Here is a 234,553-nt window from a genome sequence, read left to right as displayed (position 1 = left end):
TCACACTATTTTACACAACTTCACACTACTTTTGTTGCAAAGTAAATAAACCCATTAAAATAAGTTAAATCACAATTAAAACAAAACTTATTTTGGTAAGTAGAAGAGTAACTTATCTTATAAAATAAGTTAATACATTTAAAAAAATAAACAAATTATCCTAATAGGTAACTTTTCTTGTTTTTGGTAACATTTATTGTTGTATATTTTTTTTCATTCTTTTTTTTATTGTTTTGTTGCCCAAATAGTTTTAATAAAATTTGTATTCCCATATTATGAATATACTTATTTTTGATATACGACCATAATTCATATTGAATACACTAATTTTCCAAGAATTTATTTATTTTTTATCTTTCAATAATTCTGTAATATATCTCATGTAGCAGTGTGTATTAATATCAGTTACATTAAATCAAATCTTCTTTTATAGAAAAGACCTTTTTACCGATGAGAAAAAATAAACTTTTCCCAATTTGCAAGTTAAATTTTAACATATAAGCTTCTGTAGTGAAAATGGTTGAGATACACTTGTGGTGTTATCCCTAGGATGAGGTGCTTCAGATTGATCTGAGTCGTATAGACGGGGGTTGATGTACTAGAAACTGGTAGCTAGACTTCAGTGGATACTGGAACTGGTAGTCGGACATCAATTAGCAATGGAACTAGTAGCCGGACGTCAGTGGGCACTGGAAACTGGTAGCTGGACATTAATGGAAATGAAAGCTAGATATCAAGGACCCAGGAAAATTATGGCTGGAAGCACTGGAGCTGCAAGCGTGAGCTGGAAGTCCTGGAAGTGAGCTAGAGTCGAAGTGTGTTCAGAAACTGGAGTGGCAGGCTCTGAGGGGGAGTTCCAGGAGGCAGGTAACAGTAGAGAGTGAAATGTTTATTGCGCATAAGTAGTTTTTGACTCACATTAATAGTGTATTGAGTAGCCCTGAAAAAGACTGTTTTGGAACTGCTGTTGCTGTCTCTGCTTCCTAATGGCAACTAAGTTGGGGTGGAAGTGCTCCTAACTCCTGGGCCCAGAATGAAAGAAATGAAAATTTGCTGAGAAGTCTTTTGCTTCATGGGAAGCAGTTGCGGTTACATGTGATGGTGCTAAAAAACAAACAAATGGCTGTATTTAATTTTAGACTGAATTTCTTACAGGTAAAAATGTCTGTGGCATTTATTGCCCATATATATTTTATTTTTCAGCCAAAATTAAAGTCTGTTATCTTTGTTTAGTTATGGAAAAATGAGTTTTTGCGTTTTTCTTTTGTTGTTGAAGAGAAGTTGTTGCTATTTTTTTAGCTCCCATAGTCATGATGCGTTTTAGAAGAGTATTAGGTTTGTGACGACGGCATGTTTGTTTACAAAAACAAAGGAGTGGTGATATGAGATTGTGACACGTGCATGTATGTTAAACATACAGTTAACAAGTGCTAATTAAAACAAACGGAATTTTGTAAATGAAAATTGAGAAAAACGAAATTTTATAACAAAAAATTTTTATATTACAATTTTATAAGAATAAAAAGCATTTTCAATTAGTAAATGTTCAGTGTGCAAACACGTGTTTGGTGAAGAAAGTTGAGTTAAGAGTTGCAAGTCAAAATATTCATAGTGTGAATACTATGCATATGTAAGTAACATACGTATGTGAGTATTTGGCAGCATGGTATTGATCATGTGCTCAGTTCAAATTCAAAGCAAAAAAGAATTTTATTCACAGTTTGTAAAAAAAGCAAAAATTGGGACAACAGCTTTTGAAGAAAAAACAACAACTATATATCATTTGAATTTTACTTCTGCAAATAGTAAAAAGTGAAGGTGAAGAAAAGTGGTTTGTGAACTCATGTTTTCTCGGACTTGTAGAGGAGAAGACAATATCAAATAAAACAATGACAAAATCTATCCATACAAAATTTATTAATATTATTTGACAACTTGTTAATATTATTTGACACATTGTTAATTAATATTACGATTTCGTATTTCACAACTTGTTAAGATAATAAAAATGAAAAGTTCATAAAAATTGAAAGTTCAAAGAGTCCAAGAAATATTCCTGGAAACAGAATTGTTTATTTTATAAGAAGAAATTAAGTATACCTGCTCATTTCAGCTGTTGCCGTGTGTGTTTTTATGTGTGCAAACGCAATAGCTATGCAGAGTATATATGTGTGGTAGTGTGCCTATTTTTCCAGCAAGAGAGTTTATGCATGTTCATTATGTCTGGTGCTATGTGTCTTTACATGTTTGTAAATTGGCATACAGAATTCCAAACAAAACCCTTTATTTAATTCACAAAGGTAGCATGCTTTTGTTCCATCAATTATGGCTGAGTAGAAGTCTTAAGTAATTTGCAATTGTATGTTGAGTGTTGCCTGCACTGAGAACTGAACTTCCAACTTCCAAAAGTGTAAATTTTACAACTGAATTTTACCAAGTACTCTATCCACTATGCCACATATCCTTGCAGAAAGTAATAGTCCAAAGAATCCAAATATGTACAGAAGTTTGTTGAGACTCTTTGCATCTCACTAGGCAGGATTATGCCACATTTGTGGTTTCCAAGAGAAAAGAAGAAAAACGAGAAAGAAAGCTGTGTGTTGGGGTCTTATAGTATGTGCTGGAATTTGAAGTAAATATCATCTCTATTTTGATTGGTTGAAAAAAAAAACTGCTAATTGGACATTTTGTCCAATCAAGTGTTGATATGTTAAAGCAAGATTCATAACCATACATGGAAGACTAACTGAGAGGATGTATTTACAAAACAAATATATCAGAATGGATGAGCAAGGTAAGAATTACATTAGATAGACGTCAAAAAAGGGAACGACTTGAAGCAATTACAGACCAATCGACTGTTTACCGACCATGTGGAAAATTCTGATGGCACATCTGAGAGAACAGATCTACCACTGCCTTAATCATGAACAAAATCGATGCTGGAAAGGAAAAGAAACACAGGACCTGTTATACATAGATCAAAAGATCCTAGGTAAGTGGAAAGCAGAAAAAAAGAACATAGCCATGGCATGGATTAACTACAAGAAATCTTACGACAGAATCCCTCAACATGGATAATTGAATGCTTAAAAAAAATATAAGATATCCAACAATATTATTAATATTAAGAAAACAATAGGAACATAAAGACAAGAGATGATAGTTGTAGAACAACACTTGATTGGGATGAGAATAGAGAGAGGTATCTTCCGAGAAGGCTTTCCTTCACTTTTTTTACTTTCAACTACATACTCAAAAAGTGTGGGCCCTGTCGGTGGGGCATTAGAATACACCGACTGCCCCCCCCCCCTGCAGAGGGTAAAAGTCCCTCAATGGGGGTCCTGGATATGACCTTAAACTATATCCAGTGGTGAGGCCCCAGCTTGTGGGCTTTGGGGAGTGTGGAGCCACCCTTTAATTACCATTGCTCCCAGGTCCACTCTGACCCGGAGTGGTAGTACCTTTTAGGGTCCCAACTATGGGTTGAATAGAAACCGACGTGAAAACAATAAATATACTCTATTAAAAAGATTTTTCTTCAAAATCTTTGGATTCGGCATTAAATAACCCGAAAAGGGTTGATCTGCCGTAAAACAAAAACAACCAACCAACCAATCAAAAAGTGTGATGCCGAATACAAGTTTGCAGTCACAGAACAATGAATAAACCACTTCATGTCTATGAACAACCTGAAGCTATTTGTAAAAAAACAAAAAGGAACTGGAAAAACTGATAAACACTACCAGAATCTTCATTCAAGATGTTCAAGTGGAATTCAAAATGGAAAAGTATGTACTGCTAGAGATAAGAAGGAGAAAATTAGAGACAGCGGAGGACATGAAATTACCCAACCAAAGGAACTGCTAAGTATAGAACACTGCGTGGATGACACAACGAAAGAACTGCAAAAAAAAAATGCATAACTGAGAATAAAGAAAAGCTAATCACAGCAGCAAGAGACACTATTAAAATGAAGAATGCAGAAAACAGAGAAACAAGAGATAAGATGATAAAAGAAATGTGGGAAGAGAAACAGCTACATGGACGCTTCATAATAATGATAAGAGAAGAGACTCACAAAAACATCGCTATGAAGTTTTTTTTTGTTTTTCACTAAAAATATTTGTAAAAAATAAACAATTTTTTTCAGACTTGAGGAATATAAAAAAATATGAGTCAAATATAAAAAGACGATTTATAAAACTGATCAAAGAATTAGCACACAGAAACGCATGAACAAGGAAAAGACACTTGAACCGAGTATTAGAATCGACAGCTGAACATAACCCCAGCAACTAGGATAAACTACATAAAAGCCAAAATAGATAAAACCCAGGAAAAGAGCAAATGTTGAATCTGTGGACAAAGAGACGAAAGAATAAATCACATAATATGTGAATACAGTCTACTACAAACTATGCAAACGTTTGCACTGTCAGTATACAGAAAAATGATATAGACATAAAACGAAACCAGTAGCGAAAGATCTAAATAACCATAAGATCCTATGGGTCATGAAAATACAAACAGACAAACTTATCGAAGCAAAGCAATTGGATATGATAATAATCAATAAGCAAGAAAATATGCCAAATTGAAGATTTCGCAGTCCCAGTAAATAAACGGGTGAAAATGAAGGAATCAGAAATAAAAATAAACTAAGCATATTCATGGAACTTTCTTTGAGATGAACGGAATATGCAACAGGACAAAAATTACTGTAAAAATTGTAAAAAAAAAAAAAAAAAAAAAAAAACTTGAATAAAAAATTAAGAGAAAATAGAATGTAGGGGAGGAATAATGATGATGATAATGATGATGATTAACTCTCACCACTAACCCTAAGTTATTGCCTCTCTCCCACCACACATGCACACTGATTATTATTATTTAAAAAAAAATTGTTTACTTTCGTTAAATAAAGTCTAATTAAACTATGCAAAATATTTTTTTATTTCATAAACTTTTGTATGATGGTCATTTTGGGTTCTTTAATAGTAGTAGTAGTAGTAGTAGTAGTAGTAGTAGTAGTAGTAGTAGTAGTAGTAAAATGATGAAGAAACTCAGTTAAGCTTGGATGACAACGATCACAACGGCGATGGTGGTGAAGAAGAAGAAGAAGAAGAAGAAGAAGAAGAAGAAGAAGAAGAAGAAGAAGAAGAAGAAGAAGAAGAAGAAGAAGAAGATCGTGACATACTTTATGGAACAGTTAATTAATCAAATTACTAACCTCGACTTTTGAGATCCAAATGGAGCTCCTTTGAACTTTTTTCTGGTCATTGCTGTTTATTTATATATATTTTATATATTTATATATATTTATTTCACTATTTATTTATATTTTCCCTTTTTCGTTTCTTTCTTTCTGAAAAAAAAATGTCTCAGAAAAACTTTGGTCTGAAATTCTGAAAATCTCAAACATTAATTTCATGCGATTGTTACTATTTTACGTAGGTATTATACAACAATAGCAAACAATTACACGAGAATCATTTTACTTAGTTTTGTGCCTACATGGCAACGAATAATTGTGTACTGCGTTCAGCAACAGTGAAATGTATATAATGGGGAATCAATAAATAAAATCTGAACTCATAAAACAAAAAGAGAGGGGGAGAGAGAGGTTTCTTGTTTTTAATGTTGGAGCTGTTTGCCTTGTAAGTGGCCGGTTGCCTGGCAACATAACAACAAACTTCTCAGTGCTTACCCTACGTTCAAATTTATTTAGATTAACTTTATTTCAATCTTTTATTTATATTTAAACGTGTCGCTTTTTAGAATAGTAAATAATTGTTAAAAGATTAAGAAAAAAAATATGTAATAGTAAACAGTGCAGTCCGTGCAGCCCGCAGCCGTAGCACGGGCGTAGCAGTGTCAGAAATTTCGTGAAAATAGTGAATAATTCCACCCCATCTTTCCAAGCTTATAACTCCTCGAAAAATGTAATTCAAGCCCTAATTTTTTTTTCAATTAAAGGAGCAAGGACCAAGGTTTTATTAAAAAAAAAAAAAAAAAAAAAAAAAAACGTGTTTTTTTTAAAAAAAAAAGGTTTTAAACTTCGGACTTTACAGGTAAATTTCTAAAAAAGCGATTTTTTTTTTGTTTTAAATTTGAATATATTATTTATTGACCTTTTCTCTTCAATTTGTGATATATAAAACTCCCCGACATAAATTAATTATTAACTTTTTAATAGACATTTCAAAATGAGAGGCGTGAATTATTCGACCCCCTGTCTTTCCAAGCTTATAACTTCTCGAAAAATGTAATTCAAGCCCTAATTTTTTTTTCAATTAAAGGAGCAAGGACCAAGGTTTCATTAAAAAAAAAAGACAAAAAAAAACAATGTGTTCTTATAAAATAAGGTTTTAAACTTCGGACTTTACAGGTAAATTTCTAAAAAAAGCGATTTTTTTTTTTGTTTTAAATTTGAATATATTATTTATTGACCTTTTCTCTTCAATTTGTGATATATAAAACTCCCCGACATAAATTAATTATTAACTTTTTAATAGACATTTCAAAATGAGAGGCGTGAATTATTCGACCCCCTGTCTTTCCAAGCTTATAACTCCTCGAAAAATGTAATTCAAGCCCTAATTTTTTTTTCAATTAAAGGAGCAAGGACCAAGGTTTCATTAAAAAAAAAAGACAAAAAAAAACAATGTGTTCTTATAAAATAAGGTTTTAAACTTCGGACTTTACAGGTAAATTTCTAAAAAAAGCGATTTTTTTTTTTTGTTTTAAATTTGAATATATTATTTATTGACCTTTTCTCTTCAATTTGTGATATATAAAACTCCCCGACATAAATTAATTATTTACTGGTGACACTTGGGGGGGGGGGCGTGAATTTAAAAAAAACGTTTGTCTAAAATATTATATTCAGTTTATTGGAAAGAACATAAAATTTCACATTGACCCTGAAAATATCGTAAAAATAGAATCAATAGAAAAATTTTGATAGATTTTTAAAGTTTAAAAATTGAAAAATATTGAGTTCGGAAAATTCATTACTGTTTAAAAAAAAAAAATATTTCTATTACTTTTAAAACAACTGTAATAGTTTATTTTGGAAGTATAATACATAAAGAAAATAAATAACCCACTTTTAACGGAGAAATTACGAGATTTTTATATTGTATTCGCAGTTTCGTGTTAGGGGTGTCAAAAATTCCTACAAAAATTCTGATACTGCAGCCCCTTTCAAAATAATCATTGTAAAACTATTTAAAAAATTTTTTTTTTTTTTTTTTTTTTTTGTTAATCATCAATAAACAGATAATTATCCAATTCAATTTTGGTAAATGTTCCTATAAGTCAGCGGTTCTCAAACGGGGGCGAATCGCCCCCTAGTGGGCGAAAATCAAATTTTGGGGGGCGATTTTCAATCAATTTTATCTGTGAAAAATTTTGACAGTTTTGCGAGTAAATTTTTTAAATTTTTGAAATTATAAACGCGTAGCTAAACTATTAGTGCGAAACTTTGGTCACGTGACCTATGAATTGCTCTCTTATAAATGAATTGTCAGTTTTGAATATTCAATTTATTTCAGTAAATCCGATTCTCCAGTGACATTGTCTTACAAGTGTTTACAATTTTCATTCGCTCTGTTATATTACAGATTCGTTCATATTTACATAAACAAACACTAACTCAATATCCGGAAGTAATGCCGGACGGCGACACACTGATTTGTAAACTTATTTAATGCAATAGTTGTATTCCTACAAACAGAAGGACAGTCAGACTTAGCTATCGAAATTCAAGCTCAAAAGAAAAATATACACTATCTTAGTTGGATCTTCCGTAAGTTAAATGAAGTCTCTCTTCTGCTGCAAGGAAAAATGATAATCCTGATAGACTGTAAACAGGTGATGAGAGCTTTTGTTGACAAACTTAATATGTTTCAAATTAATTTAAAACGAAGGCAATTTGATAATATACCCGAACTAGCGGAAATCGACTTATGTGAAAATGACATTGTTATTTATTGTAACCATCTGTCAGCCATGAAAAATGATCTAGAAATCAGATTTTCCGATTTATTTGACTTCACTATTGAGCCATGGATGATTGACCCATTCGATTGTGATCCTCTCAGTGCACACGAAAATATCCAGGAGGAAATCATCGAGATAAAATGCAATGATGAATTGCAAATCAAGTTCAAAAGAGAAACTGTGTGCATTTTGGCAATCAAACACTGTAAAATCACTGTATTCAAATTTGTGGTCACAAATGTCGAAAATCCTTTTGTGTTTCCCAACATCATATCTTGTCGAAACTGGATTCAGCGCTGTGAATCACATTTTACAGAAGGAACGAAACAGATTTGACATTATTTCTCGTGGAGATATTCGTGTCTGCTTGAGTAATATTAAACCTGACATTGAATTTTTAGCGAAACATCACCAATCTCAGGGCTCACACTAGTTAGACTCTCTACATTTCTTGTAAATTTGCAATAAAATTATTTTTAATTAATTTGTTTTCCATTTGCATGTACAAAATGTTTCTAGTGTTGGTTAGTCATAATTACAATATTTGTTATTATTTATTCTTGGAGGCGATTATGAATTAACTTAAGTCAAAAATAGCTTTTGGGGGCGATAGCCGGGAAAAGGTTGAGATGTATGTACATTCACCTAACAATTTAATGGAACAAAACATACCGTAAAAATTGAGTATAACTTAGAAATCATATCTATAAATAGCACGGCCCGTATCCTGCATAAGTACCAAAACCACACACACATACACACACACACACATTCATTCCATTACGTGAATTTACAAAAACAAAAACACAAAAAACAGTTAGCGTTAATCAAGTGTTCATTATTATAATTGTTGTAAAATACTTTATTTGCATTAAATTAGTTTTCATTTAAAAATAAAGTTTAATTATATAATATTTATTTGTTTATTAAAAGCTCCAAAAATTATATTGAGAAATAGAATATTGTTTTATGACCAAAAATTATAAGGGGGTCCACCAAGAAAAAAAAGAAGTGAAAAGGGGTCCATGGGTCAAAAAATGTTGAGAACCGTTATTTTAAAAAGAAATGCAGTTGGGGAATCAACTCCAAACAATTTATTTGGTGACCTATTTGTGTTAAAAATATTCTTAATATAAGTTATAAGCCGTTAAAGTTACTGTAAATATTGCTTCTGAGCAAAGTGACCATCTTTAATCACAAAGAGTAATATTTATAACGTAAACAATTGGTTAAACAAAACGGCTATTTTGCTTAGAATCGATATTTATGATAACTTTAAAGGTTTTTAATTTATATTAAATAAATATTTACAAAAAAAAATGCAAATACATCATAAATGGTCCGTCAACCAAAATAATTTATTTTTTTATTAATTTTCTAACTGCATAGTAACGTTTGCATTAATTTTAATGAAATAGTATTAATCTATATACTTATAAAGTTGACTTTTAATCTCTTTCTGACATGGATATTAAAAGCTTACATTTTCTACTTATTTTTTTATTTATTAAAAATGTTTTCCAATTTAATTACAAAATTCTTTTCTCCAAACGTGTATACAAAAAAAATTGGAAAAATTTTGATGTGGTGTAGCATCCACTACATATGGCCGGAACAAATCTTTGGCAGAGGCATTTCCATAGCAATCACCGTTTCAACAACCACAGATATCAAAATGTGCAAAGACACAATATCGTAATTTGCCCATCCGCACACATGCAATAAAGAAACTATGCTGCATTTCATATGCAGTGATACAACAGACAGACGGAAATGTTCTAGAACTCGCCTATATAAGATTTTGCCCATGAAAATCAAATCAGTCCAAGATGCAGTTTTACGAGTAAATATCACGACTGCCCATCCTTAGCAAATACGCTGGATTCTGTTCTTATGGGACGTTTAATCACCTAACATGACTCCATGCGGATTATGCACCTTAAATTCTCACCCTGGAAAGTTACCATATCGAACAAGAATTATTTCTTTTTTTCAACAAACTACTGCTTTCTTAACACACACACACATGCACGCATTACGCTTACATACCTTATGGCTTTCTTTTCCCTCCAGAAATAATCATGTGTGTCCCTTTGTTCATGAAAATTAGTAATTATAAACTTTATGCCTTTTCAACAAGACTGTCTAATGAACACTCGTTGAAGAACCTTAACATTGGAATGATTTGAATTACAGTTATTCACATCTTTTTATTTTATCTGAGTGTGGGTGTGATTCGGTAGAAGCCTTCCATAAAGTAAAGATTTTGTTAAATTTACCTTTAACGGTCCCAATGATATTCTACTACTCAGATCAAATTTATCTAATGACCACATGAATTGTGATGAAGCATGGGGGGGGGTCTTTGATGAAAGAAACAGTTGTCATATCTTCCAACATTTCCATGTGAATTGTTCTCGAACAGAAGTATGTAAAGAACAGACACGTTGTCATAATATTGACTTATTACCCTACTCCCACCAATAACTAAGTAATTATTGGTCCTCACTTCATTCAACTATCTTAATGTTACGTCTATTTGTAGTACTGAGCAATGATGAGACGTATGACTACTCCATCTTATGGAAGGATTATTGAGTGCTTTAGATCCAGAGGAACCAACATTCTTCTCAACCTCCCTAAAACTCTTATTATGCCTTGTACAAATGGATCGAATTGGTACAACTGGTAACTGCGAGGTAGTTTTCCAAACCTTTGACTAAGCAAGTTTATTTCTTCCCCAACACATCTTGCTATGCATGATTGATGAGTGTGAACTTAGCCTTTCATTTTATTGCATGACTTAAGGTCTGTGTACACAGTACTCTTAGCCAGATGCTGAATTCAAGCAATGGCATTCACTGATGTGGTCTATTTTGAGAATCGTGATACTAACACTTGAAGATTAGTTTGTTTTTCAGCTTCAGTTTGAAGCACTTGTATAACTTTCACATCACATGTAATTCCTTATTCTATTTCTTTGTCCAAGAGGAAGTTTAAATCTGTAAATCAATTAGAGTTGATCAGCTCTGCCACCATCATGCCACCAGAAGCACAGTCAGTGACATTTTCTGCTGTGTACATATAATACCATTTCCTTATGTTTGTAGATTCTCAGTTTCTTTGTATTTTATTCGCTACAAAGACATGAAACATTCGAGCTTCATTATTAATATAACCGAGGACAACTCGAGAATCTACCCAAAAATATTTCCTGTTACTTCTGAGCTTTCAGAATGCTACTCACAGCTGCAGTCAGCTTTGACCTTGAGATCATGACAACTCTTGTTTGTGCAACTTTAGCTTTACCTATAACCAAGCCACAACATAACTTGATATATGAACATTGCCCATAACCTTGACTACTAGCATTTGAGAAATGCAGTTTGACACTCAGAATCTTGTCAAAGTTTTCTAGTTTAAAACATTTGAGTATCCGAATCTTTTTCAAATTTTTAAGTCTTTCACCCAACTCCCCCACCTTGGTTTAAATTCATTGACTTCATCAGCATTCATACTCCTTTGACATATTTCCTGCAAAACACTTTTACCACATAGAATGAATGGAGTCAAGAATCGAAATGGATTATATATGGTGGCAACCATTGAAAGAATTCCATGTTGTGTGATTGTTTTTTTTTTTTCTGTGCGTAAAATTTGGAATAAGAATGTATTTTTTGTCAGAAATCTCAGGCACACACCTTAGTTAGCAAATGTGTGGCTGCTCTGTATGTCCAACAAGGCATATGCCAGAGTTTTCGAAGTGGATGTGCTAGGTGATGAAATCCATACTGAGATAATCATGGAAATACTCTTGTCCTCAACACTATCATTCATGGAGCATGACAATGATGAAGTGTGTGAGCCGCCCCATACAGAAGAAGCAGTTGCGAAAGGACGATTTTCATAAGGAGAAGTTGGATGTCTTCCTTGCACAAGCTGCATGTGGCCTTTTTCATACAGTGTTTTGAGCTATGTCTCTAAGACAAGCAAAACACAATTTGTTGTCAAACACAAACTAAATTCTCCCTTCCCTTCTGCAAACTTCTCTACTAGCTTTTGACATTTATGTAAAAAAATGGTTTTTCTCCCCAAATATATGCATTACAAATTCGGGTTAGATATTTCATAACTCTCTAAATTGTCTCTAATGGCTGTTCTAATTATGCTGGTAACACGGGTGTCTGCTTTTAAGTCTTTTGTTTTTCTGAATAGATTTCTCTCCACAAGGACCGATGGTATTAGATTATACACTATTATGCTTCCTTACATATAAAGTCAGTGAATTTATTGAAGGAAGATAATTTTCATTTTGGTTCAACTCTTCTCTTGCAAGGCGATTCCATTGAAATATCAACCAATCAAGTAGTGTACACAGCAGTTTTTGGTTTTCTCAGAGTCATTCAGTATTTCCAAGTCTCTCTTCTTACTAACTTAAGAAGTCACCAAAATTCCTAAATTTAGTTCTTTTGTATCAATTCTCGGCCATATGCAGTTTTTTATGAAGGTTTCTTGCCATATGAAATGATGCTGATATCTCAAATTAAGTTTGTCCCAAACTTCATTATATGCATCTTCATCCTTCCTATAAAAGCTGCCCTCTGACCGACTTTGTTACTCCATCGATATATTTTTGCAAATAGTAAAGTTTATATGTGAGATTCTGGCATCTGCATTAAATTAGGGCTCAGAAACTGCTTCTCCGCTCAATAAATTCCAATGAGTCACCATGAAACACGCCAGGTTCTTAAAGTTGATAGTTGCAAAAGTGATACAGAACTCTGTAGAATTTGGATAAAAAAAAACTCCCAATTTTGTAGATGATCCTTCCGTATCGTTTATCTCTGCTAAAGGAAGATCTTTTGCTTTGTAATTTTAAGGATCGCAATTCTTATCTCTGGTGAGGTTTCTGTTGAATAGGTACTTACTTTAGTCTCAATTACATACATGTCCCTTCTGCTCTCCAAGTCTATGAGCTGCTGAGGTTGAGTAGCAATAGCAAGTTGCACCTTCATCTTTGTTCTCTTTGCAGATAACTCGGCAACTGTCTCTGCTCTTTTTATTGAGATACTCAGTGTTTCAGTAGGATGATTAGACTTTTGGTTGCATAAACTGATTCTTGGGACTGTTGATCCATATATGGATCTTGCATAGTCACAGTGAAGCAGCACGTTCAGACTATATTTCTCTGCTACCACATCAAACACTTCTGCATCTTCTGTGAGTTGTTATTCCATTAGTTTCAGCAAGTCTACAGACACAGCCATGCATGCATTCATTCTTCAGCGAGTTTTATGCCATGGTGTCACCTTTGTTCACAATTGAAGATATAAATCCTCTACCACTAACTCCAGTTTACCAATACTGTCCATAATATTACATAGATCGTCTTCAGGGCATTCAGATTTTTATTTTGTGTGAACCTCCTTGATTCAGGTTTTTCATTTTTCATATTCATCTGTAAACTTCTTTGCTGTTTCCATACTGCCTCATGCTCCATCAATTTCATCATTTTTCAATGTTGAACACTTTTTCCGACAGGATTTTCTGGTTATAAACCTTGAAACAGTTGCAATACATGCTGCATTATCTTTCTGTATGTTGAACTTTAAAAATATGCCTGTTCAAGCACTCTCCCACTTTGTGATGAAATTCCATTCTGCACTGACATTTTTCTTTGTCATAAAACAAGATATCCAACAATGTTGGATATCTTGTTTTATGACATATCATATCATGTTCAAGATATCCAACAATGTTGGAAATCTTGAACATGATATGATAGAACAAATAAAATTAAAGAAAATCTTTTTTTTTCTTTTGCCTTTCTTTTTAACAAATGAAGACAATAATAAACCAGGGTCTATATATATATATATATATATATATATATATATATATATATATATATATATATATATATATATATATTTGTTAATTTATCTATTTTTTTTATTAGCGATTCTGTAGTATTTTTTCTTTTCACTCTTTGGGCGATTTTTAAGAGAGAAGTTATCTGCCTTTTGTTTACATTCTAGTTGCTCCCCTCCATTTGGGATGTATTATTTGCAATTATTAATATATTATTTTTAAATATTTAAATATTTTTACATGCATAAAAGTAATAACAGCTTTTTAATTTGTTTTATTGATTTTGTCTACTTTTGTTTTATTTATTTATTGCTGTTTTTACGGTATAATTTTCAGATTTCCTTATAAACAAATCTTACTCATTTAAAGCAAGGAGCAAGTCTTCATTGTTTGTCTTAAGTGACTAAAATTTGTTTCTGCTGATTTGAATAAATGTAAGCATAGTTTGCCTTTACAGAATAAAATAGAGCTCGTTTTTACTGTAATTAGTTATTTATTTGTTTCCCCACGAAAGCAAAATGTGATACAAGGTCGTTTTTCAAAAGGGGGGCACTCTGGCAGAGTGCAAAAATAAAATTATCTCTGTAGAGAAAGGTTTCCCCGTCCATTGAGTAAGAACAATTAAACTTGGGTGCAGCGTCCGAGCACTAACCAGGCCTGTTCTGTCAGTCGTTTTCAACTGCCTTGTTTTCACTAATTATCTGTCAGATTCAAAAGAAAAAGAACCCAACACTTCATACTGATGTTATCTATTTTATCTAATAATCACTGTGAAAAACACAAAGAAAGAATAAGATAACATTTAAAAAAGAGGCATGAGAATACATTTCTCACTAGAAAAGTAGACACAGTGAGGAAATAAACAAATTTAGAAAATGAGTGCATAACTGTGCCTCTTTTTCTAGCAATAATGTGTATGAGAATGGGGGGGGGGGCTATTTCTTTTCCAAGGACAGCACAAACTGATAGAAAAGGGTTATTTATCAAGTTATTGAAATTATCCCACTAACTAGCTATTATCGTTGTATGTAATAATAATAACAATATATAATCCATTGAAAAGTCCATTTAGTGACCGCGACAAGTAGGTCAACTTTTATTTCGCCTGAATTTAAAATAGTTCAAATTAGGAACATTTACCACAAGGGATGGTAAAAAAAATTTCAGGAAACATTAACTCAATGGCCAAAGAATGCTGTATTTACGTGTATCTATGTTGTTTTATTTATTTATTCATTTAGCTTATAAAAACCGTGACCTCTGGCCACAATGCTTATTGTGTTTGTTTTAATTTTCAAATGTCTAACAATTGTGCCAATTTTAATTTTTTTTTTTTTTTTTACATGGGGGTCACTACTTTTTTCTTTTTTTTTTACATGGGGGTTCACCACTTATCAAGGCCCGAAGGCCACTCAGGGATAAGGGTTATTGCGTGTACAGTAATCAATGAGATAGTATTGTAGTAATCATTAGTATTGGGGGTTTTGATAGAGTGTCTTACTTAAGGAGGTGGTTTGTCAGGAGTTTGTTTATGTTGGACTTAAAGACGTCCAAGTTGTAGTCAGGTGGGAAACAGGCAAGCAGCAGAGAGTTCCACTTGCGTGCAGTTCTAAGAAAGAAGCTTTGCTCATGGAATCTACGTTTTGATTTAGGCACAGATAAAGAGTGGGGAAAATTATTGACAGTAGTTTCAGCCAGACGGGTGTTTCTCGTGAAAGATTGGCGAGCACCTGCCATGGAAATAATGATAAAACAAAGACAGGCTCGCAATGTCTATTCTGTGGGAGAGAGGTTGCAGAGAAGAGAAAAAGGCATCCCCCACTAAACCACGAAGTCTATTTTGTACTCTGTCAAGGCAGGATAGGCTGTTTTTAGCAGCTCCTGCCCAGATGTGGCAGCAGTACTCCATCCTTGGACGTACTTGGCTTTTATACAGATAGAGAATTGCATTAGTAGTGAGATATCTTCTGGAGCGATAGAAGGATCCCACCATTTTCCCAGTGTCCCTGGCAACAGATTTGATGTATGTGTTCCATTTCAGATCAGGAGTAAAGGTCAACCCCAGAAGCTTGTCAAAACATGGAGCCTCCCCAAGATGAGAGCCATCCATTTCAATTGATGCCAGATGGGGATCAGAACATTGATGATGTAAAGATAGAAGCTTGGTTTTGGATGCATTAAAAGTGACCAGCCACCTCTTCTCCCATTGTACCATGTGCTCAAGATCAGAGGAGAAAGAATTAGAGAGAACTTTGTCATTTACGGCCTTTGATGTGTTGCCATAGATGGTCGTGTCATCAGCATAGATGTCAACGAATTATTTAAGTATGTGTTTTGGGAGATCATTGATGTAGATCAGGAAGAGAGTTGGGCCCAGAATGGACCCCTGAGGAACTCCAGCATTAATACTGTGGGCCTCTGATTTCTGCCCATCAACCACTACTCTTATGAACCTATCAGAGAGAAATGATTTAATGATTGAGAAAACATTTCCAGTAATACCATAGCTGGAAATCTTGTGAAGTAGGCCCTTATGCCATACCTTATCGAAGGCCTTTGATATGTCAAGAGCAATTGCCCTGGAAAGGAAACCTTTGTCAAGAGATTCACTAATCCTATGGTATATAACCGTTAGCACATCTGCTGTAGATCTTGCAGAACGGAAACCATATTGTGTGTCACTAAGAAGGTTGTTTCTGTTGAGGTGGTTGACTACTTCTTTATTTAATATGGATTCCAACAACCTACTCATGACACACAGGAGACTTATTGGTCTGTACTGAGAGGGAGATGACTTTTCACCTGAATTCTTAAATACAAGGCATACTGATGAGGTTTTCCAGGGTGTTGGAAAGCACTTCTCCTTAAGGCAACGCTTAAACAGTTTTGTAAGTAATGGAGCAGGTTCTGATTGGAGCTTTTTCAGCACTATAATTGGAATGCCATCAGGGCCAGTTGCTTTACTGAAATCAAATTCTTGATTAGCTCGGCGACCTCACGCACAGATATTTATATGTCGCATAGCGTGTTCTGTGTTATAGGAGGAAATACGAACAGTGTTTGTAACAAACAATGTTGACATTAGTGTCATTGGTACAGATTGTAGGCGACCGTAGCACAGATATTTTCTCAAGTGTGAAAACACACTTGTGGGAGGATAGTCTATAGATACTGGTTTTACTGGTAGTTTAAAAATCAATAAATTTTTTTTTATTTTATCATTACTACCAGCATTATTACATATTACATATGGAATATTTTGCTTTAAACAAAATCAAATAAAAAAAAGAACAATCAAAAGAATCGGTTTTGGCATTGGAAAATAGAAAACAATTTTCCCAATTCCAATACTCCCAAAAGTTATGATTGTCCAATTCCCGATTGCAATTAATCGTCTCAACACGAGTTACAATATGAAAGGTTGTTACTCAAGTTGAAGTAAAAAACAATAAATGTTTATTGCATTAGTGAGACATTACTAATCTTAGAAGCAAAATAGCAATGAATGCAGAGTTCACTATATATACTTCTCTGTATTAGTAAATGCATATAGAAAAGAGACAGCATAGGATATTCTCTTACAAATGTCAATTAAATATACAAATTTTGGAAATTGTTTCATAATTTCAAATTTTGATTCATAACAAACAAGATAAAACAAACAGAATTTTGTTTGCTTAACACAATAGAAATCTATAATTATTGCTTAGTTATTTACCGATTCCTTGTCTCTTCAAAATGCATTGTTTCACAAGATCATAATATTTTGCAATTAATTCCTTTCGAGACTCATTAGAAATGGATAATTTACTTGTTGTCTTTTACACTTTTTCTGCCACTTTTAGGACATGTTCCTTTGAAATGAGGACGCAATGGAAAAGCAACTCTATCAAATCTAAAAAATGTTTTTGTTATTTGAATCACCAATGCATTGTGAAGCACCCTCGGAGGCAAGGCAATTTCTCAGAAGAATATCACATTCAATCCACAAACTCCAACTCATCCAACAAATTTTCATCAAACTCCAATTATAAAAATAAATGTTATGCACATTAATGGCCTTAAAATGTTTTAGAATAAATTCAAAGTTCAGTTAGACTGTCCCTCTAAATTGTTCTTCTGCCAACAATTACATTTCTCTGGCAACTCTACGTTTTTGATTCCCAACAACTCTCTCTCTCTTGTTAACGTCATTTTTCCAAGAGGTCAGACATTTAATATTTCACAAGCTCACTCTCCAATCTTCATGATACAGTAGGCCAATTATCTCTGAACTTCATTCTGTATAGTCTTGTTCAATCACTTGCTTCCAAGTTTAAGTTTGTTGGGCCGGTCAACCTTTTCAAAATCTTTTTTGTTTAGTGATATTCACCCCAAACAAAGCATATTGTCACTTGGACATAAGGGTAACTATTATTTGGGAACATGAGTAGATAAGATGAGCAAGATGCCAGTTTACATTATAACTCCTGCAAGTTACTACAGTCAGGAAAGTAGGTAACAGAAATGAAATTTCAAAGTCTAGCAGTGCAAAAGCAGGTAGAAGGCTTTCTGGCATCTAGGGACTTTTACAGTGAAGCAGTGGAATTTTGTTGCTAAACAGGTTTGTCGGGGGTATATACGTTGAGAGGGTACAAGTGTGATGAGTTCATCAGAGCACATTTCACTTGTAAAACAGGCAGAGGGATGTAACACTGTGGTGATGGGATAGAGGTTTGAGCTTGACAATCACTTATTAGCTTGGATATTCTTTTTTGGATTTTGTCTAAGAGTGAGAGACTAGTGGTAGATGCTGCAGTCTAGACGTAGCAACAGTACTCCATGCATGATTGAATGGTGGTTTTGTAAAGGTACAAGATACTCTCAGATGTGAGCAGTTGTGGTCCCAATACTACTGCATGCCAGACATGTCTACTATGGGTGGCCTTGCCAGGAACCAGTTCCAAACGACATAGCTCAAAGACTACCATGTTGACACACTTTCTATTATGCTGAGGGAGGGTTGAACTTTAGGGGTGAAAGTAGAGTGGAAATCCAAAGATTATTAAAAGAGTGGAAGAGAAGACTGAAGTGTTTAATGTTGATAATTTAGATCTCTGCTACAAACTTGGGAGAAAAATAGCGACATTTAGTTTGTATGTGTTGTGCACACAAAACTAAAAAATTGAAGAAATCAACATTTTTAATCATGTTCATCTTATATTGCATGCATGCCTTATATATAGAAAAGCAGAATCATTTGCTTCTGAGTACTGCAATGATGTACAGAATTCTAATATAAATCCATCCAATAAATATCATAGTGATATTTATTGAGTGGATTTCTATCAGTATTTGGTTTTACTTTCGAGTTTTGAGCAATTATCGAGACTCTAAAGATGACAGCCTTACGTCTGTCACCTTGTTGTGGATTTAACTTGCGTTTCAAACTTAAACGCTTTAAAAAAACATTAAAACACCTAAAAACTTATCCAGGTAGGTAGAAGAATAACTTATCTTGCCTTTGGTAACATTTATTTGTTGTGTATTTGTTTCTTGACTATTTTTTGGTTTGTTGTCGGTAAAAAATGCCCGACATTTGTCATTTTTTTCTTTTGTCTCCCCTTCATAGTAGAGAATAATTTTTACCTCAGATTAAAATTTAAAAACTAAAGTCAAGTATTAAGGTTTGTCTTTGTTTTCCTAAAACAAAGAAAAATAAAACTTTTCTCATGGGCCACTGTGATAAAAAAAAGAAAGAAAAGCGAAATTTAAATTGAAATCGTGGGAGTGTTACCATCACCTTCCCCTTCTCACAACTAAATTAGACATCACGTTAGTTTGTGATGGATTCAGCTCCCACAAATGAATGCAAAATTTGCCATAATCAGACTCATCAGTATTCTCGGTTGAGGGAGCTCAGACAACCGGTGATACCTTCTCCAGGAGGTAATATTTGGGAGGATATACTAAACAGAATTATAATAATTTAGGTTTTTAAATGATAAATATTCCACATTTTTTTTTAAATATAATATTACTATCCCGTGTGTGTTTTACTTACGCAACACATCAGTTAAAAAAAAAAACAAAATAGAAGGTAATTATGCAAAATACTGTAGCGACCGCTACATATGGCTAGAACAAATCCCCAGCAGGAACATTTCATAGTGATCACTGTTTACATGCCCACGCATATGAAGAATGAGCAAATACACAAGATTGTGATGCGGCCACCACACACATTTCCTTGCGTAGAGATACAACAAATTAGCTGGAACATTCGCGAACATCTCTATATAAAGATTTGTCATGAAAAATCACATCAGTTTTTCTCTTGTTTTCCCAGAACTGGATGTTCAGATTAACTCTGTCACAAGGGAGACGTTAAAATCCCCCGTCCTGAATTCACACACTAAGTACATGAACCTTAATTCTCATGAGTTTTATCTGTATTTCAGAGAAGGTATATTCTGTTTTGCAAGAAACAAATCATAAAATCGAACAGTGTTTATAATAAGAATTAAATTGAAATATATTACAAATTAAGCATTACAATAATGGCATGCCCAAATACTCAATATTGCTGAATAAATTCTTTGCAAATATCAAAAAAATTAATATTGATAGATTTTAGAACAATCTAAACGGGGGTTGAGGAGGATAGGTAAAAATAGCATAAGTGTATAAACAGGAAAAATAGCACATGAAAATCTTTGAGAATATATTTAAAGGGAAAATATTAAGAAGTTTGTCAATTTAAAAAATAAAGTATATTTAAAAGTAGGTGAAGACCTTTAGCTATTCCCCTCCAAAAAATAAGATTCTGCCTTTTTTTGGCAATTATGCATGAATATAACACAAAAATAGTTTAGAATTTAAAGTGGTAGATCATTTTTTCATATAAATTGTTATCAAAATCATCCCTCATTTCCAGGACATTCTTACTGTTAGGGACAGATAACTAATCTTTAATAGCTATCTAACCCTAAGTGTGACTCACAATGTTATAAAACCAAACAAAATCACCTTAAAAAGTAAAACATGCAATATTTATCTCCCTTAGCAAAACAAAATGCTTAACAGTAGGTATGTGCAATTTAATAGCAGAAACTGATAGGAAGACATGGTTTTTGAAAGCTGGCTTATCATAATATTTTGTAGACTTCCAATTACTTTTTGATTGTATTTGAAAGATTAAAGCCTAAAGTTAATTTCTCAAAGGAAGAAATATTTTTACATGTGAAAAAAAGTTATAATAAAAAATGTTTTCACAGCGACATCGGAAAATGGCAAGTTCAGCTAAATTTTGAAGTTAAAGAAATTCATTGTAAAAAATCGATCAATCACAGCAAACCTATTTATTTATATGTCAACCTATGTCACGGTAACATATATGGAGCGAATTTCTAACAGTATTTTGTCTAGTTTATTATTTATAACATTTTTTCCCAAACTTACCTTGTTAAAGAGAGAGTCGGGCGCCATTTTGAATTTTCCAATACATCGGTAAACACTGTATGCTTTTCGAGCTGAATAAACATGTTACATTGAATAAAAACACAAAAAATGTATCCAGTTCGGTAGAAAAGTAACTTATCTTGCCTTTGATAACATTTATTTGTTATATATTTGTTTTTTTACAACTTTATCGAATCTATGTGTACAGTAATACAAACCCAAATTTTTTTTCGGAGATCTTCAGTACAAAACAGATACATATAATATAACCTTTTTTCGATATTTTCATTTTTTAATGTCTTGACTAAACTATACAAGTACCTTCTAGGTCAACTAGCCACTATTTGTGTTTTAAGCTTACAAAAAAAAAAAAAGAAAAAAAAACGATTTAAAACAGTAAAAACAATAAAGCTTTTTTCGTTTTGGAAGGGGGGTTTCAGGCGGCGCCGCTATTATCCAAAAGAACCAGCTATGTAAACACTGCAATATTTTTCAACAATTATTTAAAAAAAAAATATTTTTTACAATCAATTTTTATTTAAAATTAAGAAATTATTTTCTAAAATATTTTGTTTATATATGATTAGTGTTTGTTTTTAAGTACAATTAAATTAATTGTAAAAATATTGTTTATATCCATCTTTATTCAAAAGGGTTATTTTTCGGTAGTTTCACCGGTTGTTAACCTGAATTTTCTGAATGTCGGAACGAGGCTCGTCTGCTGTGCCTACTTATCTCAGCTTCACCGGTAATTTTCCGTTAAGATTTAAATAAGATGGCGGCAATTTTTACCTGCTACCATGATTAAAGTTTTTTTTTTAATAATTCAGTAATATTCAGGCAATTCTGACCGCACAATTTGGAAGATACCATTGTAACTTATTAGAATTGACAAAAAAAAAAAAAAAAACAGTTAAAACCATTGTTTTTTTTTATCTGAAAACTATTTGTTGACTACAAAATCTTGTCTCAATAGTGTAGAAGCGTCAAAAAGTTTTCTTTCTTAATCATGTTAATAATTATAAAACAGTAAGGATTGCGCGAGCCTTTTCTAGTCTCACACAAAAACACGCGTTCACATTTCAAGCAAAATTACTTGTCATATACATACGCGCCCACATCCACACACGTACATATATTCACATTCGCATACACACACGCGCACACATACACGCACGCATGGACAACGTCACTTCCACTTCCAAAGGAAATCCACACACGCGCAAAAGACCACCGGAAACACCTATAAAAGAAAGAGCAATAAGCGGCTTCTTCCTTTTAGGACCAGCTTTCGAGCTGTACGGTCTACGGACCGACAGCGTGCCTTTTCGGCATGCGTGCGCACGCGTGTGCCTCACACCACTTGCTACTATGTGGGACAAAAAGCTAACAGACCGTACGTGTACTTTATATGCTTTCTATCTCCATAACCTGGATTGACTTTCTCACTTTATCTCTCCTTCGTTTTGGCCCATCAACACAGACATGTGCGCGACTCTCTACTACAGGCCGGCTTGCCACTTCGCGTTTCTCTATTGCATTCCCCTTTCCTTCCACGCGCGTAGTCGTCAACGGCCGAATGAAAACGTGTACACCCAAGACTTTCATTTCTCAACAGAAAATAAACATGTTTATTTTATTCCAGCATTTGAGTTCTTTGTTTCCTTCATTCAATTCGTTTCATTATTTTTTCTTGTAGCGAATTAGGGTATTTATATCCTAGTCTTCTACAGGATATAGGGTATTTATATCCTAGTCTTCTACAGGATATTAGGTTAGAAAGAAAACGAATAAAATGTTTAAAAACTGCAAATAAGGAAATGATAAAAAAAACAACAACAACAACAAAAAAGCAAACAGGATAAATACAAACGAAATTGAATTTTTGTCTTAAACGTAACAATGATAAAAACAAAAAACAAAACCAAATAAATTGAAATTCTTTTTTAAAACAAAAGGAAAAAATGAATTGAATTATTTTTAATACCTAAATGATAAAACTTAAAAATTATTCAAAAAAGATTTTGTATGTGCTTAAAAAACAAATACAAGTTCGATATCAATTTAAATTTTAACCACACGTTGATATATAAAAGAAAATGAAACTAGACTGTGTCAATAACATTTTGCCTTTTGGGCGTGCAAAGGTTAGAGGCTATTTTGCAACCTAAAACACATCTACTCAAGCAAGGTAGGAACAACAATACTCATTCGTCAAAGTGCAGAAATTGTAAACAGTAACAAAAAAAAAAATCAACAAATACCTGATACTAAACGAAGTAAAATTCAAGCATCTTTTATACTGTTCTTTTTATTTGATTTCTTTTACAACAAATAACTGGTTGCTTGTCGCTTAACCGTTGGGGAACTTCATTCTCGAAAAATTGTTTAAAAAAAAGATTACCACTAACTTATAAACTTGGGAGTGCAAAACTCGGACTTAGGATTCTTCATTTCTTTACAACTTTTCAGGAATTAAATCTTCCTACCCGTTAAACGATAAGCAGCGATTTGTTTTTATCCATTGTGTAAAAACCACTTTGTATATTAGGAAATTAGAAAGAGAAAAAAAAAACTTAGTTTTAGCACATTAAAAGTATACTGGTCGATAGATAATAAAATTCTACTGGGTTTTTTAGAAGTTGTTTTTTTTTGGGGGGGGGGGGGCTTTACAATTTTCGACTGTTAACTTTTGTACATTTCTATCAAGATGAATAAATACTTTTAATTTAATTTAGATCGTATTTTAAACTATAGAGGCTGGAACGCTCCCCAACACACACACACAAATAAAATGTACTTGGAAAAAGTAATTTTAAAGCGAGTTTTAAGAATGGGTAACTGAAAAAAAAAATGGTGAATAAAGTATTTTCAAGCGCTTTTTATTTATTTATATATTTTTTTTAAATCTAAAATTGCGTGTGTGTGAGTGTCAAATATCTCCAGATTTCCTAGAAAAAAAAACGCTAGCCGCCAGATCAAAATTTTATCCGATAGATTGCAAACGAAATCTCCAGATCTAGTGGAAAAAAACCCGCTAAATTGCCAACACTGCTGCTCGGTTTCGTAAAAGAGAATCTCCTCCCCTACATGCATCAAATATGGACTCATTCTATTCAAAGAAAGCGGAGAGATTAGAAATTACAGGTTTTGATTGGTCAACGAAGTGGGCGTGCAAAAACTTTGATTTTATCAAATTGCAATGTTGTTTTCCTTCTCACAAGTGGTCGGGTCTGCGTGGTCGCTAGTAGTATCTAATACTCCTTGCCCACTCTTGTCTTATTTATTTTTCTGTTCATTGGCGGGAAAAAAAAGGAAAATTCTAAGATGTCAACGATTAACGTAATTAAGGATCCTCCTGATATTGAGGTAAAATAAAGTTCTTTATTTAACTTTTAAAAAACAAAATAACGGGGTATTTTACTTTAAGGGCCGTCGTCTCACGTCCGTATAGAACATTTTTTTTTTTTCCGTAGATTTCGGTGTGATAAAAAACTAATCTGAAACCGTTTCCATCGCAAAAAATAGCTTTCATGATATGAAGAAATTTTTTGCAAAGTGGGTGATCACTTTTCCATGTAAATTTAACTTAAAATGAGCACCCACTTGCTGATCACCTGAGATGGGCGGTGAGTTGGCACAAAATAGTGCGAGGGTTCAGGGGTTAATACCATGCAAACGGTAAATTTGCGACGGGTTTGAATATCAGATTCGTTGTCAGCGACCTCGATTACCCTTAAAAAAAATTTAGATTGGTCGGTATTCTGTTGTAGCGTATTTGAATATTTACAAAAAAGGCTGTTAAATGTGTACTCGCGTACCAAACTGCCTTGTCAGTGTAGTATTGGCGAACGAGCGTAGGCCATGTGCGCGCGCTTGTACGTACAAAATAATCATCCGTGATAACATAGAATTACATGGTTTGTAAAACTACTTGTTTTTCGTCTAGTTTTAATTTTTCGCCAACACTACACTGTGACCAGGCAGTTTGGTACGCGAGTGCACATTTAACAGCCTCCGTTTATGCTCGCGCGTAGCGTAAACGAAGGACAGACTGTGAAATGGAAAATAGTTCCAGAGTTCAGGGGGGGGGGTAATACAAAAATAAATGCTCCCCATCAGGGGGTTGAATCCAATTTAAGCGTTACAAATTCCAGAGAATTTTTTGAGGATCACTATTGCTAAACGAATTATTTTGCGCTAATTAGTTGGGTTTTTTTTTTTTTTTTTGTTTTTTTTTTTTTTTTTTAAATAACCATAGTAAGCATAGAACAAAATATCGAAGCCGGTGATTTTGTTTACTTTATCGCCATCTAAATTGAAAATAAAAATGTCCGCTTCTTGTAGTCATAAAATCATCTTTTAATCTGATTGGTCAATTTTTTTTTCTTCGAGAGTGACCTGCCCTTTCTTAGGGTAGGGGTTGTCACTTAAAAGAAAAAATTATTCGACAAGATTTGTTTTTTTTGTTTGTTTTTTTTTCCTTCAATTGGGGGTGATTGTGAAATTTTCGGTACTGGTCGCGGTAAGAGTTCCCTGCCGAACACCCTCAAAAAACAATGACTTCTCCCCACGCAGGCGCAAAGGACATGTTTTAGTTGCCATAGTAGCAAAACGATCCTTAATTTTTATCGACATTGTTTTACTGTTTATGAATATTGAAATAAGTTACTTTTCTACCAAACTGGATATATTTTTCGTGTTTTTATTCAATGTAACATGTTTATTCAGCTCGAAAAGCATACAGTGTTTACCGATGTATTGGAACATTCAAGATGGCGTCTTATTCTCTCTTTAACACGGTAAGTGTGGGAAAAGATGTTATAAATAAAAAACGGATAAAATACTGTTAAAAACTCGTTCAATATGTTACCCGCCGTGACATAGGTTGACATATATTCGGCGGGTTTTTAATAGTATTTTGTATAGTTTTTTTATTTATAACACATTTTTCCATACTTACGGTGTTAAAGAGGGTGTGAGACGCCATCTTGAATTTTCGAATACATCGGTAAACACTGTACATTTTTCGAGCTGAATAAATGTTACATTGAATAAAAACACGAAAAATATATCCAGTTTGGTAGAAAAGTAACTTATCTTGCCTTTGATAACATTTATTTGTTATATATTTGTTTTTTGACAACTTTTTCGAATCTATGTGTACAGTAATACAAACCCATTTTCTCGTTTTACTTTATTTTAAATAAAGTGAAAATCCCCCTCCCCTTTTTAAGGGGGGGGGACAGGTCACTCTCGAAGAAAAAAATTGACCCATCAGATTAAAAGATGATTTTATGAAGACAAGGAGCGGACATTTTTATTTTCAATTTAGATGATGGCGATAAAGTAAACAAAATCACCGGCTTCGATATTTTGTTCTCTGCTTACAATGGTTATTTTTTAAACAAAAAAATCCTATTTAGCGCAAAATAATTCATTTAGCAATAATGCCGATTCTCTGGAATTTGTAACGCTAAAATTGGATTCAACTCAGCGCAGTACCAAAAATACACCAATCCTATAAATGCCATGGTAACATTTATGTGGTGGGACCCACTGGTGGGTTCTAACAGTATTTAGTTTAGTTCTGAATTCGCGGCCACTTTTTACACTAAAATCTTTAGATACAAGATTTATGTAGTTAGCTTGGAGGCGGTCAACTTACTTGAAAAAACACGATTTCACCCATTCTACGATTTCGCGCCGTGGGTGGGGATCTATTTCCGGTCATTTTAGTTTTTAAACCAACGTTGTGAAAATGGACTCTAGCTAGTCATGCAATCATGCATGTACAAATATTATGACGCAGCAAAAAAAAAGGTGATACAGACAGAATCATGAATTTTTGAGAGGACAAGTATCATGTCCTAAGTGTAATAGACCGGGTTCACTTGGAAGCATTTACGCCACAGTGCTCTTGCTCTGGTGTCCGCAAGCATTTTTTCGCGGATACCAGTGAGGGGAGGGAATTTGGGAAAACTCGTCTCCGGAAAACTTGTCCTCTTTCGCTAGGTAGGAAAACTGGTCCCTTATTGAATAAATGTCGATTGAAAACACATTTTATGATCGTTCTTGAAAGAGATATTGTTTTTTAAAATAGACTATAACCTCCATAATATTTTTAAAAAAATATTTTTACTTGTTTAATGATTTTTAAATAAAATCGATTTTCTAAGTGTCCGTTTTCTAATTTTTTGGTTTTGTTTTTAATTATTGTTTTTATGACTCCAAAAAACATCGTTAAAATAAGAACAAAAAAAATTGTAATTAACTTTGTATGAACATAATAAACGCTTTAATATAAGTGAAACCACTAAGAACTTAGCCAGTTAGGTAGAAAACGGACACTTAGAAAATCGATTTTATTTTTAAAAAAAAACAAAAAAAACATTAAACAAGTAAAAATATTTTTTAAAAATATTAGGGGGGGGCTATAGTCTATTTTAAAAAAATAATATCTCCTTCAAGAATGATCATAAAATGTGTTTTCAATCGATATTTATTCAATAAGGGACCAGTTTTCCTACCTAGCGAAAGGGGACGAGTTTTCCCGGGCACCGTCTGTAGGGACTATTTCCGGCCATTTTAGTTTCTAAACCAACTTTGTGAACATGGAATCTTGCCAGTCATGCACGTTCACTTATGATGCAATAGCCAAATTTCATTAAAGTGACACGGAAGCTCAAGAATTTGAAAACCTCGTATCTTACCCCGACAAGTATCATGTCCAAAGTGTATTGCACAGGCACCGTGGTTTTTCCAAAAAAGAAAAAAAGGCATTGTGGCTTCACAATGAGAAAAGGTACATTTTTGAAGACGCGCGTTCCTGTGTGGAAACTGATTTTATTCGCTAATAATTTCTTAAGCTATTCATGGGGCCATAAGACAGTCACACATAATTTGGACATATCTATGACAACATCAGTAGATTGGAGATCCTTCTGTTCTGAAATCACCGAGTAGATAAAAACAAAAAACCAATAGTAGGTGTCGGTGTACAAGTCGAAATAAACGAGACCCTCCTCGTTTGTCGAAAGTACAACAGAGGACGCATTCTCAAGCAGATTTGGTTGTTTGGCTGAATTGAACGCGTTTCTAAACGTAGTTTTATCGTCTCACTCTAAACCAGAAGATAGAAGGAACGAGGAAACCCTAATTCCGTTAATAAAAAAATATATTCTGCCTGGTTCTATCATATACGGTGCCCGGAAAACTCGTCCCGGGAAAACTCGCCTCCGGGAAAACTCGTCTCCGGGAAAACTCGTCTCCGGAAAACTCGTCCCCTTTCGCTAGGTAGGAAAACTGGTCCCTTATTGAATAAATATCGATTGAAAACACATTTCATGATCATTCTTGAAGGAGATATTATTTTTTAAAATAGACTATAGCCCCCCCCCCAATATTTTTTAAAAATATTTTTACTTGTTTAATGTTTTTTTTTGTTTTTTTTTTTTAAATAAAATCGATTTTCTAAGTGTCCGTTTTCTACCTAACTGGCTAACGTTTCACTTATATTAAAGCGTTTATTATGTTCATACAAAGTTAATTACAAATTTTTTTTTGTTCTTATTTTAACGATGTTTTTTGGAGTCATAAAAACAATAATTAAAAACAAAAACAAAAAATTAAAAACATGGAGCGATTCGATTTTTCGTTACTTTTTTGTTTTGTTTTTTAATTATGATAGTTTTTTTGTTGTTATGTTTTTGTTTTCTCTCATACCAAATGCACTCATGCGTTATTTAAAATGATAATTTTATCAATTATCAACATTTATTGTCGTCCTGTCAAATTTTGCAAAAATTAACTAATAAATTAAAAACGAAATATTTTTTTGGCGCGATGTGCTAACAATCTCTCGTTAACTAATTTTTAATTTTTTAAAATTTTTACTTCAAAATTCTAAAATCAATCATTAAGAGAAAAAGTAATCACTAAATAAATTTATCAATCAATTTTCTTGAAAACCCCGCTATCGTTTAGCAAGAATCTTTTTAATTTCATTTTTTGTTGGTTGTTTTTCGGAGTGAGATATAGTTTTTACCCCCCCCCCCCCAAAAAAAAAACTCTCTCTCTCTCTCTCTCTCTCTCTCTCTCTCTCTCTCTCTCTCTCTCTCTCTCTAAATTATATTTTAAAAAATATTAAAATTTATTATTTTCTTTTTAAAACCAAATCTTCCTCAGTAATTTCTTTAATTTTCTATTTTTAGCGATTATCAAGACCCCTAAGATGTGATACCGGACATTATTTCCCGTTCGGGTTTGTATAACTGTACACATAGATTCGAAAAAGTTGTCGAAAAACAAATATATAGCAAATAAATGTTATCAAAGGCAAGATAAATTACTTTTCTACCAAACTGGATATAATTTTCGTGTTTTTATTCAATTTAACATGTTTATTCAGCTCGAAAAGCATACAGTGTTAACCGATTGGAAAATTTAAAATGGCGGCCGACTCTCTCTTTAACACGGTAAGTTCGGGAAAAGGTGTTATAAATAATAAACTAGACAAAATACTATTAAAAAAAACACCGAATATTATGTCAAGTTATGTCACGGTAACATATATTGAGCAAATTTCTAACGGTATTTTGTCTAGTTTATTATTTATTACATCTTTTTACGAACTTACCGTGTTAAAGAGAGAGTCGGCCGCCATTTTAAATTTTCCAATACATCGGTAAACACTGTATGCTTTTCGAGCTGAATAAACATGTTACATTGAATAAAAACACGAAAATTATATCCAGTTTGGTAGAAAAGTAATTTATCTTGCCTTTGATAACTTTTATTTGTTATATATTTGTTTTTTGACAACTTTTTCGAATCTGTGTACAGTAATACAAACCCCCACTAAGAACTTAACCAGTTAGGTAGAAAACGGACACTTAGAAAATCGATTTTATTTAAAAAAAACAAACATTAAACAAGTAAAAATATTTTTTTTTTTTTTTAAATATTATGGGGGTTATAGTCTATTTTAAAAACAATATCTCCTTCAAGAACGATCATAAAATGTGTTTTCAATCGACATTTATTCGATAAGGGACCAGTTTTCCTACCTAGCGAAAGGGGACGAGTTTTCCCGAGACGAGTTTTCCTACCGGTGCCGGGAAAACTCGTCCCGGGAAAACTCGTCTCGGGAAAACTCGTCCCCTTTCGCTAGGTAGGAAAACTGGTCCCTTATTGAATAAATATCGACTGAAAACACATTTTATGATCGTTCTTGAAGGAGATATTGTTTTTTTTTTTTGCTTAATGTTTAAACCGCATTTAAAAATTATATGAAAGAAATTTTGAAAATAAAATAACATTTAGAGTGAGGGGGGTCACTTTCCTTTATAAATTTAGGTACTCTTGCATAATTTGACCCGAATTCTCATGAATTCCCGTCAAGCATGGATCGGGCGAGACCGGCAATCATCGGTGTCAGTCGAGCACTCGAGCGTCGTAACAGACGCAGACTAATGGAAAAAAAAACCCGAAAAAAATGCAAATAATCAAAAATAACAAATCTACCTTGAAAAATGAAAATGTGGGTTTGTATTACTGTATACATAGATTCGAAAAAGTTGTCAAAACAAATATATAACAAATAAATGTTATCAAAGGCAAGATAAATTACTTTTCTACCAAACTGGATATATTTTTCGTGTTTTTATTTAATGTAACATGTTTATTCAGCTCGAAAAACAGTGTTTACCGATGTATTGGAAAATTCAAGATGGCGGACGTTGGGACCATCTCCGTAAAGGTTATCCAAAAAACGGTTAAACTGCAGAAGCACATGTTAATGGAATTACCCCCCTCCCCAAAGAACGAAAAACATGTGTTTGGTGCTTATGTTTTTGTAAACCGCTCGTGAAATTTTTTTTTTTTTTTATCAATTAAAAAAAAAAAGCAAAACTATGTAAATAAATAAACCAGTTTTTTCTTTTTAACTTTATTTGGAACTAGCGGGGGTACCCGGCGTTGCCAGAGTGTTTGGAGGTGTGTGTGTGCTGTTAAATAAAAAAAGAAACCGGGCGGGGAGGGGGGTAAAGATCGAACCCGAAGCCCTGAGGCGAAGTTTGAAAATAAAATCGGCCAGCCAGAATGAGTTACTGAAAGATGTTTGAATTTATTTAAGTAACAACCAAATTGACAGGTGCACGCACGAAATTGGTCGAGCGTTACGACGACGATGGAAGCTATTCAGCAAATGAGGTCAATGACCAGGTTTGTTTGTTATAAGCAAAGTAAAAAAAGAAAACATAAAAACGAACGTTAAAACTTAAGCGGGGGGGTAATAAAAAAAACACAAAAAGAACTAACTCAAAACAGAAAAACGAACACGTGAAAAATGGCTTAAATAAGCCTGTTTCGATATTAAAATTTAAAAAATTGGTGGGTACTTGGGTGTTTTTGGGTGTGTGGTCGGGGGTGGATAAGTGAAGTAAAAACTGGTTCAATATTTAAATTAAAAAAAAAAAAAAAGACATCTCACACCACGATTCGAACCCAAAACGTTTAGATAATGAACCAACGCGCTAACCAACTGACCTAACGCGACATACATGAAATTTAGTCAGTTTTTCAACTATTTAAAGTAAATCAGGTCATGGCGTCATCTGACACATGCGTAGAACCGGTCGTCGTCACGAGAGGACCGTTTTTGTTGACCCCCCCCCTGTCGAAAATTGTCGATCTTGGGGTGAAAAAATGAACGTTTTTGGCCAATTTTTCGATATTTTTCGAGCAAAGGATGGAGCTTCAATATGATACAGAGTTTGTGAATTTTTGTTGTCTGTCGAAAGTTTTTAGCAGACACACAAACATACACACATACATACATACATTTTCGCTTTTATATATATAGATAACCGCATTCCAAGATTCCTATGCCCGTTCGCACGCGAACGTATCATGTAAGAAAAACATTACCGAAGGCGGTGAAACGGCACAAAATAGTCCCAAGGTCTTTTGCGGCGGGTTTGAGTATCAGATTCGTTGTCAGCGACCTCAAATACCTCTAAAAAAAAAAAAAACAAAGACAAATTAGAGTGATCAGTGTGTTCTGTTGTAGCGTAAGTTAACATTTTACCTTTTTTTTTTTTTTTTTTTTTTTGTACTCATGCGTTGAGTGATCCGGACGTAACTCGACGCACGCCCGACTTTCCCAGGAACATTGCATCAATGACAATGTAGCGCAACGGTTTTCAACGCGACGCGCGTTTGTGTGAGTTGAAAATTCAAAGCAGCAGACGACAATCATGAAGAGGAAGAAAAGAAACAAAGTTAGTTAAAAAAAAAAAAAAAAAAAAAAAGCACACCATTTGCGTACTTTCACGTAAGGAAAAAAAACAGGAATTTTACAGTCTTAAGTGAGCAGTTGAAAACACCAGCGGGAGTCCTGGAATTTTGTCAGAATAGGAAATTATTAGCACGGACGAAAACTTATATATCTCTTGTGGACATGCACTCTTATTGTAAGAAGTAAAGTAAGCGATGGCTATACCTGGAGGTGTCAGGCTAGCAAATGCCGAACGTTTACCTCGATCCGGACTGGAACTTTTTTTGCCAAGTCTATGCTGGCAATTGCCATAATACTAAAACTAATCTACTTGTGGGCATTCGAACGCAAAAAGACCTCCGGCGCAAATGTTAAATTCGCTCGACGCACACCATCCATCGCCGATTGGAAGAATTTCTTAAGAGATATTTGCGAGGAATATTTTCTAAGGAATCACTGGCAGATAGGAGGCCCAGGCCATACCCTCCAACGGTCTGAGGAAAAAAAAAAACATCTGTTTTAAAATGAAATACATAGGGTGGCAGAAAAGTCCCAGGACCCTGGCCGAAAAGTCTCAGTCGAAACATATTTCTGGGCTGTGTTTTATTAAAAATATCCCACAGTTTTCTTTTTTTCTAGTTTCCAGGTTTTTCCTTAAAAAATAAAAATGAAAAAAAAAGCAAAAACACATTTTGTTTCAACTTTTCGGTACTAGTGCACTTACTGATCCATGCTGAAATAATGTTATTTTAAAAGCCATTCTTAACATGGGGAGGGTGTTTTGTACCTATTCTGTACTTTAACCTTACAATTGAATAAAAAAATATATAAATAAATACAACTTCAAACTTGGAAATCCGATTAAAAAAATAGCGCGGATCAATAAGTGCATTAGCACTTTTTGTTTTTGTTTTTTTTCAAGAAAAGGTTACCGGGTAAGTCAAATACTTTCAAGGAATATATTTGGGGGTGGGGGGCCTGACAAAATAGAAAAGTTGGTGCTAATGCAGAGTGATCCACGCTATTTTTAAAATCGTATTTCCACGTTTAATTAAAGTTTTAAGATGTTTTTTTTGTTTGTTTTTTTTGTTTTTTTTTTCAATTGTAAGGTTAAATTACAGAATAGGTACAAAACACCCTCCCCATGTTAAGAATGGCTTTTTAAATAATATTATTTCAGCACGGATCACTCTCTGCATGAGTACCTTTTTTTATACTAGTGCAGAGTGATCTGGACGTAACTCAGCCACTCAACTGGGCTATCACCGGAACACTGCGTCGCCGTAACATAAAGCTGAGCCACTGAAAATGAGGTACAATGTTTTTCAACGCAAATGAACGGTGCGACTACGTTGGTTGATGTAAAATCTGTCTTCTTGCAACTCTGCATCACCAAGAAACTCTGAAAGTACAAGTTAGTCAGATATAAAGGCAGAAACTATTGAGGGTAGGGTTTTGTGTGAACTCGGCACCGAAAATCATGTCGACTATTCTGAGGAAGGTTCTGGAGAGAATGGGGAAAGGAGATGGCGCCGTTAGCTCATACATCGATGACATTCTAGTAAATGAAACTCTAGTGACTCAAAGGAAGTGGTGGGTCACTTGAAGTTCGGGCTGGTTGCCAAGGCACCCAAAGAATTGGACGAGGAGCGGCCTTGGGGCTAAAGCTGAAATGAAGTATGTCAGGTGGCCTGGAATTTTGAAGGAGAATGAGATCCCGCAAATAAAAAAGCACTCAACAAGTAGGAGCTTTTTCGCATATACGGCAGGCTGATCGGGCATTACCCCGTTGCCGGCTGACTTAGACAAGTATGCAGCTATATCAAGAGGCATGCAGAAAGAAAGTGGGAGGAAGAATGGCCACCTTCATCGAAGAGGTTCTGAAAGAAGTGGAAAGGCAAGATCCAGTTCGGGGAATATGGAACGTGCCACGAATACTGGATGGAGTTGTGTGGTGTGATGCAAGCAGTATTGCAACAGGTGTTGTCTTGGAAGTGGGTGGAGTGTTTGCGGAGGACGTGGTTTGGCTGATGAAGGATGATACTAGCCACATCAATGTAGCAGAATTGGATGCAGTTACCAAAGGAGTGAACCTGGCCTTAAAATGGGGACTACGCAATGTCTGTGTGAAAACACTCTGCCACTGTGTTTGCCAGGTTAAAATCAATGATTTCAGATGAGAAAAGGGTAAAGACGAAAGGGGCAGCAGAGATGCTGGTGAAGCACAAGTTTGGGATACTGGCTGAGCTGATGCAGGAGTTTTCTCTGAAGCTGCGCATTATCAAGGTGGCCACTGAGAAGAACAGTGAATGTTCTCACAAGTGTGAGAAAGAGCTGGCTTGTGCCCAAAAATAAGGATGTTGCTGCAGTGTCTGATCTGGATTATTCTGGGATGTGAGAGTTGCACGATCTGCACCATATGGGGGTAGAAAGGACACACCTGGTGAGAAAAGTCTACCGGAGTGTCACCAAGGAACAAGTAAAGCAAGTGGTCAGGACTTGTGACAGCTATCAGTCAATTGAACCAGCTCCAAGCACACACGAAGCTAGAGAACTAAGTGACTTGGATCTGTGAAAGACTGGCAGTTGATGTAACCTATCACAGGGGTGGGTGTTACATAACAATGATTGACTGTGGCCCTGAGCGCTTTGGTCTATGAAGAAGGCTGCGAGGTGAAACGGCCAGTGAAATAGCAGCAACCCTGAACATGGTGTTTCTAGAGTGAAATCCAGTGGAAGAACTGCTAACCGACAATGGTACCACATTTAGATCAGTAGCAGTGGTGGATGTACTGGAGAGATGGAATATCCGTCAATTCTTTAGAGCTGCCTATAGACCCAGTGGCAACGGGATTGTGGAAAGAAACCACCGGACAATAAAGGCAGTGGCAGAGAGAAGGAGCACCTTGCTCAAGCAAGCTGTCTACTGGTACAATGTGTCGCCTAGATCGGGATAAGTACAAGAGACAGTTCCACAGCTGTCAATATTTATGTACTCCTGGAGGCATCCCAGGATTCTTCCAGCAAGCAGGGAGACAGAGCAGGACCATCAAACTCAGGGATGAAGTATGGGTGAAGCTGGATATCGCATGTTGTCTTAAGTTAAGGAAATGGAAGTGAAGCAGTGGAAAGTGATGAAGGTGGGGAGACACCTCAGAGGCCGAGTAAGGAAAGATGACCGCCACAGTCGATGAGGGAGTACGAAATATGATCTAAAGATCGGGGGGGGGCATGTTGTCTTAAGTTAAGGAAACAGAAGTCTTACCACATGTGTGTCAGGCGAGGTCAGGCAATAAAGATAGAGATTAAAGATGGCGCCTGTGGTTTTATAAGCTGTGGTCTCACAAAATCTCACCATACACATGCAAATGAGGAAGATAGGGTGTATAAAAGCAGCCTGATTTGAGAAGTAGGATTGTGACCTTTTGACAATTGTTGGATTTCTAGCCACGTGTTTGAAGGACCGCTGTTATGACTTCTCACGAGTTAATCAACCAAAGAAGATAACCAATACTTCCTAAGGATAGCATCTATGCTGGGTAAATGTAGTGTTTTCAGTAAATCGTCCCAATAAATAAATGCGTTATGTTTGGTCCAACTTCATATTGTAGATTTGTCTAATCATGGATATGTAATTGTGCTGCAGTTGGGTGAGAGATGACTGGGTGAGGGCCTCGCGCTTGCTGTGATATAACATGGCACTTCTGATGCAGCGGCTGTACAACTTATTGTGAATGTAGACGGGGGACAACTTGTGATGTTATCAGAAGCATCGGTTTTCAAAATTTTACCCATGCCTTTGTGTTTGTATTGAGTTCACAGCCAGTAATTCAATTAAAATGAAAGGTTTTAACATTTTCAACTAGAGGGATTAATATTTCACTAGGAACCCCCCAAAACAAATGCAAATTTTATTGGCAGCTGTTTCATGTTTTATGAGAAGCAAAAAATATATGACCTCCCCATCCCCTACACAATAAGTTTTTTGCATAGACTAAAACAGGTTTTCAGTATTTGTGAGTTCTTGAGAGCTATTTTATCACCCATCGACTTCATATATGCATATAGTGTTTTATAATCAAATATTTGTTTCTAGGTATGTTAAACAAATCGATTTTATTATATTGATAACAAAATCTATATATCTAGTAGTTATCAAAGTTTGATGTCGGTTCTCAGTTAGCCAGAGATAATGGTGCTTGGAATCAGTTTTATCTTTGCTCATCAGGTGTCCAATGGTTAAGGACAATTTTCAATTCACTCTTGCAATGTGTAATAATTATGCAAAACAAATGAGATTTTTTTTGTCTTGTAGAATATTTTGCATTTGAATCCTGTTGTGAAACCATTTGCTAATGTAAAAGCAACAACTGAAACCAAAACAGAGAAACAACGTTGGAAGAGAACCGCAGGCAAAAATTGTTCAGTGAGTATTTTGCTTTATTTCTGTTTTCTTATTTACTAGGGGAGGGGGGGGCCGGCGTTGCCTGGGTGTTTGGAGGTGTGTGTGTATGGGGGTGGGTAAGTAATAACCCTGAAACTGTTAAAACATCGAACCCCCCCCCCAAAAAAAAACAGCAAAAAAAAAAAAAAAAAAAATGGCATAAATAACCCTGTCGGATCGAACCTGCAATCTTAGAATAACAACGCTGTGTGTAGGGGGGGGGTTAAACTAAAGAATAAGCGAAGTAAACAAAAAACGTTACCCGGGTGTTTAAAGATGTAAAAGAAAAAAAATAGTTTGGGTCGGGAGGCGGGATTGAACCCGGAAGCCTTGACGCAGAGGTGAAACAAAAGCCAACCACTTAACTGTCTAGGTGAGGAGTAAGAGGAATTGATTAGTGTTAAGTTAAGGTTTATAAAGCCGCTAAATGAGGTCATCGTGGGAGCGTTACGAGATGACATAGCAGTATTTTATTTAATGCGGGACAGTTTTTTGGGGTTTGTTTATTTTGTTTCAATGCGGGGCAGTTTTCGCTTCCCCATCCCCAAGATGGTGGGGGAAACCGGCTCCCCATTTAAAGGGTATTGTCCAGATTGAATTACAATTGTCTGATATAAGGAATTGATCAAAGCTGATTGCTTGTGGACGTTCCCGGCACGATGCCGAGAACAGTGTAAGCTTTTGAATTAGTTTCTCTTTTTATACGAAAAAGCCGAATCAACATGTGAGAACCCAAAATAGCCATAATAATTTTGTAAAAGTCGCTCTAAGTAAATCTAGATATTATTATCTATTGGGTATATAAACAGTTCTAAGTATTTTACGTGTAAAAAATGGTAAATAGAGAGACTTAGCAGATGCATATCTATTTGGTTGATTTCCGTTTAGTAAGACTGACAGTGCCCCCCCCTTTTTTTTTTTTTTTTTTTTAAGAGCTGAATTTCCCAGTATTAAAAAACCGACCTTGCGTCTAACTTTGCCCTCGTGGGGAGGCAAGTAAACAGGGAGAATGACATAACCGGTTACACAGATAATCTTTTTTATTCAGTAGAACCCCGGGATACGGTGGCCCTAGGATACGCTTTTTTTTTTTTTTTTCTCTCCACCTTATGGTGTTATTTATGTTATTTGATTATATACATGTGTATTATATACTGTACTGTATTTTGTTAGTAATTTTTAATGTTGTATCCCACTACTGTATTTAAAAAAAAAAAAAAAAAAGCTGCCAAGTTGTACAGTAATATTATTTTTAAGTCCTTTTCATTATTATTCTTAAACTGTGACTTATTCACACCTGCTCTTCATGCATAAGATGGCTATGGATCACATAACTCCAGAAAAATGAAAATCTCACATCATTTTCTTGACCCTTTAATATCAGTGCTGTTGCTTTTAACAGAACAATTTCTTTTTTTTTCTAGATACTTATAGTAAACAGTTGTACCTACGCAATGTAGTTGACGATATATTTGTCATTTAAGTTTAAATTTTTAAAAATATAAAAAAAGCAGCATGCCTACCGCAGATTTAACCGACATAAGTCCAGTTCAACAGACTGAAGTATATAGAAGCTAGAAATAATGTTAAGAAAGAAATAGCGACAGCTAAGAGAGAATTTACGGAAACCACTAAAAAAACGCATCGAAGCACAAAAACTAGGAACTCGAGACTTCTGGAAAATCTACAACAGTGTAGTAAATAATGGGCAATCAACAATTCCCCCACTAACCAACAATCACGAGGTTCTTTGCTCAGCAACTGAGAAGGCTAACATGCTTGCCAGTCGGTTTGCCTCAAACTCCACACTGGACCCTTCCAACCACCCCCTACCTGACTTTCCTATGCGGACAGACGCCTCGCTAGACGATCTGAAAATCACCCCTGCTCAGGTGCATGCCATCATAAAAAACATTGACACTTCAAAAGCATGTGGACCCGATCTCCTCCAGCTGTGCTACTAAAGAAAGTGCTCAGCTGAAGTAGCTCCAGTTCTCTCCAAACTCTACAACAAATGCCTTAATGAATCTTGCTTTCCGGGCTGTTGGAAAACTGCTTCTGTGGTACCAGTATTCAAGAATTCTGGTGAAAGGACTGGCCCATCAAATTATCGCCCCATTAGCCTCCCACTTTTTGCCAAAATATTTGAGACCTTAATTAACCATGCTCTAGTCCATCAGATGCTAAACTTCTGACTGACAAACAATATGGATTTAGACAAGCCCGTTCCACAGCAGACATCCCAACTGTAATCTCAGAACGTATATACCATTCACTGGACAAAGCGGGGGAGGGTAGAGCGGTAGCTCTAGAGATATCTAAGGCTTTTGAAAGGGTATGGCATGAGGGTCTCCTCAGGAAAATTAGATCATACGGTATCACTGGTAGAATACTTAACATAATTAAATCCTTCTTGGATAAGAGAAAAATCCAGGTTGTCCTCGACGGTCGTACATCTAAACAATGATATAAATGCGGGAGTGCCCCAGGGGTCTATCCTTGGACCTCTATTGTCCCTGATATTTATTAATGACCTCCCCGACAAAATTGCCTCTGAGATGAGTATATATGCTGATGACCCTACACTCTATGGCAGGCACGACAGGAAGACGAATGAAAACATTTCTAAAGAAATGGCAGAAACACTAGAGGAAGACCTCCAATCAGTAGTGGAATGAGGACAAAAATGGTTGGTCACGTTCAATGCCACCAAGACTAAACTAGTTTCATTCAATAATTACAAGAAACCCTCTCTACCACCTATAGCAATAGCCAACGATTCTTTATCCGAGAGTACATCTTTCAAACTCCTTGGCCTAATGTTCACAGGAAACATGAGTTGGAACAATTACATTGAAGGCATTGCCAGGGCCGCTGCAAGAAAGGTGGGCTCTCTCTACCGTGCTAGACAACTACTAACACCCGAAAGTATCCTGTACTTCTATAAGACCACCATTCGCCCATGTATGGAGTATTGCTGTCACATTTGGGCTGGTGCATCTACTACTAGTCTCTCGCTCCTTGACAAGGTTCAAAAGAGTTGCAAACCTGAAGCCTCTGTCCCATCGACGAAATGTTGCATCCCTCTGCCTGTTCTACAAGTATTTTAGTGGTGAATGCTCTGACGAACTGCAATCACTTGTGCCCTCACGACGTGAGCACCCTCAGCAAACCCGACAGGCTGCTAAATCCCACCCCCACACTGTAAAGATCCCTAGATGTAAAAGATCTTTCTACTCCAATAGTTTCTTCCCCAGAACCGCTAGACTTTGGAATTCCATTCCAGGTCCCTGCTTCCCCAACAGTACTGACGTGCAGAAGTTCAAGTGTAATGTGAACCGACATCTTGCTGCCCAAATCCCTACATAGTACCCCAGTAGTTGTTGCCTCTAATAGTAGCCCCCTACACCAAAGTGGCAATGTGCCTTGTTTGGGGTGAAAATGTAATAAAAAAAAATAAATAAATAAATAAAAAGTCAAGAGATGGACAAAAGTTCAAAGTGTAAGGGACATAATTCATATTCTTACCGTAAGTAAAAAAAAAAAAAAAAAAAAAATAGGAATTGTCTTCCTTACATTTTGATCTTTTTAAGTCATTTAAAATTCTCTCTATAATAAACTTTGGAATAATTATTTTTGGAAAGAAACTAAAGAGAATTACTCTTAGTCTAAAGCACATGCAGCAACCTAAAAATGAATTTGCTAGTCAGAATCAAATATCATTTTTTTAGATTTACTGCTATGTAGGTTTAATATGTAAAATCTGACAACATAACATATTTGATTTAAAGGAAAAGCAGTACAAGTTTATTAGAACATGAAATTTTATAACTAATCTTAAAATACTTTAACTTATGAATCGAGTCTCCTTAACTATGAAATAATTCTGGCTATTGTCAGGAGAAACCATGTCTAAACATCTATCTTAGTAGTTTCTCGCATTACATTGTGTTCTCATTAAAACTCTGATAACTGATTATGATTTCAAATTCTTTTGACATAGTTACAAATTTGACATCGACCTTCGTATATGGGAGCATAACAGATCCTGAGATCAAACTCTGTCAATTGCTATCTACACTTAATTCCAAAAGCATAATATCCAAAGTAATTTGTATAGAGTACATTCTTTCTTAATTCCATCAGATTTTATTAAAAAATCGTTTTTATTGGAGTTAATCAAAATTAATATTGTAATAACTATAGCTGCTAGTAGTAGTGCTGCTACGACTGCTTCAGTTCAAAGCTTAATTTCCCTAGTGGCGTGCTATGGAGTTGTAGTCAGTTAAAGAAAGTGGGAGGTTTGGGTAAGACATGAGAATGCTAAGAATCGGTTCAATTTTTTTTTATCTCTATAGAATCAACAACAGTCTTAATATTGGAAGATTTTGAAATAAGAAGTTTGTCTGATATGTTTGAGTTATCGCAAAAGGGCGGAAAATGTAGATTTGGTTTGCAGACACTTTGGAGAATGGCTATGAGTTAACAACAGTAGGAACAGTTTATGGACAAGTCATAACTTTGACACAGTTGAAGGCTTAGACCAGATCAAGAGACCTTGGACAGATGAGCCTATGGCAATTGACAGACATGACCTTGACAAACCATTAATTAGTTCCTCATTTAGAGGGTTGGAAATGTCACACATACACTCAATGTAGATAAAGCTTCGATCTGTGTCTTCCTTTGGAGTTTTATTTTATTTCTACACTTGTAAACCCATGCACACCTCATAGACGGCTGCATATGTATAAAAGATGACAGAAATATATGAAAGAAAAATTATTACCGTTAGAGCGATTTTTTTTTTTTATTTTTTTTTCACTTAATATGGAAAAATTGGAAGAAATCGTCAATTATTTTGTGTAGAAATGTCATTTTGTTAGAAGGGGATTTCAGATAAAAACCTTGCTTTTGATACTGTTTGCAAACCGTGCATGCGCGAGCCATCATTTCGTTTCGTTCTTTCATTTTACAAAGCTAAATTTGCAACGTGATAACATGTCTTCATGGTCCCATTGATAATGCGTTCGCTTAATATCTTGAGTTATACAAGTTTGCACGCAGCATTTTTTCTTTTTTTCTTTACAAAATTTTGTTTTTGGTTTCACTTGTGGCTGATGGCACCCAAGTTCTTTCTGTGTTGTCGCAATTTTTTTTTTTTTTTTTAATTAAAATTCATATTTAAATAGTTTTTATGAATGGGCAATGCCGGCCTATCACTTCCCCCCCCCCCTGCTTATCTTATATAAAGTAAATTCAAAATGTTTCCTATTTCTTTCAATGGAATAGTTGTGTAAAAAAAAAAAAAAAATGCTACATATAGATTCATGCTTCATATGTGTCACTTAATTGTATTGCCTTCCAGAAAAAAATATTTTACTTTTGTTAGCATTCAATGATTTTTATTTTATCAGCTTCAGAGTAGGAGTGACCAACCTCCTCACAATAAGTCCTCATCCCTCAATTCAGAATGCATAAAACAAATACATTCTTAGTTATAACATTATACAAACAAAATAAATATGAATAATCTTATCTCAAAAATTCAGAACTATATCAAATTGGTACAGACCTAAACTAATACAAAATTCTAGGTATGTGAAAATGCCAAGGCTTTTTGCGAGGGTTAAGTGGCACTGGTAACTTGAGTAAGTCGTAATTCTGTGCACTGGGGTATGTGTCATAGATTTGCGCTTAGCATCTGTATCCGGGCGGTTAACTACACAGCACAGATACTGATGACGTAGCACACGTGTTTCGCTACATGCTGGTATTTGAATTATTTTCATACGTTCAGTAGAAGTGAAAAAAACTTTTGAAGTGAAGTTTTGTGTCATTTAAGTCATCATTATTTGACCTGAAGGTAAGTTGTAATAGTTTTGAAACTATATATATTCGTTAATATAGATATTAAACCTTATTTGTGCGAAATATGAAGCCTATATGACTTTACCTTCATTGGTTTTGAGTTTACCTAAAATGTGAAGCCATTACGAAAATTTTCAAAATTTCACTAACGCCATTTTTAACCTATGCACTTTTTTTTTTTTACATAGGCGTGACCACTTATCAAGGCCGATAGGCCACTCAAGGATAAGGGTTAAAGAGTTTACAAATATTTTCCGACGGCAATGATGCCAGACTACGACTGGCTAAAAGTATCAAATTTCTTTAATTAAAATTTATTTCAGCATAATGAACTTTTAGGATGTAAATTATTTTAATTTCTTTAAACCAAAACATTTCTCCACGGCAAAATCAAACGTCAATGTATTTTTCTCTATTTTATCATTTCAAGCTTTTTTTTCTTCCATTTGTTACTTTGCTTTTTTTATTTCCATTTGTTACTTTGCTTTTTTTTCTATAATAAACTAATAAACTAATTTACAATTAAAAAAAAAAATACAAGAGTTATTTTTAAAATTAAAAATAAAACTTTCATAAATATATTTTTATTATGCACATTTTGCAAACTTTAAATTCTAAAAGTTTTAATAATTTAAAAGAAATTTTAATTTATATGCTAAAAGAAATTTTAATAATTTATATGCTAAAAGTTCAAATGTAAAAAAAAATTATATTTATTGCTGTTTGTATGAGAAATAAAAAAAAAAAAAAAAACGGTGCTTCTGCAGTTTATTCATGACATTAAAAAAATGGAAATATTAAAAAAATATACATTGTACGTACTCGTCATGGGATAAAGTATTCATACAGAAAAAATCATTTAATTTGATCAGGTAGGTTTTTTTTTTTACAAGCGAAAACAAAATTTAAAGACAAACAAACGGAATTGTTGTTTTTACGAACGTGAGGAGTTGCATTTAAATAAAAAAATTGATTTAGAACGGACAAAGCAATAAAAATATGTAATGACATAGAATATCTGTAAAATAAGTGGGAAAGGACTGAAATATTTATCTAGGTATTTTTTTTTTTTTTTTTCACATTTAAAAAAAAAATATGAAGGCTAGCCCAGTGGAAGAGGTCACGTGACCACATTCCAGTGTTATTGGCTGCAACTGATGTTTACAAACACAAGTAGCCATTCTTTATTAACATTTGAAATAAGTCTATAAAATGGATTATTTTTGGTTTAATGATTAATATTTTGTTGGTTTTGTATTCAAAGTTGCATTGTTGCTGAATGAAAGATGCCACCAAAGAAGCAGCAACAGGCTTCGCAAGAGAAAGTGGGCCAGATGCGGCAGTATCTAGCTGATAATTTTGCTGCTTTGCCCGACGACGTGGGCAACTTAAAGAATGGACACCTGCTCTTCATTCACGCCGTCAACGGTAGATCCATCGGGAGACTATTGACACTGTCATCGAAAAGTTTCCTTGCTCGATTACATACGCTCAAGTCCAGTCCCTATTGAATAGAGCCAAGAAAATAAAAGATGTCAGTTCCGATAAAGGCATGAACAAGTATTCAAACCTGTGCAGTGAAGCCCCAGCCCATGGAGGCAGTGTCATCCATACCTGTTTCATCAAGCAGTATCTGTAAGTAGTGTTTTTAAAAGTCTCTTGATTTATTAACTTTCTAAATGAAATATGTCAAGGTCCAATCAAAGTCATTGAAGATTTCTATTTCAGGTCAAGAGCACCTCCATCTCCACAATGAAGTTTCAACTGAAGAGCCAGTCAGTAGTCCTTTAGACGTTTCACTGAAGAGCCAGCACCTGCTACCCCTGACAAAACTCCTACGGTCCGCTCATTTCTTCGGATAAAACACAACCTCACCCCACATCGCCTGAAGAAGAGGCTGGATTATCTTTCGTTATCGCACTCCGCTATGAAAGAAACTCAGCGAAAGAAACTCAGTGAAATGAATCCAAAATTGACTTTCCGCGGATCAACAAAGTAAAGTACCTCAATTAGGATGTCAATCGCCTCAAACTGAAGCTTACCGTGAAAGACAATAAGATTCGCGATATCAAAGCAAAATTCAAACAGGATTCTTTGGTACAAGAATTGGAAAAACAAAGAAGTTAAATAAAATGCAGCGCAATGTACAACATCTTAAGGCATCTTCCTGCAGTGGATGTGTGTCGAGTGCAAAGGAAATAGAAATACTGAGGGATGAACTCACTGAATAAAATGAAACTATCCAGAGTATCGAGAACGAAAAATTTATCCTTGAGGAAGTGGTAGACACGTTGAAAGAAGGGCGATCATACTCCATAGACATGAGGATGTTTGTATATGACTCTATAGTGAATCATGTCCCTATGAATAACATCCCCATTCTCATTAAGCAATATGCAAAGAGATCTGGAGTTTTTGTAGAAAGGATTCCACGCAGGAACACAGTTGAGATGATGGCCAGAGAACTCGGCATTGTTTCAGACTTTCAGGCTGCTGAAATGGTCCTGGAAGGGAAGCACTTGACAATTGGTTTTGACGCTACGACACGAGGGCATACACGTGAACAGTGTGCATGTGACCAACAAAGAGGCAAGTCGTGTTCTGGCCCTAGACCAGTTGGCGGGAGGAACTGCTGAAGATTATGAGCTGTACATTATAGAGACATTCAACAACATCAGTGATGTCTACTGCAGGTTTTATGGCATGGACTTCAGTGAAACGCGTGAAGAAATTATCAAGCGCATAACCAACACCATGACAGACCGTGCTGCTGTGAACCATGCGACCATTCAGCGACGGGAGAATGCCTTGGGGACAAAACTCAACGAGCTGAACTGTCATCTACATCCTCTGGATACAATAGCAAGTTCAATGAGATCAAGCCTCAAGGCAGTTGAACCTAAGGACTTGAGTAAGCAGCTGTTCGGAACTGATTGCATAGCCAGTCAGCTTATGTTAACAATCAATAAATTCCATTATAAGGATAGCCGGGGAGACCCCAAAGGGTTCACTGCAGCACTTAGGGATGCTGGTCTCCCTAAGGGATTGATTCCACGATATCGCGGTAACAGCCTGCATATCATGTTCTTGATATGTGGCAGGCTTGTGGAACATACTAAGTTCTTCATAAAATTCTTTGAAGAAGGTTTGGTTTCTTGTGGCGGCCTCCAGACTGCCATCGCACATGATTTTAAAGAACCAGTCACCAAAGTTGAACTCCAGGTCCTCGGCCTGCTTGGAATACCCCTCTCAGGACCATGGATGAGCCGCTTCTACACTGCCGCCGCGTCTGATATCAGCCATTTAGATGCCATTGGAGAGGTCAGGAATGTCTTGGCCGAAGTGAAAGCTCTAGTTCTGAAGCCTGAAGAAACTCTGACTGCGACAAAGGACTTGTTTGGCAGGGATCTGAAGTTGGACTATATACTTTACAAACTTCAGCAAACGCCTGTAGATCTTTCAATCTTCAAGAAGATGATGACAGTTTGTCTCACTGCGGCTGTGACGGTGCTGGAGAAGCAGTACAGCAGGTATTTCAGTCTGGACATAACCGAAACCCTGATGAGAGACAGAATCAGCCAGGCTAAACAATATTGATGCAGAACAGGTGATGGGAATGTTCAGTGCTTTGAAAGATCACGCCCCCAATGCAACACTCTGTTACATCTCCTGTAGAATCCGAGCACAGAAAAACGGTGTTGTGGACTACCTTGACAGTCTTCCACTAGAAAAGAGGGACAGGCTGATTTCTCTTGCTATATCAATGGGTCGGAAAACCTGCCTGGCAAAAAGAAAGAAGTCTGAGGAGACGAAGAGAGAAATATGTAAACGGTTGGTCACAAAGCGGCAGAAGAAAGTGACATTTCAAAGAAGCAAAATCGAGACAAAACTAAGGAAACCAGTCCTAGATCTAAGCACTGAATTTCTTGAGATGGACGAGGAAGCTAGGGAGAGGACAAGGACATCCTAAGTGGGAGAATTGTTGGACTCAAAATATGTCATATCTGGTTTGATGCGGAAACTTTGGAGAAGACCGTCTATAACGGGAAAGTGGAGAAATTCATAAAGAGGAGTGGGGGAGTTTATGTAATTGGATACTGGGGTGAGGGAGAAAGCTATGAGGAAGATGCTGAGGATTTTGACATAAAAAAATCAGCATTAGCAGCAGACTTCATATGCGGGGATGTAATATTGTCTTAGAAATTGACTGTATCTTCCGCCCCAGCATCCCTCTTCACCTCTTAATCTTGTAAATAATTGATTAATAAACTTTCAAAATATATCTTTCTTGTTCTCCATTCAATAAGCTCTCCAGTGATATTTGATTTTTTGAAATCGGACAAGAAATAAGAAAGTTATGACAAAATAACTGGGAAAAATCTTGATATCGGTCACAACTTTAAGGAAATCCATTTATTCTATTGTCCAAAATTAGCCTCAAATTTCAGCTTTAGAATTGTTGTAACTTTCTTATTATTTGTCCTACAGAGATGGTTCAAGTATCATTAGAATGGTCTCTGCATACTCTTTCTGCTGAGCTGTTCCATTTTGAAATATGTTAACTTTGAATTTTTCTTTCACGTACCAAAAAAATTGCAAAAATCTTGAAAAACTCTACCAAAATCACCTGACTAACCACCTCACATTCCTTTGCCGATGCAGTGATCTTAAGCTAGTACCACCAGGCTTAACATTAAAACTACCAGTCTGTTCCAGGAGAACACAAAAGATCACAAGAATAGTAGGGTATGAGCTTGTCCAAAATGGAATCCACAAGTCAGAATAAACATCAATTACAGTTGTCCACTATTCACCAGTAAGAGCCATTGTCAACAAAAGTAAACATCAGCTAACTCCCTCTGAGGAATTGGTGCTCAATAAAGATCTCAATTTCACAACCATCAAGCAGATTCCATACTTAGATATGATAGCGCTAATACAGGAGGTAGGCTTGAATAAACCCAAAACACAAGGAGATGAGCTAAGGTGGAAAGTGAAACAAGCACTTAAGAATTCAAAACCTAAGCCTAATCTCTCAAGGGAAAAAGTGTTGACTATCTAGTCACTACGCACTGGTGCTGATTATAATTGCCAGGACCGCTGCGAAGAAGGTGGGTTCTCTCTACCGTGCTAGAAAGCTATTAACGCTTGAAAGTATCCTATACCTCTATAATGCCACCATTCGCCCATGTATGGAGTATTGTTGTCATATTTAGGCTGGTGCATCTGCCATTAGTCTCTTGCTCCTAGACAAGGTTCAAAAGAGTCGCCAATCTGATAGATCCTGAACTGTCAGCTGAACTTCAGCCTCTGTCCCATCGACGAAATGTTGCATCCCTCTGCCTGTTCTACAAGTACTTTAACGGTGAATGCTCTGACGAACTGCGAACACTTGTGCCCCCTCGACGTAAATACCCCTGACAAACCCGACAAGCAGCTAAATCCCACTCCTTCACAGTAGAGATAGATCCCTAGATTCAAGAGACCCTCTACTCCAGTACTTCTTCCCCAGAACAGCTAGACTTGGGAATTCCCTTCTGGGTCCCTGCTTCCCCAACTGTACTGACATGCAGAAGTTCAAGTGCAATGTGAACCGACATCTTGCTGCCCAACTCCTTACACAGTACCCCTGATGCTTATGTCCCTGATAGTAGCCCCCTACAACAAAGTGACAATGTGCCTTGTTTGGGGTGAAAATGTAATTAAAAAAAAAAAAATATTATAAGCTAACAAAGACAACACTAGTGTTGAGGGATAGAATGGAATATTTCAAGCAATTAACAGATCTAATAGAATCTGGTGGCTGCTGTGAAGTAAAAAAAGAATCAAACTTTGAAAGCATTACAGCAAACTGTGATATAACCATATGTTCCCCATTCAACATTGCTGCTAACCTAAATATTATGTGTCATGGATTTTTCTTTTTAAGTTCTGGCAGTGTCGTCATATTTTGTGCATTGTCCAGAGGTGCACGTGGATTCACAGGCATAAAATTTAGATTAATAAAAAAACAGACTGACATTCTGTAAATATTTGTTGTATTGGGTTCATGTGACATCATCGTGGGAAATTATCCTCTAAGTGCTAAGGTTCGCATGTATGTCATCAGCTCATCTTGATCTGTTCAAGCTCTCTGAATCTGTTTCCAGCTACAATCTGCATGCAACTGCACTGTAATTAACTGAAAACTCTCTTGCCAATTCTAAATATATCTATTGTTTAGTCCATTGTCATTTTAATAACTACCACACTTTGTTTAACAATCTTTTGTCAACCTCGATTAACCTATTTTCTCTTTGTTGTATTTCTTTTTCTCCCCCCCCACTTCCCAACACTTAGAAAAGGTGCTTGTAGTATCACACCTGTACGACCTTCCTAATCCTCATAAAGACAGTATTCTATTAAGCCCCATTGTCAGCACTCGAGGTCCAGCATGCTATCCATTGAGTTGATTCCTGGTAAATATAATCACCCCAATCATGGGCAAATTCCATCGTACGTCAAGAATTTGGCTTGCTTCGTCAAAATAATCAACAATATTCTTATTCATTCCAACCAGATGAGTCTAGATGTAGTGAGTTTGTTCACAAAAGTACCCACTGACAAGACTTCAGATATTTCACTGAAGGAACACATTTACATCCCAATTGACAATATAATGGAGATGTTGACCTATGTAGAAACTACACTACATATTTCATGACGAGATTTGATATATATCAACAGAAATGGCAATGGGATCACAATTGTTCCAGGTATTGGCCAACGTATACATGGAATACTTTAAGAAAATGGTGTTAAGATTAACCCCACTATAGGCAGCAATGTGGCTGCAATATGTGGATGACACATTCATACTCTCGTTTCATCAGAAAGATGTTCAAACATTACTTGACCACTTTATCCATCCATGTATACAGTTCACCATAGAAAAGAAACTTAACAAATTATCATTTCTAGATGTGCTGATAATTCACATAGTTATCTATATACCAAAAGTCCATTTTCACTAGACAGTATCTAAACTTCAACTTTCACCATCCATATAATGTAAAGGAAAGAATGGTCTGTTGCTTACAACAATAGAAATATGTAATGGCAAGGTGAACAGTGTGAAAGAAATCCTCTACTGAAACAAGTGTCCAGACAGAGGGTATGTCAGTTCCCAGAAATTTGGACCAAACACCAAATGGATGCCACCCAAAAACTCACCAGTTTTTCTAGCATACATAAAGGGCCTGTCTGAAAAAATTAAAAGAATATGTAATCCATATGACATCAGGACAGTATTCAGAAGTGATTTAACTCTCCAGAAACATCTTGTGAGAGTTAAACTCTCAATGGAAAGAGTTGTGACTAAGAACTGTACGAGACTCCATGTATATGTGGAAAATAAAGGCGAGACATGTCTTCCATAAAAAGTAAAGTTAGAAGAACACTGAAAAGCCATAATTCATGGAGAGATTGAAAAGTCTGGTATGGCTGATCACATATAGAAGGACAAGGGATCCCATCTACCCTTATGGGATGAAGTAAAAATTATAGAAGAATAGTGGAGAGTAAGATGATTTAAAGAAACAGCACATACTACTAAGCAGACCTAGTATAGAATTTAACATCATTTGGGAACCATTAATTAAAAGTAATAACATGTATAGTGATAAAGTAGATAGTAATAGTGATTATTTACATCTAGAAACAAAATAAGTTTAAGGCTCCTAAAATTCATACTAAAGTTGCCCACAAGTACCTGTGGTACAGTAGAAATTCAATTGTAGCAGTTACACAATGGTGGTTGAAGGTTCAATTCTCTGTGCTAGTGATCCAAAAATACAATTGTGAATTAATTAAAACTTCTACCCAATCGTGGTTGATAGAATGAGGATATGCTACCCCATGGATTAAATGGTTCCATTTGAAATTCTGTATAGATTTCTGAGTTTGACAAGATACACCTGAAGGTTGAAGGTTACATCAACCAAAACTTTGTGCAAATAACACTCAAGATGAGAATGATTGTCCAAAGAAATCGAATAATATGAATAATCAATCCTCATCTTAAAAATTTTAGAACCATTATATAACCATTTCAATGTTTGTTTTTGTACATTTTTATTTAGATTTCATTATAATTTACATTTTTTATTTATATTTTAATCATTCTAATCTAGATTTTGCACAAAATATTTTCTTGCTTTTCTGGCTGATCTTCTTGCCAGTAATATCTATAGTAATAACTAAGGCTGTGACAATATTCTCTTTCAAATATGCTCTATATTCTTTTTATATGCCGGGAATATTCTTTAAGAATATGCTCGAGAATATGCTTTTTTACACGGGAATATTCTTTTTTAAAAAGAATATGCTTTTTTTGCATAGGAATATTCTTTTTAAAAGGAATATGCAGCTTTGAGACGGAATATTCTCTTTGGCTACCGTATATTTATTTTTATAAATCGCATATTTTCACTGTACTTCAAGCGAATATATTTATGCTAGGTACCTTAGATTTACGTTTGCAACAATATTAACCCTTTCGATTCCAATGGGCCGATATATCGGCCATGGGGATGTAAGGTAAAAGAAGACCTACAGATATTTCGGCCTTACTATAGTATTTTAATAGAACGGGTATAGTTGAGCAGTTGGTAATTTTGCAATGTTAGGGTCGAAAGGGTTAATTATTTGTTTTTTTTATAAATTCTATTGATTTTGTAAAAGCTTCAGTTAATGCCGAAAACGCAAGAAAATATATAGAAAAAACGTTTATTTTTATGCTATAAATACTTCTAACAATTAAACACTATCAAGCTTAAACAAATATTTTATTTATTGCATTTTACAATTTATTGCGTTTTTAAGTTCTCAAAATTGAAACTTCTGCGGTTGTCTGCTAAAACGGTCTTATACTGGAAAAAAACTCGTTCCACGTCGCATGAGACTACTGGGCATATTTCAAGCTGGCCATTTCTTCGGCACTTAAAACTTTTAAATGATCTATGTCATCCAAATTTCCTTCATTTTCAAAAGCTTTCCCACTAATAAGTGCATCGAGACATTTTAAAGTAGCAAAACCTTTGTTCTATGAAATGACATTCTTCAGCTTTTTACGAAATTGGGAGTCATCCATCTCCTCAAGTGTCATTTCGACCTCTCTAATTAATTCAATAGATTTTGAAAGACTCAGCCCTTTAGTCTCCAACTTTGCAATATTTTTTGTTAAAATGGAAAAACTGTTGGCGATAAAGCCGAGATCAAATGGCAGTGATTCCTCATCCAACAGTTTTTTGGGCTCCAATATACTTTGGGCCTCTGTTGAATCTAGAGACATTATGACAGGAGTAATTTCGGGCAAATGTTTGGCGTAATAATGCGCTGCATCTAACCACGTACCGCATCTTGTTACAATGGGACTCGGTGGAAGGGGCACTCCTGGGGCTAGTTCCCTGAACTTTTCGATCCGATGGGGTGCTTTTAAAAATATACTTTTTACAGTTGAAATCAGTTTATTTACTTTTGGGTGCGCCTGCCTGACTAATTCCGCAACCCTGTGCAAGTCATAGGCCAAACAAGTAACGTGCATCATTTTCGGGTATAACGCCTGAAGAGCATTCATAGCTTTGGACATATATGCAGCTGCATCAGTGGTTACAAGGAGCACATTATCATAAAGGACTTGCTGCGGCCACAAAAACTGCAACGAATCGTTAAAAAAAGCAGCAATTGTAAAATGATTAACTTTTGGCAGACATGCAATATTTTCCAAATAGCACTTGCTGTGTTCCTCTTCTACCCCAAGAATTCCAAACACAAAGCAAGCAATAAAACGCTGCTCTACATCAGTGGTTTCATCAATCGAGACCCACAGTTTCATTCCAGCAGCTTTTTCTCTGAGTGACTTCACTTTTGCTTCGTACACTTCACTAACGCAATATTTTCTTAGTGTAGTCTGATTTGGAATATTTCTATGTGTATACCTATGAAGAAAGTCTTTGAACACATTATTGCTCAGTTTATGAAACGGAATATCCGCTGCAATCAACGCTTTGCATAAGTCAGCGTTGAACAAATTATTCGTACTGGCTCCTAAATCAGTTGCTGCAGTAGGAACTTCGCCTAACGTTGCCGTGTAGGTCTTTTTTGCCAGATGTGCGTTGGTTTTTAAATGCTGCTTTAGAGATTTTTACAATTTTTGATCTGTAAAAATAAAAATAAATTTAATGGTAATATATACATTTAAAGGAAGGGTGGAAAAAGTTATTTGAAGCCGATTAACATGTATTAATTAACGTAAAAAGTAGATAAAATAAATTGTAAATTTCAACGCTCAATCAAAGTTTAATACAGTTAGATTTACCGTTATAGAATTTCAAAAACAAGACTACTATAACAACGCCAATCTATTAGGCAACTATATTGCAAATTTTATGTATTACTACCTGGATATTGAAGTATTTGCAGGTTAAGCAATTGCCAGTTAACTGGTAATCTTCAAATTCATCGGCATATCTTGCCATCCGTTCAGCAGGAGTGCTAATTATTTTCGGCATTTTTTGTTTAGTTTTTTTAGATCTTGTAAATTCGTCCTGGGTACTAACACGCTTTGAGTATCTACAAGGACGAGATGTCTGTACATATTTATATATATGCCTATAATATCACTCTTTTTCAACAGACCAAATTTTAGACCCTTTTTTATTTAAATTCACATCTGTTAGGGTTATGCCACGTTTAATTCATCTAAAAAAATGAATAAATTAAAAACTCTTATCCAAATATTTTCTTTCGGCATATTTTTTGGCAAAGCAAAACTTATTCCATAAATATTTTGCATATTCTTTTTTAAAAAGCATATTCTTTTTTTTTTAAGGAATATGCTTTTTATCAAAAGAATATTCTCTAACCCAATATATGTAAAGAATTGTTTTTTATTAAAGAATATTCTTGACATTGCCCTACTCATTAATGTATATACTGTTTATATACTGTGAACAATTGAACACTCTATGGAACTTAAATATTTTATTTATTGCATTTTATAATTAAATTAGTCTTTAAATTATCAAAATTAAAGCTTCTTTGCTTGTCCGCTAAAATAGCCTTATAATGAAAAAAAAAAACTCGTTCCAATCGTAGCAGATTACTGGACCATATTTAAACCTGGCTATTTTTTCGATACAAATTGTAGTTACAATCCTTTGGACACTACAGGGCCGATATATCGGCCCTGGAGACCTAGGGCAAAAAGGATACGCGGATATTTCGTCCCTAATATAATCCTCTAATAGAATGGCTCTCATTAGGAACCAAAGATTATTGTAAATTCACAACTACGAAGGTTTTACCATGTTTAATTTAATTTATATAAAAAAGAAAACTTCGTAAAATTAAGACTCGTATGCAAATATTTATTTCAACATATTTTCGGCACAACTTATTCCATAAATATTTTGCATATTCTTTTCTTTAAGAGAATAGGCTTTTTGTTAAAGGAATATTCTTTAAAAAAAAGAATATGCTTTTTGTTAAAAGAATATTCTCTAACGAAATATATGCAAAGAATATTCTTTTGTAAAAGAATATGCTTGTCACAGCCCTAGTAATAACTTAATTATAAGTACTTTTATCCCTATAAAATAGTATCTTCCTGCTAGTGTTCGTGTGTAGACAATATTTTTTTTTTTTTTTTATTACATTTTCACCCCAAACAAGGCACATTGCCACTTTGGTGTAGGGGGCTACTATCAGGGGAAACATCTACTGGGGTACTATGTAGGGATTAGGGCAGCGAGATGTTGGTCACGTTGCACTTGAACTTATGCATGTCAGTACAGTTGGGGAAGCAGTGACCTGGAATGGAATTCCAGAGTCTAGCGGTTCTGGGGAAGAAACTACTGGAGTAGAAAGATCTTTTACATCTAGGGATCTCTACTGTGTGGGGGTGGGATTTAGCTGCCTGTCGGGTTTGTCGAAGGTGTCTGCGTCGTGGGGGCACAAGTGTCTGCAGTTCGTCAGAGCATTCACCATTAAAATACTTGTAGAACAAGCAGAGGGATGCAACGTTTCGTCGATGGGACAGAGGCTGAAGCTTAGATGCCAGTTCAGGGCCTATCAGATTTGCGACTCTTTTTTTAACCTTGTCGAGGAGCGAGAGACGAGTAGTAGACGCACCAGCCCAGATGTGACAACAATACTCCATACATGGGCGAATGGTGGCCTTATAGAGATACAGGATACTTTCAGGTGTCAGTAGTTTTCTAGCACGGTAGAGAGAGCCTACCTTTTTTGCAGCGGCCCTGGCAATATTTTCAATATAATTGTTCCAGCTCATGTTTCCTGTGAACGTTAGGCCAAGGAGTTTGAAAGATGTACTCTCAGACAGGGAGTCACTGGCCATTGCTATTGGTGGCAGAGAAGGTTTCTTGTAGTTATTGAAGGAAACCAGTTTAGTCTTGGCAGCATTGAATGTGACCATCCATTTATGTCCCCATTCCACTACAGATTGGAGGTCATCCTCTAGTGTTTTTGCCATTTCTTTAGATATGTATTCATTTGTTTTCCTGTCATGCCTGTTATAGAGTGTAGTGTCATCAGCATATATACCCATCTCAGAGGCAGTTTTGTCGGGGAGTTCATTAATAAATATCAGGAACATTAGAGGTCCAAGAATAGACCCCTGAGGCACTCCCGCATTTATATCACACTGTTTAGATGTTCGACTGTCGAGGACAACCTGGATTTTTCTCTTATCTAAGAAGGATTTAATTATGCTAAGTATTCTACCAGTGATACCGTATGATTTAATTTTCCTGAGGAGACCCTTGTGCCATACCCTGTCAAAAGCCTTAGATATATCTAGAGCTACCGCTCTACCCTCCCCCGCTTTGTCCAGTGAATGGTATATACATTCCGAGATTACAGCATTTGCATGGTGGCCGGAGAGAGCCAAACAGCTCGAAGATGTAATCTTAGCTAAGTACATTTTTTTTTTTCTTTGCACACTTTATTTTATTTTATTTCATATTTTATTTTATTCTATTTTACTTATTTATTTTATTTTATTATTTTTTAAAACCAAACAAATCTAACCCTCTTTCGTTTGTGCTCTTATCATTCTATGTAATTTTATCTTATTTCTCGCACATCTTGACCATTCTTGATTCACTTATTTTAAAACAATTTCCTGACAAATTTTTCTTTTTACCATGTCACATCGACGTAGTGATGGGGAGGGGGAATCCCTATTTAGCTTATTTAGATGACAGAAGAACTTTATTAAGTACGATACTTAATATTAACAGCCATGGTAAGGTGAAAAAAAAAAAAAGTGCCGCCCAATTTAACTTCCACTATTCGTAACCCAAATATGCAGTATCTTAGTTGTGATACTAGAGCTATTTCTTCCTGAGTGGATGCTATTCTCTGTGCGTGACTTTAATGCCTGCCTATAAATACAAAATACGAATTTCCGATCCGCCATGAACTAGGTCTTGTAACTGGAACAAACACCTAACTGCTAGCTACGAAATCCCAATATACATTTTACCTCCAAGACGATTACCCCTGCCTAACCTGCATGCGCAAAAAAAAAAAAAAAAAAAACACCTTACCTGCCACTCTAAATCCTAATGTAGATCTGTTTCTTGTAAATTAATAACCACTGCCCCTTGAAGGCTAACAATCTGCTCCTTCCCACCAAACCGCCACTTAACTCCTATATTTCACACCGCTTTGTACTGGAATCTTTAACTTCCAGCCCCTAACCCTTACATGCTAACTGCTTAATCATCACTAAACATCTATACAATTCTACCCTTTAGACATGCATTGGAGTTCATTCCTATCCCAGTTGGTATTTAACAGCCAAAGTATATACTCGGAAGCAAAGCACACCGCACTGCATTACACAGCTATGTCTCCTCTTGATAGCTTTGCAACGCTAATACGAAACTGAACCAATGCTCCTTGCTATGCTAAATGTCCATAACTCTTACTTGAAAGCTGAAAACATCTCTCAATAATAGAAACTCACTTTGTACCTTCAACTTTATTCGCACCTACTAAAACCAGCCCATATATCTATTTACCAAATTACACATGACTCAAAACTTACTGTTTTATCCATACTATATTGCACTCGCATCTCATGCCCTGCTGTCATCTAAAATATAGTTTGGGCACAACTCGTAGTTCAATTCTTAACACCTACTCACACTTTAATGTTATACTAGACCCAAGCTCACATGAATAAAAAAAAAAAATAATAAAAAATGTATATATATAAAAGAGAAAGCCTCACATCACATTATCTCCTAACAAGCCTCCTTACAAGCATAGTTGCTTACACTGCATGAGCTCTACTCAACCCCTTTATCCAGTAACAATGAAATAACAATGTCCCTAATTCACTTTGAGGAGTGTAACTACTTAGCAGATATATAACCTCTACAAACTAACCCAATAACATTAACTAACCACGCGGGGTTGCAGAAATACCTGGATTAGAACCCAGGCGCGGAGCAAACCCTCTCAGTGGTGACGGACCCAGTAGATCTTTCCAGATCATCCGTCTAGGAGAAGGAAAACTCTGAAACTAAACCAAAGAGGAGGGAGACCTCTTCAGTCTTGGATGACAACCTTCCTAGAGCTCATGACTCAAACAAATTACCGGTTTGCAAGCCTAAATTGCTTAAGGAGTAGATAGGTCCTGCCTATCGCCCGGCTTCCATACTCCTTCTTTGCCTATTAGTCAGGCGCAGAGATACTATCACAGTGATTCGACAGAAACACCCATTGGTAGATCTTGTTTCTTGTCTAGGGCAATGAACGCTGTTTCTCCACTCCCGACACACTCCACCCCTAAAGCTGGGCACTTGAGAATGCTTGAGTACCATACATGCTTGAGCAATTAGATTGGGTTGACCTTCCTCTGATGGGTTGAGGGTACCGGATTGACAGTTACTGGCTGCTGTTTCCGACTGGTAGTACAGGAGCCCTAACTCTTTGGTACCGCTTAGTTGTATAATATCGGGATATTTGCAGTGCCATGGCGCGCATGGAAAGGGACCCTGCACTCATCCCCAGTGGGCTTTCCTGAGGCCACAGTCCTAGTTGATGGAGGGTCAGCTGATGGTCTACTTGTGATGCATGTGTGATATTCTGCATAACCTCCTGTTCGGCTTCCCCTAACCTAACTGAAACTCGTTAAAAAATATGATGACAGTACAATCTAAAAATAAGCTTAAACCAGGCTTAGGGTCAAACAAATCCAACTTGCCTCCTCCCTTGAGGCTTGCATTCACAAATATCCGTGGGCTTAGAACTAATTTAGCTGATGTTGAAGCATTTCTCCTAACAAATACCCCGGATATCTTAGCATAAAGTGAGACTAACGTACACTCCTCCATCCCCTCTAACTACTTTAACATGCCTGGATATCTCCCACTCTGCTGTAAGGACTCTGACAGACATATGCACGGACTTGGAGTTTACATTCGTAATACCCTTCCCTTGACTAGAGAAACAAGCCTAGAAACGGATGATCAAGCCTTTATGTGCTTTAGACTAATCATGCAACACAACATTAGCTACTTTTACTTTCTCTACCGCTCTCCCTCGACCCAAGACTGCACCATAATAAACAAAGTATCTGACAGCATAGACACAGCACTCTCCTTCGACACTAGCGCCCAAGTACATGTATTTGGTGACTTTAATGTCCATCACAAAAACTGGCTTGGATTCTCTACTTACACAGATGCAGCAGGCAGCGCAACTCATAGCTTCTCTGTATCTCACTCCCTATCGCAAATTGTTACTTTTCCAACCCGTTTCCCTGATCAGGAAGAACAACATGCATCACTATTAGATCTGTTTTTGACCACAGTTCCTGATGATTGTGTAACGAAAGCCGACAGCCCACTTGGGAATGCTGATCATGCGGTGATAATGGTTGAAATCGCCCTAAACTCTAGAGCCAAAACTGAAGAGCCAGTACTCAAAACAACGAGATATTATAAAAAGGCTGACTGGGAAGCCATCAGAGATCTTATCAGAGACGCCCCATGGGGAAATATTTTTTCTCTTCCTGCTGAACAGTGTGCAACCGAGACCACTGAATGGTTTCAAACTGCAATCGAAGCGCATGTTCCCATGCGGAAATTCTATAGCAAGCCCCACTCTCCCCAATGGTTTACTTCGACTTGCGCAACTGCCATTGCCCAAAGGCAGCATACATTCCGCAGGTTTAACCGACATAAGTCCAGTTCAAACAGACAGAAGTACATAGAAGCTAGAAGTAACGTTAAGAAAGAAATAGCGACAGCTAAGAGGGAATTTACGGAAACCACTAAAAAACGCATCGAAGCACAAAAACTAGGAACTCGTGACTTCTGGAAAATCTACAACAGTGTAGTAAATAATGGGCAATCAACAATTCCCCTACTAACCAACAATCATGAGGTTCTTTGCTCAGCAACCGAGAAGGCTAACATGCTTGCCAGTCGGTTTGCCTCAAACTCCACACTGGACCCTCTAAACCACCCCCTACCTCAATTTCCTATGTGGACAGACGCCACGCTAGACGATCTAATAATCACCCCTGCTCAGGTGCATGCTATCATAAAAAACCTTGACACTTCAAAAGCATGTGGACCCGACCTCATCCCAGCTGTGCTATTAAAAAGTGCTTAGTCGAAGTAGCTCCAGTTCTCTCCAAACTCTACAACAAATGAATCTTGCTTTCCGGGCTGTTGGAAAACTGCTTCTGTGGTACGAGTATTCAAGAATTCTGGCGAAAGAATTGACCCATTAAATTATCGCCCTATTAGCCTCCTCCCACTTTTTGCCAAAAGTTTTGAGACCTTAATTAACCATGCTCTAGTTCAGCACCTTACAGATGCTAAACTTCTGACCGACCAACAATATGGATTTAGACAAGCCCGTTCCACGGCAGACATCCTCACTGTAATCTCTGAACGCATATACCATTCACTGGACAAAGCAAGAGAGGACAGAGCGGTTGTTCTAGATATATCTAAGGCTTTTGACAGGGTATGGCATGAGGGTCTCCTCAGGAAGATTAGATCATACGGTATCACTGGTAGAATACTTAACATAATTAAATCCTTCTTAGATAAGAGAAAAATCCAGGTTGTCCTCGACGGTCGTACATCTAAACAATGATATAAATGCGGGAGTGCCCCAGAGATCTATCCTTGGACCTCTGCTGTTCCTGATATTCATAAATGACCTCCCCGACAAAATTGCCTCTGAGATGGGTATATATGCTGATGACACCACACTTTATAGCAGGCACGACAGGAAGACGAATGAACATATATCTAAAGTAATGGCAGAAGCACTAGAGGATGACCTCCAATCAGTAGTGGAATGAGGACAAAAATGGTTGGTCACGTTCAATGCTGCCAAGACTAAACTAGTTTCATTCAATAATTACAAGAAACCTTCTCTACCACCTAGCAATGGCCAACGACTCTTTATCTGAGTGTACGTCTCTCAAGCTCCTTGGCCTAACGTTCACAGGAAACATGAGTTGGAACACTTACATCGAGAGCATTGCCAGGGCCGCTGCGAGGAAGGTAGGCTCTCTCTACCGTGCTAGAAAACTTCTAACACCCGAAAGTATCCTGTACCTCTATAAGGCCACTATTCGCCCATGTATGGAGTATTGCTGTCATATTTGGGCTGGTGCATCGGTTACTAGTCTCTCGCTCCTTGACAGGGTTCAAAAGAGTCGCAAATCTGATAGGCCCTGAACTGGCATCTAAGCTTCAGCCTCTGTCCCATCGTCGAAACATTGCATCCCTCTGCCTGTTTTACAAGTAATATAATGGTGAATGCTCTGATGAACTGCAAGCACTTGTGCCCCCACGACGTGAACACCCTCGACAGACCCGACAAGCTGCAAAATCCCACCCCCACACTGTAGAGATCCCTAAATGTAAAAGATCTTTCTACTCCAGTAGTTTCTTCCCCAGAACTGCTAGATTTTGGAATTCCATTCCAGGTCACTGCTTCCCCAACTGTACTGACATGCATAAGTTCAAGTGCAACGTGAACCAACATCTCGCTGCCCTAATCCCTACATAGTACCCCAGTAGATGTTTCCCCTGATAGTAGCCCCCTACACCAAAGTGGCAATGTGCCTTGTTTGGGGTGAAAATGTAATAAAAAAAATAAAAAAATAAAAAAAAAAAACAGTGAGGATGTTAGCTGTGGAACGGGCTTGTCTAAATCCATATTGTTTGTCAGTCAGACGTTTAGCATCTGTAAGATGCCGGACTAGAGCATGGTTAATTATGGGAGGAGGCTAATGGGGCGATAATTTGATGGGTCAGTTCTTTCGCCAAATTCTTGAATATTGGTACCACAGAAGCGGTTTTCCAACAGCCCAGAAAGCAGGATTCATTATTTACAACTACCCTTTCACCAAAATATTTGACAAATACAAAGATCCTCACCTTTTACATAAGTGCATTGTTGCAAGAATGCTCTTTCTTGGTTATGTAATGATACAAATGTTTAAATATTCATTATATATAAATTTAATAATTAAAGAACACTATAATATTTATAGATACTGAAAAAAAATTGAGAAAAAATATAAGTTCAGATGTAGAATATATTATTGAAATGTATATGAACACTTTTTCTTTTTTTGTAATCTGGTGGTCTAAATTACTTGAAGGGTAAGTGTTAGTTACACCTATCAATAAAATAAACTATATACATTTGAATCTTATTTATTTTAGTGAAGTTATGTTGAATCTAATTACTTTTATTCACATGTGACTAACAAAGGAACGGTGTATTTTATTTTTCAGACTTGTGTATCATACATCAATAACTTTGATGACATAAAACCAACAACCCTAAGTGAAAGAGGAGCATTGAAAGAAGCTACAAGGTAGGTAACCTCTTCACCTCACTTTTTTTTTTTTTCCATATAGAAAATTCTAGGCAACCTGGATTATGGAGAAAGTGACAAGGGGACATCGTTTTACATCAAGTCCCAAAATAAACATTTCATTTTTTTCTCATTTTACTTATTTCTAATATTTATAATTTTTTTTTATTTTTAACTTGAAGTTGATTTTTGAGATTTCTTGAAAAAAAAATTTTATATTAAAAAATATATTTTTCATCAAATTATATTAAGTTTGGCTTCTGTATAACATTAAACTATATTTGAGACCTCAATTTAAAAACTTTGGAGAGTGTGGATTTGGCTCTTAGTTGCCAATATTCCTCGGTCTGCTCGGAATCAAAGTAGAACTTATGGGTTGAATAAAGTTACTGTTATTCAAATTATGAATATTTGAAGAAAAAAAAATTTTTTTTTTTTCCTACAAAATTTTCAATTCATTTTTTTTTTTTTTTTTCTCAATATTCCTTTCTGTCTTTGTTAAATGGAGCATCCTACTGGATGTCAGTCATTCATCCACTATTTTAGACTTAACTTTTAGGATTTTAACCATCCTTTGAAGTAGAATTGTTTAGATCTATTATACTTGGTTCCCCAGGTAGTTTTTCAACTTGGTTCTGATGTGGCCAGTGGTTTCTATTATTGAAATGATTGAAATCTTCCTACAGTTCTAGTTTTTCATGTCATACTTACCTAACACAGCTTGAGTTGGTGTATTCTTACAAGTCAGGCATGTCCTTGACAATCAGTTCAACATTTAATTTTGTTGATCTAAGACTATATCTGTCTAGCTTCCCAGGCTTTACCTTCCCTCAAAGAAGGGATTAGTTTATTGCTAATTGCCTGAGGTGATTCTATTAGAATGTTGACGAGAATGTTGCCTTTTTTTGTAGATCTATGCACTAATCTTAATGTGCTAGCTTTTCAAAATAACACCTGATCTTTTCTCTCCTGAAGGAGAGGTAAATAAATACACAATATTTTGGTATTTAGTTGTAGTTCTCATCTTGCTCTAAGCTGTCAGACCAATTTGATCTGATATGAAAGAAGTTCAATTCTTGGTCAGCACATCCTTCCACAATTTTGACACTTATGCTCATACGTGTTAGCTGCATGTTTTTGCTTATTTAAAATAGTGCCTATTAGTTTTTTTTTTTTGTTTTTTTTTTTTTAATAGAGTAGTAAGGTATACAATCTTGTAAACTGTTTCTATGTTATTATATTCCTTTAAGTTGACAAAACTTGGAATTCATTTCAGGGTTTATATACCTGAATAGATCTATTCATATAGAAACAATTTACAAGATCATAGTGAATATGCATTATTTTTATATATACTACATAGTGGAACAATAAATTTATTGCCTAAAGAAAACAACACTACAGCTTTGTTTTAAAACTTTTATTGAAAACATCAATTCAGGTACCTTAATTATGTAGTAGAGCTGACATATGTTCAATGTAGCAGCCTTCAGCCTCAATCACTCACTCAATACAGGTCCGGAACTGAGAGTATGCAATTTCCACAAGTGCTGGTGGGAGCTCGGCAGATGGCTGTGATCAGGCTGGCTTTGGTGTTGTGGGAGGTCATGTTGGTGATGTTCTCGACATATGACCAAATGAAGTAGTCCAGCAGGTTCATGTCAGGAGAAGGGAGGGGGGGTCAGTGGAAGAAGGGTATAGTCATAGCATCCATTCTGAAGCCAAGCCTGGGTCTCCTTGAACTTGTGGGCTGGTGCCGAGTTCTGATGCCACATTCAGGGTCTGCCAGTGGTCACCTGATTGCACTAAGGGATCACCACACTCTTCAACACATCCAGGTACACTTTGGTGCAGGTACACTTTGGTGTTGACTTTCAAGCTGACTTCGAAGATGTGAGGTGGCATCATGTGGCCCTCACTTAAAATCACACCAAAGACATAACTGTGGCCAGAAACTTTGCTGAGCTGTACCCTCAAGTGTTGAACCATCCAGATTTGCATTTTGATGGTGCTGGCAATGGTCATGTTGTCATAACTTAGATCGGTAGAAAGCATGAGTTCTACAGCGGTGTATTTCCAATCTCGCTCGTTGACTCTTGTGTCACTTTCAGACATGATAGAAGGCGCCCATTGTTCTTGGGATTAGTGCACATCTGATTAACTAGTAGATGGTCTGCAACAAAAAAAGAAAACCAGTTTTCATCAAATGAAAATGGCATATCTTTTCTATGGCGACAATTTTATCATTCCACCCTGTAGTAAAAATGCATATTCTCACAAACGTTAATATCACTTAAAGGAATATACTATTGATTCAACAGACGTACAAAATCAAACATGTACTACCAGATCATCTAGCTTGGAGATACTAGCTTCTGACCTAAAATGTACCAAACATTTGTTTTCCTTTCCCATTGCAAAACTCAATCATGCTCTACAAAGCCAAGAATAAAACAATTTTCCTATACAAAAAAGCAAACCAAACAATGAATGAATATTTCAGGATACAAAGAACTTAAAGCATAAAACCTTTTTTTTTTTTTTTATTATTACATTTTCACCCCAAACAAGGCACATAGTCACTTTGTTATAGGGGGCTACTATCGGGGACATAAGCATCAGGGATACTTTGTAGGAAGTTGGGCAGCAAGATGTCGGTTCACGTTGCACTTGAACTTCTGCATGTCAGTGCAGTCGGGGAAGCAGGGACCCGGAAGGGAATTCCCAAGTCTAGCTGTTTTGAGGAAGAAACTACTCGAGTAGAAGGCTGTTTTGCATCTAGGGATCTATCTCTACTGTGAAGGAGTGGGATTTAGCTGTTTGTCAGGGGTATTTACGTCGTGGGGGCACAAATGCTTGCAGTTTGTCAGAGCATTCTCTGTTAAGTACTTGTAGAACAGGCAGAGGGATGCAACATTTTGTCGATGTGACAGAGGCTGAAGTTTAGCTGACAGTTCAGGATCTATCAGATTGGCGACTCTTTTGAACCTTGTCTAGGAGTGAGAGACTAGTGGCAGATGCACCAGCCCAAATATGACAATAATACTCCATACATGGGCGAATGGTGGCCTTATAGAGGTATAGGATACTTTCAAGCGTTAGTAGCTTTCTAGCATGGTAGAGAGAACCCACCTTCTTCTCAGCGGCCCTGGCAATGTTCTCAATGTAATTGTTCCAACTCATGTTTTCTGTGAACGTTAGGCCAAGGAGTTTAAAAGATGTACTTTCAGATAGTCATTGGCCATTGCTATTGGCGGTAGGGAAGGGTTCTTGTAATTATTGAAGGTGACCATCCATTTTTGTCCCCCATTCCACTACGGATCGGAGGTCATCCTCTAGTGTTTCGGCCATTTCCTTAGATATGTGTTCATTTGTTTTCCTGTCGTGTCTGTTATAGAGCGTGGTGTCATCAGCATACATACCCATCTCACAGACAATTTTGTTAGAGAGGTCATTTATGAATATTAATAGCAGAGGTCCAAGGATAGACCCCTGAGGCCCTCCCGCATTTATATCATATTGTTTAGATGTACGACCGTCAAGGACTACCTGGATTTTTCTCTTATCCAAGAAGGATCTAATTGTTATGTATTCTTCCAGTGATACCATATGATCTAATTTTCATGAAGACCCTCATGCCATACCCTGTCAAAAGCCTTGGATATATCTAGAGCTACCGCTCTACCCTCTCCTGCTATGTCCAGTGACTGGTATATACGTTCTGAGATTAGTTAGAATGTCTGCTGTGGAACGGGCTTGCCTAAATCCATAGTGTTGGTCAGTCAGAAGTTTAGCATCTGTAAGGTGATGGACTAGAGCTTGGTTAATTATGGTCTCAAATATTTTGGCGAAAAGTGGGAGGAGACTAATGGGGCAATAATTTACTGGGTCAGTTCTTTTGCCAAAAGTCTTGAAAACTGGCATTACAGAAGCAGTTTTCCAGCAGGCAGGAAAGCAAGATTCATTAAGGCATTTGTTGTAAAGTTTGGAGAGAACTGGAGCTACTTCGGCGGCGTATTTTTTTAATAGCACAGCCGGGATGAGATCAGGTCCACATGCTATTACAGTGTCAAGCTTTCTTATGATAGCATGCACCTGAGCAGGGGTGATTTTCAGATCATCTAGTGTGACGTCTGTCTGCAAAGGAAAGTCAAGGAGGGAGTTGTTAGCAAAGTCCAGTGTGGAGTTTGAGGCGAACCGTCTGGCAAGCAACTTAGCCTTCTCAGTTGCTGAACAAACAACCTCATGATCATTGGATAGTGGGGGAATTGTTGATTGCCCATTATTTACTACACTGTTGTAGATTTTCCAGAAGTCTCGTGTTCCTAATTTCTGTACTTCGATTCATTTTTGGGTGGTTTCAGTAAATTCCCTCTTAGCTGTCGCTATTTCTTTCTTACAGTTATTCTATGTACGTATGTCTGTTTGAACTGGACTTATGTCGGTTAAATCTGTGGTATGCATGCTGCCTTTGTGCTATGGCAGCTGCACAAGTTGAAGTGAACCATTGGGGGAAAGTGGGGTTTGCTATAGATTTGTGTGTGGGAACATGTGCTTCAATTGCTGATTTGAACCATTCAGTGGTCTCATTTGTGCAATGTTCAGCAGGAAGTGAAAAGATATTTTGCCATGGAGCGTCCCTGATGAGGTCCCTGATGGCTTCCCAGTCAGCGTTTTTAAAATATCTCGTTGTTTTGAGCAATGGCTCTTCAGTTTTGGCTTTAGAGTTTAGGGCGATTTTAACCATTACCACTGCATGATTGGCGTTCCCAAGAGGGCTGTGGGCATTCGTTAGTCATCGGGAACTGTGGTCAGAATCAGCTCTAGAAGTGATGCATGTTTTTGCTGGTCTGGAAAACTGGTTGGAAACATAACCATCTGTGATAAGGAATGAGATTTAGAGAAGTTACGTGTTGTAGTACCAGCTGCGTCTGTGTAAGTAGAAAATCCAAGCCAGTTGCTGTGGTGGACATTGAAGTCACCAAATACATGAACTTGTGCGCTAGTGTCGAGGGAAAGTGCTGTATCTATGCTGTCAGAGACTTTATTAGGGCACAGTCCTGGGTTGAGGGAGAGCGGTAGAGAAAATAAAAGTAGCTAATGTTGTGTTGCATGTTAAGTCTAAAGCACATAAAGGCTTGATCGTCCGATTCTAGTTTAGTTTCTCTAGTCAAGGGGAGGGTGTTTTGAATGTAGACTCCAAGCCCATGCATATATCTGTCAGAATCTTTACGGCAGAGTGGGAGGTATCCAAGCATAGTTAGAGGGGATGGAGGAGTGTAGGTTAGTCTCACTTAGTACTAAGATATCCAGGGTGTTTGTAAGGAGAAATGCTTCCACATCATTTAAATTAGTTCTAAGCCCACGGATGTTCATAAATGCGAGCCTCAAGGGAGACGGCAGGTTGTTTTTGTTTGAGTTTTGGCCTGGTTTTAGCATAATTTTTTAATGTACTGTCATTTTTATTTTTAAGAGTTTCAGTTTAGGTAAGGGATGCTGAGCAAGTGGTTATGCAGAATAAAAGACATGCAACACAGGCAGATCATCAGCTGTCCCTCCATCTTTTTCCTGAATTATCAATTTTGGCGTTAAATAACCTGAAAAGGGTTGATATGCTGTAAAACAGAACAATGTCATATGCATAAAGCTGCACTTTCTGTTAGAATACAGTCTTTAAGAGAAGAGTCCAATTTTTAAGGAGCTCAAGTTACCACAATCAAGACCAAAATCTGGTCTATGATAAGTTAGTGAGATGGATGGATTATTGGTTTAATGGTGGAATATATTGTAAGAGAATTAAAAATGAATTAAATGGATCAAATGTGAATGCGTATGGGGACAACTTATTACAAATATTTGGACGGCAATGTTGTAATCTTCAAAGTAGCAGTCTCATGGTGATGTGTTCCACAGATAGGAAAGTTTATGGAAATTGATGTTAGGCAAAAAAGAATATTCATTGCAATTGTGAACAAATTGTTGAACCTAGAATAGAGCCCTGAGGAACACCAGCATTGATAGGAAAAAAAAATAGATTCACCATCCAGAGTTACTCGCAAGCTCTGATCAGAAAGAAAAGTCATAATGTCAAACTTTATCACCAATACTATAACCTCAGTTTGTTGCAGATCAGAATGCCACAATTGGAAATGTTAAGTGTGATGACCATACCTTCAGACAGATCTGTTCAATTACAAGTTAATAGAGCAACTGAATGAAAACCCAGAAAGCCAAACAGAACATCACTAAAGATGCCAAAACTTTCTAGAAAATGAAAAGCTTTCTGTTGACCAACCTCCTCCAAACTTTAATAACAGATGACTAACAAGATATTTAGTTGGGTCAGACTTATCACTAGCATTTTTAAAGATAGGAATAGCTGAGGACTCCTTCCAACAAGGGGAACAGGACTGAGATAAACAGATTGAAGGAGATAAATGAAAGTTCAGGAGCACAACATTTAAGAACAGAAATCGAAACTGAACCAGAAGCCTTAGATTGGTCAAGAATAGCAAGAATTCTAACAACTATTTTGGTGGTAATGATTACTGATAAAGAGACTGGTCGGTTTTCAAAGGAAAATCCAGAAGAAAATCCTCAGAATCATGAAAAGAATTGTAAGCAAAAAAGATGAACAAAGAGATCATCCTTATACTTAAAAGATGAAATGACCTAGAGGCTATTAAAGAGGGTGAATAGTAGACTTGCTACTATCAATAACACTATAGATTCTCCAAAATAACAAGAGCCAACCTTTTGAGATGAGATAGATTACTACCGGAAGTCATTCAGGCTGTTTGTAGAATTACGTTCATCGTAACTTTCAAATTTAAATTTTGTCCTGCGTCCTTTACTACATAATGTGCATGCTTGTCTTATTAGAACATGCGCCTTTGTGCTAATTTCACAAGTCATGATTGTCTACTTATTGTTTTGAATTCTTAGAAACCAAATTGGTAGGATATTTGATTATTGGTTAAAAAAGATGGTTTCATGCTTACATGGTGCAATTTAAAATTGATGGCCAGTTCTGTAGCATGTATGTAGTATACTATTTGAGTTGTATGCATTAAAATATATTTCTGAAACATGATAAATCTTTCATAAATTACCTGAGAATGTATGCTCATCTATCTGTAGGTATAACTTGTACTTTTTTTAAAACCCGATGCTGTATACAACTGACAGTTGCAGTTAGGTATTTTAATGACAAGAACAAAGTGAGCATATTGTTTAGCATGTCAGATGGCTATTAAACATGGTGAAAAAGTGTATGTTCAAATTCATGGGGTTTGTAAGTGTTGGTGATTTGTCTAGAAACATCAGTTTTGAAAGATATGACAATCGTTAGGATCTAGGAAAAGCATGGTGGACATGAGCAGAAGAGATTCTTGTAGTGTAAAGAGCTTCTTTTTTTTTCTGTGTTAATATGGTTATCGTGTTGTCTGAACAAGTCTTCCCAAATTTTGGACTGTTGTGGAGATTATCACAATTTATTTTTTGCTACAGGTAGTGACATTTTATCTTTAACTTGCTTTCCAAAGTATGCAGATTTCTGATCTTTAAACCATGAAATGTTTAAAAGATAACCAGAGAGAAAAAGGGATGGAGTAAAACGATAAAAGAGTTGTTTTTCTTTATTCTACATATAGAAATAATTGACGTAGTTGTAATAAAATCTACTACACCAGCTTTTTCCTACATGAACTTTATGGTTTACACAGTGAGTTTTAGCCATTACTAATAATCACCGTCCAACTCACAACCTCATTAATCCTTATTTTTGAGACTCCTTAGTACACGAAAAATAACATCTTACTGATGTCATTCTTTCCACTTGGTTGCAACTATTGTATACCTTTTATTAAGGATACAGCACAAACACTAATAATTTACTTCTGATAATTTTTAAATGGCGGCTGTAATTTTGTAATGCTCAACTTGAGTTTAAACAGCTGAGTCAATTTTAAAGCAGTAAAAACTCTTCTGTCACTTAATGTGATTAGTTTGATTGATTTTTTTTTTTAATTTTTAATTTTCATACACTGCATGTGTTAGAATTATTATATTTTTTAATTTTTTTATTACATTTTCACCCCAAACAAGGCAAATTGCCACTTTGGTGTAGGGGGCTACTATCAGGGGCAACATTACTGGGGTACTATGTAGGGATTTGGGCAGCAAGGTGTCGGTTCACGTTACACTTGAACTTCTGCACGTCAGTACTGTTGGGGAAGCAGGGACCTGGAATGGAATTCCAGAGTCTAGCGGTTCTGGGGAAGAAACTATTGGAGTAAAAAGATCTTTTACATCTAGGGATCTCTACAGTGTGGGGGTGGGATTTAGCAGCCTGTCGGGTTTGTCGAGGGTGCTCACGTCGTGGGGGCACAAGTGATTGCAGTTCGTCAGAGCATTCACCACTAAAATACTTGTAGAAAAGGCAGAGGGATGCAACATTTCGTCGATGGGACAGAGGCTGAAGCTTAGATGCCAGTTCAGGGCCTATCAGGTTTGCGACTCTCTTTTGAACCTTGTCAAGGAGCGAGAGACTAGTAGCAGATGCACCAGCCCAGATGTGGCAGCAATACTCCATACATGGGCGAATAGTGGCCTTATAGAGGTACAGGATACTTTCGGGTGTTAGTAGTTTTCTAGCACGGTAGAGAGAGCCCACCTTTCTTGCAGCGGCCCTGGCAATGCCTTCAATGTAATTGTTCCAACTCATGTTTCCTGTGAACGTTAGGCCAAGGAGTTTGAAAGATGGACTCTCAGATAAAGAGTCGTTGGCCATTGCTATGGGTGGTAGAAATTATTGTCACATTTAGTGACAGCTTTAATGTTAATATAGGAGTACATGGGGGATCTGTACTGAGGCCAGTAATAATTTAGTATATATGTCTGTGAAACTATGGAAGGCCTATTTGTCAAGTTAAAGACTTGGAGGCATACCATGGAAAGTAAAGGTCTGAGAGTGAATGTTAGCAATAATGATCAGAGGTTGTAGAGTTAGAAAACTTTCTTACACAAGTGGAAAATCCCCTTCTCAATTTGTCAAATGGAAGTAGTGTAATTCAGTATTTTGATGCTTGTAAGAATTGGATACACAAGAAACGCAATGGAATCACTTGTAGGTTTGGAGACGATAACCTATTTGTGTGCAAGACAATAGAAGTGGGTGAGAAGTTTTGTTACCTTGATGATACCATCGGAACAGAGTGATGCTATTGTAATTGCAAGAGTTAGGAGTGAATGGCGTAAATTCAGGAAACTTCTCCCTTTACCAACAGATCACTTTCACTGTTGGCTAAGGGAAGAATCTATCAAGCATGTGTACATAGTATGACGTTTGGAAGTGAAACGTGGCCATTGAGGGTTGAGGACATGCGTTGCATGGAGAGAAATGATATAATGATAGTTGTGTAATGTGAGTCTTAAAGGAAAGCTTAGTACTAATGACCTCAGAAGATTGACTTTGAACTGTATATGGAGATGTGTACAGAAGAGTAGACTATGATGGTATGGTCACATTGATTAGCTGAGTTTTTAAATGAAATGTACAAGAGTTGAGTAATGGGTTCATTTCACACATTTAGGTAAAGGAAAACATGAGTGAAATAAGAATTTGAGATGAATAAATAAAGATCTAGTCAGATTTAAAGTTTTTAAGTCATCTAATGCATATCTGCATGTAAAACGGATTAAACTGGATATGATGGGAGAAGAGGATGAGGATGGTTAAAGGAATTGATAACAAAAAGTGAGAAATGCTGACAGAGAGTAGCAGTAGTTGTAGTTCCCGTCAGAGTTGCATAATCTAAATTAAACTTGAAAAAATGTTAGGAATCTGTCATATTTTTAATCTCTGAACAATCAACAGGCAGTTTGAATATTGAAAGACATTAAAATAAGGAGTTGAAGTCGGAATCCTGGAAATCAATCACACTTCTGCCTCTGCAACTCTTTCTGTCTATTGTTTGTTTAAAAATTGTCGGGTTTGGAGATAGACCGACTGATAACCAGATATTTCCTGAAATACATTATTCAGGATTTTCATTTGCGTTGGACAACTTTATTATATTCAGAACTTGAAACTGAAGATAGAACCTAATAAATCTTCCACAAAATGCTTGGATAAGCATATTTTGTTTGGATCGAAGAGCATACGTTATTGTGAACTTGTCCTTTACATTCATAAAAATGAAGTGAGTTAATTTTATTTATACTTGAAAATTACAGAAATGAAACAGTAATAGAAATTTAAGTGTTCAGAGCTTCAAGCATGAATGCAAGGTCTTTGTATTGCATGCTGTTCCTAAGAAATGCTGAAAGTGTTATCAGGGAGGTAAATATTATAAATCTATAAAAAAATTATTTTAGTTGATGCCACTTTTTGACCCTGACCCATGCAATTAATGCTGGGTAATCTTCAGATGCCACTGTACTAGTTGCATATAATCTAAAATAAAAACAAAAAAAAAACTACTTTTTTTAAAAAGTAGTTAAATATGTACACCATGTACTAATTCGCCCCCACCCCCAATTAGATTTTACTTTTTAGGCAATTACATGTTCTGAAAAACTTTGCAGTTAAAATAAAATTTAAAAAGTGAGGGATCAGTTTCACATTAATTTAAAATAAAATGATCATTGATTTCTGAGTCAGCAGTTGCTAACTGGATAACATTTAAAAGACATACAGCTTTCTAAGAAATTCCACCAGGTCAATTCTAAGAAATGGCGGATTGAGAACTTGCATGCAATCTCTTATTCATATAATAGGTGATTAAATGTAAACAACTTTAAAATTAACATCATTAACCTAAATTAAGGGCAGTAAAAACAAATTTTAACCTTTTGCCCTAAATTGGGTGGCAATAGACAAACATAAAAGCTTTCCAACATGCACCATTTAATAGCCAATATTTAAAATTAAAAATTGGTTGGATGTTTTTAAACACTCTGGTGGAAAAGTGGGTGATCATTTTAAGGTAAATTTATATACTAAACTGATTGTGCATTGAACTTGAAAATTTATGCTTATTTTTAACATCCAGTTTTCAGGCTGTTGACATAATTACTAAGAATGTCAGGTAATCTTCACTATATAAATGTGTAGTACAGCATAATAAAAAAAATAAAAACAAACGATGCAAACATCATGTTGATATTTTTTATTAAGATTTTGGTAATTTTCTTCTGTGTAATTCCCGAAAGGATTGTACATTTCCAGGATAATTTGCATTGTTTCTCTTTTGTAGATGTTTAAAGTGTGCAGATGCTCCGTGCCAGAAGAGTTGTCCAACCCAATTGGAAATAAAAAGATTTATCACAAGTATTTCTAACAAGGTGAGTTATAGGAATATTGAAACATAAGAATATAGATATAAAAATGAGGGTTTTGTATAGATGCTGACTAAAAATGTTACCTTCAAAATCTATCTTTTATCTCTTCACTTCAAACATGACAATGATTTAACATTTTATGATCCATTAAGTTCTGGAAAATGTAACTTTTCTCTTTATGTATAAAGATTTAAGAGGATTCCTAATAGAAATAAATACATTTTGTATTCAAATAAGAATAAATAAAAAACAAAGTGTAAACTATTATATATTTTTCATATAAATTTATCTATGCTAAACTTTTAGCCCATTAAAAGCAGACAAAATTGTTGACTTGGAATGAATACGTTGTCAAATTCATTGTTGAATATGCTTAAATTTGTGTTCATCTTTGTATTATAAATTTATCTTATTAATCTCTGTTCATCGAATGGATACCATAATCCTTAATTCACTGCACTTTATCATAGCAAAGAGCCATACAACATTTCAGCCAGATTGGCCCAGTTTCCAAGAAAACTTATGGTGAATAATCCCTATTGATCTATCAAACAGATACCATATTACTTGGACCATTGCACCTTATAACAAAGGTCCATACAAAATTCAATCTCAGTCAGACCAGCCTAATAGTTTCCCAAAAAAAGTCAAACAAATGGACAGAAATATAACAAAGATATGTTCATGTCTATCTCCTGCATATATTATATATGAGGTGCTAAATGTCATAACACTGTAAGCACCACAAACTAAAAAAACTGAGAAAAATGCAGTTAAAGTTTGGTTTAGTGGGTATACTGAGCCTTAGTTGGTTTCTACCCATATTCCGGTCTGAATTCGACCATAATTACTCTTGTATGGGTTAGAGGAGGCTATGGGGAATAAAACGATATACTAACTTGATATTTTGGCGTGATGGTGTTTACAGAGTTATGACATTCAGCGTCCCATATATAATCTGCATGTATCATGGACTAATGCAGATATCAAAAAGAGGCTTAACATTAATAGATCCATCAACAAGGTTGTTAAAGAAAAAAGATGATGCTTTTAATGTTTCCCCACCTACCAGACTCCAGCTGTGTAAAGAAATTGTGTAAAATGTATTTCATTAGAGAACGATCACGACAACAACCAAAGATTTAAAATAATGAACTTATTCTGCTCTAACATATTTATCTATGAAAAGATATAGCTGTTAACAAATCCATACTGACAACATTGCACAGTGTGTATTCTTTATAAATTTTATTTAAAAGTAGAACTATTTTTTTTTACTCGAGTGTTTGAAATGATGAATTTATTTATGTGTTCTTGCTTTAAAATATTTATCAAGGAAAGGAAATGGTTGCATTTTTTTTTTTTTCAGTTTGGAGATTTAAAATCTTAGAAATTCTAATGAAGGGTCTATACAGCAGTATGGGTACTAGTCCATAAATAAGCCTTGCACCAATATGAATAAATGCTCCAAAACATTTAAAGAATTTTGTATGTATTTTTCTTTCTGAAACTTGATTTAAATGTTTTAAATTAATATATATACATGCTGTATCTCATGTGTTGTCTGTAAGTCTTTGTAGTTTTACTTTCCTTCTGTATTTTTTTTTTCTTAAACTGTTTTGTTTGTTTTTTAAAGTACTAATTTCGTCCTATTTTTAAATAAGATTTTTAACGAAATATTTATCAAACTATAATTTTATTTTGGTAATGTTTTGATCTCTATAAAATTATTGACTTACTGGATATAAATAGCTTCCAAAATTTTCGATCTTAAATCAATAAGAATTTTAAATGCTTTCAAGGTAAGCTACCCTTGGGAGGGATTTTTTTTTTTTTTTTACCTCCGTTGCATTATAATAAAGAATGAAATCTAATTGTATGAATTAAGTTACATAAAATAAACCAAGATAAAAATTTCTAATGGTGAACAATTGGAAGGTGGTCATTATGGTTTCATGAATGAAAAATTTTGGGTGTAAATTAGAAATGTATATAGTAAACTATGAAATTGTGTAGTAAAAGCTTTAAAGAATATTAAAGAATTTTTTTTTTTTTTTAAGTCAAAGAAAATAACTTGTATGATTAGCTACCTTTTTTAATATTTAAGGATAATTGTTGACTAAGGAAAAGTATCCATTCTAAAAGCTTTTTAGCTATAATTATTTTTAGAAACTGACATGACATAATGTTTGTGTTATTAGCATAGTGGAATAAAGAAACAAAAATAGGCTAGTTCGAATCAAGTATCACTATCAGATTGGGTTTGACTTTGAGCATTCTACAAAATAATTTGATATGTTAGATTTAACATACATACGATAAATGTTTAACATAAACGTTTACTTTCAAACCTTCTATATAGAACTATTATGGAGCTGCAAAGATAATTCTGTCAGATAATCCCATGGGGCTAACTTGTGGTATGGTTTGCCCTACTAGTGATCTTTGTGTGGGTAGCTGTAACCTTTCTGCTTCGGAGGAAGGTCCAATCAACATTGGGGGTCTGCAACAATTTGCAGTGGAGGTAAGAATTTCATAATTTTTCTTTTTAATAAGAAAAAACTATCCTTAATTAGTTAATGCCTGCATCATTGTTATGCAGACTAGCTTACCTGTAGAAATCCTATGGCGTTAATAGGTAATATAGATAGATTAGTAGTGGCCTACGTAAAACATTTCTTTGCCATGGTGATGTGATTATAAAAAATACAGACCTAATTATTTGGAAGTGCTTTTGATAATATTTAATCAATGTTCAATTAATTAGTACTATTGTATGAAATGAAATATTTTCAGGAATTTATATTTTTAAATTTTATGTTGAACATTCTACAATTTTTGTACTCGGCTGCACACGGCAACTTTAATTATTTCGGTTTGTGATTAAATATTGCAACTCACTATATTTGATTTTAGTTTATTTGGTAATGATGGCACCAACTGGAAATTCTTTCGACACTAGAGTACCCATGCATTATTATTTTGTTTATTTTTGTAAACAAATCCAACATTGAAAAATTATGCAACATTTAAAAAAAAAAAATTTTTTAGATTACAATAAAATTTATTAACATAAAATTATTTACATCAGCTAATATTTTTTAAGTGAATATTTTTGTGATTAAAGATAAAATGAAAATTCACTTCAATTTACAGGGATTGAACTTGTAGCCTTAAGATTGAGACTTATGTTTATATCCTCCTCTTCCTTGTTCTGCTCCTCTGTATCCCTTCACTTGGCATCATCATGTATGCATGTATATCTTAGTGATTCTTATGCATCCTATGATTTTTGTGCTGGAGCAATCAATAAGACAAGGAATGTAGTTGGAGAAATTTGATACTTATATAGGCAAACATATGAATAAAAACTATTAATTCAGTTGCCTAGATAGGTGTAAGCCAATTTTAACCATTTACTGCCAAATTGTACTTTCAAGTTGCCTTTCAAAAAAGCAATCTTCCTAAATCTTATAGCTTGTCACCTCAACTGGTCCTCAAAGTACAAGTTTATGCATGGTTCAACAAGTGAATGAAGGGCTTTGTTTATGTTCGTGCATCAGTTGCATGCTAACTTTCGTCACAAGTGGGTTTCATGATTAAAAGATTTATTTATTGCATAAAAAAGAATCTGGTGATAAAGGGTTAATACAGAAACTTAAGGAAACGATGTCAAAAAGTGCTCAACTACCTACTACAGTGGACGCTATATGTTAAAGATAAGTTAGGAATGTAATTTTAAAAAGCCTATTTTTTCCTATTTTGAATATGGTCAAGTAGACATTTTTAGCCTGTTAAAAAACTGGCAAAAATTATAGCCCATCGATCAGTGCTTTATACGAAATTGATGGTTGAATATGGTTAAATTTGTGTTCATTTTTGCTTTAAATACTAATCCATATATATCCCCAACTGTGCATCAAACGAATACTGTTGTATTGTGGACCAACAGTGAAAATAAGAACAATCAAGTCGAGGTTCAATTAAGGAACAAGTGTATTAACAATAATGTACAAAGATAGGAAAGCATGTATATCTGCTGGGCACTCGGCTAGCAGTTGAAGTGCAGTAGCATCTCTCTCACCCGTGTTGGAATTACTAGAGCTATTTATAGTGCTAATCGGTGTAAATTCCTCTGTTCAAGGGAGCCCAGTATAACAAATACCTTAATACTTAATTCACTGCACCTTATAACAAAAGTCCATACAAAAGTTTTAGCCAGATTATCTCGGTAGTTTCAGAAAAAGTGAACAAAGAAATATAGATTATTTAATATACTTATCTTGATGCCAAGGAAAATTAAAGCAATTATATATAAATAACTATTTTAACAATAGATTGAAGTCGGTTGATGCTAGAGATGTTTGTTTTAACTAGCCTTCATACATGCTTATCCATTATTCCATATATTAACTATGCTATATGTGTTTTATTTAGATTCTTCAGACTACTGTTCTCATCTTGAGTGTCATTTTTACATTTCACACTGAAGATGAGAACAGTAGTTGGAAGAATCCAAACAATCTGAATAACCAATCTTAATCTCCAAAATTCAGAAATGTTATGCCACAACATGTGTGAATGTTTTTTTTTTTTTAATAAAATTTGTATTATCAATTGATCAATACAAAATTTTTTTTTGATTATTTAGATTTTTAAGGAGATGCGAATTCCACAAATTCGAGACCCCAGTCTACCACCTTTGGAAGAATTACCAGACAGTTATCGATCAAAGATTGCTCTTGTTGGTTGTGGACCTGCTAATATCAGTTGTGCCACATTCCTTGCTCGCCTTGGATATTCAGATGTTACCATCTTTGAACGAGACAATTATGTGGGAGGTATCAGGTGAGAGTACTTTGTATTTATAATTCACTTTATTTTTTTCTTTTTAAGACCAGATTTCACTCAAGATCAAATAAAACTGTTTCCATATTTCCTAATAAATGAGCTATGGTAATGTTTTAAAAGGTATTGTTGTTTTAAATGCATATTTGACATTACTTTTTCACCTGGCAACAGGTGTTTTGTGTTGCTTTTTTTTTCAACACTAGTTTAGCATAATTTTGAAGTGATATTTGTGAAGCACATCAGGTAAGAATATCTATATGTCATGGAAGCCAGGAGGGAATTCATCTTGGATACAATTTTATCAGGAAGATCACTTATGAATATAAGGAATAATAAAGGTTCCAGGATTGACCCTTGTGCACACCCACATTTGTACTGTTTTGATGTACGACCATCAAGAATAATCTGGATTTTTTCATTGTCTAAGGATTTGATTATTAGTATTTGTCCAGTAATACCATACAATTTGATTTTCATGAAGACCTTCATGCCAGATCCTGTCAGAGCATTTAGATATATCTAGGGCTACTGCCCTAGCCTCCTCTGCCTTATCCAGTGTGTGGCATATATGTTTAGAGATTAGGATATTTGCAATAGAACGAACTTGCCTAAATTAATATTATCAATTGGAAAGGAGTTCAGAAATCTGAGGTGGTGGACTAGTGTTTAATTGATTAAGGTTCTCAAAGATTTTGATGAAGAGAGGAAGGAGCCTAATGGGGTGATAATTGAGTGGGTCAGTTCTTTCATCAGAATTCTTGAAAACTAGTACCACAGAAGCAATTTTCCGTCAGTCAAGAAAGATTCATTCAGTAAGGCATTTGTTAAAAAGTTTGGAAAGAACTGAGGTTTCACGCTAACTTCTGTCATGTGTGAGTTTCATGATTAAAAAATTTATTTATTGCATAAAACCTGGCAGTAAGGGGTTAATACAGAAACTTAAAGCAAAAAAAAAAAAAAGTCAAAAAGTGCTCAAATACCTATGTCAGTGGACACCATATGTTCAAGATAAGTTCGGAATGTAATTTAAAAAACTGGGATAACCTCAGCAGAGCATTTTTTTTATATAGTATAGCAGGAATATAAAACTGGGAGAAACTTAAGGAAGCAAAAAAAAAAAGTCAAAAAGTGCTCAAATACCTACGTCAGTGAATGCCATATGTTCAGGATAAGTTCGGAATGTAATTTAAAAAAAATGGAGAACCTCAGCAGAGCATTTTTTTTTTTTTTATAGTATAGCAGAAATCAATCAGGCCCACATGCCTTCGAGGTGTCTAGCTTTTTTATGATATAACAAAAAGGGATAATTTTCAAATCATTGAGTGGTTTCTGTCTACAAAAGGAAATTTGGAAAAGAGTTGTTTGTTGAGTCAAAAGTGGAGTTGGAAGCTAACTACCAGGCAAGCAGGTTAGTCTTCTGAGTTGCTGTGCAAACAACCTTGTGATTATTGGATAAAAGGGAAATTGTTTGATCACTATTTACAATCACTAGTTATAAATTTTCCAGAAGTCATGAGTTAGTAATTTCTGCGGCTCTATTTGTTTTCTAGTGATTTCAGTATGCTTCCTCTTGGCTATTTGACTCTTAAAATTATTTCTAGCTTCTATATACTTTTGTCTATTTCTACTGGACTGGTCAGTGGAATGCATGCTGCCTTTGAGCAATGGCAGCTGCACGAGCAGGAGAGTAAGGTTTGCTATAAAACTTCAATCGCTGCTTTGAACCTTTCAGTTGCCTCACTTTCTGAGAAAAATACTGTTCTATGGGGCATCTTTGTGATAACTAATGGCTCTTTAAGTGTCCTCACTCTTAATCATAATCATTTGATTATAATTGCATTTAACAGTCATACCTAAGTGCAAGATGATGTATAAATAGTCTTAATGAATTATTTAAAAGTGATTCATATTTTTTCTGTTATGCTCACAACTTATTTTAAAAGATAACTATTTTCAATATTTGTATTTGGAAGATTGGATTCATACAACCTTATGTTCATGTGTGTTTTTACATTATTTATAATCAGATTGATTCTCTCTTGCAATCAATAACATTCAGCCACTCAACCCTTGACATTTTTTCAGATGTCTACTGTAAGTTTAAACTGGACACTTTATTTAAAATAGATCCTCAATCTTCACAGTGAATTTCATTCCTGGTTTGATTATTTCAAACTGGACAAAACATCTTGGCATGGAACAATAAAATTTACAGATTGAATATATTGTTTGAAATTCCAAGAATGTTACAGAGTAGAACAAATCTAAGCTGATTAGCACAGGTTGAAACATGACTACAACAGCTAAAATAAGGATAAGTCTGAACATAACTAATGCAAGTTATAATTGATCTCTTAAAAAATCTGAAATCAAATAATCTGTACATTTGTTTGTGAATTAAGTTTATTAAATATAAAATATTTTATTTTATAAATTTTCAGCTCTTCTGAAATTCCCCAATTCCGTCTTCCTTATGGTGTAATTGATTTTGAAATCCAATTAATGAAAGATTTGGGAGTGAAGGTGAGAACAAGAAACATTTTCCAATTATTTTTTTTTATTATTATTATTTTTTTTTTTTTAATTTTCTAAATAAATTTCTCCAATGTCAGTAAATATCTCTTAATCATTAATTTGAATTTGTGTTATCCTTGAAATGGAACATTTCTACTGTTAGTAAAGAGTAAAGAGAAGCTGTGAAATGCTAAGATGTGATTGGTCGAATAGATCGAGAGATAAATTAGAGAAAATCGATTTAGAAATGGTGACAAGATACAAAGCTACATAACAATTGTGGAAATGTGAGTTTATTTTCCACAGCTACATTAAAAAGGAATGAACAGTGAAATTTTATAAAATATGTGTAGCACCTATCGAGCCGGTGTTGAAATTAATGTACACCCTCTGTCAAAAATGATGATAAAAATTATGCATCATCAGTGTTTGCAACAGTGATATGTCCTAAGGTGGCCTATTATTTGGACATATCAAAGATAATTTATTCCGTGAAAGGAATAAATAAATGTACACTGTGGTTTGAATACTGAAAGAGATGTTTATTTACATAGACAAATACAGCGTGTTAACGTTCAGGGAGGAAGTCTGTTTCTTACAAAGGGTCCGGTGAAAACAGGTGACTCGGTTCCTTATGTAGAATGTTCTGGGTTGGTTACCTATCTCCACATCATAACACCCCCCCCCAAGCCAATTTCTCCTTGGAGAATTTTGCTTAATACCGTTTGTTTTTAGGTCTGGGGCTCAATCCGTTAACTTTTCTTTTCACCCTTGTACTTTTTCTCAACACCGTTTGAAGGGGTGGAGCTGGTGGTGAAACTGGTACTCTCTGCCCTGGAGTAGAAGATACTACTCTTGGAGTAGGTTGTGCTATGGGTAGAAGAATATTAAGTCATACAATACCTATAAGAGCAGTTCATTATCTTTTGCCTGTTCGTAGTCATCAGTTTGTCGAGGTCTTAGCTGATTCATATGCTTGCGACAGTCAAATTTACTACTTCTTACCGAATATAGCATGTGCCCAATTCTTTTCATAATCATCTCCTCCTCCCAAAAGCTTTTCCCAGTCCTATAGTTCAAGAAGAATATTTTGTCACCAGGTTTCTATTGTCTTGGTTGCATTTGGTTAAATCATGTCAAATACGGATCTGATTTTCCGTACGAACATTAGTTCAGCTGGTGACAAACCGGCGTTTGTGCTTGGGTTAGGAGTGATCCTGTATACAGACAAAAAATTTTCAAGATTCATCTCATGAGTGTCCATGCCTTGGTGTTTTCTTAAAGCTCTTTTGAATGTGTCAACAAATCTCTCTGCGAGGCCATTTGACCTTGGATGGTATATTGCAGTTGTTCAATGGATAGAGCTGCAGAATTCAAACTCTTTGCTGGTAAATTGGATGCCATTGTCACTGAAAATAGTTTTAGGTACTCCAAAATAACTGAAGAGATGTCTTAATGTTAGTACTAGTCGATGTTGGATGTTTACTCTTAAGCACTTCCGGCCATTTTGTAAAGCTGTCGATAACCACTAAGAAGTAATGTCCATTCAACAGATCTGCATAGTCAATGTGTAACCGTATCCATGGTGCATCCGTCTTCGGCCATGGTTGTATTTGTACAGGTGGTGCTTTTGCTGCTAGCTGACACCTGCGATACTCTCTTACCATTTGTTTAATGTCCCAGTCCATATTAGGCCAATGTTTATATCCGTGCATCAAGGCCTTCATTCTGGACATGTCTGGATGACCGCTATGGAATACATTTAGCATAATGTAATTAAATCCTTCTTGAGTAATAGAAAAATTAAAGTTGTCCTCGACGGTCGTACATCCAAACAATATGACATAAATGCGGGAGTACCTCGGGGGTCTATCCTTGGACCTCTATTATTCCTGATATTCATAAATGACCTTCCTGATAAAATTGTTTCGGAGATGGGTATATTTGCCGATGACACCACTCTCTATAACAGATATGAGGGGAAAACAAATGATTACATATCCAAGGAAATGGCAGAAACACTAGAGGATGACCTCCAATCCGTAGTGGAATGGGGACAAAAATGGATGGTCACATTCAATGCTGCTAAGACTAAGCTTGTTTCCTTCAATAACTACAATAACTACCTTCTCTCCCACCAATAGCAATGGCCAAGAACACATTGCCTGAAAGTACTTCTTTTAAACTCCTTGGCCTAACGTTTACAGGGAATATGAACTGGAATAGATACATTGAGAGCATTGCCAAGGCTACTGCAAGGAAGGTTGGCTCCCTCTACCGTGCTAGAAAACTACTTACGCCTGACAGTATCCTATACCTCTATAAGGCAACCATTCGCCCATGTATGGAGTACTGTTGTCACATCTGGGCTGGTGCATCTGCTTCTTGTCTCTCGCTCCTGGACAGGGTTCAAAAGAGAGTCGCCAACCTGATAGGTCCTGAACTGTCATCTAGGCTTCAGCCTCTGTCCCATCGACGAGATGTTGCATCCCTCTGCCTGTTCTACAAATACTTTAATGGTGAATGCTCTGACGAACTGCAAACACTTGTACCTCCCCGACGTAACTACCCCCGACAAACCCGACAAGCTACTAAGTCTCATCCCTTTACAGTAGAGATGCCTAGGTGCAAGAAAGCCTTTTACTCCAATAGTTTCTTCCCCAGAACTGCGGGTCTTTGGAACTCCCTTCCGGGATTCTGCTTTCCCAACTGCAATGATATGGAGAAGTTCAAGTGTAATGCTAGCAAACATCTTTCTACTCATCTCCCTTCATAATTACTCCGCTAATTAAGTCCCTAATAGTAGCCCCCTGCTTCAAAGTGGCACTGTGCCTTGTTTGGGGTGAAAATTGAATTAAAAAAAAAAAAATTTTTTTAATTCTATTTTGCAGTGTGGTCGGTATGACGACTTTGCCTGCTTACAATAAAGTCTGTGAGCAAATCGAAAATGGCGAAATTTTTTAGTCTTTCTTTGACTTGTCATTTAGCTGCACCTGGTTTTTCATTCTTAAAATGAATTTATCTGTTTCTGCTGCCTTATTGATGTCGTCCAGAGTCACTGGTAGCTCTCGAATCATGTTGCACAGCAGTTTGGAGAGTTCTTTTTCCTCTCTTAATGCAACTATCACTGTGTCCTCTAAAGGTTCTGCACACTTTTGAATCAATCTAGATAGTCCATCTGCATGTCCGATATTTTTGGATGAAATGTACTCCATTTTAAAATTATAATTCAACAGAATTATGCTCTATCGTTGAAGTCTGCAGTGTGAGTGGTTATGCCTTTTTTTAGATACAAAAATAGTCAACAAGGGCTTGTGGTCAGTCTGTAACATGAAAATCCTGCCATGAATAAATCTATGGAATTTTCTAATTACATAAATTATTGCTAAACTTTTTTTTTCAATTCGAGAATAGTTTCTCTCTGCAGGCAAAAGTGATCTGGAAGCATGAATCATTGGCTTCATAGATCTGTCTCCCAGTCTATGGAGAAGTACTGCTCCTATACCATAATTACTTGCATCTGACGCCACAATCAATTCCTTCTGTGGATCGAAGTGTGCCAGTGCTAAATCAAATAGCAGGCATTTCTTAATCTCTTCAAATATGCTTTGGCACTCCTTTGACTAAACCCACTTTCGTCCTTTTTTAATAATTTGTTCAATGGTGCTCTCAACTTATGCATTTTTGGGATATAGCTAGCATAATATTGTGCTAAACCCAAAAAAGATTGTAACTGGACAACATTGCTAGATGCTGACATTTTTTTTTTTTTTTTTTTTTTTTTTTACAAAGGCATCACCACATTATCAAGGCCCAGAGGCCACTCAAGGATAAGGGTTAAAGAGTGTACAGTAGAAATTGGTCAATATAGTAATCATTAGTAATGAAAATTTGGTAAATTTAATAACTTATATGGAACGGCTCATCAAGAACTTATTTACTTTAGATTTGAACACAACCATATTGTAGTCAGCCGGAAAGCAGGAAAACGGAAGACAATTCCACAGGCGTGCAGTTCTAAGAAAGAAGCTTTGTTCATGGAATCTACGTTTAGGTTTAGGCACAGATAAAGAGTGGGGGAAATTATTGATAGTGTTTACAGCTAGACGAGTGTTTCTTGTGAAAGTTTGGCGAGGGGGGACCATAGATTGAAGCTCATTTGAACACTTTCCATGAAAATAACGATACATCAGAGACAAACTCGCAACATCTCTTCTGTGAGATAGAGGTTGCAAGGAGGAGAAAAGGACATCTCCTACGAGGCTACGAAGTCTATTTTGAACTCTATCAAGGCAGGACAAGTCCTTTCTAGCAGCTCCTGCCCAGATGTGGCAACAGTATTCCATCCTTGGACGTACCTGGCTCTTATATAGGTAGAGAATAGCATCAGCAGTGAGATATCTACTGGATCGATAGAAAGATCCCACCATTTTTCCAGCGGCCTTGGCAACAGATTTGATATACGTGTTCCATTTAAGATCAGGAGTAATGGTCAAGCCCAGAAGCTTGTCAAAACTTGAGGCCTCCTGAAGATGAGAGCCATTCATTTCAATTGATGACAAATGTGAATTAGAATGTTGATGATGTAAAGAGAGAAGCTTGGTTTTAGATGCATTAAAAGTAACCAGCCACTCCTTTCCCCATTGTACTACGTGCTCAAGATCAGAGGAGAGATAATTGGAGAGAACTTGGTCGTTTACTGTCTTAGATGTGCTACCATAGATGGTAGTGTCGTCAGCATAAATGTCTACAAATGATGTAAGGATATGATTTGGAAGATCATTAATGTAGATCAGGAAAAGAGTTGGGCCCAGGATGGATCCCTGAGGGACACCGGCATTAATACTGTGAGCTTCTGATTTTTGCCCCTCAACTACTACTCTTATGAACCTATCAGAAAGAAATGATTTAATAATTGAGAAGACTTTTCCAGCTATACCATAGCTAGCGATCTTATGAAGTAAACCTTTATGCCATACCCTATCAAAGGCTTTAGATATGTCAAGAGCAATTGCCCTAGAAAGATTGCCACCGTCGAGAGATTTGCTAATCCTATGCGATATAACTGTAAGGACATCTGCTGTAGATCTAGCAGAACGGAAACCATATTGAGTGTCACTAAGAAGGTTATTTTTGTTGAGATGTTTGATTACTTCTGTATTTAACACAGATTCTAGCAACTTACTCATGACGCACAGGAGACTTATTGGCCTGTACTGAGAGGGGGATGAGCGATCACCTGAATTCTTAAATACAGGGCATACTGATGAAATTTTCCAGGGAGATGGGAAACTATTCTCCTTAAGACAACGTTTAAACAGTTTTGTAAGTATGGGCGCTAATTCAGGTTGAAGTTTTTTGAGTACTATAATTGGAATACCATCAGGGCCAGTTGCTTTACTCGAATCAAGGTTTTTGATTAGCTTCGCAACATCACGTACAGATATACGTATATCACATAGCGTGTTTTCTGATACAGGAGGAAATATTGGGGGTTGGCGGTCTTGGTCGCAAAGGGTAGAATTAGCTGCAAAGTTCTTGACAAAGAGTTTGGCTTTGTCTGATGCTGACGAGATTACCTCAGGTCCATTGATAATAGTTGGGATGGAGCACACGCTTCTGTTCAGGATTCTGTTTGCTATTTGCCAAAACTGGTGGGAACCAAGCCGCTGCTCAGCTACTTTGGACTTAACAGATTGAGCATACAACTCTCTTGCGTTCCTTATTACTTTCTTACAATGGTTGCTGGCAGTCCTGAAAACGGCTTTAGTTTCCATACATCTATTACGTTTGAAGCAGTGGAAAAAGTTATTTCTGTGCGCAATGGCAGCAGCACATTCTGGAGAGAACCATGGCTGGCTGTTAGGTTTTTGCTGAAACTTTTTAGAGGGTATGAAATGGTCAATACCTACAATTAACCATTCAGTTAGGTCTAATACTATAGAGGACACATCCTTTTTAAACATGGAATGCAGAGGTAGATCAGATATAAATGTACGGAAGCTATCCCAGTCAGCCTTAGTGTATCGATATACTGTACGATGAAGAGGTACGTCTGGGGACTTATTACATTTCATTTTTATCTTAATTGATACAACAGAGTGATCGGAAGATCCAAGAGGCGACAGAACAGAAACTGAACATAGTTCAGGGAAAGTTGTGAGAAAAAGGTCTAGTAGGCTCGCATACTGGCCATCATTATTGGGCACACGGGTAGGTTCCTGAACAATCTGAGTGAGGTCATAGGCAATGGAGAAATCATGACAGAACCTCCCCTCATCATCGGTCTTGTTTGAGTGGATCAACCATTCGACGTTGTGAACATTATCCGGTCCTCTGCCTTGGCCGTCAATGATTTGACCCAGATATTTTATCTGTTATAAAAAAAATTCACATTTTTCAGCACTCAATTTGAAACCAAATTCCTCAATTCTTTGGAAAACTGTTCTGATATGCTCCTTATGTTCCTTCACATTTCTACTCTTTACAAGAATGTTATCCAAATATTCGATTGTAAAATCTAAATCGGCAAACATTGTGTCCATTATTTGCTGAAATAACGCTGGAGCTACTTTCAAACCAAAAGGGATACTTTTACCTACAAGTAAACCCTGATAAAATATTCAAAATAACATTGTATTTGAAGCACTAATAAAATTGCCTTGATATGGCTCCACTACACATTGGCTTATACAAAGATTGGTGCACCGTCTCTAAATGATATTGCCTATAGTAACACTAGTTGGATACTCCACCAGACTAGATGAATTCTTGTCCTGGAATCTAGACAAGAGACCGGAAGTAATATACACTTATAACAGTTAAGTGGTAAATAAGTTGAAGGAAAATTAATATTCCCAACTTAATTTAAAAGGATAGTTAGAATCTTAAAAATATCTGTTGGTTGAAACGTCTGAAATAGCAGATGAATATCTGGCATCTGGTAAGATGCCCCATCTGCAGCTAAAACAAAATTGAAGAAAAAAGAAAATAGCTTTATTGATCAAGGCTAATGATTAACATTTGTGTCTGGTCTGCTTAAGAACATAATTTGTTGACGGGACTGCAATCATCTGCATGCTCATGAACAGTTATTAAATGAAGCAATGGCACTCATCTGACAAGACATTTCAGTCATCATATGTAGACAAGCTATTTTGATGAAGTTTATTGATCAAATATATTGATTTGTGAAGAATAGTACATATAAAGTAGTAACTTTTAATATATATATATATATATATATATATATATATATATATATATATTAAAAGTTTGACTCGTGTCTACATCTAAAATTTCAAGTGTTTAGACCCAAAATCAGCACAGGAGTTTGGTAGAGTCTGCAATGGTCAACTCTTTCAACTTTAACCTCTTGGCAACTAAATTTTCGCCCAAAACTGATTAAAAAGCTTGCTACATGTCTGAATACCCTTTATGTAAAATTTTAAATGTTTTGATCCAAAATTGACTGAATAGTTTACTAAAGACCGCACAGGTCAAATCTTTTGAACTTTGACCCCTTGGCAGCCACATTTTCGGCCACAAACCCGATTAAAAAACTTGCCCTATGTCTGAATACACTTTATGTAAAATTTCAAATGTTTATACCAAAAATTAGCTGAATAAATTGGTAGAAATTGCAGAGGACAAATGTTTTGAATTTTGATCCCTTAACATTTATTGTTTTGGGCTCAAATCAAATTAAAAAATTTGATCCATGTCCAAGTTACCTACATATAGTTTCAAGTGTTTAGACCCAAAATTGGCAGAGGAGTTTGGTAGTGTTTTCAAATGTCAAATCGTTGAACTTTGACCCCTTGACAGCCAAATTTTTGGCAGAAAAGATTTTCCCAAATCTCGAGTCTGAAGACTGAAAATTGACAGTTTGGTTAGGAAATGTACACATACACAGACAATTTCACTTTTATGGATATATAGATTATGCTAATTATTTTGAATTTTCCAACACTAACAAACCAAAATCATATTTTGGCAAACAAAATCAATTTAAAATGGAGATCTCCAAAGAGGTTTTAAATGAAAAATCCTATGATATATGGTGATTACTGCACTCTGTCAGATGATAGCGATACTAAAATTCACAAATTCTTCTTCTTCCTTGTCCTTCTTTATCCATGTCATATTGAGTATCATTTCAGATGTTTTGAAAGGTTTTTAGCAGGGGTGGCACATCAGCATTTACATTTCATAGATTTACCTGATCTTTTAGTAGAATTGATTTTAATGATTTGGGAAAATATTTTCTGCCAAAAATTTGGCTGTCACAGTTCAACGATTTGACATTTGAAAACACTACCAAAAATGCCGGAAATTATTCTCTATTAGAGTAGATAAACTTAGGACTTTATTAAGTAGTATACTTAATATATACTATTACTGCAAGCTTGCCTGTATTGAAAATGCTTGCTTCCTTGCTGGCCAATCAAACCATCTAATATAGTTAGCCTTATGTTCAAGTACATTCGAAATATAATACAGTGCAAAGAAACAGTTAATCATGAAAACGAACCTCCTAAAGTAAAACCTTGAATAATTATCTAAACTCGAATGTAAAGTAATATTAAGCAGGCTTTACAAATTGATAATAGTTAATTATTGGATTTTAATTAATTATAAGGTGAAACTCTAATGATTCAAACTCGATAGATAACGACAAACTTCCACCCATTAATATGGGAGGGGAGATTATCAAAAGTGTCCTGAATTGTTAACTTAGCACTGGACTTACTACTTAGATATAAATAAGTCACTTGTACCCATCCACCCCCCCTTCTTTTTTTTTTTTCTTTTTTTTTTAATGGAGAGTAGATAATACAGTGGATGTGTTATCTGCAGCTCCAGTAACTCTCGCTTCTCCTATTTTGTCATTCAGTCCTCATTCAATGAGTGATTTTTCTGACAAAGGGTGAAGAAAAAGCTGCTTAAAGGTCGGTAGTACTTGGTGACCAGTAGTCTGAGATGTCGGAAATTTTTTTGTCTCTGTCTGTCCTTGTGGCCATGTCACTAGTAAGGGTGCTGGAGGTAAACGTTTTGTCTGGGCTGACATTATCCGCTTGATAGTCAGGGACCCGAACCTTGGATTAACCACTAAGGAGGCTGTCCTATCAGCAGGCGCAAAGTACTGGGACTGCTATATTGCCATTTGGTGAGTGGATCTGGACCATGCAGTATTCTCTGGTGGGGCCTCTCGATGCCATACTAGTGGGTAATTGTTACGGCTTTACCTTTTCGTGTGCTACAAAAAAAAAAAAAAATTTTCCTGTCTTTTTCTCTCTTACTTTCCCTCTCTGTACTGCTCTAACCAAGTATGCCGACCTATTCCACAATTCCCAAAACCTCAACATAAAATATCTCCAGAATAAAAACTCGATTAAACCTAGAACCCCCATCTTCCAACGTAGACCCCTACTACCAGGTCTCCTTCTCCAACATCAGGGGTTTCCAGAGGTTGAAACCCAATTACAGGAGATGAAACCGGACATATTATTTCAAAGTGAAACTGGAATAGGGCCGACCACTTCCCTAGATGAGTTCATAATTAACGGATACTCTAATTTAACAGTTAAATCTGACACCCAAGATCGCCATGGGCATGGAATATGTGCCTACATTAAGGATGGCTTCCCGTGTGGCAGGGATATCTCTAGAGAAGATCCTAATTTACCCTATATGTGCTTCAGGGTTGCACTTGCTAACACCACTGCATTTATATTGCCCTCTATAGGCCCCACAACAGCGGAGTTACTATCTTTAAGAGCATATCTGAGAAAATAGACCACATACTGTCTTCACATCCCTCAGCTAACATCCACATCTGTGGTGACTTCAATGTCCATAACGTGGAATGGCTGACCCATTCAAATAAGACAGATGATGAGGGGAGGTTTTGTCATGATTTTGCCACTGCCTATGACCTCACTCAGATTGTTCGTGAACTCACCCGTGTGCCCGATACACCCGGTCAATATGCAAGCCTCCTAGACCTTTTTCTCTCAACTTCCCCTGAGCTATGTTCATGTTCCGTTCATTCTCCTCTAGGATCCTCCGACTACTCCGTCGTATCAGTTAAGATAAAAACGAAATGTAAGAAGCCCCCAGACGTACCCCTCCACCATACTGTATACCGATACTCTATGGCTGACTGGGCTAGCTTCCGTACATTCATATCTGATTTACCTCTGCACTCCATGTTTAAAAAAGAAGTGTCCTCTATAGTATCAGATCTGACCGAATGGTTAATTGTAGGCATAGACCAATTCATACCATCTAAAAAATTCCAACAAAAACCTAACAGCCAGCCATGGTTCTCCCCAGAATGTGCTGCTGCTATCGCGCACAGAAATCACTTTTTCCATAGCTACCAACGTAATAGATGCACTGAGACTAAATCTGCTTTCAGGACTGCCAGCAACCACTGTAAAAGAGTAATAAAAAATGCTAGAGAGCTATATGCCCAGTCTGTTAAATCCAACGTAGCTGATCAGCGGCTTGGTTCCCACCAGTTTTGGCAAATAACAAATAGGATCCTGAACAGAAGTGTGCGTTCTATCCCAACCATTATCAATGGACCAGAGGTCATCTCGTCAGCGTCAGACAAGGCCAAACTATTTGCAAAGAACTTTGCAGCTAATTCTACCCTATGCGACGAAGGCCATCAACTCCCCATATTTCCTCCTATAACACAGAACAAGCTAGGTAACATACAAATATCCGTGCATGAGGTCGCCAAGCTAATCAAGAACCTAGATTCCAGTAAAGCAACTGGCCCTGATGGCATCCCAATTATAGTGTTAAAAAAGCTTTAACCAGAACTTGCTCCCATTCTTACGAAACTATTTAAGTGCTGCCTTAAGGAGAAGTGCTTTCTGACTCCCTGGAAGACCTCATCAGTTTGCCCTGTATTTAAGAATTCAGGTGATAAGTCATCTCCCTCTCAATACAGACCTATAAGTCTCCTGTGTGTTATGAGTAAGTTGCTGAAATCCATATTAAATAGAGAAATAGTCAACCACCTCAGCAGGAATAACCTTCTTAGTGACACACAATATGGTTTCCGCTCTGCAAGATCTACCGCAGATGTGCTGACGGTTATATCCCACAGGATTAGTGAATCTCTTGACAAAGGCTTCCTTTCTAGGGCAATTGCTCTTGACATATCAAAGGCCTTCGACAAGGTATGGCAGAAGGGTCTACTTCACAAGATTTCCAGCTACGGTATAACTGGAAATGTTTTCTCAGTCATTAAATCATTTCTCTCCGATAGGCTCATAAGAGTAGTGGTAGATGGACAAAAATCGGAGGCCTGCAATATAAATGGTGGAGTCCCTCAGGGGTCAATCCTAGGCCCAACTCTCTTCCTGATCTACATCAATGACCTCCCTAAACACATACTTAAATCATTCGTTGAGATCTATACTGATGACACGACCATCTACAGCAACACATCAAAGGCTGTAAATGACAAAGTTCTCTCTGATTCTCTCTCCTCTGATCTCGAGCGCGTGGTTCAGTGGGGGAAGATGTGGCTGGTTACCTTTAATGCATCCAAAACCAAACTCCTATACTTACATCATCAACGCTTTGATCCCCATCTGGCATCAATTGTGATGGATGGCTCTCGTCTGGGTGAGGCCCCGTGTTTTGACAAGCTTCTGGGCTTGACCTTTACTCCTGATCTGAAATGGAACACGTACATCAAGTCTGTTGCCAAGGTCGCTGGAAAGATGGTGGGATCCTTCTACTGCTCCAGAAGATATCTCACTACTGATGCAATTCTCTATCTATATAAAAGCCAAGTACGTCCAAGGATGGAATACTGTTGCCATATCTGGGCAGGAGCTGCAAAAATAGAGCCTATCCTGCCTTGACAGAGTACAAAATAGACTTCGTGGCTTAGTGGGGGATGCCCTTTTCTCTACCCTGCAACCTCTCCCACAGAAGAGACATTGCGAGCCTATCCTTGTTTTATCGTTATTTCCATGGCAGGTGCTCGTCTGAACTCCAATCTCTGGTCCCCCCTCGCCAATCTTTCACGAAAAACACCCATCTAGCCGAATCCACTGTGAAAAATTTCCCCCACTCTTTATCTGTGCCTAAATCAAAACGTGGATTCCATGAACAAAGCTTCTTTCTTAGAACTGCACACCTGTGGAACTCTGTTCCGTCTGCCTGCTTCCCACTGGACTACAACTTGGATGTGTTCAAGTCCAATGTTAACAAATTCCTAATGAACCGCCCCCTTAAGTAAACACTTCATCAAATCTCCACACTAACGTAATGTATTTGCAATAACCCTTATCCCTGAGTGGCTTCCGGGCCTTGATAAGTGGTGATCACTGTGTAAAAAAAAAAAAAAAAAAATTTAATGATTGATTGATAAACATATTTAACAAGTTTTTTTATCTTTTATTTTTCTTCAGATTGAACTTGGTCGTTCTTTGTCTACTTCTGATTTAACAATTTCCCAAATGAAGAAAACCTATAAAGCCATTTTCATTGGAATTGGTGAGATTGAACTTTTCTTTTGTTTTATTACTATAATTTGACCACAAAATATAATTTAATTACTTAGTATGTTTAGTGTTAAAGTATTGATTGTATTGTTTGTTGAAAAGTTGGTTTATGGAGGCAGATTAATCCTCACAAAATACTTTACCTCTTTATTTAGAAAATCAATTTTATTGATCTCGTCTTTCTGAACCTTTGCCTTCCACTATTAAATTCTATTTGAAATTAACATTTAAAATTTTTTAACTTTCTTTACATGAATACATGCTCCAGAGAACTTCACCAAATACTTGAAAGTGTTATTAGTCCTGACAATCTGGTTGAAAAGGTTTCTTGTATATTTAAAGGAAAGTATCATGTTACCATCCATTTACGAACTCATTTTTCTACAGATTGAAGGTCCTTTTCTAAGGTTTTCATGATTGCCTTGAAGATCTGTACAGTATTTTCTCACTGTTTGTAGGGGTTACGTTTTTACCCTTCCTCTCTACGTATAGCAAAAAAAAACACAAATATTAGATGCAGTTTTAAAACGACTGTATGAGATTATATACAGTACTAAATGCTTCCCAAAACACTAATACTCATGAATACAATAATAATGTAGTAATATTGCCCGCAGTAATGTATTTCGCTAATGTAGTAATAATAATGTAAACACATTTTAATTTTGTACTGCAAAAATATTCTTTTCAAAAAGAAATGCAAGTACAGGAGGATAGTAACACCATATAGCATAGTTATCTATACTGTATTACTGTACATTATTGAAGTCATTTTTTATGTATAAAGCATATGTATTAGAATTGACAATTAGAAAGTGGAACAAATTTAAAGGCAGATAAATACAGTACAGTACAATTCAGTAGTAGTATGCAATTATAAACATCAATACACATTTACAAAAATATGCAGTGTACGTAGTGTATACATTTATAAAAAATATTTACTGTATTGCAATAATTGAAAAAAATTGTTTGCGCACTCACCAATAATGAATGATAATGATGCTAGCCTGGGGATATGATGCGATAGTCTAACCTATAAATGGGGAACTGCAAACAGGGGACAGTATACTGTACATCGGTTTTTCCTTCATGTCTATTATAGAGCATGATGTCATCAGCAAATATATCCATCTCTGACATAATTTTATCAGTAAGGTTGTTTATGAATATCCGGAATGAGAAAGATCCAAGGATTGACCCATTAAGCACACCAGCATTAATATCAATTTTTCCCTTGTCTATGAAGGATCTGATTCTGTTAAGTATTTGTTCAGAAAAGCTGTATGATTTAATTTTCATTAGAAGCCCTTTATACCAGTAAATATTAAAATGTTAAAACCTAAAAGAAATCGAAAAAAAAACTAACGTAAGGCAAACGAACGATGTTAAATGTAAAAATTGAAAAAAAAAAAAAAAAGAAAATGTGATGGAAAAAGAAAACAAAAACGAACGTTAAAACTTAAAAATCTGAACAATACCCCCCGTCCCCCCCCCCAAAAAAAACATGTGAAAAATGGCTTGGGAGGTACCCGGCGTTGCCCAGGTTTTTTGGGGTGTGTGGTCGGATGGTTTGGGGGTTGTTAATGAAAACCTAAGAATAAGCGAAGTAAAAAAAAAAAATGACGTAAGGCAAACGCGAAACAGAAAAACGTGAAAAATGGCTTAAATAACCTTGCTTCAATATTATATTTTAAAAAATCAAAAAAAAAAGACATCTCGCACCACGATTCAAACCCAGAATGTTTAGATAATGACCCAACGCTCTAACCAACTGAGCTAACACGACATACATGAAATTTAGTCCGTTCAACTATTTAAACTAAATTCGGTCATGACGTCATCTGACGCATGCATAGAACCGATCTCGTCATGAGAGGACGGTTTTTGTTGAGCCCCCCCCCCCTCCCTGTAGAAAATTGTTGATTTCAGGGTGAAAAAAATGAATGTTTTTGGCCAATTTTTCAGGCGAAGGATGGAGCTTCAATATGATACTAAGTTTGTCAATGTTTGTTCTGTCTGTCGAAAGTTTTTAACGGACACAAACACATACATTTCCGCTTTTATATATATAGATTCAAATAAAAACACAAAGAAAATGGTTTTTAAATTGTCAAACTCCAAATAAACAATTTTTAGTTTAATATATATGAAACACAATGTTTACTTTAATGCAGAAACATTTTGATTTAATTTTTTTAATTAATCTATACACCTATAGTTTTGTTTTTTTATCATACTGACATTGATATTAAAAACCTACTTTTCCTATTAAAAATTATTAAAATGAGATTTTTAATATACTGTCATGGATATGCAAGCGACTGAAGATTAACTAATTTGCATATTTCTTTGAAAAGTGAATGTTCATTAATTATTTTATGGTTTCTTATTGGATGATTGGTTTCATGTAACTATTTTGACCTATTTATGCATATTTTCTACATTGTGTCCAATTGCATAGCATTTGCAATAAAAGTTTTAGCACATGCAAGTGTGTGTGTAATACTTATATATATATATATATATATATATATATATATGACATTGCCTGTGTGTGCACAGCACAGTCTCTACTAAACTCCTGAATTTTTTGCAGATTTGAAACTTGATATATAAGGGATTTGGACCAATGGAACAATTTTAATTTGGTTTTTAGTTTGTAAAAATAGCTGTTGAGGGGTCAAAATTGAAACAAGTTTAACCTAGTAAGAGTAAGACTAAAACCATTACTTCTGTGCATGCATAAATATACATTAATACCTTGAAGTCACCTTTTTTTTTTTTTAACCTTTCTTTTGATAGGTCAAACGGTAACAAATGTTTTGGTTTTGATTCAATTGATATCAAAGTCATATTTTTTCATATTTTGAAATCATTACTGTATATTAGGTACAATATAATAATCACTATAATAATAAATACCAAATCTGCATGAATTAAAATAAAATTTAATCATTTTATGACCGGGCACTGTGAGTTGGCCTGTTAGTATTGAATAAAGTTTAGTTTCAGTATAAATTGTGTTCCTTATTTTTCTTTTTTAATACATTGTTTTATATCTTTTTAAAAAAAGCTCTCCTTCATTATCAACAGTCTAACAGATCTTGCTTGTACCATGTGCATGCCGTCACTTTTTCAGTGAACACGCTTTTAAAAAAGTCATGATTGACTGCCATAGAGGCTACAAAAAGCTTTAATAGATGCTTTAATAAACATATTGTGTTGTAAACTCAAGTGTATTTAAGTTTCTATGTTGCATATTATATTATATATTTCTTTCATGTTAGATTCATTGTGTTGAAATTTTGTTTTAAAGTTTGGTCAAATCTTTGAAAACTTTATTTCTGCAAGGTTAATTTGAAAATATTAGAAAAAATGTTATAAAATATTTTATTAAAGGATTATATTTTTCTCTTTTCTCAATTTTTCTGGTATTAACCTAGAGGAGTCTGCCTCTCATGCAGAGAGAAATGTCTGGTGCTATAGATGATCGTTGTCAGTCTGGAGCGATGGTGTGTGGCTGGCACAAATTTTAAACAGTTTTGTCGCATTTTTGAAAACATTTCACAAGCTCAATTTGAAAATATTAAAATAAATGTTATGAAATATTTTATTAAAGGATTAATTTTTTTTTTTTTTTTTTTTTTTTTTTTTTTACTGAGATATTTTTTGCATAGACAGCTTTTTCACAGAAGTTTTTAAAATATTTTTTGAGTGTTTGTTTTCTCTTCATTTTTATGCTGGTATTAATCAATAATTAAAATTATTAAGTATTAATCAATAATATAAATTTCTTAGTTATGATGAACACTGTATGCGTGTTGATATTTGATGCCTTGATTAACAGGAGAGAATGTACTTTATTAATTAGCTAGTGACCATCCGTCAAGAAACTTGTGTGCGTGCAGTTGTGCACTTAAAGTTTGCTCCTGCTTGTGGTTGCTTATTATAAAAATTTCACTTCAACTGCCTCGGCTGCTTATTGCAAAAGAATTAGCAATGAAAAATGGACATACTTTTTATGAGTATAGTTTAATTTTTATTATCGACATTTCAGTTAATCTGAACTCTTTAAGGATAGAATGTAGAAATATACTAATCACAAGACATTAAGTAAAATAAAATACTTTCCTTTGAAGTTATGTGCATGATTGACATTTGGTTTTAAAAAAATTGTCTGTATTTGTGCACATATAAAATTTGCACATTGATGGGTGTGTACAGATTCGATTTGATTTTTGATAAAAACATTGTTTTCAAGTTTTATTCTAATTCATCCAGTATCAATTTTAATTTTCTTGCAGATTGAAAAAAGATGAAAATTATTAACTCAACTTGAAACAAGATTTCATTGTATCTAAATTGAAACTGTCAGTTATTCAAACTGTTAATGGGATGTAGAAAATATTTTCAATCTTTGGTTTTCATTTTTCAAGAGTTTGACTGAGAACAAGTGAATACTACTAAATTTTTTCTAGAAACAGGTGTATTCCTTTGTAAATCAAACTACATTGTTTTAGTTTATTTCAAAATTTTAATTCATTATTAAAACTTTTAAATAAAAACAAGGTATTTATTAAAATATCTAATTCAACAAATGTTCTTGTAATAAGTCTCCTGTGCGTCATGAGTAAGTTGCTGGAATCTGTGTTAAATAAAAAAGTAATCAACTATCTCAACAAAAATAACCTTAGTGACAATATGGTTTCTGATCTGCTAGATCTACAGCAGATGTGCTTACAGTTATATCCCATAGGATTAGCAAATATCTGGACGGCGGCAACCTTTCTAGGGTAATTGCTCTTGACATATCTAAGGCCTTTGATAGAGTATGGCATAAAGGTTTACTTCACAAGATCTCCAGCTATGGTATAGCTGGAAATATCTTCTCAATTATTAAATCATTTCTTTCTGAGAGGTTCATAAGAGTAGTTGATGGGCAAAAATCAGAAGCTCACAGTATTAATGCTGGAGCCCCTGAGAGGTCCATCCTGGGTCCAACTCTTTTCCTAATCTACATTAATGATCTTCCAAATCACATCCTTACATCATTTGCACACATTTTTGCTGACGACACTACCATCTATGGTAGCACATCTAAGACAGTAAACGACCAAGTTCTCTCCAATTCTCTCTCCTCTGATCTTGATCACGTTGTACAATGGGGAAAGGAGTGGCTGGTTACTTTTAATGCATCTGAAACCAAGCTTCTATCTTTATATCATCAACATTCTGATCCCCATCTGGCATCAATTAAAATGAATGGCTCTTGTCTTGGGAGGACTCAAGGACTGGGCTTGACCTTTACTCCTGATCTTAAATAGAACACGTACATCAAATCTGTTGCCAAGGCCACTGAGAAAATGGTGGGATCTTTCTATCGATTCAGTAGATATCTCACTGCTGATGCAATTCTCTATCTATATAAGAGCCAGGTACGTCCAAGGATGGAGTACTGTTGCCACATCTGGGCAGGAGCTGCTAGAAAGGACTTGTCCTGCCTTGATAGAGTTCAAAATAGACTTCGTAGCCTCATAGGAGATGTCCTTTTCTCTTCCTTACAACCTCTATCTCACAGAAGAGATGTTGCAAGTTTGTCTCTGATGTATCGTTATTTTCATGGAAAGTGTTCAACTGAGCTTAAGTCTATGGTCCCCCCCTCGCCACTCTTTCACAAGAAACACTCGTCTAGCTGAAAACACTATCAATAATTCCCCCCACTCTTTATCTGTGCCTAAACCTAAACGTAGATTCCATTAACAAAGCTTCTTTCTTAGAACTACACGCCTGTGGAATTGTCTTCCGTTTTCCGGCTGACTACAATATGGTTGTCTTCAAGTCTAACATAAATAAGTTCTTGATGAGCCGTTCCATATAAGTTAACAAATAAACATTACTAATGATTACTATATTGTCCAATTTCTACTGTACACTCTTTAACTCTTATCCTTGAGTGGCCTCTTGGCCTTGCTAATGTGGTGATGCCTGTGTAAAAAAAAAAAAAATATTTTAATGTATTTGTTTTGATTTTTCTGAAAGCTTCCACAAAATTTCTCTTAATTTCCTTGTCTCCACTCGTCCCCAGTAAAATTCTCCCAAAAATGAAACCGAAGAAAGCTAAAATGAAGAAGTGCCCATCATGTAAATTCAGAAGTTTTTTGTTTTTTTGTTCGTTTTATCATTTTTTTTTTTACATTTTCAGTTCTAATAAGCTTTGTTGATCAGTCACATGTTCTATGTGACATTTCTGCAGATGACATAAAAAAACGCCTCTTTATTCTATTGATTTAGATAAGTAGTTCATGTAAATTAGTTTCTCTGCTGCTTGTACAAATGTCCATTTGACTGCTTAACCAATCTGTCATTTTTTCTCTGTGGTCGATACAAAAATTATACTGAGTAGTTGAATCTATTGAACTGGGAATCACTGAGTACATTTCAGATTTGGTAAAAACTATGCATTTTGATGAATGTTGAACAGGATAAGTAGCTCATCTTCATTTTAGATATATCAAACATCAATGAGGCTCTTGATTGGTCTGTCATACTAAAGTTTAAGATAGCATTTTCTTTGATCTAAAATACTTGGATTTGAAATGGCATTTTCATTGGTCTGTCACACTTAGGTTTGAAACAGTGCTTTCAATACTAAAAGCACAAATCAAATGAATGCATCTTTTATTTTATTTTTTTTCATGTCTACCCAGGTCTTCCTGATCCAAGGAAAATGCCAATCTTTGCAAACATGACACAAGAAAAGGGATTTTATACATCAAAAGATTTCCTTCCAAAAGTGTCTCTTGCATCCAAAGCGGGTCAGTTTTTTTTATTAAGTCGTTAACTATTTAATTAAAAAAAAAATTTTCCTGTTTTAATAATTTTTCCCCTGTTTACCAACTTTTCTACAATTTTTATAATTAAATTCATCTAAAAAAAAAATAATTATCAGCTAAAGCTAATACTTAAGTTAGCTACTGCTGATGTTTAGTATTATGTCACTTCATGAATAGTCTCATAAACTATATATATATATATATATATATATATATATATATATATATATATATATATATAATTGATTGCAGAAATTCCCCTGTGGACCAAGTTATGGTAGGTTTGCAATAACAGATGCCACATACAAATTATGTTTAAACTTTTACTCACCATCTATGTAACTCAAACGCCGTTACTAACACATTTATTCATTATAATAAAATCCTATCGTACTTCCTTCGAGCGACATCATCACAATCGCCAAGGTCTATAAACTAAGTAGTTCGTATTTTCCCCTCTACCTGATAAATCTTCCCACTCTCTGAGTAAAGACCAGGTACATACATAACCATTCTAACTATATTGACTTGACACCCTTATTAATTGGATTAAACATGCATACACATACAACTACCATTACACTTTACTATTCAAAAATGATTTCTTCCCAATAACATTCTGCCTATTTACATTGGCTGCAACCATGAAATTCTATTCTGGATTATACACAAACATACAAAACGTACACAGCAGCCCTTAATTAATATGACGGCTCAATCTCCATGCATTGTTTAAAATCATTTATACTTTCCTATCGTTGCTTCTCCTCTTCTTTACAGACTAATGTTTACAAAAATTAACCATTACATTTAGTTTACAGTTACACATGCCATTGCACACTATTTAGGTTAACAACAGGAAGTGGCGGCACCTTCTCCTTTGATTTAGCAGTAAGTGATATGGTACAGTTTTTGGAAACAATGAACCAACAATATTTCCAGTCACACAAAAATATTTACAAAATAAGCTGCGGTAACTATTTCTTTTTTTGTTTTTCTTTTGAGCAGTACATGTTATGGTAATGTTTGTAGAACATTTGTTTTCTACATTAAAAAAAAAAAAAAATCATCCCAGCTTTCTTCCTTTTAATGATTTAATTAAAAATATTGTTTGATCGAGTATCAAAACTTATGAGATGCATATATGAACAAATCTCTGGCGGACGTTTAGGAAATTGACCCCCCCCCCCGTTTTAAATTTCACAATTTACACTTTACTCATGTTCATCTCATCTATTACAAAATTACTTCTCATATTAAAATATTTTCTATGACCTTTCTCATCAGGGCTAAGTTTTCAATTATAACGTTCTTCTAAATTGAACACATACTTTGTGACCATCATCGAGAAAAATATTGTGAAAATATTTTTCTCGGTGATGGTCACAAAGTATGTGTTCACTTTTGTAGAACTGAATTGAAAACTGAACCTGACGATAAGTCTTCAACAAAAGTTTTTTTTTTTGTCAATTTTAATTTTTAGTTGCGTGCAACCGACTCTGTAAGTCACTCCATCTGTCAGTTTGTCCGTAACACTTTTATGCTTGGCCTTTTTGGTTAAGATCAAAGGTCTGTTGTTAATACATACTGTTTTTAGCTTTTCAAGCTTTTCTTTTCTTTTTTTTTCTCCCCCTCCCCTCCCCGACCTCGACACAAGTGCATTATTGTACTATTTTATTATCTTTTTTGTTTTTACATGTCAATAAAAAATGTTTTAAAAATTGGGAGTTAAGTAGGACGTCCCCCAATATGAAATGGTGAATGCGGTATTATGGTGAAAGAAGATACTAGCTGGGAGAAACTTTTGATTTTGCTTAGTTCTGGAATGACAAGGATGACCGACGACCCCCACAATCCTCCCTTTTAAGTTGGCCATGTGCCTAAGTTTTTTGTTCATTGTTGATTTTCAATGTATTTTTAACATGAATAAAGGATTTAATATCTCAAAGTGTAGTATTTGTTCGAACTACATGCTGTACTTATTGTGATATAAAGTGGGGGATCACTTTTCTGTATTAATTTAATGTAAAATGATCACCCACTTTACAACCAGTCAGTCTCAAAGCCATTCAAGTCATTCTCCAGATTCTTCAAATTGTTTTTGAAAGAATTCCAGTTATTTTTAAGAATTCATCCTTAAGTTCATTAAAGTCATTGTAAGTCATTTACTTTTTATTTATTTAAGTCATTTCGGCCCATTTTTCGGTCATTTTAGTTTATCTTTAAGAATTTCATGTCAATCCTTCATTCACACATTCATTCATTACACGAGAGCACGCGATTAATGGCTATCGGCCTTGTTTTTATCTGAAAGTTCACTTTGCATCGATGAGATTAATGTGAAAAAAGAAAAAAAAATGTAAATTCTGTAACTTATGGGGGGCTTTCAGAAATGTCTACTGAATCTCTTCATAAAAGAGTTGTAGTAGCCCCCTACATCAAAGTGTTTTTCACACTGCTCAGACATTAACCTTTTTTTTTTTTTTTTTTTTACCTTAGTACCAACTACACTATTTCCCTATTTCCTTTAAACTGACAACTTCTACAGATTTTAGACTATGCTGAATAAGACGATCTATTTTAACTTTGGCAGAAAAAATAGTTTTTGAGATATGACATCCATTATGCACTGTCATTCACTGTTCTACGTACACGCAATAAAAAAGTGTACTTCTCTCAGCACGACACTGCCACCCACCCCCAATTTTTTTTGGAGGTGGGTATATTCTTTGTGGATTGGTATGCTGACAACATATATCAAGATTGAACTTGGCAAATACTTGGACAGCCCCCACCCCCACCCCACCTCATAAAATAGTGTCTATTCCGAAAGCCGTTCTTACCATGGCAAAGTTGGTCATTATTATATTCATTTTGTGTGTGAAGTCTAAAAATGTTTTTATTCAAATAACATCTTCAATGATCTCCATCAATACAAATATTACATCTTCAATGATCTCCATCAATACAAATATTGATGTGTTTTAACAAAACTTCCATGAACTTCATGCAATAAATTCACATTGCCTACAGTTTTAGCATATTTGTTCCTTATTTATCAAGTAAAGTCGACTGGAGCTGTCATTTGTTTTTGTTTATTAATGAAAGCAATAAAGATTAGATTGAGCTAGCCTAAATACTGGAATAATTCCCATTAATCCTTCTCATCAAAGAAAAAAGTGCAAAATTCACATGAAGGACAATTTTAGCTATTCATAAGTTTCATTTCAACAGCTAAAACATTAATTTTCTTAATGATTCATAGCACATCAGAAATCAAACTAAATATTTATTTTAATAGTAAATCAATAAAAAGTTCTGATTTTTATCACAATTCGATTTTTTTTAAAGACAATTTAAAATTATATTTTACTAGCAAAGATACCCGTACATTATACAGGACTTTGCTATATGCTCAGGTACCCACTTTGCGGGTACCCTTGCAGTAAATAGATGTTGTAAGAATCGCACTAAATATAATTTAACCTTTGACCTTGAAAAAGTGTGCGCTATCCCTAGGTTTGGTCATGATCAGTCCAGTGGTGTGTGCCATGCTGTACAAGTGTGTGTGAGTATCTCTCTCTATCTATCTATATGTGTGTGTATATATATATATATATATATATATATATATATATATATATATATATATATAGTTTTTGTTTTTTATTTATTAAGCGATATCAAGGTTAACGTCTCTACCTTGGAGATCCGATGTTTTTTTGTTTTTTTTTTAGAAAGTCGCCTATTTTTTATTTATTTTTTAAAAACTAATCTAGGTACAGGTGTGTTTTGGGGTCCTACCCCTCTTCAGCTTAGCATGACTGTTGTTAGGATTCGAACCCTGGACCTTATGTATTTCAGTCCAGCGTCTTAGTCCATTATGCTATGGTGCCATAGACAATTTACTGTTTAGTTTTTATCGTTTATGTATTTACATAGTTTTTGTTGTTTTTTTTTTTAAACAATGTTAAAGTTAACGTCTTCACCTTGGAGATCCGTTTTTTTTTTTTTTTTGTTTTTTATTTTTTTTTTATTTGGACTTTTTCTTGGAAAATGGTGTAATACATCCCTAGGTGAGGACTATCATCATGTCAGGTTTAATTATGATCGATCCAGTGGTTTACTCCGTGAGGCTATAAATGAATGCCTTACACGTTCGACATGGACAGACTTTGAAAAGGGTATTTTAACCTCAAAATATTAGAAACACTTGGACACTATTAAAAGTTTTTTTGTTTTGGTTTTTTTTTTTTCTATTTTTTTTTTTACATTTATATAGTTTAAATTTTATTAAAATTGGAGATAAAAAAAGTATCAATTTTTATTTTAGGTATGTGTGCTTGCCGTGCAGAACTCCCAAAGTTGTATGGAAAGGTGATTGTGCTCGGGTGTGGAGATGCAGCCATGGACTGTGCCACATCTGCCCTAAGGTGTGGAGCCAGACGTGTTTTCATTATATTCCGAAGAGGATTTAATAACTTCAAAGCTGTACCAGAAGAGGTACGTGCACTTTTTTATTTCCTCTTTATTTCTACTTCCATCCACTCTTCTAACTTGTTTCTATTCTTACTACCAACATTATCCTGGAACAATTTCAATTTGAAAGATTGGATCAATTTTTTTTTCTCAAGACATTATAGACTTATTATTTTTAGTTTTCCAATGAACCAGAAGAATACCCGTTCCAGAATTTAGCAAAATTTTACCAAAACAGAACAGTTTTGCAATACTTTTATCTTCCATTACAAAGGTCAAAATCCAAATAAAATGTGAATAAAATTTATTTTTAGAATCCCTGCTTTAATTTTAATCAAAATCTATCATTTTCACTTTAGAAAATGTCTAAAATTTCAAAACTTATAATTAAGCGGTCTTAAGAATAAATTTAAATTCAAGGACTCTTGCTTAATGAATATGGATCAAATTCAATTAAAATCTGAAATATCTGAATTTTCAAATGGGAGATTGTGTCCTATTCTACCAACTAAATATCCTTTAAAATTCTACCAACTAATTAAGGAAGTAATACTGTACTTATTGTTAAAATTTAACAGAAATTTGAGTTATCTGAATTATCATTAAGTGTTTCAAACACATGTATCACTTTTGCATAAACCTTAGCAAAATATAACCCAGATAAATTGTTCTTGTACTCAGCAGCTGTGTTCCAAAATTCATAAAAATTAGTTAATTAGTTTAGGAGTAAATCCCATACATAGAAATATCAAGGTGACAAAGTCCTTGTGGTTTTAACTTTTAAATTCAGATGAATATAACTTAGCTCAAAAAATAATTTATTGATCAAAATAAGCACCATCAGAATCAACAAACTTTTACCAACGCAAAACAAGTGTATTTATGCCAGTAATGTAAGAATCTTGTCTTCTGGTGATGAAGTCGATTAAAGCATTTTTGATATCGCTTACGTTTTTGAAGCATTTCTCATACAGTAAGTTGTCGAGATGCTTGAAAGTAGTAGTCGATAGGTGAGAGGTCTGGAGAGTATGGCGGATTAGGCAGTTTCATAGCCCAATTCATTCAACTTTTGCAGGATCGGTTTTGTAATGTGCAGTCGGGGATTGTCGTTGAGGAGAATTGGGCGTTTTCTGTTGACTAATGCTGGTTGTTGTCAGTTTCTAATGCATTTCATCTCTTTGTTGACAGTACTTCTCTGGTTTTGCCTGCATTCAAAACACTTAGAGATAAGACTGGTTGCAAAACACCAAACAGTCAGCATGACCTTCTTTTGGTGCAATTCTGGCTTCAGGAACTGTTGTGGAGTTTCATTGGTGTCTAACCACTAAACGGAGCATCACCGGTTGTTGTAAAGAACCCACTTTTCATCGCACCCAGTCGAGAAGAGTTTTTGTTGCATAAAGGAAGGGAAGATGACACTTAATAACAGTTTTTTTGTTTTTTTTTTGTGTCGTTCAATTTGTGAGGCACCTATTTATCAAGTTTGTCTTAACAATCTCTCAAGTGGTTGGAAATCATTGTATATGTTATGTCTAATTCAGAAGCAAGTTCTCTAATGGTTGTACATGGATTGGCTTCAACTAAGGCTCCTAATTGATAGTTGTTAACATCCAATGGCCGACCACTATGCTCATCTTCAAGACTCACCACAAAATTTCTTAAACCACCATTGTGCAGTGCGTTCAGTAGTGGTTCCTGGGCCAAACTTTGGGGAGGGGGGGGTGAAAAGGATTTATGCGTGTGTTATAACATGCTTTTAATTTCTATTGAAGATAAACACTTGAGTTGATTTAGATCTAGGAAACTCTGTCCTGCTCTAAGCAAGTCTGACGACCTAGTCCACAAACTCCAAAATTCCATCATGACAAGTTTCAATAAAAAATATGGGATTAAACCCGGATCTGGAACTTCCAACGTAGACCCCCACTACCATGTCTCCTTCTCCAACATCAGGGGTCTACGTTCTAACCTTCCAGAGGTTGAAGCCCAATTACAGGAGACTAAACCAGACCTTTTATTTTTAAGCAAAACCGGAATTGGACAGACTATTTCCCTAAATGAGTTCGTAATTAAAGGATACTCTAACTTAACTTCCAAATCTGACCCCCAAGATCGCCATGGGCATGGAATATGTGCCTATATTAAAGATGACTTTCCATGTGGTAGGGACATCTCTAGAGAAGATCCTAACTTACCCTATATGTGCTTCCGGGTTGCACTAGCTCACACTACCGCATTTATATTTACTCTCTATCGCCCTCATAACAGCGGAGTTACTATCTTTAAAAGCATATCTGAGAAAATTTACCAAGTTCTATCAGCATATCCTTCAGCTAACATTCACGTATGTGGAGACTTCAATGTTCATAATGTGGAATGGTTGACCCACTCAAACAAGACCGATGATGAGGGGAGGTTCTGTCATGATTTCTCCATTGCTTGTGACCTCACTCAGATTGTTCATGAACCCATCTGTGTGCCCGACAATGACGGCCAGTATGCGAGTCTCCTAGACCTTTTTCCCACAACTTGCCCTGAACTATGTTCAGTTTTCATTCTGTCTCCACTTGGATCTTCCGACCACTCAGTAGTATCAATTAAGATAAAAATAAAATGTAATAAGTCTTCCGACGTACCTCTCCATCATACAGTATATCGATACACTATGGCTGACTGGGATAGTTTCTATACATTTCTATCGGATCTTCCTCTGCATTTCATGTTTAAAAAGGATGTGTCGTCTATAGTATCAGACCTGACGGAAGGGTTAATTGTAGGTAAAGAACATTTCATACCCTCGAAAAAGTTCCAGCAAAAACCTAACAGCCAGCCATGGTTTTCTCCAGAATGAGCTGCGGCTATTGCGCACAGAAATCACTTTTTCCACTGTTTCCAACGTAATAGATGTATGAAAACTAAAGCCACTTTCAGGACTGCCAGCAACCATTGTAAGAAAGTAATAAAGAATGCAAGAGAGTTATATGCTCAATCCATCAAGTCCAAAGTAGCTGAGCAGCGGCTTGGTTCCCACCAGTTTTGGCAAATAGCAAACAGAATCCTGAACAGAAGTGTGTGCTCTATCCCAACTATTATCAATGGACCTGAGATAATCTCGTCAGCATCAGACAAAGCCAAACTCTTTGCCAAGAACTTTGCAGCTAATTCTACCCTTTGCAACAAAGGCCGCCAACGCCCAATATTTCCTCCTATATCAGAAAACATGCTATGTGATATACAAATATCTGTACGTGATGTTGCCAAGCTAATCAAAAACCTTGATTCCAGTAAAGACCAATATGATTTCCATTCTGCTAGATCTACAGCAGATGTGCTTACAGTTATATCTCATAGGATTAGCAAATCTCTCGACAGAGGCAATCTTTCTAGGGCAATTGCTCTTGACATATCTAAGGCCTTTGATAGGGTATGGCATAAAGGTTTACTTCACAAGATCTCCAGCTATGGTATAGCTGGAAATGTCTTCTCAATTATTAAATCATTTCTCTCTGATAGGTTCATAAAAGTAGTAGTTGATGGGCAAAAATCAGAAAGTCACAGTATTAATGCTGGAGTCCCTCAGGGATCCATCCTGGGTCCAACTCTTTTCCTAATCTACATTAATGATCTTCCAAATCACATCCTTACATCATTTGCACACATTTTTGCTGACGACACTACCATCTATGGTAGCACATCTAAGGCAGTAAACAACCAAGTTCTCTCCAATTATGTCTCCTCTGATCTTGATCATGTTGTACAATGGGGAAAGGAGTGGCTGGTTACTTTTAATGCATCTAAAACCAAGCTTCTATCTTTATATCATCAACGTTCTGATCCCCATCTGGCATCAGTTAAAATGAATGGCTCTTGTCTTGGGGAGGACTAAAGTTTTGACAGGCTTCTGGGCTTGACCTTTACTCCTGATCTTAAATGGAATACGTACATCAAATATTTTGTCAAGACCGCTGGAAAAATGGTGGGATCCTTCAATCGATCCAATAGATATCTCACTGCTGATGCAATTCTCTATCTATATAAGAGCCAGATAAGTCCAAGGATGGAATACTGTTGTGACATATGGGCAGGAGTTGCTAGAAAAGACTTGTCCTGCCTTGATAGTGTTCAAAATAGACTTTATGGCCTGGTGGGAGATCTCCTTTTCTCTTCGCTGCAACCTCTCACAGAAGAGATGTTGCGAGTTTGTCTCTGATGTATCGTTATTTTCATGGAAAGTGTTTGACTGAGCTTCAGTCTATGGTCCCCCCTCGCCAAACTTTCACAAGAAACACTTGTCTAGCTGAAAACACTATCAATAATTCCCCCCACTCTTTATCTGTGCCTAAACCTAAACATAGATTCCATGATCAAAGCTTCTTTCTTAGAACTGCACGCCTGTGGAATTGTCTTCCGTTTTCCTACTTTCCAGCCGTCTATAATATGGTTGTCTTCAAGTCCAACGTGAGCAAGTTTCTGATGAGCCATTCCACTTAAGTTAACAAATTTACCGAACTTCCATTACTATTGATTACTATATTGTCTTTTTGACTACTGTACACTCTTTAACTCTTATCCTTGAGAGGCCTATCGGCCTTGATAAGTGGTGACTTCTATGTAAAAAAAAAAAATTATATATATATATAGGAAAAACCTGAAGATAGTGCTTATTACTATTGTAGAGCAAATATATATATATATAAGCAAGTAGTTAAAAAAATATGTTAAACACTTTGAAAAAGAGTTAAAAACATTTAATTTGAAATGGAAACACTAAGTGGATAGTTCTTAATCTGCAGAGTTTCAAAGAAATACTTTTCTTCTCATCAGAGGGTAGGATTTAGCAAAATGCAGGATCAGATTTTGCTTGCAAAAGTATTTGATGAAACTACAAGTCAAAGATCTTACTTGATAACAAAAAGTGAAGCAGAGGGAATAGGGTGAAGAAAAAGTGATTTCAAGTGAAGGGTAAAGTATCCAATGACGGTAAAATCCAAAAATGCAAATCCAAGAAAGTTAAATTTCCATTCGCACAAGTAAATTCCAAGGGAATCGCGTAATTTGAAGATGGTCCAAAATAATCCAAAAGGCAGAAATCCATGGAATAATTCACAAATAGGTACAAGGAAAAGGGGAAAGAATTCCAATAATATTATTAAAAGAAAGATAAGATGTGCATAAAAAATGGAAGTAATTTAACACTCGTCTGCTGAGGTAAGGTGTAATTAAGAAAAATGAGTGAAGAAAAAAATTGGTGATTGAGTTAAATTTAAAATAGAAAAGCCAATGTCAAAATGACCCAGACAATATGACGTTGAGAGAGGCCAAAAATATAGAGTAAAAAAGAGGTCAACTGAAATGTACAAGTTATTACTTAAGAATTAAATTATCAGCAGAAGTTATTAAGACACAAAATGAAATGAGAAGATAAATAAAATAAATATATACATACACATGATTACATACAATTACACACACACACATATATACACACCCACACACACACACACACATATATACACACCCACACACACATATACACACCCACACATATACACACCCACACACACACACAACAAACACACACACACACATGTAAGTAAAAAGATGAATAAATAAAGTTATATGAAAAAAAAATATTTAAAGGGGAAAGGATGGCGGGTATCTGCAAATTCTGGGTAAAGCAAGTAAAATATAAGTAAATATATATTTGATAGATAGGGATATTTAAACACTAAAATGGAAATTGCAGATAAAAAAAAACCGACCAAACAAAGAAGAAATAATTAAAATGAAGGATTATTAAGTTATAAAGTATTAAGAAAGTATGTAGAAATAAACAATGTTATAGAAAAATTATGTATATCTGGAAGTATATTTCCCTTAAACACGTTCGTTGGACTTTTATTAAGTACAATACTTAATAATTTTTTTTTTTTTTTTTTTTTTTTTTAATGGAGAGTAGAAAACGCATTGTGGATGTGTTATCGGCAGCTCCTGTTACTCTCGCTTCTTCTTATTTGTCCCTCAGTCCTCATTTTTTAATGAGTGATTTTTCTGACAAAGGGAGAAGAAAAAGCTGTTTTCTAGGTTGGCAGTATTTTGCGCAAACAGTTGGCAGAGATGGGGGAAATTTTCTGTTTCTATGTCTATCCTTGTAGCCATGTCACTAGTAAGGGTGCTGGAGGTAAACGTTTTTTCTGGGCTGACGTTATCCGCCTGATAGTCAGGGACCCGAACCTTGGATTAACCACCAAGGAGGCTGTCCTATCAGCAGGTGCAAAGTACTGGAGCTGCTGTATTGCCATTTGGTGAATGGATTCTGGACCATGCAGTAGCTTCTGGTGGGGCCTCTCGATGCCATACTAGTGGGTAATTGTTACGGCTTTACCTTATCATTAGCGACAAAAAAAAAAAAAAAATTCTTCGTTTCTTTTTCTCTCTTAGTTTCCTCTCTCTGTCCTGCTCTAAGTAAATCTGACGACCTAGTCCACAAATTCCAAAAATTCATCATGACAAGTTTCAAGAAAAAATACACGATTAAACCCGGTTCTCCAACTTCGAACGTAAACCCCTACTACCATGTCTCCTTCTCCAACATCAGGGGTCTACGTTCTAACCTTCCAGAGGTTGAAACCCAATTACAGGAGACTAAACCAGACCTTTTATTTTTAAGTGAAACTGGCATTGGACAGGCTATTTCCCTAGAAGAGTTCGCAATTAAAGGATACTCTAACTTAACTTCTAAATCTGACCCCCAAGATCGCCATGGGCATGGAATATGTGCCTATATTAGGGATAACTTTCCATGTGGTAGGGACATCTCCAGGGAAGATCCTAACTTACCCTATATGTGCTTCCGGGTTGCTTTAGCTCACACTACTGCATTTATATTTAATCTCTATCGCCCCCATAACAGCGGAGTTACTATCTTTCAAAGCATATCTGAGAAAATTGACCAAGTCCTATCTGCTTATCCTTCAGCTAACATTCACGTATGTGGTGACTTCAATGTTCACAACGTCGAATGGTTGACCCACTCAAACAAGACCGATGATGAGGGGAGGTTCTGTCATGATTTCTCCATTGCTTGTGACCTCACTCAAATTGTTCATGAGCCCATCCGTGTGCCCGACAATGACGGCCAGTATGCGAGCCTACTAGACCTTTTTCTCACAACTTGCCCTGAACTATGTTCAGTTTCTGTTCTGTCACCTCTTGGATCTTCCGACCACTCTGTTGTATCAATTAAGATAAAAATGAAATGTAATAAGTCCCCAGACGTACCTCTCCATCATACAGTATATCGATACACTAAGGCTGACTGGGATAGCTTCCGTACATTTATATCTGATCTACCTCTGCATTCCATGTTTAAAAAGGATGTGTCCTCTATAGTATTAGACCTGACGGAATGGTTAATTGTAGGTATTGACCGTTTCATACCCTCGAAAAAGTTCCAGCAAAAACCTAACAGCCAGCCATGGTTCTCTCCAGAATGTGCTGCTGCCATTGCGCACAGAAATCACTTTTTCCACTGTTTCCAACGTAATAGATGTATGAAAACTAAAGCCGCTTTCAGGACTGCCAGCAACCATTGTAAGAAAGTAATAAAGAATGCAAGAGAGTTATATGCTCAATCTGTTAAGTCCAAAGTAGCTGAGCAGCGGCTTGGTTCCCACCAGTTTTGGCAAATAGCAAACAGAATCCTGAACAGAAGCGTGTGCTCCATCCCAACTATTATCAATGGACCTGAGGTAATCTCGTCAGCATCAGACAAAGCCAAACTCTTTGTCAAGAACTTTGCAGCTAATTCTACCCTTAGCAATCAAGGCTGCCAACCCCCAATATTTCCTCCTGTATCAGAAAACACACTATGTGATATACGTATATCTGTACGTGATGTTGCCAAGCTAATCAAAAACCTTGATTCCAGTAAAGCAACTGGCCCTGATAGTATTCCAATTATAGTACTCAAAAAACTTCAACCTGAACTAGCGCCCATACTTACAAAACTGTTTAAGCGTTGTCTTAGTGACACTCAATATGGTTTCCGTTCTGCTAGATCTACAGCTGATGTACTTACAGTTATATCTCATAGGATTAGCAAATCTCTCGACGGAGGCAACCTTTCTAGGGCAATTGCTCTTGACATATCTAAGGCCTTTGATAGGGTATGACATAAAGGTTTACTTCATAAGATCTCTAGCTATGGTATTGCTGGAAATGTCTTCTCAATTATTAAATCATTTCTTTCTGATAGGTTCATAAGAGTAGTAGTTGATTTGCAAAAATCAGAAGCTCACAGTATTAATGCCGGTGTCCCTCAGGGATCCATCCTGGGCCCAACTCTTTTCCTGATCTATATAAATGATCTTCCAAATCACATCCTTACATCATTTGTAGACATCTATGCTGACGACACTACCATTTATGGTAGCATATCTAAGACAGTAAACAACCAAGTTCTCTCCAATTATCTCTCCTCTGATCTTGAACATGTAGTACAATGGGGTAAGGAGTGGCTGGTTACTTTTGATGCATCTAAAACCAAGCTTCTCTCTTTATATCATCAACATTCTGATCCACATCTGGCATCAATTGAAATGAATGGCTCTCGTCTTCAGGAGGCCTCAAGTTTTGACAAGCTTCTTGGCTTGACCATTACTCCTGATCTTAAATGGAACACGTACATCAAATCTGTTGCCAAGGCTGCTGGAAAAATGGTGGGATCTTTCTATCGATCCGGTAGATATCTATATATGCTATTCTCTATCTATATAAGAGCCAGGTACGTCCAAGGATGGAATACTGTTGCCACATCTGGGCAGGAGCTGCTAGAAAGGACTTGTCCTGCCTTGATAGAGTTCAAAATAGACTTCGTAGCCTCGTAGGAGATGTCCTTTTCTCTTCCTTGCAACCTCTATCTCACAGAAGAGATGTTGCGAGTTTGTCTCTGATGTATCATTATTTTCATGGAAAGTGTTTGACTGAGCTTCAATCTATGGTCCCCCCTCGCAAAACTTTCACAAAAAACACTCGTCTAGCTGTAAACACTATCAATAATTTCCCCCACTCTTTATCTGTGCCTAAACCTAAACGTAGATTCAATGAACAAAGCTTCTTTCTTAGAACTGCACGCCTGTGGAATTGTCTTCCGTTTTCCTGCTTTCCGGCTGACTACAATATGGTTGTCTTCAAGTCTAACATAAATAAGTTCATGATGAGCCGTTCCATATAAGTTATCAAATTTACCGAATTTTCATTACTAATTATTACTATATTGTCCAATTTCTACTGTACACTCTTTAACCCTTATCCTTGAGTGGCCTCTTGGCCTTGATAATGTGGTGATGCCTATGTAAAAAAAAAAAAAAAAAAAGGTTAAATTAATAGCTATGTAATTTCAAAATTACCATAATTAAATTTGGACTTATGTTTACAGAAAGAGATCAGTTCGTTTTTAGAATTTATTATATTGTTACTTTGAGGGGAAGTAATTATAGTTATAGCTTCGGTTGTACAGAGGCGATATGACTTAGAGCCTGGAGTATAAAACATAACTTTTTTTTAGGATAGTCCATTTGATTGAGAAGGGGGTATTATTAGAATTATGTTTTTTAATTAAGTGGTTAGAGAAGTTTTGGAGGGGATAATGAGTGTTAGTGTTAGGATGACTGTTAGGAGAAATATTATTCTCATTATTATTGCTAGTTGTATGATTGTAGATGGAGGGGTTGCTTGAGTGGTATATTGGATTAGTAACTATATCAGATGGAGAATGGGAAGGATAACTTGAAGACAAAATATTAGTGCCTGTTATGGAAGGATTGTGTGGGAGCTCACAAATTGTGCATGAATATATAACATCTTTATGGATGTAATCATTGAGTGGGCAAAGATGTTTGTTATTAAAATTACAGTTAGTTTGGGGTTTAATTGGGAAAGGGATTTTTTGGGTTGATTTAATTTTTTTGTTATTAGATGTTAAGATTCTTTGTGCTAAATTAGGCATAGTTGAATAAGAAATCCTTATTGAGTTTTTATTGAAAGTAGAACTATATCAGTGTGGGTATTTGAAAGTTTTGTACAATGTGGAAGAATTCCTTAGGTATATTAGTTTTAACATTTATGCTAAATGGAGGATTAAACCAAATATTTTTCTTTCTCCTAATGCGACTGGGTAGGTCAGAGGTATTATTAGTATTTTAGTTTGCATTATATATGTAGACTGGTTCATTGTTATTTATAGCGGCAGATCTTATTTGAACTGGTTTCTTGCGAGTCATATTGTGTATGATTACAGATTTAAGGCGGCCAGCAGGAGGAGCATAATGGCTGTATTTAATCTTTTCATTGTGTTCTGAGTTCCTTAAGGTATTATTGAAGAAAGTAGCATTTTGATTAAAAGTTTTTCTATACACAAAAAAGTTATAGACCGAAGAGGAAGAATACTTCTCATTACATGCCTTTTTATACAAAAACAATCAAAAGGGAAATGACTTAGTCCCTAATTGAAGTCCTGTCATCAGTTAACAGACAAAGGGAGGCAACTGCTTAGTCCATATGACTAGCAAATAATGGTCAAAGAGGGAGAACTCTTCAATATCCATGAACATTGTTATGCATATATACCAATTCAGTTATTATACAGATATGAATTTTTCTTTTTAGATGGAAGTTGCTAAGAAAGAAAAATGCGAGTTCATGCCTTTTATGAACCCAAAGGAAGTGATTGAGAAAAATGGTCGTATTTATGCGATGAAATTTAACCGAACTGAAGTGGATATAGATGGTAAAATGACTGAAGATCCAGACCAAGAAATCACCATCAAAGCAGATTTCATTATTTCAGCTTTCGGATCTGTACTTTCAGACAAAAAAGGTGAGAAATGTTTTATATCAGGGCCGACTATCGAAATCACATTTGTTATGAGTGGAAGGAGCTTTGAGAAATGTCAAGCCATGGTTGACCATAGTCATTTGAGTTAAAATAATTATAGAAGGAAACGGTTAGGTCACAACTAACAAAGTCTCTGTTCTTTATGGTCATCTGAATAATCTTGTAACTAAACGTCTTAAAAACTACTTTTTTGTTGAGTTCCTACATTAATATTCTACATTGTTTGTAGGCACATTGATGCAAATTTCAATCACAGATGAAATCTGATGACAACACCTGCAATATGTGGGTAAGCAAATAAAATCAGGAAAATGATCATGGAAAACCCGAATACTATCAGAAACTATTTGCTTCTTTTTTTTAAAGTATATTGGAATTGGTATTAAGTTAACCAATTTTTCAGTAATTGGTATAATTTGACATTTAGTTGGTAAACCAATACTTTTTTTATAGCAAAATTAATGGTTTTAAGTTGTTAATCAATTCAAATATATTGCATCAAAATTGCAAAATGGTTAAAAAGTTCCCACAAAAAGCAAAATGTTTTTATTTCTTCAATATGCTTTATTATTGTTAATCGATAATATAGACTCGAGTATATTTATCCTTAATCAAATATAAACAAAATACTTGAATATGAGTGTCTGTTTGCAAAATTCATTCCAGTGTCATCCATGATCTTGACCTTGTTCAAAAAAGATTGATTAAAACTGATTTAAAATGATTTCTTATAAAAATATTACATTCTATGTTGGATGAGTAGCAATTCCTTCCGCATTCAATTGTAGGAGTGACAAAGATAGTCAGATGAATGATGAACATATATAATCCGACAGTGAAATCAAGTCAGAGCATTTTGCTGAATTAAATGATTATATACAGTAGCGCCCAAAAGTTAAGGAATGGTCAATGACTTTTTTTGAATGGCTTCAAACTTTATGAAAAAGGAAAAAAAAAAATTGAATTTTCCAATGTTTAAGAATGGTAGTTAAATAAAAAAATAATTTTTGATTTTGAATATATATTAGTTTTTACATATAAATAAATTTAATTAAATTACATGCGTCCAAAAGTTAAAGAACGCAGAAAATTAATACAAACTTTAGCAATTTTAATGACAACTTAACAAAAGATCAACTCCAAATATTCGAAAAAAAAAGCTATGTATACAAGAAAAATAGCTTAATTGTGACCATTATGATGAAAAAAAGTATAGGGGAGATTGCTAAAATATTGAAAAGGTCTAAAAGTGTTGTTTGTTTGGGTTATTGAAAATAGAAAAAGAAGGCTGACCCCGAATAACAACTAAGAGGGAGGATAGAAAAATCACTATCATTTCATTCTGATCGCTTTAAAACTACAGCTTCGATATCCCTGGATTTTACATCCAAAACTGGACAAAAAAATCTCCAACAAATGATCTCACAAAGATTAAATGAAGTTGGATTATGTTCAAGAAGTCCATGCTCAAGGCCTTTAATTTCTATTAAAAATAAAAAGGCCAGATTGTTATTTACTGAAAAAATTTGTTTTGAGAAGGAAAAAAAATGGGAAAAGACTCCTTTTGGTGATGAATCTAAATTCAATCTTTTCGAATCAGACAAAAGACCACATGTCTGAAGAAAAAATGGAGAAAGACTGTCCCCTTAGTGCGTAAAAGTACAGTAAAATTTAGAGGCGGCAGTATAATGGTATGGGGCATTATATCTTCAAAAGGAACTGGCCTCATTGTGAGGATTCATGGAAAAGTTAATGCCCGAATGTACAGAAAATTGATTAGAGAACATGTGGTTCCTAATCTTTCTGATTCTGGTTTCTTTATGCAAGACAACGCACCATGCCATAAAGCAAAAAATAGTTTTAGAAGAGTTAAATAGATCCAATATTTGTGTTATGGATTGGCCAGCTCAGAGCCCCGACCTGAATCTTATTGAAAATGTTTGGAAAATTATTGATAAGATCACAGAACATAATGTCACAAGATAATGTCAACTTCGGTGCTGCCGGTAGTAGGGAAAATATCAGGAATGGGAAGGCTAGGGAAAGAGGTCATTCCTGGATAGGAATTAGAATTCTTTCTACCATCAATTAAAAGATGATGCCAAACTGAATAAATATCAAAATTAACTGTTTGTTTCAAATAAAGATTTGGCTTTACAATAAAATAAAGAAATCTATTAAAATAGAATGAAATAAGCAAGTTTCACAAAAACTGCACATTCAAGAAACATGTTTAAGGGTAATAGATGTCTGTCATAATTACCAAAATGAAACCAAACTCGTTAAACAAAAAAAGTAACTTGTGTGATTTGAAAAATATTTTAGTTACTTGGCTGAGTAATTAAAGAAATGGAAAAAAAAAATTGTCAATTTTTACCTTAATTGCTTGATGAATCCTAGAAATGTTAATCTTAACAATGTGTATTTGTCTTTATGGAATGAAATAGCTATAGAATTAATAAAAGCTACTTCATCTGTAACTTAGAGATTTACCTTGATATATATATATATATATATATATATATATATATATATATAAATTGATTCACTTAATTTGTTTTGTTTTTGTTTTTTGTAAAAGATGCTGAAGAAATTATGATTGTTTGAGTCCCAAGTATTTTAATGGTGGATACTCTGACGAACTACAAGCCCTTGTACCTCTCAACGTAAATACTCCCGACAAACTCGACAAGCAGCAAGATCCCACCCCAACACGGTAGAGATCCCTAGGTGTAAGAAAACCTTTTACTCTAATAGTTTCTTTCGCAGAACTGCTAGACTTTGGAACTCCCTTCTGAATTCCTGTTTCCCAACTGTACTGACATGCAGAACTTCAAGTGTAATATGGACAGACATCTTGCTGCTCAACTCTCTACGTAGTATCTCTGCAACTTATGTCCCCGATAGTAGCCCCCTATGTCAAAGTGGCACTGTGCCTTGTTTGGGATGAAGATGGATTTTTTTAAAAATTGAATTAAAAGTAAAAAATAAGGACTTTTACTTTCTTAGAAACGCTTGTACGTATTGTTGATCTGGACTTTTTGAAACAGATAATGTTATAAATTCAGTTATCTCAACATAGCCTCTCTTTGTATTTGTGTGTGTGTGTGTGTATGTATGTATGTGTGTGTATATATATATATATATATATATATATATATATATATATATATTAAACATTTAAGAGTAAAAACTGGCTAACGTTATAGCCCATTGAATACCAAATATATGGTTAAATTTGTTCATTTTTGCATTAAATATTAATCCCTAACTGCATCTAACAGATATCATAATATTTAGTTTGATGTACCTTATCATAAGAAACGTTTATACAAAATTTCAGCTAGATAGACCCAGTAGTCTCAGTGAAAAGGATGAATAGACCAACAAATTTAACTAAAATAATGCTGTATCCCCAACATCAGGCATATCTTTATCATATTAGGAATTGCTTCATGATGACATTGAAAACACATCGTGGAACTTTAACCACTTGACAGCCAAATTTCTGTCCGAAAATCGATTAAAAAGATTTTCCCAAATCTCAATACCCCTTATGTCAAATCTTGAGTCTGTAGACTGAAAATTGACAGAGTAGTTTGGTAGGGAAATGCACACACACACACACACACACAATTTCACTTTTATAGATGTATAGATTGAAGTCTGTTAACTTTACAAAGCAAGTGTTGGAGAAAGTGTTTTCGCATCTGTTTAAGATGATTCATTGTGTATGCAGGGCATCAGATTCTAGCGTCTGTAGAAAGCATATCATATGAGTTGTCTTGTCATCTACTTTGTTGTATTTATTTTGGATACATACTATTTCATCTATATATATGAGAGGAAAAAGTGGCGCGCGTGTTTTTGTATGTCCAAGAAAGGCTTTTTGGGAGGGGATTCTCGAGAGGGTTACTATTTTTTTAAATCTACATCTAAAATTTCAAGTGTTTAGACCCAAAATTGGCGGAGGAGTTTGGTAGAGTTTTCAAAGGTCAAATCTTTGAACTTTAAGCCGTTGACAAATAGCTGGCCGAAAACCAATTAAAGATTTTTTTCAAATCTCAGTATCTCTTTAAGTCTGTAGACTGAAAATTGACAGAGTAGTTTGGTAGGGAAATGCACACACACACACACACACACAATTTCACTTTTATAGATGTATAGATTGAAGTCTGTTAACTTTACAAAGCAAGAGGGTTACTATTTTTTTAAAACTTTTTATATACTCCTTAGATTGTAATATCTACGATTTGTGAATGGATGTCATCACTACATTTGTTTTGATCGACTTTTATAAAATTCCCTCTATTCCGTCCTTTCATGTGATTGTTGGTCTTTTTCATATAAATAAAATGAAACTCCTTGAAGTAAATTGACCTGCCTGGCCTTCATGGCTGACACGTCTTGAAGGCATTCAGCTTTGATCAATGTTGCGGAAACCCTTCATATCAAACAATTGCTATTCATTTGGAGAGCTCCCCCTTTTTGGGGGTAGTTGGTTTTCCCCAACATCATGGGGAAGCAGAAACTGGCCTACAGCCAACCTTCATTTCTGCGCCTGCATGAAATCGGTTCTGCGAATCAACTTTTTAATCATTAAATTTGACCGCTTTCCACTTCCTCTTACCTCGTAGCAAAGCGGTAAGATCTCAGCTTTTCTTTCACTTTCTTTTCTGCCTTCTAGTTAGTTCTAGAAGTGAAAAGGATTAGTTCATGCTGAACTATTTCATGTTTTTTTAAAACATTGTATATATTTTAATGGCCTCTTAAGATTTTAGGATGAGTACATCGCCTATGTATCTTATAAGGACACAATAGTAGCATGTGTTGAGAACTCTATAGCAAAATGTACTAGGCAAAAATCAGGAACAAAGATAGGAAATAGTCCGTTTCGACCTGCACCGTCCACCTCTAGAAGGGAGGGATTTCTTGGCTGTAATGACCGTAGAGAAAGGAGACAGAAAAAAAAAGGCAGAAGAAAACTCGCCCTTCGCAGATTCGTGGTTAGTCACAAAGAACAATCCAACCGCCAGAACCATCTACGCACAATTTGTAAAAACACTGCCTGACTGCTTCCCAGCATCCTGCCTTTATAGCAGCTGGGAATTATATATTTGCATAATCGCGTGAGAACACACATGATTCTGTAAGAATATCATGGGGGTCAACACCAATAAAAACCCATGGACACCATCTTGGAACTCTCTTCCGCTCAGCCCGCAACACAACAGATGTATCCGAGGTAAGCTCTTTATCCCCCCCCCCATTTCGGTTATTGCCAATTCCGCCACACACTCGATGTTCAATTTTGATCTATATGAAAAATTGTGAAAGAAAAATATATTCAAACATTGTACTTTCAGTTCAAAGTGCATTGGAGCCTTTAGAGTTGCATCGTTGGACTTCCTGTTGTTGATACGAAAACAATGGCATCAAGCGTTGAAGGAGTATTTTGTGGCGGAGACATTACCGGTGATACAGAAACTTCTGTTGAGGCAACAAATGATGGCAAACAAGCTTCTTGGCACATGCACAAATATTTACAGGTAAAACAAAACATCTTCAATTATTTGGAAAAAATTGTTTTCATACAAATAATTAACCCTTAGTCAGGAATCTCAAACTCAGATATCAGAAGGACATTGCATGATGAGGGAGAGGTACAGTTGACTAAAACTCTCCAACATCACCAGGGTTATTACCAATGGGAGGAGGTGTAAGCCCACTGGTAGAAATAAATTTTATTGTATGCAAATTATTTCATGGTGGGAACGACAGTTTTCTTCCTTCCTGGAGAGAAACTAGGATAGGTTTTGGCTGAGATCAAGATGTAATCTCTGTTCAAATACTACACTATATATTCTTTCCTCGGTTGGTGAATGAACATCTTTCTAGATGGAAGCAATTTTATTTTTTGTCTCGATCCAGATTAACCTTTTTTGGAGAGCTGGAATTTCACTTACATTAAAAATCAATTTCATGTCTAACACTGCACTTGTGGAGAGGGAAGTAAATCGGGACTACCTATTTTTACTTGGTTTGCAGAGCAACTACAGTATTTCTTATGTAAAAGCATGGAATGTGCAAAAGACACATTTACTAAACTTGGTAAAATTTGAAAAATATAGGGTGCTTGTGTAGATTGGTGTTCTTTTTAAACCTACGCATTTCAGGTGAGTACATTACATACAAGTTTCTGGAATTTATACTAGTTTTGACATGACTAGTAAATACATACTAATGGTTACATGTGAATAAAAAATCTTTCAGAAGAACATATCAAACCAATATATCAATTGACTCCTTAGACTCTCACTGTTGACTGTAATCCTATAAGAGTCTGTCCAGTTTGTTTGTTTTTTTTTATATATAGTAAATTTTATAAATATATGAGAGAGAGATAAAAAAAAAAAGGAACAAATCAAGTTGTGTGTGTGTATATATATATATATATATATATATATATATATATATATATATATACACACACACACACAAAATCTATCCTAGATTCTCTCCAGGAAGGAAGAAAAATTTATCTATATATATATATATATATATATATATATATATATATATGGCGATTAAGCTTAATCGCCATATATATTTTATAAATTACTAAGTAGCTCTACCTACGTATTGAACACTTTTGAAGTAAATACTTAAAGTTTACGCATAAATTTATACTTTTGTATATTAATTTTATGTGAGTAGTTATATATATATATAGGAAACAATAAGAGTGGAAAATGAAGTCACAAAAACTATATATTGGTGAATATAGAAGGGTTCATTGATTTAATAAAGATATACATTTAGTTTATACCCCAACCAAATGTTTGTATGCCTTTATTAAATAAATAAACCATTCTATATTCACCAATCTTCGTTTTCCACTCTTATTGTTTCCTATATAAGCTCCAATGAAATTTGTTGAGCGTTACATTATCCCGATAAGTCTCTTTTTATAGAATTGAATTTACTCTTTTCTCCTAACTCTCTAAACTATATATATATATATATATATATATATATATATAACTTTATTCGATTGGCAAAATTTTATAATAATTATAAAGAAGTGAACCATCGCGTAAATTCAATCAACTAAAAAATGGAAAACGGGGTGAGGAAAAGAAAAAAAAAATAATTTTGCCCCATTATATATATTTTTCTTTTCCTCACCCCGTTTTCCATTTTTTAGTTGATTGAATTTACGCGATGGTTCACTTCTTTATAATTATTCTAAAATTTTGCCAATCGAATAAAGTTATATCCCATTTATTGAACCATTATGGCAAAAACTTCATTCATTCGTTAAATAATATAATTCACCTGAGAAACCAGATCACCTCCATCAAATGTAAAATCAAGTTCCTTTGTGGATGTCTATCGAATCATGTTGCACCGGGCTATATCTGCAGACGCATTTCCAAGATTAAATGTAGGAATTCTTGGAACCTTACGGTGGCCTTTTTAAAAGACGAAATAACATTTTATTCTGATGTGCTTCTTAGCTTACAGAATAAAAATTACTCGGTTTGGACCCTCGCTTGGAAAACGTTGTCTCCATTTGATAAACTTCAATTTTCTAAGCTACTTTCAGCCAGGGATGTTAAGTGTCGTCATACAAATGATCAAAAATTTACTAATTTCTTAAACCTTTTGATTAAAAATAAATTTGGCGAGCCTTCATTCTCGGATCAGCATATATTTAATTTCTCTAAATTTAAATTATCAGAAGTCGATACGTTTGTGTTGTCTAGGGGACTTGAATTTTGTGTCCCTCCTCGCCAGATTGACGTAACTCAAACTCTTAGTGAATTTGAGATTTTATTTTCACAAATAAGGTACACAAAATTGATACTCCATTGAGACCAATTTTGTCGATGGTAGGTTCAGCCCAACACAATCTGGTTAAATGGCTGGTTTTAATTCTTGAACCAGTCTGTTTTTTTATTCAACACATTGCACACCTGATTCTTTTCATTTTGCATCGACTATCAAGGAGCTTCCTCTTACCACTAACAACTGTTATTTGGTCTCCTTTGATATTAGCAATTTGTTTACCAATGTCCCTCTTGACGAGGTCATTGACATATGTGCTGATTTTCTTTATAGAGGCCCTGGCCCCCTCCCCTCTTTTCCTGAGGCGGTGTTCGTTGAACTTATGGAACTTGCTACTAAGTCAGTTTCCTTTAGTTTCAACGATGTGATGTATCGCCAGTTCGACGGTATATCTATGGGATCTCCCCTCGGCCCAACTTTGGCCAATATTTTTGTGGGCTTTTTAGAACAGACGTTGTTTGACAAGTGCACTTTTTCTTGTTTCGCAACGCATGATGAAGCTGTGTCGTTTTTCCACTTATTAAATAATTTACACCCTTCTCTCAAATTTACGATGGAGGTGGAAAAAGATAACTCCCTTCCTTTCCTTGATGTGTTAGTTTCTAAACGTGGGCTTTCCTTTATGACATCTATTTATAGAAAACCCACTTTCACTGGTCTTTATCTCAGTTGGGATTCTTTTGCACCCACAACCAGGAAACTTAATCTTAGAAACTTAACCCATCGGGCACTTGCTATTTGTTCCCCACCTTTTATTGATGTGGAAATTGAAAACATTAAAAGGATTTTTATTATGAATGGATATCCACCTCCATTAGTTAACTTAGTTATTAATAAAAAAATTCAATCCTTTTCTGAGCTACCAAAATACGGTCCATTTAGCTTTCCGGCATACCTTAAGTTACCCTGGATTGGACCTGAAGGCCAACTTATTTTCGATAAGATTTCCTCTCTGGTGTCTTCTAATTTTGGTGCTTTATCGCTCCGTATTGCTTTTTCCACAAAAACCGCCTTTCCCTCATTTCGTAAGGATGTCTTGCCTATCTCTCAAACAAGTAATATTATTTATAAATTTCAATGTCGGTGTGGTGCCGTCTATATAGGCAAGACGACTCAGCGTCTTCAGGTCAAAATCGCCCAACATGTTCCCCGTTTCATCCGAGATCATCAACCTACCACCAGAAAATCTCAACTGATAGAATCGTCCATCGGCCAACACTTGGTCGATAAAAAGGAGTGCGGTCTTGTTTTCTCTCCAGAGTGTTTTTCTGTTTTGTACCAAGGACGCACAAAGTTCCACCTGTCTGTCCTCGAAGCACTTGCCATCATTGCTAACCCCCCTACTTTGTGCAAGCAGAGAAACCTCCGGCTTCAATTAGAATTATTTGGGTAGTCAGGTTTTTTTTGTTTTTTTTTAACCTCCTCTCCACTCTTACTCCATACCACTACCAAATATTCTAAAAAATAATAATTTTCAGACTTATGACCCTTGAAAATGTTAGTCTGAACGAAAAGCGCTTTATGTGTATTTTAACGATCTTGTTTTTAATCGACTTATTTATTTTATTGAATTGTACATATTTTGCCCCATTATATATTTTTTTTTTCCTCACCCCGTTTTCCATTTTTTAGTTGATTGAATAAATAAATATATATATATATATATATATATATATATATATATATATATATATATATATACACTAGCATGGGTGCCCGGGTGTTTGGAGGTGTATGCTGAGCAAAAAAAAAAGTCAATTTTTTTAACTTTGACCCCTATTATGACCCCTTAACATTTATTTTTGGGCTCAAATAAAGTTAAGTTAGATCCATGTCCAAGGAACTTATATCTAAAATTTCAAGTGTTTAAACCCAAAATTGTCGGAGGAGTTTGGTAAAGTTCTCAAAGGTCAAATGGTTGAACTTTGACCCCTTAACAGCAAAATATTATGGCCAAAAACCGATCACAAAGATTTTCCCAAATCTCAGTACCCTCTATATCAAATTTTGAGTCTGTAGACTAAAAATTGAGTGAGTTATTGCGTAGGGAAATGTACACACACCCACACATACAGATACACAGACACGTTCACTTTTATAGATATATAGATAGATGGACTAATAGATTAAACAAAAATATATACATAAATATATATGGAAACAATTTTTTGTTTACTGTAAAAATTTTATGCAAATATTATGCAAGTATAAATCATGTTGAATATCTGCATGAATATAATTACACATAATAGTTAACTCTGGATGATCATCCCATAAAACCGAAAAAACTAATAGGGAATTAATTAAAATGAATGTTTAAAAGAATATGCAAATTAGCTAGATCTTTTTTTGAGTGAATGCATTTCCACAATCCATATATAAGAACATTGTATTTTCTTTTTAAATAAATAGAAAAGAGGGTTTTTAATATGAATATCAATACACACAAAAGAAAAACGAATTTATAAGTGTATAGATAGAGAGATAGACTAGCATTTCATTCCGGCGTTGCCCGGGTGTTTGGAGATGTATGTTGAGCAAAAAAAAAAAAAAAAAAGCAGTCAATTTTTTAAACTTAGACCCCTATTATGACCCTTTAATTTTATTGTTTTGGGCTCAAATCATGTTATTAAGTTAGATCCATGTCCAAGGAACCTATATATGTGTTTAGACCCAAAATTGGCTGAGGTGTTTGGTAGAGTTCTTAAATGTCAAATCGTTGAACTTTGACTCCTTAACACCCAAATCTGTCCGAAAACAGACTACAAAGATTTTCCCAAATCTCAGTACCCGGTATATCAAATTTCGGGTCTGTAGACTCAAAATTGACAGAATTATTGCGTAGGAAAATGTACACACCCACACACAGACATGTTCACTTTTATATATATAATAGACTAGCATGCGTGCCCGGCGTTGCCTGGGTGTTTGGAGGTGTATGCTGAGCAAAAAAAAAGGTCAATTTTTTTAACTTTGACCCCTATTATGACCCCTTAACATTTATTGTTTTGTGCTCAAATCAAGTTATTAAGTTAGATCCATGTCACAAGAATCTATGTCTAAAATTTCAAGTGTTTAGACCCAAAATTGTCGGAGGAGTTTGGTAGAGTTCTCAAAGATAAAATCGTTGAACTTTGACCCCTTAACAGCCAAATTTTGGCTGAAAACAGATCATAGATTTTCCCAAATCTCGGTACCCTGTATATCAAATTTCAAGTCTATAGACTAAAAATTGAGTTATTGCGTAGGGAAATGTACACACACAAACACACACACGTTCACTTTTATAGATATATATACATACACACACACTCATTTATGCAATGAGTTGTCTCCCCCTTATTAAACATGACAGATCAAAACATGTTTCTCTTAGTCATAAAATTTTATTTTCTTAGTTAAGGAAAAAAAAATAACTAGATTAATTTATGTACTTTTTGGAATATGACATCTTTGTTCCATAATAGGTACATACATAAAATTTTGAAAGATTTTTCTGTATTTTTGTTTTGAAAGTAGATTTAATTCTAGAAAAGCGCCAAACTTTACCATTTATTTTCCACATTACAAATGACTTCATACTGCCTCAACAGAATTTATACATATTGTTTAAACTTTTTTCAGTCTCTCCATGGGTTTTCTGTGCCAGAAAAACCGTGTCTTCCGAAATTCTTCACCCCGATAGACACTGTAGATGTCAGTGTTGAGATGTGTGGTATAAAATTTGAAAATCCTTTTGGACTCTCCAGCGCCACAAACTGTACCAGTGCCTCAATGATTCGAAGGGCTTTTGAAATGGGCTGGGGTTTTGCTCTTACCAAAACTTTTGTACTTGATAAGGTAATTCTAAAAAAAAACTAATTTTTGTGTTTCTTTCATTATAATGGTTACATGCAAAGTGTTCTATTTAAATTTGATATTATTTTCCAAAATATGAGACCTACTTTTTGTTAAGCAATTTCATGGGTAATATTATTTCTCTTGTGTGTGTGTATATATATATATATATAAAATGGTGTTCAAAAAGTCTGGCTACATTATGAAGCATCCTGTAGATTATGTTATGTAGCCAGACTTTGTGGGCACCCTGTGTATGTAATATATATATATATATATATGTACACACAGAAACACATGTGGACTTTCTGGACACCCTCTATGTGTGTGTGTATATATATATATATATATATATATATATATATATATAAAATTTTTAATACCTACAGTCATTAGTTTTTTTCCTTTCGGAATCATCAGTGCAAGGAGTTACAATTACAGCCGGTCAGGAGATGGACCCAACCACTAAGCCATCTCTGACCTCATTAGCATGGAACAAACTGCTTGGCCAACATTAACCACGATGAGATATAGTTAAAATTAACCTTTATATTAATCATAAATGTCATTCAAGAAGGCTGAGAGTGATCATGTGATTTTAATTCACAATCTGCGCACGTGGGATTAAGTGACCGATTTATTTCATTTCAATATAAAGTGCTCAACAATAAGAACATAGTTCTTAAAAGGGCAAACATAATTATTATTATTATAATTATTTTTAATATCTACAGACAAGTGTTTCATCCTTGTGCGAATCATCAGTGTAGGAAGTCAAACCCAGCCACAAAGCCATATATATATATATATATATATATATATATTTTTTTTTTTTTTTTTTTTTTTTTTTTTTTTATTTATATTAGAAAGAGATAGTCAAATTAAAGGATAAAGCAATTTAAATGGAATGCGATAAAACAGGCATGTAAGGATTGATATTTTCTAAATTTATTCAGGCTTTTTCACGATACATGATACAAGGAACCAATGTGTGTCTGTGTACAGTAGCAACCAAAAGTTAAGGAACGGTCGATCATTTTTTTTTTTTTTTTTTTTTTTGAAAAAGAAAAAATATTTGAGTTTTCCAATGTTTAATAATGGTAGTTTAAGTTTTGAGACATTGTGTTAAACAAAGATGGTGGCGTAGTTCAGATCAGTAATCAAGATGGTGGCCAAGAATCAAATGCGGTCCGTGGCGTAGTTAACGGCGAACAGATTGAATCCAAAATTCGACAATTTTTATCATTTTGAAACGTTTTCATTGGTTGTTTAGCACAGCCGGTGGTTATAAAAATGATTGGCCAATCCATTCGTCTCATACCCCCATTAGGAGTCAAAAACATTTTACAGGTGTCTAAAAGTTAAAAAACGAGGGAAATTAATGAAAAAAAATAAAGAACCCTTTCAATATTTAGTGAAAAGCCCCTTGTTTTCAATCACACTGTGGCATCTTTTGCTGCAAGGCAGAACCAATCGTTCACATTTTATAGGTGAGATATTACAGTATTTTTTATACATTTCCATAAATCAAGATTTTCTTTTTTTTCTTTGATCTTATTACAAATAATTTTCTAAAAATTTTCAATTGGATTCAGGTTGGGGCTCTGAGCTGTCTAATTTATAATGCAAATATTGGATCTATTTAGCTCTTCTAAAACTATTTTTTCTTTTTGGCATGGTGCGTTGTCGTGCATAAAGATATCAGAATCAAAAAGATTAGGAACCACATGTTCTCTAATCAATTCTCTGTGCATTCGGGCATTAACTTTTCCATGAATCCTCACGAGAGGGCCAGTTCCTTTAGAAGATAATTTTACTGTACTTTTACCTCCCTTAGGGGACAGTCTTTCTCCATTTTTTTTCTTAACATATGGTCTTTTGTCTGACCCGAAAAGATTGAATTTAGATTCATCACTAAAATGTACGTTTTCCCATTTTTTTTCTTTCCAAAACAAATGTTTTTCGGCAAATAATGATCTGGCCTTTTTATTTTTTAATAGAAATTAAAGGCATGGACTTCTTGAAAATAATCTAACTTCATTTAATCTTTGTGAGGGGAAATTTTTTGTCTAGTTATGGATGTAAATTTTAAAGTGATTAGAATGAGATGATCGAGTGATTTTTCTATCCTCCCTCTTAGTTGTTATACAGGGTCGGCCCAATTTTTTTCTTTTCCGTAAATGGTAAACGTTTTTCTTTCTATTTTCAATAACCCGAAAAACAAGAATTTTACGCCTTTACAATAGTTTAGCAATCTCCCCTATGGACTTTTCTATCATAATGGTTGCAAATAAGCTGTTTATCTTGTAAAGATAGCTTTTTTCTAATATTCGGAGTCAACATTTTGTTAAATTATTAAAATTGCTTAAGTTGTATTAATTTTCCGCGTTCCTTAACTTTTGGACGCCTGTAATTTAATTAAATTTAGTTATATGTAAAAAAAACTAATAAGTATTCAAAATAAAAAATAAAAAAGTATTTTTTATTTAGCTACCATTAATAAACATTGGAAAATTCCACAAAATTTGTTTTTTCTTTTTCATACATAAAGTTAGAAGCCTTTCAAAAAAAAAAAATGATCGACCGTTCCTTTATTTTTGGATGCTACTGTGTATATATATATATATATATATATATATATATATATATATATATATATATATATATATAGAAGAGGATGTAGTTAATAAAACATTAACATTAAAAATTTTTAATTTGAAAAGTGGATAGTCCTTAATCTGCAGAGGTTTGAAGAAATACTTTCCTTCTCATCAGAGGGTAGAATTTAGCAAAATCCGGGATCGGATTTTGCTTGTAAAAGTATTTGAAACTACAATTAAGTCATAGATCTTACTTGATAACAAAAAGTGAAGCAGAGGGAATAGGGTGAAGAAAAAAGTGATTTCACATGAATGGATAGTCTGGTGAAGGGTAAAGTATCCAATGACGGTAAAATCCAAAAATGCAGAATCCAAGAAAGTTGGTTAAATTTCCATTCGCACAAGTAAAATCCAAGGGAATCGCGTAATTGAGAGATGGTGCAAAATAATCCAAAAGACAGAGTTCACCACCTTGTAAATGCTATGCTTTTTTCTCACCAACAGTATAGATTTAGGCAACCTGTTCTACTGCATATATTATAACCATCTCTGAATGTATATACCTTGCACTGGATAAGACGGGGAAAGCATGGGCTGTAACCTTTGATACATTCTAAGCTTTTAACAAGATCTAGTATGCTTCTCATAAAAATTACAAGGGTCATTCCAAAACTAATGCTTCCTATTTTTTTAACTCAAAGTTCAAGAACTTTAATGACAGGAGTGGTACCATTAAAACAAGCCACCTTTTGTGCTCCAGAATTTATTTTTGTACATGGTCACTGCTATTTTTAATTAACTTTTGCCAGTGATGAATGAGAGCCTTGATGCCTCTGTCTAAAAAGTGCATGCCGTGGTGGTCAGTTATGGTATTAATGTCGAAGAAATGCCGTCCACTTAATGTGTTCCTTAGAGGTGCAAACAAATGGAAGTCTGTCAAGGCAGGATTATACTGTGAGTTAGACAGCACTGTCCAGCTAAACTTTGACACACATTCTGTTGTCTTCAAACTTGTGTGTGGCCTAATATTCCATCAAATTGAATGTTTTCCTTTGATGTGGACTTACAAGGGCAATCCAGGCCTTCAGTTTTGTCAACATTTTGATGTAATGGTCAGAGTTGATGGTCAACCCTGGTTCCAAGAAATCCAGGAGGAAAACTCGCTTTCTGTCCCCGAAGACTGTGCACATCACTTTGTCTGCAGATGTCTGCATTATTAAGTTTGCTGAAGAGCATGAGTAGTGCCATTCCATTGGCTGCCGTTTGGATTTTGGGCTCATAGTGACATCCACAGTTCACCCATGTATTGGAGTATTGTTGTATCTTTGTGCCCATTTTACAAGTATTTTAATGCAATGTGCTCTGAACTTGTAGCACTTCTACCTCCTCAAAGTGTATACTTCTGACTAACCCAGCAAGTAGCAAAATTTCACACCTTCACTGAGGTCTCTAGATGTTGAAAATATACTACTCTAATAGTTTTTTCCGTCAGACTGCTAAATTTTGGAAATCCCTTCCCATTTCTTGCTTCCCTTACTGTACTAACTTGCAGAATTTTAAATGTAATGTAAAGAGACATCTTGCTGCTACACTCTCCACAGTACACTATTAGATACAATCTCAAATAGTAGCCTCTTATGTCCATGTGGTAATATGCCTTGTTTGGGAAGAAAATAAGTAAATAGTCCTGTAAAACAACTGACCCTAACCACATTCCAATCATAATACTCAAATAGCTTCAACGAAAGCTAGCTCCTATAATTGCTAAGCTGTTTAAACCTTTCCTTAATGAGGAAATGCTTCACAACACCTTGGAAAACTTCAGTCTGTCCCGTATATTAAAATTCTGGAGAGTGGTCATCTGCCTCTCAGTACAATGATCGTCTGTGCATCACAAGTTGCTGGAATCTGTAATAAATAAGTTATCAACCACCTCAGCAAAAATAACCTATTCGATGACCTGCAATATGGTTTCCATTCTGCTAGATCTACAACTGATGTGCTAACTGTAATAGCATATAGGATTAGTGAATCTCTTGACAGGGTTTTGCTTCTAGAGCAATTGCTCTTGACATACCAAAGCCTTTTAACGGTATGGTGTAAAGGTCTACTTCACAAGATTTCTAGCTACAGAATAGCTGGAAATGTCTTCTCAGTTATTAAACCCTTTCTCTGATAAGTTTATAAGAGTGGCCATCGATGGACAGAAATCAGAGGCTTATAGTATCAACACTGGAATCCTCAGGGTTCCATTCTGGGCCCAACTCTCTTCCTGATCTTCATCAATGATCTCCCAAATCGCATTCTTACATCACTCATAGACATTTATTCAGGGAGCACTACCATCTATGGCAACACTTAAAAGGCCGGAAATGACAAAAACCTAACAGCCAGCCATGGTTCTCCCCAGAATGTGCTGCTGCCATCGCGCACAGAAATCACTTTTTCCATAGCTACCAACGTAATAGATGTACTGAGACAAAAGCTGCTTTCAGGACTGCCAGCAATCACTGTAAAAGAGTAATAAAAAATGCAAGAGAGCTATATGCTCAGTCCGTTAAATTCAAAGTAGCTGAGCATCGGCTTGCTTCCCACCAGGTTTGGCAAATAGCAAATAGGATCCTGAACAGAAGCGTGCATTCTATCCCAACTCATAAATGGACCTGAGGTCATCTTGTCAACATCAGACAAGGCCAAACTATTTGCCAAGAACTTTGCATCTAATTCTACCCTATGTGACGAAGACCATCAATTCCCTGTAATTCCACCTATAACAGACAACACGCTATGCAACATACAAATATGTGTGTGAGGTCGCCAAGCTAATCAAGAACCTTAATTCCAGTAAAGCAACTGGCCCAGACGGCATTCCAATTATAATGTTGAAAAAGCTTCAACCAGAACTTGCCCCCATACTTACGAAACTGTTTAAGCGTTGCCTTAAGGAGAAGTGCTTCCCAACACACTGGAAAACCTCATCAGTATGCCCTGTATTGAAGAATTCAGGTGATAAGCCATCTCCCTCTCAGTGCAGATTAATAAGTCTCCTGTGTGTCATGAGTAAGTTGCTGGAATCCATATTATGTAGAGAAGTAGTCAACCACCTCAACAGAAATAACCTTCTTAGTGAGATGCAATATGGTTTCCGTTCTGCTAGATCTACAGCAGATGTGCTAACCATTATATCTCATAGGATTAGCGAATCTCTCGACAAAGGCTTCTTGTCTAGGGCAATTGCTCTTGACATATCAAAGGCCTTTGATAAGATATGGCATAGAGGCCTACTTCACAAGATTTCCAGCTATGGTATAACTGGAAATGTTTTCTCAATTATTAAATCATTTCTCTCTGATCGGCTCATAAGAGTAGTGGTTGATGGGCAGAAATCAGAAGCCCAGAGTATTAATGCTGGAGTCCCTCAGGGGTCCATCCTGGGCCCAACTCTCTTCCTGATCTACATCAATGATCTCCCAAAACACATACTTAAATTATTCGTTGGTATCTATGCTGATGACACGACCATCTATGGCAACACATCAAAGGCCGTAAATGACAAAGTTCTCTCTGATTCTCTCGCCTCTGATCTTGAGCACATGGTACAGTGGGGGAAGACGTGGCTGGTTACTTTTAATGCATCTAAAAACCAAGCTCCTATCTTTACATCATCAACGCTCTGATCCCCATCTGGCATCAATTGAAATGGATGGCTCGTCTTGGGGAGGCTCCATGTTTTGACAAGCTTCTAGGTTTGACCTTTACTCCTGATCTGAAATGGAACATGTACATCAAGTCTGTTGCCCAGGTCGCTGGGAAAATGGTAGGATACTTCTACCGCTCCAGAAGATATCTCACTACTGATGCAATTCTCTATCTATATAAAAGCCAAGTACATCCAAGGATGGAGTACTGCTGCCACATCTGGGCAGGAGCTGCTAAAAGCAGCCTATCCTACCTTGACAGAGTACAAAATAGACTTCGTAGCTTAGTGAGGGATGCCTTTTTCTCTTCCCTGCAACCTCTCTCCCACAGAAGAGATGCTGCGAGCCTGTCTTTGTTGTATCGTTATTTCCATGGCAGGTGCTCGTCTGAGCTCCAATCTCTGGTCCCACCCACCCACTTGCCAATCTTTCATAAAAAACACCTGTCTAGCTGAAACCACTGTCAGTAATTTTCCCCACACCTTATCTGTGCCTAAATTAAAACGTAGATTCCATGAACAAAGCTTCTTTCTTAGAAGTGCATGCCTGTGGAAGTCTCTTTTCTGTTTGCCTGTTTCCCACCTGACTACAACTTAGATGTCTTCAAGTCCAACATAAACAAATTCCTGATGAATCGCCCCCTTAAGACACTTTGTCAAATCTCCAATACTAACAATTTCTACAGTACTATCCCATTGATTACTGCACATGCAATAATCCTTATTCCCGAGTGTCTTCCGGGCCTTGATAAGTGGTGACCTCCATGTGGTTCAGTTGGGAAAAAGTGGTTAATTTTAATGAATCTAAAACCAAGTTTTTCTTTTTCCATCATCAACACTGTGGCTTCCATCTGGTTCCAATTGAAATGAATGCCTCTTAGAAGCACAATGTTTTAACAAGCTTCTGGGACTGATCTCCACTCCTGAACTGAAATAAAGCAGGTACATCAAATTCATTGTAAGGTTGCCAGAAAAATGGTGTGATCATCGAACCGCCCCAGAAGATATCTCACTACTAATGTAATCCTCTATCTGTATAAGAGCAAAGTACGTCCTAGAATGGAGTACTGTTACTACATCTGGGAAGGAGCTGCTCAGAGCACCTATCCTGCCTTGACAGGCTTCAAAATTGCCTTTGAAACCTAGTAGGTGATGCCTTTTTCTCTTCCCTGCAATCTCTTTCTCATAGACGTGTCAAGCCTGTTTTTGCTCTATCATTATTTTTATGGCAAGTGCTCATTTGAGCTTCAATCTATGGCCCCTCCTTTGCCAAACTTTTAGAAAAAAAAAACACTCATCTAGCTACAACCAATGTTAACAATTTCCCTCACTCTCTATCTATGCCTAAATCGATACACATTCACTGAACAAAGCTTCTTTCCTAAAGCTGCCGGCCTTTGGAACTTTGTTCTATTGGTTTGCTTTCCAACTGACTACAACATGGTCATTTTAAAGTCCAATGTGAAAAAGCTAATGTTGAGCCTCTTCCTTAAATCAAGTTATACCCAATTTCCACCCCTGACGATTACTATGCTGTTGTCCTGATGACTATCATATACTCATTTATTCTTACCCTCGAGTTGCCTCCAGACTTTGCTAACTGGTGACCCCTTTGTAAAATATATATATATATCTTTATCTTCTTTTCTCTTCTCTTCTATCTATCTATATAAATAAAATGAACTCATTTTTTCCTCTCGGAGTTCGACCTTAATAGGATTAAAGCTCAAGACATTTTATGCAAATGTAATGTGCACAAACTGCAGCGCATTATCTGAGGTGTGCTATAGGCCTATATTACCTCTACACTTGCTCGATAATGGTACATTCCTATATTTTTTCTGGTGAGAGCTCACTGCCAAAACCGGTAAGAATCAATGGAAGTTGTAAAACTTTTCTCTCTATTTAATTCCTCCTTTTCCTGCTCCCCATTTACACCGCCGCTTTATCGTTCACAAGGGACTACCGACTATGGGTTTTGTAGTTGCATACAAAAACTGAAATGCTTCCTATTGCAGGAAACGCACCATGCCTAATTGTACATTGCTTATTTACACTTTATTTGGAAACATTATTACACTAGGAAAAACAAACGATTCACTCCTTTTTCCTTCTTTATTCATTACCATATATTATATCATTTCCTTTTCGTTTCGTTCGATGTTTTTGTCTTCTGTTTAATTTTTCCCGATTACAGAGTTAAAGATCAATTTTATGGTTAGCGCATTACAAAATGTAAGATGTCAAACTTTCACTTAAAGCGATTACACACATATCAATCTCGATTAGTAACAAATCATTTCATGTGTGCTTTATAAAAGTCACAGACTCCGATAGAGAAATACTACATTTAAAAATGTAAACAATGCATCTCTATTAACCTCAGTTCCGGTTTATTGTGTTTCGTATGCTTTCGTTTCATTTCTTGGACGTTCCAATTTTTCAGATTTCATTGCGATTGTATACATTGTTACGATATAAATCAAAGCAAAATGAATTTCACTACTTACGCTTTTCTTAGCACAAAGGTGTTTTCCTGTTTGCTATTTTTAATTCATTATCTTAGGAGTTGACTTTACTAATTTTCTTTGAATTATACCAAGAAAACTATTATTGATCTCGAAATGGATTTTTACATTGGATTTATAACATTCAAAAATTAACTGAATTTGTAAACTCGCCGTGCAAAAAATTCCCCATAACTTTTTCCCTCGCGTGTACAAACATTTTCTTCCCTTGGGAAATTAATTTTTGTCCTTATTCGTAAAATTCCTATTTCAGTCACCTATATTCATTAGTCTTAAAGGCGCTTAGGAATTTCTGCATAGAATGATATGCCGGTACATTATAACATTACGACAAAAATGTTTCTATTTAATTGAGAACAGGACAGTTTTTCATGGAACATTTTTGTTTATTACAGACAATCACATGACATATTCATCAGGGTTTCAACTGGCCGAGCGCCATATGAAAACCGAAACAAAACTAATACATTTATTCTATAATAATTTATCTATATATAATTGGACATTTAGTGAAAACTTGGCGTGATAAAATTTGAATTTTATTACAACCATTTCATAATTAAAGCAACATCGGATTTTTATAAAATAGTTTTCTTTCATTATTTTTTTTCATAAAAATAAATATTTGGATACATATTTTTTTTTTTTTAATTAAAGCAACTTTGAAAGGTCAACTACAAATAAAATTAAATGAATGTTTCTTTCTTTTCATAACGGGGAAGTGGGTTGTTTTTTTATTTTTTGTTTTAACTACAATCATTCTCTTAATATTTTTTATTTCACGCTTTGGCCATAACTTTTTTTTTTTCACGTGTACAAACACTTTTTTTCCTTTGCAGAAATTCAGTTTGGTCCTTAATCTTTCCATTCCTATTTCAGTCACCTAAATTACTTAGTGTGACAGGAGTTTAGTTTTCTTTCTTTTTTTTCTTTTTTTGCAAACAGATAAATCATTAGAAACGTTATTTTGAATTCAAGCAACTTTGAAAGGTCAACAAGAAATTAATTTATATGATTGTTTTTTTCCTTTTTTAGCAGGGATGTGGGTTTATTTATTTTTATTTATTTTACCGGTAATCGTTATACAGTTTAAATTTTGGGTTATTTATTTCATGCTTCGGCCATAGTCTAAACAGGATTTGCACAGTACGTGAAGTAAAATGGCGTCTCCAATTTCGCCAATAAAGTGTAGAAGCACCGTTATTTTTCGGATTATATTTGGGGGGGAGCACAATTTAAACCAAAAAATAAATAAAACGGAGCGAAATTTAAGTTTCCCTTCCATTTTTACAACAGCAAAACAAATAAGGGGAATTGATTTACTAGGATTTTTTATAAGAAGCTGAGCACTTATTAAAATTATTTTATTGTTGAATTTTTCGCATTTTGGTTACATTTGTTAGTTTGCAATCGCTGATAGCCCTCTTCAAAAATTGAACACAAGACGAAATTAAAAATAATGATACTCATACATAATTTGACCCCCACTTCCCTGATGCCATTTCATTTCACCGGATTCAACAGTGTTTAAATGTTGAAACACTAAATCAACTTTTTATTTATTTTTTTTGCATAATTAATTGATTAATTATGGGAGTATTTTTTCTATTTATTTTAACATCTGTTGACAAAAAATTAATTTGTACATTCTCTTGAACAAAAAAAACTTTTCTCTACTTTCCCCTAACTATTTACCATGTTCATATAAAGCATTCATCTTTTCTTTTTATAATAAAAATTCCGTTTGCAAAAAAAAAAAAAAGTTTACTGCCAAATTTCTTTAAAAAAAAAAAAAAAAAGTGCAAGTTTTCCTGACAAAAAAAAATAAACCTTCCCCCTTTTATGGTAAAAAAAGGAATCTTTTTTTTGAGGGGAAAAGAAAATGGCAGAAAATATTAAAAGTAAATATACAATACAAAATGCAATTTTTCTAGAGGAATGTTTTCCATTTTAACAAACTGAGCCACAGCAACATGTGGCCGGGTACAGCTAGTATCTCTCTCTCTCTCTCTCTCATATATATATATATATATATATATATATATATATATATATATATATACACACACACACATACTTGAAAACTTAAGTGAATTTCACTAAGATTCTGTTAATTATTTGCATGAAGATTTTAAAGAAAGGAATTGAAACGTCAAATCGAGGCTGTAAATTGGTTCTAAAAATGGGGCTCAAATTATTTGAATGTTGTATGTGAAACTGAACTTCTAAATCTTTAAAAAAATATATATATTTTTTTTTTTTTACATAAATAGTGGAAAAAAGATGAAAAGGAAAAAAATTGTAAGAGGGTGCCGATTGTTCAGGTGCACATATTCTTTTTTTTTTTTTCTTTACCCAAGTTACATGTGATTAAAACTAGAACGATTTAAAAAAAAAAAAAAAAACTTTTTCATGTCCAAAATTATTTATTTACAATTATTTTATTTGTATTTTTCATTGCAAGTTGGAATTGTTTTCAAACAAAAATGTTTTTCTAATGTAAAGAAAAAAAAATACTTGATCAATTTACATATTTAAAAAAAATTGTTATTTTTATGACCTAACCTAGCATAGTTTACCTTCTAAAAAGAACTCAAAATCTTTTTTTTTTATATTAAGATAATATAAAAGGAATTTTTTTTTTAAATAATTAAAATTCAAGATTTTAGCATGGGAGGAATCACTTTCCTCTATAAATTTAATATAAAATGCGACCCCTCTTCTTGGCGATGTAGCGAGACATGTAATAATTTTGTGGTGAGGGTGGGAGCAGAAAGGAGAAATGGGGTGGGGGTATAAGTTCCAAACATTTTAAAAATACGTAGAAATATCTTAATGTGTGTGGCTGGAGAGGACTTTTTTCTTTTTTTTTTTAAGATTTGCTTTGAAAAGGTTTCACTGTAAAATATTACTTAATCAGATGATTATTTCCTGATATTTTTAAGGCTGTTAACACACAAAAAGAAAAACTAGGGTGGACCTGTACAATTCCTTGTACTTATTTTTTTTTTTTTTTCCAATGGATTGCACCCCTCTTATATAAAGGATTTTTCATTTAATTTAAGGGCAATGATGTTAAGACCTTTATTATTAAATGTATTCTGTATTGTTTTCACTGGTCGCCATGTTTGTGTTTGCACACACGTGCATTCAATTTTTGCTTTATTATACATTAATTCTGTATACTTACTATTCCATAACTATAACATATACTGACCCAGCAGGTCGCTGATAGTCTAGTACTTTCTAAAAATAATTTTCTTCTCTTTAATTATTTTCGAAAATATCTTATTTTTCATTTTTTAAATTCTTTTTCAGGATTGCATCACAAATGTGTCTCCAAGAATTATCAGAGGAACAACATTTGGCCATAATTTTGGTCCTAATCTTGGTTCTTTTATGAACATTGAATTAATCAGTGAAAAAACTGTAAAATACTGGTATAGTGCCATTACTCAGCTGAAGAAGGACTTTCCTAAAAAGGTACTGAATCCATGTGTCATTAAATTTAAAGAAACATGTGTGCATGTCTAATAACTTTGTGGTAATTTGATAGCCATGATCCACTACAGATTCACAATGTCCTGAGGGAACGTGGACAATAAACTATAGATTTCTAGTTCCTGGATGTAAAAAAGATATCTATTTAAAGAAGAAAAATAAAACATACTTATTATTACATTTGAAACTAGTCTTCTATTTTGGGGGCAGATTATATAAGTAATGTTATGTTTATTATGAGTTAATGAGATGTTTTTTTTTGTTTTGTTTTGTTTTTGTTTTTTTGTTTTTTTCAAAACATAACATTGAATTTATTTAAATTTTTATATATGAATTCATGGTAGAAATAAAAAAATAAATGTAAACTCAATGTGTTAAAATTTCAAAGAATAGTAATATATTTTATTTAAATTGTATGAAATTAAATGTGGGTGTTATCGAGTACAAAATAAATATTTTGCTTCATATTTGTCGAAAATTACATTTTGCATATAAATTAATTCAAAATTCGTGAAATATTGAAAAGTTTGAAAATTTGATCTACAGGTATCTATGCATAGATGAGTTTTGGTAGATGCCTGTATATTAAAAGGGCCACTATATAAGAATATTGTTTTAAAATGGCGATAATGTAAACACTTTTAATCTTGCCTGAGAAATTGGGCAATGGGAAAATGAACAATTTTAGCATGATAGGAAAATTTGTGCAATTATAGAATAAATATTGATTGAAAATAGATTTTAGAATTGTTCTTGCTGAAATACAGTTTTAAATAGGAGTCCCTCCACCAAAAAATGTACTGTAGTTTTAAAGCAAATAAAATCGATTTTTCTTAGTGTTCTAAGAATATAGTTATCTTTTCCAATTATAATATTAATAAAAAGCCGTAAATTAAAATGCAATCACAAAATTAAATCCATTATAATGCATGTCGGTGTCTTTGTGAATAAGTTGACAAGTCGGTTACTTTGTGAATATTCAAAATTTGACATGAAATTGGAAGTCCTTAAACTATTGAATAAGAAGCAAATTTACTTGTCAAAATTTTGAAAATTTAACTAATATTCAGCTTTAATCATTTACCATGATGTTGCCTAAAATAATATTATGTAACCAACCTAGAATATTCTACATAAGGAACCGAGTCACCGGTTTTCACAGAACCCAATAAAAACAGACTTCCTCCCTGGACATTAACACGCTTTATTTGTCTCTATGTAAATACATAAATAAACTTCTCTTTCAGTATTCCAACCAAAGTGTATATTTATTTATTCCTTTCACGGAATCCTTTATCTTTGATTGTCCGAATTAATAGGCCACCTTAGAACATATCAAATTGGCGATGGAGACGAGATGTGAACTCCGTAAAAGAAAAATGTGAGCACGTGGTGAATGCAAAATAAAATAAAAAATTTCTCAAAGAGTTTATATCCAATTAAGGAAATATTTCTTAAGAAGTGAAAGACGGGTATTCACGCAAGTACAAAGAATTTTTATATTCTTACTGGCGTTTTTTTTTTAACTTTCTGAAAAGTTGACGTCATATCATCTCGTGTTTAAAAACAATTCGGAGGTGTTTTGTTTTTGGTTAATACAATAAAACGAATTGTACTGTGGAAATTGTTTTTCTGTCAAAGAAATTCTTAAAAGAAGTTTACGTATTTGAAAAGGATTTCTGAAAATTTGTAAACTATTGATATTTTGTATGGTGAATTTTTTTTCTTTTCAAACATTTCTCAAGTACTGATTTTTTTTTTTTTTTTTTTTCATGACGAGATCTGAAGGGGAACATTATCTTTTGGAACAAAATTTTTTATATGTTGACTTTGTAATTGTGTGGTTAAAAAAAATGTCTTCCGAACAAATAACAGTTAACAAAAACGATAGCTGAAAGCTTGATCGCTCAGCAAAAAGCTCAAATTGAATTTCAAAAACGGATGTTGATTCAGCAAGAACGTTTTGAATCATTCGTCATTCAGCAAACTACAGAGAATCGTTTATGTGAAACTGTGTTGTCACAAAAATCTGAAGATGGCGCATCTAGATTTTTTTCCGGCAGAAGGTATAGCCAACTCTCTAGCGGAGTTCAAATACGACCCAGAACAAGGTAATACATTCCCTGCCTATTATCGTAGGTTCAACACGATTTTTACAAAAAGGTGTGAGAAATGGTCGGATAAGGAAAGAATCACACTCCTACTTCAGAAATTGGGTACGGAGGAAAAACACAAAATTTACAAATTTGATTTTACCAAAGAAACCGGAAGATATTTCTTTTTCGGTACCTGTTCGAATTTTGGACTAGATATTTGGTGAAAGAGACAGCCTTTTTCATACAAGATATAAGTGCTTGAACATGCAAAAAAGAAGAAACTGATGATATTGTCACATATACAGGTAAAGTCAACGTCCAGTGTGAACTATTTAAATTAAAAGATTTATCAGTTGACAGTGTTATATATTTGTTCAGGGACTGACAGCACTGAAGGACAAGGATTTAAAATCAAGGATTTTATCGATTATGGAACAAGATCTAGAAATTTCATTAGGTTAGAGGAAAAAACTACATCCCATGCCCTAATGGTATAACAAAAAATATTTCCCAAGAACAAAGGAAAAAGTTTTGAATGTTGGAGCTGTGCAGATTTGCACTTAAGAAAAAATTGCCCTTTTAAAGACCAACCTTGTGCCAAATGTGGTTTAGTCGGACACCGAGTTTCCCAGTGCCGAACTAAACAAAGACAAAAATTTAAGTCTAAAGTAAATGTGGTTTTGTCCAAAGAAGTGAGAGAAGGAGGTAAAAGAAAATTTGTCAACACCAAAATAAATTGTCACTTAGTGAAACTAGTTTTGGATACAGTTAGCCATATTTCAATTATCGACGAATTGACCTGGAAGAGGATTGGGTGTCCAAAACTAGAAAAAAAAAAACGTGTAAAATTGCCAAAGGAGTATCCAGCAAGAGATTAAAATTCATGGGAGAATTTAATTGCAGTGTATCCCTTGGATCAAAAACTTTTTCTACGAAAGTATCAGTTGTTCCAGGTATAAATTTTTGCCTCTTCGGAATTGATTGAATCGTTTTGTTTGATTTATGGGAGCTACCCTGCTGTTGAATTATAATTTTAAAATGGAGTACATTTCATCCAAAAATATCGGACATGCAGATGGACAATCTAGATTGATTCAAAAGTGTGCAGAACCTTTAGAGGACAGTGATAGTTGCATTAAGAAAGGATAAAGAACTCTCCAAACTGCTGTGCAACATGATTCGAGAGCTACCAGTGACTCTGGACGACATCAATAAGGCAGCAGAAACAGATGAATTCATTGTAAAAATGAAAAACCAGGTGCTGCTAAATGACAAGTCAAAGAAAGACTAAAAAATTTCGCCATTTTCGATTTGCTCAAACTTTATTGTATGCAGACAGTCGTCATACCGACCACACTGCAAAATAGAATGCTAAAAGAATTTCATAGTGGTCATCCAGGCATGTTCAGAATGAAGGCCTTGATGTGCGGATATACACCATGGATGCAGTTACGCATTGACTATGCAGGTCTGTTGAATGGACATTACTTCTTAGTGGTTGTCGACAGCTTTACAAAATGGCCGGAAGTGCTTAAGGGTAAACAGCCGATGTCGACTAGTACTATAGATGCATTAAGACGTCTCTTCAGTCGTTTTGGAGTACCTAAAACTATTATCAGTGACAAAGGCACCCAATTTACCAGCAAAGAGTTTGAAGAATTCTGCAAGGCTCGATCCATTGAACAACTGCAATATACCATCCAAGGTCAAATGGCCTCGCAGAGAGATTTGTTGAAAGAGCTTTAAGAAAACACCAAGGAATGGACATTGATGAGACGAGTCTTGAAAATTTTTTGTCTGTATACAGGATCACTCCTAACCCAAACACAAATGCTGGTTTGTCACCAGCTGAACTAATGTTCGCATGGAAAATCAAATCCGTATTAGACAGAACTTTACCAAATGCAATCAAGACAACAGCAACGAGAGAAAATCACTCGACAAGGTTCTACAAACCTGGTGACAAAATATTCTTTTTGACCTATAGGACTGGGAAAAGCTTTTGGGAAGAGGGGATGATTATGAAAAGAATTGGGCATATGCTATATTCGGTAAGAAGTAGTAAATTTGACTGTCACAGGCATATGAATCAGCTAAGACCTCAACACACTGATGACTACAGACAGACAGAAGATAATGAACTGCCCTTAGACGTATTGTATGACACTTTTAATATTCCTCTATCCATAGCACAACCTACTCCGAGAGTAGTATCTTCTACTCCAGGTCAGAGAATACCAGTTTCACCACCAGCTCCACCCCTTCAAACAGGTCTGAGGAGAAAAAGTACAAGGGTGAAAAGAAAAGAACCAACTGAGCCCCAGACCTAAAATCAAACAGTATTATGCAAAATTCTCCAATTGGGTTGGGGGAGGTGTTATGTGGAGATAGGTAACCAACCCGGAACCTTCTACATAAGGAACCGAGTCACCTGTTTTCACCAGACCCTTTGTAAGAAACAGACTTCCTCCCTGGACATTAACACGCTTTATTTGTCTATGTAAATACATAAATAAACTTCTTTCTCAGTATTCAAACTACAGTATATATTTATTTATTCCTTTCACGGAATCCTTTATCTTTCATTGTCCGAATTAATAGGCCACCTTAGGACATATCAAATATTAACTAATACTATATTTCAAATAAATTGACGTAACACTTTTTATCTAAAACTTTCTGATTTGTAACATTAAAAAAGTTTTTTAAACAGAATGTAAGGGAGTCAGATTTTTTTTTTCTCTCTCTCCCTCTGAAATAGTGAAATAGTTTTATTTTTTTTACTTGTACCACATGTATCTATACATAATTTAAAATGATAATCGGAAAGGGCTACATCTACAGAGTTTGAACTGGAATGTTATTTTTAACTGGAAACTAACTGTAAGTTTAGGTTTAGTTTGAAAATTCTATCTAGTTAGGTTCAAATTCTGTAGAAGCATCTCCCTTTTTTATTCTGTTAAAGACTAAATGTATAAGAAGATTTATGTTTAAATATAATCAGATGAATCCAAGTCTTTTATTTCATTTGTTTTCTTAAATACATGAAGATTTTGACCAAAGAAATCAGAAGGTAATGATGGTGGATACGTATCGTGCTGAAATAACATTGTCATTTAGAAACTCATTCTTAACATGTGGACAAGATTTATATTTAATTTTGGATATACTGTACTGTAAGTGGTGAGCATAAAAATTGTGCATAGGAAGTGTTTACTGATATCGAAAATTACAAGGAGGAAAATTGTTTTCATTTTATTAATATAGGTATACTTACTGCTAATGCTATAGTTTTTTCTACATTAACTTGTTTATCATTTTCATTTTTGTGGTAGGGAAAACGAAATTACCTCCCTTTAAAAAAAATTTTTTTTTTTTTTTTTTTGAGGGGGGAAAGTAAGTTTTCTGAGAACATGTGAATCCTGTTCTCGTGAGATCACAAGGTCCATATTTTTAACCTTTTGCCTTCTATTTGCTCATTATTCACTGGACTGAACAAACTTACTGACCTTCAATTCTCTTAGATATAGAAAATATATATATAAACAATGCATATATACTGTAATTATACTAGAAGTACCCGTCATTGACTGGGTTCAAAAACAGCCTACAGAAAATGGACTGTAATAGATGAAAGTATGATAGGTTATGAAAACGAGAGGGTTGTAAAGACATAGGTTTTGATACTCAAAAATTTTACCCTAAGCAAAATATGATAAAAGTAAAGATAATTTTTGCGAAAATATATTTTTTTATATCAACTTTGTTTCCATTCGTAGCCAAGAGTGACCAACAATGTTTCCTTACAAAGAGAAAATGTTATATATATAATAATATAAATATACAGGACATAAATGTTACCATAGTCAATAAGTTTCTTTTATGGTAGAAAAGTTCATTGGTTTGAATTTTTAAGTAGTTTGTAAAAACATAATTTTTTTTTTTTTTTTTTTTTTTTTTTCATTCACAAACCGGTTTAAAAAAAAAAAAATCAAAATGTCAGCGACTTTGAAATGGAGAGCCCCATTTTCAATTTGAAAGAGGGGCACCTGAGCATTCTGTGTTAACAATTTAAGAGTTCCGTCAACGTAAGGAATATTTATAAACATATTTTAATGTTTTCCGTTATTTTGTGCTTGAGGAATATTCGATTATGGCATGTGTAGTTTATATAAAAATTCATTTAAGTAGTTATCGCCTCAAATTTCGTTTTAATTTCGGTTCGCTGAAATTATTTCAAGTAAAGAGCACTAAAAACTATTTCAAAACAAAAAAAAACATGAACTGAACTTTTATTGACTATGGTAACATTTCTTGTATATTTATTTTTTTGGGTAGTCGTTTGTTGGCCTTTCTGCTAAACACTGTTATTAAATAATATCGAAATATCGAAAAACAAAGAAACAAAAACAGTTTTGAAAAATAATGAAGCTTTACTTACTTTAGTAAAATAATCTGAAACAACAAAATTGGATATTAAAAAAAGTAAACATGTAATTACTTTAGTTTTTTAAAGCAAAGAATCGATATGAATAAGAAAATGGCGCCCTTTTCAAGCAGAACAGCTTCGTTTCAGTTTTACAGTATTGAATGGTGTAGTATTGTGCCATTGGATTCAGGGTGGTACTATTGTAATATAAAGAACACGCAGAAAGGGTTGTAATCAACTGAATTTCTTCTAGTACACTGACAAAAAAAAAGCTTAAATATATAAATAAAAATAAAAAGGTTATGTAAATGGTTTTAAAAAGACACGTAATCATGTGAGCAGGATTTTTTTTCCTTTTAACGCGATAACAAGTAACATTATTTTTTATTATTTATCTATTTTCGAAAGAGTGCCATGTGCAAGTGGAGAAGAAAAAAAAGTTATGCAAAATCTGTGTCGAGAATTGTCTAAAGTTCCAACTTTTTTTTTTGGTTTTCACTTTAATAAGAACGTGAATTTATTTGACACTATATGATTCAACTCAAAAAAATAAAAGCTAACGTGAATTAAGATAAAAGTTAAGGTGTTATTGTGGACCCTCACCCCTTTTAAAAAAACTTGTTAAACTTTGTGACATATTTACATTTTATGGAGGTCAGGCGTGAACGGACACCCAATAATTTTATTATACCATATTTCTTCAAACTGAAACATAATTATTAAAGTATACTTAATGCAAATAGATAAGAAAAGTCTTAAAGTTTGTGCCATATTTCCATGGAGTACAGGCGCGAACGCAGACCCCACAATTTTATTATAGCATCCCTATTAAAGTTGAAACATACTTATCAAAGTATTCTTATGTACATATATATCAAAAACCCTTGTAAACGTTGTTTGTTTTTTTTTATTTTGCATTTTTTATTTCCATACTTTATGAACCGCCATTCTGCCAGATCAAACATACCCATTCCTGATCCTCGATACATCTATCATTATATGTAATCAGTTTTTTAAAATAGTCAACCATATAGGAGCCTATTCGTGATCAGACACACACACGTTCAGCTTTATATTATAGAAGATTTGTACGAGCCTTTTTCAAGTCTCACACAAAACACACATTCATATTTCAAGCTGTCATATACATACGCGCACACAAACATACGCGCTCACGTCCACACATGTACACATATTCACGTTCACGTATATACTCACATTCATGTATATATACACACACGCTTACGTATACACATGTACTCACACACGTGAACACGAACACACACATGGCGATGTCACTTCCGCTTTCTAGGGAAATACACATGCGCAAAAGACACTCCAGAAGCGAGTATAAAACATGGATACAAGCTGTTTCTAATCCTCTCTTTAGGACCAACTCTCAACGAGAGAGGTTGGGCTAACAAGCCGCCGCCGTTTCGGCGCACGCGCACCTCACGCCCACTTCCTACTATGTATGGGGCACGAGCTAATGACTGTATGTATACATTCTCCCTCTTTCTCTCTCCATCTACTACTGGTCACTAAGAACACCTTCGCGTAGCTGACTACTAACTGATGACAACTCTAATATCCACTCTTTGTCTACACGCTGGACTACCATTCTCAATTTTCCTACAACATTTATTTCTCTTCCCACGTGCGAACAAACAATAGTGACCCAAACTTGAGATGAAAACACATTTCCTTTTCTTGCTACAACACCAGTCCTGCAATGGACATTGGTTACATACGCGCGGACATGTTATAACTAAAATGTTCATTTCTTTCAACAGCAAATAAACGACGTTTATCTTATCCATTACTTGAGTCTTTGTTTCCTTCAATTCCCATTCGTTTCATTATTCTTTTGTAACGGGATTGGGGTATTTATATATCCTAGTCCCCTACAGATGTATGTAACACAATATGAATTTATTTGTATTATTTGAACTACTGTTCTCTTCTTTATTGTTATTCTCCCAATATTTTGGCCAATGTAACCTCTGACCTTCTTCAGGTGTGTCTCGTCGAATTCAGGAATCTGATTGGAATTTTTTATTTAATCCATGAGGTTAACATGCTCTCATTCTGTCAGCGATGACCGAGTAGAATTAATTTGTAATTGAATTCATAGTATTGCCTACATTAAGGATTGAAGAGTTTCACTTGAAACTTAATTTTACTTAGTATTATTTTGCCCGGTCGTAAAATATGCTCAAATATGATATTTTAATTTGTCCAGGTTTTGTAGATATTAAGTTGTGATTTCAAAAGTAAAAAAAAAAGTATTTGGATGCCATCAGCTAGAATCGAAACAGAAAGCAATACTGTAGCATTCAAAGCTGATGATGTTACCACTGTACCAACGTAACAATTCTTTCAATTTTTTACCCATTTTTGACCACTTTAAAACTATTTTAACCGGCTAATGACCCATAAAAAACGGTACATAAAAATCATCCAATCATTTGAGACCTCTAGTCGGAGTAATACAAATTATCAGTCCTCATCTCATAAATTCAGAAACATATGTAAATTTCTTGTGTGTTTCATACAACTTAATCTTATTACTGTCATATACATCCAATTGTTTAGGTATGTGTGTTGATTGTATGTACAATCTACCTTGTATGTTTATATTGTTAAAATCAGTGAAAGCAAACTATAATAAATATATATACTTTTGTCCAGTTCTTTTGTCACCTTTTGTTGTAAATGCGTGCATACTGATTGACACTGATGTGTTTAGGTTTGTTTGTATTCCCAAACCATGTTATGCATATCTTGACATAATGAAAATATTCAATACTTACTTTCTTGTATAATTATATTGAGCTAAGCTAGTATTTATCTTAATGTCTTTCGCTTCAACTTTAAACTTTTCTTTTATTTTTAGGTTGTTATTGGAAGTATTATGTGTGCCTTTAACAAGGAAGACTGGCAGACTTTGGCTAAAATTGCTCAAGTAAGAATTCAGAATTGACAAAATTGAATGATTTTTTTTTTTTTTTTAAATAAACAAATTTCCTTTCAAATTTTATCCTGTTTTTTTCACTTGATTTAGGATGCTGGTCCGGATGCTTTAGAATTGAATTTATCTTGTCCCCATGGCATGAAAGAAATTGGTATGGGCTTGGCTTGTGGAACAGTGAGTAGCTTTGTTATTTTTGAAACTGAAAGAATTAAGAGATGAATATGTTATGTATTTATTGGCAGTGTATGTATTTTACAAATAATGAAACAAAAGAAAAATAAACAGGCTGCAATCAAAATCTTTATTAATTGAATTTATCATTTGTACTGAAATTCACTTAATTTTATGAAGAATGGCAATAGTAGCTTAAAAGTGTTGGACAATTTTTTTAAAATCACATTTTACTTGATCTTTGTGTGTGGTGGGGAGGGGTCAAAGATTATTTCGAAATTTAGAAATTTGAATGAAGAAAAACTCTATTTTTTTCTTTTCTCTAACTATAACATAATTGAGATTTTCTGAGCAGCAAACTTTTATTTGTCATTGTTGTACCATGTTATTTGGCAGCATGACATACTTTACTAAAGTTAATTTAAAATTATTATCCTACCTGAGCAACTGATAATATGGAAACATTTTTCAGTTATGACCAGGTTACAACAATTTATGTTAAACTTACAAAATTAATAAAATAAGAAAAACCTAACAGAAGATGTATGAATACACTACATATGATTTTGCCATGTCATTTAAAGTCAAATCAAACTCATTTGCATAATTGTAAACAATTTGTGCTTGCATCACATTTACAAATTCAAAGACAATATGAATATCCTACACATGCCTTATAATTACAAACGCACATAGAAAGATACATAATTGTGACCTTAGCTATTACCCCTTACCATGCATTACTTATGAGAAACTGAGTGATGTAATTATTTATATACATTAAGGGGTTTTGGTTTATGTTGAAATGTTTTTCTTACAATTTCTCGCCATTCTTAATGGTCAATTCTTTTAAATTGTTAGCCTTTTGTTTTCTCTCCCAATAATCAACTTGTTAAAGTTTTACAAAAGAATGAAAAGTTAGTTTCTTTGTTTTATAGGATCCAAAAATGGTGAAGTCCATATGCGAATGGGTAAGGGAAGCTGTTACGATTCCTTTCTTTCCCAAAATGACTCCAAATGTGACACAAATCTTGCAAATTGCCAGTGCTGCGAAAGAAGGTAAAGAATGTTGAGGAAATGTTTTTTCTTTCTTATAATTTAGAAAAATGACCAGAATTTCTTGAATAAACAAAAATACAAATCTCTGTTTATTCCATCTAGCATAACAAAAATATAATAAAATTACTCTAGGCAAGAAAAAAACTTAGGATTTACAGTTGGATATTATAACCTTTGTTATTATCATAACCTGCTGCTGTTTTTTCTTATTTTATTTTAATAAATATTCCAGAAAACAAATATAAATATTAGCTGGTAGATCCAGACATTAAGGATAAATGTAGATTCTCTAACCTTTTTTTTTTTCTTATTGGAACACAATCCTAAAGAGATGTTGAGTTTTATAGAGATTACCAATACTCATAATTTAATGTTGGAACCTGAAAATTCCTTAAGTATAATATCCTGGACAGTGCTAGGATAAGAGCTGTAGTAGTATTTAATATTACTAAACTACTTATGATGCTTTAGGTTAGTATTTGTCATATTATTAAATGTATGCAAATCCAAGTTACAACCGCTTGTCATCCATTGTGTTAAAAAGTATGTGTTGTTTACCTATTACGTATTCAACTGCTTCATTTAAGTTTATTTTTAACTTTTTTTTTTTTTTTTTAAACAGGCTGTGACTCGTCTAGTGGTTGTGGGTGTGTGTGTCAGAACACAGAATATACAAACCTGGCAACATACCTGTTTCTGCAGCTGCTCCTTGTGGGGGGCCAGTTCTGTTATAACAAGCTGCATGCAAGGCAAGCACATGATGCTGTATATTTTTATATTATATATTCTTTATTCACTTCCAGGCATTTCTTAACAGCAGAACTGGAGTGAATGACTCTATTTGGCTTGGGTTTCTCCGTCTCCATTTTGAGATTGTCACTCCTTTATGGGGAGACCCATCCTGTCTCTTTGGTGTCTCAAAACCAACTCCACTAAAATTAACTCTGCTTATTTAAACTGGAACCTTTGACATGTCGGATCCGGTCCCACTAGATATCTAGACAATTAGATAGATACACAAATAACTGAATAAATGCTTTATACCTGATAGATAGGTAGGTAGATGGATAATTGAATAAATGCTTTATACCCGGCATTGCCCGGCATTTACCTAACAATTGTGCATGGTTATTCGCAATCTTCTTGCTGAATGATGTCATCCTTTTGTGACATCATCCATTGTGCATGAGGGCAAACAAAAAATAACAAGATTCACACTTTAATGATATATAAAAGCTCCGAATCTATAAATCATCTAGTGTATGTATACATAGATGTAATATGGCATAATCACGTTGACACACCAGTTCTTGTCAGATCACCGAAGTTAAGCAACGTTGAGCCTTGTTAGTATCAGATGAGTGACCATTTGGGAATTCTAGGCGCTGTATATACTTTCCGCTTATCTCAGCATTGTTTCCAGTCGTCCAGAACCTTCACTTGCCACTGGTATTTAACAATGTCGCATCAGGAGAGGTGTGGTTGAAGATTGCGCAACTCTTGCCACAAAAATTTCAGGGGCAGCTACCCTTACAGTGGGTATCCATAGTTTGTCAAGACTGAAGGAAGCCTTTTTTTTTTTTTCTTTTTTTTTTTTAAATATATATATATATATATATATATATATATATATATATTACATACACATGTGATGGAAAATTATTTCATATATTCAGCAATGTTTCATCTTTATACAAGACTTTGATGATTGATTTGATAGAGAAAATAATACAAATGTAAAGTCACATACTTTTAAGTTTATAAAATTCAAATAGTACAAGAGAAAATAGTTTATAAACTATTCTGTTCTACTATTAGACTATAACAAACTTGTGAATATATGATTTTATGTTTTATTTTCTCTTCTCTAATAATATTCTATTCCCAATATTGAGCATACTTTATCACATCAGAAATTGATATAAAATAATTATTTTATAATACTTATATATATGAGAGCATCAATATAAATTAAATTTATGTAAATCAAATTGATTCTTAAAAGGTATTAAATTTCAATTACAAAAAGCTAAGCTCAATATTTAGTAACAGAGCTTATATATTCTAAATTTATTTATAACAATTTATATCCAACATAACGTTTTTGGTTTACAATTGTTTAAAAAAAACTTGCATAACAAGCAAACACAAATTTTCAGAACCGCTGGACAAGATATAAGCATAAAAATCAAGTAAGTTTGCTCTTTACTCCAAAAAGGTTGCTATGAAATGAATAATATTCCTTTACTCTGGGTTAAAGAAAAAATGTTTTAAGCAATTAAACAAAATAGTTTTTCTTCTACTGAGCCTCCATTTTTTTTTTTTTTTTTTTTTTTTTTATGTAAAAGAAAAAAATAAAAGCACATTCGTCCGTCAAGAATTGCATCGGTTGAGCTACCTCGTTAATATTAAAAACTGCCATTTTTCTTTTTCCATTTTTATTTGATGAATAGGTGGTGCTAATGGTGTGACTGCAACCAACACTGTGTCAGGTCTTATGGGCCTAAAAGCCAATGGAACTCCCTGGCCTTCTGTTGGCAAAGAAAAAAATACAACTTATGGAGGCGTTTCGGGCAATGCCATTCGACCAATTGCCTTGAAAGCAGTGAGTGTGATAAGTAAAGCCTTTCCTGGTTATCCTGTGTTAGCCGCAGGTGGAATTGATAGTGCAAATACAGGCCTGCAATACTTAATGGCTGGTGCATCCGTACTTCAGGTAAAGAAAGTCTTTGCATTTTGTTTGAATGTTTATAAATGTATTTTTGGCTTATTTCTATCATCTAGTTTAACATTCGTTTTACATACCAGATGGCTTTAAAAAAATTGACCCCCAAACTAGCCTATAATTGGCCAAACCTTTATGTATCCTTCTTTCACGTTCATTTCCTTGGTTTTACCTTGTATACTGAACCTACTACCTCAACTGTTCTACATCTACTAACCCAAGAACTCTCATCTATTTATTCAATATGGCCATACAATCAGTCTGCTGTTCTGCACACATCTTCCATATTGTCCAGATTTAATTTTCTGTTTTCACCAAATCTAGTCTAACACTTGCATTACACATTGTATCATTCTCATATCATTTCTTTTCCTAAACCTTCATTAACCAGCTTTTACTTCCATACATCATTACACTGCATGCACGTGACTCTTTCCTTGGTCGACAGTTTTTCGTTTTACTGGTTAGTAAAGCAGTTTCTCTAAACTTACTTCATCCACTCCACATCCTTGCAATCTCACTAGCATCTGCTCCACCATGTGCTCTAATGGGATAACAAAACTTCTCGACAAGTTCAATAGCTTTACCATTCAATATCCACATCGTATCCATCTCCATTGTCTTACACTTATTAAATATAAACTTGTTATCCTCTCTCAGCCTACCAATAATTCCTCTGCACTTTTTGTGTGTTCAATGCTTACATGTACCAAAAGACTGAATTGCATCTCCCTTTCTACAAACTAAGCAGATAATTGTGATTTCTTTATACTCTCTTATTTAATCTTTGTATTCTTTATACAGCAAAAACTATTAACATTTGCCTTTGTCTATATGTACATACTTGAATACCCATCTTAGAATGAGTAAAACAAATTCTCTGAACAGAACAGTTTTGCACAACTTTTATGTTCCCTTACACAGATTAAAGTCAAGAAACAATGAGACTTAACTTTATATCTAGAATCCTTATTCTAATTTTGATCAAAATTGATTTTGATTCTAGGAAATGTCTACAATTTAAGCTTTTCAGAAAAAAATTAATATATTGATGTCTATTATGGATCAAATCCAATGCAAATCTAATCTGTATAAATTTTCAAATGGGTTTTGCCCATTTTATTCTTAAAAAAAAACTTATAAATACTCCAGATAAACTGAAACTTGGAATATTTATTAATTGATGTCAAATATTTATTAAAATTTCACAAAAAATCTGATTTTTTACAAAAGGTTTCATCTGCTTTTTACCCTTTTCATCCTTTTTGTATCTTATTTACCTACTTTCTATCCAGGAAAGTAGGTAAAGAGTGGGTTTGATGAAAATATTTCTGTGAAAAATGTGTGTGGCCATTCATACAAATTTGTTTCTATGAATAATATGCATTAAAACTAATTTCAGGTGTGCAGTGCTATTCAAAATCAGGACTTTACATTAATCAAAGATTATATCACTGGTCTTCAAACTTTATTATATTTGCGATCTATAGCAGAACTTGATGATTGGGAAGGCCAAAGTCCACCAACACCAATCCACCAAAAAGGAAAAGTAGTTCCAAAGATTCTACAAGGAAAGGTCAGTGTTTCATGTTAGCATTGTCATTTATAAATAGACTAGTATTTGTTTCAAATCTACATTTAGTTGCCAACTTTAATAAATTCATTATTTTTTAATTTTATTTAGTAAATTCAGTTTTTGGGGTTTTTTTTCAATTTGTATAATATTTTATGTTTCATTATATTATAGTGCAAACACTAAATTCAATGTTTTATGCTATCAAAAGAAATAAGTCTCTTCACGGAATGATATCTATATTTTGTACCTACCTGTATCTGTAGCGGCATTCACCTGGGATAGGTTGAGCCGGCCCCAATGGTATTAACTGCATCTCGCGTCAGACATCTACCCCTATCAGTCAGCTGGAGAGTCAATGGCATAATTCAGCCATTCACGGTTCCAGTTACGGACACCAAAAATGCAAGGACCGTGACATAATCTCCATATCTGCTTTTACTGTCACAAGCAAAGTCTTAAGTTGGCCACCTTGGCACTAACTAGTGGATGCAATGGACGCCACCAATTTGATGGATGAACTCGCCCCTGACCGGCACAGTATGTGACTGAACCACTAGAGTTTCCTTTTCAGCAGTTTCCTCCAGGCCAAGGATATTACATCTAGTGTGTAGTCGAAGTAGAGATCCAGTCAGAGAGACGAATGCACAGGATACGACGGAGGCAGTAGCTGTTGGAACTCTTCCTGTGATTGTCTCCCCTTTATTGTAAAAATCTCACAATCCCTTTTTTGCCTGGTGCTACCAGATCAGGCTGCCCTGTGGCTTCCTGACACGAAATGCACCTACATTGACGTTTTTTTTTTTTTTTTTTTTTTTTTCTGATCCTTTTTGTAAAACTTAATTATTTTCTGCAAAACCAAAAACAAAAACAACAGCCTATCTCCCTCCCCTTTTTATTTTATTTTTTCCTACCTTACTCCCGGTCCTGGATATGACCTTAAACTACATCCGATGGTGAGGTCCGGCTTACAGGCTTGGGGAGTGTGGAGCCACCTTTTAATTGCCATTGCTCCCAGGTCCACCCTGACCCGGAGTGGTAGTACCTGTTAGGGCCCCAACTATAGGTAGAATAGAAACAGATTTTAAAAAGGAAAAGAAACAACAAAAAAGAAAGAAAAAGAAAACAAATATATTCTATTAAATTATCTATTTATTTATTTATTTATTTTATTTATTTATTTTTATTTATTTATTTTTATTTTTTTATTTTTTGCCCTGTCGGTAGGGCATGAGAACAAACCGACTGCCCCCCTGCAGAGGGTAAAAATCCCTCAATGGAGCAACCAGTTAGCCGTGGGTTGCTACCCGTAATGTCTTAGGATGTGATCCTAGTGATTGAGCGAACCTAAACCAGGATACATAGAAGTTTAGGCAACGGGCGGTCGGAGAGGCCCGATCCAACCAATCGGCCAGTCACGCCAAGCCCCACCATGTATTGCCCATTCCAAAAACTCACTACTAATACAACACATCCCCCCTCTCCCACAAATAACCCTACTCCCTAATATATGATAGAAAGCGGTGGCTGAGGGTCAATCGGTTAGGTGTGAATATCGATGACGAGGCTGTAAACCCCTCAGGATTGCTACAGATCCCATAGCAATATCAAGAGAGAACAGATAATCATTATGATACCACCAAAGTCGGTTATATCATCATTGTATCCCTGGTGGAGGCTGGGTGAATGGGTTTTCCCCCAGGCTCTTCCCAAATAGGACTCCGAGGTGGGTGGGGAACAAAGATGACGAAAAAAGAAAACAAAATATATGGCTTATTCCTCCCAAAAACCACCCAAAGAGAACCCACTCTGATGTCTCTGACATCAGTAGCTCTGAGGAAGAGACGATAAAACCAAGGAAGTCAACATTCGTAGTAATAGAATCAATGGAGGAAACTCCTTTGAGCAAACTATCACCTTTTAAAATTGAAAAAAATCTTAAAACTCTAAACCCAAAGTCTATTAAAAAACAATTTAATGGCAGCCTACTAATAGAAACCCATAACGAAGAACAAACTAAAGAAATATTGAAACTAAAATTATTTGAAAACATCAAAGTCAAATGCTACAGACATCCAACCCTAAATACCTGCAAAGGAGTAGTGAAAAGCCACGAACTTGCACTTTGTCCCTTGGAGGAAATCGAGACAAACTTACAGAAACAGAATGTGTTAGATGTTCATAGAGTTAAAATAAAAAAAAACAGTGAGAAAATCGATACCAACACATATACTAACTTTTGATTCCCTCACCATACCCAAAGAAGTGAAAGTTGGATATATGAAAATAAATGTAGAAATTTATATTCCAAACCCCCTCCAATGCTTCAAGTGCCAGAAGTTTGGACACCATCAAGATCAGTGCACACGATTACCAGTGTGTGGAAGATGTGGAGAAAGTGGCCCACACATTGACTGCAGAAAAGATTTCAAGTGTGCCAACTGCCTTGGAAACCATGGCGCTGGCTCTAGATATTATGAAATATGGAAAAGAGAAAAAGTGACCAAACTAAAATATATAAAGAATATATCCTACCCAGAGGCCAAGAAAATCATTGAAACTAAAACATTTGCAGATGCAACTAAAAAAACTACTCCAACCAACAATCAAAATGGTCATATACATGTAACGGATACAACTGACAAGAAAATTGATGTCCTAAGCAAACTAATAAAGGAAATGAAAGAACTATTAGAAGAAATGAGGGAAATGAATAGTGCAATGTCTGCAACCAATCCAAGGATAATATTAAGTAAAGACACTACTGAACCACAAAAAGAAACAAAACCACAAACTATTTCTACAAAAACAACCGAACAACCATCAAACACATCACAAGCCAGAAAAGAATCAAAAATCCCCCCCAGACAAAAAAAAAAACAAACAAAAACAGGAAAAGAAAGATCCCGATCTATATCTCGAACAGGGACTCCGACAGAAAATAGATTTGAGGGATTGGAGACGATGGAAGTTGAACACAATTCCAAATGATGAACAAAATATTACAATGGAATATCAGAGGGATAAAAGCAAACCAAAATGAACTCACATTATTAATAACAAATATGAACCCAGCACTTGTCTGTCTACAGGAGACCTTTCTGAAAGAAAATAATACCATCAACATAAAACACTACACATCTTACAACTACATAAATAAAGATACAGACAGAGCTTCTGGAGGCACATCAATACTCATGAAGAATGAAGTCCCTCAAAGACAAATAAATATAAACACAAACTTGCAAGCAATTGCAGTTTCAGTGACTCTACATAGAACTATAACACTTTGCTCAATATACATCCCTCCAAAAGATACAATCAACGAAACTGAGATAACTCAATTAATAAAACAACTCCCTAAACCCTTTTTTCTACTAGGAGATTTCAACAGTCACAATGTAATATGGGGAAGTAAAGAAACAAATAAAAAAGGAAAAGAAATAGAAAACATAATAAATAAAAATAATCCATGCCTCCTTAATAATCAAAACTACACCTATATGTACCCAGCAACAGGTACTTTCACCGTCATTGACCTTACCTTATGTGATCCTTCCATATATATGGACTATGATTGGAAAGTACACAATGACACCTGTGGGAGTGATCATTTCCCAATCATCCTGGAAAGTCTAAGTACTAGTACTGAACAAAAAACACCCAAATGGAACCTACATAAAGCGGATTGGGAAGACTTCCAGGAACAGTGCAAAAACCAATTAATTATCGAAAAGAATGATGAAGATGACCATTTGAATTACTTCATTAAAACACTCACAAACATAGCAAATAATACCATACCAAAAACAACCAAAACCAACAATCACAACAAACCTTGGTTCACAAAAGAATGCAGAAAAGCTATCAGAGCTCGACGAGCTGCCTTGAGAAAATTCGAAAAGTACCCAACAAGCGAAAATCTGGATTTCTTCAAAAACAACAGAGCAAAAGCCAGACGAATCATAAAGAAATCCAAAAGAACATGGAGAAATTATATATCCAAAATTAATGTGAAAACAGTTTGGAACATGATGAGGAAAATAGAAGGAAAGTGTAGTAGTACACCAATATCCCACATCTCTAAAGGCAACAAAATATACACCGATCAAAAAGACATTTCCAATAACCTGGCAGATAATTTATCAAAAATTTCATCATGTGACAGAGAAATTCAAAAAGATTAGAGAAAAGGAAGAGAAATACTGAAAAATACAACCAACCTCTTACCTTGCCTGAATTAAAAGAATCGCTAACCAAATCCCATGACACAGCTACAGGGCCTGATGAAATTCCATATGAAATCCTCAAAAAACTTCCAGAAACCTCAATGAAATACCTACTTGAAATTTTCAATATTATATGGTCCAGTGGAAACGTACCCGAGACCTGGAAAGAGGCCACAATAATACCAATCCCCAAATCTGAAAACTCAAACATCCAATCCCAATCAAGTAACGTCTCAGATCCATTGAATTTCAGGCCAATAGCTCTAACAAGCTGCATTTGTAAGACCATGGAAAGGATTATAAACAAAAGACTAATCTGGTTCCTGGAAACAGAGAATCTTATTACAGAATTTCAAACAGGATTCAGGAAAAACCGAAGTTCAATAGACCACATAGTCAGACTTGAAACCTTCATCAGAGAAGCCTTTGTAAGGAAGGAACATTTAACAGCAGTGGTTTTTGACATGGAAAAAGCCTACGATACTGTGTGGAAGTACGGTGTTACAAGGGATCTGAAGGCGCTTGGACTAAAAGGCAGAATGCCAATTTTTATTGAAATTTTTTTTAAAAATAGACAGTTCAGAATAAAGGTTGGCACAGCTCTCTCGGACTTGAAGGAACAAGAGAATGGAGTACCTCAAGGGAGTATACTGTCAGTGACCCTGTTCAGTATCCGAATTAACAACATTGTAAAAAACCTTAACCCTGGGGTAGATTGCTCCCTATATGTGGATGACTTCCTAATATGCTGTAGATCTAGATATATATCTATAATAGAAAGGAAGCTTCAATTGTGCTTAAACAAAGTAATGAGATGGACGGAAGAGAATGGATTTAGATTCTCCAAAAGAAAAACGAAATGCATGCATTTCTGCAAACTAAAGAACATGCATAATGATCCTGTCCTAACCATGGAAGGAACGCCCATACTGACCAATACAAATTCTTAGGGATTTTATTTGACAAAAAGTTAACATTCATCCCACACATAAACTATCTGAAAAAAAAATGTAACAAAGCTGTAAATCTTTTGAGAGTGGTAGCACATACCGATTGGGGTGCAGACAGGGAAACACTCCTTAAACTTTACAGAGCACTAGTCCGCTCAAAGCTAGACTACAGTTGTTTCATATATGGATCAACCCGAACATCATATATAAAAAGCCTAGACCCTATTCACCATACTGGCCTAAGATTGGCCCTAGGAGCATGCAGAACCTCCCCCGTGAACAGTCTATACATGGAAGCACACGAACCCCCACTAGATCTAAGGCGAGAAAAGTTAGCCCTATAATATTTACTCAAACAGAAGTCTTGCCCAAACAACCCTGCATACCAATGTACCTTCTATCCTAAATATGAAGAACTCTTCAACATGAAAGGAAAAACTATCAAAACTTTCGGGCTCCAAATGAAGGAAAGCATTGAAGAATCGAAAATTCCAATCTCCAGCATTCACAACTTCATACTGCCTAAAACACCCCCATGGACCATGAAACAAGTAGAAATAAAACTGAACCTAAACAAAAAGTCCAAATCTACCACAAACCCTATTGAATACCACAACGAACTTCAACATTTAAAATTACGATATTCAGACTACACCTTTATCTACACAGATGGGTCTAAAAGCAACAATCACACTGGATGTGCAGCAACGTACTATAAAACCACAATGAAGAGAAATCTTCAAAATGAAGCATCTATATTCACTGCAGAGACTATAGCTATCGATCTAGCACTCAACATAATTTCAGAGGAAGCCACCAAAAACTTCATCATTCTCACAGATTCTCTATCAGTCCTATTATCTATACAAAATCAAAAACCAGAAAACCCACTAACAACAAAATTAATAGAAAAAAATCAATATCCTTTCAACTACTAAAAACATTATTCTTGTCTGGATCCCCAGCCATGTGGGGATCAAAGGCAATGACAGGGCAGATACAGCTGCAAAAAGATCTTCTCACCTTCCAACTGACAATTTTAAGATTCCACATACTGATCTTAGACCCCAGATAAAAGCATACATACAGGAAAAATGACAACTGCGGTGGAGTCAGCAAGAGGGCAACAAATTATACTCAATTAAACCTGAACTTAAGGAACGATGTCCAGACATCAAGAGATCACGCTGAGAAGATGTGATACTGACTCGGCTGCGCATAGGACACACCAACTTTACTCATTCTTATATACTAAATGGAGAATCGGTGCCAGAGTGCATCCCATGCCAGGAGACACTCACAGTAAAACATATCCTAGTTGGGTGTGATGACCTCGCCCCAACTAGAAAATTATATTATACAGAAAGCAATATGGAGGACCTTTTTGAAAAGGTCAACTCAACAAATATTCTAGCATACCTAAGGAAAGTAAATTTATATAAGAAAATTTAAGGAAATTTAAAGTCACCCAAATATACACATCCATGTATAAATACAACATTTAATTTCTTAGTTCAATTTTATAAAAAAAGGGAGGAAAGGCTGAAAAAGTCCCCCCCCCCTAAAAAAAAGGACTCCGGCATTAAATGACCACATAGGTTAATATGCCGTAAAACCAATCAATCAATCAATCAACCCTTTTTTGCCCCATAAAAAAAATTTTCTTCTCTCTATCAGTCCACATGTGTTTATATTTCCTCCTTTGAATCTTAACCCATTTCCTATCTCAATTCCACCTAAAATGCACCACTGAACAGGTTATGGGTCCAGAGTTATAATGGAAACCGATGGAGCAGGTTACTATTCGACGAGGATGAAACCAAATATGAAATTTGGGAAATTAAGTTCTTAGGCCATCTATGCATGCTCGGCCTGAAACATGCCATTTTAGGCGTAAATCCCGTTAGACGGACATGATGATGAGAGAAATGAAGAAGCCTATGTGGAACTTGTACAGTTCCTGGATGATAAAAGCCTATTTCTGATAATGAGAGAAGCTGCCAATAATGGAAGAAAAGCCCTAAGAATATTACGCGAACGCAGGAAAAGGAAAACATCCCTTAAATAGCAAACTGACAAAAGTGTTACGGACTACATTATAAGAACAGATCCGTTTTAACAGCCCTCAGAAATGCTGGACAAACAGTAGATGACGCCTTATCATCACAGTGATATTAAAGGGATTACGAACCAGTTCGACCCTTTTTCTATCTTTGTAACCTACAGCAACAAATAACTGACGTTCTCTATATTTAAAACCGAGCTTCACAGCTTCAAAGAAACGCTAAGGCACAGAGATCAGTCTAGCAGTGAGAAACGATAGCTGTGACAAGCGAAACGAGTGAGACGCTTCGTGTTTTACATGCGGTGGGAAGGGACATATATACAAAAAGTGTCCCAACAACAACAGGCAAAAACAGTGGTGTAACTACTGTAAAACCACTACTCATAAGAGAGAGTCCTGTCGCTATAAATGCAGGGATACTATGAAAAAGGTAGCGGACACCGAAGAAAACACATTCACATTCAAAATGGAAGACTACTACAGACAAGAGGCGATATCACCCATGGGCTTACTAGTCGATGCAGGAGCGACTTCCCACGTCATTAGAGATGAAAAGAAATTCAGAAACTTCGATGCTATGTTCCAACCAGAGAACCATTACATGGAATTAGTGGACGGAACGAAAACCAGTGGTATAACATTAAAAAGAGAAGATGCCGAAATACGTTTACTTGACGAAAATGGAGACAGCATCACAGTAACCCTGAAAATGGCGTTACTGATACCCACCTATCCACAAGATATTTTCTCCGTCAAAACCGCCACTAAAAATGGAGCATGACTGTAGAGGATGAAAGTGAAGACCGCTGCCATCAATGCTACGACGTCCACACGTGGCACAGAATACTCAGCCATTGTAACTACGACGATGTAGCAAAATTACCTGCAGTAGACAATGGAATGAAAATAAAAAAAAAACTCCAACAAAACCTGTGACATCTGCCTTCAAGGGAAATTCCCCCAAAGCAGAAATAAACAACCTGATGAACGGGCAACCAGTATACTACACTTAGTACATTCAGACTTAGCCGGCCCAACAGACCCGGCAGATTTAAGCGGAAACCGCTATGCTGTCTTGTTCACAGATGATTTTTCCATATTCGTATATTTCATTAAGAATAAATGCGACACTACACTTGCCGCAGAGAGATTCATAGCGAACATTTCCCCCTACGGCAAAATAAAAATATAAAGATCGGACAATGACTCGGAGTTCAAATCAAATGACATCCAGAAGCTACTCCGCAAAAATAAAATAAAACATGAAACTTTGGCGCCGTACTCACCTCATCAGAATGGAACGTCCGAAAGAAATTGGCGAACATTGTTTGAAATGGCAAAATGCATGATCATAGAAAGCGGCTTGCCCAAAACTTTATGGACTTATGCTGTTATGACATCCGCAGTTATATGAAACAGATGCTTCAACAACCGCTTAAAACAGACTCCTTATGATGAGATAACCGACAGAAAACCCGACCTCTCAAAAATGCATATTTTCGGCTCGGTGTGCTATGCCTACTTTAACACAAAGTAGGAAAACTTGACCCAAAATGCCAGAGAAGAATATTTATCGGATATGACAGAAACAGTCCAGCATACCTAATCTACTACCCAGAAAACGGAAAAGTGTATTAACACAGACAAGTAAAATGTATCAACAGCACTAGTGAACAACACTCAAACCTCCCCACCAAATGATAACGATGGGGACTTTCATGAGAAATGTTTGACAGTAAACCCAAAACAATCTAGTGTTGATGAACCACCCAACGCTATGGGAGAGGATATCCATACATGGACATACCCTGAGCGGAAACACAGGATACCTGGCTACTTAGAGGATTATGTAACAACAATTCAAGACAAGCACGTTCACACACTAATCGTCGATTACTGCTACAAAGCCACACATGGTGTACCACGCACCTATAAAGAAGCTACAACCTCCCCAGCGGCACACCACTGGATCAAAGCAATGCAGGAGGAAATCAATTCCCTAAAAGAAAATGACGTATATGAACTAATATCTTTACCTAAAGGTAAAACAACAATCAGTGGCAGATGGGTATGCAAAATTAAAGAAAACCCTGACGGAACTCCAAAATACAAAGCTGATTCGTCACAAGGAGCTATAATCAAACCAAAGGAGTAGATTATACAAAGACTTTCTCACCGACAGCCGACATCACATCAATCCACATATTAATACAAATGGCTACCCAATACGATCTCCTCGTACATTAAATGAACGTAAAAACAGCATATCTTCATGTCCCTATCGACCATGAAATTTACATGGAGGAACCAGAAGGATTTGAAGTAAAATGGAAAACAGGCGAGAAACCAGTCTGTATGTTAAACAAATCCCTATACGGCTTAAAACAATCGGGCAGAAACTGGAACCAAACCCTAATCGGCTCACCAAAAATAGCTTCACTCAGAATAAAGTGGATCATTGCGTCTACATATGACACAGCAGTAAAAACGAGTCATTGTCATCTCATGGGTCGATGATTTAATTATTGCAGCTGATAATAATGATTTACTAAACCCTACCAAGCAGATGCTGATGTCCGAATTTGAGATGAAAGACCTTGGAAAACTCCGGCATTTCCTAGGAATAGATTCCAACATAACTGAAAAATATATATCAATGAGCCAGGAACAACTATGCAACAAAAATACTGGAAAGTTTTGACATGCCTGACTGTAAGCTGGATTTAACCGACAATAACTCCGACATGATCGACCCCAGAAAATACCGTGAAGTCGTCGGTAACTTAATTTATTTGATGATCTGTATGCGACCAGATATAAGTTATATTGTCATAAAATTATCCCAGTATTTATCCAAACCGTATGAACAGCACTGGACCGCAGCCAAGCATGTACTGAGATACATAAAGGGCACTGTGCGATATCAATTATGCTATATAAAAACAAACTACCAACTCCAGCTAATTGCAAAACCAAGTATGTGGCATTAGCGAAGACCACTCAAGAAGGTATGTACCTCCTACAACTACTCACAGAAATGGACCTATGCAAAAATTATGGACCGATTAAGATATTCGAAAATTACCAGAGTGCAATAGCACTTTCCAGGGACTCTGTGCACTGGCAGAGGTGCAAGCATGTAGGCATAAAATACCACTTCATTAGGGATGCCCTAAACAACGGCAACATAAAAATTATCTATTGTCCTACAAATGACATGCTAGCAGACAGATAGATTCATAGAGCTTCCTTTTTGGACTTTAAATATGATGCTTTTATATAATATACACAATAACATTCTAAGAGCAAGTGAGGGTGTTGGAACTCTTCCTGCGATTGTCTCCCCTTTATTGTAAAAATCGCACAATCCCTTTTTTGCCCCATAAAAAAAATTTTCTTCTCTCTATCCGCCCACGCGTGTTTATATTTCCTCCTTTGAATCTTAACCCATTTCCTATCTCAATTCCACCTAAAATGCACCACTCAACTGGTCGTGATCAAAGACTTCAAGTTTATGAAGATCCTCTCTGTGCAGTGGCCAGGTTTCATATCCACAAAGAATTGTTCTGATCATGGCCTCGTAGATTTGCAACTTCATGGTACATTTTATCTCCTGGTGAGACCACATTTGTTTTTGAAGATAGACAAAGGTTGCACTAGCCAGGTTGATGCGGGTGATGATTTTATCTTTCGCTTGACTGGTGGCTGTAAAATTGGCGACAAGGTATTTGAAGCTTTCAACCTCCTCCCCCACAGCTTCACCATCAAGGGTTACAGCCACTCGGTCAGGTGGGGGAATGTAACCAGAGAAGATTTTCGTCTTAGAAGTGTTGATTCTCATTCCAACAATTTTGGCCAAGTGACTGACCTTGTTGAGTGTGTGTTGGACCTCTGAGTAAGATTTTCTAAGGATCGCAACATCATCGGCAAAGTCAAGATCAGTGATGGAACAATTGTGGCCTACTCTGACACCAGTGAAGCCAGCCAAGCTCTTCTCCAGGATCCAGTCGATGTAGTTGAACAGGATGGGGGAGAGCACACATCCTTGCGGACACCTGTTTAGACAATGAAAGAATCAGATTCTTCCCCATAGCACATCACTCTAGTTCAAGTGTGCACATAGTATGCCTTGATGAGGTTGAGAAACTTGGTCAGGAAGCCATTGTGACACGTTATGTTCTAGAGGCCTCTGTGATCCACCAAGTCGAAGGCTGCAGTGAAATCAATGAATTAGATGACGGTAGATTGCTGATAGGCCTACTGCTGTTTTAAAATTCGCTTGAAGAAAATATGATCTGTACATCCTCTGTCTTTATGAAATCCTGCTTGGTTTGGTCATGTTCAGCAGTCACAGATATTCTGGATACGATGCAGAAGAATAAATAAGATTTTAGAAGTAACGTCAATCGAACTAATGCCTCTATAATTGCGACAATCGCAACGGTTGCATTTTTTTGTAGAAGGGGAGGAATATTGCATCGCTCCAGTCCTGATCTTTTTCAATTTGCGGATCATAGTTGGCATCATACTTATAGAGGTTTGCTGGGAGGAAGGGTGATGTTGAAAGTCGTGGTTCAGTAAGGTACCAAAATGTTGTCTCCAACATATCGTGCGATCTGCTATTTGGGAAATATGGGTTCCCTTCCTATCCAGCAACATTTCATTTAGGTTGCTGTTTCCTTTGGTCATTACTTTAAGGGTTTGTAAAGCTTACGAGAATCTCTTACCGAGGTGGCTTTCTCTATCTCTTGTCATCCATATTTTAGCAACCACAAAAAAAAAAACATCACTAACAATTTCATCTTTAATGATAAGCATACATGGTTCTTCTCCCTCTGATGAAGGTTGAGATCAAAAAAAGTGTCCATAAAGTTGCTCTGTAGGCTGTTGCCTCCAGGACATGTTGAGAATGCCTGTTAGTTTATTTGGTATTTCTCTATTATAATAATGAAAAAAATATTGAATTTCAAGTGAAACAAATGGTACCTACGTAATTATCAGGTCTCAAATAGTAACATATCAAAAAATTACAAAAAAATAATGAGGTGGAAAAATAATTATTAATGAAAAGGAAATTTGTGAAATGAAGCAAAATCACTCTGTTAGAGTTACCAAAAAATAAGTTAGCAAGGAAGGTAATTAAGTTCTATTGCTTATATCACGTAAGAACATAATTCTAAATGTCAGACAAATTTTATTCCTCATCTCAACTTTATCAAAAACTGTTTTTTATTAATAACTAGCGAGGGCTACCCGGCGTTGCCCGGGTGTTTTTCGGGGTACGTGAAAAAAAACCTGAAGCGTTGACGACGCGCAGTTGGAAAATAGTAAAGTGTTTTAAAAAAAACAGGTGCGCATTTTTGATTGACGTGACGGCGATAGGTATTCAGCAGTTATTTTGTGCGGGACAGTTTTGAATAAATCGGTTTGTTTGTTTTTAAAAACCCGCTCCCTGTTTATTAGGAGGAGCGAAATGAAAGCTACAGTCTGATATGACGAAGTCGACATTGACCAAACTGGCTCTGGGCCTGTGATTAGAGTCGAGGTTCGCTTTTTTTTATACCAAAAACCGAATGTAACGCGTGCCGATGCGGGAAATGTGGAATAATTAACATTTGAAAGTGAATAAAATTAAATAGAGAGGCGAGCTCCGTGGATAATTCGTAGATATTACAATTTATAGATGATATAAAAAGTTGTGAAGCGAGCAAGCGCTTGTTTGAAAGAAGCCTTTCGTGGACATCGAGGAAGAGCGAACATACATACATACATTTTGGCTTTTATATTTATAGATTATTTTTCTACCCTATTTCCATAATTTTTGGATGTATTACTATTTGTGACATGACAATTACGTAGATACCATTTGTTTTACTTGAAATTCAATATTTTTTTCGTTATTATAATATAGAAGCACCATTTCATTTCTACATGTTTGCTGAAAGTCTAGATGCTATCTCTGTATTCAAGAACTGGTGTAACAAAGGTTTCAAATAAGTTATTTTATTTCTCTAGTAAAATGTAATTTCTAGATTTTTCATTTTGTGTCTAGTCCAACCCAGGCTTTGCTAATTCATACCTTTTAGTTCACTCTCTCTTAAATTTTCCTTTGCAACTTTACTTTAGGTAACCTTATTAATACTTATAGCATTTTTTTTTTCTTTTCTGTAAAATCACTTCAGAGGAAAAAACATGATGTAATGGCCCTAAAAAAAAACATCTCTTTAAGATCAAAAACTAGTCAACAATGTTATATGGATAGATTCCAACTCAGAAAACAGCAATTCTTCCTTTGTCAGAAATATTACTCATGGAATGTGATGACTAAAGGATGAAATAAGGGAAGCGATAATGATGAGGCTGCCACGAGTAAACTCAATGTCTACTTATATACTCTCTTTGACACAGATTATCTATAAGAATGATTCCTTATGCGCAATGAAGTTGAACACAGTGTTATTTTAGCTGTGGTGTAAGTTACAAGTTCATAAATTTCCCAAGAGTATTAGTGTATAATTAATTGACCACAAAAGATCTAAAAGAATTTGAATGTCATAGAACTGATTCTATTGTTTCCACTAGTGGTGTTCATTAGGCCGGTCGTGTACACATGCATTCTCTGGAAATGGTGCAATCAATTAAATGTTATGTCTTCATTTACCCATTCATATAATAAAGCCTTGTGCACCCATTAAGAACTTATTTCTTATTAGTGGGAATTTTCCATTATAACAGCAGATAATTCTCCTTTGATGTGTATGTGGCATCACTTCTTACTGAAAACCCCTGCTTTAAATTGTTGCAACCAACTTACTGAATACCATCTATTCTTAAGCAGATACTTAAATTAACAAGTACAAACAAGGGCGATAATAGATTAAAGAAAAAGAGATATGTGTAATGTTGCGTCGATTCAGCATAAAATAAATTAACTTAATGGCATAAGTTCTTTTTTAAAGCATAGACGTATTTGAATACAAGTACTATATTAAGAAAAGCTATTTATTTATTTATTAGTCATTTTTTTTTTTTTACTCGCCTTCACTCCAACAAGGCATATTGCCACTTGGATGTAAGGGGCTACTAATTGGGACCATGCCTAGGAAAGATAAAGATGTCGGTTTATATTGAATCTTAACTTCTGCATATCAGTACAGTTTGGGAAGCAGGTAGCAGGAAGGGAATTCCAAAATCTAGCCGTTCTAGAGAAGAAGCTATTACAGTAGAAAACTTTGACATTTAGAGATCTCAACAGTGAAGGGGTGTTGTTGCTAAGCGGGTTTGTCAGGGACATGTACATAGAGGGGACACAAGTGCAATGAGTTCATCAGAGCACATTTCATTAAAATGTAACCCCTCCTGTGAGAAGGTGGTTAGGACCCTTATTTATCTTGAAATCTCGACTCGTGTCTAGTCTTCTGAGGTTGTTACATGAAATCTGGTATGCTGAAGACGAATAAGAAACTCACGCAGGCAGAAAGACAACAAACACTTGTATCTAGTCTACTGAAGCTTAATTCCGCAAAGTTATGTAGAAATGTTTTTACAAATGATTCATTTCTCAGTAAGCACTTTCAGAGTTTCAAATTTCTTCACAGACAGTGACAGATGGTTGGATGAGGAAGGTGGAGGGGTCACCTCTCCAGGGAACGGGGTTCTATACGATCTGTTCTCCCCAAAATCAACAAGCAATCTCATCCATCTCTAACTCATCTCTGACTAATTTTAGCACGACAGTCGAATATATAATAAGGTATGTGGATGGGGTGGAAGCTCTCCCAGCTAATAAGATTTCGCCACGACATCAAAAAGCCCCAGGTTTTACGTGGGTGCATTTCCCAAACCTGAGATTTAAATTCTGATTCTCACATACGTCAAGGCTAGATGTCAGTTCTGACCTCCGACCTTAAGTTCACCAAGGCTAGACAATGTTATATGTGAAATTTCCTGTCATCAACTTAACTGCAAAACATATTTCTCTGGTTTCAAACTATATCTATTTTGACATGAAATAAAATATATATATTTATCTTCTCTATCTTAAATCCTTGGGTTATCTGGCATCACCTGTGAATGATAAGCTATCTCAGCGTAGTTCTAAATCTCCTCAATGGGGGATTATGTCACATTCGCCCCCATTAGACTATTGCTTTGTAGAACCAATTCCTTAACACACCACTCCATCCCTTTTTACGGTTGGCCGTCAGATTTTTTTTTCCACAGACCCCTCTCTCCATCCTCAAATCACCCGTCAAAAAGATAACATATACACAATCCCATATCTACCCTTTTTATGCAGGTTTCTCCCCCTTTTCATTCAAAAGTCCATAAAGTCAATTCAAAAAAAATTTCGTAAAATCATCAAAAATGTAAAAGTTCAAAGTTCGTTCAAAAGTTCAAAGTTCTTTTTTTTTTTTCACATGCATATTTTTTTTTTTGTATATTTTTTTTTTTTTTGTATATTTTTCTTTTCAATTCACATTAATAATTCAAAGATAAGATAATCATCATTTAAAAATTGTCACTCAAAATGCATTAAGTTCATCAATTAACTCATAAGAGTTACTTCCCTTGGTTAAGTTTTGTCCCCTTTTTTTCAAAATAACATTACTCGATTTTTTTTTTCCAAGGCTTTATAAGTTATTCCCCTTTTTCCAATTTCTTTTTATGAATTTTATCATAGTTCAAATTTTTTTTTTTTTCCACAGTCACAATTTACAAGTTTTTTCTTCAAGCTTTTTTTTTGTTATCAACAGCACAGTCTCATAATACAGGGTATGCAGCCCTAATCAGGGTTCTCAAAGGACCCGCTTTTTATTGAGCTAGGGGAATTTTTCTCACCTTAAGCTGTCGTAGTTGAACCTTCACCTTTTATTTCACAGTTCAAATCTTCTTTATAAGCATCTTGTAAGATTTTTCTTTCACTGAGGACTTCTCACCTCAATAGACAGTCATTCAAGGTATCGTTGGGACTTTCTTTCGACAGTTCTCAACTTCAGCGCCCTGCAAGAATTCTGAGTAAAAGAAAAGAAATTAAAAAAAAAGATCTTCAAGTCGTCTTCAGTTCTTTTGGATTTCAGCCTCAGAGAAGTCTCTGGGTTGCACTTCATTTTCGTCAGCACCGCATTTTCCAGAATCACAGGTGGTTTCGAACCAGGGTCTCTCCCGCCATCTGTGCAGTCAGCTTCGATATGCTCATCACCTTGCTCTCCTCCCATGTTCACTCTCTTCACGCACTATACAACCACCAACAACAGCACAATTATCGTTACTAGCATGCTCACTCCTGCTCCTGTAACCACTACCTTATGAAGCCTATCCCTAGCTTCTGTAATCTCCAGACCGTTTAATCGGGTCTGTAATTCACTCAAATCTATTCGTCGAACTCCTCCCATAGCTTTTAGTAGCCTAAGTCGGGTATGTGGCGGTGAACGATGGATTAGGGGTTCCCAGAGGTCAGTGAGGTTAGTCAATTGGTTATTCGCCCACTCTACCTCAGGTGCTTTTAACAAATACCGTTCCTCAACCTGATAATATGCAGGTAATCCTATGCCCTTTCCCCGGGCTTCACAACCCCTGTCAAGTTCTACCATAGTTAAAGGTGGTCCCACCTTGATTATCCCAGCAGCCATGTTACCGCATACCTTAGACAATTCCATCTTCTGTTGCGTGGATACCAACCAGGTGCCTTCAGCTACTCGTATAGCCAGTGGCAAAAGACCTTCACTTGCCACTTCAACCTTACAGACGCTATTTATCACTCTCTCATCCCCCTAAAATAATCCCAACACACAACTCATGATCTCCCGTGACATACAATGGACTCTGTGACCGGCAAATTCCAAGACCATTATTTCGGCATATTCCTGCCTCTCGCTGATTCAACAGCATAAATCTGTCTTTTGCCATATTAAACACTACATATTCTGACCACTCTGTAGCTGGCTACCAACCCTAACTTGGGTGTGTCCAGTGAATAGGGTACCACTCGATAAAGCTTATATCCAAATATCTCTTGTATTCATTAACGCAGCTATGACTGACAGACATCAATCTCCCCAAACGTCCTCCAGGCAGAGCGCTCATCAATTCTATTTTTTCCTAACCACAAGCAGAGCGAACGGGATTCTCAGGGCCACTGAGGGTTAACAATTTGCAATTCTGTTCACATGTTACACAGTTCCCTCCTTCTGCCAGCTACCGCTCACTGCTAACAGACCATCTCTCCTGGTCTCCACAGATGCACCAGCTTGATCACGCCCATCCCCGAAACAAAGCGAGGAAAATTCACAACTATTTACAAAAAGTTAAGCACCTTTTTGTCACAGGCTATTTAAACAACCAATTCAGTTTCACTAAAATTACTCCGTACCCTCGTGGATAGTCAAAAATAATAATAAAAAACTACAGGAGACTAGATAAGCCCCCTAATTTATTGAATACCCCTCAATATTTCAAAACACGTTCCCATGATACACTCTTTCTCCGTGTGAGACACACACGCTCGTGCAGACAACGACCTCAATTTTAACATGTCTTCTTATGGACGATTAATAAAAAGGGAGTGATTCACCCCCCCCAGCATCCTCCCAGGCAGCATGTCCGAATGGACCTGTATCTAGAAATGCACCACGAGGTCACGCAAGGATCGGCAAACTTCTTACTCCCAAAATTCAACTTAAACGCTCTGTAATCCCTTTCAACCAATTACAAAAAATTTAATTACTAAAATGCGTAAGGAGACTCAATTAACACCTAGTTATCGCACAAGAAATTCTGTCTTTTTTTTTTATTAATATCTCCAGGTGCAAACATCACGCACCTGAGTTACTCACAAGGGAAAAATCTATCTAAAAAAATAATACATCACCTTTCACGCACAATTGAGTGTACCACACTTCACTCAGTGATGCTAATAATTATTTCCAATTATTTTCATTTAGTCTTGCGGCCTCTTTGACCCTTATTTCGCAATTTAAGAAATACTTTGACTGAGGCAAAATTCGAATTCCTCCAAAAGTCAGTTCAATCGCCAAAATTAATGCTTTTAATTATTCTCAACTGAACTCAACTAAAATTTGTTCAGTTTAATAAGCGAATGTTATTCAATATTCAACGTTAGAGGAATAGCTTGTCTAGCAACACCTACATTGTGCAGATTCATTTTCTACATGGTAGAACACGAGATTAGCTGAATTTAATTTTTTTTATATTCCAGTTTTCAAAGGTGGACCAAAATGCTCTTCATGGACATCTTTCACTTCTCAGCAGGTGGAGGTGGGGTGGGATGAGTAAAAGTGGTATCCTAATTCTCGTTCGACATCATAGACTTCCTTTGTAACTCTTTAGTTGTCTATTTATATTGAGACTCAAGTGAAATATTGCAGTTCAAAATAGCAGGAAAACAGATTAATATACTTATCGGTTAAAAATATTACTGTCTCCTAAATTATGGAAAATTATGCAAGATTTAAATAAAATATTAATTTATTATTCAGACTCCACAAACTTTGAACAACATTCACATTAAGCCAAGCTTGTTGTACATTCATCATTTGCTCTGCCATTTAACTGTGTTGGCTCTCCAATGCGGGTGGCTATCCATAGCCCAAAACAGATCAACTTTTGATGATAATTCCTGTCCAATCGGTCAAGTTCTTGATCAATCTTGCTTTTTCAATCCTGGCATTCTAACCAGTCGATACTAAATGTTTTATGCTTTGTTGACAGTAAATATGTCCTACAGTAATTTGTCTTTTCATGATAGTTTCCATCAGCAATCATTTAGTGCATCCAGGTCTAGTCCATATTTCCTTGTTGCGATCTTTCTAAACGACCTCCAACATTTGTCTCTGGTTATCTGTAGATTATCTCCCTTTTAATATGAAGATGACATGTTGATTTGTGAACTCCAAATAGTAAATTATTTTTTTATTTAATTTTTTCTACTGAAAATTCTAATTGCTTATTTTTCGTTTCGGCCAACTATTCTTCTGGCCTTCGTCAGGTGGTAACCGCAATAGGATAGTTAACACCTGACGAAGGCAAGAGAAATAGTTGGCCTAAACGTTGTGAAACAACTAAGAAAGATGAGGATGATAGCCCGCAGTAAATAAATTAATAATACTCATCTTAATAATGAATTCCAATTAAATAATATATATGAGTATTCTAATTGTAAATTTTGTTTGGTTGCTGTATAATATTTTCATATACAGTTACTACATATTTCGAGATTCACCAAACTATTTAATTGGATATCATCTTTGCATTGTTTAATAGATACTTCAGCTGTAAAATTCTTTTAAAATTTTAATTTGAAGAAAAGGTTTCTCAACTGTTTTTTATCTTAAGGGTCTGCCCAATTTTGGAAATTATCTTGAACAAAGACACAAAATTCTTGAGGACTACAAAAAGACCATCGACCTTCTTTCACCAGCAAATATACCCAGTGCCGTTCGACCAGCTTATAAACCCTCGAGGCCTATCCCCACAGTTCGAGTAAGTGTTTGAATAAATTTCACCTTTGGTCATTTGTACTTCAAAAGGAATTTTAGATTTGCTAAACAAAAGAAATAATTTCAGATTAAAAATTTACACGATTGATTGCAACTATTTATATATATATTATTGAATTTTATATAGCCATGTTTATTAAAATTTTGGTCAATAGTAAATGCTTACACACACACACACACACACGTGTGTGTATATTATGAGAAATTACTTAGAAATCAAATCACAATGCAAAATTTTTTTTTTTTTTTCAATAAATGAAAGCAATATTATAAATAAAATATTTTGGCCTTAATAAGCCCTTTTCAATAATAGAAATTGTTCTTATGCATATCAAGATTTAATGATGTTGCTGACAGGCATTTGATTTCTCCTGATGTTATTGGACACTGTCTAAGGCGAAAACATTGTTGGATGTTGACATGAAGAAAAAATAAAAATTGTCTATATCATTGAAAAGGGCAATAATTAATATGAAAATGTTCAAATAAAGTTGAGAAAATATTAAGAAAAAAAAAACATTGAAATCATGGATGCAACATATTTCACTGCAGGACAAATAAAACGTTTTAAATTAGTGTCAAAAAGAAACTACTGACTGACTAATGGATAATTTTTTTTTTTTTTTTTAGGACATGATTGGATATGCCCTTCCTCACATCAAAAACCATCGAGAACTGAACACCAAAGAACCTGCTGTCGCTGTCATCTGTGATGTAAGTCGATTACATTCTTACTAATATCATCCACTTTGTGTTCAATATGTAATTTTTATGTCAGCATTAGCACAATGTTTAAATCACTCTGGCTGTCCTTTTGTACCAAATTTTGGGGAACATGGTCAGATATTTTAAGCAGTTTTCATTAGGATAGAATGAAGAAATGGTAAAGACATTCTCTGGTTTATTCAAAGGAAAACATCCTATAAAAAATGATTCTCTGCCACATTTTGCATTCTTAGTGTTATTATAAGTAAAGTGAAAAGGTCTAATTTTAGTTGTATCCTTATCAGAAAAAATGAAGGCCTTACTGCAAAGATGTAGAGCAAAACAATTCAAGTTAGATACCAGTTAATACTGCAAGTATAAAATTAGCTCAATGGATAGGACTTCAGGTCATTCAGAGCTAATATTTTGAACTTGGAAACTTGAACTTGGAAAAATTTTTAATTTGACATCTTTATGTAAATATGATCCATAAATTCAACATCAACAAAATATTTTGAACATATGTTTCTGAAACCTTTAATAAAATAGTTCCTCGTAAGCACGTAGTAATAGAAGGTTAATTCATCATTCCATTATAAGTGCAATTAGACAGTGGAGTTATGGAACTACAAACACATTAAACTAGAGTTTTCAACAATATTTAAAAATAGAATTACCTAAAGTTATATATTAATTTTTTTTTTTATATATATGGTCAGATATGAAAAATGGATTTTGTGATGAATGTTAAACTGTCCTTAAAAAAACAAAATACACAAAAAGCCATGAGTTACTATTACAAACAATTATTCAGTTTGTTGGTCAGCAGGTCCCATTTGAATTTCGTGTTTGGAAAAGTAATGTATCTTTCCATCTAAAAAGACTATTGGTCTGAACAGAAGGAAACTTAAAAATGTTCATATAGTATATGCATTCCAGTTTTACCTCTTTAGAAGCAAATATAACCCACATTTGGATCATTTGTTTCACATTCCAAAATTCATATTAGTTCAAGAATGCACCTTTACAACTGTAAAAACATACACATACCTAACTTCATAAAGATATATATTCTGTATTATATGAATTATTATATAGGTTTTAGAAAGCAATACCAATCAATATAGTAAAAATACAATTCAGTAATGTTAAGTGTTATAATTGTTTTAAAAATATGTAGTGAGCACATGATGGGTTTTACCACCTTTTTTTTTCTTTCTTTATATCTATTCCCTATAGTAAGCAAGAATTCATAATCGGCGAAGCTGAACTCTATTCATTGCACAAATAATCTTTATAAGACAACAGCAAAAATAAATCTGCCTTTGCTAAGCATATAAATAATAAACTGTCCATTAGAAGCATTGTTGAAATGTGAATTCTGCTATAGAAAACTCATTTATTTAGAACAATGATAAAAGTCCAGGAGCAAAACCTTTTGAGAACAGGATTAAATCAGGACTGAAAATCTTAAACTGGTCAAAACCAGAAAAAATTCTAGAAATTATCTTTGGATTGATGACAGTGAAGAGTGATCAATTTTCCAAATTATATTTCAGGATATGTGCATCAACTGTGGCAAATGTTATATGGTTTGCAACGATTCAGGTTACCAGGCAATCACATTCGATAAAGACACTCATCAAGCATTTGTGACTGACAATTGCACAGGTAATTTGTTTTATAATTCATTTTGTTTATAATGAATTTATTACAAATTCTTTAATTCTATAATGTTTTAAACTAGGCTTTTGAAAATTGAATTTTCAATTGTAAAATTAGTAAGAAATAATTACATATTTTAATTTATTTTTTCCCTGATCTTAATAACTGAAAAAATAAATTTTCTTCACATTTAATAGACACAAAAAGATTATTGCTTTAATATTTTTTGTGACTAAAATAGGAATTAATCTAGCGACAGATGATTTATTTATGGATTCAAAGAAAGAAGCAGATTAGTGTATTTTAAGTAAAAGGTATTTTGCTTATATATGTGTGTGTGTGTGTGTAATACGGCATAAACGCCTTGTCAGATCACTGAAGTTAAGCAACGTTGAGCCTGGTTAGTACCAGATGGGTGAACATTTGGGAATTCTAGACGCTGTATGTGCTCTCCACTTATCTTAGCATTTGTTTCCAGTCGTCCTGTAGATACACTTCAATTGCCACTGGTATTTAACAATGTCGACTCAGAAGAGGTATGCTTGGAGATTGCACACCTCCTGCCACAAAAATTTCACGTGGGTATCCATAGTCTATGAAAGACTGAAGGAGCCCCATACGTGTGTGTGTATTTAGGCAGTATTCTTTCATTTAAACAAATGTTGTATAAGATAACAGAACTTCTGTTAGATCTTTATTTTTTCAATTTTTCTGATCTTTTTAGTGTGTAGATCAAAAGAATTAATATACGTCGCATGTGTAATTCAAAGTTAACTGCGGTGATGCTTTTCTTTCCAAGAAGATATCATCAGGAAGGATGTGTGAATATTATTTACTAGAAGGGCTGGTAGGGTTTTTTTTTTTATATATAGTAGCAGCAGTCATGCGTGTGAGGCTGGGAGTGCCCGATGTGGAAGTGAGGGGTTCCTAGTTCTATGGTCAGTGCTGGGTCGGGTAAGGAGTGGGTGGTTGCGACAAGCATTTGAGTGTGTTTTCACTAGATAGGAATGTGATATGATTATGGGAACGTTTTTGCATTTTATATATATATATATATATATATATATATATATAGCTTCAAGTATTAACTTAACATTGGTTTCATGGTGTATTATTTGTTTGCTGACTAGAATTTCTCTAACTTCAAAGGGAGGGCAGTTATTTTTTTATAATTTTATAAATGCTGTACTATGCATAGTTAGGCAACATGATAGGGTGGTCGTTGTGTAACCAATGTAATTATCAGTTTTATTGTTATAGAAACTGCACTCTGCCAAGGGGCATTTGAACTTATAAATGATGTTGGTTTGTTCTACTGGTTTAAAGATAAAGAAGGCATTGTTTTTACTAGTAGATTTTGGATTTTTAATTTTTGATGTGTTTCATCTTATTGCTGTCATTGGGGAAATGTATCTGAATAATATTTTTATGGCCTCTTCTAATTTAAAGCCCTATTGAATTTGGTTACAGTAGAATCGGTTAATTGTATTAGGATTTTGCTGTTGTGGGGTATTATTATTTTTGGTAATATTTAAGTTCTGGAGCATTGATTTTATTTGCTGGCCAACAATATAGTTTGGAAATCCATTATTGATAAGGACTTGATTGATATTTTTTTAGTTTTAGAAGTGTTTGTTTTTTATCAGATTAGGTTGACACGATTAAGGTTTTTGATGATGGCTACTTTGTAATAGTGAGGTCATTCGCTCTTAAAATTTAGAAGGCAAAAATTTAGGCTGGTGATTTTTTTTTGGTGGTTGGAGGTGCTGAATGTATTAAAAGTCCTTAAGTGTTAGTATTTGTTTGTTGTTATTGGTTAAAATGAGTATATCAACACACCGTACATGTATATATAGTTTATTAGTCTTATTAAATGTCCAATTTCTGAGGCCACTTATGTAGAACTCACTGAAAATCTGTCAGAACGGAACCTATTAAAACTCCATCTATTTGGGGGTAAATACTACTTTTAAAAGGGTACCTCAGTCGTACAAATTAATAATTTTTAGTATTTTGTTAATTTTTAAGGGGTTCTTCCACCCCTTAAAAATTAACAAAATACAGGTTGTTGTATATATTGTCAAGGATTTTTTTTTTGTATGAGTATGTTTGAAAAGGCTTTCTACGTTGAAGGAGGCGATGATTTTGTCAGGTGTTTTGCTTTTAAGATTTGTAGTAGTTGTGTGAATTTGACATTGTATTTACTGGGTAAATATGGGCTGATGAGGTCATTGAGTATTTTAGTTGGGAATAGAATTGGGTTCTAACTTGTGATATGATGAGTTGTTAGGAAGAGTTAGTTGGGTTTATGTATTTTAATTGTTCCATATAAATGTCCAGGGGGTGTAGTCTCCGATGATTTTAGAAAGTTTATAGTAGTTTCTGATTTGGAAATTATTGACAGTGATGACAACAATAAGATTAGACTTATGATATATTATATTATAAAATATTTAAAACACAAAATCTATTTAGTTGTAAAATAACAATGCCTCCCTTATCCTCAAACCACTAAAACAAACCAACGTTATTTATAAGTTCAAATTCCTCTTGGAAGAGTGTAGTTTCTATAACAATAAAACTAATGCTTACGTTGGTTATATAATGATCACCTTATGTTGCCCTCTCATGCATAATACAGAATCTAGCATAATATAACATTTACAAAAAAAAAAAAAAATGTAATGTCTTCCTCCTCCTTCTCTGAAGTTAAATTCTAGTCACAAATAATATACCACAAAATCAATGTCAAGAAGTTAAAAATCCTTGAAGCTATATACATTGAAACAAAAAACCTGCCCATAATCAAATCACATTCTAATCCAGCTAAAACTCTGAAATGCTTGTCGTAACACTCCCCTCACCTCCTACTTAAGCCAGCACTGACCACAGAACTGGGCATTCCTCACTTCCACAACGGGTTGTTATATACATTGCCTCACTCGCATGCACCACTGCTACTATTAAAGAAAAAATACTACAAAACCTCCTTGCAAATAATATTCACACATCTTTCCTGTGTCTTAGAAAGACCAAAAGCACGACCAGTTAACTTTGAATTACACATGGAACTTATATATATTCTTTTGATCTACACACTAAAAAGATCATTAGAAAAATTGAAAATAAAAAAGGTCTAATCAAATGGGAGCTCTGTCACTCGCATGCACCACTGCTACTATTAAAGAAAAAATACTACAAAACCTCCTTGCAAATAATATTCACACATCTTTCCTGTGTCTTAGAAAGACCAAAAGCACGACCAGTTAACTTTGAATTACACATGGAACTTATATATATTCTTTTGATCTACACACTTTCCTGTGTCTTAGAAAGACCAAAAGCACGACCAGTTAACTTTGAATTACACATGGAACTTATATATACACACTAAAAAGATCATTAGAAAAATTGAAAATAAAAAAGGTCTAATCAAATGGGAGCTCTGTTCTCTTTAATGTTTGTTTATATATATATATATATATATATATATATATATATATATATATATATATATATATATATATAAAGCGAGATAAGATGCTGATAGAATTCAGATGAAAAATCCTGATAGATATTACTTGAAGTAATACTTTCAAGGAGATCCTAGCCAAAAAGGAAAAGCTCCATATTTAAGAATACAGCAATATATGTTTCGTGGTTTAATTTTAAATTCTGAAAAAACAACATAGAGGCATATATTCGATTTAAGAATTTATTGCTATTTTTCTTTTCAGCACAATTATTGAAAATAGTTTTTGAGTAATTGTTGAAAATAGTTTTTGAGTAATTGTGGATAATTATATGGAGAAAATTATACGAAAAGAGAAGTTGATACAACCTGGATAGTTCATTATCGGAAGGAGCCCAATGTCATTCGGGGTTACAAATCCGGGTGGGTAGAAAATAGGCCCATGTGTGCGCACCTTTATCTCTTTCTAGACATAATCCTTATGTAGTTGTATATTTGCTGTTAAGAGTATGAATTGCATGCTTGTACTTGATTATATTGATGTTCGGCCATGCTTATGAGCACAGTTGTACACTTGAGTATGCGTGGATTTATACTCGCCCGGCTATATAAGTAGTTCCCTTCTCTAGTATGCGTGTTTGCGTTATATATATGTAATTGAGTGCACATATACATTGGTATAGCGATGCGTATATGTATAGGTATGTATTTGTGTAAGCATGGTATGTATCAGTGTTTGTATGTGTGTGTGTCTGTACATATATATGTACGTATGTTTGAATATCTGTGGGTATATGTGTGCTTATATTTACACTTATGTTTAGGTTTGATAGGTGGATATACAAGTAATCAATATACAAATAGTCAAAATTAACCACGCATGGGCGACCACATACCCAGCCCCACATTTAAATCAACTCTCCCCTTTATAAAAAATGATTTTTTTTTTTAAATATATAATTAACCACAGTATATAAAGCACTCACTCAAACATCAATTCCAACTCAAGAAACAACTAAACAGGCTCATCCATAGATCGCCTCCGAACAGATATATATATATATATTTTAAATAAAATTTAATCTAGATCAAACTACGACAACAAACGTATTTAACTGACTTATCTCAACTAACCAAGTCACCTTTAAAATATACACTCAAAATTTAAATAAGCCAACCTTAAACTCACTTATTTAAGTAACCCTACAAACATTCCAGATTTTTACACCATGTTTCGTCTCTATCTCCACCTCATTAGCTCGCCCATCCCCACAGCAAAAACAGCACCCCCACCCCCTATCAAACACACCCCACATTGAAAATTACAAGAATATCCATTTCCCACTTGAACTTAAAATCAAGAGTTCACCCCTTTTAAAGAATACTAAAACGCAATTACCCCTTCCCCCGCCGAAAATACTCCATTAAGAACCTGTATGCTCATCCAACTTTAACCCTCCCCCTCTTTCTTTACCGTCTCTATTTCACCCCACTCCCTCTTTCCCTCATCTAAAAAGCCTCCTTCATCCAATATAAATATGATAACGAACTATCTTTCTATTAGACTTATACCTCAAGCAAGCTGTTCCAGCATGCTCTTTCGAATATCTTTACCTGGATTATTTTGCCATCTTTGGTATTTTGATAACTACACTATTGATTCAGAGGTCCAATGCACACTTAATTCAATGCTCAAATTCTATTACTCATGGGGATAATTACAATGGAATGGTATATCCACCCAATTTCGGATATACTTTGTCAACACCGAGAAAGCATTTGGACCAAAGCAAATAACACAATCAACGCAACAACGAATAAGACAGTTCGGTATACTTTTCGAAATATCAATAAGGAGCAGTACACTTTCGCTATATGGGAATATCACTTTCTCCCATGGGCCTATTTTCTGCCCACCCGGATTTGTAACCCCCAAATGACATTGGACTCCTTCCGATAATGGACTACCCAGGTTGTATCAACTTCTCTTTTCGTATAATTTTCTCCATATAATTATCCACAATTACTCAAAAACTATTTTCAATAATTGTGCTGAAAAGAAAAATAGCATCCATTCGCAGCTGAACATTTTGCTAGCTGCATTTCATTTCCTCTGATGATATGGGCCATTGTTGAAAATCCATGGATTAAGGAAATTAAAATAACCCTTTCTATATATTCCTTTGTCAAGCAATAAATTCTTAAATCGAATATATGCCTCTGTGTTGTTTTTTCAGAAGTTAAAATTAAACCACGAAACTTATATATATATATATATATATATATATATATATATATATATATATATATATATATATTAAAAACTTTACTCACATATTTATTCTTTAACATTTTGTTTATTTTTGTAAGAGTTACCTTTAATTTTTTTTGGTTTTTAAAGTATATGACTTACCTAGCATATGAGAATTGTTATTGATAAAAGTAACTTACATTCAATCCCAGGCAACATAGTCTCCCTGTTAGTGTGTATGTATGTGTGATATATATAACACATACATTTGAATTGAATTAAGATAATGTTTAACACTAACATTTTTATTGTCATCGAAATCGGTGAAATCATCAATTTTACAATTAAATGGATTGATTGCCTGATCTAGTTGGGAACCCATTGTGGTGCACCAGGAGAAAGCTTCACATGCCTCAGTTATTTAGTCCACAATACTGTTGATTTTATAAAATTATTTTTATATAATGAATTGAATTAAAGTTTAAAATACAAAAGTAAAGTGTTACGGTTCAATTGCGCTCTAAACAGAAAGTCATTTTGAACGCAACCCTGTCATAGCAAAGAACCTAATGTTGATTTTATGTCTCTAGCCTTTCTACTTAGGTCGTAGTAAAAGTTCAAATGAGGTAAGGTTGTATAAGGTGTCAACTTTGGTCAAAATTGACCTGTTCCGTCTGTCATCAGATTTTTTCAATTATTAGTACCTATTGAAAACAGTCCAATATAAAACTTATCTAAGAACACTGCCAGCTATGTAAAGTAAATTTGTATGAAATTTCATAATAATTGTATGAGCCATTTCGGAGTACATAGGGAACAAACTCACAGATATATATATATATATATATATATATATATATATATATATATGACTCCATTTTGGAGGTTTATATAATCATTGCCAGAATAAGTTAATATTCTTGTTCACTGTCTGAGCTGGTTACGTCAGAGTGGGTTCTTTTCGATTTTGCTGTGCATCCACGAGGACACAGATAAGGTGATGGATCTGAGTATATAAGTGGATGACTAGTCAGGTCCATAATGCTGGCTAACAAATATACTTCCACACCATCACTATCCATAGCAATACTTTTTATTACTTTGGAGTTTACTTTAGGCAGCTTCATAACCCTCACTTCCCTTATTTTATTTTGTTCTTTTATCCTCACATTCCATGAGATGTTTCTGACAAAGGGGGCAGAATTACCGTTTTCTTGGTTGAATCTATCCATATATTATCGTTGGCTAATTTTTGATTTTGGATTTTTTTTTTCTAGCTCCTTAAAATAGCTTCATGCTTTGTCTGGAGTCTGGAGCAATTTCTATAAAAAAATGAATTTTGAGAGTAATTAACAGCTAGTCAGTGTTTTGTTTCTTTTTGTTAGGTTTACAATCCACTTTGAAGGTAGGAAGAAACAATTAAAAACATAACCTGTGTAGCTTTGTTTTTCAAAGATAGTCACAGGAAGGCAAGTGTAGTTGAAATAGAATTCAGAAGAAGAATTTTTTAAGATTCTTGCTGCCCAACTCCCTGTTACAAGAACAAGTCGCCTCTTGTAAGTGAGTAAATATGAGATAGGATAGCCAAGGATTCGAACTTGTGAAGCTAGAATTCCAATCATAAGTTAAAATAAATAATACAGAATGTTATTGAAAATGGAATGTAGAATTAACCATTGTTTAGTTCACATAAAATAGTTAGATATCTGTTTATTGAAAAAGGAATGTGATAATGCAATTTTGTTTCTGTTAATTAAATTAAAATAATCTAGATCCGAACAATAGAAAATGTTAAACATATTTGTAAAGTGGGTTAGGAAAATTAGGTTAGAGAGAAATCGGTTGTTGTAAATATGTGAGGAGCGATGCATGCTTGGACACGTGAGGCATGTTAGGCCACGAGTCCGATATGCACGTTGTTTGGTCATGCAATGACGTCATAAGTTCTCAATATAGAGAGCTTTTAGGTCAGTAAGTCTGTGAGAGAGAAGTCAGGCCGGAACAGGGTTGGATAGACAGAGCTGACATCGAACCTTGGAAGCGAAGGGGAGAAGAAAGAAATCATGTAGAGACTTTGAATTCCTTGATGCAAAGCCATTGACCAGTCGAATGGAATAAACGAACAACTTCATAATTTTGTATCTGCGTCTTCATGTTATGCTATTCAACTGAAAGGTACTGTGAATTTGTATTAGAGACTTGTGTTCCATTCATCTGTATTTATAAGACTGTGTATGAACTCATCTAAGAATGTGTCTCTATCATAAGAATGCGTCTCCCCCTTAGCTATTACTGGTGCTACCAGATCAGGCTGCCTATTGGCTTCCTGAGACGAAATGCACCTACATCGATTTCTGTTTTTGTTTTCTATTCTCTTTTGTAAAACTTAATTATGTTCTACAAAAACAAAATAAAAACAGCCCCCTCCCCTTCCCCCCTCCTTTTTTCCTTCCCTACTTCCCAGTTGACCCTGTCGGCAGGGCATTAGAATACGCCAACTGCCCCCCTGCAGAGGGTAAAAGTCCCTCAACGGGGCTACCTGTTGGCCGTGGGTGGCAACCCGTGATGCCTAGGAAAAGGATCCTGGTGGCTGAGCAACCGATGCCTAGGGAAAATAAAGGTATCTGTAGCAACACTCTACTTTGGCCTTGTACTAGGCTAGACGGGTGGTTGGAGGGGCCCGATCCAACCAATCGGCTAGTTATGTCAAGCCCTAACACTTACACTGAAAATGTCAATTATAACATCTAAAAAAAAAAATAAAATAAAATAAATAAAAAACTTAATCCAAAGATAATACATTTCATTACTACAAACATAGACAAACCAGTTAAGTGTCAGAAGGCGATGGCAAGGGCCAATCAATTGATGAGACAAAAACCACACAACTACTCCCTAACTAACGTTTCTATCAAACTGGGAAAGAAGAAACTAAAGGAGGAAACAGGAAATGATGGAACAAACTCAATCAATTGAGTATATCTCTTTTGTATCCCTGGGATGAAAGGGCGAATGGGTTTCCCCCCTAACATCTCCCAATTTCGGGCCCGAGGAGGGTGGGGAGCAAGAGAAATGAAAATCTAAACAAACTTCTATGGATATAATAAACCCAAACAAAAAACCCAGAAATCAAAAAAATACTACAAAATCGAAAAGAACCCACTCTGACGTAACCAGCTCAGACAGTGAACAAGAATATAACTATGAAATAATTGATGAAGAAAAATATCCAAGATTCATAGTAATCGAAACCTTAGAAGGAAAAAAGATCAGCGATTTATCTCCATTCTTAATTGAAAAAATTCTGTCTCAAAACAGCAACCCAAAAACAGCAAAAAAAATGAAAAATGGTAATCTACTTGTCACAGTCGACAACTATAAAGACACAAAAAACATCCTAGAGATGGAAAAATTCCATATCTATAAATGCAAAAGTTATGCTCATGAAAGACTAAACACATCAAAAGGTGTTATAAAAAGCCATGAATTAACCTTGGCTACAGCAGAAGAAATGGAAAATGCCCTAAGAAAACAGGGAGTAATCGATCACGTCCGAATAAACATAAAAAGGAATGGTCAAACCATACCTACAAAAACCTACATACTAACTTTCAATACACCAAAAATTCCCAAAGAAATAAAAATCGGATACACAATAGAAAAAGTAGAACAATATATACCAGCCCCTCTGAGATGTTATAAGTGTCATAAATATGGGCATAGCAGAGAAGCATGCAAAGGACAGAAAGTATGTGGAAAATGTGGCTTAAAAGAACCTAACCATACTGAAAGTGAATGCCCAAACGAAACAAAATGCCCAAATTGCCAAGAAAAACACCCAGCATACTCTAAAATATGCAAAATCTACACAAAAGAAAAAGAAATAGCCGAAATAAAATACAAACAAAACGTGCCCTTTCCTGAAGCAAGGAAAATAGCAAGCTCTCGAGAAAAAATAAACACTTACGCAGACATTACAAAAACTTCAAACCAAACCCAAAACCAAGACCTACTTAAACTAATCTCCGAACTCAAAAATCTAATTGAAACTTTAAAAACTAACCAAAACGAAAACAAGAAACAAATACCAGTATCTTCTAAAACTCAGCCAAATGATCTAAAACAAGTCCCAAAGAGCAAAAAAGAACCCGAACAGCAAAAACCACAAATAAACCGTGAAAGATCCAAATCACGTACAAGGACAAAAGCAGAAGAAAAAAACACAATATCTGGAAAGATGGAAACAGAACGGGAAAACACAAATCCTCTTTCCAAAAACCAAAGCAAACAAAAAACAGAGACAATATTAATCGAAAACGAAAACAAATTTGAATTGATTGAAATCGAGAGTCACAGGAAAAAATCTAGCTCCAAAAACAGAACTGACCAGGAAGAGAAAATGGAGACTGAGGAACCAAGCAGTTCAAGTAAACACAAAACAAAAACCACTCAAAACACAACAAATCAATAGAATAATAGATGTAAAAACCTAAACAAAAACCAAACACAAAAAAGAGGAAAAAAAAATAAATAAATAAACGAACCTACTTATGGAAATGAATAAAAACATCATACAGTGGAACTGCAGACGCATAAAACCAAACTACGAAGAAATCAAACATATAATAGCACAATATGACCCCAGCATAATCGGCCTACAGGAAACTCTTCTAAAAGAAACGGACACCATCAACTTCAAAGGATACCATATCTACAATCAAACAAACAGATCACAAGCAGATAATCGACCCACAGGTGGCACTTCAATTATAATAAAAAAAACAGATACCACATATAAAATTACAACTCCAAACAAACCTACAAACAATAGCAATTAAAGTTACACTTCACCGACCAATAACTATTTGTTCAATATACATTCCACCTAAACATAAAGTAAACAAAACCGAAATTGAAGATCTTATAACACAACTCCCCATACCTTTTATATTAATGGGGGACTTCAACGCCCATAACAAAATGTGGGGAAGTGAGAATATTAACCAAAATGGGAAAATCATTGAATCATTACTGGAATCATCTGAAGTAACTATATTTAACGACAAAACACACACATACCTTCACCCAGGCACAGGAACGACATCAGCTATCGACCTAACACTATGCTCCCCCACAATATTTATGGACTTCCAATGGGAGGTACATAACGACCAGTGCGGCAGCGATCACTTCCCAATTTTTCTTAAAACCCAAGAACCTACAACAGAAGAACCAAAACCAAAATGGCAAATTAATAAAGCTAACTGGACTGAATTTAGCAAACTTTGCACAAATCTAATTAATCAAGAAATAGTTAACAAACCAGATTCTATGTTAGCTTTCACCAATACACTAAACGAAATAGCAATTAAGACAATCCCAAAATCTTCCACCAAACCACACCCAAAATCAATGCCATGGTTCACAATAGAATGTAAGCAAGCAATAACCAACAGGAAAAAAATGCTAAAACACTTCAAACAACATCCTACAAAACCCAACCTTCAAAAATACCTACAAGCACAAGCAAAAGCACGCTATATTATAAAAAAAAGCAAAAAAGAAACCTGGCAAAACTATATTTCCAAATTGAACAGCAACACGCCATCAAAAAAAACATGGGAAATAATAAGAAAAATAACTGGAAAAAAACTTGGAACACCAATAAATAATATAAGTACACCAAATGGTAGACAAACTATAGACAAAAAAGAAATAGCAAACATAATCGCAAATGAATTCAGCCAAAACTCATCATCCAACCACTACTCCCCCAAATTCCAAAAATACAAAAACAACGCAGAAAAAGAAAAACTCAATTTCACATCCAATAACAAAGAATACTATAACACCTCTTTCACTATAACAGAACTAAAAAATGCAATTCATAAAAGTAAAGATACAGCTATCGGTCCAGACGACATCCACTATCAATTTCTAAAACACATGCCAGACACATCTCTCAACATTCTCTTACAGATAATTAACAAAATATGGTGGACTAACAATTTTCCAAAACACTGGCTCGACTCCAATATCATCCCAATTCCTAAAGCAGGAAAAGATCACTCCAACCCTACCAATTATCGTCCTATCGCCCTAACAAGCTGTATATGCAAAACAACAGAAAGGATGGTCAATACAAGACTAATGTGGCATTTAGAAAAATATAACCTCATTTCTACACACCAAAGCGGATTTAGACAAAATCAAGGTACTAATGACCAACTTATTCGGCTAGAAACATATATTCGTAACGGTCTAATAAGAAACCACCACGTGGTCTCAATCTTTTTTGATATCGAAAAGGCGTATGACACCACGTGGAGATATGGAATCTTGAAAGATATTCATAATATGGGAATCAGAGGAAACCTAGCAAAATTTATCCAAGAATTCCTATCCCACAGAACATTTAAAGTATGCTTAGGAAATACAACATCAGACCAACACACACAAGAAACAGGGGTACCACAGGGTAGCGTACTATCTGCCACCCTTTTTCTAATTAAAATCAACTGTATAATCGAAAATGTTAACATGGGATTCGAAAAAACACTATTTGTTGATGACTTTTCAATAACTTGCTCATCACCAAATATGCCAACTATTGAAAGACAAATGCAACATTGCCTTAACAAAATAGACCTTTGGGTTAACCAAAATGGATTTAAAATGTCCAAAAGCAAAACCACATGTATCCACTTTTGTAGGAAACGAAAATACCACCTTGACCCACAGCTCAAGCTAGATGGGCAACTAATACCAGTAGTACAACACACCAAATTTCTAGGGATCATTTTAGACAACAAACTAAACTTCAAGGAGCACATTAACAAATTAAAACAAAAATGCTTAAAAGCAATAAATATCTTAAAAATAGTATCAAAACTAGATCGGGGAGCAGATCAAGCTACAATGCTCAAAATATATCGCTCACATATCAGACCCAAACTGGATTATGGTTGTGCCATATACAGCTCTACTTACAAATCCTACAAAAACAAACTACTAACAATACAGAATCAAAGTTTAAGACTTAGCCTGGGAGTCTACCGAACTTCTCCAATGGAAAGCCTTCACGTAGAAGCCCAAGAACTACCCCTGCACTTAAGATGGAAAAAACTAGCGTTACAATACGCAACAAAACTACAAACCAACCCCGAAAACCCAACATACAAAACTACCTTCAACTTACAATGTACAAACTCTTATTCAAGGAAACCAAAAAGTATACCGTCCTTTGGACACAGAATTAAAGAAATAATACATCAAATCAATGAAAACCCCGACAATATAATTACTCAGAAAACAAACGACAGACCCCCATGGACATTACACAAACCAGAAACCGACATAACACTTACTACTTACAAGAAAAACATTACAAATAATATAACAAACAGAAGCAACTTTGGAGAACTAAGAGAAAAATATGCAGAATACATAGAAATATACACCGATGGGTCTAAAACTATAAACGGAACAAGCGCAGCATGCACAGATGGACAAAATCAATATCAAATAAGACTGCCCAACGAGGCTTCAATATATACAGCCGAACTGCAGGCCATCAAAATAGCTCTCAAACACATCAACAAACAAAAAGCCATAATATATACAGACTCGCTATCCTGTATCATGGCCCTTGAAGTAAAATCTAAACACCCTTTTATCACAGAAATTATACAAGAATACAATGAAATAACCGAAAAAAAAACAATAAAAAAATTATAATAGCCTGGATACCAAGTCATGTCGACATTCCAGGAAATGAAAAAGCAGACAAACTGGCTAAAGAAGCCACAAACCACCAAATGGAAAAAATTAAAATACCACACACAGACCTAAAAAGAAAAATCAACGAATATATAGAAAACATGTGGCAAGAGGAATGGAACAAATGCACTGCAAACAAATTGCATGAACATCAACCAATAATTAAAAACGAAAAACAAAAAATTTTTAAAGGAAGAAGAGAAGAAATTGTACTAAACCGAATAAGAATCGGACATACAAAATTAACTCATTCCTACCTAATCAAAGCGGAGGAAACACCAAATTGCACACTCTGCAACCAACAACTAACAATTAAACATCTACTGACAGAATGTATAAAACACAAACACACTCAGAAGAAATATTTTAAAACAACAAACATTAGAAAAGTGTTCCAAGAAGTGGAGCCCCAACAAATCATAAACTATTTAAAAGAAACAAATGTATTCAAACTCCTATAAAGTAAACAAGTAAAATTCAGTTTAGAAAAACAAATCTCTTACAACTAAAACAATTTTTCAGAAAACCTAAAATATCTTGCTTCAAAAGATAAACTTTTTCAAGAAACTTAAAAAAATTTTACAAGAAACTGAAAATCTATTATATCAACAAAACTTTTTTGGCATTAAATGACTTTTAGAGGTTGAAATGCCGTTAAACAAATACACTCACTCACTCACCCCCTTAGCTATTATAAATAATGAATGTTCCTTCATTATGATGAAAGACTGAAATCCTCATCTAAAAAATAGGTAAAGAAATATGTACCCATGTTATGGAAACACTGCCATTCACAGAACTGTCAAACAGTATAAATATCAATGTCTCAATCTTCTATCTTCTATTAATATCAGAGTGTAATATATGTCTCTATTAAAATGTCCCTGTCTGTATTACCAATATTATCTCTCCACAATATGAATCTTCCTAATATGAACACTCTAATACGAACAAACAACAAATATATAACATACGTCATCTCTCTAATGTAACCCCTACATAACATCCCCACACCCAGGCACACCTTCATGAATCTGATCTATCACAGTAGCTCATCATGTGTAAGTGGCAATATACCTTGTTTGAGAAGAATAAAATTTTTTAAAAAATATATTATTTTATATTTTCATTCTTTATGTGGTTGGATCAAATTTTTATTTTTTATTTTTCCAGGTTGCAATCTTTGTCTATCTGTTTGTCCAATCATTGACTGCATTCAAATGGTGCCCCGAACAACACCCTATTCACCAAAAAGAGGACCATACCCTTTGGGCACTCCAATCAAAATTGCCGTTTCTGATCAATATTAAAAATTATTTTTTTGATATTTTTTCTTCCAGAATGAAATGGATTTGTTTCAAGATTGAATTCAAATCAAATATTTTTAATATCAATGATTGCAAGTTCATAATTTTTACTTTTAGTTATCGTTTTAAATAAATGATTAATAAAATTTAAATATGTTGAACATGTTTGCTTACTGTTATTTATTTATTTTTTTCCCAAACTTTCATTTACCTAACACATCACTTGATAACCCTTAAGCCTGCTATATAGATGGTGTCACTTATAAAAAAAAGTCCATGTAATTTTTACAAAATAGTAACCTTTAAGTGAAATTGAAGTTACCTGAGATAACAGGAGTTGAAGATATCAGAAGGCATTGTATTTAAAACTGTATGAATTGTACTTTGAATTGCTTCTGTACTTACCTTATTCTCCAGATCTGACCCTCACTGACAACTGGCCGTTTGTAGACTTCAAAAGAATGATCTGGGATAAGAGATTTGGCCCTAATGAAACTTGTATTATTAACTAAGTTTATTTTATTATTCTTGTTCTACAAAAAAGACATCAAATTGTTAGAAAAATGTTGGAATCTGTCTCCTTATGCACTGTTGATGAATAATGTGAAGCAGTTTTGCTTTAGATTTATCGACTGATGTTGTATGGAAGTTATTTCTGAACAAAAAACTTACATCAGGCTTCGAAAAAAGTTTTGCCAATTTTTTTTTTTTTTTCTTATATAGAAAAAAAAAAAAAGTAACCCAATTTTATTTTCTCCCAAAAATGTGATCATTTATTAACAAAGACCTTAATGTATGTCTGGGACATCAAAATCATTTTTAATCTTTATCTCCAGTATTTTGTTGCATATTGGTCCAACACATACCAGCATATAAAATGGACGTTAAATGATGACAATTTAACTCGGCAGATAAGATATACAAACCATTTATTAAAAATGGCGCTCACCATATTACACAAACAAGAGTAACAATTTCCACCGTACCAGTAATGCATTTAACCATACACATCAAATCTATATAAAGATATAAACTATATCTTCATTTTTATATTGGTGGGTGTTGCAATATTTTTGACTCCTAATGGGGTAGGTATTTATTTGCTTCTCCACGTAAGCAAAATATGACACAAGGTTGGTTTTTATGTGGAGTGAAAGGGGAGGTGGAATGGCATATAGGGTTGCCCCTACATGGACCAATAACCAATTGTCACAAGGGAAATGGTTTCAAAGTGCAGCATCTGCAGAAACATATACTACACTTTGATCTCAACCAAAAAGCCGAGGATTTAAAAAAAAAATTTTTTTTTTATTTGGGACCATGCCTAGGAAAGATTAACAAGATATTGGTTTACATTACATTTAGACTTTTGCATATCAGTACAATTACGGAAGCAGGTAGCAAGAAGAAAATTCCAAAGTCTAGCTGTTCGAGGGAAGAAACTATTAGAGTAGAAAGGTTTCTGGCATTTAAGGACCTCAACAATGAAAGAGTGTGATTTTGTTGCAATATTACCATTATTATTCAGCGAGCCATTTGTTGTAGAGCTTGGGAACTAGATTGTCTGTGTGAGGGAATGAGCTATAGAGAAGCTATAAGTAGAATGTCCAGCTGCATCTGTGCAACCTGAGAAACCAAGCCAATTGTTATGGTGGACATTAAAGTCACTGAACACATGTATTTGGGCATCAATATCTAAGGAGAGTGCTGTATCTATCAGACATGATTGAGTAGGGTTGACGTGAGAACGGTAGAGAAAATATAAGTAACTAATGCAGTGACGAAAGGCTAGTTGAAAGCACATAAAAGCCAGGTCATCTGATTCAAGATGTTGTCTCTAGTTAAGGGGAGGGTGCTACAAAAATAGTAAGCATTCAAGTTGTCTTCATAGGCATTCAATGAGTGTGTATTTAGTGAGGAGTGCACAAATTCTGTATGTTGTAATAGATTGATTACTAATTTGCTGTTGTGTTTTGTACATGGTCTTTTTAGTCTTATTGTTATGAAGGATAAATTGAGAAGTTCAGCAGAAGAGTATTTTATAGGTAAGTCCTTTCTCCCATTAAAATTTGTATCTAGAAAAATATTAAACAAAAGCGTTTATTATATTATGAATGCAATCAATCAACAGATGTTGTCACTAAATTACTAGTCTATAAAGTTATGTGATTTGTGCCCATCAAATAACCCTCTTCCAACTATGAAGAAAATGACAAGAACTTTGTCAGCAACATATTATCAGATCACACATTTATGCTGACGACACTACCATCTATGGCAACACATCAAACGCCGTAAATGACCAAGTTCTCTCTGATTCTCTCTCCTCTGATCTTGAGCATGTGGTATAATGGGGAAAGAGGTGGCTGGTTACTTTTACTGCATCTAAAACCAAACTTCTATCTTTTCATTATTAATACTATGATCCCCCATCAATTGAAATGAATGGCTCTTGTCTTGGGGAGGCTCCATGTTTTGACAAGCTTCTTGTCTGAAATGGAACACATACATCAAATCTGTTGCCAAGGTAACTGGAAAAATGGTGGGATCCTTCTACTGCTCCAGTAGATATCTCACTGCTGATGCAATTCTCTACCTATTTAAGAGCCAGGTACATCCAAGGATCAAGTACTGTTTCTACATCTGGGCAGAAGCTGCTAGAAAGACCTTATCCTACCTTGACAGTTCAAAATAGACTTTGTAGCTTAGTGGGGGATGCCCTATTCCTTTCCCTGCAACCTCTTTCCCACAGAAGAGACGTTGCAAGCCTGTCTCTGCTTTATCGTTATTTTCATGGCAAGTGCTCTTCTGAGCTGCAATCTATGGTCTCCCTTGCCAAACTTTCATGAAAAAACTTGTCTAACTGAAACCACTATCAATAATTTCTCCTAATCTTTATTTTTGCCTTAACCTAAACATAGATTCCATGAACAAAGCTTCTTTCTTAGAATTGCATGTCTGTGGAACTCTTCCGTTTGCCTGCTTTTCAGCTGACTACAATTTGGTTGTCTTCAAGTCCAACATAAACAAATTCTTGATGAGCTGTCTAAGTAAGCCACTTTACCAAATTTTCCCTACTAACGATTAATAATATTGTCCCATTGACTACTGTACGCTCATTAGCCCTTATCTTCGAGTGGTCTTCGGGCCTTGATAAGTGGTGACTTTTTTATGAAGTGATTTTCTATTTTAACAAAAGAAAAACTATTTAGATCACCGAAGTTAAGCAACATTGATCCTAGTCAGTACCAGATGGGTTACCATTTGAAAATATCAGGCGCCATATGTAGGACATCATCTTTCCTAGCAGGGATATGCATGTGACTGGAAAACCCCTCGCGAATTTCATATTTCCATAAAACTTCTTTCTTTAGAGGAAGCTAGTTCAACCCGCCTAGAGTGAGTATTGCTTATTATATCGGTATTATTCATTATGTTTACAAAACCTTGCACAAAGTTGAAAATTATACACTAATTTGCTCGAAACTAGTGAAATAATAGTTGAGATATTCTTCAATTCCCATGATGGGGTTTTTCTCTCAACACAGTGCATTCATGAATAATCAGCTAGCCAAATTCTTATAGTCATGGTGAGGTTTTTCTCTCACCTGATAGATGCAGATATAAACAACAAAAACTAAAACTTCCAACAATGTTGCTTGACGGTTCCTCCCTTCTTGATGTTTTATTCTTTCATTCTCTCGCTGTACCATTATAAGATTACATATAAGCTTCCCATCACCCACCACCAGGGGAGGGGCACTTAGGCAAGAAAAATTAAATATTAAAAGACTATCTCTCGATAGCTACATTGGTAGGAAATGCATCTGGAGCACTAAATGTTTTGGTTTTGATTCTAGATAATAGTACCCTACCCATTTTTCATTTTAAACTTTTGGAATCAGTATTATATATTAGGTACAATATAATATTCAATAGAGAATTGGCTCTGTAATAATAAATACCAAATTTGCATGAATTAAAATATATTTTACAACCTGGCAAGGCGAGTGCTCTCCACTAGTAATATATTAAGATTTTAAATGACTGTATGCATTATTCTCTTATAATACCTTTTTTTCTTCATATATATTAGCTGTACCCTGCCACGCATTGCTATGGTGTGAATCAACTAAAAAAATGCATGTGTCTAATATGTTTAATTTTCCAATACTTGTGGATACACAATATTCTTGGTGGTTCCTGATTCAGTGCAAATGGAGAGATTGCCTGGTTTGCTGACTCTAGAACATGCAGCATATAATTGCCCATGTGAGAAGCAATCAGTGTGTAAATATATGCTTTTTTTTTTTTTTTTTTTTTTTTTTACATAGGCATCACCACATTATCAAGGCCCAGAGGCCACTCAAGGATAAGGGTTAAAGAGTGTACAGTAGAAATTGGACAATATAGTAATCATTAGTAATGAAAATTTGGTAAATTTGATAACTTATATGGAACGGCTCATCAAGAACTTATTTACTTTAGACTTGAAGACAACCATATTGTAGTCAGCCGGAAAGAAGGAAAACAATTCCACAGGCGTGCAGTTCTAAGAAATAAGCTTTGTTCATGGAATCTATGTTTAGGTTTAGGCACAGATAAAGAGTAGGGGGAATTATTGATAGTGTTTACAGCTAGACGAGTGTTTCTTGTGAAAGTTTGGCGAGGGGGGACCATAGATTGAAGCTCAGTCAAACACTTTCCATGAAAATAACGATACATCAGAGACAAACTCGCAACATCTCTTCTGTGAGATAGAGGTTGCAGCGAAGAGAAAAGGACATCTCCTACGAGGCTACGAAGTCTATTTTGAACTCTATCAAGGCAGGACAAGTCCTTTCTAGCAGCTCCTGCCCAGATGTGGCAACAGTATTCCATCTTTGGACGTACCTGGCTCTTATATAGATAGAGAATAGCATCAGCAGTGAGATATTTACCGGATCGATAGAAAGATCCGACCATTTTTCCAGCGGCCTTGGCAACAGATTTGATGTACGTGTTCCATTTAAGATCAGGAGTAATGGTCAAGCCCAGAAGCTTGTCAAAACTTGAGGCCTCCTGGAGACGAGAGCCATTCATTTCAATTGATGCCAAATGTGGATTAGAATGTTGATGATGTAAAGATAGAAGCTTGGTTTTAGATGCATTAAAAGTAACCAGCCACTCCTTTCCCCATTGTACTACGTGCTCAAGATCAGAGGAGAGAGAATTGGAGAGAACTTGGTCATTTACTGTCTTAGATGTGCAACCATAAATGGTAGTGTCGTCAGCATAAATGTCTACAAATGATGTAAGGATGTGATTTGGAAGATCATTAATGCAGATCAGGAAAAGAGTTGGGCCCAGGATGGACCCCTGAGGGACACCGGCATTAATACTGTGAGCTTCTGATTTTTGCCCCTCAACTATGAACCTATCAGAAAGAAATGAGAAGACATTTCCAGCTATACCATAACTAGCGATCTTATGAAGTAAACCTTTATGCCATACCCTATCAAAGGCTTTAGATATGTAAAGAGCAATTGCCCTAGAAAGATTGCCACCGTCGAGAGATTTGCTAATCCTATGCGATATAACTGTAAGCACATCTGCTGTAGATCTAGCAGAATGGAAACCATATTGAGTGTCACTAAGAAGGTTATTTTTGTTGAGATGGTTGATTACTTCTGTATTTAACACAGATTCTAGCAACTTACTCATGACGCACAGGAGACTTATTGGCCTGTACTGAGAGGGGGATGAGCGATCATTATTCTTAAATTCTTAAATACAGGGCATACTGATGAGATTTTCCAGGGAGATGGGAAACTATTCTCCTTAAGACAACGTTTAAACAGTTTTGTAAGTATGGGCGCTAGTTCAGGTTGAAGTTTTTTGAGTACTATAATTGGAATACCATCAGGGCTAGTTGCTTTACTGGAATCAAGGTTTTTGATTAGCTTGGCAACATCACGTACAGATATACGTATATCACATAGCGTGTTCTCTGATACAGGAGGAAATATTGGGGGTTGGCGGCCTTGGTCGCAAAGGGTAGAATTAGCTGCAAAGTTCTTGACAAAGAGTTTGGCTTTGTCTGATGCTGACGAGATTACCTCAGGTCCATTGATAATAGTTGGGATGGAGCGCACGCTTCTGTTCAGGATTCTGTTTGCTATTTGCCAAAACTGGTGGGAACCAAGCCGCTGCTCAGCTACTTTGGACTTAACAGATTGAGCATACAACTCTCTTGCGTTCCTTATTACTTTCTTACAATGGTTGCTGGCAGTCCTGAAAACGGCTTTAGTTTCCATACATCTATTACGTTTGAAGCAGTGGAAAAAGTGATTTCTGTGCGCAATGGCAGCAGCACATTCTGGAGAGAACCATGGCTGGCTGTTAGGTTTTTGCTGAAACTTTTTAGAGGGTATGAAATGGTCAATACCTACAATTAACCATTCAGTCAGGTCTAGTACTATAGAGGACACATCCTTTTAATTCTAAAGATTGTCCCTGTACTTTGTTGATCATGATAGCAAATTCCAGTCTAATTGGGAATTGCAATCTTTTGAATTGAAATGGCATGTCTGTAGGAATCGTAGGAATGCGTGGAATCAGGACATCCTCACCTTTGAAAGGCCCCCTTAAAATTGTGGCTTCTATTAGGTTAGTCATTAATTTTTTTACTGAAAGACATGTGCCATTACAAAGCTTGGGCTGGTTAATATTTTGCAGCAGGATGATTGGCACACTAGTTTTCAATTGCAGTACATAAGGTGGCATCCCTGGCAAATCTAGCGAATTCAAAAATTCTGTTGGATAGTTCCCTGCTTCATCTTCTTCAAGAACAGTGTCGACGGAGTTGTATGTGACTAGCTCACCAGGAATGTTCAACTGAATAGTATTGTTGAGTTCATGAACATCTTTGTTCTTGGGTGCAATGAAATTCGCCCTGAGGTCAGATTAGCCGGCACTTTTTTATCCCAATTTTCAGTAATTGATTTGAAAATAACTCTGCTGAGTGATCGTTTTCCTGCTGGACATGCATATTTCTAGTCAAATGGAATGTTCTCACATGTTGCCAAAAAGTGGAATATTTGAGGTAAGCATTTATTTCATCTGCTGACGTTGATCGATGAATTATAGGTAGTGTTTGCCTGAAATCTCCAGCTAGCAATAATATTGCATTCTCAAAGAGTCGGTCATTTCCACGCAAGTTTTGCAATGATCGATCCAGATCCTCCAGTGGTTTTTTTGTGTGTCATTGTGCATTCATCCCAAACAATAAGTTTCCCATACTCGATGTTTTGGAAATGTTGCACATTGGAGTTTCCATAAATTGCATATTAAATGGTAGTTTTAAAGCTGAATGAGCAGTTCTTCCACCTGGCAGTAATGTTGCGGCTATTCCAAATGATGCATGAGCTAAGGCTATGTCAGAATTTGATCGAATGGTTGCCAAAATTAATTTAATTAAGGTTTTACCACTTCCTCCTGGCGCATCTAAGAAGAAAATTTCTCCCACCCCATTATTGACAATCTGCATAACTTTGTTGTAAATGTGTTTTTGGTCAGTAGTTAGTTTCGTAATATTTGAATGAATGTACAACAAAAGATCATCTGTGTAAGTTTGTTCCCGACATCAAACAAAGTCGCAGCAGATCGATTCGGTGACATCAATCCCAATTGACTGAGGACTTTGTTTGCAATTTCTAAGCACAAATTTTCAATCTGTATCAATGCCTCATTATAAATTTCTGCTGTAAAATCCAGGTAGGTATTTGCAGTTTCATTGCATTTTTGATGCAAAATGTCTTCAGCCATGTGTGATTTATATTTCTCCCATAACTCTAATGGAGATGAAGGGGAGCAAGTTGTCAATATGATGGAAAACAATGCACGAATTTGAATTGGATGCGATATGTTACATGCATCATTAATGCATTCATCCCAGTTTCTGTCATTCTCCAATAAATTCAGAGCTTGACATGCACTACGAAAAGTGGCATGTGTAACACTATAAAGTCGGCCTGTTGTGTTTTCTTTGAAAATTCTAGGGTGTCCATCTACTCTATCTCCTCATTTGTGTCGTTCAAATAATTTTCTACTCCTATTCCATGTGTAATACATGCGCACTTCCGAATAGCGCAGTGTTGGTGCAAAGGCGTCATTTTGACTTAACGTGAAAAAAGCCGTTAATGTTGTCGCCAGTGGATTAACAGCTATCTGTTGCACATTTGAAGCTGTAAGGTAAACGCGTTGTCCATTTTCTAAATGTACTGTAAGTGAACAATAGATGGACTTCGTTCATGTATGGGAAATGAAAGAATTCGCCATACAGCTTCATTACTGCTTATGTATCTTCCAACTTAAAACTGTGCAATTTCATTGATATGTATGTTTTCATTCCTATCATTTCCTTGAGTTTCCAAACCAAAAACTGTCATATCGCTGCCTTTATTCACATACTTGCAAATGTATTTGATGGACTTAATTGAGTTAGTATTCAACATTAATGTGCGATTTGTAGGCTTTTGATAGCAAAGGTGAATATGGAACAACCCACCGTTTATCGACTTCAATGTCACCATTTCACATTTGTATGATTGCTAATTTACCACCATTATCTGTAGATCTTCTCCTGTATAAAGGATATCCATAACTGTCTGATAGTAATACCCGAGGATATCGCTTAGAGCATTTTCCATCTTTCATGCATGGTGAATTTGAATTTAATATACCACAAGGTCCATATGTTTTGTCACAACTTCATGCAAGTCTTTATCAATGTCAGCATTAGGTATTTCAGCACATATTACATTGTCGATTTGATCTGGACTGATTTTGTTATAGAGCCAGATTAGTATGTGTGAGTGTGGTAATCCTCTCTTTTGCCACTCCACTGAATACATCCAGCAGCACACAGACCCAAAGACTTTATGCTTAACAATGAAATCTATAAGCGGTCTCAGCTTTTGTCTGAAAACATGTGCTGTAATATCATGCCTATCCACTGATGATTGTCCAGGAAGTAATAGTTGCTGTATATCATCCCAAGCAGGGTTGCATGTGAATGTAATGAACAAGTCAGGACGGCCATACTGACGAACATATGAAAAAGCATCCGGAGTGTACTCATGCATATGACGTGGACTACCTATATATGAAGATGACAAAATTGTTAGTTTTCCAACGTTTGTTGTACTACCATCAATTTGAACTGCATCTCACAAATATTTTTCAAAGCGAAGTTTGGACTATTCAAACGTATGAATAGCAAATGTACAGATTCAAATTTTGCATACATGTCTACGATGTATTGGTGGAAAAATTGGCAGCATTTCAGAATGTGATTGGTTTCATTTTCCCGAATCATTAACCGGTATGAATAATAGTTCATTGCGCTGCATTTCTTATTTGTTTCCTCACCAGTAACTGGATTGATAATTGAAAAGATATCCATCAGCACCATCATTGCATCGATGAGTTTCTGCAATATTTATCAATTAATCATTTCTCCTTGGTTGAAATTGATCTCCAACTATAACAATTGCCACCTCATCTATAGTTGGAGCATTGAATCTTCACACGTGTTCTCCAGCAGGAGCTTTGTCAGCATGAATAACAATCTTGTGCGTATCAGACGGCATCATTTCAATTGCAGTTTTGAATAAAGGCACTAAATTGTTTTTATTATGAAGCAACTTTTGCAGTTCGGAAACAATGGACCTTCTTGTGCCAGTTGAAATTCCACAGATTGTTATCACCGATGAAATACAGTTGTAGGAATCTATGATGACCATCTGGGCAAGGAAGCAGAGATCCAACTTCATGGTAAATTTGTCCCTTTACTTTAAAAGTTGGCATGAATTGTGCTGTAATGATTTCTGCACCAAACAACATCATTTGGAAGCATGAGTTGTCGATAGAAAATGCTTTGATTCAGCAGTATATCCAGCAAGCAAAGATTTTAATGGTTCTGGTGGTTCTTCAAGTTGAGGTAGTTTAATTTTTCCATTCGCACAACGCAATCCTTTAGTTTCCCTCTTAAATTTCAGTCTTGCAGTAGGAACACACTTCAGTCATAGTGCCTATTTGAACCTGGTGACTCAAACTGTAATCATCATCAGGGTCGTAGTGATCCCGGGATGGTTGAGCATGGAGTTGAGTTTGACGCTGAGTTGCAGTTTCTCGTTGACGTCTTTCCGCATATTGCAGTCTCTCATGTTCATTCTGTCAAGATCAAAGCAATTCTGTATTATGAGATTGTTGTACCAGTAATCTTGCTTCCTCAAGTCTATCTGCTGCTTCATTTGCACATATCTGAATCATCCGTTGTCTGCTCGTTTGCCGATGCTTGTTGTTCAGGATTTTAACTGTCAACTAATGACCAGATTGAATCGGCATTGCGGGTACGCCAACTTAAGTCTGATCTGGAGCAGAGCATTTTAAACAAAAAACTGTAACACCAACGGTCTTACCAAGAACACCTTTAGATCAAAAGAACAGCCAAAAAGGAAACGGTTTGTCCTAAGCAGTAACTGGACAATTTGCTAATGTAAGAATCGAACAAAAGAAAGAATTCTAAGGTTTTTTGTTTGTGTGAAATAGGAAAAGTGATGTAACAGTAATGCACGTGAAATTACTGTTTATGTTAAAAAAGAAAAAGCATGTAGGAAAAAATTGATTGAAAGTGTTTTTTTGTTTACAATTAAAAAAACAGGATGTTAAAAAAAGAGAAAAGCAAAAAAACAAATATAGAAATGAAATAGCAAACAGTGAGATTATAACCCTAACGCCCTCTCTTGTCCGAGGGCCAGGCCGCATCCGTCGCTAACCTGGTTCACGGGAGCATACTTGTGATGTACTTCTGGCCGTGTTCATCGCTCCCGGCTCACAGGACCATAGATGCAACCCAGCAGGGCGACATTCTTACTTGTCTAGTGGTGGACTCCTCAAGGGTGACCAGACTCTCACTGGTCACTGGAAAATATCTTTCTGCTGCTCAGGGCACGCAAAATGTGCATGACCCTAAGTCTGTGTGGCAACATTGTCGATTTCGGCCGTCACTCTGGCTTCGTGCTGGATCCAGTCTATCTCTTTCATCATCTGGCATCAGGGCATACCTAAAATAAACTTCATCTTCATTCAGGCCGGCAATCGAGAAAGAAAGAAAAACTCTTGTTCATTTTCATAAAAACCAACAAAATAATTATTCATAAATCGTTCTACACTTGTTTAAAGTCGAGTTCTTTGGTCCAAGCTTCATGATGCAGGTTATATAACTTAAGTTCCTCTAATTAATTTCCCAGCTAAGAACAAGAGCTTTTCAACTTAGCTCTTATGAGGGTTTCGCCCCCTCCCCCCAGGCAGGATGAGAGCGATGTGGACGCCTCGACGCCAGCCAGTAAAAGGACCCTAACTCTAAAAGCCAATCGTTTTTATAAAACTGGCCTCTTCTCCCCTCTGTCATATTGAAGATTACTTTTCTTCTTTTTTTTTTTTCCTCTGCACCTCTTTTTTTTCTATCCCATTATCTTATTCTTTTTCTTCTCTCGTGAACTCCTTTCTATATCCCCTTATTTTATTCTTTTCATTTTCTATTTTCTTGTGACCCGCTTCTTCCTCTTTCATGACCATATCTCTCCCTAGGTTCAATTTATTTATTTATCTGTCCAACTAACTTATCACTGGCTTGGTGGCCTGGTAGTTAAATACAACAGGTGGACCCAAATGACAACATCTCCCAGACACCAAAGCCAACCTTTTGAACCCAAATCATTGTACCTGTCTCACTCAATTAGTAGTTAAAATTCATTTTTACCAAATTCAACTAGAAAAACAATCTCTTGTTCCACGAATCCTATTATCAGATTTTATATTTTCTTTTCATTGAAAAAGATACTATTTCTTCTCTGGTGGACAGAAATCACATAAACATCTGTTTTTCCTTGACCAAGTGTTAGCATGCCCCCCCCCCTAACCATATCTCATCCTCTCCCATCTTCATCTAGCTGAACAGGATACCTGGCACTGCCTGGGATCCCATTACATGATAAGGCAATTATACACTGCAAATGCAAAAAGTAATCTGTAAAGAAAAAGCAGAAAGCAAAATAATAAAAAAAACTAAAAAAAACAAAGTAATGCAAGTAACGATGGCGGAAAAAAGTCTGTTTAATATGGTAATATTTGTAACGTTTAAGTATTAAAAAACAATTAGGTTTTGCACAAAAAAAAGCAGGAATGAGTGTTTTTTTTTTTCAATTATAAAATTTTTTTTAATATTGTAATATTTTTTACTTTTTAATAACGATGATGGTACCTGCAACATTCCCACCATTACAACCACACTGGGCGTCCTTAACCTTGTCGAATTGGGATGTGGAAGGTGTCCTTCGATTGTACCTTGTCTCGTTACAAGTTGGCCTGTTGATCGTCCTTACTCATTGTGTTTTCATGGAGGGGCGCTTTGCCTCTCGATCGAATCGTCTCCTACCCTGTGTAGGTAGTCTCCAGGTACATCAGTCACTCTGCTAGTCCTTGCGGCTTGCTGCAAAATGAAGAGTCCTCACCACAAACAACAGAACTCCAGTTTATAACAGTAACAAACTATTTATTGTTTTCATTACATTCAGCTACTGTCTAATTTTAGGTGACTGACTATAGCAGCGAAACGATGTAAGACCAGACCAGTAAAGTCACAGATTTCCCATTAACACAGGCTAGTTAACATCATAACATCAGGCCCCGAGGGCTCCCAAATCGGGAGCGCTGGACCAGCCCAGCCGTTCGGTTTGCTGGCTACGACTCTTCTCTTTTTAGAATTCCTTTTTCTAAATGCAACTCCTTTTTCCCAACCTCTCCTTCAGAGAGTGGTTACAAACACCCTTACTTTCTTTCTCTTAGAGCTTACCCTTCATCTTGTCCACTCAGCACCTCTCTCTCTCTCTCCCTTTTATCCTATTAATTTGTACTGAGGTTTTTACTTATCAAATTAGGAGTGATTAGTCATTCCAAGTGGAACAATGCCCGGCGGCGACCCCTACACTTGACCTCCAGCTGTCAGCTAAGATATCTGGGTATCTTCATATCGCTCAACAGAGGGTTTAAAAACAACCTTTTCATTGTTAACAGATATATAATGACAATGAGATAAAAACAATTATTAATTGTTTTTCTCTTTCTGACAAAATCCCATAGACATTTTTGGTTTGTGCCAATCAGACATAAACACCCCCTCTTCTGCCCTCTCTTCCTCTATTTGACAAGCAAGGCCATCTGGTATCGCCCGGGGTCTTGCCATATCCACCCCTTCCTTTCTCTTGTCATTTGGTCACAAATTACACTTACGCACCCTGCATCAGAAGCACTGCTCAAAACCAATGGCTTTATAATCAAAATTAATAAAAAAGCAATTGACAGAAATTGTTCGTTCAGCATGTAGAAAGGAAGAAAAAGTGTATTCTTGGATTCATGATTCTATTTTCCTAGCTAAGGTTTTGTATTTCTCTGCACTCCTTCATCCCATCCCGTCCGGTCAAACACCCCCTCTCACCGCAATATGCACCTTGCTGCATGCATTCATGACACCTATAGTGTCATATCCAAAGTTTGTTTAATATAAACCGGAAGTATTTCGGCTGAAATCGGAAACTTTTCTCAACAGTGTTGAGGAAAGTTTTTTTTAATATAGTAATATTCTTTACTTTTTAATATTAAGTTTGTTTGATATGGTAATATTTGTAACGTTTTAGTATTAAAAACAGTTAGGTTTTACACAAAGAAAAAACAGGAATCGGTGGGGGGTTTTCTTTCAATTATGCAAAAAAGGATGCTAAAAATAGAGAAGAGAAAAAAAACAAATAAAAAATAAAAAAGTAAACAACACCGCTAATTGAAAAAATGATACATAAAGAAAAAGCCATACTGCACAAAATAAAAACGAATTAATGCAATGGTTTATATATAAATCTGACAGGGTAAACAGTATACTTAGCATTGAGGAAATCAGATTACATATAAACCGGAAGTATTTCCGGTATTCGGCTTGGCTGAAATCGGAAACTTTCTTGGTGGTGTTTTAGTATTAAAAAACAGCTAGGTTTTACACAAAGAAATACATTTAGGTTTTAAAAAACAGCTAGGTTTTACACAAAGAAATACAAACCCGTGTACAGTAATACAAACCCCTTCGGGGAGATTGGAATGCTCCCCCACCTAAAATGTACTTGGAAAAATCGATTTTATAATGAGATTTAAGAATGGTTAGTCGAAAAAAAGGTGAAAAACAAAACAAATAATCAATAAATAATTGTTACCAAAGGCAATAAATGCTACTTTTTTTTACTTACATGAATGAGTTTATTTTATGTTTTAAAGTATTTTCAAGCAATTTAATGCGGGTGTCTAGGTGCCAAATACCTCCAGATTTTCTAGAATTTCCCGCTAGATTGTAAACGAAATCTCCAGATCTAGCAGGAAAACCGCTAAATTGTAACACTGGTCACGTGACAGGAAGCGGTACTAAATAATTGTCCCTAAATAAAAAAATGGCCTCTCGGTACAAAGAAATCCAGCTATTTATCATAGAAAAATTAAGTATAATGTTATAATTAAAAAGAAATATATAAAAACACACATGGATATAGTAAACATATTATACCAAAACGTGGAAGCCATCCGTCCAGTGGTTTTTTAGATGAACCAACATTTACATTTTTATATATATAGATATATATATATATATACATATACATATATATATACATATATATATATACATATATATATATACATATATACATACATATATATATACATATATATATACATATACCTATTTATATACATGTATGTATGTTTATGTATGTATATGTATATATATGTTTCTATATATATATGTGTGTGTATGTGCATTTGTATATATGTATATTGTGTGTATGCGTGTGTTTGAATATGTGTGTTCATGTGTATATAGGGATGAATATGCACGTATGTTTCACCTCACTTCCTACCACTTACCACTACCTACTCTTCCTAACATTAAAAATAATATAGACTTCTAATGAAAAGGTTTCCACCAGACTTTGAACTATTATCGCTGGACCCACAAACAAATTTATACAAGCACTTGCCTGATTCTGATATCTACACAGCTTTGTGGATTACCCAATATATAACTTGGACATCTTACTAAACGGATATAAAGAGCGTATAACATGGATTTTACCAAGCAAGCTGGATCTAAAAAAACATTCATATCCTTTTTCTACAAATCCTTCTGCTACAGGACTTCTGATAAATGTATTATTTTCACTTTGACTTTCCATGTCTCACTGAATTTAGCAAATAGGGTGCATACCTTTATAACTATTTGCTAATATTTTCTCTCCTCTGATGAGATGGTAAACATCGAAACCCTATAGGTTAAGGAGCTTAATTTTCTAAAGCATTCTTTGTCGTGCTTAGAATAATAAAAATTCTTTGATATGAAACTCAACCACTTCATTTCATTTCAATGAGAGTTTTTTTGAAATTCATTGAAATATATATATATATATATATATATATATATATATATTTTTATATATATATTTTTATATATATATATATATTTTTATATATATATTTTATATATATATATATTTTTATATATATATATTTTTATATATATATATATTTTTATATATATATATATTTTTATATATATGTTTATACATATATGTTTATATATATGTTTATTTATTTGTGTTTATATATATATTTATACATAATTATATATATATATATATATATATATATTCATATATATATATGTATATGTTTATACATATATATACATGAATATGTTTATATATATATTTATATGTTTATGTATATATATTTATATATATATATTTATATATGTTTATATATATATATATATTTATATATGTTTATCTATATATATATATATATATATATATATATATATATATATATTTATATATGTTTATATATATATATATATATATTTATATATGTTTATCTATATATATATATATATATATATATATATATATATTTATATATGTTTATCTATATATATATATATTTATATATGTTTATCTATATATATATATTTATATATGTTTATCTATATATATATATATTTATATATGTTTATCTATATATATATATATATTTATATATGTTTATATATATATATATATTTATATATGTTTATTATATTATATTATATTTATATATGTTTTATTATATATATATATATTTATATATTTTTATCTATATATATATATATATATTATTTATATATGTTTATCTATCTATATATATATGTTTATCTATCTATATATATATATATGTTTATCTATCTATCTATCTATATATATATGTTTATATATATTTATATATGTTTATATATATATATATATATATTTCTATGTTTATCTATATATATTTATATATGTTTATATATATATATTTATATATGTTTATATATATATATATGTTTATCTATATATATTTATATATGTTTATCTATATATATTTATATATGTTTATATATATATATGTATATATGTTTATATATATATATGTTTATCTATATATATTTTTATATGTTTATATATATATATTTTATATATGTTTATATATATATATTTATATATGTTTATATAGATATATATGTTTATCTATATATATTTATATATGTTTATATATATATATATATATATTTATATATATTTATATATGTTTATATATATATATATTTATATATGTTTATATATATATATATATATATATATATATATATATATATATATGTTTATCTATATATATTTATACTAGCGGGGGTACCCGGCGTTGCCCGAGTGTTTGTTTCCGGGACGGGGGGGGGAGTTTTAAAAAAATGTTATGGTAGGTAAGTAGGAAGGATCAAACCCAGAGTCATGAGTAAAAGTAGGAAAATAAAGTGTGAAAAAAACAAAAAAAAAAAACATCTGCAACGTTAACAGTTCGGCCACCAAGAAAAGTGCATTCCAGTTGTTTAGGAAAAAAAAAAAAAAAAAAAAACCGACTACGGTAGGTCGGCGCGAACGTGATAATATAATGTGAATTGTCCAGCACGCTAACCACTACGCCACAGAGCACTGCAGCTTAGTTTAGTGATTTTTAAATAACTTCACATGAAAGAACTACGAAGCCAAACCGGTGTACTCTTCTCAACTGTTCCTTGTGAACGATCCCCAAACGGTGTTAAGTGGTGGCAGGGGGAGGAGGAATTTATTAGAGAGAAAATATTTTACCACTTCCATTGATCTTAACCGATTTTGGCCGTGACTTCTCAGCAGAAAAAGTATAGAAATCTAAGATTATCGAGGAATTTGAGAAATAATAAGCCTATAACACACCTCAGATATTGTTCTGCCGTTTGTGCATATTATATTTGCATGAAATATCTTGATTTTTAATCCTATTAATGTCAAAATCAGACGGGAAAAAATGAGTTCATTTTATTTATATAGAGATATGTTTATCTATATATATTTATATATGTTTATATATATATATTTATATATGTTTATATATATATATGTTTATCTATATATATTTATATATGTTTATATATATATATGTTTATCTATATATATTTATATATGTTTATATATATATATTTATCTATATATATTAATCTATATATATTTATATACGTTTATATTTATATATATTTATCTATATATATATATATATATATATATATATTTATATATGTTTATATATATATATTTATATATATATATATATTTGTATATGTTTATATATATATATATTTATTTATTTTTTTTTACATAGGCGCACCACTTATCAAGGCCGATAGGCCACTCAAGGATAAGGGTTAAAGAGTGTAGAGTAGTCAAAAGGACAATATAGTAATCGATAGTAATGGAAGTTCGATAAATTTGTTAACTTAAGTGGAACGGCTCATCAGAAACTTGTTCACGTTGAACTTGACGACAACCATATTATAGACAGCTGGAAAGCAGGAAAACGGGAGACAATTCCACAGGCGTGCAGTTCTAAGGAAGAAGCTCTGATCATGGTATCTATCTTTAGGTTTAGGCACAGATAAAGAGTGGGGAAAATTATTGATAATGTTTTCAGCTAGTCTAGTGTTTCTTGTGAAAGTTTGGCGAGGGGGGACCATAGATTGAAGCTCAGTCGAACACTTTCCATGAAAATAACGACAAAGCAGAGACAAACTCACAACATCTCTTCTGTGAGATAGAGGTTGCAGCGAAGAGAAAAGGATATCTCCCACCAGGCCACGAAGTCTATTTTGAACCCTATCAAGGCAGGACAAGTCTTTTCTAGCAGCTCCTGCCCATATGTGGCAACAGCATTCCATCCTTGGATGTATCTGGCTCTTATATAGATAGAGAATTGCATCAGCAGTGAGATATCTACTGCATCGATAGAAGGATCCCACCATTTTTCCAGCAGCCTTGGCAACAGATTTGATGTACGTATTCCATTTAAGATCAGGAGTAAAGGTCAAGCCCAGAAGCCTGTCAAAACTTGAGGCCTCCCCAAGACGAGAGCTATTCATTTTAATTGATGCCAGATGGGGATCAGAACGTTGATGATGTAAAGAGAGAAGCTTGGTTTTAGATGCATTAAAAGTAACAAGCCACTCCTTTCCCCATTGTATAACGTGATCAAGATCAGAGGAGAGAGAATCGGAGAGAACTTGGTCGTTTACTGTCTTAGATGTGCCACCATAGATGGTAGTGTCGTCAGCAAAAATGTCTACGAATGATGTAAGGATGTGATTTAGAAGATCATTAATGTAGATCAGGAAAAGAGTTGGGCCCAGGATGGACCCCTGAGGGACTCCAGCATTTATACTGTGAGCTTCTGATTTTTGCCCATCAACTACTACTCTTATGAACCTATCAGAGAGAAATGATTTAATAATTGAGAAGACATTTCCAGCTATACCATAGCTGGATATCTTGTGAAGTAAACCTTTATGCCATACCCTATCAAAGGCCTTTGATATGTCAAGAGCAATTACCCTAGAAACGTTGCCTCTGTCGAGAGATTCGCTAATCCTATGAGATATAACTATAAGCACATCTGCTGTAGATCTAGCAGAACGGAAACCATATTGTGTGTCACTAAGAAGGTTATTTTTGCTGAGATGGTTGATTACTTCTCTATTTAACACGGATTCCAGCAACTTACTCATGACGCACAGGAGACTTATTGGCCTGTACTGAGAGGAGGATGAACGATCACCTGAATTCTTAAATACAGGGCATACTGATGAGATTTTCCAGGGTGATGGGAAGCAATTCTCCTTAAGACAACGTTTAAACAGTTTTGTAAGTATGGGTGCTAGTGCTGGTTGAAGTTTTTTGAGTACTATAATTGGAATACCGTCAGGGCCGGTTGCTTTACTGGAATCAAGGTTTTTGATTAGCTTGGCAACATCACGTACAGATATTTGTATATCACATAGTGTGTTTTCTGATACAGGAGGAAATATTGGGGTTGGTCGCAAAGGGTAGAATTGGCTGCAAAGTTCTTGGCAAAGAGTTTGGCTTTGTCTGATGCTGACGAGATTAACTCAGGTCCATTGATGATAGTTGGGATAGAGCACACGCTTCTGTTCAGGATTCTGTTTGCAATTTGCCAAAACTGGTGGGAACCAAGCTGCTGCTCAGCTACTTTGGACTTGACAGACTGAGCATACAACTCTCTTGCATTCTTTATTACTTTCTTACAATGGTTGCTGGCAGTCCTGAAAGCTGCTTTAGTTTCCATACATCTATTACGTTGGAAGCAGTGGAAAAAATGATTTCTGTGCGCAATAGCAGCAGCACATTCTGGAGAAAGCCATGGCTGGCTGTTAGGTTTTTGCTGGAACTTTTTCGAGGGTATGAAATTGTCTATACCTACAATTAACCATTCCGTCAGGTCTGATACTATAGAGGACACATCCTTTTTAAACATGGAACGCAGAGGAAGATCCGATGTAAATGTACAGAAACTATCCCAGTCAGCCATAGTGTATCGATATACTGTACAATGGAGAGGTACGTCTGAGGACTTATTACATTTCATTTTTATCTTAATTGATACAACTGATATGTTTATATATATCTATATATGTTTATATATAAATATATATACGTTTATATATATTTATATATATTATATATATATATATATATATATATATATATATATATATATATATGTTTATATATATATATATATATATATATATATATATATGTTTATATATATTTATCTATGTTTATATATATAGTCTTTTTCAACTGCCTTGTTTTCATTAATTATCTGCCAGATTGAAAAGAAAAAGGACCCAACACTTCATACTGGTGTTATCTATTTTATCTAATAATCACTGTGAAAAACACAAAGAAAGAAATAGATAACATTTAAAAAAGAGGCATGAGAATACTTTTCTCACTAGAAAAGTAGACACAGTGAGGAAATAAACAAATTTAGAAAATGAGTGCATAACTGTGCCTCTTTTTCTAGCAATAAGTTGAATGAGAAGGGGGGGGGCTATTTCTTTTCCAAGGACAGCACAAACTGAAAGAAAAGGGTTAACTAGCTATTAACGTTGTATGTAATAATAATAATAATATATAATCCACTGAAAAGTCCATTTAGTGACCGCGAAAAGTAGGTCAACTTTTATTTCGCCTGAATTTAAAATAGTTCAAATTAAGAACATTTACCACAAGAGATGGTAAAAAAAATTTCAGGAAACATTAACTCAATGGCCAAAGAATGCTGTATCTACGTTTATCTACGTTGTTTTATTTATTTATTCATTTAGTTTATAATAACCGTGACCTCTGGCCACAATGCTTATTGTGTTTGTTTTAATTTTCAAATGTGTAACAATTGTGCCAATTTTAATATAAACAATGATAAAAACGTTCACTTTTATATTAATTCCTTTTTCTTTTTTTTTTTTTTATTTCCCGTTGAATTCCAAACAAATTTATAGATTGTTTGTAAACAAATAGTATACCACGTTTTATGTTTTATGGATATTTAACAATAAATAAAAAAAAAAAACAAATAAAAAAATAATAATTAAATAAACCCTTGTGTTATTTAATGGATTTTTAGCCTCGTTACAAAAATTCATTTTATTGGATAACAATAATTTGCTTCAAGCAAACTACCATCTACTTTTAAATATATTTTTTTTAAAAATAGGTCGGGGGAAGGGAGACAAAAAGTAGTAAAACAATAGATAAATAAAAATAAAATAACCCAGAAACGTAATTAAGTACAGTTTATCTACAAACTCACAAAATAAAACAGCATTCCGATCTCTGTTAGTACCCCTAGCAGGTAACCCAAATCAATCAAAATTGGCATCCAGAATCGCTTCCAGTCTCCCGCTAAGATAACCATTTGATAAGATAACTCGTAAACTGCCCCCCCCCCAAAAAAAAAGCAGCATGCTCAATGTGACTGTTAGGTGCATAAACCCCAAAGCAACGAAGCGTCCTACTTTTTATGGTAGCATCCAAAACGCAGTTTTCCCTCCATGTAGCATGAGTCACACGATGCATCTAAAGATCTTTTAACTAGCCAAGAAACACCTCTCGAATGAGAATTAAAGTATGCTGAGTAAGCACAATACGTCTTACACAGTGCACCTAAATGGTCACCTGAAATAAGATTGGTTTCTTGTAAGCAACAGATATTCACTTCCAGCTGCTTGCAGGTCCAGGCTCAAGTGAAAGTTGCACGAGTCAGCCCTTAGCCCCCGGACATTCAGAGTAGCAAGCTTGAGATCCATTATGAAAATCACGGTTGTTAGCATGCCGGCGGCTCTTGTGATTGAATAGGTATCCATCTGAGTATCAATGAGTCCATCATGAGAAATACTGCCGATATGCAACGGATATGTTAGTTTGGCTAACCTATACAGGGATGGGTGCATTTTCACCTTGACTCACCCAACACAACATAAATTATAAATATCAGTGTCCTTAAAAATTGCTAAAGACAAAGAGAGTTTTAAGGCTTTATTTGCCTCTTCTAGTACTGTCCATAGATCTTTTGTCCCCTCCTTTTTCCGAATAACCATTAGGATCCTTTTGGCATTAGTGAAATTGCCGAGGTCATCTACTGGTTTTCCAGCCACCTCCCTGAATTCCCTTAATTTTGAAAGATCTTCCTCTTTAAAATATATTGAATTATTAATTTGCACCTTTCTTATGGTGCAAATTTCCTTACTGGAGATGTAGGGTGTTTTTTTTCCTCCCATTTTCCAAGGAGGGGCTTCTGTCTCTTTTTAAGGATATAGGATTTTCAGTGTCCATTGAGGTGCATGGTACAGGGAGTGATTTTGTGGGGTATGGAGGAGGAGTATTATGAGGGATGGCAGAAGTAGAAAGAACAGGAAAAGAGTGAGGTTTAGTCTTTTTAACGAGGCTGAGAGGAATCAGTTTTGTTTGTTTCTTGGGGACAGGAGATGTAACTGGAGGCAACATGATTTTTGCTGGTGAACGGGTTTTTGGTTTCATCAGGAGCTGTATGTTGAGGTTCAGAGTTGCTGTATTCGAGTGTGATTACAGGCTTGGTTAGGAGAGGGGGGTTGAGGTTTGCTGGGAGATTAGGGCAAAGTTAATTTGGGGGCATCTAACTTCTTTTTTAGATTTACTATCTCGACATATTTTGCTTTGCTGGGATCATGCTATCACATGACTTTCTCCTGCATTTGTTCAAGGTTCTCTTTGAGGGTTTTCTTGAGGTTTATCGTCCTTAGCCATCTCTTGAGGGAAGGGGCGGGGTTCCTTTATGGACAAATGGACCTCCAGATATTGATCATACTCTTGATTTTAGGTTCGTTGGGAGTTTCTTCTGGAGGGAATCCAAAGTGAGGTGATCAATCTCACCACAAATCCAGCAGGATGGCCGCCAGCCTGCTACAATGATGCGAAGCTTTTCTTGCCCCACTTCCAGGAAGAATGGGATGTTGGTGAAATTTTCTCTGTTTAAAAGGATGTCAAAAACTATATGCCATGAAATGCGTTGCATTGTTCAGAAAAAATCTCTCCATATTTTAAAAGAAATGTTCCGATGTGTTCTTCATCGACATTGAACAGGACATGAAAAATTGAGACAGTGGTTCTGTTTCCCCATATATTCTGAGCGCAGGATGTAACAAGTGAAGCATGCATGTTCTCCCTTGTGAGTGCACAGTGAATGAGGCATAAAAAAAGATGACTAAGTTCAGCATTTGCACCCCCTCCCCTATTTAACCCCAAAAGTCCCCAGGGGACATCAAATCCTAGTGAAAATGAACAAACGGTGCAGTTTTAGGCCTTAACATATGTAAATTTGAGTTGAGTACCATGCAAAAAAAGAAATGACTAAGTCCATCATTTGCCCCCCACATTTAGCCCAAAAAGTCTCCAAGACCTTAACATATTTAAATTTGAGTTCAGCACCATGCAAAACTGCTAAATAGACATACACAGAAAATTTTGGACGAATATGGTAAAATAGTCCCAATAGTGGAGTGTTTTTATTAGCCTTAAAAGAGCCCCTGAGGGCACACACAAGAGTTATCGCAAAGTATAAACAAACAAAATTATATAGAAATCAGTTAGTTACAACTTTTCAGAAAGTTTTATAGAAATCCAAGACATGAATTTTTTTTAATAAGCACAAAAGTGTCAATTTTAGCCCGAAAGACACCCCGGGGGAGGGGGGCGAAGTTTTCCGCAGAAAATCCGTTCTGTTACTTTTTTATATTTGTGCAAAATTTTAAAAAATTCCAAGGCGTAGTTATTGAGAAAAGTGCAGACAGACGAATAGACAAGGGTGAATTAACAGGTTCACACTCCTTTTGTCGGGGGACCAATTAATTGTTATAATCTATTTTTGAGGTATCTCTATGCACTCTTCTATTGAATTGAACAAGACGTTCCAAGTGTTATAACCTTTAAATTTTATGACACATGGACAATATCCTGCTGTCGCCAATAAATTATTGATGATTTCACTAGATGCTCTGATGACATTTTTCATTTTACAGTCCACAGCAAATACGATTAAGCATATTTTTAATTTCTTCCAATTTTGAGATGTCAGCGATAAGACCTGTGTCAGTGACAAAATGAAGGCATTATTTAGCCCCCTCCACAAATTCTGTAACATTAATCGTGACCTCCGGAGACTTGCTCCAGTTGTTGTTGCTTGGAGTGGAAGGTGTAGAATCTTCCAACTCCTTTTCAATCGTGTCAATATCAATTGGCATCTGGCCAGCAAGAGCAGCCATAGCTGAACCATTAAAAAAACGGTTGTAAAAATAAAAGTTCAACAAAATTGTTATTAAAAAATAGCAGTAAGAAAAAAAGGCATAGTGTAAAAAAGAACCGGCATTAAAATTGTAACGTGGCAATAGCAACAGCAGAAGTAAAAAACAATAAATGTCTATTGCATTAGTAAGACATTACTAATCTTAGAAGCAAAATAGCAATGAATGCAGAGTTCACTATATATACTTCTCTGTATTAGTAAATGCATACAGCATAGGATATTTTATTACAAATGTCAATTAAATATACAAATTTCAGAAATTATTTCATAATTTCAAATTTTGATTCATAACAAACAAGATAAAACAAACAGAATTTTGTTTGCTCAACACAATAGAAATCTATTATTATTGCTTAGTTATTTACCGATTCCTTGTCTCTTCAAAATGCATTGCTTCACAAGATCATAATATTTTGCAATTAATTCCTTTCGAGACTCATTAGAAATGGATAATTTACTTGTTGTCTTTTACACTTTTTCTGCCACTTTTAGGACATGTTCCTTTAGAATGGGGACTCAGTGGAAAAGCAACTCTATCAAATCTAAAAAATGTTTTCGTTATTTGAATCACCAATGCACTGCAAAACACCCTCGGAAACAAGGCAATTTCTCAGAAGAATATCACATTCCATCCACACACTCCAACTAATCCAACAAATTTTCATCAAACTCCAAATAAATGTTATGCACATTAATGGCCTTAAAATGTTTTAGAATAAATTCAAAGTTCAGTTAGACTGTCCCTCTAAATTGTTCTTCTGCCAACAATTACATTTCTCTGGCAACTCTACGTTTTTTATTCCCAACAACTCTCTCTCTCTCTCTCCCTCTCTTGTTAACGTCATTTTTTCCCAGAGGTCAGACATTTAATATTTCACAAGCTCACTCTCCCATCTTCATGGTACAGTAGGCCAATTATCTCTGAACTTCATTCTGTATAGTCTTGTTCAATCACTTGCTTCGAAGGTTAAGTTTGTTGGGTCGGTTAATCTTTCTGCAATTCAAAACCTTTTTTGTTTAGTCATATTCACCCCAAACAAAGCATATTGTCACTTGGATATAAGGGTAACTATTATTTGGGAGCATGAGCATATAAGATGAGCAAGATGCCAGTTTACATTATATTTAAACTCCTGCAAGTTACTACAGTCAGGAAAGTAGGTAACAGAAATGAAATTTCAAAGTCTAGCAGTTCAAGGGCAGAGGCTATTAAGGTAGAAGACTTTCTGGCATCTAGGGACTTTTACAGTGAAGCAGCGGAATTTTGTTGCTAAACAGGTTTGTCGGGGGTATATACGTTGAGAGGGTACAAGTGTGATGAGTTCATCAGAGCACATTTCACTTGTAAAATAGGCAGAGGGATGTAACACTGTGGTGATGGGACAGAGGTTTGAGCTTGACAATCACTTATTAGCTTGGATATTCTTTTTTGGATTTTGTCTAAGAGTGAGAGACTAGTGGTAGATGCTGCAGTCTAGACGTAGCAACAATACTCCATGCATGAGTGAATGGTGGTTTTGTAAAGGTACAAGATACTCTCAGATGTGAGCAGTTGTGGTCCCAAAACTACTGCATGCCAGACATGTCTACTATGGGTGGCCTTGCCAGGAACCAGTTCCAAACGACATAGCTCAAAGACTACCATGTTGACACACTTTCTATTATGCTGAGGGAGGGTTGAACTTTAGGGGTGAAAGTAGAGTGGAAATCCAAAGATTATTAAAGGAGTGTGTTTTAGTTCCGCAACACATCAGTAAAAAAAAAAAAATAGAAGGTAATTATGCAAAATACTGTAGCGACTGCTACATACGGCTGGAACAAATCCCCAGCAGGAACATTTCATAGTGATCACTGTTTTCAACGCCCACGCAAATGGGCAAATACACAAGATTGTGATGCGAGCACCGCATACATATAACAAAGGAATTATATAAAGATTTGTCATGAAAAGTTACATCAGTTTTTCTCTTGTTTTCCCAGAACTGGATGTTCAGATTAACTGTCACAAGGGAGATGTTAAAATCCCCTGTCTTGAGTTTACGCACTAAGTACATGAACTTTAATTCTCATGAGTTTTATCTGTATTTCAGAGAAGGTATATTTTGTTTTGCAAAAAACAAATCATAAAATCGATTATTATAATAAGAGTTAAATTGAAATATATTACAAATTAAACATTACAATAATGGCATGCGTAAATACTCAATATTGTTTTGCAAATATCAAAAAAATTAATATTGATAGATTTTAGAACAATCTAAAGGGGGGTTGAGGAGGATAGGTAAAAATGGCATAAGTGTATAAACAGGAAAAATAGCACATGAAAATCTTTGAGAATATATTTAAAGGGAAAATATTAAGAAGTTTGTCAATTTAAAAAATAAAGTATATTTAAAAGTAGGTGAAGACCTTTAGCTATTCCCCTCCAAAAAATAAGATTCTGCCTTTTAGGCGATTATGTATGAATATTCCACAAAAATAGTTTAGAATTTAAAGTGGTAGATCATTTTTTCATATAAATTGTTATCAAAATCATCCCTCATTTCCAGGACATTCTAACTTTTAGGGACATTCTAACTAATCTTTAATAGCTATCTAACCCTAAGTGTGACTTACAATGTTGTAAAACCAAACAAAATCACCTTAAAAAGTAAAACATGCAATATTTATCTCCCTTAGCAAAACAAAATGCTTAACAGTAGGTATGTGCAATTTAATAGCAGAAACTGATAGGGAGACATGGTTTTTGAAAGCTGGCTTATCATAATTTTTTGTAGACTTCCAATTACTTTTTGATTGTATTTGAAAGATTAAAGCCTAAAGTTAATTTCTCAAAGGAAGAAATATTTTTACATGTGAAAAAAAGTGTTATAATGAAAAATGTTTTCACGGCGACATCAGAAAATAACAAGTTCAGCTAAATTTTGAAGTTAAAGAAATTCATTGTAAAATCCCTTAAGATTATTTTGGGGGACTATTTCAAGGATAATTTGTAAAGTTTTAAGATACTGAATTAAATAAATAAATAAATAAAAACCTTGTTTGTACAAAAAAAAAAAAAGCTGAATTAACTCATAAAAGCGAAATTTTATAAACAGGTCTGACTTTGCACAGTCAAAACAAATGACAAGGCATCGCACATAAGTTCTAGGGAAGCCCAAAATGTCAGAAAGTCAATTTTATTTTTAAATTTATAGACGAATTGAAACATTATTAGACGCATACTTCTTCATTTTTTGGAGATTGCCTAAATTAATGAATATTTTTTATAATCCTATTTGTTGTAATAAAAAGGAAATACTTATTTCATTAAAATATTTATTTATTTTTTACTGTTGTATATGGAAGGGAACAGATCCCGGTAATTAGAGAAACAAAGTAAATAAGATTGAAAATAATTTTTATTAAAGGAAAAGGCTAAAATCGAACCCAATAATCAAAGATTAAAAAATAATACAATTTAGATACAATAAAAGGAATGTAGAGCATTGTCCCTTGTATTAGAAATAACTATACAACTAATTGGGTCAGAATTGGACAATGTAAATTAAGGAATTTTCTTTGTGTTGCCAAAAGCATGTTGGAGACATATGTAATGGGCAAATCCACATGAGGGGACATTCACATGTCTGAGCATGTTCTGACGTCACAAAGAAAGATAGCTTACAATATATTCAGTTAAGTTAGAGGTAGTGTCAGAGAGAGGAGAGTCAGAAGAGTTTGGAGTTAACAAAGAGGTAGGAGAGTTGAGTTAGCCGAAGCCCCTTTCGGAAGCGAACCAGAAAGGGAAACAAGACAATGTAATTCTGCAAGGCATCAAATACCTATTCATCATTTCATCCAGTAGGAATAAATGTCTTCATGTTATAAGTAAGCTTTTGTCCTCGTTTGTCCCCCACTGAAAGGTAATGTGTTTTGTCTATTGTCTTTGTGAATGAACATTTTATGAAAGCCTTTCCAAAGTACTGCCAGTCCCCCATCATCAATAATGTATCTCCCCTCTGCATGTTAAAAGAACTGTCTATGTCTCTCTTTATATCCATTATAATTGTCATCACCATCATTGCCGTATACAGTTATATAAGTGTCTCATCCTTCGTTATACGTCTTGTTCCCATCATGTAGCCAACTGCACATCTCAAACGTGTCGTAATGATAAATTAACTCTTTTAAAAATAAAGTAAAAATGTATTTTAAGTTTGAAAAAAGTCAATTAAAATCATTGATTACACTGAAAAGTTATTCATTGAAAAATAAACAAATATAATTTATTAATAATTAAAGCGAATACGGCGGGTAGAATGCAAGCCTGTCTGTTTCCTTTTTGGTTTTGTTACAATTTTGCCCATCCATATTTGTCTGAATTAATCGTCATTAAAAATGATATAATTTTTCAATTATTGTTTTTTTTTAGTGATCCTAGATCTCTATTTTTTCATTTTTTTTATTTTCAGGATCATAAAAAAAAGGCACTTTTGCGGTATACAAACAGCAGCCATATTTTTGTGAGTTTCACTAAACTGTCACCGGGTGGCGGTTCTCAATAAAAAAAAAAAAAAAATAGGAGACGATAATTCATACTTTTGGGGAAATTCTTTGGAAAATTTATCTTAAAAAAAATCCAATGTTGCTTTAATTCGAAAAATAACAATTAAAAATGCAAGACTAAAATTTTGTTTAGATTAAAATAAACTACTTATATTTTATCTTGCATTTTTATTTTTTTAATTTGAAAAATGTTTAATTTAAATTATTAATTTTTTCAAAATTTTTGTCAACCCTTCAATGTTGCTTTATATATGTATGTTTGTATGTCTGCGTAAACTTTCGACAGAGGCGACAGATTTTTATGAGATTGGTATCGCTTTGAACCTTGACCCTTCGGACAACAAATATCGAAAAATTGGCTAAAAACATTGATTCCTTCAATATTTTTGAAAGTCATCTCTTTTTGATGGCGATAGCTGCAACTGCAAAAACGTCACTTTTTTTGTTTTTTTTCCACATTCTTTTCCTCCTTTGTGATACAGGTTCAAGCCTGCCTGCCTACTACCACTTTTTTTTTTCTTTTGGTAATTTCCCACGATGAGAATAAAGGTTCATGTGCGTGGCACACAAATTCAAGACAGGGAATTTTAACACCTCCCAGTGATGGAGTTTCATTGATATCCAGTCTTGGGGAAGATAGGAGAGAAACTGGAGTAAGATTTGATTTTCGTGGCAAATCTTTATATAACGATGTTCTCAAATGTTCCAGTCTGTTTGCTGTACTCGCAGAAACTTAACAGTTCCTTTGTTCCATGTGTGCGGGTGGTCAAATCAATGTTGTGTGCTCACACATTTTGATACTCATGGGCGGTGATTGCTACAAAAATGTTCCTGCGGAAGATTTGTTCTGGCCATATGTAGCGGTCGCTACAGGTTCATTATATTCTGTGATTGTTAATAAATAAATACTGAAAATGTCATTAAAATTGGTTGATTTCCAGATTTTTGGTGAATTTTTAAATGAAGAGAGGGGTCAAAATGTTTATGCATTTTAGGGATCGGTTATTCAGTTTGCACATCCCTACTTAATAGTTTTGAGTCTTAAATCGTTACAAAGCCCTAGAAATAAGGGTGTTACTTTACATTAAATTGGGTAGCACTTTTTATGCCCACCACCATTCTTAATCCAGTATATTTTTGTCTGCTCCAAATATTTGAAAAATGAAAAAAATCAAATGATTTAAATATTTGCCAATTTTACAATATCTTTTTTATTTTCGATTTATTTGTATTATTTCTTTTATTTTCCAAATAAAATTAACGTTAAAGTTCTGTTCAGATACTATACTTTATCTTTTCTGTCCTTGATCAATGAAGTTGAAATCCTTTTCGATTAAGGATTAAAAAATGTTTCCTCAATCTCGAATTCTCTTTTTGAGTATAGCGGGGTTTTCACTACATTAAAAATTGACCTTGTGTCCAACTTTGCCATCGTAGGAAGGCAAGTAAATGTTTTTTTTGTTTTTTCACATGTGGAAAACTTTCTTTATATTTTTAATATTTGCTCAAAAATAAATGCAATAAACTTCGCTTCGCTGAGGTGTTCACTTTTGTGTCTTAGAAAAAGTGGTTCACGCTGACAATTAAATTTAATGATAAACGCTGGAAAAATTAGTAAAAGTAGATAAAAACATGAATGTTGGCTCTTTAAGGACGCAAGTAAGGGCAGATGTATTTTAGGTTACAAAATAGTAGGTATGGGCAAAAATAGGCAGACAACGATAGGGGGACCTAGTTTTGAAAGCCGATTTATCCTAATTTTTTTGTAGGTTTCCGACTACTTTTTGATTGTATTTGAAAGATTAAGGACTAAACTTAATTTCCAAAAGGAAAGAAATAGTTGTACACGTGAAAAAAAAGTTATAAAAAATATTTTCACAGCGAGCTCATCAATTCAGCTAAATTTTGAACTTAAATAAATTCATTGTAAAAATCCTTTAAAAGATAAATATTAGTTTTCTGGGTCTATTTCAAAGATAATTAGTAAAGTCCTAAGATATTGAATTAAATAAAAAAAAAAAAAAAAAACACCTTGTTTGTACAAAACATAAATTAATTAGCCCAAAACCGAGTTATTCTGCCGTTCGCAAAACGCAACACACTAATAAAATGAAATACGTATTACATATGTTTGAAGCCAAAACAACGCATTATTACAAAATAAACAGACATTTATTTTGTTTGAAATTTATATTGAAATTCATAAATATATTTTGCAGGAAGCCTTCATCTTCAGTATGTCTTTCTTTCTTTCTTTTTTTTGCCATGTTGTTGTTGGAGCAGAGAATTAGCAAGTATAAGTCCGTTTGTTTGTTTTTTTATGGTAGTTTTTTAAATCTCGGAACGGTGTGTTTGGTCACGCGGAATTCATGTTAAGATTTTTGTTCCTTAGAAGTGCTAAGACATACTGAAGATGAAGGTTTCCTTCGAAATATACTGGCTTCGAACGTATGTAATACATATTTCATTTTATTCAAACTCAGAAACAAAAATCTTAACACAACAAACTAAAGTTTTTCTAAACATGGAATATACGGAGGCCCAAAATTTCAGTCAGTCAGAAGACTGTGAAAATGACGTCATGTAATTAAAAGGGAGGAAGGGGTGTGATAATTTTTTCTCCCCCCAGATATTGCATCCGTCAGAAAACTGTCATTAAAAATGAGTGATAAATAATTGACTAATTCGACCTCCTATCTTTCAAAGCTTATAACTACTTGAAAAATGTAATTCAAACCCTAATTTTTTTCAATTAAAGGAGCAAAGACCAAATTAAAAAAAAAATGACAGGTTTAATAGCAAATTATGCAATATTTGTTTTTTTAAATCGATTTTCTTTAAAAAAAGATTTAAAGAAAATCAACGCATTTAACTTGCTTCGATAAAATATATGTATATATAAATTCCAAAAAATCACTTACCTATAAAAAAATACTATTCAATGGGTACTTCCATTCTTCTTTGTTAAGAATTTATCCATATTTATATTTTGTATTCCATGTCCTTTTTAAATAAAATACTTTTTTAAGCGAGTATTAAAAAATATCGCAACTTCAGCTCGTAACAAATGGGAAAAAGGGGAGATAACTGTCTCCCTTTTTTTAAGTTATGAACTATGGTGGCCTGTAAGCGATAGAATTAATGTCTGTTTCTATTGCTGGCTGTAAACAAAAGTTAGTAATATGGGCCACTATAGATGAAAAATAGTCCCATTTCACTTATCAGTTTTCGCCGATAAAAAAAACAGTTGAGCGATTTTTTATTTTTTTTTATTCTCTTAAAGAAATACATGAGTTTTTGATTTGATATATTTTATTTCTTCTTTATGGAGAGAATTTTTTTTTAATATCTAAAAAAAAAACATTGAATGAAATAGAAACAATGGTCGCAATTAAACAAAACTTTCTGTGCAATATAACAAGATTATAAGGTTTCACTTAAAAAAAAATTCAACGTGGTTTTAAAAAACAGGTTTTAAACTTTGGACTTTACAGGCAAATTTGCAAATAACTGTTCTTTTTTTGTTTTAAATTAGCTTATTTTATTTATTGATCTTTTATCTTCAATTTGTGATATGTAAATTTGAGGTGAGAAAATTAATTATTTTCATTTTAATAGACATTTCCAAATGAGGGGGGGGGTGAATTTTGAAAAAATCCATGTCTAGAATATTATATTCTGTTTATTGAAAAAGCATAAAATTTCACATTGAACCTGAAAATATCGTAAAAATTAAACCAATAGAAAAATTTTGATAGATTTTTAAAGTGAAAAAAATTTAACTCGTAAAATTCAATTGATTTCATTATGTAAACAAAATGGCTGCATGGACGCGTACAGACACTTTGTAAACATTGTTTTTTAAAAAATAAAAATTAATATTTCTATTATTTTGTAAACGACTTTAATAGTTTATTTTGGAAGTATATTCCATAAAGAAAATAAACAACCCACTTTAAAAAGAGAAATTACGAGTTTTTTATATTTTATTCGCAGTTTTGTGTTAGAGGTGTCAAAAATTCTGACACACCTAGTGCATCCGTACATTCATATTCTGAACGTTTGTATAAATTTTTCCATTTTTTAATTTAATTATTTTTCTATTTCCTGTTTTAAAATTAATTTTTTTTTTAATTATTGTTCAATATTATATAACAAATATGTTACGCCAAAAGTTTCATATTCTTGCAAGCAAGGAAATTATGCAAAACCTGTAATTAAAAATAAAAAAAGTAGAAATATTTTTTGCAATTATAATTTTTTTGTGTGAAAATGTTAAATAAACAATGCTTAATTTAATGGTATATCGGTAGTTCAAGAAATTCATTTTTCTTCGAGTTATATCGAATTCATTAATATGGACTTCAGGGGCTTTTTTCGTAATTTTCTGTAAAAATTATTTTATTTTATTTTTACAAATTACGATGCTTTATTTCTATGAAAAAAAGCAAAAATAAATTCTTGCGTACTTTATTTACTACTGAAAACCATAACTTTAGTAAAGGTATTTTTGTTTAAACAAAATAATACATTTCCACTAAGATTTGAATAAAAATTAGTTCATTATATTCCATGACCATTATTTGATAGATACTGAAAATTTCATTAAAACTGATTAATTTTCTGATTTTTTGATGATTTCCTAAGTAAAGGGAGGGGTCAAAATGTTTATACATTTTGAGCATCGGCATTCCTTTTGCTCATACCTACAAAATAGACTAAGCCTTACATGTCTAAAAGGAAAAAATGTTACTTACACCGCCTAAACAAACATAAATTATTTTCACTTAATTGCAACTAATATATGTTTTAGGTACTCATGCAGAGAGTGATCCAGACGTAACTCAGAGTCCGCCCGGCTTTCTCTGAAACACGACGTTAACAGCCGGAGTAAGCCGAGTGTCGCAAGGAAATTAAGCCGAGCGTCACCGATGAAAGCATAACAAGAAAAGAAAACTTACCTTAAATTGTAAGTTTTATTAACTGTAAAGAAAAATGGGTGCTAATGCAGAGAGTGATCAGTGCTATTTTTTAAATCGTATTTCAACGTTTAATTAAAGTTTTATGATATGTTGTTTTTTTATTCAATTGTAAGGTTAAAGTACAGAATAGGTACAAAACACCCCCCCCATGTTAAGAATGGCTTTTTAAATAACGTTATTTCAGCACAGATTACTCTGCATGAGTACTGAAAAATGTTATAACAATATTTTTGTTTTTTGGTAAATGTTACCTTACACTACAACAGAACACCGACCACTAATTTGTTTTTTTAGGGGTATTCGAGGTCGCTGACAACAAATCTGATAATCAAACCTGCCACAAATTTACCGTTTGTATGGTATGAACCCTAAGACCTTGGGACAATTTTGTGCCATTTCACCGCCTTTGGTACTGTTTTCTTACATGATACGTTTGCGTGCGAACGGGCGTAGTGGGGTGTCGTATCATATCGCGTAGAAATCTTTCAAATAAGCAAGTTAAAAATATGTGTTTTTTTTAATTTACCAAAAAATAAAGTTTTCATGGGCGGTTTGCAAAAACATAACCACCAAACATATTTTTATGTTTTTCATTCTTTTTAGGGGGGGGGTATTACATTAACAAGTGCTTCTGCAGTTTAATTAACCGTTTTTCTGTAAGTAATGTGCCGACATTTACCATTTCACAAAAATTCTGTTTACATTGGGGATGGGGCAGTGGTTGTGCTGGGGCGCGTGCATGCGCCCTGTTGCATGAGGAACTAATCTCAGGTTACACTGCTAGAGTAACGTCCCTTGGCGGTAACAGACCTGTATTGTAAATAATAGCGCGAGAATAAAATAAGATGCCAGTAAACCAAGTGTACGCATTGTGTTGTTTTCATTAAAGGGAATCTGCATGTAAAGATAATGAAACATGGTAGCAGCGGTGGGATGAACAGAGTTCCAAGGAAGAATACAAAATGGAGAATGTATTGTAAGAAAAATAAACGAAGATAAGTAATGTTTGATTTATTGTGTTACATTGCACACAGACACACACACACACACACAAAAAAAAGTTTGTTTTGCGTTATCTGGTCATTGTGATCTATTTGCATTTAAATAATATGAAAAAAGAAGTTTAAACCAATTTAATTGGCCGTAAAACACAAGATTGTATTGAAAAAACAAAAAAGTGTCCGAACTTAACATGGAAGAGATAAATAGACCAGTGGCGGGGATACGACCCCCACAACCCCTGTGTATGGAAAATAATCTGTCAGTGAACTGGAAGCTATTTGAATTAAGATGGAATAACTATGCTATCATCACGTATCTAGTGAGACAGCCAGTACCATACCAAACGGCAATGTTGCTGCATACACTTGGAGACGAAGCGTTAAAAGTATATTATAGGTTTCAATTTCAGACTCCGGAAGAAGAGAGAACACCCAATGAAATTCTCCAAGCATTCGATAAGTATGCCATTGGAGAAATTAATGAGACATATGAACGATATATCTTCCACACAAGAAAACAGGGAGAAGGTGAAACAGTGGAAGCATTTATCATGGCACTCTGTACGTTGATAAAGACATGCAATTTCTGTGAGAATTGCGTCTCTTCCATACTATGAGACCAGATAATTCTTGGAGTACACAACCCCCACACCCAAGCAGAACTGCTTAAAATGAGACAGTTGGACTTACAGAGATGCATAGACATATGCAAACTATTGGAAAATGCAACGCTACAGTCTAGAATTCTGAGACTTGAGGCAGTTAACAGAGTGGACTTGAAACAGAAGGGAAGGCCAACAACCACAGAAAGTAACAGAGGGTGTACGGCGTGTGCATTGCAACATGAACCCGGAAAAGAGTTTTGTTCAGCTTTTGGGAAGACGTGTTTCAAATGCAATGGAAAGCACCACTTTGCAAAAAGATGCAAATCAAGAAAAAAGAATATTCGGTTTGTTGGAAAACAAAATGATAGCGATAGCAGTAGTGATGGTTCAGACTATGGACACGTGGACAGTGTGACCACGAAAGAAGGAATCAATTCCATCAGACCTGAAGTGATAAAGGCAGAAATGATGGCCAAAGAAAAGCCGGTTGTTTTTCAGCTAGACAGTGGAGCCTCAGTGAACATCCTGAACGAGAAACATGTGGCGGGAAAAACACTTGAGCAGTTCAATAAGACCCTTGTCATATGGAACGGGTCACAAATGAAAACATTAGGAGAATGACGGATGAAAATGATAAACCCAAAAACAGGACTTAAGTATGCAGTGAAGTTTGTCATTGTAAAGGAAGACTTCCATCCACTACTTGGAGTGAATGCCATCCAGCAAATGGCACTCATTAGTGTGAACAATGACTAATTTAAGCGGGTTGCAAACATATCTCAAAAAGACAGCAGCCAGCACCTGAAGAGCATCATATCCAAATTTCAGGATGTATTCCAGGAAGAATTGGGTACGTTATCTGGAGAGGTTCATCTGGAGGAGAACTCCAACGTAACACCACATGTTGCAGCGGTTCGAAGAATACCAGTGACTATTAAGGTAAAAGTGAAAGCCGAATTAGAAAGACTGGTCAAAAAGAAGGTAATTGAATCAGTGAACGAGCCAACACCATGGGTAAGTGCCTTATCACTGGTAATCAAAAAAAATGGAAAGTTACAGATATGTATTGACCCCAGACCATTAAATAAGGCTTTTAAACGGGAGCATTTCCAGTTACCGGTACTGGACGATCTCCTCCCAGAACTTGCTGATAGCAAAGTTTTCTGAACTCTTGATCTAAAGGATGGATTTTGGCACCTGAAGTTAGATGAAGCCAGCAGTTGCTTGACCACTTTTGCCACTCCATATGGTCGGTTTCGATGGAAGGTTTTACCATTTGGAATTGCTCCAGGCTCGGAAATATTTCAAAGAGAACTATATAATAATGTGGCCGATTTGAAAAGAAATTATCAACAAAGCAGACGACCTTCTGGTGGTCGGGATTGGTAAAACGATGGAAGAAGCAACAGAGAACCATGATAGAAAACTCAGAAGGCTGTTGCAAAGATGTTGTGATCGTGGGATGCGATTGAATGCTGAGAAAATGAATTTACGGCAAACATCTGTATCATTTCTGGGTCACAGGATAACTAGTGAGGGTTTACTTCCAGATTCTGAGAAAATAAAAGCCATAAAAGATATGCCACGGCCAACAGACATTAAGGGAGTGCAACGATTGGGAGGATTCGTGAATTATTTGGCAAAGTTTCTGCCCCACATCTCTGATGTGATGGCTCCAATTCGCAACTTAACAAAGGCGGATGTACCATGGACGTGGTCTTAGACCCATGAAGAAGCTTTTGAGAAAATCAAAAAGTTGGTGAGTGAAGCACCAGTATTGAGATACTATGACCCCAACAAACCATTGGTCGTTCAATGTGATGCAAGTGAGAAAGGAATGGGGGGCTGCATTGCTACAAGAAGGTCAACCCTTAGCATATATTAGCCGAGCACTTACAGACACAGAAACCCGATATGCACAGATTGAGAAAGAACTATTGGCAGTGGTTTATGCCTGTGAACGGTTTCACCAATACACATTTGGTCAACAGGTTACAGTACTGACTGATCATAAATCATTAGAAGCAATAATAAAAAAGGAATTGGGGAAATGCCTAAAGCGACGGCAAAATATGTTAATGCGGTTGCAAGTTTACAATGTGATTGTTCAATACCATCCTGGTAAGATGTTCCTAGCAGACACATTATCAAGGGCATACATTCATGGAGTGAGCAATGAATGTATCGATGATGATGATGATGTCCAGGAAACAGAATATATTTCAGTAACAGAAGGAAGGTTGCTTGAATTGTGCTCAGCCACAAAAGAAGACACGCTAGGCCTTTGGTATGACTGAGAGATCAATGATGGTGATAGGAGTGCTTCTGCTGTTTTTTTAAAATCCACCCTATTACGTCGGAGCAACTCCCCATCAACTTTGACATGGTATGACCTTTCATCCAGTCTCTGCCAAAAAACGTATCGTGTTTCAAGCAATGCGTGGAGCCATGTGCAAAAGATGATTTTTCATTTTGTCCCTCATGGTGGATGCGTTAATATCCGGTTCGCTGCTAATTCTCATCATGTTCCCACAAGTCCCCCAGGGGTCCATCCTGGGCCAAACTCTCTTCCTGATCTACATCAATGATCTCCCAAAACACATAGTTAAATCATTCGTTGACATCTATGCTGATGACACGACCATCTATGGCAACACATCAAAGGCCGTAAATGACAAAGTTCTCTCTAATTCTCTCTCCTCTGATCTTGAGCGCGTGGTACAATGGGGGAAGAGGTAGCTGGTCACTTTTAATGCATCCAAAACCCAGCTTCTATCTTTACATCATCAACGCTCTGATCCCCATCTGGCATCAATTCAAATGGATGGCTCTCATCTTGGGGAGGCTCCATGTTTTGACAAGCTTCTGGGGTTGACCTTTACTCCTGATCTGAAATGGAACACGTACATCAAATCTGTTGCCAGGGACGCTGGGAAAATGGTGGGATCCTTCTACCGCTCCAGACGATATCTCACTAGTGATGCAATTCTCTATTTGTATAAAAGCCAAGTACATCCAAGGATGGAGTACTGAGGCCACATTTGGGCAGGAGCTGCTAAAAACGCCTATCCTGCCTTGACAGAGTACAAAATAGACTTTGTGGTTTAGTGGGGGATTCCCTTTTCTCTTCCCTGCAACCTCTGTCCTACAGAAGAGACGTTGCGAGCCTGTCTTTGTTTTATCGTTATTTCCATGGCAGGTGCTCATCTGAGCTCCAATCCCTCGTCCCCCCCCCTTGCCAATCTTTCACGAGAAACACCCGTCTGGTTGAAACTACTGTCAATAATTTTCCCCACTCTTTATCTGTGCCTAAATCCAAACATAGATTCCATGAGCAAAGCTTCTTTCTTAGAACTGCATGCCAGTGAAACTCTCTGCCGCTTGCCTGTTTCCCACCTGACTACAATTTGGACGTCTTCAAGTCCAACATAAACAAACTCCTGACAAACCGCCCCCTTAAGTAAGACACTGTATCCAACCCCCCAATACTAATGATTACTACAATACTATCTCATTGATTACTGTACACGCAATAACCCTGAGTGGCCTTTGGGTCTTGATAAGTGGTGACCCCCCCCCCCATGTAAAAAAAAAAAAAAATTAAGAAATTAATTGTAAAAATATTGTTTATATCCATCTTTATTCGAAAGGATTATTTTTCGGTAGCTTCACCGGTTGTTAACCTGAATTTTCCGAATGTCGGAACGAGGCTCGTCTGCTGGACCTACTTATCTCAGCTTCACCGGTAATTTTCCGTTACGATTTAAATAAGATGGCGGCAATTTTTACCTGCTACCACGATTAAAGTTTTTTTTTTTTTAATAATTCAGTAATATTCAGGCAATTCTGACCGCACAATTTGGAAGATTGTAACTTATTAGAATTGACGAAAAAATCAAAAAAAAATCAGTTGAAACCATTATTTTTTTATCTGAAAACTACATTTATCGACTACAAAATATCGTCCCAATAGTGTAGAAGCGCCAAAAAGTTTTTTCTTAATCATGTTAATAATTATAAAACAATAAGGTTAACGAATAAAATGTTTAAAAACTGCGAATAAGGAAAGGATAAAAAAAAAAAAAAATACTCCAAAACAAATGAAATTGAATTTTTGTCTAATAATGATAAAAAACAAAACCAAATAAATTGAAATTCTTTTTTAAAACAAAAGGAAAAAAATGAATTGAATTATTTTTGGTGCTAATGCACTTACTAATCCGCGCTATTTTTTAAATTGTATTTCCAAGTTTAATTAAAGTTTTATGTTTTTTTTATTCAATTGTAAGGTTAAAGTACAGAATAAGTACAAAACACCCTCCCCATGTTAAGAATGGCTTTTTAAATAATGACGTTAGTATTTTAGCACGGATCAATAAGTGCATGAGTACCTTAATTTTAATACCTAAATGATAAAACTTAAAAATTATTCAAAAAAGATTTTGTATGTGCTTAAAAAACAAATACAAGTTCGATATCAATTTAAATTTTAACCACATGTTGATAAGAAAATAAAACTAGACTGTGTCAATAACATTTTTGCCTTTTGGGCGTGCAAGGGTTAGAGGCTATTTTGCAACCTAAAACACACATCTACTCAAGCAAGGTAGGAACAACAACACTCATTCGTCAAAGTGCAGAAATTGTAAACAGTAACAAAAACAAAAATCAACAAATACCTGATACTAAACGCAGTAAAATTCAAGCATCTTTTATACTGTTCTTTTTATTTGATTCCTTTTAACTGTCTCTAACAACAAATAGCTGGTTGCTTGTCGTTTAACCGTTGGTGGGGAACTTCATTATCGAAAAATTGTTAAAAAAAAAAAAAATTACCACTAGGTGTCAGAAATTTGGAGGAATTTTTGACACCCCTAACAGAAAACTGCGAATAAAATATTAAAAAAAAACTCGTAATTTCTTTTTAAAGTAGGTTGTTTATTTTCTGTATGGAATATACTTCCAAGTAAACTTATTAAAGTTGTTTACCAAAATAATAATAGAAATATTTTTTTATTTTTTAAAAAAGTGTTTACAAAATGCCGGCGTGCCTTCAGGCAGCCGTTTTTTTTTTTTGTTTTTTTTTACGTAATAAAAATCAATAGAATTTTACGAGTTAAATATTTTTCAATTTTTAAACTTTAAAAATCTATCAATTTTTCTGTTGGTTCAATTTTTACGATATTTTCAGGGTCAATGTGAAATTTAATGCTCTTTCCAATAAACCAAATATATTTTATAGAAACTTTTTTTTTTTCAAATTCACCCCCCATTTTGAAATGTCTACTAATATTTTAATAATTAATTTATGTGCTTTATATATCACAAATTGAAGATAAAAGATCAACGAAGAAAATATATTTAAAAAAAAAGAAAGAATAGTTCTTTGGAAATTTATCTGTCCAAAGTGTAAAACTTTTTTCTTTTTTTATGAAAGCTCATGTTATGCTTACATCGTCAAGTAAATACCAGACGCTGACGGCAAATATTTCTATTTCATTAAATTTTTTTTTGTTTCTTTTTTTTAGATATTTAAAAAAAAAAAAAAAAAATTTAGTCGATAAAGAAGTATTAAAATATATCAATCAAAAACGTGTATTTCATTAAAAGAATTTTTTTTAAAAATCGATGAAGCGGGTTTTTTTTTTGTTCTAGGGGAAAAAACTTATAAGTGAATGTGCGTTTCCTTTTTAACTACGGAGGATGAAAAAAATACTAATTTTGGTTAACACACGCAATAAAAAAAGAGACATTATGTCCCTTGGACGAATCCGTATTTCATAAATTTCATTTTAGCAGAAACAGCAGCTCTTTAAACAGCTTCGCGCAAAACACGTTGCGAAAATGTGATTTTCTACGACCCTTGCTTTAAAAAATCCTTTTATTTAAAAAAATACATGGAATTTAAAATATAAATATTGATAAATTCTTAACAATGAAGGATGGAACTACCCATTTAATAGTATTTTTTTTAAGTGATTTTTTGGCATTTATATATATGATATATATAAGCAAGTCAAAATATGTTGATTTTTTAATATTTTTTTAAAAAGAAAACCGCTTTAAAAAAAACAAAACAAATATTGCATAATTTGCTATTAAACCTGTTATTTTTTTTTTTTTAATTTGGTCTTTGCTCCTTTATTTTAAAAAAGTATGCTTGAATTACATTTTTCTAGTAGTTATAAGCTTCGAAAAATAGTAAGTTGAATTATTAAAGTTCTGATCATTTTTAATGGCCACTTTCTGATACACATAGATTACCACTAACTATAAATTTGGGAGTGTGAATCGGACTTAGGGTTAGTGATGGCCGCAAAATCAAGTTGTTGTTGTTTTTTAAAACGAAATTACATTTATTAAAATCCATTATTTCTGAGTAACTTTTTTTTTCCAGAAAGATAAAACCCTGAATTTTATCATATAGAAAACAGAATAATGTAAAACTTTTTCTACTATTTTTAATTAAATTTTAAATGTTAAATTTTCCCAAAAAGTTAACAATTGACATTTTTTGTCTTGCACAAAAAACGTACATAAATATTTAAAAAAAGGTTTTTGAAATAATTTATTTATTTATTTATTGTCTAACTAAGATTTAGGATGATTTTCTAAGAGAATATGCAAAAATATTATAATATAAGTACCTGGATTTCAAATAATTCCACTTATTCATATAGGTAACCAGTTATTTCGCGTCAATCTAGAGTCTAGATCGACACTGTTTACGTTTGCGTTTGATAAGAAACAAACTATGGAAGACCAAACAGGCCAAAAAAACTTATTTTTCAGTGACGAAAATTTCAATGTATTATTAAGCTGAGGCTGGCCAGTAACAGATGGGTGACCATTTGTTTGGTTTTTAATGTGTATGTGGCCAGGCTCCCCAAAATGGGGGGGGGACAATTTAAAGCAGAATAAAAAAAATTATTTCAGCGCGTTTGGTCCACCGTAGTCGAAAGGCGGCAAACGTTTTCAAACGGGATAAAAAAAAAAAATGATGCTATTTTTAACACAAAGGGCACAATATTTATCGATTTTTTTTTTTTTTTTTTTTTTGGTATCGATTCTTCAAAGCATGCCCTATTTAATAATGGTCATGCATTATTCGGCTCGCTAAAAAAATTTTTTTTTTTTTTTTTTTTTGCTTAACTTAAATTAATTATTTTACTTAACATATTCACCGAATTTCACACTTCAAAACTCAAAAGCGGGATAATTAAACACAATCGAAGTTCTGGTATTCAGACGTCAAAATAAGGTATGCAAACAATTTTTTTTTTTAATCTATAATTCTGTCCCTTAGAACGACACAATGTTTTGTTCAGTTTCAGATGATTATTTTAAGCATATTTGTTCCCACTTCAAAACAGGGGGGGGTTGTAAGCAAAAAAAAAAAATATATATATATATATAAATATCGTTTATGAAAAATAAGTACACCAGTGGTGTGGTGTACTACACCACACCGTTATAAAGTTCATTCTTCTCTTAATAATCGCTGAAAATTTCGTATTGATCGGATAATTACCTGATTTTTGGTAGATTTTTAAAAAGACGGGCCGTCAAAAAGTACTGACCTGCCCCCCCCCCCAGTTTTGGCGGTGCCTAAATAAGTCATTTGTTTACAACTTTTCAGGAATTAAGTCTTCCTACCCGTTAAATGTTAAGCAGCGTGTTTTTATCCAGTGTGTAAAAACCATTTTGGACAAAAAAAAAAAAAAACCCTTAGTTTTAGCACGTTAAAAGTACACTGGTCGATAGA

At 34.8% G+C, this 234,553-nt stretch overlaps 2 protein-coding genes and 1 pseudogene across 2 annotated transcripts in view; 2 read left to right on the top strand and 1 right to left on the bottom strand.

Annotated features, from left to right (window-relative positions):
• Nucleotides 1-5,644, bottom strand: part of LOC145295924 (ciliary microtubule-associated protein 2-like) — a 92,297-nt gene extending 86,653 nt beyond the window's left edge. Inside the window, exon 1 of the mRNA XM_080141740.1 lies at nt 5,234-5,644. Coding sequence (XP_079997866.1) covers nt 5,234-5,283 — 50 coding nt within the window. The 5' untranslated portion in view covers nt 5,284-5,644. The remainder of the gene's footprint in view (nt 1-5,233) is intronic.
• Nucleotides 5,645-24,526: 18,882 nt separating this feature from the next.
• Nucleotides 24,527-191,438, top strand: LOC145295923 (dihydropyrimidine dehydrogenase [NADP(+)]-like). Its single transcript, XM_080141739.1, is given in 24 exon segments — nt 24,527-24,687; nt 36,912-37,022; nt 61,757-61,839; nt 73,098-73,185; nt 75,545-75,706; nt 77,834-78,030; nt 80,475-80,556; nt 92,991-93,075; nt 99,794-99,901; nt 104,253-104,422; nt 115,067-115,277; nt 120,662-120,698; nt 120,700-120,844; nt 126,771-126,986; nt 139,127-139,291; nt 148,731-148,799; nt 148,899-148,982; nt 149,918-150,038; nt 152,492-152,754; nt 154,166-154,339; nt 173,935-174,081; nt 174,729-174,812; nt 176,363-176,474; nt 191,144-191,438. Coding segments are annotated over 24 exon segments (3,093 nt in total). The 5' UTR covers nt 24,527-24,645; the 3' UTR covers nt 191,281-191,438.
• LOC145296239 (uncharacterized) lies at nt 44,464-47,236 on the top strand (annotated as a pseudogene).
• Nucleotides 191,439-234,553: the final 43,115 nt, after the last annotated feature.

Source organism: Euprymna scolopes, chromosome 16 (genome assembly GCF_053919585.1).
Source record: "Euprymna scolopes isolate OS-2025 chromosome 16, ASM5391958v1, whole genome shotgun sequence".
Lineage (NCBI taxonomy): Eukaryota > Metazoa > Mollusca > Cephalopoda > Sepiida > Sepiolidae > Euprymna > Euprymna scolopes.
The sequence above is the reverse complement of the archived record's forward strand: the minus strand, read 5'-3'. Positions and strand labels throughout refer to the sequence as shown.